Source organism: Orbicella franksi, chromosome 12 (assembly GCF_964199315.1).
Source record: "Orbicella franksi chromosome 12, jaOrbFran1.1, whole genome shotgun sequence".
Taxonomy (NCBI): domain Eukaryota; kingdom Metazoa; phylum Cnidaria; class Anthozoa; order Scleractinia; family Merulinidae; genus Orbicella; species Orbicella franksi.
The window spans coordinates 18,588,762-18,808,761 of NC_138156.1; the positions used below are offsets into that span (position 1 = coordinate 18,588,762).

The 220,000-nt window shown below is 39.0% G+C and overlaps 24 protein-coding genes and 2 non-coding genes across 31 annotated transcripts in view; 13 read left to right on the forward strand and 13 right to left on the reverse strand.

Moving 5' to 3' along the window:
• Positions 1-4,738, forward strand: part of LOC145464006 (mediator of RNA polymerase II transcription subunit 16-like) — a 23,248-nt gene extending 18,510 nt beyond the window's left edge. For both annotated transcript variants that reach the window (XM_081447809.1, XM_081447810.1), the window contains exons 19-23: positions 1-37; positions 980-1,090; positions 1,627-1,695; positions 2,289-2,496; positions 3,318-4,738. The exon at positions 1-37 is cut by the window's left edge and continues 78 nt beyond it. In XM_081447809.1, the coding sequence (XP_081303935.1) occupies positions 1-37; positions 980-1,090; positions 1,627-1,695; positions 2,289-2,496; positions 3,318-3,525 (633 nt within the window). In that variant the 3' untranslated portion in view covers positions 3,526-4,738. The remainder of the gene's footprint in view (positions 38-979; positions 1,091-1,626; positions 1,696-2,288; positions 2,497-3,317) is intronic.
• A 108-nt stretch (positions 4,739-4,846) lies between these two features.
• LOC145464019 (pyruvate dehydrogenase protein X component-like) lies at positions 4,847-10,360 on the reverse strand. The gene is made up of 5 exons (XM_081447828.1): positions 9,999-10,360; positions 8,612-8,896; positions 7,491-7,787; positions 6,263-6,666; positions 4,847-5,399 (listed from the first exon to the last, which is right to left on the reverse strand). Exons 1-5 carry the CDS (start codon positions 10,156-10,158, stop codon positions 5,097-5,099), a joined length of 1,449 nt encoding a protein of 482 aa, XP_081303954.1. The 5' UTR covers positions 10,159-10,360; the 3' UTR covers positions 4,847-5,096.
• A 177-nt stretch (positions 10,361-10,537) lies between these two features.
• Positions 10,538-10,611, reverse strand: Trnar-ucu (transfer RNA arginine (anticodon UCU)). The gene has a single exon. It is a non-coding gene; the product is annotated as a tRNA-Arg (tRNA).
• LOC145464032 (DNA repair protein RAD51 homolog 4-like) lies at positions 10,569-22,210 on the forward strand. Of its 3 annotated transcripts, none has more exons than XM_081447847.1 (11): positions 10,569-10,981; positions 14,438-14,499; positions 15,486-15,594; positions 16,497-16,506; positions 17,677-17,758; positions 18,313-18,447; positions 19,252-19,353; positions 20,756-20,858; positions 21,307-21,377; positions 21,517-21,693; positions 22,123-22,210. In XM_081447847.1, the coding sequence occupies exons 1-11, from the start codon at positions 10,894-10,896 to the stop codon at positions 22,195-22,197; spliced, it is 1,014 nt and encodes a 337-aa protein (XP_081303973.1). In that variant the 5' UTR covers positions 10,569-10,893; the 3' UTR covers positions 22,198-22,210. The 3 variants fall into 3 exon arrangements, with proteins under 3 accessions (XP_081303973.1, XP_081303975.1, XP_081303974.1); XM_081447849.1 differs by having other exon boundaries at positions 10,891-10,981; positions 14,406-14,499; XM_081447848.1 differs by having other exon boundaries at positions 10,900-10,981; positions 11,628-14,499.
• A 2,373-nt stretch (positions 22,211-24,583) lies between these two features.
• LOC145464012 (Na(+)/citrate cotransporter-like) lies at positions 24,584-32,404 on the reverse strand. Its single transcript, XM_081447818.1, has 15 exons — positions 32,278-32,404; positions 31,898-32,126; positions 30,767-31,032; positions 30,048-30,219; positions 29,494-29,642; positions 29,259-29,316; positions 28,854-28,987; positions 28,153-28,272; positions 27,366-27,476; positions 27,082-27,186; positions 26,638-26,732; positions 26,259-26,368; positions 25,316-25,477; positions 25,093-25,230; positions 24,584-24,759 (listed from the first exon to the last, which is right to left on the reverse strand). Exons 1-15 carry the CDS (start codon positions 32,340-32,342, stop codon positions 24,592-24,594), a joined length of 2,082 nt encoding a protein of 693 aa, XP_081303944.1. The 5' UTR covers positions 32,343-32,404; the 3' UTR covers positions 24,584-24,591.
• A 15,523-nt stretch (positions 32,405-47,927) lies between these two features.
• Positions 47,928-51,022, forward strand: LOC145464041 (ras-related protein Rab-3A-like). The gene is made up of 2 exons (XM_081447859.1): positions 47,928-48,255; positions 49,408-51,022. Exons 1-2 carry the CDS (start codon positions 47,936-47,938, stop codon positions 49,718-49,720), a joined length of 633 nt encoding a protein of 210 aa, XP_081303985.1. The 5' UTR covers positions 47,928-47,935; the 3' UTR covers positions 49,721-51,022.
• Positions 50,105-50,178, forward strand: Trnaa-agc (transfer RNA alanine (anticodon AGC)). The gene has a single exon. It is a non-coding gene; the product is annotated as a tRNA-Ala (tRNA).
• Positions 51,023-52,539: 1,517 nt separating the features above from the next.
• Positions 52,540-56,378, reverse strand: LOC145464007 (uncharacterized). Its single transcript, XM_081447811.1, has one exon. The coding sequence runs from the start codon at positions 55,195-55,197 to the stop codon at positions 52,540-52,542; it is 2,658 nt and encodes an 885-aa protein (XP_081303937.1). The 5' UTR covers positions 55,198-56,378.
• An 86-nt stretch (positions 56,379-56,464) lies between these two features.
• Positions 56,465-79,173, reverse strand: LOC145464008 (oxysterol-binding protein 1-like). 2 transcript variants are annotated; one of them, XM_081447812.1, is made up of 11 exons: positions 78,218-79,173; positions 77,500-77,730; positions 77,160-77,365; positions 66,304-66,533; positions 64,740-65,336; positions 63,990-64,118; positions 63,169-63,414; positions 62,542-62,763; positions 59,117-59,212; positions 58,109-58,302; positions 56,465-57,518 (listed from the first exon to the last, which is right to left on the reverse strand). In XM_081447812.1, exons 1-11 carry the CDS (start codon positions 78,310-78,312, stop codon positions 57,155-57,157), a joined length of 2,610 nt encoding a protein of 869 aa, XP_081303938.1. In that variant the 5' UTR covers positions 78,313-79,173; the 3' UTR covers positions 56,465-57,154. The 2 variants fall into 2 exon arrangements, with proteins under 2 accessions (XP_081303938.1, XP_081303939.1); XM_081447813.1 differs by lacking the exons at positions 77,160-77,365; positions 77,500-77,730; positions 78,218-79,173 and adding an exon at positions 72,256-74,386.
• A 3,462-nt stretch (positions 79,174-82,635) lies between these two features.
• Positions 82,636-85,311, forward strand: LOC145463305 (transmembrane protein 45B-like). The gene has a single exon (XM_081447053.1). The coding sequence runs from the start codon at positions 83,121-83,123 to the stop codon at positions 84,027-84,029; it is 909 nt and encodes a 302-aa protein (XP_081303179.1). The 5' UTR covers positions 82,636-83,120; the 3' UTR covers positions 84,030-85,311.
• An 873-nt stretch (positions 85,312-86,184) lies between these two features.
• Positions 86,185-88,950, forward strand: LOC145463824 (uncharacterized). Its single transcript, XM_081447619.1, has 3 exons — positions 86,185-86,486; positions 86,518-87,318; positions 87,998-88,950. Exons 2-3 carry the CDS (start codon positions 87,100-87,102, stop codon positions 88,352-88,354), a joined length of 576 nt encoding a protein of 191 aa, XP_081303745.1. The 5' UTR covers positions 86,185-86,486; positions 86,518-87,099; the 3' UTR covers positions 88,355-88,950.
• Positions 88,951-90,531: 1,581 nt separating this feature from the next.
• On the reverse strand, positions 90,532-99,506 carry LOC145464033 (serine dehydratase-like). The gene is made up of 8 exons (XM_081447850.1): positions 98,568-99,506; positions 96,844-96,883; positions 96,629-96,768; positions 96,223-96,271; positions 95,519-95,558; positions 94,547-94,774; positions 92,081-92,205; positions 90,532-91,261 (listed from the first exon to the last, which is right to left on the reverse strand). Exons 1-8 carry the CDS (start codon positions 98,709-98,711, stop codon positions 91,071-91,073), a joined length of 957 nt encoding a protein of 318 aa, XP_081303976.1. The 5' UTR covers positions 98,712-99,506; the 3' UTR covers positions 90,532-91,070.
• Positions 99,507-99,785: 279 nt separating this feature from the next.
• LOC145464001 (PHD finger protein 12-like) lies at positions 99,786-114,671 on the forward strand. Its single transcript, XM_081447802.1, has 16 exons — positions 99,786-100,125; positions 100,234-100,415; positions 101,602-101,677; positions 102,805-102,994; positions 103,793-103,859; positions 103,985-104,044; positions 104,483-104,615; positions 105,182-105,291; positions 105,601-105,664; positions 106,105-106,239; positions 106,766-107,828; positions 108,398-108,474; positions 109,311-109,392; positions 109,660-109,752; positions 110,851-110,933; positions 111,295-114,671. Exons 1-16 carry the CDS (start codon positions 100,084-100,086, stop codon positions 111,733-111,735), a joined length of 2,898 nt encoding a protein of 965 aa, XP_081303928.1. The 5' UTR covers positions 99,786-100,083; the 3' UTR covers positions 111,736-114,671.
• Positions 114,672-114,704: 33 nt separating this feature from the next.
• Positions 114,705-119,093, reverse strand: LOC145463899 (protein unc-119 homolog B-like). The gene is made up of 4 exons (XM_081447690.1): positions 118,588-119,093; positions 118,223-118,436; positions 117,746-117,918; positions 114,705-116,220 (listed from the first exon to the last, which is right to left on the reverse strand). The coding sequence occupies exons 1-4, from the start codon at positions 118,760-118,762 to the stop codon at positions 116,114-116,116; spliced, it is 669 nt and encodes a 222-aa protein (XP_081303816.1). The 5' UTR covers positions 118,763-119,093; the 3' UTR covers positions 114,705-116,113.
• A 1,876-nt stretch (positions 119,094-120,969) lies between these two features.
• On the reverse strand, positions 120,970-135,640 carry LOC145464016 (pre-mRNA-processing factor 19-like). Its single transcript, XM_081447826.1, has 22 exons — positions 135,521-135,640; positions 134,617-134,766; positions 133,709-133,785; positions 132,705-132,762; positions 132,513-132,596; positions 132,333-132,394; positions 131,918-131,947; positions 131,690-131,731; positions 131,523-131,564; positions 131,308-131,382; positions 130,680-130,755; positions 130,542-130,588; positions 129,715-129,777; positions 128,533-128,613; positions 127,913-127,955; positions 127,333-127,437; positions 126,478-126,538; positions 125,235-125,330; positions 124,387-124,486; positions 123,303-123,364; positions 122,312-122,355; positions 120,970-122,085 (listed from the first exon to the last, which is right to left on the reverse strand). Exons 1-22 carry the CDS (start codon positions 135,576-135,578, stop codon positions 121,988-121,990), a joined length of 1,554 nt encoding a protein of 517 aa, XP_081303952.1. The 5' UTR covers positions 135,579-135,640; the 3' UTR covers positions 120,970-121,987.
• A 1,063-nt stretch (positions 135,641-136,703) lies between these two features.
• On the reverse strand, positions 136,704-139,723 carry LOC145464026 (uncharacterized). The gene is made up of 3 exons (XM_081447839.1): positions 139,485-139,723; positions 139,364-139,414; positions 136,704-138,345 (listed from the first exon to the last, which is right to left on the reverse strand). The coding sequence occupies exons 1-3, from the start codon at positions 139,618-139,620 to the stop codon at positions 137,336-137,338; spliced, it is 1,197 nt and encodes a 398-aa protein (XP_081303965.1). The 5' UTR covers positions 139,621-139,723; the 3' UTR covers positions 136,704-137,335.
• A 219-nt stretch (positions 139,724-139,942) lies between these two features.
• LOC145464021 (putative E3 ubiquitin-protein ligase DTX2) lies at positions 139,943-154,219 on the forward strand. Of its 2 annotated transcripts, XM_081447832.1 has the most exons (8): positions 139,943-140,773; positions 141,163-142,375; positions 144,104-144,571; positions 145,137-145,204; positions 148,272-148,433; positions 149,782-149,946; positions 150,567-150,656; positions 151,861-154,219. In XM_081447832.1, the coding sequence occupies exons 2-8, from the start codon at positions 142,153-142,155 to the stop codon at positions 152,077-152,079; spliced, it is 1,395 nt and encodes a 464-aa protein (XP_081303958.1). In that variant the 5' UTR covers positions 139,943-140,773; positions 141,163-142,152; the 3' UTR covers positions 152,080-154,219. The 2 variants fall into 2 exon arrangements, with proteins under 2 accessions (XP_081303958.1, XP_081303959.1); XM_081447833.1 differs by lacking the exon at positions 139,943-140,773 and having other exon boundaries at positions 142,068-142,375; positions 145,143-145,204; positions 151,861-154,218.
• A 27-nt stretch (positions 154,220-154,246) lies between these two features.
• On the reverse strand, positions 154,247-156,722 carry LOC145464034 (aspartate beta-hydroxylase domain-containing protein 2-like). The gene has a single exon (XM_081447851.1). The coding sequence runs from the start codon at positions 156,394-156,396 to the stop codon at positions 155,440-155,442; it is 957 nt and encodes a 318-aa protein (XP_081303977.1). The 5' UTR covers positions 156,397-156,722; the 3' UTR covers positions 154,247-155,439.
• Positions 156,723-156,765: 43 nt separating this feature from the next.
• Positions 156,766-160,523, forward strand: LOC145464022 (F-box and leucine-rich repeat protein 13-like). The gene has a single exon (XM_081447834.1). The coding sequence runs from the start codon at positions 156,766-156,768 to the stop codon at positions 158,143-158,145; it is 1,380 nt and encodes a 459-aa protein (XP_081303960.1). The 3' UTR covers positions 158,146-160,523.
• Positions 160,524-160,526: 3 nt separating this feature from the next.
• On the reverse strand, positions 160,527-163,187 carry LOC145464043 (D-amino-acid oxidase-like). The gene has a single exon (XM_081447861.1). The coding sequence runs from the start codon at positions 162,043-162,045 to the stop codon at positions 161,482-161,484; it is 564 nt and encodes a 187-aa protein (XP_081303987.1). The 5' UTR covers positions 162,046-163,187; the 3' UTR covers positions 160,527-161,481.
• Positions 163,188-166,259: 3,072 nt separating this feature from the next.
• LOC145462274 (D-amino-acid oxidase-like) lies at positions 166,260-168,761 on the reverse strand. The gene is made up of 6 exons (XM_081445777.1): positions 168,714-168,761; positions 168,279-168,361; positions 167,660-168,059; positions 167,425-167,515; positions 167,001-167,255; positions 166,260-166,872 (listed from the first exon to the last, which is right to left on the reverse strand). The coding sequence occupies exons 1-6, from the start codon at positions 168,759-168,761 to the stop codon at positions 166,397-166,399; spliced, it is 1,353 nt and encodes a 450-aa protein (XP_081301903.1). The 3' UTR covers positions 166,260-166,396.
• A 3,780-nt stretch (positions 168,762-172,541) lies between these two features.
• LOC145464165 (D-amino-acid oxidase-like) lies at positions 172,542-174,966 on the reverse strand. The gene is made up of 6 exons (XM_081447974.1): positions 174,916-174,966; positions 174,544-174,626; positions 173,949-174,198; positions 173,714-173,804; positions 173,287-173,541; positions 172,542-173,158 (listed from the first exon to the last, which is right to left on the reverse strand). The coding sequence occupies exons 1-6, from the start codon at positions 174,961-174,963 to the stop codon at positions 172,683-172,685; spliced, it is 1,203 nt and encodes a 400-aa protein (XP_081304100.1). The 5' UTR covers positions 174,964-174,966; the 3' UTR covers positions 172,542-172,682.
• A 2,725-nt stretch (positions 174,967-177,691) lies between these two features.
• Positions 177,692-179,799, forward strand: LOC145462275 (uncharacterized). Its single transcript, XM_081445778.1, has 4 exons — positions 177,692-177,745; positions 178,098-178,677; positions 178,836-179,090; positions 179,238-179,799. The coding sequence occupies exons 1-4, from the start codon at positions 177,692-177,694 to the stop codon at positions 179,711-179,713; spliced, it is 1,365 nt and encodes a 454-aa protein (XP_081301904.1). The 3' UTR covers positions 179,714-179,799.
• Positions 179,800-186,254: 6,455 nt separating this feature from the next.
• Positions 186,255-188,800, forward strand: LOC145464050 (D-amino-acid oxidase-like). Its single transcript, XM_081447867.1, has 6 exons — positions 186,255-186,346; positions 186,679-186,761; positions 187,117-187,366; positions 187,517-187,607; positions 187,787-188,041; positions 188,173-188,800. The coding sequence occupies exons 1-6, from the start codon at positions 186,299-186,301 to the stop codon at positions 188,646-188,648; spliced, it is 1,203 nt and encodes a 400-aa protein (XP_081303993.1). The 5' UTR covers positions 186,255-186,298; the 3' UTR covers positions 188,649-188,800.
• A 3,720-nt stretch (positions 188,801-192,520) lies between these two features.
• Positions 192,521-196,587, forward strand: LOC145462276 (D-amino-acid oxidase-like). The gene is made up of 5 exons (XM_081445779.1): positions 192,521-192,574; positions 193,404-193,763; positions 194,171-194,261; positions 194,401-194,655; positions 195,706-196,587. The coding sequence occupies exons 1-5, from the start codon at positions 192,521-192,523 to the stop codon at positions 196,179-196,181; spliced, it is 1,236 nt and encodes a 411-aa protein (XP_081301905.1). The 3' UTR covers positions 196,182-196,587.
• A 1,316-nt stretch (positions 196,588-197,903) lies between these two features.
• Positions 197,904-220,000, forward strand: part of LOC145463938 (dynein axonemal heavy chain 10-like) — a 57,134-nt gene continuing 35,037 nt past the window's right edge. Inside the window, exons 1-24 of the mRNA XM_081447732.1 lie at positions 197,904-198,398; positions 199,747-200,042; positions 200,831-201,843; positions 202,390-202,705; positions 202,874-203,122; positions 203,533-203,709; positions 204,540-204,765; positions 205,251-205,378; positions 206,507-206,593; positions 206,759-206,872; positions 207,499-207,639; positions 208,490-208,678; positions 209,411-209,571; positions 210,790-211,021; positions 211,564-211,653; positions 212,172-212,336; positions 213,182-213,340; positions 214,257-214,373; positions 214,888-214,990; positions 215,951-216,129; positions 216,647-216,858; positions 217,540-217,930; positions 219,164-219,286; positions 219,802-220,000. The exon at positions 219,802-220,000 is cut by the window's right edge and continues 35 nt beyond it. Of these exons, the coding sequence (XP_081303858.1) occupies positions 198,185-198,398; positions 199,747-200,042; positions 200,831-201,843; positions 202,390-202,705; positions 202,874-203,122; positions 203,533-203,709; positions 204,540-204,765; positions 205,251-205,378; positions 206,507-206,593; positions 206,759-206,872; positions 207,499-207,639; positions 208,490-208,678; positions 209,411-209,571; positions 210,790-211,021; positions 211,564-211,653; positions 212,172-212,336; positions 213,182-213,340; positions 214,257-214,373; positions 214,888-214,990; positions 215,951-216,129; positions 216,647-216,858; positions 217,540-217,930; positions 219,164-219,286; positions 219,802-220,000 (5,281 nt within the window). The 5' untranslated portion in view covers positions 197,904-198,184. The remainder of the gene's footprint in view (positions 198,399-199,746; positions 200,043-200,830; positions 201,844-202,389; positions 202,706-202,873; positions 203,123-203,532; positions 203,710-204,539; positions 204,766-205,250; positions 205,379-206,506; positions 206,594-206,758; positions 206,873-207,498; positions 207,640-208,489; positions 208,679-209,410; positions 209,572-210,789; positions 211,022-211,563; positions 211,654-212,171; positions 212,337-213,181; positions 213,341-214,256; positions 214,374-214,887; positions 214,991-215,950; positions 216,130-216,646; positions 216,859-217,539; positions 217,931-219,163; positions 219,287-219,801) is intronic.

Here is a 220,000-nt window from a genome sequence, read left to right on the forward strand (position 1 = left end):
ACTCCTACGGTACTGCCGTCCATTACTCCATCCGCAGGTAGGATAATAGGGTGTTTCAGTAAACCACGACGGCGACGGCGACGAGAGCGTCGCCAAACAAAAGGTTTTATGAGCGGAACAATGGCTGTGCACGTGCGTTTTGAATCTTGGTACATTTCTTTGCCATCTTCTTCAAAACAACAACGTGAAATGACTAAGTACTACATATTTTAGAGAACGCGAACCGCAATGGCTAATTTTTGGTATCTTCTTTTGGAATTGAACGCTGTTAGTGCATGTTTAGCCTGACCAAGTTTTCAGACTGATAGGCGTACTCAACAGATTTACACAGTTGCGATACAAATACATTTTTTACAAGGCGTCGTCCTCGGCGTCGCCGTCGTCATTGCTAAAACTCCCTAATCAGGCTCAGCGATGATGAGTGATGCTTACATCTTAGTCACCGACCCTAAGCTCGATTATCAGCCGTAGGCTGGACTCGAGCGAGCGGCGGAAATCGATCCTAGTTGCATCCTTGTCTCAACCTTCAGTCGTGTTCTGCTCCTAGAGAACCGAGACGTTCTGCTCCTCAGTGGGGAATGGGTAACGACGAATTGTATTTGGGGAGCTTGACAATAAAGCTGGGGGGGGGTGTACCCTGAGTAGGTGGGAGGGGAGTACCAATAATCCTAATTGCTTTACTGTACCGCAGACTGTACATGTACAGAAACCTAAATTAGGTTCCAGACTTTGTGACCCACCACGGTTTAGCCCTTCAATATCACAGAACATAACAACTGTGGGGTTGATCCACAGCTTCCCGTGACAGTTCTAGCACCATTCTGTTACATTGTACTATGGCGAAATTAATTTTTTGTCGCTAGAAAATGATTTTGACTTCGCTGGTGTTGACAGCAAGTCATTTAATAGGTCTGTCAATCGTTTCACCAAGTCGGAAAAACATCAACAGAATCTGACGTGTTTTTTACTTCCTCCACAGACAAGAACGAGTCCTTGGCGTTGCTGTTCAAAATTTTCACAAAGATTTGGCTTCTCAGCAGACAGGCCAGTGCAGATGATCCCGACATGCATGTCGAGGACAGACTGGCTGGTATGTTATTAGAATTACTTTAATCTCGTCACTGTATTGGCGATGAAGTTATTAATCAGTTACCCGCGATAACATATAACGATAATATGTGCTAATATATATGTATGTATTTTGTGATGAGGATTTAGTTCTACCCCTGTACTAGTGGAACACTCTTTCCAGCGACATTCAACAGTGTATGTCTTCAACGGCGTTCAAATCTCTCAAAGACTCGTTTTTTATTGTTAAACAAGCATTTTACTCAAGATTTACCAGTATTTGATATTTATTCTATTTTTAGCGCTTTGCTTTTTATACCTGTAGAGCCCTATCGGACAGTAGGAAATTTTGCACTTTATGAGTATTTTTTATCATTACTCTTTGTGGTTTACGGAGAAAGATAACAATTTCATCCAATTTGTTGAGTATTAAGCTATTAACAAATTTGTGAGTGAAGAATGTGAGTGGAAATGTATTTCAGTTGTACTGCTTAAGTTAGTGAACTTGCTTTATTAATGATTGCACCTTATTTTCCTGTTGTACTTTTATCTTTCCAGCTGAAGCCGCTCCTCTCAGTCCAAATCCGATGTTTCTTCAAAACATGCAGATACCAAATTTGAGTAGAGGTTTGTGTTAATTTAAATTTATCGTTCTCTTTCTTAACGAATAAAGCAACATCCATTTTATGTTTTTTGGCCATACGTCTTGCTTCTGTTGCCTCTTTCCAACTAGGAAGCTAATAATACAAAACGGCAGGAAATTTAACTCTTGAAGATATTTTTTGTGGTACTTTTTTCTCGACCACTCGATCACTGGCTTATAGATGTTAGTCTACAAACAACTTGCAGCGTGAAACATAATGGACAATTTAGCTTCATTCGTATTCTTTTAACCCCGTTCTTTTCATGTTCTGTGGAATCTCGAAAACGTAAAATGGTCGTAATGTAAGCGTAAAGGTGTAAGTTTCTTAACAAACTGTTTGGCTTCTTAGGCAGACAACTATCTATCGAAAAGAAGTTGACCACTCTCGCAAGTTAGTGAAGCTGACGTATCGATAACTCTTCGTCAGAGCGAAGTGTTAAAGAACGGTTGACGCTCGAAACATCAGCTTTACTAGCTCGCTACGGTGGTAAATGTACCATTATGAACTTCACGTTGACAAATAGCTAAGTAGTCGTTATATAAGAGTTAGTTTCAAACAGTTTTCTATTCACTTCAGGAGTATCCGGCAGAGCAGTAAGTGGAAGCATTAGGCCAGGCCTGTATCAGTTCGGGACACCACCAGTTTGGCGAACATCTCATCAAGTCTTTCACCCATTTGCGTCGGCCATTTTTCCGATACCTGCTGATGGCTCGCATGCCATAGATGTCGTGCGGAGAATCTACTTGGACAAATCACCAGAGACAAGGTTGAAACAGTGCACGAGGTAATGCTTCAGTTTGATTTGCTTCCTTGACGGCAAGCCGTTTAAGACTCTTGAGCAGTGTGTGCTTGACTGTCAATCAATCAACTCCTTTGCTTTAGTTTTATGCTTTCTGAGCTCCTTGATTGGTCAAAGAAACTTCAAGTAAATTGATCTAACCAATCAGAATGAACGACCGTGACTTGGTTTCCGCACGTTTTCCCGCGCTTAGTTTTGGCAGGCAGCCGGTTGAATGATTTTCACATCGAGTTCTGATTGGTTCATTGTTATTTCCCTTCGTTGTGATTGGCCAGAGTGACTACTCTGGTTTCAGTAAGCCTGTCAGGATGTGTTGGCAAGGCTATTGGGAATCATTTTTGTGTAGATAAAGTGGATCATCGTTTTGATTTTGTGACGCCCACGTGTTGGAAACGAATTGTTGTACATAACTGTTTCGTATTCTTCATGTACTCGAGGTAACGAACGTCTCTTAGGGTCGCTACGTTAGCCTTGGCCAACAAACTAGAGACGAATTTCTTAGCCTACCGATATTATTTATTACTTTTTTTTGAGAAGGAATATCAAACTTATGAAGGCATGAAGTGGAAAGAGACGGTAAATATTTGTTTTGCTTTCTAAGCTCCGGCGACGCATATTCAGTTGAAAACAGGCACAGCAAATTGTTGAACCTGAAAGCACAATTTTCCTTCCTGTGTCCGGGGATTTCATTTTCGAGCTTCATGTATGTCCCAGAGCAAGATAGAGAGTACTTAGCATATATATGACGAAACTTGTTGTTCTTCTCTTCACACTTTCTATTCTGATCAAGTGTTCTTTTCTCACAGGTGTAACTGTGTATCACTGGTAGATGGTATCAGTGACCATGCGGCAGCAAAGGCCTGGGAACAGCGATGGGTCAGAGCATGTGTCTGCGGTGGCAGCTGGAGGAGATTACCCTTCAAGGAACAACAGAATGTTGTGGCGGCCGCCGCTACTCCTGTTTCGGCAACTGCTGCTACTGGTGCTGCCACTGTTCCTGTCGCTAGCCAGTAGGACCGCGGTTTAAAACGAGCAAAGCTCTTGCTACAGCCTAAAACCAGGCACGCATGCATCCTATCAAGCTCTCTGTTGCCATAAGAGATGATCGTGTGTACAAAGGGATGATGTTGTGGTTGGCGTGTCGTTCGTAACTATGGCTAACCCTCCACAGACTGATATGACGTTGCTGTCAAATTAACACCACTGAAGACTCGAGACTTGTCGTTCTCATTGTGGACGAACCTCAGTTGAACTTACACCCAAGCTCATACAGGGAAAATCAGTAATAATCTGAGTATGTTTGCGCGCTTAATTCTTTGCCCGCACAAGATACCTACGCAATCCCATCCCGATGACATCGCTTCACAGAGTTGCATCATGTCCGGTTGGTTGATTCTTGCAAGCCTAAACTGAAAAACCGTGGAAAATTGTAGCCGCCATTAACCGTGCAAAATTCTAACCGCCATTTTCTGGTCGGAATTCGGCAATCTCTCGAACGGGTGAAGAAATAAACGCTCAGACTCAGACATGTTTCGGAACCAACAAATCAGTTGACAGGTTTGTATGATAGTCTAGATATAAAAATACGTTATATAAGAATGCCTGTAGTTTATTTTATAATGCGGACAAATTATTTGCCAGATGTCTTTGCCAGAAGATGAGACAAAGAGACCAAGAAAAATATTTCGTTTTGTGAAGTCTTTACTAGGTCTTTTTATAACCTTTCGATACTTGAAAGTTTAAATGTTATTGATCAGAAAATATGTGCAAAATTCAACCCGTTCATTTTCGTTTTATATTATATAGTATTTATTTTTTACCACCCAAGGGACATCTGTTCAGTTACTTCACGTAGTGAGGGTGGCCTTTCTCACCTGACTGAAGAAAGATTGGCGGGAAAAAAAAAGTGTAAACCATAGACGACATAACGCAGTGGTGTTGTGAGAAACACGTGAACTATGTCTTCATTTGCATGCATTTAGAAATCGTCCACTTGCACTATAGCTTTTAAGTAGATTAGTACTAACTTGATAAAATCCCACGAGGAAAATCATTGCATATTAATTGTGGTTACTAATTCAGTTTTTCAATTGCATGAGCTCGTATTCTTGAAGGTTTATACTTTCTATGGACAACGTTTTTCAGTCAGATGTAGTTGTTGTAGTTTGGGAACGTTTTCGTCATAGTCGACTTATGTTTGCTCTTGTAATAAAATCACTGCACCGTACTTACTCAGTGTTGTGTTTTTTAATCACAGTGGATCATTCTGTATCAATCATTTCAATATGTAATTTCTACCTATAGTGATGTTCACTGTGATTTTTTTTTCGTTTCATTTTTTTCAGTTGTACTGTAGATTAGATAGATTACATTTGCCTCGCACCGCTCAATACATCTGTTGAATCAGTAGGCTATATGAGAAACTTATTTGGTCTATAAAAAAAAACATTCAGCCTTACTGATTAAAATATTTTGAACTTAATTGATTCTTTTCTCACTTCCACAGTTTGTCTCATATAACCCTTAATCCAAAACATCACATCATACCACTCTATATGCCTTAAAATGTTCAGTACTATTGAATCTTAAAGTAGAAGTCTAGAGGGATTTTCTATGTTCGCCTTAAAAGCATCCAGCCATCTTGCAGCCAATTCATCGTCCACCATACGTCGATCACAAGACAAGGTGACCGTCATCACGCTATGAATTGTCTCGTCTGCAGTGAGTACAGGGCGTGTTCCACCCACAGCCATGATACAAGCCTGTGGAGGATTGATAACAGCAGAAAACTCCGTGATGCCGAACATTCCCAGATTGGAAATTGTGAACGAACCACCTTGGAACTCGTGTAGTTTTAGCTTACCTTCTCGTGCACGGCTGGCGAGATCCTGTTTTGGAGAAGAGCAGATAATACCATGTTTAAAGGAGTTACATCGTGGTTTGCGCATCTCGTAAAAGTTTAGGCCAAATTTTTCAAGTTCTTCGTTTGTAATCCGTGTTAATCTTCTCCACCCTAAACCATCCTTGTTCCTTTATGGATTATTATTATCTCTTTGGTGTTTTTTCTATTTTAGTAAACTATCATTTTCAGGTTTCCTTCAATTGAAAGGTAATTTTGTACGCGGCCAAAATAACTCAAAATACCGTGACTGAGGTCCTTTAAGAGACAGCATGAACAAAGTGCCGGGTCATTGTGCGTGATTTGAGACGTAATATATCAAACACGAGAAACAGTGTTTCATCGGGATGTCCACACACCGAGAAGAGAGTTGAAAATACGACGCGCAGCGCAGTATTTTTGACGAAATTCGAGGTGTTTGGATAGCAGATGAAACACTGTCTCTCGTGTGTTTGATATATCTTCTCAATCGAAACAAAAACTAAGGAGTAAACGGAGAAGTAAAATCGTCAAAATCTATGCTAATTAAGACCGGGTATCCAAACCTCCTTCACGGTTGTTATTTTCTTTGTTTTAACTTGATGAATTATTAATGAGTTTGAGAAATACAGGGGACCTGTTTTAAATAAATTGCGCGCAAATTTAGATCGTTGCACTTGCCCAAATATTCATTAGATTTCGCTCGTTTAACAGGTAGACATGTTGACTTCCTTCTACTCTCAACTCCTTTTCCGTCGCGCGTTCAGGTCGACGAGAGAATGGAGTTGAAGAAACCTTTCGTACGAACTCGTTTGATCTTCCGTCATATTGTTAGGTTTTCAAGTGGCCAATTCTTTGTAAAGTAAACCTTACCCTTAGAGTTGACGAGATCTCCGCAAGTGGAAGGTTATCAGCAGTTTTGACAATAGGTGTTATGAGCCCTGAATCGGTTGCTACAGCAACAGCGATATCTACATCCTTAAGAAGCTGAGCCTCCTCGCCGCTCCACACAGCATTCATCTCTGGCACCTGTCTCAAGGTCAAGGCAGCGGCTTTGATAATGAAATCATTCACTGACACTTTCACTTCAAGACCTTTCCTCAACTTAAGGAGATTGTCCATAACACAGTTTGTGGAGGCATAGGTATGTGGAACTGTAGCTTTAGATTCTGCCAATCTCTTGGCAATAGTCCGCCGCATGTTAGTGTGAGGCATATCGGTGTGTTCAGAGCTCACAACTGGATGGGGTGCTGATGATACAGGCTTGGGTGCTGAAACTACAAACAAGATAGACTGGAATACAATCATCAAAAACCACTAGGTCTAGTTTTGTGCCCAGTGGTCCAACAGGTGGATGATAAACAGCTATTTCAGTGGCATTATGAAGCAATTAGAAATTTCCACAAGGGTGAAATGCAAATATGTCGCACGTTACTGTTACGTGTTAAGTAAATGGGGAGTGTGTAATGTGAAGCAATTCATTGACAAGCAAATTTCAGGGAATTCTTCATCAGTTTTTCACAGGTGAGAAATCTTGCAGCAAGTTGCTGCCATGCAATTACTTGTTCAAAGTTTTTGTCGGGTCATGTTGCAATTGAATTGTTACAGAAATCTCACCTGTAGGATACTGAATGCACATAAAGGTTCTTCACAAACATGCTTTTACTATGACTCACAAAGTACAAGCAAAAAAACAACCAATAAATTGTTGAAGTTTATCATTGTTAGGTTCATTTACTATTGGCTTACCACGACCGAAAGTTCCATAAGTCAATAAAACGTTTTTGTACCATCGGTCCATAATATGTGTAAAGGATTAGAGCTGCCCAGCCCTCTGCAAACATTGCATGCCTATAATGCTAAGTAATGAACAGATAGATAGTAGAGTGGCCACTTGCACATGCAGGATTTATGAAAGGAGAGGCCGGTATAGGGTGGTAGAGTGAAGGTCCCTCCACAACAAGACAATTCATGGCGACAGAAAGAATCTTGAGTAGGAGAAGGGTGAGGGGTACAGTCTCATGAGAGTTCTCCTGGATCTACCTATAACTTAGGCAGGCTAGAATTAATGTTCATCTACGCAAATTATGATTACACCTACCTGTTTCCTGTGGTGATGGTTTAGCTGGCTGTGAAGGAGTAGTTTCTGTGGGCACCTTTGCTTCAGGGGAAGCCACCTCTACTGGTTTTGTGAAAGGCTGCCCTCCCTGGGCCACATATCTCAGCACATCACCCTTGAGCAGTCTTCCTTTTGGACCAGTCGATTGAATGAGGCTGGGATTCAACTTATAAGTCTCAAGAAGCACTCTAACAGCTGGAGACATCAACACATCACCAGCACCATGTGCTACGCTGCTTTCAACTGATGCAGAGTCTAGTTCTGTTTCTCTGTGGGTTTCTTTGAGACAAGAAAAACTTTGTGTATGTCAACTGTTTTGAATGTAGTAAGGTCCTCTTTATAACAGCTAAGAGAATCCCACCTGAAACACACTTTTCCTCTGAGAAGGTTGTGTTCACACGTGTATGGTAGGCAGGGTGGACACTGATGACACGTTTTTCATACTAACATCTTGTTTTTGGCTACCAAAATGAGAAACTTAGTAATTATCATCAATTGGGCATTTGTAAGTGGTTGTAAAATCTGGTCTTATTCACATTAAAAATGACCCGGGAGCCAAACTATATTATTCTCTATAAAGGACCTGTGTCATGATATGCATATGTAACACTCTGATTGCACCAAATGGTCCTCTACAAGGTTTTTAACCAATAGAAAACATATAATTCAGCATCACACCAATTTACAAGTTTCAATGGTTAATCTTAACCAGGTAAAACTGAAATCACTAAATTTGACTTTTAGAAGCACTGAGTAAGGTTTGAAACTTTATTGCAGCTTTTCAGATAAAGAAAAACAGAGAGAGTGGTTGATCAAATTAAAAATCTATGGAAACACTTAAAGAACTACATACAAACTCTTATTCACCATTCTCACATCCCCCACAATACACCTTGTTTGCCCCCCAAAATTCTGCATAACCTTTGTTTCCCATTTCTCCTGGGTATTACAGTCATCCCAAGAGAAACTGAAGACAATGCTTATGCAAAATTTTGCGGGGCAAACAAGGTTTAGTATGGGGGATGTGGAAATGGCGAATAGAATGCTTGAATTACCTATGTAATAGCATAACTGTACTGTCAGCTGTCATACCAGTGTCGTACCTGTATCAAGCGGCACCTCAACCTGTGTGTAATCCACACCTTCCTCTACCATAAGAGCAATTAACTGATTTATCTTGACATTTTTGCTCCCATCTGGAACAATAATCTTTGCCAAGATTCCTTCCTCATCACTGTCCATAGAGATTGTGGCTTTGTCAGTTTCAATCTCGCAGAGTACATCCCCAGGGGAGACAGCATCACCTTCCTTTTTCATCCATTTTACAATGGTTCCTTCTTCCATGGTGGGTGACAGTGCAGGCATGAGGATTTGTGTGGTGGGAACAGCTAAAATGTCATACATGTTAAATATCAGCAGACAGTCTGAACAGCACATTTAGGCGTGAGTGCAGTGCATGTGTAGTATGTATTGAATCTTAACAGCAAGGTTCCGGCAGCCTGAAGGGCCACCAAGCGGAGCACCATAACTATAGGAACAGAACCACACATATGCATAGAAACAGAAAACCTCGCAACTCTTTTTCATGGTCAACATGGCTACTGGAATGGATCGCGGGCGTGTGCACCCCACGACAACAAAAAACAACTTCTCATAACATGGCAGCCATACTCCAGCTCATAGGTCGACCAAGTTTTACAGCATACATCTTTGATATGGTCAATTGACATCTGTCATGTATAAATCTTCAGAGTGGTCAGTGTATGACATTTCAGAATGCAGATTCCAGAATTTTGAACTACTATAATCGTAATCCCATTTCCATTACCGATAATACACAGGCTAAGCTGAGCAATATAAAGGCTAACCTGAGTGATATTTAGGCTAACCAGAGTACTATTTGGGTCTAAATGTAGTCTACAGTCTGCAATGTCATACACCGCCTTCGGAGGTAATGCTTTATTTTGGCTGAGCAGTGCTTACTGATTGCTATTATTTACAATTACATTTTTCAGTCTACTGCAAACACAGATGCCGCATCAGTAGGTAATATTACGTTTGATATTATGTTTGTATGTACCATGTCAAAGCTGTCTGTTGGTCATGTGGCACAGAGAAGTGAACCATTCTATGTATATGTTGCATTACTGAATTCTTTTTTGGATTTATAATACATGCTCTAGAGTTGTCAGCTCGACCATTAAATTACAAATGCAAATTAAGCATCTCAAGTTATTGATCTTAAAAGAGCCGACGTCCTAGAAAATCAGGAAAGATCGCACCTTTGATCTTTTTCCATTTTCTAGGATCAGAAAAAGTTCTGTCTTTATCAGTATTTATTACATCGGTTATATATTACTGACTTCCACTAAAGACCAGATGAACAAGGAAATCAAAGGTAACATCAGGGGCGGTAAGAAGAGGCTAGGCTAAGCCAACCAGCTAATAAATAGGTTCTTCTTCCACGACTAATCACAGGGAGCGCCTTACCTTGGCGAAAGATCGATGTGAAAAATGTCCTTCTACATTCTTTAGCTCCTATTCCTTTCGATATTGTAGACTTTGCAGTTGACATGTTGGTGGTTCTCAGGAGGCATCTTGTTGAATGAAGCCCTCTAGACCCCACCAACCGTCCCTTCGAGGCCGCCATGTTCTTCCCAACGCAACCCGAATGGACTGATGGGAAAACATTGGAGAACAATATTCAAGGACAGTGGAGAGAGTAATATGACACTACCAGTAAAACGAATAAAGAGTCAGAAATATTTTTGTGGAATTCTCGAAATATTAGCGGAAATTGATTGAATATATAATCTGTCGAGAATTTGAAAGAAAAGTGAAATTTTAACAGTCACAAATATTTTGACATTGCAAAAATAGTTTTTCCATGTGCACAGTTTGTTTTGTCTAGTATTTCTAGTAAATCACAAACAATAATAAAAATTTATTTTGCCTTCCAAAGGGTTCAGATTTAAATTTCTGTGAAACTGCATTACCAAAAAAAAAAAAAGGATTTAAAAGAAAAAAAGCACCCCCGGTGGGACTCGAACCCACAACCTTTGAATTAGAAGTCCAATGCGCTAGTCCATTGCGCCACGGGGGTAGCCATGCGGCAAGAGAGAGAATTTTTAATATGTAAATGTACAAGGCTAACAAAAAGTGTCCGTTCCAGTCTACTCTGAAATTTGAAGTGCGCCTTGTTGATTTTGCAGTTCGCTCTGTAACTCTTGAATTCTCTCATAAACATTTCCTCGAATTTATGGAAGATGGTCGACTTGTTTCGTAATGAAGGTGGAGGCGATGTTATGGATTGCTGCCATAAAATAACTTCGCAACTTCTTTGATGCTGTAAGGCCAGCAACTGCGAAGGACAGTTGTTGTAGGGATGCATCGACTTTTCTCGTCTTGTCCCAGTGGTTTAGTGAAACAAGATGATCTTTTCAGTGCACTTCGAGAAAATGGCATTAACACAGGTGAACTTCTTTATCCATGATTCTATCAAATGGATATAACTGAAATGAATGTCGGTAGTTTCGCCTACAAGTCGATTCGCCTACATCGAAGTCGATTCGCCTACACGATCTGAGTCGATTCGCCTACACGATCTAATTAAGTCATTTCGCCTACACTTGCTTAAGTCGAAAATATTCGGCGAAGATAGATGAACATCACTGTCAGAATTCGTTTGGTGAAAGGGAGGTCGAAAGGAACATCACACAACAACAGTTGTACAGTAAACAAACAAGTTTAATCGGGTAACCCGAAAACACTGACCCCCGGTCCGTGGACCCCCACTACGGACCGGGTTTGCGGACTACCTATGGACCAGTCCATGGACTACCCCTACGGACTCCCTCTATGGACCACCCCCACAAAATATAATAAAAATTAGAGATAAATACTTCTCTCATGGGTTGTCTAATAGACTACTCGTCTCAGCGAATTTTCGAGTATTACACTGTGCAAATGTAATTGACACCCTTCTTCCCCCCGCCCCCCCCCCCCTGAAAAAAAAAAGTCTATAAGTTTTATTCAGCATAAGGAGATGCCGATGGCAAAAAGAAGGAAAATTGTTACATTGCATTCATGGCTCAATCTGACAAGTTTTTTGGTCGTTAGGTCGTTCAAGCTTGTTTGTATCTGTAACTGCGCAGAGCAAATTGTGAAGCCTGGAATGAGTTCACGAATCCACGTGAGAATGGGCTGAACAAAATGGTGGAGGGGAAAGAGCACAAATTCGGAGGCTTCCCGGAGGCTTCCTGGAGGCTTCCTGGATACTTTCACCGTCTTTCATTTACAGTATGGCCACAGCAAAGGAAATGGCAATTGAATTTGCAAAATGTAAAGTTTGAAATTTCGTCGACATGATCTATTAGACAACCCATAACTGAAATATTTATTTCTTTTTTTCTTTTTTCTTTTTCTCCATTCTAATTTGGGGGGTGGTCTGTAAAGGGGGTCTGTAGGGGTAGTCCATGGACCGGTCCATAGGTGGTCCGCGGACCCGGTCCATAGTGGGGTCCACGGACCGGGCATCAGTGTTTTTAGGTTACCCAATTTAATCTCCTACTCTCTAGCCTACTCTCTAGCTACACATCTGATACACAACTCATTGGGGACATGTGCGTGACCCTGGTGGTCAAGCGCCCTAATATTGTTGTACGTCAGAGAGCTATTTACAGGTTTCAAAGATTACGGAGCTCAGCCAGCAAAGGTCAACAAACGTTCTGCAGTGGCCCATTATATTAATTTGAATGCTGAGTGAATACTCTTGACTTGCCATTTAGACATACACATTGCCTAAGAAGTTTTTCAGCAGAAGTTGTTCTCTGATTGGAAAAATCTTCCCACTGTTCAAATATTTTAGCCTACAGGAAGCAGTATTTTGCTCTTTGAATCCTTTTTAGCATTTTTTCAGAGACCAAACGAGTTTGTAGTGTCATCAGGCCAAGCCTCTTGATGGAGAATGTCGAGCAGGAGAATGGCATGCTCCATTTGCGGCTGTGACTAAAAGTGGCACGGGAACTTGGGGACTGGGATGTGAGACGTGGGACTCGGGGACGTGGGACTCAGGGACACGGGGACATGGGGACTCGGGGACACAGGGACTTGGGGACTCGATGACATAAGGATGTGGGGACGCGGGGATTCAGGGACGCGGGGACGTGGGACACAAGCATGCGTGGGGACTCGAAGACGTGGGACGTAGGGACTTGAGGACATGATAAACAAACAACACCTAATTTTTGTGCTGAATTTGTAAAATCGTTGGTAATAACATTATTTTGCATTTGTCAATTTGTCCGTTGTGAAATTTGCTTGTCAGCGAAAGTAGAAATTAAATGAATTCAGAAATTGAAAAATGACTCTTTCTTTCATTTTCTTCTGGTTCCTATCTACACATAGGCTTTTGCTTATGCTTTTAAGATAGAATTTTATACCATGAAGGTCTTTTTAGATTATATCGGCCCGAAAATTCGGCATCATTTATCTCTCCGAGTGAAAACCTGTTATGTTCGTCCTATGAGAAATTGAGATTTTTCGACATAAATTCCTCCTGTAGGACTGAAAGTTCATTGTCATCGATAGTACCGTTTTTGTAGCTCAAGCGAAACTGGTTGTGGAGCTCGTGAAAGGAAGACAACAAAATTTTGCAATAGTTTTAGGTCGATGTTTGCAAGGACTCAGCTCTATTTACATGTACTTGCACTTGGTTTTCACACCGTGAATGACATCCTTGACCCATTCCTACAGAAGTTTTACTCATCATCGTCGTCTCATTCATCATCGGTGCTTAAGGTCCCTATTACTTTTCACTTGACCGCCGAAAATTGTATTTTACAAATTCAGTGCAAAAATCAGGTGTTGTTTGTTTATCACGTCCTCCAATCCCTATGTCCCACATCCTCGAGTCCCCACGCGTGCTCACGTCCCACGTCCCCGTGTCCCCATGACCCCGCGTCCCCACGTCCCCGCCTCCCCGTGCCCCCGAGTCTCACGTCCCCGAGTCCCACGTCCCAGTCCCCAAGTCCCTGTCCCACTTTTAGTCGCAGCCTCCATTTGCCTGATGCACAGCAATGCAGGTCATTGTTTTATCCTTCGATGTCATTGTTGGTTCTTATAGCCATCTTGAAAATGCTCCAGCAGGAGGGCGGGCAGGTATTGCTGCTGATCCAGGTTTCCGAGACGTACTCAACAAACTGCTTCATAACTACCCATTATGTGTAATCCTAGAACCTTTGGCCACAGTTTTTATGTTCCTTATGAATTTCTCATTTTTTCTGCATGATGAAAGATCTGTCTGTTCCCCCAACATAACCCATTACAATCATCATGCACATCATGCGTAGTCCCATGACCATGTCATTGATTTAATAACGCCTCATCATTGACAGAGGAAACTATTGAATCAGGAAGTTCCTGGAAGCCTTGCACACCATGTCGGCTGCCAATGTGGACAATAGCTCTTGTTATACCTCCCAACTGAAATACGTTTTCCGATTGGAGGAGAATGTGTCACGTGTCATGGGTCAAAACTCACTAACTCCTTAGGGCAAACAAAACTCACTAACTCCTTAGGGAAACAACAACTTGAATTTTCCACTTGCACGTATACTCAGGTTGTGCTCCTTGAAACCACAGCAAATTTGTGAGCCAGCCAGCGTCAAGCAAAAGATTTCTGCGCAGTTTTTTTCTATTTTTGAGTTGGGATGTGTAACAAAACACTTAATGACTGGTCACGCAGGAAATGACTTCGATCATGTAGGCAAACCGACTTCGATGTAGGCAAATCGACCTGTAGGTGAAAAGACTTGTAGGTCAAACGACCGGTTTCCATTGAAATTATGCAAGAGATCTACATGTCTAATAACAATAACTTTCTGCTGTATTTTTAAGTACTCCAGTTTATTAAAGAATTAACTTTACAGTGGCTGATTTCATGTGCTGTGATGTTGAAAGACTTGCTCAGATGATTTCGATCCCAGTGGAGGTATGAAATCATGAGATAGTACTGTATTAAGGCAATTAACTTGACGTTCACTGCATTAAAAATGACTGATTATCAAAGCTTCAGGAGCTCAGACCTTAATGAGAGAGAGCCTGCATGTAGTTAATGATCTGGCCCGGGTTGTTCGAAAGCCGTTTAACGCTAACCCAGGATTAAAAGTTAATCGAAGTATCTGTTTTTCTTGTATAAAAATGTTTTTCATTGCTCATGTTTTGTGTAGTTTGAGATTTTTCAAACTCAAACCTGGATAACAAACAATATAAATAGAAAACAGCACCCAAAAGTTACAAAACTGAAATCAAAATTCTCGGTAATCCTGGGTTAGCTTAATCGGGCTTTGAACAACCCGGCCCAGGTGCTTTATTGAACTAGCACTCGGACTGAGATCTTAAATTAACAAGGGTTACATAAAATGGAGGTGGAAGGTTAGAGCTCCTTTGTCACTACCTTTTTGTGTATGATTCAACAACAAACTCTCTCCAAACTTTCACTCCTTCATGTTTCTTGAAAAATTACTATAATTATATTTTTTAATGATACATAATTATTCCTGTCATTAATGTGTCTTATTAGTACTGTTACAGCTATTTGAGTCATTTTGAATTGTTTGTTGGATTAAAGTATCCTGGCAGGTTTGCACACACTAAGCTGAGACTGTAAGCAGTACCTGGTCATGTTTAGATGAGACTATTGGAAAAATCTCTGACATGTTGGATTCCTCCAATCCACATCCTGAACTGAATATAAACAACCACAAATCAACGTTTAAAATTAAACTTCTGGAAGGATGGGGTTTAAACAAAAACCCTTCTGTGGAAGTTATGGACAACAACCTTGTGTAACAAATAGCAACTTTACTTATAACTTTATTTATTTGTAAGTGACAGAAAACATAAGTTTGGAAACAAAAAATGATAAAATTCTTCCTGTTTGTCTGTAATGTAATAATATTATTTTGATGTGATTAGGATTTGTCCTGTCTTCAAAAAACTTTCATTGCTCAGTCATCTGCCTTCACCATGAATGGAAGTGATTTTTATGAAGAGATGATGTCCAGATTTAGCATACTGTCAACAGGTACGACTTAACAGTTATGGTTTACTTGCAATAGTTTTCACTCAAACAAATAATGATTTAGTTAAATTAACAAAGTTGTTAGAGCTGGAGACTAGGGGATTTTTCAGACTATGAGTTTGTAATAAAATACAAATTAGTTGCAGTTGCTTTAAATAATAGAAAGACTCAAAAAGTAATTTACCCCAACTATTTTGTTGTATTATTGAGTTGTTGTTGTTGTTGTTGTTGTTGTTGTTGCACTTTGAAATAATTTGTTGTTTTCGAAATGTTCTCAAAAGTGTCCATTGTACACTCACAGATATTTATAGACTATACAGATGAGTGTATATTAATTTTTTTATTTTAATGAGTTTCATTGTTTCAAAAATAACTCCTAGTTTATATTTCGGTTAGCAGAGAGGAGGTTGCATGATCAAGTGGTGTAGGGTGCTAGATTTGAAATCTGGAGGTCCCTGGTTCAAATCCTCCAACCTACTGCTATTTGGATTTGTTCTCAGCAGTCCCGAATTCAACTCTTTGACCATGTTGTGTTAATAGCTAACTGGTCAGCCTCCTACCAGTTATGATTGTTAATAGCTTATGTTCTATTTGAAATATTAATTTGTTTATTTATTTACAGTGTCTCCAATTAACATAACAGTGCCAAATACATTTGCCACTTAAATAAAGATATTAAATTTTGAAATAATTATAAAATTATTGTAAAATAATTATAAATAATACTGTTATTTATTGACATAATTGTTAGACTGAGATACTGGTTAGTGAAAAATTATGGATCAATCTTCCCATTTTTGGAGACAAAAAAAGTTTTCCTACCAGTTGCAGTACCATTAATTAGTATAGAGTTGTTAATATAATTAATGAAGATTTCTTTATCTTTCCTTTCTTTTAAAAAACAGGATGTGATAAGTAAGTGTGATTTATTGATACTGCATTGTTAAGACAAGTGTGATTTGAATTATTAAGTAAACTAGAAAGATTCCAAACTGTTGAAAAGCTAACGAGTTGGTTTTCAAATATGCAAAGGTCATTACAACACTCAGCAAAATTACTCAATTCTGATTGGTGGAGAGCTGTACATTTAATCCCAAATTGTGCAAAGTATGAGTAGGACCCTTATATGTCAATGGAAACAGAAATTGATGTACATATAACTACCACCTTTTTCCAAGTCCCTGGCAAGAGAGTTTTATCGTCAGAGAACCAGGAACATATCCAAAGATGCCTGAAGCTTTCCAAAGGCATTTCAAAGATTTCTGATTGTTCAAAGTTTTGAACATTAGCCCCAAGATGAATTTCACTCAAACTAACACCATCACAAGCACTTTTGCCCTAAAAGCCTGGGTTGAAATTGGAGATTTTATTGGAGGAAGAGTATTGCCATCATCATCACATGAACTTTACTTTTCTTTCATTAATTGGTTCAAGGTTACACACTTTTGGGAAAGATGCCACAGTTCAGGCGCAAATTGTGAGAAATTGCTTCATAGACATGAGTAGGGACCAAGATCATGTAGTTCATAACTTCGTTTTGACATAACCCTAAGGTGTGGAAGTAGGCAGGTATATATATATACATCACCCAAACCCAAAAACATCTGCTGTTGATTCAAAATTTCTAATTTAAGCTTTTCAAGTTTGACTTGGAGTCTTCCAAAGATTTCTGAAGTGCACCCAAGACTTCTGGGGACATTAATATTCCATCTGCAGACTTCTGAACATCTATCTGAAGTTGACCCGAGCCTTAATTGCTAAAAGACTAGCCAAGGATTTCTGACTCTTACCTTTTGAAATGGTCATGGTTTATTTAGTGATGTCTGTGAGATGTAGAATAGAAACTTGATTCTTAATTATTATTTTCATTGATTTGGTGAATATGAATGAATTTTATCATTCAATCCCGAAATAATGTTTTGAAAGAACTCAAACTGCACTTAGCATACTTTAAAACATCACTTGTACCTATTAATTAATGATGCATCTTTTGATTGTAAGTTATTGCTCAAGTGGTCATGCTGCTTTAATTATCAATAGATGTGTTGAACAGTATCTCATAAAATTTTTGGATTTTGCATTTAGTTTAGATGAACTACTTGATGGAGGTTTGTACACTGGGGAGCTGACTGAAATTGTTGGATCTGCAGGTGTTGGCAAGTCTCAGGTAATACACATTAAAGAATCTTAAGAATCTTGGCAAATTATTCCAGTGATTTTGTGGAAAGTTACATGCTTAAATGGGTAAACTTTTTTAATGTTCATCATTCTCTGAATTGCTGTGTTTGACATTTCTTTTCAACCATAACTATCCATGCACTTCCTAGCTGTGCTGATACATGTACTGCTCATCATACCAAAGAAAATGAAAACATATGTAATGCACTGGAAATATTGTTTAGTTACATGCATTACTTCTTTTTATTACATGGCATGTGTTTGTAGTGGAAGGATATAACACATGCTCTGATTAGCCAATTGTAGGGCATTATGCTCTGGTAATGCCCACGGGCCAATTATGGGCCTGCAAAACCAAAACAAAAATATAATATATAATAAACAACTTATTAACCTTGAATGTTCAGTCTTTACGAAAAAAATTTCAAACCTTGGCTTTCCCGTACTGACCTCACTATAGCTCGGTCAGTACAGCCAGGTCTCAGTTTGAGATTTTCCCGTAAAGACCTCACTCTCAGTTAATAAGTAGTTAATCTTTATCAGATCTGCATGGGCATTGCCATGTTCACTGCTATGGAAACAAAGAAGAATGTTCTCTACATTGACACTGGAGGCTCATTAAGTGCAACAAGAATTAAAGACATGTTGCAAGAGTGGAATGCTTCTCTAGATGATCAGGTATGAAAAACATTAAAAATGTAATGGGAGAAGGTTTCTTGGATGTTTTTCGTCTACCGTCCTGAATAAATGTTTTTGACAAACGGTTGCGACCCTGATTGTAGTGAAAGAAGAGGGCACTGTAGGTTTAGTGAGGAATCAACCATTAAAATACAAAATTAAGGAAAGTCTCTATAGCATTTGATGAGTAAAACCACACCAATAATGTCAATGATACAAGGCTGGGGTCTAAGAAAAATTACAAGGAGCCAAAAGGTTCTTAGCCATGAAATCCTGGGTGCCTGGCAGTACTTCATAAGCCTATATGAAAAAAGTAAGTTTTTCCAGCCACCCAAAAGCAAAAGTTAGTTACCTGTGGCATCCAGGCAATTCTAGAGCACAGCCCCGTTATATATGATCTAACTAGCAATTCTTGACAATGAATTGGCTATTTTTGTGGTAGTAGTTCAGTTTCAGTCCTCTGCCTAATCTTTAAGAGATAATTGGAAGCATGCATTTGAGATACAACAGTACACAGACCTGCACATTTTGGGGGGATGAAGTTGGAACCTCTTTCAACATTCGTCCTGGAGAATCTTTGGCAGTTCCTTGTAGAGGTTTCACATTCAGATACTTAAATTCATTTGGTAGACAAGTGGTAATGGAAAATCATGTTGCACCATGTGAAAAAAAAATTACTAGTGCATTGTTACACTCTACCAACCCTCCTTCATTTTATTTAGTTTAAAACTGTGAGTTATGATCTTGAGTTGACAGTTAAAGCATCAGAGTTTTCATTATATTTGCATCCTCTTTCTCTTGCAGGAAGTTTACACCATACTGTCCAGAATATCAGTTATCCATGCCTTTGATGTATTCTCTGTACTAGAAGCTCTAGAGAGTGTGAGACAGAGAATGCATAACCAGGTATTGAAAAATTTTCCTGTTATAATGCCGACACTGCAAAATGATAGCTGGATGCCATTGTGTGCATGTAGAACACTTGCTGTTCATTTTAGTGGCAATGGATACCGAAACAAAATTTGATAAAGTCTTGTGAAAATCTGAAAATTATGACTAACCAACCCATGCCCCATGCACAGTTGCAGTGCTACATTTTAGCATTATCATCTTGGGCTAAAGGGAAAATCCTGACATTGTGAAAATCCTCAAAGTGGCAGGGGATGATTGCCTCCCAGCACAGCTTAAAAAAAAAAGGAGAAGATGTCAAGACAGTTAACCACATCACCATATGCTTTGTGCTTACTGAAACAGGTTTGCATGTGAGACATGCTAGAGGCCTTAGTCGATTAACCTGAAAAGCTGATCAAATGAGAAAGTTAATGAGATTTTTTAAGAGTTGCAACTTTTGTACACTCTGAACAAGTTTGAATGTATTAGCCCTAATGGTGTAAATCATTGGGGAAATGATGTCAATTCTTATTTTCTCTCAGCTGATGTGGTTGCTCACTGTCGATGGAAGTAGACAAAAATTCTTGTTAACTCTTTTCAACTATCAGTCTGTTTAGTTGTAGCCCTAACATTCACGATGGTTAGGTACATTGGACATTCTGCACTCAAGTCTTTGTTTATACTGAACCTTAAGTTAGAGAGTGAATAATGATTTACTAGGCAGTAGTTTCAAAGGAAAAAAAGGCGGAACAAACTGTTCATTGTTAATTAATTGATTGATTAATTAATTGATTGACCAAGAAGTTAAACGCTAAAAGATTTTTAAACACATTTAAAAAAGCGAACGACATTTCGGCGCTACGTCACGCCATTATCAAGATAAAAAGTGAATACGAATACAAAAAAGTCATTTTCTAACTCTCTCCTGTCACGTAAATTAATTAATTAATTAATTAATTGTATCGATTCCTTTTGAAAAATCTCGATCGTGATTGGTTCTCTGTTCGCCTGTTTGTCACGTTAATCGGCACACAATCACATGGGTGTCCAATTACAACTTTATGTAATTGGATACCTAAGCCATTCGTACGTCAATTACGCACGCTTTAATGGCTTTCTTCTTAATGTTTCCTACATTTTTTTTAAAACTTATGGAAAGTACTACTGTCTTTTTCGCTCAAAACAATTTTTTTTATTTCGAAATTTGTTATAGATACGATTTATTAGTACCTGTACCTTGCTTCATACAATTAGGAGAGTAATTGTGCTCGTAATTTCAAATCGGCCTCGCGCTTTTGCGCTCACCCGATTTTGACATTACTCGCGCGATTACTCCCTGAATTGTACTCCTCTCGGTCCAGTTCCTATTACTAATATTATATCTATTTATAACAACGCTCTTCTGCCCTACTTTTAGGGTGATGATGACAACGATGATAGTGTGCGAGATCTTAGAATGATCATTGTAGATTCTGTAGCAGGAGTGATTTCCCCCATTCTTGGTGGCCAACAAATTCATGGTACAGTACATAATTATATCATTGTTTTGGCTGTTTTCATGGTCATAATTTGATCCAAGAACTAGCGGCAAGGGGCGACTTTAAAGTCTGTTTAATCAACAGCGTTGTCTGTAGGTTCTGAGCACCTTTCCTCGTGGGTGTGAACTCAGAAGTGGGTCATGTTTATATGAACTAGTTGGCAAAGGTTAAAATACTGCTAAATCCTTTTGCAGAAAAAAATGACAGTAAAATGGATTTGGCACTGGCTTACATAGGCTTAATTTGTTTTATTCTGTATGTAAACGGAAACCCAAGGCAACTTTTAGCTCACCCTCTAGATTAATCCTGGGTCTGAAAGTACACGCCAAAAGAACGTCTTACTTCTTGAAGTCCTGTAGAGTTTGTGGCAAATTTCTACGTAAATAGATTAAAAATCTCAATTGACGCGTCCTCACTTTGTCCATCTCAGGTCACTCCTTGATGGTGAACCTTTCAAGAACTGTGAAGGCTCTGGCAGTTGAGCATTCAGTGGCAGTCGTGGTACGTTAACCTTATACTGGCATATTAATAAAACTTTGTGAGAACAAAACTAGCACCTTGGCAAGGTTTTACCAACTGTCAGGTTTGCTCAGTCAGTGATTTTTTATATTTTTGATGTGTTTTCGTTTGCATCCTTTAGATTACCAATAATGTGGTCACGGACTCTTCTAAGTCTGCGTTTTCCACCAAACCTGCCCTGGGACCAACCTGGGCCCATGTTCCAAACACCAGATTGTTTATACAGAAGAACTCTTCATCCCAGGCTGACAGCTCAGAAGTGGAAAGAATTGCCACTATAGTCAAGTCTTCCAGACAGGTTAGGTCACGTGGTTATTAAAGCTACCACTCTTACCCTCCCCTACCATACTCTTTCCCTACTGTATCTCCCTCGTTTCACCTTTCCTTTAGCCCTAATACTTCATATAGAGGGAGCATTTAGAATCAGGTTAAGTAAAAGAATGATAAAACTTTTTCGCAGTAAAGATTCGACGAAATGTCAGCTTCTGGAAATCGGTTAGTACGAATTCCCTGATTGGCTGATAACAGTCGAGAGTGCGTCAGCTCTTGCAAATCATATTAAAGTACGAATTCTCCGATTGGTTGGTAAGATTCACAATCAGTATTTCGTAGTTCATTCGATCTTTCACACCTCCTACCCGAGGGGTGTTTTGATTAGAAAATCCCTGCCTCTAAATTAATTCATCCGGCTCTTATAAAGTTAAAGTCAGCCTTTGATCTTTTGCAGAAATTACAAGTGTCCTGTGCTTTTTACATTAATCATGGCGGACTCTACAGTCGCAGACCAGCCAGTCATAACTAAACACAAACGTAGCATTGTTGTTCAACTGAGAAATGCAAGTTTCTAAGATCTCAGTTGATAAGTTGTAGTGTTGACTGAGAAGTCAAATTCTTCAAGTTCTCGTGCAGCAGTGTTCGATAATGTTCTCGTGCAACAGTGTTTGCGTTGCGGAGAACCTCACTCACTGTCGGTTAACGTCAATTGTGTGCGAACTGGAACAATTTCCTGTTGTTAAGAAATGTGGTTTTTAGAGGAATCAAAAAGACCTCCCAAACGTTCTTCCGCGAGAAACAGACGTATAACTGAGAAGAGTAGAGCCCTTTCCGTTAAAAAATGAGAGCAGTATTTGCCTTAATAATACCAAACGTAGTGGTGTCCGAGAAAACCTAACAATGCTTAAATTTGCTAGAAACCTGTCATTAGTTCCGGAGAAACTGCATCTCCCTTTGGACTCTATCACTGTTTTCTTTATTTTACCGTAATTCTGAGTAAATCTCGGTAACTTATAGGTGTCTGGAAAACCCGAATAGCGAATAGCGAATAGTCGCGAATAGCGAATAGTCGCGAATAGCGAACAGCGAATAGTCCCGAATAGCGAATAGCGAATAGTACGAATAGCCTCGAATAGTGCGAATAGTGGCGAACAGTCTCGAATAGTGACGGATAGTGGCAAATAGTGGCAGTTAGTGGCAAATAGTAGCAAATAGGGTACCCAGTATCTCGCAGTCAACCTCGCAGCAACGTAAGATGGGATTTTCCCGCTAAAAAGCGCAGACGCTTATCAGGACAAAAGGTTTTGCCAAACGTAATTTCTTCCGTTTTAACCGCTGCAAAAGCGTAAATAAGTCTTTATTAGGTTATCCTTGTGTTTTCTGTTTTCTTAATGTCGGCGATGGACAGCCCTAGCCTGAGTCCGGAGAAGAAAAGGTAATAAATTCACTGAAATTCTGTTGCTTATTTGGATAATCAATTAACGCAGGATATTAGATCTAAAGCGGTGACTATAGACGACTATTCGTCGCTGTTCGCCACTTTTCGCGACTGTTCGCCACTATTCGCACTATTCGAGACTATTCGCACTATTCGAGATAATTCGCACTATTCGCACTATTCGGGACTATTCGCTATTCGCTATTCGCGACTATTCGCTATGCGCTATCATGATTCGGGTTTTCCAGACACCCGTAACTTAGAGCTTGTTGCACGTTTGATTTGTCTTTCGTATTCCACCGGTGGTCTTCTACTTCTGGGCTTATTTGCTCTATGAGTAGGATTTCTTGTGGTTCCAAACTGACCTTCTCTTCAAGGTCTTTACAGTGTCAAAGTACCCAAGACTGATATGTCCTTGTTGTTACAAACAACTTTGATGTTTTTATTCTAATTAATTGAGTGTGTTAATCTCACATTTTGAAAACTTGTCAAACGTTCTTCTTTAACGACTCTTTAACTCTGAAAGAGAAGTACAAAATCGATATTTATTTGTTGAACACTTTGAACGCTGAATGGAAAGCTGGCTTTAAAGGCGCGTTAGCGCTATAAAATGAAGTAGTTGTTCATAATATATTTATCAGTGCAAAATGGTTATATAATTGTACATCAACAATAGCTGAGTAAAGTTCATGAACTTGTTTTGTACTTTAAGATTTCTTAATGTCAGTCTTAGCAGGAATGCTGCTTGATGTAAATGTAGTTTTGTAAGTGGTGGCCGAATTTTATTGGTAATATTGTACGAGAAAGGCTTGAAAATCTACGCGGTAGTAATTAGGGTTTTACACATTTTGTTCAGATTTTTCACTATGATGTTAAATAGTAATGCTCGGTGCTCAAAGTATCTCACTATTATTCTTCAAAGGAACGACTACTAGGCGCCATTATACTCACAAAAAATTGTAATATTTAAACTGAACGCTTATCATATTTACGGCAATGTAATCCACCGTTGCTCTAGCTTGGCTATTGTGAAATGCGTTTTCTCAGTATAGTAATGAAAAACTCGCTCTGACGCAGCAGAATAGGATTGAATTAGACTGAATTAGCAAAACCTGTTGGCTTGTGTTATGTGTACAGTAGTCATGTGACTGGTGCCCAGATTTCTCTTGGCCTACCCAAGGCCCCCAACCATCAGCCTGCTTTTGTCACTATTTTTCCGGCGTAATGTTGAATTCTTTGCTCCCACTATTATGCTCAAAATAATGCCGGCATAATGGTATAACAAGAGATTGAAAACAACCTGTTTTGGGATGGCAAATTGTTCAATACAGAAACTAGCCAAGCGAGCTGCAATATAAACGAAAGAGATAAGACGTTTTCTTCGCAAGAGCGCTTCAAAAGAGGGTTCAAAGGGAGTTCCTTTCCTTTCCTTTACTGAACTCTAATACAGCTGACCAGGAAGCTGTCCTATAAAGACGTGACATTTCAGCAAACGTGCGTGACATTGTCAGAAACGGTCGTTGGAGTCGGGCTCGCACGACTTGCAGCCCAGTCTGGAAAAGTGCTCAGATCGAACATGGCGACACCATATGTGTTAACACAGATCACCAACACGGTGACAGCCAGAATATTCATTCCCAAACCGGCTTTTGCCTGAGAGAAAAGGCAAAAAATATAACATGTGTGTCAGTTTTTATGAAGTCCGAGGCAAAATATATCCTGAGTAAACTGAGAGTTGATAAAATAAAGATGGTGAATTTTAATTGGCCACTCGACCAAAAATCCTTTCTGATGACGCAACTCTGCAAAAATCCTTGTAGTGTCCCTGATTGGTTGTTACTTTCGCGCGGAAATTTCAAACTCGAGCGACAACCAATCACATGTTGAGCTGCGTCATCACCATGGAATTTTTCGAGTTGACTCGAGAAGGGGAAGAATTTAATAGATTTTCCTTGTCCCTAAGATGAAGATGGCTTCAATACATACCATGTCCTTAACTCTGAGGTGGCCGCCAGCGAACACGATAGCGTTTGGAGGTGTGGCAACAGGTAGCATGAAGGCAAACGAGCAGGAGATTGTAGCAGGAATCATTAGATACCAGGGATGAACTTCAATCTCTTCGGCCTACGAAAGCAAAAATAATTACGTAGTCAAGTACTATAAGAGGAAAAGTATTGAATTTGTGGTGTGGTGGTCATGATATACTCACCAGAGAAGCCAATATCGGTAGAAAGATGGTGGCGGTTGCTACATTGGAGGTAAATTCGGTGAATGTGGTGATCAAAATACAGACACTCATAACGATTGCATAGCTTGGAATGGCGTCGAGATTAGCCAGTTGTGAACCAACCCACTTGGACAGACCGGACACCTGATCAGAGAATTGAAAACAAAATATTTGTTTTCCGTGCGAAATATCTACTGGGGCTTTTATTTGTTGTGAGTTGCAAGGTTTGATTCAGTTGCGTAAATGATTTTCTCTGGTTGGCTAGAAGATGATGACGTTGAAGGGTAAATGAACCAATCAGAAGGTACGATGACGGCACGTTATTGGAAAAGAATTAGAGGAGCGATGGAATAGCGATGAGTTAAATGGCGCACGGGCGAGTAAGATTAATTAGTTCAGTCTCCTATCTTCCGCGTTCAGCATCCGTTTTTTCCAAAAGTCAATGAAATATGAATAAAAAATCATGTTACTACAGTAACAAAAACATTTGATTGGCATTGTCGCGCGTAAATGGTAAACCGGCCGGCTTTCAGGGGAGGATCCAGGATTTTTCTTGAGAGGGGGTGCACCACTAAGGAATGGCGTAACTGACTGGTGAGGTATTGGTAAACGAATTTCAAATGCGAATACGAAGAAGAAGGCTTCATCTCAGAGGGGTTCATATCCCCCGCACCCTTCCCCTAGATCCGCCCCTGCTTAGAAAATAACAATACCTAGAAAGTACAATTCATTAAATATCAGAAATGATTCGCAAAAAAAATTATAGTTTGGCAAAAGGTCTTAGGTCGAAAAGAACTCAACCTGATGTTTGATTTTTAGCTAAGAACATCTTGTTTAAGGGCATGTCGCGGATAAGATCTTTCGTTGTATCTGATCTCTATTTTAGAGTAAGGACTTCTGGTCAACCTGTATAAATGGCCATTACCTTACAAGCTTCCGCCAAAGTAAATCCGCTGCCAAGCAAGATAACAAGATGCCATGGAAACCTCTTTGACATGGTCTTGAACTGCAGCAGGCCTGGTGGTGGTTTGTTTACTGTGTGACGATAACAGTGTCTGTTAGTTAAAACAGAGTTTCTAATGACTTCCTTGCTTCCTTCCATCCATTTTTGGAAATATTTTTTGTTGCATGATATTTCCTGCAGTTAAATTTCAAAGTCTGAGAATTTGCCTAAGCCAATCAGCTAATTCTTGGACTAGAAGGCACATATACTGTATAGATTCATGTTGGCTCGCTGGGAACCAAGAAAACATGTGAGAGAAATAGTGAAGAACTCGCTTAAAAGTTCGTTACTGTGAACTTACCTGACCCATCAGGAGCAAAGATTCTCGGCCTTTTTGAAGGAAACACGAACAAGGAGAACGCAATAAACATGGCGGCTGTGGCGTCTCGAACGTAACTGAAAAGTAAAACAGCGACCGTTTGGAGTTAAAATTTTAAAGCATGGCATCGAAAACTAAACTAATTAATTGCTGGAATGAGTGCAATCCCATATTCAAATAAAGGGGCCTTTTGAGACTTTACCAAGGAATCGCTCAGCCCTCGAATTTCAGTTATGTATTTTTTATGTGTACCGAAGCTTCGGGTTATCTTAGCTTCAAAATGTCTCTAAAAATCATGGCCGAATTAATTCACCTTGATTTTGGTCGCTGACCACAACTTGAAAAAGTTTCTGAGGAATCGGAAACACAAACGAAACACAGTTCAGTTGATGTTGCAGTTATACCCCTCTGTCTTTACATACATACCCGTCCTCAAATATTATGGCCCATCCTTTCATAAATTTAGGATCACGGAAGAGCCACAGCAAGGCCAACAAGGTGAAATGACCAAGGACAGCTTTCTCGGCAAACCTGTGTGGAAATACGAGAGAAGAAATTATAAGTAAATCTTAAACTTAAATTTTCTTTACAAACGTATCCTGTGATTTACTTGCTTACAAAATAGGAATTTGACATATCAATATAAATTGTAACCAGATTGAAGATTTATTTAATTAATGTTTAAGATGACATCTGTTAGTTAATCTTACGACATGGGTCCAAGAGCTCTGTACTGAGTCACCAAAACCTGTCTAATGGCTTGTGTCGACCGAGTGTCCCTTTGACGTGATAGTGTTGACTTGTTGAAGCACTTCCGGAAACTAAATAGAATTCAAAAAAATAATCCGTCGTCTGCTGTGCCTGGGCTGGATTTTATACAACAATAAAAGATACAGCCGTGTAAGGGTGCTGAGAGCATCATTTATACCGCGGCATAACAGTGTTATAACATAGCCTCAAGCAATAATAAACAAATGCACAGCTAATCAAATCGCCTGTTATATGAGAATTTTGTTAAGTCAAATGAAGCTAAAAATACTAAATTGATTCATTTCGTGATTTCAGGCGTCAAAAACGTTTGGTTTGAATTTTCAAAATTTTTTGTCTAAAACAACATTTTCCTGAATTTCAGGAAAAGAGGGCAGCCTCGTGAGGCATACCCGAATTTTGGGAAATTTGTGACCAGGAATGTTCATTCCATTTGATTTTCCTCTCTAAAATTCCTGAATTTTCTGTTGGATGGTCCTCGTTTCGGAAATACAACAATTTTCAGATTTTCCGGAAACTTTCCAAGGAAATTCCATACCATGTTACGAAAGATTCGGAATTTCTGGTTGAATGAAAAGCGCCCTTTATTTCTCTTTACACTGACCACACGAGAATAGAAATTTATGTGTCGATACTTCAACTGTGACAAAATTGATCAATCATGTAGTTACGGTTTTCGACCATTGCAATGTTTGTGCGTTTGGGTAAAAATTCAAGACCAAAACTTACTTAAATTTGAGAAAGAGTAACTGAATCCAGATCCATGCAACAAAAAGAAGCACTACCATTTGAGGAAAAGCGTAGCCAAACCACATGGCAAAGCTAAACCCTGGACTCTTGGGAAAGAGGCTGAGAAAATGGACAGGAAAAAAACCGTATTAGTACGGAAAGTAATAAACCAACGCGTTTAACCATTATTCCACGAAACTTTACAACATGCTTTTTTTTTCTTCTCAGTGAAACTACCCGTAAATCAAATTTTTCGCTCAATTGATGTTGAATTATATACCGTAGCTGACTGGTATATTACTGAGAAAGCAATATGTGATTGAAATATAACGGAAAATTGAAACAGAAATTTCGGAAACATTTGAGTGACGTCATTTGAGTGACGTCACAAAACAAACTTTTGATTGACGTCACAAAAGGCAAGATGGCGGCGCCAAGGAAACTCGTAAGGTTGTTTTGTGACGTCATTTGAGTTACGTCACAAAACAAACATTTGAGTGACGTCACAAAAGGCAAGATGGCGGCGCTAAGGAAACTCACAAGGTCTGTATTCATTTCAACAAATTTTCTTTGTCCATCATATCAAGGTCGCTTTAGTGATTTTTTTTTACGGTATCACCGTAAGCATGAGCATTTCTATTCTATATCAATTATTTTGCTGCAGTTAAGGCCACAAGGAGCTCATCAGTCGAGTTTCTTGCCTGTTAACCTGTCCACCAAATACCACATTGGGCCCAGTTCCCGTCAGTGTAGCTGTGCCGCCAATATTTGCAGCGTACGCAACAGCTAACATCATAGCCTTACACAGTCTGCTGTAATAAAGAGTCTCAGCTTTCTACAAATTAAACCAAAAAATTCTACTCAAAAATATGCAATAATAGGGGTTTAGCCATCATTGTTGTAAATACGGTGCAAGATAGTTTAATGCCATTTTCTACTTCCTCATCTCTTCTCAAGGGATCGCAAATATGATTATGACTCACTATGAACGAACATCTGGCAATACTTGACGTTAAAGTAAACACAAAAGAGATTCTCTTAATGGTGTGTTTAGTACGCAACTGTACGACACAAAGTTTGAACAGTGAAAAACGATTAACCCTTACATCAACCTCTTCTTCTTCTTCTTCTTCTTGCAGTAAGGTTACTGTAACGGAATACATTCTGAAAATAAAGAAAAACATTGTCACGCAGTGTGTTAGGACGAACATTTCTAATGAACTCCGCTGACTCATAAATCATGCATGAAGGTACTAAATATCTTTTTGGTAGGTTAGATCGCTCAGATATTTGAGAATGAATGCCTTGACTACCTAGCGCCATAATTCACAAGCTTCTCACCTCTCATCCTTTTCAGAGAGAAAATCAGCGTTGTGTTTTCCCTTGTGTCCCGCAGTTTCTTGGACTGCGTCTCTTTTCTCTTCTTTTTCGTCATCTTTGTTCAAGTGGTGAAGTTCATATGATCCACGCCGTGGTACAATTTCGTCAATCTGCAGTTACAGGGTAAAGCACAGTACAGGTGATTTGGGGAATAACAAGTTGAATTATGATGTAGGATGCACCTTTAATCCTCGTAAGACTGTAGGCGATAAACATATGTCATATATAACCAACTTTCATACCTTCAGAGACAATCATAACTCACGACCGACCGACCGCCGACTGACTCAGAGTGACTGAACTAACTGCCTGACTGACCGTCTGACGACTGACTGACTGACGGACGAACGGGCGGACGGACTGACTGACTGACTGACTGACGGAAGGGCGGACGGACGGCGATTGATTGTAAGAAATGAACGAAAAATGATACAATAAGACGTCTTCAAAAATCAGCATTCCATCGACATTATCCTGAACAAAAAAATGCAGTAAATTAAGGTCAGATTTTCCACCTCATCTGCTTGGCTGTTTTCATTGTTCTTCTTCTCAAATTGATTCTTGATGTTTTTGTTCTTTATTTCTCCCAACACCGCCTCAACAATCGGCACCATCATGGCGGTTGTAGCCGTGTTGCTTATCCACATGGAGAGAAATGATGTGGTCAGCATAACGCCAAGCATCAAACTGTGGAGAAAAACAGTGCTCGATAAAAGGCTTTGAAAGAGTGTCGAAAAGTAATTGGTTTTGCATTATTACACTACACGATTGGCTTGAAAAAATTGAAAAGTAAAACGTAGAACCAAAACCAGTCATGACTCACTCGGGCAAGTTTTCCCGCGCTTTGTGTCAGCTGCATGAAATTACTTTTAGTTTTAATTGTTCGCTGGATTGTCTATGTCCTTTGTGATTGGTTAGAGTGGTTACTTTGGTTTTGGTTTTACGACACTCAATTGAAAACTGCTCTAAACAGCTTATGGTTTTGTAGTTTGTGACAGAAGAGTTTTCTGAAGACTCAGTTATGATGGGGAAAAAGAAAAAAGGAGCACGGACTATAGCGCATTAACGTCTCCAGATATATACTTCTCAGCTGGTGCACTGTATATGCCTGCTATACAAAAACATTTGGCTATGGTCCTAACAGAAGTAACTGTGTTTGAATATGCAGTTGGTATTGGAAATTCGTGTTGACCCTCCAGCCCAGTCTTCCCCCGTCTCTCGACAATCGACTCACCGTCGAGGTTGAGCTCCAACCAATAAGAGAACTCGAAGAGCAATTCGTTTGTGTAAGTTCCACTGCTCTACAGCGACTGCCACGATCAGGCCACCAAAAAAAAGCACGTTGGTATCCTTGAAGTAAGGAGTAGAGACTTGTTTAGAACCCAGGACCCCGAATAAGGGGAAGAGAACCAATGGCAGAAGAGCTGTGACGGCTAACTCCACAACCTCGGTCACCCAATACACCGCCATGATCAGAATACAATACGCACAACGGGATTCCTGGTGAAGTAATGCGATCGTTATCATAAATACATTGACTTGTTACCGGGGTAGCCTGCGTAGCTCGCGGGATTCGTGAGCGGCTGATTTTTGGTGGCGGAGCTGCCATTTTATTCTCGTGGAATTCGCGAGCGGCGAAGCCTCGAGTGAAATTCAACTCGAGTACAAAAATTCAACTCGAGTGAAATATTCAACTCGAGTGAACTGTTCAACTCGAGTGGAATTCAATTCGAATCATCACCAATTCGCCACTCGCGTTCACGGCTTCGCCGCCAAAACAAAAGCACTCGCGCGCAAAATCCCGCCAGCTACGCAGGCTATTATCAGGGTAACAAGCGCATTATCAGGCATCTCAAAGTGTCGTTTTTCGGCCATCGAAGCTTAATTAAACAGCAGTCATGTTTACCACGGCTATTTGTTTTGTTGTCAATTTTAAGAAGTTTTACAGGAATCATTCCCAGTGCACTAAAATAATCTTCTAAACACTTGTGGAGTAGTCTGTCGACCCAAATAGAAACCATAGTCACACAACACAGTGTGACCATTGCTTCCAACTGAGTTGTTTTTTACAAAAACTCTGTCAGCAGATTTTCTTGGATTGGATATTTGAGATGCAGAAGTCCTTTCGCGCCTTCATCAATTAATGGCCTTACACAAACTACACGAGGCTCGTCACGTACTCCTTCCCAATGACGAAGAAAGCTTTTGTGTCGACTGTCGGCTCAAAAAGCGTCTGCTGATTAATCCTGATAAGGCTACACCTACTCCGAATGATTCTAACTTTAAACAAGGACCGTCCTCTAAGACAAAGGTAATTAAAGTGGCTCTCCTTTCTCAACAGACCATTGCCACACAGTGCTCTCACCTTTCCCTGCACAGCGATGGGTAGGGGCATCAGAAGAACAGGCGTCAAAAGCAGTATTAAATATTTTCTCCATCTTAAAATTCGCTTGAGAAGTGAAGGATTTTTCACTTGAAGCGGTTCGCGGTAAGATAAGTTAGGGGAGCCACTCGCGGTTGGTAGAGGCTTCGTTTCAGTCTCTTCCAGATAACTATAACCTCTTCCTCGATTCTCAGATTCCTTCCTTGCAGATCTACGACAAATTCAAGACAAAACAATGACGACTTTCGCGAAATGTTCTGTGTTCGTAGGACATACACACCATAACGTGCATACATGAGGGTGTCCAGAAAAACCTGTTTCTCGGTCTTACTCTTACGTAACTGATTTATACTTTTACTAACCTTGAACCCAATTCAGGCGTGCAACTGATCAGTTCTAAGGCAGTGGTGAGGTCTTCAGACGACATTGTAATATTTTTTAGACACACAGCGGGTCAAATTGCACAGTTGCCACGTTGTTAATGTCACGCTATCTTAACACGAATCCCGGAATTACGCGTTTTGCGTCACCACTGTATCTACCTTTAACCTGGATGCCTTGGAACAAATTGACCAACCAAAACGTCGACGTTTCGTGAATACAGTGGGTGACAACATTTATCATTAACAGAAGAGTAACTCTTTCAAATAATCCAGAGGAAAATAAAGATTTGTTTTACTGCTGTTCTTGATTTGCATACTGTCGACACAGGAAGGATACTATAGTGAGGGGGATGTGCAAAGGGAGGGGGTTATTATAGTAAGGGGGATGTGCAAAGGGAGGGGGTTATTATAGTGAGGGGGATGTGCAAAGTGAGGGGGTTATTATAGTGAGGGGGATGTGCAAAGTGAGGGGGTTATTATAGTGAGGGGGATGTGCAAAGTGAGGGGGTTATTATAGTGAGGGGGATGTGCAAAGGGAGGAGGTTATTATAGTGAGGGGGATGTGCAAAGTGAGGGGGTTATTATAGTGAGGGGGATGTGCAAAGACGTTTTTTTATTCTAAATTTTAGGTTTAAGGACATTTTTTCTGTGTTGAAAAGTTTCTTGTGACCTTCAGTTGAGTAAACGATATTCCTAAAACCACTTTTGGAGGTTGACATAGAGGCAAAACCCAGAGTTCGTATATTTATTTTTGAAACTCATTAATAATTCATCACGTTAAAACGAACAAAATCACAACCGTAAAGGAGGTTTGGATACCCGGTCTTAATTATAGCATAGATATTGACGATTTTACTTCTCCGTATACACCTTAGTTTTTGTTTTGATTAAGAAGATAAATGAAACACTCGAGACTGTGTTTCATGGGCTATCCAAACACCGGGAATTTCGTCAAAAATAATCCGCTGCGCGTCGTATTTTCAATTCTCTTCTCGGTGTTTGGATATCCCCATGAAACACTCTCTCACATGTTTGATATATTACGTCAAACACGTTCCTGTCAAACGTTATAAAAGGCTGGTGGATATAGTCACGGTTGTCATGATGCATTGCTGGAAAAAAGGTTACCATCATTTCTTTCAATTAGCTTTTTCCTTAGTCATGATCAGTTTTCTTCTTAGTTGCCTGGTTCCTGCAGGGGCGGAACCAGGATTTTTCTTAGGAGTGAGTGCACCACTAAATAATGGCGTAACTGACTGGTGAGGTGAACAGATATTAAAAGCGAACACAAAGAAGAAGGTGTCATCTCAGGGGGGGGGGGGGGGTGTGCAACCCCGACACCAAGCGATGCAAGCGACGGTATAACACAAGTAGATTCCATGTTGCCGTGCGTCTGTTCAGTAACAGATCACAGAAGACGTCAAAATGTGCTGATAAGAACATCAGTGACACACTCGGCTTTCGCCTCGTGTGCCACGCTTTCATCCTTACCACATTCTGACGTCATCTGTGATCTATAACTGAACATACGTACGGGAACATGGAATTTATTTGTTAAATAGACTACGTTTTGCTAACGGACTTTGAAATGCAAGAGGTTAAACATGGCGAATACACGGTATAGCAAAAGCAAATACACAGGGTATCATGGGGCATGTGGGAAGGAACCTACCGGGAATCCCTAGGGAAATGTATACTGTTGTGTAGAGTGACGCGACACGAGTAACCCATGCAAGGCGTCGAATGGTGGAACGCATGGGAAGTTTTATATCAAACACGAGAGACAGTGTTTCATGGGGATATCCAAACACCGAGAAGAGAGCTGAAAATAAATACAACGCGCCGTGGACTATTTTGGACAAAATTCGAAGTGTTTAAATATCCGATGAAACACTGTCTCTAGTGTTTGATATATCTTCTCAATCGAAAAAAAAACTAAGGAGTAAACGGAGAATTAAAATCGTCCAAATCTATGCTAATTTATAAGACCGGGTATCCAAACCTCCTTCACGGTTGTTATTTTCTTTGTTTTAACTTGATGAATTATTAATTAGTTGAGAAGCACAGTTGAAAGCACTAGAAACACCGGTCCGGTAAACGCGCGGGAAAATGCTTGAGGTATAAGGCACTGGAAACGAGCGGTGCAACGGTGTAACAAGTTGAAGGGGAACCTAAAGCGAATAGAAAGAGAATTTCGGAGGGAACCAGCCAAGAATCTCTCGGGAAACGCAGGGGGCTGCAAATAACAGAACGAAAGGGCGGAACGTATGGCAAAAGGGACGAATTGCAATTGCCTCGTTTACTCGTGCTTTTTAATTGCAACTGTAGTCGAAATCACGAAATTACTTTTAACTTTCTTATTACGTAAGCTCAGTCATAGAGCGGGTGGTTTTCAATTGAGTGTCTAATTGGTAAGAAATTGGTTTGGTCTTGGTTTTACGACACTCAATTGAAAACCGCTCCATTAGATACCCAGCTAAAAACGACATAAAGACGGCCTTGTGGTCAGTAGTTAAACAAAGCTCTCAGTTTTCCAAGCTATGCTGAAAATGAAGATATCATACAAAAACAATCCGCTTCTAAACGTGTCAACACAGTGCAAATGACTCGCCAACAATATTATGTTTCGAAAATTGTTTTCTCGTGACAAATTCAACAAAAACACCTTGAAAAAGCGTGAGAATACAGTTTGCACCAAAAACTGTGACGTATTTGTGCGGGAGTGGCTCCAATCTTTAATCCATATTCATGACAATGCAAATTGTAGTTTGTTTCATTTCAAACAGTTCTTGGCCGCGTGAAGACGTACACTTAGTGCTGGAGTTTGTGATGACAAATTTTGTGGTGAGGGACCGAAGAAACCGCAGATATACTTCATCAAACTTCATCAAATTTGAAGCAAAGGTAAGCATCGGCAACTTCTTAACATTTTGCTCTAAATTTAACGGTTTCTAACCTTGGAGAAACGGGTTTTGAAACAAATGCCGTTACAGCTTCCACGTGGCTTCGGTTGGTTGCGCCTTGGGAGTTCACTAAAGCTCGATAACTTTCCTTTGCCCTAAAAAAATGTCAAAAGAAAGAGAGATTAATTAAGTTTAAATGTGCATCCGTAGAAAAACAGATTTTGGATGTTATTTTCCTTTCTTCCTTAAACGTAAACTCGAATTCTTTTCAAAACATCCACAGCTTGGGTTCAGTAGTGAATTCTCTGAACAGTTTCATACTTGTGACTAGGACATAAATTTCCAGAACTGACAGAGCAATGTCAAGCGCTAAACAAGAACCTTGAAATGAATTTTCTTTGCCAGCTGTTATCTACATTTCAAAGTTATTTTCCCTTATCGACGGACCGCAAGTGTGGAAGTTTATATGCTACAAATTTCTAACCTGTAGCTAACTTTGTGCTTTTCTGTTTAAATTAACAGAGTGAAGGTGATCGAAGCAAAGGACAAGAAGGGACTCCACACTCTAAATCAATGGATCATCAAGGATTGGAAGAGGGTGGCAAAGATAAGCGAAGTGTATATGTATTCATTAAGCCGATATCATAACTTTGGGTCGTTCAAATTCACTCTCAATTTTACAAACAGGAACATTTCACTATTCTTGTTATTGAGTTTTGTTTGTTTTTTCTCGGAGGCTCGCGTAACGTATATTTATTTCTATTTTCTAGTGGTCGAGATAAGGGGGTGTTCTGAAAGATTCGAAATCAGGAAAGATTCAGAAATCCGGTAGTGTTTTGATTTGACCCAAAGTTCAATGCTGTTTTTAAAGTGGCACTGCAAATCAAATGAATTGAAAAATTAACTAGATGCTCGCAAAGAGAGTATTGAATTTTCTAGTGTTGTTCCCTCCAGACTCCTTTTGTTTCGTCGGCCCGAAATAAATCAAAATATTAGCATTTTTGCTTTCCAGAGTTTCTCTAGTGCCAATTTAAAGTTGCATTACTAGAATTAATTTTGGTAGCTGAGAACAGAACATTGGTTTACATAACGAGTCTAGCAAAATTTACTCAAGAAACTTCTCGCGAAAATGTATACTCGAACTGTCTAGTAAGAGGTCAAAACTGTTTCGGGGTTGGGTGATGATACATATTTGAAGTTTTTCTTACCAGTTTTAATCTGTTTTGAAGTATCACAAACAGCAAATTTTCATTTATAGAGTCTAGCAAAATTTACGCAAAACATTTTCCGTTGAACGAAAATTTATACTCTAATTGTCTTGGAAAAGGCCAAAATTGGGGCGGGATTCGGCGATGCTTCATATTCGGAGTTTTTCTTTCAAGTTGTTGTCTGTTTTTGAGGTAACATAAATATCAAATTTCCAGAAATCCGTGTTCTGTTCTCTTGGTGTTTTAAGCTTAGTACTCAAAACCAATGCCTGGTTCAATCGTTTTCGAGTTAATGCGTCAAATTGTAAGTGTAATATATCAGCATTTCGTTGTAAGCACTGTGTAGAAAAAATTAAATGGCTGGACTTCACGAAACATGATCTTCGAATTGAAGTTTTGGATTAATGTTCAACAAGAAGGTGGCGAACTATAAACACAGCGGGGCTCATCTTTCTTTCGACATCATCTGATTTGCAATTTGTCAGTTTGTGATTTGTTTCACTTAACTCTGTTAACGCAAATGATTTACATTTCATTCGTCATACAAAATTCTTGTTTTGTTTCAGATTTTTCCTTTCTGTATGTTTGGACAATTTTTTAGAGCTTTCTAAACGACGCGTAAATTAGTCTCACCTTTTATTCGGCATGCTAAAATTTCGTTGGTGAAATAAATCGCAATTTATTTGAATTTGATTTGGATTTGGTGTCAAACTTTCAAGCTATTGTCGATGATAATTTTCAATCGAAATTCATAGTTCTATTTTTGGCAAATAAACCAAGATATTTTGCGAACTTTCGAAGATACCCAAGAAATTTAAAGCTACAAGTTACTTGAGAAATACCAATTTGAGAAAAGAGTACCTCAAAACTGCTTCGTTATAAATTTTAGTTTGTGACTGATGAAACCACATTTTACAGTGCGCCTTCTGTTTAAGATAACTGAACTAGTTTTATTTTCAAATCCTAAAACAGCACGGAAAAGTTTCGGTGTCTTTAAGACCAGTTGTAGGTGTGAAAATTTTAAAACTTTTGGCTCAGTTTTGTATTTCAAAACGCTTTCATGTGATTTTCACAAGTTGTATAGGGGCGCGCAATAATTCACTTTTAAATTTATTTGTTTCACGTGAAAGTTATTCAAGAGGTGTTTGATAGCTTGATAGTTTTTAGAGTTTTTTCGTTTCAATTGTTTGGAAGATTTAAAACGAATGCAGTAACTGACTACGAAGTATCCGAAAAACATGTTTCTTACACTTGATTTTTGAATTGTCGATTTGCAAAATTCAGTTGCACAGAAATTATTTCAGTTTTTGTCTGTGAAAAACTTTTGATGACGTTTTGAATTTTCCAAATCAGTTGCATGTACAGCTCGACTCGTAATTTAAATTAAAAGTGAATTTCGCGAGGTGAACCGACTCGAGAACCAGGCATTGCATTTTTGCGTACTGTTAATTGCTATCTTGCTACACAGCGGAAGAGAGAGGAGCGAGACATTTTTTTAAATCAAAAGCAACCATTTCATATTGGCATTTACGGACTCTTGAAATATTAGGAATTTGACTTGGCGGCTTTCACTGAAATTATTTCTAGTATTTGAAGACCTTTGTACGGACCAATTCAAGAAAATTTGCATGCAGTAAAAACATTTTGATGTGAACACGAAAAATGTTTCGCTTCTTTCGCTTCTAACGTGTAGCTTTTAAGCTACTCTTGGATACCATGGCAAGCTTTGCACAGTCGAAGATTAATACCAAATCCGAGTCGACTCTCTTTGGCGAGTTTGAATTGAAAAAGTACCGAATATTACATAAATTGGCTTAGCTTAAGATGATCTTTATTCTTTTTCGTTGAGGTTGTAGCTTGCCATGTTGTCTAAGAGTTAGTCCAGTTCGCGTAATTTTCTCTGACATTTTGAACCAGGTCCAAACGTGGCACGAAATACAGTTTTTGTGTGTGGAATACGATGTCGAATAATTTCTGTAAAATTTCATTTCTGAAATTTAAACAGTTCGTATTCTTAAGATAACTGGCATAAGACTTTACTGGTTAAGTTTGAGGCCTGTAGGTTTGTTGGAAAGTGTGCAGTAGTGTTTCAGTTGCCAGTTGCCTGTAAGATTTCTTGTGAATTTTAATTCGGGTTTTATAAAGACAAATGAATGAAGACTGACAACAGAACTGAACACTTTACAGCAAAGCTACATCGTTCAAACTCGATCAGTGAAATTTTTTGTCAGTTTTCTTGAGTTTACAGACTGTAGATATTTCAGAAATGGAATTTGACCGAAAATATTTGACATCATATTCTCGTACAAACTCTGTATTTTCTGCCATGTTTGTGCCTTGCGAAAAATGCTCGAGGAATTCGCGAACTGGTTTACTTGACATAACCTCGTACAGGCAAGACAAAATGCACTCGCTGAAATTGGCCAGAGATTTTTTCTAGAACAAAGCTTTAAACCATGACGTTCAGTCAAATTTTTTGTACGAGGTTATGTTTAAAAAGTCTTTGGCGGGAAATTTTAAGGGAAGCCATTTTGAATTTTTTGTTAAAATTGTTGTCAAGGGAAACGCTGTGCAATTTTTTTCAAATTTTCCCGCCAAAAGTCTTAGTATATAGAGGGAACATTTTTGCTTGTCACCTTTTAATTGATTAAATGGAATTTCAATTACCTAATTAAAGAATATTAGAAATGAATAAAGTTAATTAAAAGACACAAAGCACTTGTCTGTTTATTGTTGTTGAAATATACAATATTAAAGATTACTAGTAAAGATGACAGGAAACTGTATTGGTGGTATTTTGACTTATGTTATTAACAAATATAAATAAACAAAGCAGATGACAACAAGAGAATTCAATTTTACTAAGGATAGAATTAACTACAAAGTATACAAGACTTCAAATATTAACTTTTATTTTTTAAAAAAAATTGGCGCATGCGTATTTTAGGCGCCCGTATTTTTTCTAAGTTTTTTGGCGGGAAAATTAAAAATTTTTAAACAACTCACTGCACTTACAGCAGCTATAGAAAAAAAACATTTTAAAAACGGCGCATGCGCATTTTGAGCGCCTGTATTTTTTCTAAGTCTTTTGGCGGGAAAATTGAAACCGTTCAAACCGATGTTACTTGAGAAAAACTAAGACCAAAAACAATTCTACATGAATATCCTAAGTTTTGATTATACAAACAGCTCAAAATGGCAAAAACGACTCCGCTTTATAAGTCCTAAGCCTATCTTGGTGCAAATTTTTCGCTAAGATTCTCTCGACTTAGTTTGCTTTCTACCTCTGCGTAAACTTGTGTTTATGTTGAATTCCACTGGGCTGATTTCTTGCTTTGGTTTTGCCATGAGCGTCAAAAGCATCCGGAAACCTACGTGAAAATAAAAGAAAACGTAAATAAGTAGCTGCAATATAATATTTTAACTCGTATCCTTATGGCTTCAAAACTGCTAGTCGACTTCATATCAAATAAAACTTGAAATATGGTGGTCGAATGATCGAGGGTCAGTTACATTAACACTTGAATTATCGCAGTCGATTATTCGCTGTAAACTTTTATTTCTTATATAGTTACCAAATGGTACTGGATCCGTTACGGAACTGAAAAATACCTGGACCAGGTTGTATATTATTCGGGGCATGGCGTACTTGAATTTGCTTTCAGGAAAATAAGAATTCAAAATTATTCCGAAATGAATGTGACCCATGTTCGTCAAGAAATAAACCACAAAAGGGTACTGTGATATGAACCTTTACTGATTTGCATTTTGTTTACATGCATTCCCCGGTGCATTCATCTGGAAATGTTTATATTTAGTGTGCAGGGCACAAAACCTTGTACTTTTGATTTTCTAGTTTCTTGTTTCTAATAAGCTGCAGTTAAATGTGAACTAAACAACATTTATAGAAGACATAATTCAAATGCGACTTTACTTGAGTTTGAATTTCGGGGCTTGACCTCGGCGTAAAACATGCTCATAAAATATGATAATATTATGCCAAAAAACTATTTTCCTTCCTTGCTAAGTCCGTGCCTTTTATGAATAATAATCATTCCTTGGCTTGTTTATTTTCTGTACTTTTATTTTCGAAATTTCCTTCGATTCACAAATAATTTTGTCTTTTACAATCCAAATTCCTTCTTTTCGCCCTACAGGCTCAATTAGTTCTTACTTTCATTATTCAATGTCCGGTTTTCAACAGTTTGATTGAATTTATATAGCAATCCAGAATTAACGTCATAAATCAATCTCGTGGTAAATCTCAAACTTTGAATCTAAACAGCAAAGGAAAGCAGTTTTAAGCAGAGAAATAAAATGTTACTCAACGGTGGTAATTCCAGAATTTGAGTTTATCGACGGCTTTCAATCAACCTGGCCCAGTCCTACAGTTTCATGCATGACCATGCTTGTGTTTAAACTTATCAACTTACCTCCATGAAAAATTTCATTCCTGAAGTTGTCCTTTGGTTCATTTCCAGCTTCTCTCGTTCCAAGCTTGACATTTTCCTGGAGAGAAATATAAAGTTCCATGTGAATACAGATTGAATAACGTTCCTGCTGTCTCACTAAAATCTGATCAAGTTTGAGGGCAGGAGATTGCTGGTTTTCAGTGTCACGCAATTCAAAATAAAAATCAAAACCGGTCAATGGATTAAGTCCAGAATCTGGGAAATGAAAGAAGGTAATTATGCAAAGACTCTCGCCAAAATTCTGGTCACAGCAATTTTTCTTGTGCGAGATATGCGGAGAAATATTTTACCCAAATTTATAGAGATTTGTATGGCGACGCCATGCTGGTGCCCATCCGTATGGGCACCAACATGGCGGCCGGAAACCAACAGAAACGGCTGTCGCTGAGTTTTGCTACAAAAGCGTGAATTTATCCCTCGAGGAACTCTAAAACATTAAAATAATACTTTTTCTAAGACATGAACTGTTCAGATAGCCAAGTTCCCCGAAATAAGTCACTTTTTTAATCATGATGACCGCTCTCCAGGCCGTCATGTAAATGCCGCGTCACGCAAAAGCTTAGAAATTCAAGCGTTGTGTATCACAAAACCAAGAGCTCATTCGGAGCGAAAATTTGTATGGATATTAGTTTTCTGCTGCTCTTATACATCATTTAAGTAAAATCTCAGAAAGATCAATAGTTTTGTAGTTCGAATTTTAGTGACGTCATGTGAAAACCAGCTATAGCTCCCCTGGGGGATTTCGCAAATAAAAAGGATGCTCTTCGTACCTTTAGTTTTAGGGGTTAAAAAGCGGTTTCGGTAAATCTTGGGGTATTAATCCTAAAGGTCCACAGTAGAAGCTTTTGCGGTACCTTTTAGGGTATTGAGCTGAAAAAAAGATGTGACAGGATTGTTTTAGAATTGGTACCTCTTAGGCGGGGTGAAAACAATTTCAAGCCACGCCCACAAAACAGGATCTCGGTACCTCTTGGGAGTTCTTTTCAACATTTCTGACGAGCACCACCATCCATTTTATATGGGAGTCACCCCCGGGGGGATTGCTCGTAATTTCCATTGAACACCGTCGTAAATAGAGAGTTGCACCACATTGCGTTTTTAAAACCTTTTGTGTTTCTTTAACGGAGGAAAATAACTCTAAAGGTCAGATTTCCCTGATTTTTCTACGCTCATTGACCCCCCTATTGCTTTCAAATAATAACGTAAGGTTTCTTTGGGTGTAAATAAAGGTTGGGGACTATACATAACCCTGTGGTTGGGACTTGTCTATAAATACACAACTTTTAAAATATATAAGCTCCTCGTAGAAAGTTTAACGAGCTTTGGAAATCGTGAGGGAGTTGACACGATGGAAAAGAATAGTTCCCTCTTTTCCAATTAGAAAATCTGTAAACGTCTCTAGCCATCAAAAACGTCTAGGTGTTGAAGGAACTTGTAATGAAGAAACAGGTCGAAGCGGTGCCCATTTTTGAGTTATTTTTTTGTAAAAAAAATACCTCTTAGTCGGCGCGTCGGGTATGTTATGGACGGGTCAATGGGTGAGTGAGTGAGTGAGTGAGTGAGTGAGTGAGTGAGTGAGTGAGAGATGTATGTATGTCACACCAATCAGATTGGATCTACTATGAACAGCCAATCAAATTCCTTGTTGTAAAGGTAAATGGTGCGTGAGAAACACAAGGTATGTATAAACACAAGGACTTTGGTAATTGAAAAATAAAGAGAGACGTGTATGTTGCCGTTTCTTGATTTTTAGTCCGGTTTGGAGGGGAGTGTGACAGTTACATACGTACATTGGGTTGTTTTAGAGTGCATAATTTTCAGTGTAATGGTGGCTAGTTATGAACGAGATGAGTCTTGAGTTTTTAAGCAGTTCATGAGTAGTAGGCAAATGGCACGAGATAATTTTATTTTTAATTACAAAGGGTAACTCGATACTTTTGTTTTTCACAAGGAGTTAATTCAATTAGAGGTCACGAATCGTCGGTTCTAGTTCTTAGGACATGTTTTAGAGGAGACGAGACTATTTAGATTTGAAGCAGTTCTAACGTTTACAATAGTAAGTGCAGGTAACGATTGTTTTGCTCTTATTGCATGCAAATATAACGAGATATTTTTATTTTTTAGTTACAATGGGTAATTTGACACTCTTGTTTTTCACAAGGTAGTAAATTCAATTAGAGCTGACGAATCGTCGCTACTTGTTCCTACGAGATGTTTGCTATTTTTAGTTTCAAATGGTAACTCGACACTTTTGTTTTTCATATGGGAGTAAATTCAATTAGAGCTGACAAACAAAAAAGAAAATTTCATTTCTAGAGTGCTTTTACGTCTCTGCAGTAGCAGTTTAATATTTTTATTTGATGGGCATTTTATGACATTCTTTTCAGTCCGATATTTTTTAAGGTAAAAAGTATGACAACTGTTCAAATGTTCTTTGAAGACTGTGTGGCACCAAGTTAAAGTGCAATTGAATTAAATCAGACTTTCAACGTGTCAGAGAGGTTTTTTCTCTTTCTTTAAATTTTCGGTGAAGTAGTGTTGTTGCGTTGTGTTGTGTAAAAAGGGTAAACTTACTACTCGTATAAAATGCGAAAAGTTCTCTTAACTTGAGTATTTTTGAGCAAAAATTCCTCTTGGGGGCTGGAAGGGCTCCCGAGGGCGTACTCCCAGAAAAATTGGTTGGGGGTGTGCGGCCCGCTTCCCAAAACCCTCACCGTATTTATGACCAAAATCTGCGATATTCCTTACCCTATTTATGACCTGACCAAAAATTCGAAACCCTATTTACGACCTGACCCTAAAATCAAAATCCTGTTTCAGACCTGCGTTACAATTAACTCCCTAGTTCAAACCAATGTTAAATTACCGTAAACATATAAATTTGTGAAGGGTTTTTGTTGATTTTCTTTTCGATAATGATGAAAAAGTGGCTTCTTCTTAAAACATACCCATATCAAGGCTAAAGGGCAAAAACCGTACCCTATTTATGACCAAAATGGCCAAAATCAGCTAAAATCGATACCCTATTTATGACCAAAACGGCTGAAAAACCATACCCTTCGGGTCCGCACAGACCTATATAGCCCATATAAGGGAGTCCCCCCCCGGGGGAAGGGCTACGTGATCGGTGAGTGAGGGAGTTATGCATGTGCGCGTGTCAGACCAATCACAGTGTGGGTTGTATCAAAGAACGAATAAAATTGCCAGTTAGAAAATAAGATGGTATCTACATTAATCTGGAGACGTGTCAGATTACTGTAGTTCGTTCAGTCAAACATTTTATGGCTTACTATTTAGTTATCTTACCATTACCGATGTAACATCGTATGTAGATCATAAACTCCCAGTTTCTTTCTTGCTGTACATCGCAACCAAAAAAATTTGTCAAATCAACCAAATCATTACTGTAAACAGTTCCATTAATGCTCCTATCTCCGAGACTTATAGTTCACAAAAAAATAACTCTTGCACGCCTTGCGTGCCTATGTTTACTGTAGTTAGACAGACAAGGCATATTTCTATCTGATAGTTTGCCCCAAAAAGACGGGTGATTAACATTGATAACACACAAACTCTAACTTGTGATTTGAGAAACAACATTTTCCTGTTGTCTGTCTGTCCATGTCAATCACGATCTCTCTTTCCAGCTGTATAATTGGGTCACCCCGTTAATACGGCCACTTAATTCTGACCCGAATTAACAAAAGCTCAGTCTGTTATTATTTTATTTGAAGAACCCCTTTAATACGGCCACCCCGACAAGCTTGGTCAGTAAAGACTCTGTTATATGGCTTTCGGGAAAAATGTTCTTGTAGGACACAGTGGGTAGTCCCGAAAGGGCAAGATAGCACCATCTTGCCCGCCTGGGTGGCCAATCATAGCGCAGGATTTGGTTCATCTTGCTCGCTCATGGAGCGAGCCATGTAAAAAAAAACGACATCTAGCAAGTTATAGTAAAAGTTCTTGCCTCAGCCAAGTACATGACGGCTAAAATGATCGGTTCCACATGTGATATGTTACTCTGAAAACCAGGTAGAGTTCATCCATAATGAAGTTCTCTGAAGCGATCTTGAACTGTTACTGTTTTTGCAACAGTTTGGTCCAAACGTTCCGTTCCCACTGCATCTGGAAAAAAAAATAGAAGGCATAATTAAGTGACATATTCCATCTATGAATGTATGCTCTCAGTTTTAGAATACTCATAAGTGTTTTAATAGTTCACGTCATTTCGCGGCAACGCTAAAACTAGTTGATAGCAACATTCAAAAGTTTAGTACCTGTCCATATTGTGATTGAACATCAGCAGCAAGGATTTTTGAAAGTTGTAACTGAATGTTCCTCTCACTCCAACTGCAACTGACAGGACTGGACCTGTTTTAAAGTGAAGAAGAACTGCATTATTTACACGAACCTGAGCATTTCAACATTTCATAAAGTGTTAAAACCACGGGGGATGTTAACATGTTAGCAAATATATGTCATTTTTAAAGCTGCTCTGGCAATTAACTCTTGCAATCACCTCAAATGAAAGGGTGGATATGGGGTGGATATGTAGAAGGAGGAGTATAAGCAGCACCTCTCAAGTGCGTAAAGGAGCTACGTCACGGTTTGCGCATATTGAAAAGTTTAGCCTCAATTTTTCAAATTCGTCGTTTGTAATCCGTGTTAATCTTCTCCATCCTTAGCCATCCTTGTTCCTTTATGGTTTATCATTATCTCTTTGGTGTTTTTCTATCTTATTAAACTGTTATTTTCAGGTTTCCTACCATTTAAAGGTAATTTTGTATGTGGCCAAAATAACTCAAAATACCGTGACTGAGCCCCTTAAAATATAGTAAATAAAGGAGACCTGTATTTCTGTCATGTATTTTCAGTAATGTATTTTCACACCTTGATAATCTATTGACTTTCAGTAATGTATTCCTGCGTAATGTATTTTTGTTCTCCGTCTAGTGGTAACCAGCTCAAAAACCAATGGCTACCCTGTTTACCACGGCACCACATATTTTTTTTTTATTCTTTCCATAGCCATATGCATCGTATATGTCTATTTTCATATTCATTTTATAAAACTGATACAAATTAATTCTGTAAATAGAGCGCAGTAAAAGTTGATTGATTGCTTTACTGATTGTAGAATTCGTCAGTGACCACTTCTATATTTTGTTGTTAATACAACTAAAGAACAAAACATCATGCATAGATACCTGCAGCTGACAGTTTGTGCTGAATCTCTTCAAGTATTGACAGAGAACAGACAAACAGGGAACTTGTGCGAGACATTCGTGCTCCATCTTCACAAAATTTACTTTGACTGTCGAATTCCCTTCAGCTAAATTCTTCAATTCCAACCAAACCAGTCAAACGCATTCGTCAGAAAGAAAATAAACGAGAAAAAAGGATAATGCAACCGTTATACTTCTTCTTCACCCATAACATACGCTACTCTTGTAGTCAAACTATAATGCGACGTAAATTCATTGGAAAATTCTATAAGAAAATGTAGTTTAATGTCTACAGGGACTTCAACGAAACATGGTTAACAATCTGCCGACTGATTTAAATAGAATTGAAGTCGGACAGGAGCCCTTTCAAATAAATGAAAAATTGAACCAAAGGATTAAGTAAGTACTTTCTACTAATCTTTCATAGATGCCACCATCAAAAAGCTTACGTTTCAACTTGAGAAGACTCGTAACGAAACAAACTTCCACTTCTTCAAAGTTAAATATGCATATGATTGCCGCCATCATTCGTGTTCTTGTAAAGCAACATTGACTCCGCGCCCTGCTGTTTAATCCTTGTAAGCATTGCCATGAAGGTGACATATGGAAGATGTTTCATGCGTTGATTCTGACAACGTTGACTTGCCAGCTTTCTTTGCCTCAGACGAACCAGAGAACGATGTTTACTGTCTGTTTAGCAACTTCGCCATGCTTTTTCTTCGTGTAAAGGTGACTTGTAGAAGAATGAATACTAATGTGATATTGATTTGCAATTCAAATCCTGGCCTCCGTGTGACTTCAAAAAGGCGAAGGAATTTGAAAACGGAGTTCATTTCTCCGGTTACGCCTACCGTCCACACTAATCCGTCACAAAACCCGAGCTTTTCGAGAACACTCTTCAAACCGGAGTTATTTGAAAACGCCAGGTTTTCGTTTTCGTGTGGACACAAACATTTCAAAAATGGAGATTTTCAAAATCGATGGCGACACGATAATCATGTGATCTCTTTGACCGAGTTTTCTTCAAGCACAAACCCAAAATTACCGGTGATTGCTGTGTTTTGATTTTAAATTCCTCCGGCGTAGTGTGCATGGAAAACATTTGATGCGTTTTCAAATTCCTCCAGCGTAGTGTGGACGAAAGTCGATTTCTTTCTTTTCAAAAGCAAATTTCGCTGACGACAGTGTTTTTTGGCGGCAGAAACAAAAAGGGAGACCTTTTTCAATAACTGATGCCGAAAGTTCTACAATCCACGACAAAAGTCCTTGGCACGGCTGGATCAGATAGCATGAAAATGTGTTGACAAGCTATTTTGGAAACAATAAGTAATGACATCACTGGAATAGGGAACCCCCTTCCTTCCCCCCCCCCCCCCCGACAATGTTGGAAACGAGCAATGAAGAATTCATCACTATAAACAACATTGAATTGGAGGGAGGGGGCCGAATTGATAAATTTCTCTTACAGATACTGCAAAAATGGGCGAGCGTGCCAAGACTTTTGTCGGGGATTGTAGGTATTTCGAGGCAAAAATCATTTATTATTTCAGTGAAATAATTACGGACTGCAGATTCTTCGAATTTTAAATATCTGACCTGTCTACTCCATTTCCAGGAGCACAGGTAAAAAAAAAAAAATTCTCAATGCGCTACCCGCCCCCCGTCACCCCCCCCCCCCTTCCCCCGTTCACCAATGATTGGGCTTTTGTAAGATATCATTATGAAAACATTTCGTTTTTCCACAGTTCCCGTTTTACAAATTCCTATTCCATGCCAGCACTTAGACCCCAGGACCCCGCCAACCGCGATGGTTACGCGACAGTTTGCGAATGGCTGCGGTATCGAAAAGTACCAGCTGGGTTGATTACTGCTTCAAAATCATCATCATTGGCGATTACAGAGTTGGAAAAACGTCTCTGCTATGCAAGTACACTGGTCGTGAATATCGCACACCAAGTTCCACCATTAGCGTGGATTTTCGCGTGAAAACTCTACAGAGAAACGAGAGAAGAATCAAACTTCAAATATGGGATATTGCCGGACAGGAGCGATTTCGTACCGCAGTAGCTGGTTATTATCGGGGAGCCTTGGGTGTCATCCTGGTGTATGATGTCACAAATAGACAGTCTTTTCAGAATATTGGATACTGGTAAGCTGAACGTAATGAAAGATGAAACGAGCTCACAAATTTGTTTAAACTTAAGTGCAAGTCTGTCACAAGTGAGTCACGGGTGAAGAAGTTTCGAATCCTGCTAGTTTTAGTTTCGAACTGATGATCAGTGGCGTTTAACCGCTCGTGTTTCCGTGAAACTCTGAAATGTTCCGCGGAGAAAGTTTAATGCTAAAATTTCCCGTCTTTACCTGGGTTAGTCATCCATCCATTCATTGTCAATGACACTTGTGTTAACAGTTATAAAGCCGGATGTGGCTATTTCAGTGGTTTAACTCTAAAAACCTCCTCCTTATTTACTTTCGATGATAATAGAATACAGTGCACTCTTTTCATAATAGTTTTGATAAGCATTTGTCATGTTTTAATGGTCTCCAGAGACCATTAAAATAAATTTATGATTGAGTTTTCTGCATGTCAAAGGTGTCAAAGACGTCTGAGTGGTTTGGTGAAAGAGATTGATTCAATTAAGACACTAGACAGGGTTTCTTTTAACCGTGAATGCAGAGACGCACTGGGAAATCAATTCATGATTGAGCATCCACCTTTATGCATGATTAGTTTTTAATGAGTAATAATCAAACACCAATGGCTCCATCAGTTCCAAGCTCTGAACGTTTGTCATATTTATTTTGAAAAAATGTTGCAAATGCCCCACTGTGGGGCTATCGTATTTGCACAAATCCCCACTGTGGAGCTTCAGGCCTGGTGGAGCTTGTGGGACAAAGTAAGATGGGGGGTCTGGTGGGAATCATTGGGGGTCATGCAAAAAATATTGCTTCAAAGGTCAGGCAGCAGCTGAAAATATATAATACAAAATTAATTTTCATGACTTACCCCACCTCCCCAATCAGAAGGGTGGGGAGTTTCAACTCAAAAACTCAAAAATCTTATCACAAATTAAGCTTGTTGTCCTGATTCTTGGAAATGCATGTTTTACGTAGTACAGGTATACTTCAAATCACAGTTCTCATAATGGTTTTTCACACTTCATGGACCACAAAAATGTTCATTCATGGAGTGAAGAGATAACCTTGCACATCCTTTAGGAATTTCTGAAGACCTTTCTTGGGGTGGGCATAGTAAAACCACCCATTGACAAGAATCCTTTATTGCACTTCACGTTTGCAGGCATGAAGAAATGAGGAAATTCTGTGAAACACATGCTAAAGGAATCCTTATAGGTAACAGATGTCACTTGTCACATTTAAGAGAAGTACAACCAGAGGAAGGGAAAAATCTTGCAGAACACCTTCAGATGCCTTTCTATGAAACTAGTACAGAGAAAAACATCAATATAAATGAATGCTTTGACGAGCTAGTGGATAGTCTTCTTGAGGAAATAGAAAGAGGGCAGCAGATGAAAGAGTTAAATACACTACTGCTTCCAGCAAGTGGTCAAGAAGACAGGGCTGTAGAGGCATGTTCATGTAAATTGCTGTGACTGAATAATTATGAAGATTGTACATAATTATTTTTGTATTTGGTTAAGGAAATTTAAGGGTTAACAGTCAAGGAATATAATGTACTAGTAATTATCTAACATAAATAATTGTGTTAATAGTCTCGGTGTAATGCTCAGTACAGGGCTCTGTATTGACTCCTCAGCAGGATCTCTGTATATTCTATCCAAACATGGTTTCAATATTAGAAAGATAATCTGAGGGCTCCCAGGGACAATTGCTTAAATTGTCCAGCAAGTACAAGGGTCAATCATTTCTTCAATTCATTTCTCAACTGCACTTCATAAAAACATTTCTTTCATTCATCATTCCTTTGTTTCACGGGAACATATTAGTCCAACAAACTGATCTGCTCTCAACTGCGTGGTTTCATAGCTCAGTTGGTAAGAGCACTGCACTAGCATCGCAGAGGTCATGGGTTTGAATCCCATTGAAGTCACTTTAATTTTTCAGGTAAATACACAGAACAATTGCTTAAATTGTCCAGCAAGTGTGGGGATCAATCATTTCTGCAATTCATTTCTCAACTGCACTTCACAAAAACATTTCTTTCATTCATCATTCCTTTCATGGGAAAACATGGGTCCAACAAACTGACCTGCTCTTGACTAGTAAGTTAAGTTTTTATTTAACGAGAGAAACACAAAATAGTATGTACATACTAATAGACTACTGGCCCTCTTACAGGATAATAAATATACTAGAATTAAGATTTGCAGGGATTAAAGTTACTAAAAATCTATAAAACTATGTACAACTATGTACAACTATGTAGCTTCATAGCCCAGTTCGTAAAAGCATTACACTGGCATCACAGAGGTCATGGGTTAGAATCCTGTTGAAGTCACCTGAATTTTTCAGGTGAATATACAGGACAATTGCTTAAATTGTCCAGCAACTGCGAGGATCAATCATTTCTTCAATTCAGTATTTCCAACAAGATTGCTTAACCGTTTATACAAAATTAGCTGAATCAATTGTGAAGTGTCTGTGCTATCTCATAATCAACAACTTAACCAACTTCGTTTCTTCTCTGACCTATCCCAGAGTCTTATATTTTAGGTGGTGATGGCGACCCATAGAATAGCCTTGTTTATCACCAGGTAACCTTCATCTTTCACTGTGTAAAGGAGGGTGTGAGTATGAGTAACAAGGTCACAAGGTAACAGAGTAACCAGGGTAACAAGGTAACAGAGTAACAAGGTAAACAGGGTAACTAGGTAGAAAGGTAACGGAGTAACAAGGTTATGAGATAACTAGGTAACAGAATAATGAGGTAAAAGGGTAGCAAGGCAACAGAGTAACAAGGTAACATCGCAACAACATAACAAAGTAACACCGCAACAAGATGACATGGAAACAAGATAACAAAGCAACAGGGTTACAAGGTAACGGGAAAACATGGTTGCAAAGTAATAAGGAAACGGATGCACAGCGTCCGCACTCTGGACATTGTGCAGAGCATTGTTTAGGTTGGAAGGGTTGATTATGTTGCTGCTTGCTTGCCTTGCTAGCTCCAAAGCAAGAAAAATACTTCACTCCCTATAGATTTGTAGGATCAATTGCTGCAGCTGGGCAAACCACCTTATGTAATTTTGTAAATAGATTTACCTTAATTTGAAACATTTACCGCCGTCATGAAAACCATGCTACATAACTTAGTTCAGTTCCGCAAATTATGCGAAACTTTGGATAAAAGTAAAAAAATAAAAATTTGAAAAGGAAGATGAGAGGAAACAATCACTTCCGGTTGTTGTGGCTAAAGAACGTGTCATGCTTAACTGCTATTAGTTAAATTATTCTGGAGGTGTTCCAACTTAACCGCCACCCTAAGGCACCATCAGTCATTTTCATGTGCATCACCATGTTGTTATTAAGTTGTATCTGTTACCTCCATTCTCATCTAATCTGTAATCTATTTAGAAAATTAGTTAACTTTGCTGGGCAGGATACTTAATTGCACACAAGGATCACAACAAGTGACAACTAAGGCAGGACGAGGGTGTATTTAAAAGGTCGCGTTCATCTACACTTTGTTTGCATTCTGGGAGTATGTTCTAATCTTCTGACTTACTCTTGTGCATTTCTCAAAAGACCCAAAAACTACTCCAGGCCCAAAAACTATCCCACTACAGAGCCCCACCACCACCCCTAAAAAAAAAAAAGAAAAAACAGTTCTGGGAATTATATGCTGCAGGTTGCTGCTCAGTATTTGGTGGATAAATGGGAAAATTTATGCCCTGATCATGTCAACATTTACTATACTGCTTGTTTAGATGACCATGAACAATTTTCAGGCCACATGAAATGCTTAGTGGAGGGACCTTTGAAATGACATGTTGTGTGAATACTTGACATGACTTCAATCGCAGCACAAGTGGAACTATTGGCAGTCCTCTAATGCATGTCTCATTGAAAAGACACCATGCTTTTGTGAGTGACAACCAAAAGCAGGCTTTTACTCTATTTCCAACCAAATATGTGAGGAAATTTTTCTCTTTGAAATCCAGACAAGGGATGTGCCAAACCCCCTAACTGAGATTCTAAATAGGACAGACATAATTGTTCATCCTCTTGCAAGTTCATAAAAGAATAATCTAACATAATCAGAGCTATACATAAAACCTACTGTACTAATAAAAACATTTTTGTTCAAATGGAAAAAGGTGATTATAAACTATTTTGTTGAACTAATTTTAATTAGTGCTTGATGAAGGACATTTTAACCTTGGAAAATAGTTTTGGGAAAAGTTGAGAAAAGTGCACCTCACTATTACTGCATGAACACCCACTGCTTTTTTTAGTGGGACTGGAGAATTCCTTTTAGCATTTTAACAAACAGCTTTCTTAAGTACTCAACATCTTCCTCTGTCTCATCAAAATCTTGGGATTCATCATCATCTGCTGTGGGCAGGGGCTCAAATTCTGCTCCTGACTTAAACACCAGCTCGTGTTGTCCCCAGTCATAGGCCTTGTTGAGTAAGTTGCAGCTGGGTATAAAAAAAGATGACAGCCTTTTCTCTGTGAGGCAGTCTTCAATGTAGTCATAAATAAGTTTTGCCCAAAAAATGGCTTGATCCTGAGAGTTGTTCTGAAGATCCACACCAAGTTCTCTGTTACAAGACTTGTTCACCAATGAAAACAGTGCATTTTTTAGGAAATAAGAGGTAATGATTTTATCTGCATGGATATCATTATCCATAGGTTCAATTAACTCAGCTTCAACCTCTTCTCCCTCTTCACTCTCTGGGATGCACTTCCACTCTTTTCTAGACAAGCCCTCTTCAGGACAATCTATCACTTCTTCGTCATTTTCAGTCAAACATTCCATTTGTGGTTCAGAAAATGTGTCTGTAGATGTCTGCACCTTTGTTTTGGGTGCAATTTGTGGACATACAGATGGATTCCTGATTGCCTTTGCAAGAATGTAACCCCGGCAAACTTGCTCTGGGAGGGACTTGAACATCTCAGTTTCAGCAAGAGAAAATGAAAGGCGAAAGTGCTTTTCTTGGCTTTCAAAAAACTTGTCATTGTGCAGAGCAAACACAACATGTATCCCATTTTCTTTCATCTTTGGTGTTAAAAGTGCTGTCTTAGAGACATTTGGTGGCCAGAAATTGGGGAAAAAAAGTGCTGGGACAAGATCTACAGAAATGAGCATATCTTTGAAGAAGTATCCATGCCACCTGATGCGAATTGTGGTTGCATTTGCACTCTTTACACACAAACTTACTGGTGAAAGTGCTGGCACGCCTTCCCAAATGTCCTTTTCTAAAAAGGCACTATTAAGTGCCTCTGTGAAATCCTCCATCAATTTTGCAGATCGCAAACTTTTGTCTTTGTCCACATACTGTGAAACTTCATGGTCGGGGAGACAAATCCCAGGTTTGAGTTGCAGTTGGCCAAACATTGGAGGACTGGAATCCACTACTGGATCCAAAAAAAGATTTGATAGTTCCACCATTGTACACAGGAGATCAAACTCATTTGGGAACCCACACTTAGTTCCCTCGCTTAAACTACCAGAGAGTCTAGGCTCAAAAGAAAAAAGTGGGCAGTTTTTGTTTACTTTCACGGATACCTGTTCAATAAGTTGGTTCACAGCTTCTTCAACTCGCTTTACTTCATCCAATTCTGGTAGCATTCCAATGACAGGAGAACTAAGTACCTTGTGAAGTGTTTTATTCTGGTCATCCTTCATAACGAAGTCCTCTGAAGGCATACTATTAACTTCTTCTTGCTCAAAAACTTCAAATTCATCTTTCAGAGGAAAACAATCTGGCATGTTGCCTACAAATTTGCTTGGGCTTTTCTTAAAGGATTGGAAATAGCGGTTAAAGAGTTCTATTAGTTCTACATATCCAAAACACATGGCCAATTGAAGTGGAGTTCTTCCAGAGTCATCTGGTGCATCAACCAGAGATGGCTCACGTAGATCATTTAAAAGATATTCAAGAACTGTTGGATTGTTGTAGAAAACAGTATAGTGAAATATGGTTGCACCTTGATTGTCTCGAATATCAGTCAGGCAATCCCCATCAATCATTTCTTTGACATTTGTTACATTTCTCCAGTAGCAGGATAAATGTAAAGGTGCCTCGCCATTTCTATCTTTAACGTTTATATTTGCACCCTGACTAATAAGATATTGCAGGATGGAGCTCTGTCGCATTTCAGAGACGATGTAATGTACAACTGTGCATCCAAAGATGTCTTGGCAATTCACATGATATCCTTCTTCTATGAAACACTTTACAACTTTTACATGCCTGTATTTCTCTTCTTCATTGCAATCTAAGTTGCAGTCTGTGAAACGCATCATATGCAAAGGTGTCATTCCTAAGCAGTTCTGCTGGTTTACTGAGAGTCCGGATCTGATAAGAAATTGTATAGTTTCCAAGCTAACACCATACTCTACCGCCCGGTGTAGCAGGGTTTCACCTCTTGAGGACAGCGCAGTGGTTAGATCAACCCCCAGATCAACAAGAACTTGAAGTGTCTCTATAGCATAAGGTTGAAACAGCTGGACTTGGCCAAGTAGCTCGTATGTGCCATTATGCATGCGGTCACATTTTTGAAGTGAAAATCCCCAGTCTACAAAAGCCTTGCAGGCTTTCTTGTTAGAAAGCGCTAAAGCTTCTTCAAATGGCAGCTGTCCATAACAGTTTCTAATCAGCATATCCGCACCATATTTCAACAAAACGTGCACCATTTGGTAGGAGTCTTCATTCAAGTGGTTAACGTAGTGTATGGGTGTCGTCTCCCTACGATCCTTCTCATTGGGGTCTGCTCCATGCTTCAGCAAGCTCTCCACTGTGTTCACGTCACCACGTCGCACTGCACGGTGAAGAGGAAATTCCTCAGCCCCCGAGCTCGAGGTGGCATCCTCGCATGTAACTACAAAGCTATTATTCCTTTTGATGAATCGAACCGCGCCTTCTCTTTGACTGACAATCATTATTCTCAGACTATGAACGACTTAAAACCGCCTAAGGTTTCACTTTTGTAGAGAAAGTACTAACAATACCTCAGTTTATAACCGCTCTGAAATCTGAGACGAACAATCCACTTCCTGGTTGTCCGCCATATTTGAATTCAGAACGAGTGTCTGTTTCGGCGGTTTTGGCGCGGCATCCTGGGCGCGGTAGATTTCGCGCACAAGTTTAAAAAGATTATGCAATTTTATCGCGGGCTCAATGTTGATAAAAAGTTTTCTCTAATAAAGCATCGTAAAATGGTTTGATTTCGCGGACCTGAACGGTTTTCAATCAAGAATGAGCGAAAAGCCGAAAAGAGGAAGGAAAATTTGCTATAAGCTATAGAAATGTCGCTTTTTATCTACAGTATGCGAGACTGCATGGATGAGTTATGGAAAAACAGCCTTGGTTGCTTTGGAAATAGCTGTGGGTAACTACAAGCTTATTTATAGGTGGAGCGATTGAAAGATGGTTAGCAAGCGATTTTGAATATTAATATCAGAAACCAACAATCCAGCAGCTGTGCTCAGAGGGCTTACACTCTAGATCTAATGTCATAATAACTTGTTTGTACCAACTCTGATAAGTTTTGTGACCAAGATTATCAAATGATGATGATGATGATGATAATGATTCAATAGTAATTTTAATATACAAAAGGAGTTACTTTTTTTTTTCAAAAAAAAAAAGAAAATCTGAGTCTTTTCACACATTCTTTAAAAAAAGCTCTAAATGTTTCTTAGACTTATTAGTTAACATAGAAGAAGAAGAAAAGGAAGTCATGGTTGTAGTATTCGTCAAAACAAATACCCAGTTCAAAATGGTGAATACAACTACCATGATTCCTCGCAGACACATCTCACAGAGGGAATGGGACACTGAGAGTCGAAAGTAATCAGGCAATTACTTTGGTTTTTGTTTTCGTTTTGGTTTTACTTTGGCTAGAGATTGGCTGAGTAGTCTAATTGGTAAGTAACTGGTTTGGTTTCGTTTTTACGACACTCAATTCAAAACTGCTCTTAGGACAATTTGTGTTGCTTTTCCAATTATGTAACAAGGCAACCAATCAGAAAAATAAATTTGTTTTCTAAACAAGCATAAAAATAGAACTCAAATCCCAGTGTAAGCAAATTCCATTGTACACTGCTGTATAAACTGTGTAATATTTTAACCTTTGCTCTACCCTGGAGAAACTGTTCCAAATTTAATCCTTCTGTACATTCAAAATTAAAGGCAAATGAAAATGGCAAAACAATAACTGACTTTTTATTCATTATCAGCATTAATTTAATACCATAAATCTGTAATAACAAAATCTATTATAAATTGTGTCAATTTGTTTCCCTGTAGAAGCTCATTCTCCCTGAAATAATGTCTAACCATGAAAGGATATGTACTGAATTGTTAAATAATCCTAAGTTGTTAGCTGGCATCTCAAAATTTTCATAACATTTTTCAAGTCAGTCACAGTGATAAAAAGTGTTCATTTTTTTTCCTTAGACATGCTAGTTTCATTCTAACAATTCTACCTCTGTCTTCGCCAAGAAACACTTGACACTGCCATGAACAATGACGAAACCAAAACTTTTTTGCATGCTTTTTCATTGGCCGAGTACAATGTTCCCTTCTAAGTTGCTGCTTGTTTCACAGTTTGGGAATATTGAACATAAATACAACTTATATCAGTAAGTAAAACACGTGACCCCCATCTGTCTGTGTGATATTGAGGAAGTAGAGTGATTGAAGCATTTTTCTTGCAAGGTAATCATGCTTTCTCCAGTTTCTCAAGGGAAATTGTTTTTGCTACACGAGTCATTAGCAACCTTCCAAGGATGCTGAGAGATAGGAGAGATGCAACCACCACCATCCATGCCAAATCTGGAACAACTGTCGCAAAAATCAGTGAATTGTCAACTTTAAATTTCTATCTGAAAGAACCTAGTAAATCTCTGGAGAGAGACTCCAGTCTTTTCTTTCCTTAGCCTCCCAATAGCCACCTTTGTACACATGTACAGAAGTATCCGTGACTTCATCCATGACATTTTCAAACCAAGCTGGCTTGTAACCTTCATAAACTATGCCCGCTGTTTGAGCTTCCAAGGCTTCAGCCTCGCGTTTCCGTCTCCTTGTTCTTTGCATTTCCTCCAATTTCTGTTTTTCTTGATTAGCTTCGTCCCATTTACAATTTTCCATAAGACGCTGGTCTGGTCTTCTCCGCGAGTCAGTTGGGGCCACGCTTTCATCATGCTGATTAAGCGCAAGGGCAAACTCCGTGAAGTAATACATTTTCTCACAGCCAGGCCTAAAGAAAACAATTTTATAACGAAAATGATAAATACAAGATTTTGTTATGATATCACTATGTACTTTTTTAGGCCAGAGTCAAAGATTCAAGCACATAACGAGAGATGTCTGGGACTGTACTAAACTTTGTGAGTGAGAGTTTTGGCAGTGAAGTTAACAACAGAGAAACTGTCACAATCCTCAGTGAAGTATTGAACTGGCTACAGAGTCTGATTTCTTAAGGCCAAACTTCAAAATCACTAGTTCCCAATACACTATTCACCATTCATTCTATAAAATTCTCTTTAGAAAAAAATTACATGTATTTCACTAAGCCCTTGGGCTTAGTGAAACAAAATTTGCTTTGATTTGTAGCTTTCAAAAGGTGATTCAGAGGTTTGCATTTATAGGTCGTAAAAAATTTGACCATTCATTTCATTTCAAAATCCTTGGTATAGTGTGATAGCCAGGTCTGAAAGCTTTAACTGATATGGGGGTTTAAGTATCTACACTTTAAACCAGACACGCTACATCACCTGGACGTGAGACACCTCTAAAAGTGTTCTAAAGGTATACGGTAACCTTAAAAGTAAATCTAACCAAACTTACAGTGCTGGATTTTTCATCCATAAAGTGACTGGAGGTAGAGTCTGGGCCTGGCTCTTGTGAGGAGTGGATGGGGGCTGCTTCACACTGGAAGGTGACCTAGTGTACATAACTTTAGCTCCATCTAACTTGTTGTCCCAGGTTCCTGAGATCACATATCTGACAACCTTTGAGGAGTCCGTGACTACTCCTGTCACCTATAAGAGAAATGGTCTACATTAACACTGTTTTATAGTCCAACTCTGAGTCAACATAAATAAGATTGGACTCAAGTGGATCAAATGGTCCACTTTTGAGTACTGATTAGAGTCACTGTGTTGTATTTTTGGGCAAGACTGACAACTCTAACAGATACTTCTATAAACCCAGAGCTCAATATGGTTCAACGGGGGGGGGGGGGGGGGGGGAGGGGGAGATAACACTATTGACCAGACAAAATGTTCTGCTGGGGATAAGTGTTGACAAAACAAACTACACTTCATCCAGTTGTAAACAAGCTTTGAACAACTCAGGGGGCTAGGAGTAGCAATACACAATGACTAGGAAACTCAAAGGTAAAGCTTACACCTGCTTACGAGTCAAGTGGCCCATCAGGCCAGTGTTCATCTCCAGTTTCAGTAGCATGAGGCAACTAAGAGTATTTCTACTCCCCTCTGGATGGGTTATCCCCCTCCCCAGCACTGAGAGAGCAAAGCGCCTTGCCCAAGAACACAACACAATATCTTGGCCAGCGTTTGAGCCTGGCCCATTCAATCCCAACTCAAGTGCACTAACCATGAGGCCACCACTGTAAGGTAACCCGACAACCTGATAAGCACACTGCAAGTAACCTGTGATGGACTAGAATCCCAGACATGGGGTGTAACAATACCCTTTTATGCTTCCCATTACAGTAGCTGGGACAAGTTCAAGCACTTAACCAGAGTTCAAACCTCTTCCTTTTCTTTCTTTCAAATGAACTGAGCTTCTTGAAAAGGGACACTTAAATTGGTACATGCTAGATTTGTCTACCTTTCTAGGTGTGTCTCGTCCAAAGTAATTGTAAGCATCATATTTAAGGTGGCAAACATCTTTTGTTGTGTGGTTTTCAATGTCCATCTCACCTGACTGTGGTAAACAAACAACCAAAGCACACAAAAATTATTATTTAGAATGTATAACTATTCCAATTTCACATAAGCAAGGTTTTTGAAGTTCAGGTTCAAGACTTTCTGGAGGAAGAATTTCAAGATACAGCAAATCCTGTCATCCACCAACATTTTTCATACAAATCTCCTTAATCTATAAACTGTCAACCACCATAAACTATGGAACGCCAGAACTGTCTTATGATACTTTTTTTTATTATATTGGGTGGTTATGTCATTATATTGAGTAGTTATGTTATTATATTCGGTGATTAACTCATTATACTCGGTGCTTATTCCATTATACTCGGTGCTTATGTCTTTATATGCGGTGCTGTCTTCATTATATTCGGTGCTTATTCCATTATATTCGGTGCTTCCCTCGTTATATTCGGTGCTTTCTTCGTTATATTCGGTGCTTTTTTCCTTATATTCGGTGCTGTCTTTATTATATTCGGTGCTTATTCCATTATATTCGGTGCTTACTTCATTATATTCGGTGCCTACTTCATTATATTCGGTGCCTACTTCATTATATTCGGTGCTTACTTCATTATATTCGGTGCTTACTTCATTATATTCGGTGCTTACTTCATTATATTCGGTGCTTACTTCATTATATTCGGTGCTTACTTCATTATATTCGGTGCTTACTTCATTATATTCGGTGCTTACCTCATTATATTCGGTGCTTACCTCATTATATTCGGTGCTTACTTCATTATATTCGGTGCTTACTTCATTATATTCGGTGCTTACTTCATTATATTTGGTGCTTATTTCATTATATTCGGTGCTTTCTTCGATATGATCGTCACCAGTCTTCGCAAGGGGTCGTACAATTTGGAGGTAGTCTAGGGAAAGCCGGGAAAAACGGGTGTCACGAAAACTCAGACCCCGAAAACTCAGACCCCTCGAAATTAAAAACTCAATTGTTATCACCCGAATTGCTCTATGGCCACAATGGGGCGAGATGTTTATCTTCTCCGGTTTATGTTGTCGCGTCGATCGAACGGTGAAACACAAATATTTAACTTCTCAGGTTTATCGCTGTCGCGTCGGTCAAACAGTGAAGAACTAACAAGGTTTAGAACAGCAGCCGACACTGCTTTTCAAAACAGACCTTTTTTATGCAATCGTATGCAGCAAAAAAATGTGTTGTTCTCTGAAACATACTCGTTTGATCGCAATCTGCTTTTTGACTTTATGTGCGTTGCGTGACTGTCGGCACGTAAAAAGTCAACACGTAAAAAGCACGTGAAGGTCGAACCGATTGAACCGCCATGTCTGGTCTCGAAATGTGAGTGAACGAAAATTGAAATGAAGAATACAAAAGCAAAAACCGACACAACGTAGAATGATTTTTTGAAGGTGTACTATATTTCGGCTGGCCAAACCAGTCTTCTTCAGGTACAATGAAAGATTTTACATTGGTGCGTGTTTTTATGTAGCCGATATTTACGTAATACCGGACTACGCAAAAGTAATTGATCGTGTAAATTGAAGATAAGCATACGGTAAAATAAAATAACATGATAAAAGAACATAATAAAAGAAAACAAATGGAAACAATTAATATGTTTCTTCGCGGATGTTCAGACCATTAGGATCAATTGTTCTGCCTTTTTGAATTAAAAAAAGCTTCCCTGGCCGTATGGATAGAGTCTCGGTTAGAAACGATTTTTTCGATGGGGATTAATTGCATGTCGTTAGCAGTGTGGTTAGGAGAGGACAGGAAATGTTCGGCGGCTGTAGTAGGTTTAGATTTGTTGTTAGGGTTATCTATGGTACGGCGGTGTTCATTAAATCGGTCTTTTAATTGTCGTTTCGTCTCTCCTATGTATTGTAAATTACGGCGGTTACATTGAATCATGTAGATGAGGTTTTTAGTGTCACAGGTCAGGTTGGATTTTATGGCGCGCGTTTCCCCGGTAGAAGTATGTAGTAAGTCCGTGAGAAATGTAGGGACAAGTAGCACAGTTTTTGCCACAACGGAAAGAACCAGAAGTTGTGTCGGTTTTTGCTTTTGTATTCTTCATTTCAATTTTCGTTCACTCACATTTCGAGACCAGACATGGCGGTTCAATCGGTTCGACCTTCACGTGCTTTTTACGTGTTGACTTTTTACATGCCGACAGTCATGCAACGCACATAAAGTCAAAAAGCAGATTGCGATCAAACGAGTATGTTTCAGAGAACAACACATTTTTTTGCTGCATACGATTGCATAAAAAAGGTCTGTTTTGAAAAGCAGTGTCGGCTGCTGTTCTAAACCTTGTTAGTTCTTCACTGTTTGACCGACGCGACAGCGATAAACCTGAGAAGTTAAATATTTGTGTTTCACCGTTCGATCGACGCGACAACATAAACCGGAGAAGATAAACATCTCGCCCCATTGTGGCCATAGAGCAATTCGGGTGATAACAATTGAGTTTTTAATTTCGAGGGGTCTGAGTTTTCGGGGTCTGAGTTTTCGTGACACCCGTTTTTCCCGGCTTTCCCTAGACTACCTCCAAATTGTACAACCCCTTGCGAAGACTGGTGACGATCATATCGAAGAAAGCACCGAATATAATGAAATAAGCACCGAATATAATGAAGTAAGCACCGAATATAATGAAGTAAGCACCGAATATAATGAGGTAAGCACCGAATATAATGAAGTAAGCACCGAATATAATGAAGTAAGCACCGAATATAATGAAGTAAGCACCGAATATAATGAAGTAAGCACCGAATATAATGAAGTAAGCACCGAATATAATGAAGTAAGCACCGAATATAATGAAGTAGGCACCGAATATAATGAAGTAAGCACCGAATATAATGGAATAAGCACCGAATATAATAAAGACAGCACCGAATATAAGGAAAAAAGCACCGAATATAACGAAGAAAGCACCGAATATAACGAGGGAAACACTGAATATAATGGAATAAGCACCGAATATAATGAAGACAGCACCGCATATAAAGACATAAACACCGAGTATAATGGAATAAGCATCGAGTATAATGAGTTAATCACCGAATATAATAACATAACTACTCAATATAATGACATAACCACCCAATATAATAAAAAAAAGTATCATAAGACAGTTCTGGCGTTCCATAATAAACATTTCCTGTAAGTTATCAATGGTCTCAAAAGTGGTAAAGTTCATAATATCTTTGAGTTCTTTCCATTACTGGCATTCACTTACATGTAGTACCACAATATTTCACAACAGGGATATGCAAAGAGCCAATTTGCACAGCTACTGTGTAATAAGCACAATGACAAACAACAAAGATCTCTGATCTGACCTGATCAATCCAAAGCTTGCCAACAATGATGTTATGGACTGTAGTGGTGACTTTTTTCCAGGTGTAATGATTACCAGACTTATTGAACTTTAGGTGCGCCACGCCGTGTGGGATAACTTGGAGATACTTGCCACGGAATTTACTGGTGCAGGTGAATTCCTGCCAGAAGATCCAGTCCTTATGCTCAACATGAAGGGCTGATGCAGGTGGATGGTGGCTCACCTGCAAATCATTGGACACATTGTTACTAACATTAATATCATGGGTGACAAATTACTCCTTAATTTTGGTGCGAAATTTCAGCATCAATTCATAATTTCACCATTTGATGACACATACGAAACATCCCACCTAGGTACCAGATTTAGAACATTGTCAACAAAAATGTGTGTCAGGCAAATGGTTACAATTTTTCAATGCCCAGCACTGTATAACAGACAGGGCAGGGAAGAAACCCTTTGAGTCATTTCTGTAGGGCTTAGCTTCACAAAAACCTTGTGAGTTCTCAGGAACCCACTGTAAAATTTGTGAAAGGATATACCTGTAAGTAACCAAATCATAAATAACAGGAGCAAAACCTACATTTAGGTACAGCATAATTATTTAAAATTCCAAGTCCCAGTTTACCTGCTCAGCAAGTGACCGCCACCCTAAATCTTCTGTTCGGTCAAATTCAAATGTTTCTCCAAGTAATGGGTTAAATGGCTTCCCAGTTCTTGTGGACGTTGTTGAGTAGGAGGAAGTTGTAAATGCCGCAACATAGCACATTTGTTCAGTGGATGTCTCACAAGCAGCTGCTTTGTCTAAAAGTTCAGAGTACTCCAACTCTTCTGTAAGTCTTTGAAGCATAGAGATGGGCTCGTTGAAATTAACCTACAATGTACGAGGGTAAATCACACAAAAAGGTTACTTTGATGATGAACAAGAGCTTAAAATATACGTTCTCTAGGAGGTAAGGCTCAAGCTTTCGTAATAGCCACAACCCCAAAACTTTAGATCAAATCAAAATTCAAAGCTATAGGCAAAGTGAGATGGATTCAATCTCAGACATAGTTATCACATGAAATGACCAAAACTTATGGAGCCCTGTTAATGGGCCAGTATTTGGAGAGCTACCAATAAAATTTCAATGATATTTTGGCTTCAACTGCAAGGATTTCCAACAGATTGTACTAAATTCTTGGACTGAACTAGCTATCATAGTAACAAAACCAATTTAACAACCCAAACAGCAACAGTCAAAAATTCTCAAAATTCTCCAGAATTGAAGTACAACCATACAACCAAGTATTACTCATGTATTACTCGACAGGCGTCATTTAAATATAACAGTCTTAGGTTTGGTCTGCATCCATAAGATGTATCACACAAAGTTAATGTTTAGTAGCTTTGACTTGAATGCTGAAAACGTTATGCATTCAAAAACCTCAAAGAATGCAGCTACTCACAGGCATAGGTATTTTAGATAACTCTTTTCCTATACAATTCTTGAGAATACTCCAAAGGTTTATGCTTATGTCTGGTTTGTCTGGTATCTTCTTTCTGTAGTGCTTTGTCACAAGCCTGTCTGTAGATTGCTAAAGAAAACAAAATAGTTAACATCAGTTAGTAATCACCAGAAAATCATTAAGTACACTAGAACATGTGGTGGGGGGGGGGGGGGGGGGAGGAAATGGGAGGGACTTGTGTGGTGTGATGAAAAAGAATGTATAATGGTACCTGAATGACATCAATGTTTTCTCCAGAATTCCAAATTGCTATATTTACCTGAGCAACATATGTAATCACCTTACGTAGGGTCTGGGTTATATCACTTCATAAGCCTTGGGCTTATGACTTGGGGAGCTTAAATCCAGTGGGTCTTACTAGCAGCATTCAAAAGACAAAATAATGAAACAACTTAAAGGCTCTGATCACTTATATGCAGTTGTAAGATAGTCACTCTGATAAAACATTTTCATTTGTAGTCTGCTTGCAAACATTCTCATATTTGCCGATTTCTTTTAACAAACAGGAGTTAGTTGATGATGCAGAAACTCAGATGGAGAGAGGGAGAACCCTTATATCCAGGGGCCTCATAATTGGAATATGTTCACATTAGCAGACAAATCCACCAGATCATAACCAGGAGATGTTAAAAGCAGGAGTGTTTATAACTGGTAGTTCTTAGGATAACACAATGAAGAACTAATACTTACAGTCACTCTAAAGGAGCCTTCAACAGTGAAAGGTGATGTGACTACCTTCTTGGTAACAGAATTTCCATTTGTTCCGTCACCACTGGAAATTTCTGATTCTTCTTTGCCTTTCACAGATGCTGTTACATCAGTAATTTCAGTAGCAGCACTGTCTCCAGCTTCTTCCTGTTTCTTTTCTGCAGGAGCTAAGTTACTTGTATCTGATAATGTTCCTGACAATAAAGGTTTGGTACCCTCGGTATCCATACTGAAACTCTGCTCTGAACTTGAGCTTTGTAAACTCTCGTGGCTTTTGCTAACAGATAAAGTGAAGCCTTCAGGATGCTCTGCTATTGCATCAAAGAACTCTGCATTTTCTTCATCTTCATCTTCCAATTCTTCTTCATCATCATCACTGTCACGACCCAGTTCAGTGTCTTGTGGCTCAACTAAGTTGCCAACTGTGTTTTTCCTGCAGGCTCTTTCAAGGGTATTGTGCTGTTTAGCTAATGCTTCTACTGTCTCTTCAAGAGTCACTCTTCTTTGCCGCTCATACTGTAGAGCCTTTTGCCATCTTTTTTCTTGTGTCTGAGCAAGTTCCAAGAATTCTGCGCACGCCTTCAGATAAAACAAATGGTGAGCAATTCTTATCATTAATATTTTAAAGAATCTGGGAGCAAAAAGATGCATTACCATTACATATTTACAGTATTTTATCTTGAAATCAACCCCTGATATAAAATAGCACTTAAACTACCCTTAACACTGGAACATTAAATCAATGCTTCTGCATAAAAGACAATGAAATTGTGACACAAACTTGCCAGAATTATCCTGCTCAAGTGACATTTGATTATGGACTAAACAACAGTTTGAATGTACTTTTTTCAACCAGGCAATACAGACAAAATTTAAAGAAGTTTTAAAACTGGGACTTGAAGTGTAGTCCATTTGCCTAGAGTGAAACATTGCTATCAAGAAAAGCCCAGTGAAAGCAGGAATACCAGTCTCATAAATGCCTGCAGCTTACATGATTCACAGATAGCTCTAGGGAAGGTGAAATTTCCCAATAGCATGATGTCTTGATTTAGTCTTAGTCATGGATTCAGACAGTGGTCTGTCTGCAAGGACCCACATTTAGTAGAGAGTACAGTTTGAAACCTGAATTAAATTTTCAGCCGGCACAAACTAAAATCGGTGCAGAAAGTGTTGAGACATTTCTCTTTCCAGGGTCCTTTACTATTGTTTTGTTTTTTGTTTTTGCTATCATGCCCAGTTTCCCTCCCGCCCCCCCCCCCCCCCCCCAGTCAATGTTGGTATGCAGAACTCTGACCCAAGTGAAAATCACAACATAAAAAAGAGGAGTGGAGGAGGACTAGAATACCACATAAAATTGATAATAATCAGGAATTCCAAATTTGTTATTTTCAGACAATACCATAATATTATGCTGGAACTGTCTCAATTACTTTTGTCACTGATCGTAGGCTCATCAAAAACTTTCTGATACATTCTTCCTCCACTCCAACAAAACATTCAAAGGAATATGTTTTTGGACTTAAAAAAACTGCCTAGTCTCACTTACACTTATCATGGCATTTGCTGTTATCCGAAAAAGAGTGGCCTTCTCGTTCACAAACTTGAGCTTTCCAAACAAAGTGGGATTATCTTCCACCTCCTGAAGCTCAACAATAGAACGCTGCAAGGCTGAGCCATGTTTGCCTACAAGATCATTGCAAGTCTGTAAATCATCAAGTTTGGCATTCAGTGGTTTGATGTTCTCCGCTTTGTCATTGTTTGAATCCTCTTCTTCATCTACAAAAAAATAACATGTTTTTCCCATGAGATAAACAGATCACCACAACAAATACAACTGGGTGCACAGAGAATGAGATAATGTTCTTCCAGATTACAGAATCACAGATTACAGGACTGACCAACAATCAACCCAGTGCAAGGGATCATTTACAAAGTGAGCTGGGATGACTGTGCATTCACCTATGTCACAGAAAGCAAGCGCTGGTGAAGCTCACGTGGGGCCGAGCATGATCCAGGCTGCACAAACAACAGCAATTCACTGACTAAACAGCATGCTGAGTCAACAGATCAAGACATCCACTCACGAGATGCCCAGATCCTTGAACTAGTGTTAACAACTACCACATGAGGCTTTTCTTTGAGTCATGGCACTCAACTGCTGTCAACAAGAGGAAAACTGCTCCCCCCACTTACTTACAGTTGATTTAAATAATCAATAAAACAACAGCAAGCAGGGTTGTAGCACGAGCAATAACAAACTTTGATATTGCAACTCTGACAAATGCTGTTGGCTTTTAGTGGAAAACATATATCACAATCTGTTGATAATGTTCAGCTTGCAACACTGGTCATGCCATACTTTAAGACCAATTAATACACAAGAATTCTATCTAATACAAACTGCATGCAGATGAAACACTGATATCTACACTTAATTCCCAGTAAGAAAATGTACGGGTAACAGACAAAGCCATGAAATGGACTCTGGCAGGGAAGGGGAAAAGAGGACGACCAAAACTGACGTGGAGAAGATCAGTGGAAAAAGAACTGAGGGACGCTGGCTGGACCAAACGATGGACAGCTGATAGGCAGCATGGGAATGCATTGGCAATGACCTCATGTGCAACTTAGGCATGAAGAAGATTATGTATGTATGTATGTATGTATGTATGTATGTACTCAAGGACGAAACAGAAAAGTTTAAGTTAGATTCTAACATGAAGTGATGTATTGTTGAGAGAAAATATATGCCACTCAATATTTTAGTCTGGCTTATCTGGCCAAGTTACCTATGAGTGATGTTCAAGTACCACATTAGTAATATGCAGCTGTGCTAAGTAAACAGAACAATAATTATTATTAATGGCATTCACCACATAAAAATATTGAAACAATGCTACAACAGGTACAGTACAGCAACATTACAACTCTGTTCAACAGTAATGAGTCTTAGTTGTTGAATAACTGGGTAGAGGAGAATTGAAAACAAATGGAGAAATGAGCACAACTCCCCATGAAATATCAGTACCATTTGGAGGTAAAACCAGACCTGTATGTAATAGTAATTGGACTGAGAGGAGTAAAATTCAGGGAGTAATTGAAGAAGCTAGTCATAAAAGGGGATAAGTGACGATTTTGGTTGCTTTTCTTTTTTCTTGCTCCAAATTAGCTGAATTTTTGCATGTGGTCTTCAATGTAATAGAAAAACGTGTTCCTGTATTTTTGCCGCTGGTTTTTGCTTCGCTTTATAAAGACGCCGCTAGGAAAACCGAGTGGTTTTTTGCATACGCAATATCCTGAAAACGAAGCAAGGTTTAGCGCAAAAACTACGGGACATTGCTAAACATACCTAAACAAAACTCTATGCGAAATTTGGAGCGTTTTCGACAAAGTTCACTTTTGATTAAAATACCTAACGCCCTTTTCCCGCCGAGGCTGCAAATAAACGAAGCCGGGCCTTTGTTATGATAAACAGAGCCGATCCTTTGTTATAATAACCAAGCCAAGCCTTTGTTATAAGTCGAAGTCTCGCCTCGGTTTATCATAACAAAGGATCGGCCCGCCGCGACCGCAGGGACTTTGATCTCACTTAGAAAGCAGCAAAATGTCAATTTCACGCAACGTATAAGCTCAAAAATGTTGATTTCAGGTCAAAAAAGGTTTAAATGTTGATTTCACGTTAACGCGTGACGGCAAGGATGTTGGTTTCACTTAGAAACCAGCAAAATGTCAATTTTACGCAGCGCATAAGCTCAATGATGTTGATTTCAGGTCTAAATAGGTTAAAATGTTGATTTCACGTTAACGCGTGACGGCAAGGATGCTGGTTTCACTTAGAAACCAGCAAAATGTCAATTTCACGCAGCGCATAAGCTCAAAAATGTTGATTTCAGGTCTAAATAGGTTAAAATGTTGATTTCACGTTAACGCGTGACGGCAAGGATGTTGGTTTCACTTAGAGAACAGCAAAATGTCAATTTCACGCAGCGCATAAGCTCAATGATGTTGATTTCAGGTCTAAATAGGTTAAAATGTTGATTTCGCGTTAACGCGTGACGGCAAGGATGTTGGTTTCACTTAGAAAACAGCAAAATGGTAGGAGCCCATGATGGGCTCCTGAAAATGGTAATTTCACGCAACGTATAAGCTCAAAAATGTTGATTTCAGGTCAAAAAAAGGTGTAAATAAAAATAAAACAAAACAAATAAACATTTCAATAAACACTTTTTCAAATACGGCAAGGTCTTCAATGGCTAAAAAATCACGAGATAAAACATAGTTTTCGACAAACGCGATCGTAGCTTTATGTCACGCACCGCCATAACTTCCAAGTTCAAAATGCGCTGGTACCTCTTATGCCTGATGAGGACAACAACTTTGGCGGCTGTTTAGTTTTGGATTTAAGAATTCGATGACTCCACGTGAAAACGCTCTATAAATAGGGCTGACAGATTAACAGATTAACCCTTCTGCGCAACGTACGGGTCTCCATACATCTGCATGTCCCCTGATCCCAGAAGCTCAAAACACTACAAATCATGCCGATTTGAAATAAAATCAACGCAAACTGGATCACAGATCTGTTACAATCGATCGCCACTTGCTGGCCATTATTATGTTTAAATCTAGTTACCAGTTCGAGAAACGTCCGCAGAACGTAATCGCAATGCATGCCGGGAAGGGTCTTTACACCTCGTGCGCGGGAAGACATGGCGGTCGATACAAGACAAATTTTATAAGTCTAAAACCAGTTCTCGCTTTCCAAACTTTGACGCTAGCAACGCTTGGCAAATGGGCCACAACTCACCAGAGGGTATTTTTCTTGGGCAAGAACTGCTCTTGGACTTTGCTACCTGGCTCGATCTGACTTCGAACGCCGATAACACGATTACGGTATATCAGCTGCCTTCGAAGTTTCAGAACACATTTTGATTCTTTAAAACGTGCTGATGACTTACGGGTTTATCGAGGCTTTATGATGCCTCTCAACCACCAGGTAGGCACACAAGGTACTTTAAAACAATGCTTAAGATATTAGTTGACAGAGCTCTAATACGGCACATCTCTTTTTTGTTTGATGGCATTTCGTTTGACGCTCGATCGATTCACGTGTTGTGTTCACGTCACAATAACCGGTGTAAACAATCCGTTCCCAGATTTCCGCTCTATATGCTGTGGGATTTGGTTTTGACTTCATACACTATAAACAGTCTGCCTGTTTGCTGTTCAACAAATAAACTCCTAAAGACATGGCTAGGAAAAGCCAAGTTTTTTGCCTACGTTTTAACTCGAAAACAAAGCAAAACCCAGCGACAAAAATACAGAACCACATTTTTCTATTACATTGAAGACCACATGCAAAAATTCAGCTAATTTGGAGCAAGAAAAAAGAAAAGCAACCAAAATCGTCACTTATCCCCTTTTATGACTAGCTTCTTCAATTGTGCAAGTAATTTCAAAATCAGAAGAACACGAAGCGCAAGGCCAATTTGAAATTATGAGCACGATTACTCCCTGAATTGTATGACACGAGGTCCAAATACTAATTAATCATATCAAAAACCAATTTCAGAATTAAAAATGTTTTTTGAGAACTTTTTTTGAGCGAAAAAGTTTGTAGCGCTTTCTATAAGTTTTGAAAATTGTAGGAAACATTGTGAAGGAAGCCATTTAAGCGTGCATAATTATTGATGTGCAAATCACGTGGGCATCCAATTACAGGTACATGTATCCAATTACAAAAAGTTCAGATTGGATACCTGTAATTGGACACTCATGTGATCATGTGCTGATCACGTGACAAATAGGCATGCGGAGAACCTATCACAATCGAGAATTTTGTTATAGATACAATTAGTTACAAGAGTTTACAGATGGAAATAATTACCTGGCATCTATTCTACTACTCTGTTGCAAATACAGTAAAAACATTTGATACATTAATTTCTTCAAAAAAATAGTTATAAGCAAAAGATGTGATAAAAAGAGTCAAAGTGGTATCCGCATTAATTGGTTAAACAAAGGAATATAAGGCCCTGCATCACACCATGCCAGAGGAATTTGAAAATGGAGGTTTCACTCAGAAAACACATCAAATATTTTCTGTCCACACTACGGTGGAGGAAGTTATAAACGAAACAATCAATGGTCATTTTGGATTTGTGTTTGAGGAAAACATGGTCAGGGAAGTCACATCATTATCATGGGCCACTATTTTGGAAAAACTCCATTCTCAAGATGTTTTCCATTCACACAGATACCAAAAGCTGCATTGTCAAATACCTCCAGTTTGAAGAGTGTGTTCAAAAACAGCTCTGTTTTTGTGATGGATTAGTGTGGACAGTAGGCTTTACTGTAGAAATAAAGCTGCTGCATTTTCAAATTTCTCATGCATAGTGTGGATGCTGCCTAAATCACAAGGTCGCCAATGGTAGAACTCTACATGTACAAATTTATAACAAACTGATATAGGACCTGTATGACTGAAAGCAAATCTGCAGCACAATAATATGAATGTAGACTTAAGATAAGATAATGGTTTGTGGAATACAAAATTGAGATAAAAGGAACAGTGTATCTCAGAAATAAGAGATCTGTGGCATTACTTGAAGATTAAGGATGTCTCCAATGTAAATTTTCCAACTGTACACTAACCTCTGTGTTACAAACAAGTGGGTTTAAGTCAAAAATAATTCCCATAACACTTTGGAATAACATTATGTACAGTACAGGGTCAATCATTTACCTACACTGTGTTTACATGACCAAGGACAAGTAGCACAGAACATTTGCCTTGATTTAATTTTCTCTGAGGTGATTGATTCTCCATCATTAACCAAATAGTTACTTTTAGGTGACTTTTGCCTTGAAAACCTCCACAAAAACATCACAAGTACTGAAGATACTTTGAGAAAATCATCCTTTTCTGTAGTTGGAACAATCCATCATTAGGACTTTAGTGTTTCCACTTCACAAACATTTCTAAAAGCATCCAGATTTTCATGTAGCAAAATGTAATGTAAATGGACACTTCAGTACCATAATTTGATGATAAAAAATCTACAAATACCCATCAAAAATGGAACTGATTTGCTAAATACACAAGATCCATATTTACATAAATTTACATGTCTATCAATATAATACAGATCCCACATGTGGACAAAATAATCATAATAACAAAACCAGCAGCCAAAATTGGCAAAAATAAAGACATCTCCAGATGCTATTAAGCTACTCTTAAAATATTGTGGACGTGAAGCCTTTCAGAAAAAAAAAAACACAAACAAGCTCTGTATTTGGTGTAAATCCAGTCCTGTTACAGGTACCTGTAGAACTGAAACCTGACATCCACATAATAAACAGAGGTGAACCAGTACAAGATGACTACCACACCAAATAGACAACCATAACAATCAGTTTAGGAACTACTCGTTCAAAATTTATGTAACCAAACTGAAAAACAACATGAAAAAAAAAAAACAAAAAAAAAACGCACCTTGCCCAGACAAGTTCATCTTCAACCAGAAAACAAAACAGCAAAAGTGGGCAAGCAGTGATGATAAAAATAGTTGATCTGTTATTCCTGACTATAGCCTAAGAGTCCACTCATTGTGAACCTACGGCTGACTTTCCAGTGTAAATTTATACATGGCTGTTGCATTTCAAGTGGCAATGGTCACTTGGCATACAGGAGCCAAACAAACATGGATAAAAGACAAGTAGATTGCTTGGATTTACAATGTGAATTCACTGATCGCTTCACAAAAACCACTTGTTTAGCAATTGCTTTCCACCATGAATTAACTGTGAATGTTTATATACAATCTTGGAGCCTTCTAGCTTCAAAACCACAACTGAGAAACCAGCCAAGAATGTCTTAACCACATGAATGGCTAAACCATAAAATTCACTGCCATTGGATTATGTAAATCACTACTAACTACCCAAACATGTATGCTAATTATACCTTCCTTAATTAGATGTCACTTGGTATCCTGGGTTATTCCTATGTGCACCAAGAATTTTAGTAGAAATTTGAATAACCACTAATATATTTGATATCCAAAACATCTAAGACTGGTTTTTTCCTTAAAATTTCTGGTACCTGTAAAGAATACATCACAAGGCTTATCACCTAGGTAAATTGCTAGTATTTCATTGGATAGAGGACCTGCAGGCTATCAGTTTAGTTGCTAAGAAACCAATGGCTACGCTGAGAATGTATTACTTTCACAGTTTATGAGCTAAGCATCTAAGCTTACAACCTAAAGCCGTTTCGTATCACAAAAATATGAAATTATTCTACAAAAAGAACATGACAAAAAGAAATTCCTTTAAGATTGCTGTACAATGGTAGAGGAAATAAACAGACAAAGGTATTGCTGCTTTTCTTGAGAGCAAAATTTGAAACTTTCCCACATTATTTTGATGTCAAAATTACCAAATAGATTTTTATGTGGTATTAGAATTCTATTGCAGTATTGGATTTTGACACTCAAATTGTGAAAAACCAAACAAAAAAAGAGGTTTATTTGTCCAAAATGTCACAGCCATACTTATTTAACAAAACCACTGGACAAACAGCAAAGTAAATTATTGTTTTTTTTTGTGCTTAGATTTTTGTACAAACCAATTTTTTTCTTAAACAGGAGTGCAATTTTGTATGAAGAGTAACTGAACTCAGACATTGCATTCCCTAAACAGGAAAGCAATTTTGTATGAAGGGCTAGTGAACTCACACCAAGTGAACCTTTAGACCAAGCAGTTCAGATTTAAATATACCTCGCTCTGACACATGTATCTAATCAAAACCAACTTCATGCTGATAATAAAGTTGGTATTCATTTGATACTTATTTTATTCCACTGTTATGAGCAAATGTTTTTAATTAATAACCTGGAATAAAATGAAAGTTCATGTTGGAAAGCAAGACTGAACTGAGCCTGCAGTCATCACTACACCCTCATAACACATGTGACGTGAGCCTTCTCAGTCAGCTCATTCTGAGGAGCCCACAAGTTGATGGCGATCTCGCAGCAAAGTTAATCTTTCCCTCCCTCCCTCCTGCCCATTTTGTTTATCAACAGTTGACTGTTTGTTCTATTGACTTATTGTAACCTACTTTTAGACATAATCAATAAACTAAGGATGGGAAATTGCAGCCTGCAGCACCCCTTCAGTCCAGTACTAATGCACCCAGGAAGGGGGCATTACACCGCTGGACTGGGCTAACTTGGCTCCAGGACAATACCCAGCTTACAATACAGACATGAGACATGTGCCAAGGCCCCTCATCCGGTGAGTCTTAAGACAAGTGTGTATAGCCAAACTTTGCCAGTACATTCCCTCCACATACTTTTGCCCATATATGAGGAGTCTCAGCTCTTCACTAGCTTGAAGAGCCAAGTCTCTTGTCACTTTATTGTGCACCTTATCATTAAAGTTCTATTTACCATCTTTTTAACACTTAAAAGCAGGGAGATGGAAGGGAACGCCTGCAAGCATGCCATTGTTTTCGTCATTTTTTACATCAAAAAGATGAACGTAAAAATCATGGTTGATCAGAATTAATGAAGTACTTGATCAATTGCTCTGACTGGTCTGATTGGTCAGTGATATTGGTCTCTGATTGGTCAGTGATATTGGTCTCTGATTGGTCAGTGATATTGGTCTCTGATTGGTCACTCAAGAACTTCATTGTATTCTCAATTACACTCCACAAGGCAGATGAGTTGAGTTGAATCGTTTTTAGCATCTTCAATAAAACACTCTAGTCATTGGAAGGAAACGGTTTCAAGACAAATTGAAAATAGCACAAAGGAAAGCAATCAGACAGCTCTTGGAAGAGAAAGATCTGCCAGACGTTTTGCAGACAAGCTATGGAAAGGTACATGTGTTGGTTGCGTAAAGAGCCGAGTTAGGAAATTTACATGTCTTCTTGTCATCATGCCACTAACCAATTTCCCAGCCCATGATTTGGCATAAAAGCTGGACAGATTGGGGCATGTCAAAGAAGGCAAATTTGATATAATAATAATACAATTACTATAATCATAATTCTCCAATTGTAAAAGAAGGAATCTGAACAACTTGAACAAATTCGCACATGATTTCCTAGCATGTTAGTTAATATGTAAGCTTAAGATTTGTCTGGCAATTTCTATACATGTACATCACATTATTATTTTCTTTTTCAGACAACCTCTTATTGCTTTTCCATCCTTTACAATTTCCTTGTGGCAAGAAGGTGGGAAAAACAAGAAATTGAAGAACCCGAATAAGATCTGCGCCAAAGTGGTCTGATTCTAATAAGATCATTTGGACAGCCAGACATTTCACAGCTTGTGGGTTTTGCATACTTAATTAGGGGACAGAGTGACAAAAGCAATGGCGTGCTTGCAGGCATTCCCTTCCCTCTCGGTTTCCCCCTCTCCCTCCCCTTTGAACATCTGTAACGCAGACTAGGTGACAGTTACGACTCACTGGTCGCCAGTGTGACCAAAAATTGACTATTTGCCACCAGATATTAAGAACTGGTCACCAGTGGGCGACTCTTGTTTTCTTACCTCAACCTTTTAATAACCTCAAAGGAAAATCAGCCTTACTTGTTGATGAAAGATACCATTTATGTGAATAGATATAACAAAACAAATCTGCGATTCTTCAATCACCAACTGGATTGCCATGTTTGATTCAGCAGCTTTTTCACTAAGAGGCAGTGCAGGCACACTAAACAATGCACACACAGAGCCTGGTACGACTACCAACAATGTGGCAGAACAGGCAACTAAATCCACTGTGTCTGTCATCTGCTTGAAGCCTAACACAAAGCCTTAGCTTAGTGCCAAATGTGAAACTACAAGAGGAAGAAAAGGAAGCGTGGAAACGTAACTGAAGCTGCTTTCATATTGATTATTAATTTGTAAATTGTTTTTAAGAGTTCTTCCTTTAAAATTTTATTATCTATAAGCTTCTTTGTGCATTCTTTGTAAATTCTGTTGAAGATTGTGTACATCAGGAAAATATTGAAACAGAAGAAAACCAGTGAAAAAGAATGGCCACTGAAAATTACAACCAAAATTTTGGGATTAGTCAACAGTTGGCTCCTTAATAAAAAATTTAATCTCAAGCCCTGTTAAGCCTGTTATCTAATGAACCCTGATCTTGAGCTTTAATATGTTAATAACGTTGGTTTCTATTAAGCCGCCCCCACCCCCAGTTTCATTTATGACATCATAGTACAAACAAGTAAACAATTAATTATTTACTAAAAACTTAAAAGAACTCAAAGACCTTATCCTTCTTCAATTTATTGGGTTCTAGTTGGTTTTTAGTAAGCTGTGTTCTCTATTAACACCCCCAGGTCTTGAATATAATAAGCCCCCAGGGGTTACTAGAGCTTATAGGGAGGTCCTTGCCCAGGGCTTATTTCTGGATTTTGAAATACTATTCTCAAACTTATAAATAATTCATCAAGTTTAAACAAAGGAAATTGTGGCCGTGACGGTGTTTGGATATCTGATCTTAGTTACCATAGATTTTTGCACTTTTATTTCTCCGTTTTCTCCTCAGTTTTAGTTTCAATTGAGAAGATATATTAAGCACTCGAGACCGTGTTTGACCACATTTCCAAACAGCTTGAAATTGTCAAAAACATCGCTCTGCATTGTATTTTCAACTTACTCTCTTCTCAGTGTTTGGAAATGTGGTCAAACATGGTCTTTCATGTTTGATGTATTACTTACATCTAAAATTCATTGGCGTGATCAAGTTTATAATACACACACATGATACAATCTAATTTACATTTACAGCCTTTAAATTTGCCTGAAATTATTTTTCATGACCCCCAAAATGTTTCTTCACTCATAAAGTTGCCTATACTACACAGAACTTTCATTAGAGACCACTAACTTTGTTTGAAACATCCCTCTCAGGTGACAAGTGGATATTTTATGAGGTGAGTTCATTGCAGGTGATGTAAGTTATACTTACAAATGTCACCTGAAACTCAAAAAGCGATGCAAATTACTTTATAATTTATTTCTCGTGAGCGTTTAGACCGCCGTTAATACAGATGCGTTGAGCTGGAAAATATCACGCATCAAAGAACAAGTGTTAAAAAATAGATTGAGATAACCACATATGCTTGTACATTTGACAAAATAAAACACCCACCAACACTGAGTGCGAGCTTGATTAAAACACAGATTAACACTTGAATACGACTGAAACACATTAAAATGGGAAGTAACTTTGTGGTTAAAATTATCAATTTCTTTTCTGGCATCATTTAAATTAAGCTTACAAGCCTGATCTTGCTTTTACACACGTGCACCTTATAGAAAACATAATGCAATCAAAAAACCTTCATCAAGAGAAAAATAAGAATAGACAAACCTGACTCCAGCATTTTGATGGCCTTCGCTTTCGCCAGTTCCAGAGCTGTAACCCATCTTTGCCGCTCTACTTCCGAGCTCGCTCTCATGTAGAAAACTTGAGTCCCTCCATTAGAAATCACAAAACTACATGAATCTTCCGAGTCGATGAAAGCACCGGCAAGATTTATAGTGCCACGACAAGTGTGAGCCATCTCGGCTTGGCTTCTGAAATGCAAAAATAATTTACTTGAGAAAAAAAGACACTTGAAAGAAACTCCCAATATTCACACGATCGAGTCCGCCATCTTGAAAACAGTTCGACAATGGCAGACGTCTGAAACAAGTTTCAGCTACAGTACCTGTAATAGGACAGAAGTCCGTTCGACAGGACAAACCATCTTTTCTGATATCCTTTGATGTAATTCGTCCACTTTAGCAGCCATCCTCTAAAATGATCAGGGCAGACTTGACCGTCAGGCATACTCACATTTTCAGAGGGAATTTCCACAACAGCAAATTCTTCGCCAGCAGGGCGAGACATAGTCACGTGACACGTAGGAACCGCTACCCGCACCCGGATATTAGGAGATCTTAGTGGAAGAAATAATAGAGAAAAAAACAGTTACGGTCTTACAATCGACGCAAACTTTACCACGCTTCTTTGCACTGCCACGAGCAGATTACAAGATGATGATTGTACGATTTGAAGCAAAACATGACGCCATATTGCGTAATTGTGATGCCGCTGGCCACAAAAATTAGCACACCAGAAATCAACCCGAAGGGTATCCTTCGTTTCCTTCCCCCAGGGGACCGGTGCGCGAGTCTAAACGTCATTATTTTTTTAGGTAGCTAAAATGTCAACAATAGGTTTGAAAAGTCTAGTCTTCGATTAAAATTAATTATAATAATGATCGCTCGCGATGTTTTCCTATAAATTGCATACGAACTGAGGAAAAATAAAAACACAGCTTGTAACTTTTAGCTTTTGGCCAATCTCCCATGCCTATTCTTCTCTTGCCTCGTTTGAGACTAGCACAATCCGTGAACCATCAGTATGTGAAATTTTTTGCTTACCCGGAATGTCGAAATTCGATGGATCCATGGTCTATCACAAGGACGCTCTCTGACCGGCCTTTCCGCTCACTGCCACAGGAACAAATTATACCCATCTAAACTGCGGTGTCGCATTTTGAGATACTAAAGTCTCACCTCGGCTCGAGATGTCGATCTCATGATCAGAACAGTCGACTGAAACCGGCGCCGGAAGTGATTAGAAAATTTGCAGTAACGCTCTAACCCCGAGTCCACCGCAGAAAAAACCACAAGCTTTGAACCTCGAGCTGTAGGGGTATTTTGAAGTAGAACGAAATATAACGCCGACCCTCTTAATCGTACGTAAAATCTTAATAATCCAAATAGAGTTGACCTTCAACCAGACACTGCGTATCAAGAGTTGCTCTCTCAAAACTAATACCCCGGAGGCGCGCATGCAGCAATTTTAGAACAATCGGGTGTTGTGTAATTACGCATGGCGTGACCAACTGGACTGTCACGCGTATGGATCAGCTGTCACTCACGCCGACATACATACAACTTTGGAGGCTGATTTCAGCTTACGATGCTACGACGAAAACAACTACTAAAACCACTGGAAGTCTCAATGAAACAGCTACAAATTTCAGCCCTTTATGGTACGTTCTCCTAAACCTCTCAAGCAAAATTGAAAGTGGGGTTTATCCCATTGAGATGACGTCATGGACAAAACGCGGCATCCTTAGCAACTAAGGGTAAGAAGCAGGGTAAGAAGGAAAAGTTGGATGAGCAAATCACAGTCAGTATCTGATAGCAGATTAAGGTTAAATCCATGCACAGGGTTCCAGATTGTGACTGTGTGAGTATGTATGTTTTCATTGCTAAATAAACAAGAGTTATTCGATACAGGTAATATTGGATGTTAGCTATTTAAACTATGCTAGACTATCGACGTTTAGTTCATCTAAGGTCGTAAACTGGTAGCCGAAAGCCAAAGTATGCTTATTTAAAAATAATGATACTTGACGTCCTGAACATTTGACACATTCAACCGATTGCATCAACCAATTACATCTGCAATTGTACTAAAATTTTGTAAACATTTCTCAGGGTTCTGCTGTTCTCGTTCTACACCATACTTGAAACGATATCCTGGAACTTGCAGAACTTGCTAAACTTGTTCGTCTGCATTTTAGGAATGACTTGCAACGCTGAATATTAGAAAGCTCTCAAGTTGTAATTAACTCAGCATTACAAAAACATATTATGGTGCATTTAGTCACCTCATTACCCTGTCCGTCCCGAGTTATTTTGGATCACCGGAAGAGATAAATGATATAAATCGAAGATAAAATTATATAAACATCAGATTGTGTTATGACTGGTTGGTTAGTCCCACTTAACACAAGTAGTTTTATCAACTTGTGGGGTGATCAATAAGCGTTGAGATAGGGAATTTATTTCTAGGGGGAATTTCGTTGGATGGAATCGTGACACGGTGCCCCGGGGGGGGGACTTCGCATATGAAAGGGTGGGGATGCTCGTCGGAAATTTTGAATTAAACCCCTGAAGTAGACCAATCATGTCGTGGCCCAGGATTTTTTGACCCCTAAAAGAGACCATATTTAAAACATATTAAAGGAACTCAGGCACGGTTTGCACATTTTGAAAAGTTTAGCCTAAATTTTTCAAATTCGTCGTTTGCAATCCGTGTCAATCTTCGCCATCCTTGACCATCCTTGTTCTTTTATGGTTTATTATTATCTCTTTGATCTTTTTCTACCTTAGCAAACTATTATTTTCAGGTTTCCTTCCATTCAAAGGAGATTTTGTACGTGGCCAAAAAAAAGACAAAACACCTTGACTGAGCTCCTTTAAATATAGATTTTTATATTTCTTCGCATGAAACCCTCAACGAGACCTTCACGGCTTCACATATGATGGTGTTTTGCCCAGAGCACCCTAAGTGAGACGACAATCCGAAATTTACACCCCTAAGCGAGACGACGAACATCCCCACCCCTTTCATATGCATTCCCCCCCCCCGGGCACGGTGCCTTTGCAAGTGATATATCGTACCCAGAATTACCCAGAGTACAAGATTGTAACAGCCTGGAACTGAGAGGTGCAAAGGCTTTCGAATCCGATGTAAAACTCGTGGAGGCGCCATAAAAAATACATATATAATATATAAATAATTGGCTGCTTCATTTCTTTGGTCTTACTTTTCCCTAAAAGTGATTTTCTTGCTTATCCAGTCATTTAATGCGTTGAAAGTCAGATGTCCGGTAGGGCGTTTATTCCTTCGTAAGTCTGAGAGGGAAGTTAATTGAGTTTAACTTTTATCGATGGCAAAGTCTCATTGTTGGCGAAATCAAGCGCAGCCACTCGACCAAAGTTCAAGTTTCCACCGATACTCAGATCAGATTATGATCCTAATGTGTTTACAATCCGTGAGGTCAAGAAGGCTGGATATTAGCCAAGTTCTTTTTCTACGATCTTTACGTGCCAGGACGCAGTAGGAGATCGAGAGTAGAGGTCCTTCGTATCGGTCCATAAACACACGAAACAAGAACGAGGACAATATCCAGTCTTCTTGACCGAGCAAATTTGGTCAGTAAAGGATTGACTACGTGGCATAACGAAGAACCTTCTTGCGAGAAACAGCGAGTAATCCCGAGCGCGCACCCAATCCTACGCTCGGGTAGCCAATCACAGTGCAGGATTTGCCACATCTTGCCGACACACTGAGCAAGCCAGTTACTCCACGTCACAAGACACAAATCCATGTCTGCACTTCTCATATCACCTTCAGTTTGAAGTAAAACTGTTTCTGTGGTAACAAGTTTTTGATATCAGTATTTGAAGGGAGAGAGAAAGTATCCCAGTATAGTTATGACAATAGCTGTCGAACTTGCCTTGTATAGAGAAACGGGTCACGTGCTCTTCGGTTTTTGTCATTATTTTTCAAAGACTGCTGTAATTAATTTACAGTAATTTTTGGTATTCCGGCAAACGACTATATAAACAAGATTTTTCAAACTGCATGAGCTTTGAATTGTCACAGCACTCCTTAGGAAGCAACCTAGTAACTCATTTTGAACAAATATGGGATGTAAATTTATCCATCAATTTATCTAGAGGCTTATCCGTGGCATCCCTGGCCGAGTTTAAATCTGTTTTTTTTTTTGTTATTATAGCAGAATTCTTCCTGGTTTCGTGTCGTCCTTACTATAAGCCTTCTTAGCTAGTTTCACTGAAGCACTCGCGGCCAATTAACAGATTACACGAAAAGTCAACATTGTGGCGCACAGTCAGACGGAAATTTTTACCGACGCACTATCAGAAAAATGCATTTCCCTCAAATCTGCTAGCCCTTATTTTTCGACGCGTGGCCTCTTATATACAGGAACCTGAACTAAATAAATAACTTCAAAATTTTTGGCGAGTTTAGGCACTGAGTGCCTCGGTTCGCCTGTTATTAGCTACGGCCCTGACGGGTGAACATAGACTTAAGTAGGTCACCTTTTTAGGTATGGAAGCTGTTTTAATTCCTCCTTGGTATTTTTCTGATCCCCGTTTGGCGTTCACAAGAGATTATGCCACAGTCTCTTGGCGTGCATGGATCAGCTCCAAAGTCCATAAAGTCTCGGGGAGTGCGACAATGTGCTATTTGAACGTAGACACTCACCGTGTACTATTAAAAAGCTTAAAGTCTGAGTTTACTCATCGCTGTATATTCAACAATTACATTATGAGCTCGAGATTTCTATGGGGTTCTAGTTGATGAGGCCGAGGGCCGAATCAAATATAATCTAATTTTTTTTAGTAGAATTCCTTCAAACTAATGATTTACAATCATTTCTCAACGTAGTATTAAACTTCATGCTTTCACAAAATTGGGCGGCTTAAATCGTCCAGTTGTGCTAGCGTGCTGATCGGTTCATTGAAAAATTTTAGTCGCATAACGATCAGTCAGGCCTTTCTTTAGTGTCGTTGAGAATGAAATTCTAAATAGAGCAGGAAATATTCTCAGTTTCGGAAAATGAAATATTTAATAGTAGATCAAGAGCCTGTACCAGCTTATAAATTTTAGAACTAAACAAATGTCAGAAACATATCAATACATTGTATCTATGATTCTACACATTATACAAGTGGTCTACGAGTGCAGTGGAAGATTAACATTTGAAAATTCTATCAAAAATTGCACGACACCGCAACTGAGCTTCAAGCATTTAAATGCATGTAATTAAACACTGACTTTGCGTTAACTCAGGTTTGAGAAAAAATTGGAAGAAAGAGAAAAAATATTTTACGTATTCAGTTTAGGAAAGTTAGGCATAAAGCTACAAGATCATTCGGGACAGTGCTCGATCCGATCCAATGTTTGGAAAATATTGGACCAACAACGGGTCAACCTAAGATATTGGCCCTTTGAACAATCACCTAATTAAACGTGTTTTAAAGGGTTTTTTACTGGTGCTCAAATTTTAGTATCATCGAGTTTACTTAAATCGCAATGGAGGCTCAATAAACAGAAGTTATTTTGTTAAACACTTTTTACCACTATAAAGCAATGCCAACCCCTCATTACAAGGGCAAGTTTCTCGGAGACTCCTGTGAGCTCAGTTGATCGGCAAAGAAAAACAACAAAGTCTAAAAGGAGGAACTCTCTTGGGGCGGGCGGCCGGCGGCGGTTAGTCTACAAGCAAGCTCTATTGATACTCGCTCCAGCAAGTAAGTGGCGTATGAGCAAGTCAATAGGACTGCATCAGACAGATTAAAATGTGTTTGCCTAATTCTGAGCAAATGTTCCTGAGATGACAGTCACCTGATCATACGTCCGATGATGCATAAAACATAACGTTGTTGACGCATCGACAATTTTGAACGCAATCATTGCACATTCCACGCGAATATACTGGTAAGTCAAAACAAAGCCATGGGGTCTTACCCAGGCCATGTTCTTCCAGGATCTTTCTTCATCGTTTTTGGCCTATGGTGGTGGTTTAATATCGTTGCTATAATTGCCCAAGCTCAAGCAAGGTTTTTGAGGCAAAGATTCCTCACTCGAAGAACAAAGAACTGCGTCTTCGAAATTGAGTTTGAAACTACGACATGGTGTAGAGTTCCTGTACTGTGCCTGAAACGATTTCCCGTCGAACCTTGCTTGAAAGTGATAGCAGCTGCAGTTGGTATCATTGCAGAGCTAACTAAAGGCGAATGGAGTCTCGTAAACGACGCTGGGCACTTTTCGCATTTGAATAACTTCAGTCACGCAACAATGTTTAGTATTTTCCTGTTGACTGCTGTGGTGGAAATTCTGCGCTTCTACAACATATTATTCTTACCCGCAGCTACCGATCATGTTTTAGCATCACTGTCATTCTTTCTAGTCGGAGAACTTTTTTATTTTCACATCGAAGGGCGTTCTGAACTCGATCAAAAGTTGCACACTGTACTCTACACTGTGGCATTTTCAATCGCTGTAGTTCTTCTCCTTGAGGCATGGCAACGCAAGAGTTTCGTGCTCTTTCTCACGCGCACATTTCTGGTCTTGTTGCTTGGCGCTTGGTTTATTCAAATAGCTCATGTGCTGTATGGTTCCCATCCTTGGAAAGACACAGACTCGAATCGAGCAATCGTTGTTGTTATCTTTTCGTGGCATGTGTTAGGCGAACTCGCGATGTCCATCTGCAGTCTTGTTTTAGTAAGCGTGTGTATAAGGGTGAAAAGATCCACCTGTATCAAGCCTTTAGCGTCCACTGGAGACCTCCCAAAAGGAGGGAGAGAACTGGACAGTCTTATGTCCACTGACCAAGGAAACGAAGAACTAACTCAGATTGACTGAATCAAGAGAATTTTTCCCAACAATGGATTCATTTTAAACTAAGATGGCCTGCAACGCATAATTCGTTTGCTTTTATTTCAAATATCAAAAACTGCGCGCAGCCCAAGGAAAGACATTTTGTAGTAAGCTTGTATTTAATTAGTAATTTGAAATCCCAACTCTGTTGGCCAGGTTTCGGAAATCAATACGACATCTAAACGACTAAAATCTACCATCCATGTAATATCATTGATCTCAGAAAATTTTGACACGTAATTGTAAATGTAAGAAATTCAAATTAGGCTACCGTATTTCAAAAGCAAGTCAAGGGACACCTGTGGCGTCATGAAAATTTCCATAAAGATTTGTCAATTAAGCGAGGTAACACGACACTGAGGTCCGTTTTAAATACCAGTATATGAGGTAGTTAGGGGTTTGAAAACATCGGCTAGTTTTTGACGAAAACTAGTTTAAACTGACAAAGTAAAGTGAAGTGTCTTTGACTGTGATGCATCGTCTTCTGTCAATAAGCTTTCATTATTAAAAGGGCTGGCCTGCGGAAAGCATTACTGACCGTTCTTACCTCTAGTCCCGTCGCAGGCTTTAAAAGAGCAGGCTAATAGTTATTACTCGGTAAATTTTCAATGTTTTAGGCGATCGCGATTTGTCGTTTTTTGGTCTGTTATTTACGATCTGATTGCGTGACTTCATGAAAAGGTCAACACAGGACAACACGAGATGACAAGTGCGGGTGAGGTTGGAGAATGTATAAAAAGTTTCTTTCAAACTACTACAACTTTGCTGGGAGATCTGGGAAAAACCCTGAAAGGACAGCGATTTTAAATTGAAGTTCCGCTAGCAGATCAAATGAACGTGTAATAACAACTGAGGTTATGTCTGGAAAGTAAGATAACGGTTTGAGTTGCGCAAACTCAAAAAAAAATTAACCCGCCTGCCAGGGAAACCCTGGCACGCAGATAGGTTAACGCCTACCCGGGTAACCCTAGCTGCCTTGTAAACACGACGAAGGAAAACAAGAGGAAATGTGTGAGTGCTAGGGTAACCCGCTTGCCAGGGTAACCCGCTTGCTAAGGTAACCCTCTCTCCATGTAAACAGGCCCTAAGTTTCAAAAACTTGCCCGCACAGGAGAAAAAGTGCGCGCGCGTTGAAAATATCTAAAAAAACCTCTACGAAAAGCAGAGTTTTGCCAGTAACTGCATTAATTTAAGGGTGTTCGCTAGGTTTCAGTCCTGCTTATCAATGCATTTATCTCGTGGCCTCAATACTTTTGCTATCCCAGTTGAGATAATGTGCATTAAAGAAACGATTTTTATTTAACGGCATTCGAAACATGCGTCATAAAGTGAACCATTTATGACGTGAGTTCTCAGAACCCGAAATGCTTGCTTCGCACAAGTTGAAAGTTTCTGAACGTAATCTTTTTCCACGGATATTGGAGAAATCAAATAATTAATCATGTCGAAAATGCTTAGGATAATAGTCCTGGTTTGTTTTTTGATCGTGCCTTTCGCGGCATTATTGATAGAGGATGATCCAGATTATTTCCCGCCGGAGTTTACCTGCTCCGACTCAGGTACGTAACCTCTTTTTTTCCTGTTTTGTTTCCTCTCCTCTTTCGTGTTATTACGGAAACGCTCTTAACCATCCTTTTACACAAAAAAAGAGTTAGCTCGATTTTAATAATTCGTCTTAAGCCCTGTCCAAACGAGAAATGTTTGGCGACCAAACAGGATCAAATATTGTTTGGTGACCACACATGTTGATGCTGTACAGAGTGGCCAAGTAGTAACAAACATGTTTCATCACCGTCCAAACGAACAAAATGTTTTACAATGTTTGATCAACTGTTTGACGTCGTTCAAATTTTACTGATCAAACACGATTCAACACGATCAAACAAGGTGTCCAAACAGGAAAATCTTTGGTCACCAAACAATATTTAATCGTGTTTGATGCCAAATATTTCCCGTTTGGAAAGGGTTTCAGTGTATATGGTACTGTAGTATTCTTTCGCGGCAGTACGATTAATCAGCTTTTCGATTATTGCGCAATTTTGTAGTAAACTTTTCTTGGTACCGCGAAATTAATTTCTTTGGAGGCTAAATTAAATTAACAGTCATTATATGTGTAATCTTTTCCGACCTTTGCAGGGTTTAATCTTGCTGCACAGCTTCATTGGATCTCTGAAGGTAGGTTTGTCTACGCGCTAACGTATGGAAAAAAAGATTCGGGCCTCTGTGCACTTGCTTGATTGGCCAACAAGCCTGGATGGGGTTGCTGAAATCTCAATCATTATCAGTTGAATTTTTCGGCGATTATTCTCAGCTATAAATTAAAATTTCATCCCATTTCTCGGCTATCAGTAAATTTTGCAGATCTCAGAACCTAGATATAAGCAAAGACACGCGTTACTTCTCAACTGACAGTTAAAATTTTGATGCGGCAATTAATTCTCAGTTATCAGTGAGGGCCTCGTGGGAAGGGTAGCACGTTCTCTTGATCCCTTGAAATTTCTCTTTTTTCTCCCTTGTTCCCTTTCACCAAATTCAGTTGTTCCCTAAAATTTCTTTGTCAAGGTTCCCTTTATTAGTAAAGACATCCCTTGTTCCCTCAAATTAATCTAAAAATATCCCTTGTTCCCTTGAAATAGATGATCATTTTCCCTTGTCACCCCAAACCCCTGGGCGGCTCGCATTAGTTAAAACATCCAGACCTCTTAAAACGGTGCCCTGGGAACATTTAGGTTGTATCGCGCTCCGTCCTTGTCCCGGGGCCCGGGTGGGATACTCACAAAAAAACTGAATGGAGGTGTGCGTTGAGCTTCTTGAAACACTTACCCTATCTCAGACCGATTAAAATTTTGATGCCCTATTGCAGACTTGACACTTCTAAAAACACTCATACTAAACATACCTAATTCAAGGCCAGAGTGCACAAACTATACCCTATTTCAGAAGACAATGGCTGAACTGTATACGCTAAATCCTACTAAAACGGCTAAAAAACCATACCCTTTGGCTATACCATACCTATATAGCTCATTTAAGGGGGCACTCCCCGGATACTTGAATGTCTTGTTTCATTATGTATTTTCTATCTATTTTTTTTTTTTTACCATGTTTATGCGCTAAGAAACGGCTGTTGCAAATATTTCCTTTCTTTTCAGTTTGGAAAAGGAACGCGCCCTACGAAATTGGTTATCCGTTATTGTACAGCACTCTAATCGTTCTACCTGTGATCCCGCTTCTGTGTTTTCTGATACCATCCAAAGAATCTCTTTTACAGCAGGTCAGTATGGGGTCACACGACAAATTGTCCAAAATGAAAAAAACAATCAGTAAACAGAAGTCGTTTCCAGTCCTACTTCTTCTGGGGCGCTTTCCATTCGATCACAAATTCCGTTTCAAACAGGAGCCATAATCGGATTATGGCTCCTGGTTTCAAAGCAAGTCCCCTCGCAAAACCTTTCATAAGAAAACGAGTTTGATTTACATGAAAATGAACCTGCAGGCGGAACTCATTTGCATATGAATGATTTCGCATGGAGACTCGTTTTGACACCGAGGCAGAAGACAACTCGGAAATGGTCAATAGCCCACGATTGATATATCAACATTCTAACGTGACTGCGAGGCTTTCAGGACAAACCTCTATATTTGGGGTGTTTTTTTGTATCCAAGTCTCTTTTAGGAATTGAGGGACAAAAGAAACTTTAAAAAAATTTGTAATGTCCTGAAAGCTTTGGAGCCATGTTAGAATATTAAGATATCAAACGAGGCCATTGCCTCCGTTCCTAAAATTCCGGAATTTCTGGTTGAATGGAAGCGCCCCTGGTAAGAGCAAAAACTAAGGCGACAGCAAAATAAACTTTCAGAATTTTTTTTTCTCCTGATGTCAGTCATGGTCAAGATATTATGGATTATAATCTCGCTATGGCATAATATTGTGACTATTTTATTATCCATAGTACGAAAATGACCAAATGGAAAGACAAAAGGAAACTGAACCGGAAAATGATGAAGACGAGGAAGAGTGTTATGTCCCTGCAGAAGAGCCCTGCCCTATCACTCCCTGCAAATCTCTTGTACTCTCCGACAGCGATAGTTCTATTGGAGTGACACTGGTCACGGCAGTTGAACAAACCAAACCCGAGTTGTGTGCACCACGTGTTGCCATAGAGACACCTTTGACAGACGAGAGGGAAGAAGGCGAAGTTACAGTGGCTGAGCAGTTCCCGGATTTGACAACTGTTGATACCGCTGACAGCTTCATTCACATCAAAGAACTAACAGAGAGGATTTTTCCCGAGGACACCTTGGGGTGAGAAAGTCTTATGATAGCCTTATTGATAGCCTTTTTCATACTTGAACCAACCATCGCTTGTCTTGCACGGTAAGTGTGTTTCTAGTGTGAAAACGTGGACCATCAGTGGACTATTAAGTGGACTATCAGCTAGTATGTTGACTTGCCACTAGGCCGCCTTCACAACACTTTTACATGGACTGTTAGTATCAAGTATTGGCTATGGTTTGATTGAAGAAGGATTTTTTCATTTTTACAGAAAAACCTGTGTGATGGTTGCCGCTGGTGCTGTTACTTCTTACGGAATTTATCGCCTTTTCTCGTAAGTTGACTTGACCTCGCCGTTCTGTAACGTTGAGCAATGAACTATTTCTAATGCTACCGTTGCTAAACCAATTTAGCTACGGTAATCACATGACTGTAATCACATTTAAACGCGGGAAACGACGTCACGCGGTTTTTGTTCTAATATCCCATTGGTCGAGAAGACAGTTTCTTTGGTTTGATTGGTTATAGCGCGTGTCGCGAGTTTTCACGACGAGCCAATGAACAGAGCGCTTCAGTCATGATCTTAAACATGACACAGCCTGTAACGTTATTCAAAGAAACAACGATAAGAAAAAAGTCACTTTCTTTCGCTCTTGTAACTTGGTCAGTCAGACTTAAATATATACATACCGAGTCTGGGTTACGGGTGGTCTGATGGCATCAACGAAACTCACATTATTTTTTCTTTCTTTGCAGGAAATAATCGTCTTATCATGGTCCAAAAAAAAGGATTGTAAAGATATCGCTTGTATACACAAGGACTGAAGTGATAAATCTATAGTCATGCTTTGTCCACATTGTAACTTACGTGTCAATCACGTTTGTCATAAGTGGTTTAATTTTCAATGTCTGAGATAAAATTTATGTCAGCTGTCTTTGTCCAGTCTTCTTCTTTTTGATATAAATTTATCTTTTTTTGTCCTTTGACTTGGTGGTTTTAATTGTTTCCCAGTGGGTAACAAATAGCCCGTCCCAGGTTAATTCGGAGATTGTGGGAGAAATTAACGGAAGGCAGTTGAAGAAGGGATTTTCACTTCCTTTACCTAGGAAAGGCTATCATTCGATTATCTTGCTCACATTTCACAGTGAATCACAGTGGTTAGATTGACCAATCAAGTTAGTCCTTAGCCCCTAAACGAATCAGATTCCGAATTGAAACCGAGGTGTGAATTAGAATCTTAAGGGGGTTTAAGTAATCTTGACGGCCACGTCGAAGACAACGTCGATTAAAAAAAGACTTATTAATAATCGGGGACGGAGACCGTCCCCGATTATGGCTCCTGATTTTACCTGCGAATCTCGCGATACTTTGAAGTCATTTACTTTGTTTTTCACTCAAAACTATCACGAAACTGAATCTGGGACACAGCGATAAATTTGAAATAAAACTTTGAAAAATTAGCTGTCGTGGTTCACATTCTCCTGACAACCAAGAATGTGGTCATTTCCCGTTGTTGTTTTGCAGAGGACGGCAAAGAAATGTACCAAGAATTATAACGCACGTGCACAGCCATTTTTCTGCTCATTAAACCTTTTATTCAGCGACGTTGCCGTTGCCGTTGTGATTTTCTTAAACTCTTTAATAGGCAACGGCAGCGAAAACGTCACAAAACATACTTATATAAATCTTTGTACATTTCTTTGCCGTTCTATGTAGAACAACAACGTGAAATGACCAAGTTTTGCGTTTTTTGGAGAACGTCGACGAAAATTTTTCTTTTTTCTTTTTTTTTTTTTTTGAATTGAGCGCTAGCATTACATAGTTAGTTTAAGCAAGTTGATGGACCGATTGGCTTACTGACCAGATCCAGATAGTTACGAAATTCGAAGGTAAAATATAAATCCATCTTTTGTTAGGCGTCGTTCCTGGCGTTGCCGTCGTCATTGCTTAAGCTCCTAATCAGGGAGCGGTTGGCGCGGTTGTTATTAACCTCTATGGTCAGCAAAGCAAACAACAACAAAAACCACTTACTTCTCTTCCTAGCTTACAATATACGTGCACTTAAAACTTCACATCTAAATGACCTTTTTCTTAAAACCTGCGACCTCCGGTTCTTTAAGTTCGACAACCCACCACGTGGTAAAAACGTTTTTTTAATGTTTTGCCTTTTACGCAAACAAGGTAAGAGTTAAAGTGTTCATTGTGAAAAAAGTTCCCCGTTTTACTACATGCATTTTATTACCTTTTAAAAAGTACTAACGATTTCCTTCGGTCAAACCGTCACGGTTGACTTGCAAACTATTAAAAATGATCGATGCTTAGGATTACATTATGAAGAAGGACTTGACGTTCCATTAAATACCTTTTTACAACATTGAATTCTTCCCGAGTTATGACAGCTATATTTGCAGTCGAATAGCACCATAATTGAAATATCATCTATTATATATTGTTGTGGTTAAACCTGGGAGAATGAGCCGAAAACCATCCTCGGAGATCCAAGGGCAGCTAGTCGAGACGACGCGATATTGTCGGGCGAAAGTTTACCCGACTAGCTGCCCCTAGGTCTCCGAGGATGGACGCAAACCAGCGGAATAATTTGTAGAATAGGAAAAGAGCTCAAGCATTTTTAGAGTTCTCACGACGGTTTCCGATTCAGTTCCGATTATCTCCGAAGATCCCTTGTAGAGAAAGACACCATTCCTTGACTTTCCGACCCGGCGATGACATGACGTTTTCCGGCCCCACCTTAACTGAGACCAAGTTTATCCTTCCATTCTTTCATTGCCTTCATTGACACTAAATTCCCGCCGCAAACAATAACAAGAGTGGATTTTAGTTCCCCTAGCTTTCCCTGTTCCTGCCACGCTTTGAAAAGACGTTCGTACACACACGCAAGGGCGGCGCCACAGGCCGGTTCAACTAACATACGGTGATCATCTGAAAGAAAAGCCATCAAAATTGAATTTGACTTCAGAAGTTGGCCGTTTGAGCCCCAAGTCACACAGCGGGCAACGCCACATCCGGGTTTTAGCACATGTTTTTTGCAAGACTTTGAATCGCAGTCTCTTTACCAGAGTCTCTATCCTTACTGTCCTCAGAGACTCTGGAACGAGGTTGCTTGAAACAAAATGTTCGAGTCTTAACTTTATAAGGAAACGTTACAGGAATACAGCGAAAACCAAACTACGTGGGAAAAACTAACAATAATGGGACAAATTCTCTATGCATTTTCAACATTCAAGAGCGTAATTTTTCAAATAGATGACGAAGATTTCACGAATACGAGAGAACTATTAGAAGAAAATTTTTGGCGGCAACTTAAGGCGGCAACAGCAAACAAGCTCTACATGTGCATTTGCAATCGTTTTGACCACTTCCACTGATCATGAATAACGCACGTTAATATATAGCAAACACGTTCTGGTCCAAGATGGAAAGGAGAATCCACAAGTGTTCGAAAATTGTCAGTATAGAACGCGAAGATGGAGCGCTCACGAGTCCGTTTCAGGCAACGCTTTTTCTGCTAGCCTTTAGAAGACAGAAGTTTCTGTCGAAACATCTTTGTAAAATTTAAAATTTTAGTTTTATGTTTGAACCTTGATGTGACTTTCATTCAGTGAAATAGCTTGTCCGGTCCATACGCACTTCTTCTCAGCATTCGGACTTATTTCATCATTCATTTGTTTATGACGTGCAGTGAAGCTAAAATCTATTTATATCAGGATTAGAGTCAAACACGAAGTAACTTTCACTTACCAGCGAATCTTTCGCATACTAATACAGCTTCTTCGTCGCTACACACGTGATTAATAACCTTGTGGTTCTTAGTCCACTCTAGTGCTTTCGCGGCCACTGTTCTCGCACCAAGACATGTCGCTATGCTGTGGATAATTAAAGAGAAACAAGGGCCCGAAACAAGTTTACAGAGCGGTTTTTACTTGAGCGTCACAAAACCGGAGCAAATAGACAAACAGCCAATCACACCCATCATGAACAACACAAGGAACCAATGAAAACTCGAAGTAAATGCACGTGACCGGCGCCAAGCGCGGGAAAACGCATGTGACCAAGTCGCGATTAGTTCTGGTGTGCATCAGATTGGCTGAGTTGGTGGCGCACAGAGCGTAGAAAAGCAATGCCAGCCAAAATCCAGATTTCTTTCAAAACACTTGGTTGAAACCTCCTGACCTCTAAACATTAATTGGTTTTAATTAAGCAAACATCAAAGGAGTTGAACTGGGGTCTACCATGAAACAACTCCAGCTTAGTGGAGTTGTTAGCTTACCACTTAGCTGACCACTAAGCTGGAGTTGTTTCTTAGTAGACCCCAGTTCAACTCCTCGGTCATGCGTGTAAATAGCCAACTGGTCTGCCTCCCGCCAGTTGGGATTTTTAAGCCTGTTATGTTTATTTGCAATATTTGTTTCTTTCAGTTAAGTGGCATGCCTGAACACTAGCTAGTTGTAGCTCAGTGCAGCGACCACTATAAACATCCAACATCCAACATCCAACATCCAACCAAAAATATTCCATACGTCACGTACCATTAAGTTCCAACAGAAGCATATCACCTCGTCGAGGTGATGTGCTTCTGGTTCCAATGATATTTCGGCTTTAGAAACCTCTTTCTATCGCTACTTTCGAAGCGTCGCAACTAGGCAAGGGTCGATACTTTAGGGATAGTTAGATCGTGTACCATACGTGAGCCGATCCATCTCTATAAATAAAGATGTTTTCAATAACTGGAGAGATGAAAAAAGATAAATCTTGTTGAAAGTAATTTACATTACATCAAAAACCGAGTTATGATACTACCTTTGGACTAAGCGTTAAATCTAAACAAATATCAGATCACTTTGGCAGAGCTAGTTGTTTGTGTTATTTTCATTGTTTCTCGTATCACGTCAAGCTGCGTTGGTAGTTGCTCCTTTCGGGAACTCGTTACTTTCACGTACAGTGTCGACAGTGTTAACAGCGAAATTTTTAGCGCTTCTGTCGGATGGATGTGACTTTTTTCATTACGGTAACTAGATTGTTTTTTTTTTTCAAGGTTCTGAACCTTCTCGCGAATAAAAGTCTGATTTTCAAATTGGTACCTTACACGTCAGTATAAATAGAAACGACGCGGTTTCCACTTGAGTGAGTTACTTGAGTGTCGAAAGTACTTGGTTTTTCATTACTACGCTACACGATTGGCTTAAAAACTCGCGCCACTTTTTCATCCAATCAGAAGTAAAACTAACACCAAGCACGACTCTCTTGACTCTGCCGCACACGTTTTTCTCGCGCTTTGTGTTAGCTACATGTATTTGCTTCGAGTATTGATTGGTTTATTAGATGGTCTGTTTCCTTTCTGTTGATTAGAGTGCACGTGATTACTTTGGTTTTGGTTTAACGACACTCAATTGAAAACCCCCGTAACCCTTAGCAAATAATTTTCTTCCTTTTATTTTATTTTAAGTTCTATTCTGCACGCCGCTGCGGCAAAGTTGCCAACAGAGGAAACATGCAGCGCGTTAAGTGCAACGAGTGTGGGAGGGTGCAGTGGCCTCATGGTTAGCGCGCTCGTTCCCGGATCGAGCGGTCCGGGTTCGAGCCCTGCCAGGGACATTGTGTTGTGTTCTTGGGTAAGACACGTAACACCCCCAGTGCCTCTCTCCACCCAGGTGTATAAATGGGTACCGGCGAATTTAATGCTGGGGGTAACCCTGGGATAGACCAGCATCTCATCCAGGGGGAGTAGAAATACTGCTAGTTGCTTCATGCTACAGAAACCGGAGATAAGCGCCCGCCTGATGGGCCACTTGGCTCGTATGCAGACTTACGTTTTACCTAAGTGGAATGAGATTCTACTTTGGCAGCATTAATTAAGCGTAATAATTTTAGGGCGGAATGAGCATGCAGCTTAGCCACTGCACCGTGTATCCGGGCCTTGAACATTCCGTTCCTCAAATTCTAGTCACATAAATACTCTTAGCCTTTCGCTCCGAGCCTGTTACACAAAACACACTTAAACTCAATGTACTTCAACATAACAGTCTGCAAGAGTAGGGTCCTCTTTAGATGATTCTCTTTTATCTCCTTTATTAGCTTGATAAAAATTCAATTCAGTTGCCCTAAAAAATTTTTCTTCTTAAGTTTTCTTTTTGAAAGCCAACCAACATGCCAGTATTTCGAAGCTGTACCTTATTCATGTCATAACTGTCATTCTCAGACACCCACCTGGTTATGGCATCTAACGTAACCAGCTCCCCAGCTTGGATGGCTGCATCAAAACTATGTGCTCCTTTGGTTTCCATGGCAACAAGGGGGACATCAGTCCATCCCACATCATGCATGCCTTGTAGTACTCCTGACAGGAGGCCCCCTCCTCCAACAGATACCACCACCATGCCTGGCTTTTCTGGCAGCTGTTTCGCCGATTCATGAATGACAGTAGCGACACCTTCCCTACAATGAAAAGACCCATGAATGTTATTCTTTATAGCCTACAAATACACCCCCTTGTTGAGGAACAGCTGGATTTGCTTAGTATTCTGAGAACTGCCATTGAAACTAATCAAAAGTAATCACAAAATAAGAAATTAAAGAATAGATCAATGTCAGCAAATCAAATATTAAGTAACTTTGGCAGTAGCTTGGACTGCAAGCAGTCTCTCTTTTGGTTGAAAATCTGTGCGGAGGAGTGTGCAAGCTTGACATGTGAAGCAGCGCGCTGCAAGTAGCATGGGTGGCGGAAGACGAGGGACAAAATTAGACACTGGAGTGTCATATTCAAAAATGGGTGGAGGTGTCATTGACATGACCTGTCAAAGAGCATCAGAAAAATGTTGTATGATGAACCATTGCAGTCTCTCTTTTTGCTCATCTTCCAATGTGTGCACTACCTCACAGTTTGCGGCATCGTCGCTCATATGTCAAGCTCCGCACAGCCACACTCGCATGCTCACTTGTTTTGCATTCCTCCCACCGATTTTCGAGGAAAAGAGAGACTGCTAACAGTCTGATAGTAGCTTTAAAAAAGCTTCTGGGCAAATTACTAAGCTGCTGTCCTCTCTCAAAATTAATACTGTCAATCTACTTGTTCTTTCTCCCCATCTCTGATGACATAAATGTAGCTAAACAGCAAAGCAATATTGTTTGGTATAATAGACACACAGTTGTCCACCATAAAAATCAATAATTAATACATACCAGATATCAGGGTGATTAAATGGTGGAATATAGGCATAGCCTGAAAGGTCCCAAACAACAATATCACCATTTTGCTGTAAACTAACACATTATGTGATATCGATGAATCAATCAATCAATCAATCAATCAATCGATCGATCGATCGATCAATCAATCAATGAATCAATGGATCATTCAAACTTTATTTGTCCAGAGTAACACCAAATAACATATAGTACCAATAAACATGTGGTCTACAACAAAAACGGAATGACAAGACATTTTACTATTACAGTGCCCCTTTTTCTCTGGGTATATAAAAATGTATCAGAAAAATCAAATCCTTGGGGCAGCTGCCAGTGCGCAAAGAAAGTAGTGTCTGTTAGCCTACAACTAGTGGATTTTGCAGTTGACCTGGTAGATTTTTGAGTATTCAAATCACAGAATGATTACTGTTGATAAGAGATGGAATTTAGGGGGCTAGTGAGAGTGACCTTTGGGCTGGTATATCATAATCACGGCTTGTCAAAAGGACAATCCTAAAACTGTATTTATAAAAGCTATCAATTTTCAACCAATGTAGGCTTAAGGAGTAGCCAAAATGGAACATCTGAAAAGTAGTAAGTGTTCCAACCATGATAATATTACAAATTATGCTACTAATGCATAAAACACCTTTTATTGTAAAGAGAGATCAGATTTTAATTAATAACTATAAATTTACCTGGCTGTTCAGCAAGTGACCGTGTCCTTGCATCTGCATCATCCCAAGACTGTACAGACAATAAACAATGTTGAATCAAGAATTATAAATAACTGGAAACAGGGCTATAGCTAGAAAAAATTATGACTGAGAGACAATGCCATTGGTTAAATTCTCTTATTCATTTGATGGCAATATTCTACTTTCCCTCTTAAAAAAGAAACAAGAAAAAATGAAAAAAAATGTCTTGACTGAAGCATTAGTGTCTCAGTTTGCCTCATACTAGCTGGTCGGCCCTTAGTGAGAAATGGATTTCATCATTTGCCTTGGAATGTTATCTCGGAGCCTGCTCACAAGCATGCCTAGGGTGTAAATCTTGATGTTCAAACTTTAAATGTGGTCAGGCAAACTTGAACATACAACTTACTTTGCCACAGACTTCAACTGTTGCTCGTTCTTCCCGGAGCCTTTCCACAATAAACATTGGTGTTGTCCCTGGTACCACTATAGTACAAGGGATGTTGAGCTTCCTGGCTGAGTATGCTGCTGCTAGCCCAGCATTACCACCTGTTACATTATCACAAGGATAGTATTACTATTTCATTCAAATTTGGCAAGGGTATTATTTCACTTTAATAATACCTGATGAACAAACCATATGATCACATCCTCTTTTCATCGCCTGGCAAAACCAGAGAAAAAGAAAAGTTAAAGAAGGATCAAATATACCAATATTGATTGATTATGATTGTTTATAATCGGGTGTCTGGAAAACCTGAATAGCGAATAGTGAATAGTTGTGAATAGCGAACAGCAAATAGTCCCGAATAGCGAATAGCGAATAGTGCGAACAGTGGCGAACAGTCTTGAATAGTGGCGAATAGTGGAGAATAGTGGCAAATAATGGCAAATAGTAACAAATAGGGTACCCAGTATCTCGCAGTCAACCTCGTAGCAACTTAGGAAGGGATTTTTCCACTAAAAGCACAGATGCTTATCAGGACAAAAGGTCACAGTTTCTAAACAAACAAATAAACAAACAAACAAAAACCTTTATTAACGTGTCTGGGGTAATTTCTTCTGTTTTAACCGCTGCAAAAGCGTAAATACATCTTTACTAGGTTATCCTTGTGTTTTCTGTTTTCTTAATGTCAGCGATGGACAGCCTACTAGCCTGAGTCTGGAGAAAAAAAGGTAATAAATTCACTGAAATTCTGTTGCTTATTTGGATAATTAATTAACGCTGGATATTAAATCTAAAGTGGTAACTATGGACGACTATCCCTCACTATTCGGCACTTTTCGCGACTGTTCGCTACTATTCGCACTATTCCAGACTATTCGCACTATTCGGGACTATTCGGGACTATTTGCTATTCGCTCTTCGGGTTTTCCAGACACCCATTATAATCAGAGATTCTTAACAGGAAGATATAGTACGCCTCCTCCAGACAGAAAGAGTGGGAAGATGTCTACCCTTTTGAGAAACCCATCTGTGTAAAGTGCCTATATGGGGTACTCCACTGCGAAAGAAAGGTACTGTGTGAGAAGAGTGTTTTATTCATGGACACAATGCCAGGAGCCCTGGCTAAAAACCCAACCTTGTTCTAAGGACTTTCCCCTCAAAGTAAGGGAAAAGCCCTAAGAATGGGGTTGGGCTTTAGAAGCCAGATCATGTTATCCAGAACATGCAATTTTGCCACCAACTTTATTTGTCAGTGAAACCATTCTGCCGCCGGCTTTAATTTTGTGCATAGGACCTGAAAAGTCAGCGACGAACTTGTCAAGATTTCATAGTTACTTGCCACATTGCTCTGTTGAGCCTGCTGCCTTTTGAAAAACTGAATATTTTGAAGCATTTATAGCAAAGAAAAAATGGCTGGTTTAATCAAGTGGGCTTGAAAGAGGAATCCCTCATACTGCCAGTATGGTATAATAGCTGAAGATTTCTTGCTATTGTTGGAAACCTTCTCCAACAATTAAAATCATTAATTCTATTGTATTCAACAAAGTCTCAGATCTGAAATAAAATTTACATATTGATTGATTCATTCACTTTAACAAGACTAATACAAAGTTACGGAAATTCTTTCACAGCAGCCTTAGACTGCTAAGAAACCGTGCCAACGGAGCAACACGTATCCCAGACGCAAGGGTTCTAGCAAACCCCAAACATCTGTCGTAATCTTTGCTCTTCCCATTCTGAAAACGATATTCGCATCAATTGCAGTTAAAATATCGAAATAAACAATTGTTTGGTACATAGACGGACTTTCAAATCATTAAAACAGGATGGACCCGTTTACAATTATGCAGAAAAGAAAGAAGTTCTTGGAAGCTTGTATGTAACATGAATGGTTTCAAACCTTTTGGCACAAATTACCAACTCCTCGAATCTTGAATGAACCCACGGGCTGAACGTTCTCCAGTTTCAAGTAAACAGGAAATCCCGTCAATTTGCTTAGAGCGTGACTCTCGATTAACGGTGTAGTGATGTGAAGTGGTTCCATGATTTTATCCGATCAATGTTTATACCACAAGCACTTCAAAGTGTTGTGCGCGCCAAAACCTGGCGTGACAGGGCGTGACATAGTCCCGGGGTGGGACTGGGGGTGCAGTGGTGGAAAAAAAGGTTCAGTCATAAATTATGTTCAACAACTTTTAATATAAACTTTAACATAATATTTTGTATTCATTGTTACTGCCATACCTTGAAAAAGGTTCTCTAACAAGTGCTAAGGACGGTCAGGGGCCTTTATTCACCCAATTCAGTCGTTTCACTTGTAACCCGTCCCCTCCCGTCTGCTCTTGTCACATCAGAATGCACCCCCAAAGGATCATGGCCTCTTGGGAGGAGCTTATGGAAGGGGACACTTCTGCAGGATTTACCACGGTACAAATTGCATATGTGATCGTAAAAATCCGACCCGCGTTAATTCGGAATTAGCAGCCTTGGGGGCTAGTTACTTTCGGGGGGTCGTTCCTTTTTTTTTTTTTTTTGTCTGTAAGCCGAGAGAAAAAGAACGCGTAATAGCGGGTTAGACTGAGACATTTTATAAAATGGGTTCCTGAAAACAACGAACATTTCCTTCAGTCCCTGTGCAGTGCCACGATGTAGAAACAATATAACTTCTTGGCATGGCTCTTACTGCATGTTCCTGGATCTAGTATTTTAGAAAATCACAAGCTAAACAGTTAGGAGGGTTGAAATCTTTTCTCAGCCCAGCCTTGCTCCGGAATGCAAAAAAGGTTTTTCAAAAGCGAAAAAGAAATTGTTCAAAATATGACAAGTTTCCAAAAGTTTTACATTATATTGCGCAGACCTTACAGGATGAATACACTCCTTTTCAGCAATAGGACTCGCCAGGAACTGAAATGTAGACAAACCTACCCCACGGGACCCTATACTGGACCCCACGGTCCCCACTATGGTAATGTTCGCGGGAGTTTGCGGGAGACCTGAGGAGAATTTATGAGCATTTCGTTCGCTCAGCGGTAACGTGCGAAGACAGCTGTTCATGCGCAGTAAATCTTCGGCGCATGCGCCTTCGATGTGACTAATTTTGTTCTTCTGTTTTTCGAGGGTAGAAGAGGGTTTTCTCTTACTTACTGGGCATTTTTGTCATAATCTTGCAATTTTGACAAACTTCTTTACGTCCTCTTAGAAAGCAACGGCTCAGCCACCAGTGGGCTGAGTTTAAAGAAATTTTGGTGGTCAGGGGCTTAGAAAATGCCCCTCTTTTCGGAACAACTGGAGGGCGGCAATTTGTTCGAACTGTTCCCCTAAGTTGGAATTTCGCGCACAGAAAAAAAAACAAGCTCTATTTTCTCCGTGAATGTACGGAAGATAATTGTTTAAGAAGTTGTTGAGGTGCTTGGAAAATGGATTACGACCACTTGGATCCAGAAGGAAGTTTGATGGATGTGCGTAGAATCTTGTAGTTCCTCTCAACATTACTTCTCTTGAGAGGTATTCTTGCTTCGCTCTGCTTGTTTACCTTTAATGAATATCCATTTCTCTATAATTTACAGAGGATTCAAGCCCTTATCCAGCCTCCACAGTCAGAGGAATCAGGCAAAAGGATTAAAAAAGTGGACAAAGAAGCGCGGAAGCAGGGACGTGCTGTCAACAACGACAACTGTGATAGTTGTGGCGAGGGAGGCGATTTGCTCTGCTGCGACCGTTGTCCTTGTGCTTTTCATTTGACTTGCTGGTTAGTTTAATTTGAATATTCACTAGAAATACCGATTAGGTTGATTTCTAAGGATTGATCCGCTTTTTGGAGCCAAGTTGAGCTTTTCGGTCTTGACTTTCCAATAGTCGGGCCTTGTTCAATGCAAGAAGTCCAGATAAAAAGCTTAATTTAACGCATTTACACACCCGCTAGCAGTGACAGCTTATGTTAATTATTCCAGTTTTCATCTTGAAGCTGCGATAAAAAACTTGTTGGTCGAGGCACATTTTAATCGTAGTGATTTCTTGGAAACTGCAGTATCTTTGTCCATTTTGATTCTCTCGAGTACGCGAAAAAGCAACCTGTACATCCTTTTGTTTACCCTGGTACGATTTCCCGTCACTAAACTTTCAACGAAATAGTTACTTTTGGATTCGTTAATTCTTATTCCTTTGCTGTTTGTAATTTATGTCAAGCGTCTTCCGTTTCATTGTTTACAAGACCAAATGAACCACTTGTCATTTTTCCTCGAGTAACGTTTTGCGAAGCCCTAACATTTTATAAGGCTCATGAGCGATTTCACAATCTGTTATTTAAGAAGTTTTATTTGAACTTAATACTCTGAAAGCTGTTATCACAGTGAACAAAAGATTCAAAGCTTGGTTTCAAAATGGTTTATTGTAGATTTGACTATAATAAAGGAAAAGTTCCACAAGGGTACAATGCTTGTAAATTTGGGAATAAATGTGAAAAAAATAAGGGTGCAGTTCCTTTCTGACAATGGATTGGCTTTGCATAGTTTACATTTTCATGAGTAAAGCTACAAATACCGACCTTTTAGTTCAGGGAAACTTGATCTTGTTTATTTCCTCTGTTTATCTATTCCTGCATTCTCACCACCAGGCCCGGGTACTCTAACAATCATTCTTTAAATCATAGGGTTTCTGATTTTGAATAAGGCATGTGCTAAGTTAGTACATCTTCAATTAGCTGTGTTAAGTGTGGCTTCTTGTTGTCAGCTTAAATCACAAAGTGGTGTTATAAATGTGCACTCTCATGGCTTACTTTCCCATTGTCACTTTTTCCCTTTTTTGGAAATTCCTAATATATGCACTATTATACCAATGGTGGCAGGTGAAGGAAGTATGAGAAAAGCCACATAATATAAAAGTTTTGATCATTCATGTCTCTACATATTTGTTGATTGTTGTGTTTTGTTTGTCAGTGATCCTCCTTTGGAAGAAGATGATATTCCAGACGGGGAATGGCTTTGTAATGAATGCAAAGCAATGCCCAAAGAGGTAGATGTTTGAACTAACTTGTGATAGTATATTTGTGATGTTGATTAATGTCTCCTGGGTGCAAGAAAGTGAAGGAAATTTGTAAGCTTGGCAAACAGATCGCCTTTCGTCTTTTTTGTTTCCAAACTAGACTGTGTAAGAGTGTTTACTCAGGCTTTGTATTGCAATGTCAAATCATTTCTACAAGTATTGAACGCAATAAAAACAAGTACAAGAATAAGGATATTTAGCACTAGTTAAGCTGAGATATATGCTATTAATTCAAGTTGCTTTGTTGAGTATCCTCTTTATCCAATTGCTTGTTGTTTGCCTCTCTTTCGAAGTTCTGTTTTTGAAGATTCTTGATTTTTTCAACATCTGAGTTGTTCGTGAGAACTAGGTTATACTTTGCTAATTTGGGTAGTTCTCTAGCTAATGAATTTGTAGGTGAGATGAGCGTATAAGGCATGTTTCTTTCCAAAACTTTGTGTTCACGAAACGTATCCTCTGTAAATTAGGTTGTTTGTGAAGAGCAAGCACACAATTTGCAGGTTGTTGCTATTCCCATCCCTAGTTTCCACGCTCTCTGCTAGGAACACCTGGCACCGTACTATGACCCCCTTTTGGTGACCAAGAAAAAGAATGGCCTGCATTTTATGACTTGGGCTTTCCTATGGAAGCCCGAGTAATACCTGTGATTAGCTATTCCATAAATAAAGCTTCCTAAATATTTTTAGGTATGGTTAAATCTAATCACCACAAAGATTAGTATCTATACATTTGTCACTTGACAAAGTTGTGATCAAAACTTTCTGTTCTCCTGGATTTAAACTGTCAAATCAAATTCCAAAAACTGTAGAAGGCACCTCATGAGATACCTAGGCTATTTACAATTTCTCACAAGCAAACCTGTTTAGGAACTTCGCTTATTGACAATATCAGTGTTTATTTACACAGCAGATGTGTTAAAACCAGGGATGTTAAATTTTCTGCAAAAAAATAAACTTGTATAGTAATAAATATGGTAAGAACATGATCACACTGATATGTGCTTTGGACGACATAAATACTGCAGTGTGAGGAGGTAATTAAATAATAACATAAATTTAGAGGAATGTTTCTGAAATGACTTCTTGTGTTTTCTATAGGAGGAGGAAAGCAACCAAAAAGACCATGTAAATGATGGTGGACATGAGGTTCATTCAATGCCAGCTGCTAAACATGTTGAGAATTCAAAATCAGAATCTCCTTTTTCCACGCTGGTAAAAATGACAACTGGGAAAAATCCAACCACATTTTCTCTTCCACCGGAACTCAAATGCAACACTTACTTTCCAGGCAAGTCTAATTCAGGCGAAAATTACATTTCAGTCTGTATGAGTGCTTTCATGCATGATCATTGGTTAATAAGCACTTAATAACTAGCCCCAAGGGCAACAGTGAATTTTGTTTCAAACAAAAACTCACTGTTTCCTGTGGGCCAGTCATTACGTGCTTTGTTGTACCTCCTAACTCAAGTATAAAGCAAAAGTTTTGTGAAAACAGTATTTGCTTAATGCCAGCTGGTAGACAATGTGATTTGAAAGTTCAAGTTGTCGTTTCCCTAGGGAGTTAGTGAGTTTTGACCCATGACTTGTAGCATGCTCTCCTCCACTTGAATTTCAAACATATTTGAGTTGGGATGTATAACAAAGAATTTTGTTGTGCAAGTATGATTTATCATTGAGAGTTTCCTTATTTACTAGTCATGTGCTTGAAGGAATTGGAGGTGCACTCTATCTATGGAAATATTTGAAATTTTCTTTGGCATGTTACCTCTCATTGAGGCCTAGTGACAGGTCAGGCAAGTGTTGTTTTAGGGGAAACTGTAAAGGAATTTAGTATGTTCTCAGGGAAATTCTAAGGCCCTTAAAGTCAAGGAGGAGGTTATGGTGTGTTGCTGACAATGATTGTCTTTTTATGTCAATAAAAATTGTGCCAAAAAATAAATTAAAGTAAATTTGATTTGATCATTTGATTTGTCTTATTCTGGCCACTGGAAATATTTTTCTTAGTCAGTGAAAATTCAGGTTATAGAGTTTGATAAGTTTTTGTAGTAGCACTTTTAAATGTACTTATATTCTGTTGTGTCTTTAGGTGACAGAAAGAGGAAAAATAGCACAGAGGAAAAAGCAGTTCCCATGAAGAATGGGAAAAGGTTCATGTAAGTGTTGATAGGAATTCCGTGTAGTTTGAGTAAAAGAGACATTGTACGAAAAACCTTTGTCAAATTCAGCCATCACAAAGCCAGCAAGAACAGTAATCTTAGTTATTCTTGCTTGTCTACAGAAATGGTGATGAGGAAGAACATGCTATACCACCTGGGCGACTTTGCTTTGCTTGTAGTAGGTAAGGTACAGTATTTATTAACCCCATTTATAAGCTTTCAATAACCAAATTCTTCTCACTGATATCTATACCTATTTCATATTGGTATAAATCTGCTACCGTCCTATCATGAATGCTGTTCTCTGATTGGCTATGCTACTCACTATCTATTCTGTTGTAGAAAGCGAGTAGTGTAGAAGAGTTTGCTTGTTAACAAAATGATGGCCACTTCTTTACATTTTTGAAGTGTCTGTGAAGAGGATTTATAAAAAGTTTTGAATGACTAGTAGATTTATACTAAAACAATTAGATTATTTGCACTTGATTTCTATGTGTGGTAGTGATAGAAATCTCAAGCTCATAATCTAATTGTGGACATTAAAAATAGACTTGTGAGGATTTGATCAAGAGATCAGATTTAAAATTGAATTAATGGTAAATTTTCTTTTGTTTTTGTAGGAGTGAACTGGCTGGCCGGCTTGTTCATTGTGACTTCTGTCCTTTAGCATTTCACATGGATTGTGTTAATCCTCCGCTCACGACAGTGCCGAGTGGCATGTGGATGTGTCCAAATCATGCTGAGCATGCTGAGGTACATGTACTATCCTCTTGTTAGGTCTGTTTGTACAGTGATTTTGTCAAATGCTCTTTTCTATCTGAGGTCTTTCGAATTTCAGTGAAATACTTTTGGATAGTTACTAGGAAAGTGTAATGGCTAATGCTTAGCACTCCCAGTCAAAAAGCCCAGAATCAAACCTGGTCTTGTGGTTCATGTGTTGTGTACTTAGAGCTGTCATGAATCAAGTTTTGACTCACCTGTAGCCTTGGTCTTCACACCCATAGCAAACCTTTTACTTTATGTGTGCACTGTATCAACTTCAGGAAAGTTTACCCATAACATCACAGGTGCATCAAGCATACTCAGCTGTGATGGGTGTTCTGGGTTAGCGCCCCTATTGGCCCTGCTTGTGTACTAATAAGTAAGATGCGAAGATCACACAGGTCTTATCACCCCCAGGAGCATAAATTGACACTGACAAATATTGTTGGGGCAACTTGATAGAAATGTTGGTACATACTGTCCAACAGCAATAAATTTCATTCTAGCTCCATTTATATCTCTGTTTAATTGATGAATTCTCTTATCCTTTGTTTTAGCCTGGGCTTCGCGACCCTCGTTTCAGCAAAAGAGTACAAGCATATAATGACTTGAGAAGTAATATATCCCAACACACGATAAAGATGAATTTCCTTCAGCGAGTGCACAGGTATTTCACAAAACTCCTTACTTCATATACATGTATATCAGCCTGATTAGCACCAATGATGCAAACATAAGTCCAATCACTCGTCTTTACAAACACTGAAAAATGCAAAGTCAAATATTTAAATATTTTGTTTCATGCACTGATTTTGTTTTCATTGTGGAAAAAAGGACTCTTGTGCTCTCCATATTTGTAGGAATTGCTGGTTTAATTTGTCGCTACTGAAAACCAGGTTTTACTGTGCAGCTGACTTGCCAGCAAAATAACTTCATGTTTTTCATGTTTTTTTTTTTTTTTTATTGTGAATGTCAGATTAAAGAAGCATCCTTCCTTTAAAAGAAAAGCATTCCTTCCAACAAGAAGAAGAGCAACTTTGGTGAGTGTGTTTGTGTTTGTAAAGGAGACAGTGATTTTTGCTGGATACTGGTTACTTTTCACAACTCTGGAGAACCAATTCAGAATATGCTCCTTTTCTTCTTGGATCAGTGTGCTATAATAATTAATGATAGCAAACTGATCCAAGAAGAAAAGGAGCATATTCTGAATTGTTTCTCCAGAGTTGTCAAAAGTAACCAGTATCCAGGAAAAATCACCATAATTATTAATTATTATATCGTAATTTTTTTGATAAGTTGTTGTGTTGTCCTGCCACTTTGATAATGAGTGCAGAAATCCTCTTTCCCATCCCCCCCCCCCACCCCCCACAATCATGGTTTGGCCTACCCTGAATTACTTTCCTGTGCTGAGAATATTCTTCCTTTGAGATGTTCAAGAATACCTTTGAACTCTAGGTTCAACTGGTTGTGTTTACTGTAGGTTCCACAAGCCATCAAAGACCATTATAACTCTCCACCAGTCCGACTGCTTCCAGAACACGTCAAGAAGATGCAGGAACCCCTACCATTACACTCAATGCCTCTCAATACACCAACTGCCGAGGAGCAGGAAGAGGTAAGGCTAAGGATGGCCAAGACGGTGGGATGAGATACATGCAGATAACAGGGATGTCATATCTTAACCTGAACCAACAGCAGGGTCCAAAAAACAGTGCCGTCCCATTGTCCCCAACCGGTAGATTTTCCTTCTGGGCAAGTAACTTTTCATTCTCACTTCCCCGATGGGCAAGGGATCAGGCAAGTTGTCTGCCAGCTAAATCATTAAAACAGCAAACTAAGACTTGCCCAGGGCAAGTAAAATTTGAGGGCTGTTTGTCCCAAGGGCAAGCTTGAATTCAAGTTTTTTTCAAGCCCTGACCAGTGTTAATTCTAGTGGGAAGATTTTAAGCTCTGGGCTTATAACTAGTATGTTGTGGTAGGTCTTTGAGCTTGCATTTACCGCTCTGATATACTCATCAATACGAGGGCAAATGAAAAAATTGGATTTGCGATTTTGTGGAGATGTAAAAATTATGTTGTTGTTGAAGTGATTTTCACTCTTTTCATCAAACATCTAATTATTGTTTTCTTTGTATTTTCAGTGGCTAAAGTGTGTGATAAGCCTTCAATGTGGCATTGCTAAACATCTGACACAGCCATCTGTGAACAAAACTTTGATTTCCAGTCATGTGGAAACATCTTCTGTGAAAGGAGAAACATCAAATTCAAGTACACACTCATCATCTTCAACATCAGTCCATTCTTCAAGTACTGGAACAGGGAAAGAATCAGTGTTAAATGGTCTGACCTCGAAGTCAGACTTACCTAATCACGTTTCTGCATCACCAGCAAGTAGCAGTGTGCAAAATGCTTGCATAAGTAGAGTTGTGACCACTACGATTACCACCACCAGCGGCGGAAAAACAGTAACAAAACCACTGACAATACTCTATGCGTCTCCGTCAAAATTACAGACTCACATGAATGGACCCCTTAATACAAAGTCAGTTGCAAGTTCAGGGAACCCTGTCAATGTTTGTGCTGTATCATCGACTCATTTACCTTCACAAGTTCTTGTTAAACAGGAACCTAAAACTGTCGAAAAACAGCTAGCGTGTAGTGACTTGACCCAGTTAAGTGCTGATTGCAAACAGTTGTCTAGTGACACTGCAAAATTAATCAGCGATATTGGGCATTTTAACAATGTCAAAGCAAAAATCGCGACGGACACTATAAAAACAGTGGCAGTCTCATCGTCTAGTTCTGTAATGAACACTACGGTTAGTGCTGCAACCAGAACAATTTCTACTGTCACTGCAGCTGGATCAAGTGGCACCAGCATAACAAAAGTTGCTTCGTCGACTCCGACAAAACTTATAGTACTCACTAGTACAAACAGTGGAAACATAATTAAGACAATTGCTACTGCTGGGCTGTCTGCAGCTGGTACTGGGCAAATCCCAGGTGGTAGCATAGTGACATTAGGAGCACCAGGAAGCGCTGCAAATGTCAATCCAGTTAAAATTGGAACTGTCAATGCCTCAACACCAGTTTCAATAGGTTCAAGTCCTAACAAAGTTAACCAGGCAGCTGCTGCGACATCCATGGCAACTGCTAATGCCATAAACAGTATCTGTGCTGCAGCTGGAGTTGACGCATTCAATGGTCAGTATTGTCTCTTGTTAATTCCCTTTGAGGATCTCACTTTATAGTTGAGTGTCAAGAGAGAGCTTGTGTGTTGATCTTTGTTGTGTAAGGACTCTCTTAAAAGCTTGATCATCATCTTTGTGGCATGTTCTTTGGCAAGATAATTGTTTTGTTTGGATACATATGTAGTACGCCTCTCTCTCATTAAGTCAAGGGAATCCAGTGGGGACAATTGGCTAACTCTGATACTGCTGATGGGGAAAAGATGGTGACTGTAATAATCATAAACTTAATAATGATAAGCTTTATTTATATGTCTGAAGGATTTAACTCCATGTGAGTATTTTCATGAGGCTACATTAACGTAACCAAATGGTTAGAAAAAGTTTCAATATCTGTAACAAATTTGCAAAAAATTGTTGATTTTCACCTTATCAATTTAAGGTCAGAAATCAAAAGGGTAATATTTTAGTGTTCAAACAGTAACACGATTTATATTTGTTTGATTTATTTGTTTGAGGTTATTTAGTCACTGTATGGTAGATAGTTTCAGTTTTTGTGAACTGAGTTCTTTCTGTCAGAAACAGAGTTGGCCAAGTTGGATCCAAGGCTCATTCAAGTGTTGGCCTATCAAAGGCTCCAGCAGCTCCTCACACAGACCAAGGTAGTTAGATTTTTTTTGCTTAAAATGTTAATTCTCCTTCCTGGCATCCATACACTTTTTTAATGTTCGTTCTGAGAATTTGACAATACACCATAAAAATTTTATATTCCCTACTTGATTATTTTCCTTATTCTCGTCACCTGTGTGCTTGGTAAGGTATAAGAAATGTAAGGAGAAATTTGATGTTGCGTGGTTTGAAAATTCAATGAATTTTTGACATTAAAGTTAAAATTTCCATGCAGTGGCAATTTAAAGCCCAATGGCCAAATTTATACAAGGGAAAATAATCCGTCTGAGACAAATTAGCAGTCTGAGATGGGTAATTCCTCTGCTTGACACGGATTAATCGTCTAGCTAATTGGTCTGTCAGCATGTCTTCTTGTGGTGACAGATGAATCAGTTGAAGACGAATTTGGCCACATAATTTGTCTAAACACCAGATTTATACCTATATGATTTATCCATCTGAGACAGATAAATCTTGGATTGATAAATCATCTCGTAATATACTGGTAAATTTGGCATTGGATAATAATATTCATCTCTAGTATTAATTTGGCCAATGTTAAGCCCCGGCCAAATGATCATTGCAACATGTCAATGCAACATATCGCAACATTGTTGGGCGCAACATGTTGCGTGCGTTTGGCCACCGTGTTGTGATGTGCTGCGACATGTTGGGTGTTTTTGGCTCAAATTTGACTATTTTCAAACTTGAGCCGACAACACCCAACATAGCGCAACACATCGCAACACGGTGGCCAAACGCACGCAACATGTTGCGATTGTTTGGCTGGGGCTTTAGATTTACTAAGTTTTTGTTTTATCAATTGCAGCCTGTTCCCCCAAGCCCAGGAGCAGCTAGAAAAATTTCTTTCAATGGCTTAAAAGAAACAATAGTTCTCCCTCAACAAGCTGGTAAGTAATCAGGGAATCAAAAAATGGTGTGCTTAAAGTAATTCTTGTCAAGTCAAAGTGGCTGTGTATACATAGTCAAATGTGTTTTGGATTATAACCTGGAGTGTATCCTTTCTTGCTGAATATGACGGCAAAGTTGAAAGTAATCTCTATTAGATTATCTGCTTTGTTAGATGATAAATTTACAATAATTATTTACAATAGAGTTGTTGCGCTTTGTTCTGCTTCTGACAGTGCTATTGATGTATAATGCATTTTCTCTTAAAGTTCCTGCAGGTAGATCCATAGCAGTGTTGTGTCCATTATCAGGGACTGGTCCTGTGTGTCCAATGATTCATAAGTGTCTGTCTTTGGGACAAGGTTTGTGGTTTATCACTTTCCTCTGCCATATTGTTCATCGTTGACAAAGATTTTGGTTGTTGTCTTAATGATGGCCATTTCTCATTAATGTATGAGTTGAAGAAGTCAAAGTATGATCTGTAGATGCGGTTGTTGACTTTTTAATTGGCTGACAAGTTTAAGAATTGTCAGATGATAGTATTAATATTGATCAAATTAACAGTAATAATGATGCTTCATATTGAATTCAATGAAGTTCACATTCAGCTATGCAAACTGTGGAATACTTAGGCTTATTTCATTCACTTAATAAATATGATTACAAATTTGGCATTCTAAGAAGATCAGTTAAAAGCTAAATAAAAAGTTAACAACAACAACAACAACCACCACCATTTTATTTTGCACAATAATACAGAGAATATCATACAGCAAAGAATACATTAAACTTAAATAAGCAAAAAAACTACTCAAAATAGTAAAAACTAAATGAGCTGAGTAGTTACAAGAGTTATTACACTGTAAATAGGTTGTAGGAAAAATAAAGAAAAGAAGAGGTAGAAAGAGAAAAATATGTATATAGATATAAATATAAAAGAAATATAAGTAGTAATAGTACTAGTTATAGACAGAGCATTGTTTAATTAAGAGCGATAGTACCTTAAAGAAAAAATACTAAGCTAGCATTAAGCATAAGAACTTAGAAATTGCTTAGTCAAGGTTTGTTTAGATAAAAAGTTTATCTCTTCATCCAGATTGTTCGAGATAGAAGGACCGGAGAAATGTAGATTGAATTTACCATAATTAGTTCTAATCTGATAGTTAAGCTTTCAAGGAACTCAAAATAGATCTACGAAATGAATGTTATGTATAAGGACTGCAATGAAAGAGCTGGCTTTGGCTCGTATCTCATGGAGTGAAACCCAAAAGGCAACACAGAACCAGCCCAGTTGGAGGAATAGTGTGAAGGCGTTATGCATCACTTGGCTTGAAAAGGACAAATGACGATGTTGATGATGATGACACTTTTGGGAAGATGCAGTGATATTACATGTACTATTAAAATTCCTTCCTGACAAAAGGTTTTGAGTATTCTGTTTGCTTTCTTTTTTTTTTTAGGTCCAGATATGGATGTTTGTCTTCAAGAATATGGACATTGCAACTTCATTTCTGAAAAGCATTGTTCTATATTTTATGATGAGGTACTGCTCAGATATGTAGTGGCAGGACAAAGTATATCTGTAGGCATTATTTGGATCCAGCATTTTAGGAGTGTTTATGTCCAGGACTTAAAAGTGCTGGGCAAGGATTTATTAGTTCCTTTGATGCACCATAAAATCTGAGTCTCTTGAATCAGTGATCCAGATGATCGCAAAGAAATGCACTCTTTAAGATGCCATACTGATATTTATGCCATGCACTGTAGGTGCATTGAAAGTTTGAATCAATAAACACGTCTGCAATTCTTGTTTGAAATGTAAGACGGAGGTCCTGAATGTACGCAGAAATTGTAGACCTTCTTTACAACTCACTGTAATAATTTTGTATTATTTCTTTCCACAGACATCAAAACAGTATGAACTTATAAACTACAGCGAACATGGAACATACGTAGACAACGTCTTATACTCTTGTGACTTTTCTGATAAAATCAACAGACATGTTGTGTCTTCAAAGGATCTTGACCCTTCCAAAGTCAGCAAAAACAAATTGCTTGCTGCTGCACAAGTGAGACAAAACTCCAAACCAAAAGGATCTCGAAGAACTGTTGGTCTTGGTGTGCAAAAGATCGTCAAAGCTTGTAACTGTACTACTAGTAGTTCAAACCTGATTGGTGGCAGTGGTGCAGGATGGGAAGGCACAGCCCTGTTGCATCATGGGAGTTACATAAAGCTTGGTTGTGCACAGTTTGTTTTCAGTATTACAAGTCAAGCAACAAAGTTGCCATCAAGCGGCAAAGCTAGTAGTAGTTGTAGCAGTGAGAAAAAACCTGTTGTGTCATGATGAATGTTGAGGTTCTTTGGGTTGTGTGGTTTCTATATGTGTGATGTGCATCTGCAACTTCAAATGGAGTTTATGTTTCATCATTCTATTAGGCTGACTTGACCTTTTGTGGTTACAGGTATTTTAAAAAAGAAAATGGTCAGTTAAAAACCAAAAATATCAGTTTTATTCTATGCTACTTCATGGAGAAAATAGCCATTAGCTTCATCTCGTACCTCAGTCACAGAAATAAGGCCATCTTGTAGGGCTTGGATTGAATATCATTTTAATTTCTATCGGTAAGTAGTTTCCCCAAGGTTTGGTTGCTAAAACTTTCTTCAGTTAAACCGTGGTGGTAAATGGAACTTTTATGCTTAAATAATTTTAGATTCAAAGAAATCCTCAGTAGAGATTTGATGCTCACTGTAATGTTGATAAGAATGTTTTAGCTATTGGCAACATCCTGTAAAGATGCAAAGTGGTTTAAACAAAAATGTTATCCGTTAGTTTTTCAATATTTCTGGTATTAGACCAGTTACTTAAGATTCTTGGATAGAGAAAATTGGTACAAAAAAGTTTGTATGAGGCACCAAATGGTATAGTTTCCTTGATGTTCAATTCAACCCCTACAAACATATAACAAGAGCATGACAAGTTTAGCAGCATTTAATTCATGGTTCGGAGAAGCAGTGTGCTGCCTTGTGGAAACCCAGGTTGTATCGTGCTGGCAGTGTACACGATGAAGGACTCTACATGAAGTTGAACAGACAAAATTAAGGGACAAAGTGCCTGTGTTTCATATGGCCAGCATATAATTACTGAGAACAATATTTCATGGGACAGGCACAGAAAGTGGCTGGTATTTTTATACTGTAGGTATGCATAGGTAATATAGGTCAACAGAACTGTAAATGAGATTTTTATACCTTGATGTCAAGACTTTTTAGAAAAGTATTAATAATTTTATTCTTGTATCATCATTCTATTTAAGACAGGGATGGACAAAATATTTATTACTTGTACAGTTGTCGTGTCCATTGTTGTCTTACAGCTCACAAGTTCAGTTTTGTGATGCTAATGCATGTTAAACTTCAAAATGCTGATTGATGAAAGATGGTTGTTGTAATTAGCTAATGATGAACTGTAGATACATGGAAGTGATCTATGTACAAAAGAATGCACTCATCTCAGATTTATACACATTCCTGTAAAGAATGACCTTATTAAAACCCTTTGAGTGTTTAAAATATCAACATACATTGTACAAACTCTCCTCAATAGTTTCTATACATTTCTCATATTATCAGTTGGGAGAATGTGGAAACATTAAGCCCCCTTGGGTGATCATTTCATTAATTTTCCTTGAGCTGTTAGCTAAATATGTTTGAACTTGTCATGGGAAATTCAATTCTGGTCTCTCTTGGGTCAATGGGTTTTACTGAGTTTTAGTTTTGGCTACCAACCTCTTACTTACCAAGGGCAAGCGCCATACAGGAGAATGTTGGCTTGACGCTGTGGCAGTATGGACTGAGTGTAGAAAAGACTAAAACAACCGAGGGTCAATATTCCCCAGTATGGCTTGAGCAAGCTAGGTTAGTTATAGTTTATTATATGGCACTCTAATTTGAAATTGCAGGCTTTCAAAAACAAAAAAATACACGGCTTATGACCGTTTCCTTGGAAACAGTCTGTGCATATGGGTTATTGACCAAGCATGAGGTCAAGATGGCTTGGTATTGGCCAAGCCCTCTCTTTGTGTGGTTATGGACCAAGACAGAGTTGAGCTCCATAAACTCAAAAAAAGAACAAGGCCAAAATCCAGCCAAATTGTCAGACTGAAAAACGTTGGTCAATAAAGGATTTATTTTATGGCTTTCAGGCAAATTTTTCTTGAGGGATACGGCGGGCTATCTTGCCCACTCGGGCGTCCAATCACGCCACAGGATTTGGTTCATCTTGCCCACACAAGCTAACCATATAATAAGGCAAATAGCAAGAAAGAACTTATCACAACACTTGGATTTACCTCAAGACTACCTTCCCCTATAATAATTTCAAAGAACACATCCAAATCACTTATTCCCTATTTTCATGGTAACAGTGGGCAGAGGCTAATAATTATTGAGGGGGTTTCTTCAGGAGTGTAGTTAAGTTGAAGAAATACTTGGGGAATTTTGTGTGGAGTTGTAATTGGTCAGGTGTCCTACCTAGTTTTTAAAAACCCTCACTTTGTTCCAGTCAGAGTATCATGATGAATAGCATTTGGCTTGTTGTTTTATTAGAGCATCAGAATATTGTTCATCTGGTTAGAAAATGGACTTACATTGTTCAGCAATAACATACACACCCCAGGCTTGGAACGTTCTGTACAAAGATGAAATTCTTTACTGAGTGTAATACATGCTTGAAAGAGTTAACACCCAGAATTTGGTAATTATTTAAAGGGTGACTACCTTACTATACTAAGCATAACCTAATAGACATATTTTCAGTGACAAAACCTAAATAGAATGGTCTAGTTTTGTTACAAGTTGGTATACAAGTGCACATAAGTTATGCAGAGTTGTAACAGGTATTTTTGTACAATGTTGCGATGTCAAAGTGAAAGTCTTTCTGTCTTGTAAGGATCACTAAAACTACAATTTGTTGTCCCTTCGACAAGTTACGTAATACCTTCATCTTTGTGTTCTACAAGCATTTTCGTTCAAGTGAATGTACCCAGACATGTTAGCACCATTTTGACAAAGCAGAAGTAACATTGTAGTGACAGTGAAAGCCATATAGTTACTGATTGCCTTTGTTCTTGTAAGAGAGTTATTTCTCTCAAGTGGAAGGGTTGAACAAAAATAGTGGGGTTTGGGGTATTGGTAGGTAGTGTTTTACATATTATCTTGGTATTTTATTTTGGGCATAATAGTGAGACCAAAGAATCAAGCACTATGTCAGAAAATAGTGACAAAAGCCCCCCCCCCCCCCCCCCCAAAAAAAAAAGAAAACTGGGCACCATGCAGTCACTTGACTGCAATGTACACAGCACGTGCCAGCAGGTTTGTGAATTCATCCCTCTTGTCTTTTCCTACATCAGAGTGAGATTTTTATTACTAGAAATCTCATTTAGTGTTAACCACATTGAGGTGTTGCTCATGCTTCAACATAAAATGTTACGGCAAAATAATTATGAGCTTCTTAATGCAAACATGGCACATAATAGCAACTCCTTCAGCAAGCATTATAGTGAGATTTTTAGAGCATCAACTGCATTATAGTGAGAGATTTGACTGTAATGTGTCAAGCTTTAGAGGATTTATTGTTATAGAGTATTTTCTGCACACCCCTTGGGGAGGGGGTACTCCCTTTTCTGGGCTATATAGGTAATAATGTGCAGCCCCAAGGGAAGGGTTTTTCAGCTGTTAGGGTATCAGTTTGGGCCATTTTGGTCATAAATAGGGTAAGGTTTTTGCACACTAGTCTTGAATTGGGAACTTTTTTAGAAGCTACTTTTTCATCACTATTCAGTAAGACCATCAACTAAAGCCCTTCTCAAATTATATTTACGGCAATTTAACATTGGTCTTAACTAGGGAACTAATTATAAGGCAGGTCTGAAACGGGGTATTGATATAACGGTCGGGTCATAAATTGCGTAGGCAGAAGTGCAGATTTTGGTCATAAATTGGGTAAGGATTTTGGGAAGTGGGCTGCACAACCCAACCCAACCTGTGATCTGGGGATGGGGATTGGGATAGAAATAAAAACATTTTCAATCCAACAATGTATTTTTCTTGGCTTATGTTCACAATACAGGCTCACTTGGTTAACATTGAGGGATTACACAAAACGTATCTTCAAGCTGCTTAAACATAAGTCAAATTTTGCGGATTTGACTTAATATGCCCTAGATCAACTATAGTTGCTTGTTTTACAAACATGCAATGCCAGCACAGAGGATTGGATTGTTTTTTACAAAAATGGAATTATTCCTGATGGCAAATTACACCTCCCAAAACATTTTGTTTGTTTTGATTGAATAAATTGTGAAATAATAATATATAACATAGCAAGTAATACAAGCTACACCTGTTCTAGTTAACTGCAAAATTTACAGTAGCAATCAATTCTTTACTTCTCTTTACAATTTCAAAACAATTCAAGAAGGCAAGTAATGAGAGTACAAGCCCTGATCAAACCGTCTAATGAGGGGAAGACATGGCCCAACACAGAGAATTTATACAAAATGTGTGGAAAAGTAATGAGAGTTTTGATGTTGATTGATGTTGGCCATGGGACCAAGAGTTGATATTAAATCCTAAGAAAGCTTTTAATTTGTCTTTGATGAATGTTTATACAAGTCACTGTACACATCCAAGCACTAATTCTGATGTGATATTGCTTGAAAACGCTATCCATCGTATGCATAATCTGCTTTATTGTGCATGATGAGTTTGTTGTCCACAAAGTAAAAGCTATCTGACTTTGTTTCAAATGGATGATCAATCATTTCTTGCACTGTGAAAGAAAAGATCAAAGCAAATTACCATTAGGACAGTAATGTAACTGCATTCATTGTAAACAATTAAATCTCTGTCCTTGTCAGTACTCTTTATTATATGACAGAGAAAATTACTTCATTGTGATTGGCTGACAGCAGGCCAATTTATCGCTAATTCTTAATTGGCACTGCAGTGCAAATTAATGCACACGTGTTTGCAAATTTCTCAGACAAAATAAGTGAGTAAACGTATGAAAGCTTGAGCAATTATTAAGGATTTACACTACTTGTGGCTTTTGAAAATTCTTTCAAATTGCACTTGCCTAAAGGCTCATATTTGGAGAGAATTTTCAAATATTACTCGTAGTGTAAATCCAATTGCACTCGCATTCATACCATTACCTATACTTACTACTCAACAATAAAAATTAATAACTTACTTAAACCTAATCCATTTTATGCCCTGTAACACTTAAGGCAACTATTCTTTAATAGGTGGCACGTACTCCCAGGGGGTCACTTCACTTTTGTTCATATTCCCAGTCATAAGCAACCACTGCAGCCCCGCTACACAACATAAAACCCAAGGCTGTCCTATTATCCCAGAGAAGTAGGTACTCCCTACAATGGACTGTACTGGGAGGGTCTGCCTTAAAGTGGTCCTTTTTCAGGGTGGGGTATATGAAAGGGTAGGGTTTTCACAAGTTGAAGTATTGAAGAGAATAGCAAATACTTGTACAAATTTAGCTCTTACAGGTGTTTTTCAATAGCAATGGAGTCGTAATCAGAGGCGCAGAATGATATGATCAAGTGAAAATCAAACCAACAGAGTCAGAAGCAGAACACAGATTCTGCTTATGACTCAAATAAACCACAAGGAAAAAACTGCACTCAAAAAAGAAATAACATGAAATCTGTTAGCAGCATTTTCCTGTCTTTGTTTTGTTTAGTGCAACCCAAACTTGTTATCTAGTATATAGCAAGGCTCTAGTTAGAATATAAATTGCCAAGTAATTCAAGAAACGAAAATTTTGTTTTTTTATCCACTTCTCCTCAGATCAAACCAGTGTCATCTCTCCCCATTTTCAGTAAATATCTTTATGTAACCTGACATGAGTTTTTCATTTACATTCATTTGATGTGTTAATTTGTTTAAAATATTCTCTTTTAATAGAACCTCTCTGAACTCCTGCATTCAGATTCCGATTGGAATGGGCAAAATTTACCACCACTTGCTACTTGGTAAGTTCACAGTTTCCAAATCTAGACTAAACAAGTAAGTTTGTTTCTCTAAACAAACATTGAATACTGCCAAGTGGTTGATTGGATTATAAGCTGAGCAAAACGAAAACAGTTTTCATCTTATCACATTGTGATATTTGTCTAGTGAGCTTGAAGTATACATGTTTTTATCATTTTTGTTTCAAGTGTAATACGGACGTGTTATAAATATTAAAATGGGCGATCGAGTAATTATTATGTCGTGTTTAGATAAAAATAATTAAGCTTAAGCTTAGTTGTTAGCATATTTTGAATACTGACCTTCATCAATATGTAAGGCTGGAAATTCGTAGATATGTTCGCATGTGTTCTTGCTATTTGGAATGCAAAATCCAAACTCGAAATCGAAGTTTTTTAGCAATCGATCTCTGAAATAATGGCGCTCTATCATCCGAAAATTGTTGACTGCCTTGTCGCCTACAGTGAATTCAACACTGAAATAGAAAGAGAAGAAATGTGTATAGATCGGTAAAACAGGAAAGAAAAAAATAGAGATCATAAACCAGGTAATCTAGAAATTATGTATTAATGATTTTTAACAAAAAGACAATAAATTCAGCTACACCAGTTTAGGTATAAATATATGCGCATGCAATAAAACTTTTAATGTATTACTTAGTAAAAGTGTATCATTAAATGATCAGACAGACATATAAGAGTTTTTGAGAATTGAACATCGGAGCTAAGTGAATTTCCTGAGGCAGAAAACATGCAGTGAGCTAGAGAAAGTTTACTTACGTCGCTCCTACTGTTTTTAATTTCAAAAACTCCGGTGTGAATTTGTATCTTACAAATCGTCCGGCGTTTGGATCGTCGTCGTTGTCGAGAATTTCTTCGTCGATGTTATCAGGTTTAGCTATCTCAAAAAGCACTGTCCCTGTCTCCATATCGCGGATTTTGAAGCGCGTGAAGTCGATGCTGTATACATTTGCACCAGGTTCACAGAGGTAATCTGCAAATGAGACAAAGCAAGGGAAAACGCTTAGCATACAAATGACAATGAAGTTACAGTCAGCGACGAACTGTAACTTCACTGAACATGGCTACAATTTTGCCACTCGCCCTGGGTTACTTTTGCTGTAAACTAACTGCTCTCTGCTTACTTTCTGTGCATTTTTCCAACTTCAAGACGTCGTCCGGCGTAACGGCGTCCTTTTTCAGTAGTTCTTCTTCAGTTATTGTCTTTTTCGCCTTCGATTGCCTCGCCAAAAACCCGCCACCTTTCTTCTTGGCTCGACCCGCCGAATCTTCATTCGAATTGGACGATCTTCCACTCATGGTTATCCAAACAAGCAAAGCCTCCAGTACAAACCTGAGCAGCTCACTAGAAACTCTGCGTGACTGAAGAGAACAGGGAAAACAAATAACTCAATTTCACGAAGAGGAAAAGACTCGACCAAGCAAAGCCCGAAGGATACGAAAACGCACTCTTTTTGGTCAGCAGAATAGTTTCCTGTTACCATAGAAACGACGACGCAATAAATACAGAACGGAAGCCGTAAAAAATCCGCTTTTTTCGTCCACTGCCTTTGATCTTCGCTCGGCCTTCGCTATTTCTTCACCATTTTCCTATTTATTTTGATCACAGGGTCTGCTTGCTACTGAGGAGTTTTCCTCGTACAGTGCGTGACGTTAATTGGTAGATTTTCATGAATTACAAAAATTATACGTCATCAATTGTATTCGGAAAACCGTGCATCCATACGAGATCAAATGATAAATGCAAACAATTTTTTTCTACGTGAGCATGTCGTGAAGCATAGCATTTGGACCGGAAAATGGTCATTTCTTCTTTTAGTCCAGCCAAGACAAACCTTGGCTTGAATTTAAAGGAGCTCAGTCACGGTTTGTGCATAGTGAAAAGTTTAGCCTCAGTTTTTCAAATTCGTCGTTTGTAATCCTTGTTAATCTTCTCCATCCTTTGCCATCCTTGCTCCTTTATGGTTTATCATTATGTGTTTGGTGTTTTTCTATCTTATTAAACTGTTATTTTCAGGTTTCCTACCATACAGTGACTGAGCTCCTTTAAGATGCCTTCTCTGGTCACTAACCTACAGCGATCAAAATTTCCACAGCCCAGTTGGTCATCACCGGGCCCATAATATAATTATATGGGGTAAGCGGGGCGGGGGAGGGGGAGGGGGGGTAGGTGCGGGGCATAGTTTAGTTTTGTCAAAGAAGATAGGGTATGAAATTTGGTAACTTTTCCTTCTTCCATTTTTAGGAGAGAAAGGGTAGGCGGGATTCAACGTAAGTTCTGAAATGATAGAAAATTAAGGGGGCCTACTCAACGCTTCTCCAAAGCACAAGCTGAACCATAACCAGAAAGGTGCTCCTTGCTCTAGTAAAGGGGGTGGATATTTCTGGACCTTCAGATATAGAGAGAAGTGAGGAGAGAGGAGATGCAAACATAAGCTCACTGTATGCGCGACATGGCACGTGTCTCTCTGTAAGATACAACTTGTATACAAGTGAATATATGAAAGATCATGTATTTGAACTGCGGAGAAAGATAAAAAAGATATAACTGTTGTCTTCATACAACTTGTTTCTCAATCTTTATTGAATCTAGTTTACTTTTTATAAAAAACGATTTCGAAAAACATTTAAGCAGGAAAATTAACGTAAGTAAAATTACATGACGTTTCGACGACTTCATGTCATCATTGCCGAATGAATAAATTAAAAATAACAGCAAGGCATATTTATAGTACTTAGGATGTGAGAAAATGAAATTAGCAAACGTTACATGAAAACATTCATGTAAAAAGTTTCGCGCGAATGGAATCCGATTGCGTGTTCAGTTTCGGTCATTGTTCTTAATCAACAGCATTTCAAAGATTACACATTCGAGCTTGCCACGGCATTTCTTGAGGACTTAAAATTTCTTAATTAAGTTGTCAGGTGTTAAGGCATGCTCGACCCTGAAATGTTTTCCTATCACGGAATGTTCACGATCTTCTACGCGGTGATGGAGGTGGCGGCAAGTGTGCCCAATATAATTTGCATGGCACAAATCAAATGTGAATTCGTATACTACACTTTGCTGGTTTATCAGGGGAGGCTTTTCTTCCGTGATTCTCAGACGAAAAGCGATCTTTTTGTTTGTGAACACTGGCTCAAATATATACTCTCTAAAATGGGCTATCTGTGCGCCCCCAGAGGGTATGGTTTTTCAGCCTTTTTGGTCAAAATACGGTATGGTTTTTGCACTCTAGTCTTGAATTGAGTACGTTTTTAGAAGAAGCTACTTTTTCACCACCAACAAAAGCCCTTCAACAATGCCTTTAACATCGGTTTGAACTAGGTAACTAATTTACATAAGGCAGGTCTGAAACTGGGTCAGGTCAAAAATAGGGTATCTAAATTTTAACAAAGTGAAGATTTCATCGCAATGTTAGCAGCTATCCAACGAATGAACGAATGCTCAAATGAAAGCAAGCGCGTAATCAAACATAATTAACTCAGACTCCTCGATGTTTCAGTCCACACAGTTTTGCATTTTATTTGGAGCAAGTTGACGCTATCTTTAAGTTAAAAAAAGATTGAAATTTTTTACACAGTACATAAAACACCATCAAACTTTTGTACACATATCAGGAGCAGTTTCTGATCTCTCTAAAGCCTGTCGTAAATCTAAACCCAGAGACGCAAAATAGCCTGACCATTGCAGCCAATAAGCCGGGAAAAACGCAATAACACTGAACAGCTCACTTCAAACCGTGGTAGCCCGGGTCATAAGAGAGCGAGCAAGCATTGCTGGAACTCTGGAGTACAGGAGAATGTATGAATTGGTCCATTTAAGACTGGCAAATAATCAACTGTTCAAAAAAACCGACAAAACACGGTGAGTCATCGCTCTCCCGGAGCGATTTCAAAGTGCGCGCACTCGTCCAGCTTTTTTTTTTCTCTACAAGACGCGGTTAGAAATCCTAGAGTGAGTCCGCAGTTTCTGTCAGAGGTTGCTAAGCAACAGGTCGTATCCATATGACATGATTGGCTAATCAGGATCAGAAATAATACGAGTGCGACGAGCCAGGGTGGTTTTAGGCCCATGTCGCTTGTTTTCCAGTACAAAGTAACCTTGAAAGGACGCCGAACATTGTCCTTCCAAGTCGTCGGGCTAGTAACTACTAAGCTGAAACAACCGCTGATATCTAAACGAAATTAAATGATCGTCCTTAATACAGAATGACCTCTCAAAATGTCAACATTGAAATATTTCTCGGAGTAATTGGCTTTATAGATAATGTTTGAGAACATTAAACCAGGATTTCGCGTGAAGAGATTACAGTTCTAAGAGCTTACTACTTTACAGATTTTTTCTTAACATATTTCAAACCATGATGCTTTTAAACAGCACCCAAGTATCGATTCGCATTCTATAAAACTGAGACCATTGCAGTCGACTTGAGAGTTTCCTAGTACCCACGAGACAGAGAAAAGATTAATAGTAGTAAGGTTTATGTTCCGTGAAGGTGTGACCACAGATGTTGCCAAGTTTTACCGCGAGTAGAACTTGAGATGGCGATCGAGGCCGACTGATGCAATGAATGAAGCGTGCTTGCCGAATTTCACTCCTGTCGCCACACCAGAGTGCTCTGAAAATAACAGTAACAAACATTAGAATAAACTCAGATAGACACATGCAGCCGTATTTGAATGGTTCGTGAAGTTTAACAAAGCGTTATGGAAAAGAAGAGGCTTATTGCGATACACGACAGAGAACTAAAGGGAAGTGACAATGCCTCTTGGTAAAGATTCAGGTTCTTCATAAAAGCTGGAAAAACATTTCATGTCATAAAAGAATTATTAACACCCAATTACCTGCAAATGACTTGATCAACTCCCACTGTTTGACGAGATAAATCCTGAAAAGGAACAAACAGAAAAGGCGTTAACAAGAGTTTTTCATTAATACAGTGCATCGATGAAAATCAACGTCGTGCTCAATATGAGATCGAACGTGCTTGTGTTCATACAAGGTCAAAGAGGATATTCATTTCAGACTTCACCCTAACAACATCAACAGTGATAGTGGAATAGAAATTCCTCAAGCATGGACGCCCAAGATCAAGAAACACAACAACAGGAGAGCCGCGCGACATCGGACCGCCGAGGGAACAACTAAATGAAACAGTGATGCTCGAAATGCGCCAATCACAGTTGTTGAAAACTAACAAATCACAGCGGACTTTCCTGCTTTGTAGGTGACGCATACTCAGTCGATCTCATCCCCTGATAAAGACTGGCGGTATACAGTCACAACGCCAGACAAACGACTATACTTTATTATAATTTTACTTCACCAAGATAAGCAACCAAAACCTTTTTTTAGGACATTAACTGAAAGCAATAACTATACTAGAAGTTTTCGTCCGAACCTAACGGATTGTGAAACTTTGCTAGTTTGTCTATCGTATAAATCCATCTTAATCTTCCTTAATCTTGACCATCTTTGTTTATATTTAGTTCATTATAACCGTTTTGGTATTATTCTACCCTAATAAACAAGTCTGTCGAGGTACAGCGTCGCTTTCGAGGCACAGCTTTCATAAGCAATTAAAAATTAGCACGAAAACATTGCGACTAACATCTACAGTGACTACATAGACTACCATAGAGCAGTTTTCTATTGAGTGTGGAAAGTAATCAGGCAATTACTTTGGTTTTAGTTTTGGTTTTACTGCAGTTTGAGATTGGCTGAGTAGTCTAATTGGTAAGTAACTGGTTTGGTTTTGGTTTTACGACACTCAATTGAAAACCGCTCTAACGCAAACGATTGACACGCAAGTTGTTTTTACAAATTCTGACTTACTGGATTTCAGAGCCGCCAACAGCCAGATATGTACCGCTCTGATCAAAACTCAGTGTTTTTACCTGCAGGATAAAACAAGATTATTGCTAACCACAAAACTTCTTGTAGGATAACGTGAAGTGTTAGAATGTTTTCCCCCTATCGACCCAATAATTCCAGTTTTTCCGTTAATTGTAATCCATACACTAACTTTACTTGAGGTGGCAAAGCCCGCCGTTTTAAAATCTAATCAAAGTAAGCAGCGTTTACAATGTTGTTTAGCGTCAACAACAACAACAAAAACTTTCATTTCATCCCAGAGTTGGAAAATACAATATTTTGCTAGAGTAAAAAACAAAAATGATAGGGGTGCTGGCTACCCAAAATTACGTAGGAGTTAAAAATGCCAGGCTGGCAGTTAAAAGGAAAGGTATTTTACATGTTTAGGTCTAATAAACAACATACACACACAGAATAACAGAAATAAACAGAGTTAAGCTAATTACCAGTAGACTTGAGTTCTTACATTGCAAAACATTATTTTTTCCCACGAAGAGTGATGTACAGATATCTAATAATCTTTAATCAAGTGGTGTTTCAATTTCATTTTAAACAAAGACAATGAAAATGATTTCATATCTTCATCGATGGAATTCCATACTGATGGGCCTTGAAATCTTTATTGAATGTTCTGTAATTTGTTCTTGGTTTTGGAAGAAGACTGTTTTGCAGCAAGCCTTGTGTTATAGTTATGGATCTGTGTTAATTAAGTGAAGAAAGTAATAGAGACAGATGGTAATGGGCGATTATGATAGTAATAGTATCTTTCACAAAATTCTTGATTCTGATTGGTTCTCGCGCGCCTATTTGTCGCGTAATCGGCACGCGATCACGTGGGTGTCCAATTACAGCTATCCAATATAAACTTTTTGTAATTGGATACCCATGTGATTTCCACGTCAATATCGCGCGCTTTAAACATTGCTATAAATAATGTTACTAGATCAAAACATTTTATAATTTCATGCGATTTAAACAAGGGACTAGAGTTCTCATCGAATCTAGAGAAGGTAATTCTCAACTTTGGTTTTTCATTTATACATACCTCAAATCTATCCTCAAGCGTTATGGTTTTGAAGTTTTTCAGTTTACGTAAATCCCACAGTTTGACAACCGAATCGTCGGCGGATGTAGCCAAGTAGTAACTGAAAGGAAACCGTAACAATAATAATAAAAACATATTTTTAGTGTTAAAGCAGTCAGATAGGACAATAAGAGTAGCAAAACCAAGGGTGCTTGTTTTTGTCACTATCGAAATAAGGTTGTAACTGCACTGGTAACATACGCAGCCGAGCAGTAAGCTGCAGAAAATTCTAACCAATCAAAACGGAGACATGGATTTTTCGACCAATCAGGGTACGAGGAGAGAAATATTCCCGCTCTTCCTTCGACCAATCTCCGACATGAAGCAGGTGCATTTTCCCGCGCTTTTTGTCACCACCAGTCATAACAGCCCAACTCCCGGGGCCCGTTTCTCGAAAGCCCCGGAAACTTTTCGAGCCCGCAAAGCCATTTTTGATAAATCTGTATCTAAAAGCTGAGAGGTGTATACGCCTGAAACTCCTTGTATGAAGAGAGCCTCTCTTCATATTAAGAACAAGAGAATAAAACAGTTCTCTTATCATAAGGTTTAAGATTTTCCTACGGCTTTCCGGGTGCGAAAACTTTTCGGGACCTTCGAGAAACAGACCCCGAGTCACTCAAAAGCAACTTGCGTAGCAAGCGTTCCCTATTTTTTTATTTCACTCCAATTTGTGCGCGGCCAGAATGCGGAAAAAGCTCTTCGCACGCCAGCTAGCACACTAATTTACATATCCGAAATTACAAGTTTTGCTAAGGAATTATTCCTCTTGTAAAAGCGTCTGTAATTATAATTGAAGCACCAGTACCTACCCATTTTCTGAGAAAGAGATATCTGTTATTGGACCAGAGTGGCCTGGAAATTTGGCGACGTTAGCACCTTCCTTGAGATCCCAAATCTTTATCACGCTGTTAACAACATACCAAATGTGAAGTTATTACCAAATAACAGCTATTATTATATGATCGAGAAAATTACTTCACTGTGATTGGCTTAGAGCAGGCCAATTTATCCTTAATTCTTAATTTGCACTGCAGTGCAAAATAACGCGCGCGCGTTCGCAATTTTCTCGGTCATATCATAAATAAGTAATCGTATGAAAGGTTGAGCAATTAAGAATTTACACTACTCGTGATATTTGAAACTTCTTTCAAATTGCACTCGCCTAAATGCTCATGCAATTTTGAGAGAATTTTCAAATATTACTCGTAGTGTAAATCCTTCATTGCACTCGCATTCGTACGATTACCTTTACTTATGTGTAACATAACATAATTTACAATTATGCAATTAAAAAATGATATTTCACATAACTATCACGGCAACTGCAGCTTTTGAATTGTGAAGGAATGCTTCAATTATTCGTTTAAATATGATTTAAAAATCACGAATATTGATTTAGGTAAGAAAGTTTCTTTCAGAGCTACACAATTTCAAAATGAAACTCTAATAACAAGCAAGACCTCACTAATCCGTATTTCACGTTTGACAGTTGTGCCATTCCAAAGCAATTTTCTAAACACGTTTGTGGTGTATGAATGAGCGCACGTCCTCTAAAGAAGTTATTGCTTTGTGTGCATGAATTTTAATTTAGCCAAACAGGAAGTTTTGTCCGGATCAAGGCATTTTTTTAAAAAAAAGATGTTTAAAAACTTTCAGGCTAGAGATAGCCTGTCTTTTAGTTTCAACTGTCCCTGTTGGGTGTCGTTTTCTGATAAGCCATGCTATTAAAACTAAGTAACACTTAATATGCCAAGCTTGGTAAAACAAAACCTCCAGGTGAAGGAGAAGTAGTCTTTTGCTGAAGATGATACTTCCAAGTGATTATTTTTGTTTACATTGCAGCTAGTATGTGTGCCTTATATACCTTTCGGTTCCAAGCTAATTCTCCTTACTGACTGTCATAAATTTCTTTACCAAATAGTTCTAGGAATTGTGTTTCATCAAAACAGCATCTCTAGTTGATCATTTCTTTATTCTTGTTACTGTCTGCTTGACAGTGTATTGTTTTTGTAAGGAGAAATCAGATGTTGGTCTCTGGTATTTATAACAAACCTGTCAGTTGTTCCTGTTCCAAAAATAAGACCATCAGGATGAAACTGGGCACAAGTTAATCCTAAAATAACAATAACACGCAAAATATTTATTAGTTATAAATAAGTAAATCGGACAACCATTTAAGGGTCAACGCTACGTTTTAGTTCAGTAGCCTATAAGTAGTAATGTGTCACCAGCTTTCACTTGTCAAAAGCATGTTTCACTTCTAATGACACATATATTAGCATGAATCATCCAACAAGGTTTGGAATAATTAAACAACCTACAAATATCAAAATCTGGGAGATTGCCAATTTTATCTTCTTGACACTAAAAACGAGTTGTTCATAATGTGTCAAATTTCCAAAAAAAAAATGTTCCCCAGAAAATGCCAAAAACTGGCCAAAGTATCTCTTTTATGTGCTTTCCCTTGAATATTCCCCTTGACAGTTGTCTTCTCAGTCACCTGGCCTTTGAATGGCAGTGAGGCTGGAGGTGACCTTGTTTTGTTTAAGACCTCATTGCTTTTGTTGTGTAAATCAGGTTGCTAGCTTGCTAACTTGTAGGCATGCAAATTAGGAAAGCAGAGAGGTTTTTATTAAAGCAAGATCACCTCCAGCCTCGCTCCCATTCATAGGCCAGGTCACTGAGCACACAACTGATTGTCCTGGGGGTTTGGTGACTTTTGTGGGAGACCAGGAGATTTGGTTTGTATCCAGGGGACTCTAATGCGGGAGAGTTGGCATAGTTGTCTGTACTGTCTTTGTATTGTCAAAAGGCAAAGCCACAGCAGCATGAAATAACAAGTGAAAAACCAAGCTGCTGTTGTAGGCTGCAGTATTTACATTAAACTACTGTTATGGGTCTCATTACCTTGATTGATGTTAGGGTCTGATAAACACCTTGTGAGTACATGGCCAGTTCTGAGATCAGAGAAAGCCCAGTGTTGATCAATTGAGCAGCTCAGTAAGTAATCACCTGAAGTAGGAGAACAAAGTGTAAGGATGTTAATATACAACTCTAACTTCCGCAAAACATTTCATCAAAGTCATACCACAGTACACAGCCCCTCTAATGAAATCCTACGGAAATCAATACTACAAGCTGACATGCACTGCGCTGGACAAATTGCCATCCAGTCCCACATGTCAACAACAATTCTTTTAGCACATGCAATTTGCACACTTTCATGACTTTCCAATAAAATCAAGCTCAATGAAGCTAGTATTAGATAACAAAAACAATTGACAGAGTTAGGTCTAGCTGAATAGAAAATGTTTGGCTCTCGATGATTTTGCACACAAACCACATTACACTCAGTCCATAACCCATGTCCTTGAGCCCAACATTTTCCTGTCTGCCTCTCCTTTGTGGTCAGCAAGGTCAAGGTATTACGATGAATCTAAAATAATATACCATTTGTGCTTTAATAAACTTTACACAAAAATGTCACCTGTCGCATGAAGACTAAGCCCTGTAACAGCTTGATCATGAGCCTGTGAAAACAAAATAGTGCATCAGAGATAACAGGTGTAGTCAACAATATATTATCATGGTAACATGAAATTGGTATGTGTATTGTCACAAATTCAATGTAACTTCTGAAGTTAAACTTTGAATCCTACACCCTATAACCTTTATTCAAAGTAAATGACTATATAACAGAATTCTAACCATCTCTTTTCTACAATGAGATGATTTTATGGCATTCTCTGATTATTTTGTTGAATTCAGGTAAGATAAGAGATCAAACCAAAATGGCAGAGTGTGAAAACAATTAAGCTTAGTGGGTGACAGAAGTGTTCAGGCATTTAACTGTACAATTTTATCTTTAAGTGTCCTTTCCCAATAAAAATGTGTTTTTTTTTTATCCTTAAGACTTTTCACACCACAGCATCTACACCACTTTGAGATGTGAGGAGGACAGGTGGAGGTATCTGAGAATTATCATTAGATTCATCTGAAATAGAATAAGAGCTTAATATTGTAAAGTGTTGTTTTCTGTAAGTATCTCAACAAATTTTGTCCACCATTGAAGAATCGATGTACAATTTATATTGATTCTTTCAGTACCTTAACTATGTGCGAGCAGGATGCCTGTGGAATGGACCACACTCGGATGGTTGAATCTGTTGATCCAGTGAAACCAAGATCCTAAAACAAAATTCAATGATAATGACAGATATGGTGACAAAAATTATTTGTATGATCTAATTTTACAGAGCAGGGCCGGGTTGTTCAAAAGCTAACCCAGGATTAAGGACATTCATACAAAAATTTTCCAGTCAGATTTTTTTACATTTTTTATGCATTCAGATAATGAGTTACTTGTGTCAGAAATGCAAAAAAAAATGGGGGTCGCCAACTTCGTTTCAAAGATAAGGCGTGTAGAAAACTACCCTGATTTTTGAAAAATTGGCGCACATAATTCAGCATGGTCTACAGGGGTCTATAGTTAAAAATATCGAAGGTGAGTCAAGCGAGGCAAATGATCTTAGTCGTATTTTGTAGTCTAAGTGGGTCTGTTGCGTAAATAATTCCAAATGTTGCCAACATTTTCACAGATAAACAAAGAGCTAAAAATAATGGAATTCAAACTTCTAATCAATAGATTTTCTTCATTTTTTCGCTAAACATAGAAAATCGATAGAGAAATGATCCATTAAAAGAAAAATAGGGGTCACTGGATGTCTAAGATCGTTAAATCCAGGTAAAGCTATAGCAATGGCTGTCTGCCCTATCATTCATTTTACTACTAAGCGCATGCAACGATGCATCAGGTGGTGTGTGAATTTGTGTGCGCAGTAAGGATGCACAGAAACAATTTAGCATGCATGTCCTTAAAAGTTAATCAAAGTAGTAATTTTTCTTGAACAAGAATGTTTTTCACTTCTTATGTTTTGTGTATTTTGAAATTACTTAAGTTGAAAACTGAAGGACAAACAATATAAACAGAAAACCTCACCGAATAGTTACAAAACTGGCTTTGAACAACCTGGATTAACTACTTTTTGAATATGACATTTTAGTAAATTTAGATGTATAAAATAAACAAGTTATAACATGAATGTAAAAGCCTGTGGAGATCCATGAAAATTAGATCATTAAATGTGTATTTTTCTGTAACCCTCATCCTCAAACCTTCCCCTCACAAATAATCCCTACCCCAACAGTAAACAATATTATTAATTCAAAATTATTTTACACAATCTGTAGAGGAAAGGTTTATATAATGAAGAAGGCGAAGCTTACTACCTCAAATGGATGATAGACCACATTTGTAACCTTCTTGGTATGACCTTTCAGAGTTGCAATAACCTAAAAATTTGAAGCGGAGAAAAAAATGGTTACGCAGAATCAATAACTTGTCCAACCTAGACCATCATTGAATTTTTTAAAATATAATATTGTCTAGCCATACATTTCCCTTTGTAAGTGATTGCTGAATCTATGAAAAACTTACAACATAGTTGGGCTGTTTACCAAGACAGTAACTGACCACAAAATCCACTGTGCCAGACTGGTATTTAATATATGGCAGACTGTTTGAAAATTAGTTCCCTGGAACTGCTAAGATAAACTAGACTGCTCATGAAACAGTTTCATTCAGCAAATTCATTTTGCAAAGTAGTCGTTAGAAATAGAAATCTTCCTCTCCTTCATATCTGGAGAACAATTCAGGAATAACTGGATTGGTGCAATAGACCATTTTACAGTTGTCTGCCTGGTGACCTGGCCTTTGAATGGCAGGGAGGCTGGAGTTAACTTTGTTTTGATACAGACCTCACTGCTTTTGTCATGTAAATGCACCTAGTTAGCATTAGAACAACTTGTTTTACACAACAAAAGCAGCAAGATCTGTATCAAAACATCGTTACCTCCAACCTCGCTGCCATTCAAAGGCTAGGTCACTGAGCAGACAACTGTAAAATGGTCTATTGACACAGTCAGTGATTTTCTCCAATCACCTTGACCATCCTGTCAAATTACCAAGTGTGTTGTTATTTTTACTAATTAAAAGAGAAGTAAGAACATTCATTACTGCTTGGGATTTTGAGTAAGAGTTTAAATTCAGGTCTTACCTGTTCTGTGTCACGATAGAACACCACTGCGTTTTTGTCAAGTCCACCTAGTGAAATGAATTATACCATGTTAACAACTCCTTGACAGAATCTGAAAGTATCATTTTCATTATATGCAGTAGATTTATCACTACATACCTGTGATGACTCTGGACGTATCAGCAGCAAATAAATCCAGAGCTAGGATTCCAGGGTTGCTTGCGCTGTGCAGACCCTAAAAAATTTAATGCAGTTAACTACAATTCAACAACAACAAAGGTTAACAACAAAGAGCGCCTGCATTCCCATAGTGGTCAGCGATGTTTTTGATATGTGCATGCACCAGGATTCAATGTGCTCTTAAACTAAGATGTGCTAGCAGCCTTCACAGTGACAGCATTTATGGTGAGCATTGTTTTGCATGGGAGTATGTCTTCGAGCATTCCCCCTCCCTTCCCTCCCTCTTTCCACTGTTAATTCAGTGTGACAGGTGCCTGTCTCCCCTTCTGTGTGGGAGCTCATAGTTTGCTTTCCAGGATTTGCCAGCCACAGGAGCAGTCTTCCTCTAGGAGCTGGCTGCCAATAGTGGAAGCTCCTAGATATCTCAGGCACCCAACCTCCATTTAATGACGCACTTGTTAACATTCACTTTTAAACAGTAACATGTGCTCCAACGAATCCAGTTGCGCTAAGCTTTCACCAGTGGGTGGTAACAGGACTGTTATTTGCTGTTAATCCACAATACAGATACATGTAGCTTGTTGTTGTTGTCTTTTTTCCAACTTACTGCATGTGAAGAGATTGGCTTGTAAGATCGTATCTCATCTACTGTGCTCAAGTCCTCTGGAACCTTCTTTCCTCGCTGATGGGGAGAAGGGAAAAAATTATAATAATTTTTGGTTAATATATCACTTTAAAAGCAGTGACAAATAATATACAAAAAGAATCAGAGAGCAGACTGAACCAAAGTCATTGATATAAAGCATTAACTACATGGCTTACCTTCTTTCGTTCTGCAGTCAGGAGAGTTGCTTTGTCTTGCAACTGAAAAATGTGCATTGAAACAAAATTTCTTGTTAATTACTCATTAGCCCTTTTACAATGTTCCCTTGTTTAATCAAGTTATTCACACACTGTACATAAAACACAATAAATTGGCCCATTCTTACCTTCTGCAGAACTTCCTCTGTCATTCCCTCTTCTTCACCAGGCTGCAAATTTTCAATTGCAAAAATGAGTAAATATTATATTTAATATTTATTTTTTTTAGTTAATATTCTTATGTGTAAGTGCATCAAAATGAAATTGTTATAATTGAGAATGTAAATCAAACCACAAAGCACTATAATTTGCAAAATTCAAGGAAGTGCTTTAGTTAGTTCCTTAATGTCTCTTACCTTGGCACCAATTTCCATGGCCTCTTCCATCTACCAGTAGAACGACAAAGTAAATTATAATTTATAAAGATTCATAGATAAATAATGGCTTAAGGAGTAGAAACAGGCAATAATGGGCATAAAAAAGATAATTATTTTGAGTTTTTAAGGGCTTACTGTCAGTGGGTAGCACTAAAGTTTTGAAATGTTTTCTAGCGAATTTAAATTCCCTGTGGCTGTTGTATAGAGAAGTCTGCATGTGTTTGTAACTGTTACCATGATCTGTTTTCCACTCAAGTGTATTAACATTTCAAACATGATCATCCTTGAGAGAAGCTAAGACTGGTTAGATAATTCTTTTTCTCTCTGTTTTATATTGGTTTTAAATGTGAAACAGTATACACAAGGGAGTGGTCTAATCCAAGTCATTCCTCACCTGAACTGGAGCAGCAGAGGGAACAACTGCCATGCCAGCTTGTGGCTTAAGAGTAGCCAGAGCTGAAAACAAAAAGAATGCAATCAATGGAACATTTAGTTTATCTATTCAATTTTTTGTGATTCCTTTCATATTGATCACATCAGGCATTTGAAACATCAGTAAGAGGTGTGTAAGTACCTTCACGAGCAGCAGTCACTTCCTTTGTAAGACGGGCAATCACACGGCAGGCAGCATCATGCTGATATAAGGCATGAGATAACTCTACAACAGCACAACAAATCACATCAGTGATGAAGGACATCAACCATAGTCAAAAGAATGAGAGACAACAAGAAAGTTAAACTTAAAAACACAGTGAAAGCAAGTAACCTTGCCGGGCTGTCTGAAGCTGTTGTCGTAAAGTAAAACTATGCAACATGCAGGCGTCCTGAAAAATAAAATGTGTCTTGTTAGATGTGCGTATTGAAAGATGTGTATGTGTGTACTTCTTTGGAAGGAAATACATGTACATTTCTGTTTGTTACATTTGAGTGACACTTTAGTTCCAGAAAATATCCATACCTCCCCCACGGAAGGGAATTTTTCTAAGTTCCCCCACCCCTCTGGAAATTCCAATTGAGCTTCATACATTTCTTTAAATTTTTTGGTGTTACAGAACCCCCCCACCCTCCCAGGACATTCCAATCCCTTCTGTGGCGGGAGTATGGATATTTTCTGGAACTGAACAATACATGGATATTCTGAACGAGCAATGTTTCTGTGAGAAGGATCACCACATTATTTATTTTTTCACCTTACAAAGAATTTAGGAAGCAAAATTTGGAGATTTTTACAAAAAGAGCGAACCCATCCCAGTGATCCACTAAAACTAGGTATCAAGATTTTGAAAAATCATGAACAGTCCGTACTTGATTATACGTGAACCTCTCTATATTAGGTAACCCAAGACTTTGTTTTTGTCGCATTTGTTTTGCAAATCTTCTTTTGTTTTAGGCAGATCTTCGTTTTATGGATTGAAATCATTGCCTGACAGTTTAGTCAGATGTGAGTGTAATTCAAATCCCTCCACATAAATAACTGTATAAATTTGTGAAAAGCAAAATAAATGACAGCAATGGAAATTAAAGATTGTTTGGATTTGTTGCTGACTTTGGTCTGTTTTGTTCTGGAAATTGGTTCTTAATATAATTATTGGTCAATATTCCATCTTATTATGCCAATTTTTAAATCTTTGCTTCAATCTTGAGAATTTTTTAGCAGTATCAGCATCTTTGATTTCTTTGGAAATACCCATAGAGGGGCTCATATGTTAACTCTGTTGTAACAGAGGTTTGGTATATCACAGTGGGCCATTTCCAGTGCTACCGTCTTACCCATTCATCTTGGAGTGCTTTCAAGATTGCTGGAATGCTGGTTGCTGATGGTGGCCTGGGTTTAACCAGTGGGTTCACTGGAATTAAAAATAAACACTAGGTCATTTTCAAAGTGTGGAGGCATGGTGGCCTCATGGGCAGTGCCCTTACCTCTTTTACCTTAACCATTTTCAAAGTGACATTAATATTATTTTTGTCAATGTTTCAGCAGAGTTTTAGACTGAAGCACTGAGGAACATATTCCACAGTGTTTCTTATCCGCTCAGGGTACTACTTGCATCCATTACTTAAAAGCCCATGTTTATATTTCTAAAATCCCATTTAGAGGGGTACTGTTTAATTTGCAGACATTTTTTAATTCCTATATTATATCCTGAATAAATCAGAAAAGAAAACATGCATCCTATGGGATATTCAACCTCATTATTCCACTATTATGCCATTTTATCATACTGGGTCAAAAGCAAATGCAAAAACACGAGCCCTCATTGTACTATGTAATGATTCTGTCATTCACATGTGCCTTGTGAGATCAGTACAATTTTCGGATGATGCAGGTATATTTTCAAAAACCAGAAGCCGAAATACTAGAAAATGACTTATTGGTGAAAGATGAATCCCTTATTTGAAAGTTTAACATGTAATATGTGTTTAAATATTCTGCTCCTCACTCATAGTTTTCCTAGCCCCTTGGGACTCAGAAAAATACCATTCAGCTTATCAAATGTTTGACCATCAAATATGGTGTATGTATTCCTTATTACCACAGTTACTAAATAGCACAGTTATTATCATTATCTATTGTATCTACAACCTATAGTCAGACTATTTAGTTGTTGATATCAAGACGCATATTGAGTTATGAAGAGTAGACAATGCAGAATGCCACTTGCAATTTGGAAACTTACCTTTGATATCAATCAGTTGTTCCTCTGATATCTGTTCACCACTTATTGGATCAGTACCATTTTCAGCGATGTACTTTTCAATCAGCCTTCTCTCAAACACACAGTTAGAGGATGGCGAGACACAGGGGTGTTCAGGGACTTCATTGCTGACTACAAATTGAATAACACACAGAACAGCAAGTTATAACTGATTTAACCATAACTGTCAGTGTGATTTATACATAACTGTCTCTTGTATTCTCACAAACAAAATGAACTTTCAGCACAAAAATGTAAATGCTGCCTCATCTGATCCAACACTCCAAAACCATTTTGACTCTGCTGACATTTTCTTGGAATGCACCCTTAATCCACAGATGTACCATTTTGGAACAGCAGAGCAGTTTTCAGTTGAGTGTCATAAAACCAAAACCAAACCAATTACTTACCAATTAGACTACTCAGCCAATCTCAATCTCAATCTCTCAGTAAAACCAAAACTTAAACCAAAGTGACTGCCTGATTACTTTCAACACTCACTTGAAAACCGCTCTAAGACATCAGCTTATTTTTGAAAATGAGTCGCGAAAATTTAATTCAACTAGTTTTAAGTAATCTAGTAGAGTTGATGAGCATTTCTACATACAAGGCGCTCATATCGACCAATCAAGTATTTAATTACGTCTAGCTAGGCAGCTGATAACCCAGGATTACAGTTACCGGGTCTTTGACAGTGACCACGTTTTGTGTGTACAGCAAAAACACACACAGCACACTAGCTACAATCGCGACAGAAATAACAATTATAACCATGAATTATAAAGGAATACAGAAAGCAACTATTTTAGTACTCGGGAAGAGAAAAGATATTGCGATCGCGAGGTGCTGAAAAGAGGTTTTCATACGATTATTGAGAGAAACTTACTTGAACAGAAGAGCGCCATTTTGTTTCCTTGCAAGCATGTGCAACAGTGAAGGATCATGGGAGCTGATTTCGTGCCAGTCCTTTCCGTGTTGAAGTGGCGCACGGGTCACCTCGGGATCACCTCGGGTATATACAGGTCATACAGCGAAAAATGCGCTTTTCCTCGTTCATTCGATTTCAGGGTCAATTACTTCAACAGCTAAACACCCAGCTACATGGTCTTGGTATAAACCCAAGAGTTCAAATGATTCTAGAACTCAGTCAAATGTTTTCGTTTGGGTGAGGGGGTTAATTTTTTGAAGCATCTCTTAGTAGAACAGTGCTGTAAGGGTATTGAATAAGGGATCTCTTTAAATTTACTCAAATTCAATTACACAGATGATCAAAATAAAATAAAAAAAAGAATTAAATATATTTACAAATATAAAAAGGAGATATCTGAGTAATTAGGCCAATTTTGTACATTGATATTTTTTCTGGCCAGTTTCTTGCTACAGGTTTCCCATGTATTTGGAAGACTTAAGGATAGTTTCAACATCGGCAGCTTTGCATAGACAGGGTAGCTTAGTTATTGAGGTATGGCTAAAAAAGAAAGTCAAAGAGTAAATTGGGGGTACCTGTCGCAACTGAGCCATCAATGGGCCGCTTTAGATCACATATCACAATGGAGCTGAACAGAGGTTTGATTGTTTTCACTAGGCCTAATCATGGTTTTTGTTGTGCGAGCATTGCCAGTAAGTTGTTAAGTCATGCCATTGGATTCCCACACAGACACCGTTATCTCTGACCACTTTGGCTACCCGGCAAGATGGCATTGTAACCCGTGGTAAGGCCTACCGCATATTATTCTGTCACAGGATAATTTATTCCTGAAAAGTACCACATGCGGGATACGGTTTTAATTTAAGTCTGACCTACCAACAGGTGGTTTGAGAAAATGATTGCAGGCTAATAAAAAAAGAAACACTCCTGATCAGCCACCAAACGCACCCATCATGACACAACACGTGCCACAGAAGCGATAACGTCTACTCAATTATAGTTTTTTCCTTAAAGTTCTTTTGAGAAAATTCACCATGCAATCATTTATTTGATAAGGGCAAAGAGAAATAGAGTGTGTGCACCTGACGTCATAAAATTAAGAAAATTCAAATGATTCCCTGGATAGTAGTTTATAAATAACTAAAAGAACAAATGAGCAGGATAACTTCAATTTTTTTTAATACAACTTCAAGAAGGACTGGGTGTCAAAAACACTCATGATTCTTTTGTCAGAGTTGATCACAAACTTACCACAGAATTTAAAACAAAAATTGATTGTATTCTATACCACTATAATATTTATGCTGCAAGTAACTGAGCAGTTTTTATGTACACAACATTTTTTTTCACAATAACTTACTTGACTTCATTCTTGTACAAACACTTAACAATAGTATATTTGAACATAGCTTTTCATTTTAGACACTCTTTTCAGCCTAAAGCACCATCATAAACAGTTTTTTTGCTATCTTTCACACATAACAGAGCAACAACTGTATTAGCAGGGAGTTCGAAAAACATTTACAGTCAGTCTGCCCTACTACCAGATGAAATTGTCAAACTTTGATTTAACATCATATATTACTGTACATTATGTTACACTTGATCAAATCTGGAGAACTACTTCATAAAAAACAGATAAGATTATTAGGATTAAAAGCTATACACACTATTTACAGGTAAAGAATGTACATGATCTATTTGTTGGCATAAAATTCTGCTTTTTTAACACACTTTGGTAAAAGCACCATGAACACATTTATTTTATTGTATTTAGTCAGGTCCATTTTGTTGTTGCGATTGCTGCCTGTGTCGCCATCCCTTCTCGGGTGAACTTAGCGGTGAAACAATAATTTTTCCAACATCATCTAGTGCTGGGGGGCCATCTCCTTCAGGGCCTACCGTGTAAATGGTTGTAGGTACCCCCTGAGAGGAATGCCGACTACTCACTTGTACTCTTCCACTGTATGGAGATTTTGGTGATGTAACAAGTCTCTCATTTGTAGATATTGGAGGTAAAGGTTCTGGCGCAGCTCTTACAACAACCTGTGGCTCTGCCCTGTTCCCAGTTCTCAGGAATTCGACGTAATCATCGGGTAATGGTCTTTCCCTTCCAGCAGATCGTTGGTGCCCTTTAGAAATTCCTAGCCCTGGTCTTGAAGGAGATGAAGCTCGCTTTGGACGTGAGGGCATGCCTTTGCTAGACTTAACTGGTGCTACATTCAGTTGAATCTCATTGGGTGAAGCTTGGATTCCCACAGCTCTAGAAGTCTTCATCTTGGTACCTAGTGACTGGGGGACTGGAGATGTTGTTGATCGTCGATAACGTCGCTGTACATTCGAAGGAGTTCCCTCTCTTGGTGGCACAGGTGTTCTGGAAGACACAGCATCTGACATATTTGTGTTTGATGAGACATTTGCACCAGCAGTTGTGCTTTCCAGTTGTGCTTCATGTGATTCAAGAGAGGCTTCTGCGATTCTTTTACCACTTGAAGGCTTACTCTGATGATGTCTTCCAGACTGCTTTATTTTACTATTGTGTAGTTGTGAAGTAAGATATGCTACAGTGTCTGACTTCTTTTCAAGTTCTCTTACTACTGCAGCCAAATTGGCTTCCTTTTCTGATACATCTTTGACATACTTTTGATCCAATGTTTTGAGCTGACCTTCAAGAACAATAATTCTCTTATTCTTCACATCAATGATATGTTTGAGTTCAATGTTCTCAGTTTTTAACTCAGTCAGTATTTTTTGTGACTCATCTAATGACTGCTTCACTTGAGCTGAAAACAAGATAAAAAAAATGTCATATAATTTTGAGGCTGCTTACATGAACAGGTTGACAAAACAATGAGGCTTGGTTTACATTGCCGTATTGTAACAGTTTTAAGCCAAGCTTTAAAAAGGTTGACATTGCACCAAAGGAGTACCTACAATCAGGGACAAAATTGTTGAGACATTTTAAGAAAGCAAAATATGCTTTCTAACAAAGAAACATACTTCCTTTAATGAAAAAAGAATTTTGTCAATAGCATGGCCAACTACCCTATCCTCCAATCAACGCTGAAACTGGCTTTGACCAGACCATCATATGGCTACAGCATTCGACAGGGAGGAGGGAAACAAATATAAGGAGTGGAAATAGGACAAACCATGAAAAATGTTTGTTTTTAGGCAGTGTATCAACTACTTTTGTCTCTGATTGTAAGAAGTGATACATGTCTTATTACTCTTCTCAATCAACTTTTATCTTCTTGCGAGGAAAAACGACCCAATTTTCTTTTATTTCTATAGTAACAAGGGCCAGGGGAAGAATTCTTTCATCAGCTATAATGGTGGTACAAATTCTAGTAAATTAAAACAAGAAACGGACATTTCCCATGAAAATATAATCAAATTATGTAAAAAAAATGTATTTTATGAGCCAGAAATATATCCCAAGTAAATTCAGTCAAAAATCAATAAAATTGACAGTTAGAATAAAAAATAAACGAGAAAAAGAATTCATAAAAATAACAAAATAATGTTTAACTTCTCTACTCCACCAAATCGGTAATTTTTCAGTGGTACATAATTTCAGTATATCATCGTCAACAAAAACAAGGTGATAACCAAAACCACAACTACTTAGTCCAGCCCAATGTGAACGGTGCCAGTGACTAGTGTAAATGCTAAATGATTAATTTCTCTCAGTCATGCAATTTACTGAAAGAATAATTTATAACACGAAGTTCACAGAAAACATCTGTCTCGATTGAAACGGGTATTCAAGCATCAAAATCGAATTTCCCTTGATATTACCTTCATCTCCACTAGAACTCGTCGCATTCATTGCCAGTTTGAAAGTCAGTTCTATAAAGTAAAGAGAAACATTATTATCACGTAATCGCACGTAAATTTTCCTAGTGACAACAATCCATACCTCCGCATTTCTTCTGAAGTTTATTGATCTCGGCGTACAGCCCTTGTAATGTTTTTGCGTGTTCTTGCTGCATAAAAAGGATAGAACTTTCAGCATTTTGAAGCTGTACACGAGCCTGAGCCAGAGTTCCAGTCATTCTAATACTTCTCTGTGTGGTAAGTTGCGATCAAGCACAGATAACAGGAGGTAAAACCAAACCCCTTTCCTTGGTTGACCATGTATTCCAATATGGCTGCTTCGCCGTTGCCACGAGTAGCAGAACAAAATATCTCTTGGCAAACCGGTTTCGTCACAATAGTTCTTACGTCATTACTAAGCAATAGAAGAAGACTTCTCATTGGTGATATTTTACCAAGTTTAGCCAATCATAAATAATCATCTATTTGCATCATCATAAGAAGGCGTGGTGCCCAAGTCCCAGGCGGAAAACAGAATTTGGGTGAGTACTTAATGTAAGACTACGTATAATGTCCCGAGAATATGGCTGTAGCTCTAGTATACCCCTGTAAACCCTTGTACATTCCAGTAAACCCCTGTATACCCTTGTAAACCCTTCTACACCCCTTTAAACCCTTGTATACCCCTTTAAACCTTTGTTTACCCTTTTATACCCCTGTAAACCCGTGTACACCCTTGTATACCACTATACCCTTGTATACCCTTGTATACCCCTGTAACCCCTTGAATACCCCTGTAAACCCATGTAAACCTTTCTTTACCCTTGTATACCCCTGTAAATCCCTGTATACCCCTGTAAACTCTTGTATACTCTTGTATACCCCTGTAAACTCTTGTACTCTTGTATACCCCTGTAAATCCCTGTATACCCCTGTAAACTCTTGTATACTCTTGTATACCTCTGTAAATCCCTGTAACCCCTGTAAACTCTTGTATACCCCTGTAAATCCCTGTATACCCCTGTAAACTCTTGAATACTCTTGTACACCCCTGCAAACCATTGTATACCCCTGTAAATCCCTGTATACCCCTGTAAACACCTGTATACCCATGTAAACCCTTGTACACACCTGTAAACCCCTGTATACCCTTGCAAACCCTTGTATACCCCTGTAAGCCCTTCTATACTTCTGTAAACCCTTTTATACCCTTGTATACCCCTGTAAACCTTTGTACACCCCTGTATACACCTGTAAACCCTTGTATACCCTTGTATACCCCTGTAAACCCTGGTATACTCTTGTTATACAAGGGTATACAAAGGTATACAAAGGAATACAGGGGTTTACAGGCGTATACAAGGGTACACAGTAGTTTACAGGGGTATAAAGGTGTTTAAAGGAGTATAGAAGGGTTTACAGGGGTATACAAAGGTATACAAGGGTTTATAGGTGTATACAGGGATTTAAAAGGGTATACAAGGGTATACAAGAGTATACAAGGGTCTATAGTGGTATACAGGGGTTTACAGGGGTATAGAAGGGTTTTAAGGGGTATACAGGGGTTTACAGCGGTATACAAGGGTTAACAGGGGTATACAAGGGTATACAAGTGTTTACAGGGGTATACGGGGATCTACAGGGATATGCACGGGTTTGCACGGGTATACAGGGATTTATAGGGATAAACAAGCGTCTACAGGGGTATACAGAGTTTCACAAAAGTATACAAGGGTTTACAGGCGTATACAAAGGTATACATTGTTTACAGGGGTATAAAGGGGTTTGCAGGGGTATACAAAGGTATGCAAGGTTTACAGGGGTATACAGGGATTTACAGGGGTATAGAAGGGTTTTAAAGGGTATACAGAGGTTTACAGCGGTATACAAGGGTTTACAGGGGTATACAGGAATTTACAGGGGTATACAAGGGTTTACAGGGGTATACAAGGGGTTACAGGGGTTTACGGGAGTGTACAGGGATTTACAGGGGTATACAAGAGTTTACATGGGTATACAGGGGTATACAAGGGTTTAGAGAGGTATACATGGGTTTACAGGGGTATACAAGGGTAAACAAAGGTTTACATGGATTTACAGGGGTATACGAGGGGTTACAGGGGTATACAGAGGTTTACAGGGGTATACAAGGGGTTACAGGGGTGTACAGAGGTTTACAGGGGTATACAAAGTTATACAAGGGTTTACAGAGGTATACAAGGGTAAACAAAGGTTTACATGGATTTACAGGGGTATACAAGGGGTTACAGGGGTATACAGAGGTTTACAGGGGTATACAAGGGGTTACAGGGGCATACAGACGTTTACAGAGGTATACAAGGAGTTACAGGGGTATACAGGGGTTTACAGGGGTATACAAGGGTCTACAGGGGTATTCAAGGGTAAACAAAGGTTTACATGGGTTTACAGGGGTATACAAGGGGTTACAGGGGTTTACAGGGGTATATAACGGTTTCCAGGGGTATACAGGGGTTTCCAGGGGTATACAGGGGTTCACAAGGGTTTACAGGGGTATACAAGGGTAAACAAAGGTTTACAGGGGCATACAAGGGTTTACATGGGTATACAAGGGTTAACAAAGGTTTACAGGGGTATACAAGGGTTTACAGGGGTATACTAGAGCTGGAGCCATATTCTCGGGACATTATACGTAGTCTTACATAAAGTACTAACCAGAATTTGTGAACATGTTTTGATGAAAATTGACAACTATTTGTAGCGATTTTTATGTTCTTTTATCCTTATGGAGGATGGCTTCCTCCTCGAAACCAAGCGGAGTGGTAGTTTGGGAGTGGGAAGAAAGGCCAGGCCTTTGGATTCCTTACGAAGTGGACGTTGTCCGGTTCTTGGAAGAAAGTTACTTGAAACGTAGGGTGTCCCGGAACTCCACAGTGAATTTGGGACAGAGTAATCCTAAGTTAAACTACTATGAAGTTGATCTTGTCAATATGGAGCAACTGAATGTTAGATCAGGTAGAGGATCGTGTATTTTTCTTCTTATTTTAATGTTTCTTTGATTTATAAGTTGACGTATTACTTCTGAAAGCAATGCAAGTGGAAACCGGAAGTAGAACGGGGAAGTTAATCAACAACTTTTTTACAACAACTGCAGAAATTCTCGCGCTCTCATTGGCTAATTTTCATTGTTAATAATCGGATAGACACATGAATTCATAATTTATGCAATGAGCAAGAGTGGACAACTTGACAATTTGACAATTTGTTAAAAAAAAAAAAAAACATATTGACATCAGTCAAATTTCCATGCGTCTGTTTGGAAACAAACTCACAGCACAAGGCCAGGGCAAAAACCCCAAATATCATTGGCTAATGGAAACCAGGAAAATAAAACCAGGGGAATAAAATACACATCCCTTACAAATTAATCTTAATCTTTTGAAGATGGTCTAGTCAGACTAATCAGGGCATATCTAATCGATATATTCGATACTCAATGAAAACTGATCGTATTCAATACTAATCAATCAATTAATATCAAAAATTGATAGAAATCAACTGATTGGTCGCATTCTTCTGATTATCGATTTTGATTGATTTTTGTATTAAGCTATTGATTTTATAGATAATAAGCTGCAATCAAGTGCAGAGGACAGGATGGAAAACCATACCCCTTTCCTCAGTTGACCATCTCTTTAAATAATTATTATTGACTTGAAATGGACGAAGATCGTGTCAATACATCCACTTTACTGTTCAGTTGTAGGAGGGGGACATTGGGCCTTGTGGTATTGCGGCATTTCAGTAATTTTAATCTCCAAATGCGATATTGCGTATTCTCTGAAAGTGCGAGATGTGGTGTTTTAGCATTTTGGACGCTAATAAATATTATCCTGCAAGTCTTCCAACATTTTCCAAGCCTTTTCCAGTTTCCAATTAGTCATTCCCAATAAAACTTAGCTCTCCTGACAACAGAAAACTGTAATTCCTTATGTCGCAATCAGAAAAGGGTATTAAGTTATTTTTTGTTAATTAGTAGCCAACACACCAATGGATGTTACTTATTTTAACAGTATTTTGTGTAAATAAAAAAATTATTTGACTTAGCATTCATTAATAAATAATCTAAATTGCTATATTTGCTCTAAACTTAACATACAGAGTAGTGGTTTCAGTATGACATCAAGTTTCTACTCGGTATTGGAGTATTGCAGTATTTGGCGATTTTTTGCCAATGTTTTGGGCAATATTGCAGTATTTGCCAGTTTATTTTACGGTATTTTGGTGTTTAGAACCCTCCAGTGTCCCCCTCTTATAATGTCTCGTGGGGCTGATCCTTGTCAGAATGGATGACAACTAACATCAGGTAACATTAGAGAAATGACTTAGTTTTTGTCTTCAAAGTTGACTCAATGGTAAGCTGAAGGCAGGTTTTGACGAATAGTGTTCACCACTTTTTGGATTAATCTACAACTCCCATCAATTGTCATCAACTACATCAAAAAATTGTGATTATCAATTTCAATGGATTAAAATGACTAATCAATCGAAAAATACTGAGTATTATCAATGAATCGGTTAGCTTTCCGATGATTGATTTCCACTCACAAGATAAGATACACCCTGAACTATTGCAGCTCTGTCTGTTTGTGCTGTGTGTTCAGTGAGTGGATCTCACGGTCAAATGCACTTTTTTCATTTGGTGAACTTAATTTTTTGGTTCAATTTTTTTTCCGATTTCAGGGATGTTACGAAAGGTTCAGAGGAAAGTTTACTCAAGCAACTCTGTTCCGGGACAAGGAGTAAGATGGGAGTGGTATTGCGATGTGAGGTGGATGGCATATGACATCCCTACATCTGAAGTTATTGAAAAACAGAACAGTTCTGGAAGTGGAGGCGTACTGGATTTAACCAATACACCAGTGGCTATTCCAAATGTTTTGAATTTTCCTCTCATGGTACAGATAAATAAGCATACAGGTTTTCAACGGCATGTGCAAAGATTGACAGGTCAGAGGTACCCTTCGAATGCAAAGACCCCAAATGTTGCTGGAGCATCACCAAAAAGGGGTCATGTCATCTCAAGTACTCATAATGGTCGCATGGTTTCTGGTCACACCAAAGCTAAAAGTACAGCTACTCCAAGGAAAGACACAAAACCTGCCAGCATTGTAAAGAAAACAAAGAAGGCTAAAGTGGAACATGCCCAAGGTACTGAAGAATTTAAACCAGAAATTTCCAAGATGGTAGCAAGGAGGGGTTGTGATCCATTTTCACACATGAATTTAAACCCAATTCATCCATCACATATACTTTAGGATTGCTGCCTTGATTTACCTCAACATTCATGGTTGCCACAGACATCACTTTTCAAAATTCCCTGACTTTTCCCTGAAAAAAATTCAATTTCCCAAACCAAATAAATACAAAATATGAGATCTAGTAGTGGCTTCTGGCCTCAACTTGCAGCTGTCAAATTTTCTTTCTTCATTTAAGGAAAAGTATCTTTGAGATCACAGTGACCCCAAATTGTTTCTTCCAGCCTTCAATGGTATTAAATCAACCATGTTAAATTATTTCAATTTTCCCTGACTTTTCTTAACAATATCAATTTCCCTTGACTCAAAATAAAATTCCCTGACTTTTCCCTGATGTTGAAAAATTTATTTCCCTTACCATTTCCTGATCTGTGGCAACCCTGATATTGAGAGAAATGTGAAGAAATTAGTCAGGAGAATTAAACTGAAAATAGATTTTTTTTTTTTTTACTTTGGAGCTGTAGGTGCCACTGGCGGTGATCCTCTGTCTGAATTCTGCAATGACTTGGAGAAAGCTCCAGATGAGGTACACGTACTATAGCTTGACATACTTACATGTATAAGGATAATATGTTTTTTCTTTTGTTTCTCTGCATGTCAAGACTGGCATTCTAGGCTGCCGGCAGTCTGTTTTTCTCTCGAAATTCAGCAGAGGTTATCAGGGTGAGATGAAATTCAAAAACCCTGCTTGCCCTTTGGGCAAGCTGTAATTTCATCTTACTAGCCCAAATCTCTGAGGTGCTTGCCCGAAATTATTTTATTTGGTATCCGCAAATCAATTTAATATGGAAAAATAATGTTAATTAATAATACGGAGGTTAGATGAACTAATTCTCTTTGATTTCCCTTTTGAATGAAACCTTATACAATAAAACATTTGGAACTCTCAATGAGTGCTTCCAGAAAATATCCATACCCCCCATGGAGGGTTTTCCAGTTTGACACCAACCCCCTGGATTTTCCATTCCAAGGGGCTTCAGGGCACTCCCCCCCCCCCCCCATCCCCTGGAATTTCCATGATTATCTACTTGGGTCCCCCAACACCATGTAAATTCCATATCCATAAATAACTTAAATGACTTAAGTCATTTATTTTAATCTTCTAGGTACTGTTATAGAATTTAGCCACAGCTATTCATGGTTATGTTGTGGACAAAGACGCAAAACAGCATATTTTTTCACAAACAATTGTTAACCAGGGTCAGAAATTGCGCTTTCCTGGTCGCCAATGCGACTAAAAATTTTGCACTGGCGATCAGAATTTCATAACTGGTCGCCAGTGGGTGATTAGCTAGTTCATGCCATGATAATTATACAAACAATAACTTTGACTTTCAACCAAATCAATCAAAATAAAATTCAAAGCCAACCGCCAATTGGTCACTTACTTTTTACCTTTCCGCTACTTTTGAAGTATAAAACTGATTTTCCTGTTGTTATAAATCTACCACAACATTTCACAGCTATGATCAGTACGAAGCTTTGCCGCCATGTTTTTTCAGCGGTTTCCCATGACAAATGTATTGCGGGCGCAAGAGGCCATGTGCGTTCTTTATTTATTCACGCGATGTGGTGTCCAAAGATGTTCTGAACTCTTTCCATAATTTATTACAAAGTGGAGATGGAACATCCGCGATGAAATTAGTTAAAGATTTAGACATTCTTTGGGCATCAAAAGGTGGAAATGAAGATCTGTTAATGTGGTCAAAAGATGATTTCAGCACTGGTTTGATTCCTGATTACATCGATTACAAATATTTTGCCGGCAAGCCCGTGGCAACCAAAAATTTTGGTTTGTGTTTCGCTGCGAACGAAAAAATTTACTGACACTTTTTGGCGACTACATTTTTCCATATGGCTACTGGAAAAAAAACTTTCAGTCGCCAGTTGGCGCCTGCCTAAAAAAGTTAACTTCGGACCCTGTTAACCTTGATTTGGTCACACAAAGTATGCTATTTTATCGTACACTATTTATGGGGATATTTCCTAGGTCAGGCTCAACGCTGCTGGGTAATGAAAGATTAAGGCTCTGAGATTTAATTTTCCAAACAGTGACCACGGAAAATTCTAGACATAAATTCATGTCATGTTAAAAATGAGTTTGAACTAACAACTGACTTAGAAGCCCTTCACTCCCAAATGGCATAGCAGCTGACTTTTTCTTCATTCAAAGAAGTTTTCATATGAAAATCTAAGAAAGTACTGAAATTTTAAAAGCTCTTTTAAACAACCCAGTCAAAGTTTTAATTTATGCATAGTCAAAACAACATGTCAAATTACTTTACACATGAAGTTATAGCGGGAAAGTAAAGCCGTCACACAACATGTTTTTCAAAACAGATGTTTGCCAAATATCGCTGAAATTTTTCTTTCAGGCAAGGAATACATTAATAAAGTCATACGCTTTGTCTTTGTAGTTTGTAAAATGATAGCAAATTCATTTTATGCCTTAATGTTCTTAATTTGTCACACATTTCAATCATGTTGTACTATAAATAATCAAATGACATCTGGGCTACGGCTCCAGCGCTCTTACATATATGCTTCAAGACAATTAGACAAATGGCACTGAATCGACTTGGCAAGCAAACTATTCACTACACGGATAATGATGAAAATATGTGATAACCTTGTTACAGTAAGTTTCTGTCTCGCACTGCCACTGCACTGCCAGAACATGCGGTTGGGGAAAAGAGTTGATTTCAGTTGCTTAAATTTTATATTTTACTTTATCTTAGAAAAAGAGCATCGTTTCACTTTCTCTCACAAACTGTCTGCTAAACACAACATCTGAAGGGTGCGATTAGCGAAAAAAAAAAGAGAAAAAAAACAACAACTTTGCTTCACCCATGTCCACTTCATGCTTGCTCATCGGGCAACATGTAATAAGAAGGCCCTAGCTCAACCGATCGTTTCACTAGTTCTGGGCTACCGGACAGCCTTTGTGTCGTGCCCTGGTTATTGTTTTTGGCCCCCTTTACTACCAAGCCTATTGACAGAGTCTCTCCTAAGCTTTGACTTTCACCTCTTGAACTTGCTGATAGATGGGCTAGGATTCAAAAGAACTACTGACAACAATAAGACCTAATGAGATGAATGTCATGATATGTATCATATAGCATATTTGTTTTCATGCCCGAAAAATTTGTAGCCTTGAGAATCCCATATAAAGTCAATTTCCTTATAACATTTAGTTCTAGGTACATTTATTTGGGAGGCACGGTGGTCTCATGGTCAGTGCGCTCGTCTCCGGATTGAGTGGTCCAGGTTCGAGCCCTGGTTGGGGACATTGCATTGTGTTCTTGGGCAGGGCACTTTACTCTCACAATGCCTCTCTCCACCCAGGTGTATAAATGGGTACTGGCAAACTTAATGCTGGGGGTAACCCTGTGATGGACTAGCGTCCCATCCAGGGAGAGTAGAAATACTCTTAGTTACTTCATGCTACAGAAACTGGGATAAGCTCTGGCCTGTTTGGTCACTTGGCTCATATGCAGACTCTGCCTTTACCTTTACGTTTACTTTTATTTTACGCTTTACTCCCGAAATAAGATTTCTAAATATATCTACCATTGAAATGATCTTCATTGCAGGACTGTGCAATATGTTTTGAAAAACTCTGCAATATCTCCTCCTTCGATGATGAACCTGAAAATAGTGGACAAGCTCAACCTTCCAGTATTAAACAGCTAAGTCAATGCAAGCATGCTTTTCATGCTTCCTGTCTGCAAGCAATGTACAACAGCGGACCTAAAGTGAGTACAAGAAAAACGGTGAAGTTCTCAGTTAGTCTCACTAATGACATAACAACATAAACAACATAATGACATAATTTCTTAAATGTCGGTAATATGAACATCAAGGACAGAACGAAAAGATCACTTTTTTCCTAATAAAAGTGGTTATGTTCATGCTGTTATGTTGCTATTATGACAATAATTGTCAGGATGTTCACACTGCAAGCAATAGCGACATAACGCCCTTCTTATGTTGTTATGTCACTAGTTTGAACTAGGCCTTAGTTATCATTAGGTACATCAATCAGATATATGCTCATTCAATTCTTCCCCTGTAAGAATGACTATAGGATTTGACTTTTGACTGTGATGATTCAGCATTACAGGGATCTGTTTAATTTGGAATTTTCTGGGCAAGTTAGGACCAATCTGAGACAGTAAGCATAGATCCATGTAGAGCTACATGTCAGGACTGCCAGGGGTAACCAGATTCATGATAGGCAGTGTGGAATAGTTTGAGTTTGATCTCAGAAAACAGGAAAAACTAGGTCTACACCCGGGGGGAGGCACTCCTATATAAAAAGGAAAGGGGAGCTTGTCATACCTTTTAGGGGTTAAAAAAGTAGTTGTGGTAGCTTTTAAGGACTGTCCAAACAGTAAATGTTTGGCAACCGAACATCATCAAACATTGTTTGGTGACCAAACATGCTGATGTTGAAGTGAGAGGCCAAACGGTTAAAACATGTTTGATCAAACACAGATCAAACTATGGATACGAGATGCTGAGCAAGCGTGGGATGCATGCGCATGCCAAACATGTTTGATACAGCTGTCTAAACGAACAAAACATCGCCCATCAAACACCAGAACAAAAGAAATGTTTTAGGTTGTTTGATCGAATGTTTGATGGCCTTCAAATTTTTTCAAACACAATCAAATAGCACCAAACAAGGTGGCCAAACAGTAAAATGTTTGGTCACCAAACAATGTTTGATGGTGTTTGGTCGCCAAACATTTCCCATTTGAACAGGCCTTTAGAGTATTAAGCCTCGAAATGTCCACAGTGGGAGCTTTTGCATACCTTTTAGGGTATTGAGCTGAAAACATATGACAAGAGATAATGTGTTGTTTCAAAATTGGTACCTCTTAGGGGTGAAAAATATTTTGAACCACGCCCACAAAACATGATTTTTGTACCTCTTAGGGGTTCTTCTCAAAAGTTTTGACAAGCAGGTGCCCCCATCCTTTTCATATGGGGTCCCCCTGTCTATGTACAGTTACTCTGCTGAAACTTAATACTTTTCAGTTCCAAGATGATTTAACATATTTAATTTATTTAGCACTTTTTGTTATCCTTAACTTCCAGAATGGAAGTTTACAGTGCCCTACTTGCAAAGCAATTCATGGTATTAAGCTTGGCAATCAACCAACCAGTGGTCGTATGGACATACAGCACTCGCACAGAAGCCTTCCTGGCCACCCTGACTGTGGAATGATCACGATTGTCTATGACTTCACACCAGGAGTGCAGGTACCATAAAATAAAGGATATCAACAACTTTGTTTGTCATGTTATTGAAAATTAATACAGTAAAAGTATATTTAGGGATAGAACAATTAATTTAATTACTGTCTGGTAGGTTAATACTAGACTCTGTTTTTGTCAACGATCCTGGAAGCTAAATAAACCATTAAGTTTTCAAGTTAGCCTCCAGCCCTGTCTTCTCTGTTATTTTGCAAGACAGAAGAGAGAAATAACAGAAAAATGTACAGAATTTAACCCTACGCATAATCTGGGTATAAAGTCACATGAAGAGTACTCCAAGAAATTCATACTGCACAATCACGTTCTTTGAATTGATGTTGCTGCCTTTGAACTGAAAGAATTGAGTCTATCAACATTTAAAATGGCAACATTTTCCTTCAAGTGTGAAGAAAAATGTTGTCTATCTTCCAGCCTTGTACTGACACCTCATTAAAATGGCCACTAATCTTTTGGCCAAAAATAACAAAACAGATGAGTCAGCTTTTGCTTAAGAACTGCATTTGAATACAATCACCCCATCCCCACGACTAGATTAAGGCAACCTGTCACTAAGTCAGATTAACAGGGTTCCACTGTACAGGAGTGTAAAATTGTTTTAATGACAGGGACCAGAACATCCCAATCCAGGAAGTAGATTTAATGCAAGGGGATTCCCAAGAACTTGCTTTCTTCCTGATAGCCAAAAAGGAAAAAAGGTAACATGTTTTTCTTGTTCTCCCTTCCCGTACAAACTTGAGATCAACACAGTGAGTCAGGGACTTGTCTCATGTTGATTTTACTGAGGAAGCAAACAGGAGTGGGTGAGTGAGTAAGGGTTTTAGGTAGTATTTTAGGTAGTAATGACTGAGTTGGAACTGGTGAGAAGGAGGAGGAGGCATGAGATGGAGGTTGGGATAAGGGGAGCTATTGCTTACAGGTACATTTGTGAGGTGAGTGATTGAGCAGAAGTTGGTAGGCTGATAGAGAAGAGTGAATGAGTGTTGATTTCAGGAAGAAGTTGGTGAGAGAGGGTGTTGACTTTGTGACAGTCAGATTTGCCTTGAGAGACTGAGGAAGAGGGTGCATGTCTCGAAAAGTGATACTGGCAAGAGTAGAAGTAAGGGTTAAGGGGTGGGATTAAGGAGTGAGTGAGGACAGGAAAATGGCTCAATGCAGACTACATGAGCTAACTAATAAAAGCTTTAATCATTGCTTTGATAGTGAAGCTAGCTAGACTGCCTGATGTATACCTGGGTTGGTTAGCTGCTCAAACCATTGACTTTCATTATAACTGTCTCGTGCTGTTTGGAAACTGTAAAACTCAATCTCAAATGTTTTTTTCTCTTTTGACTAAGTTCTAATAAATTCAGGGCTTCAAATAACGGCCAGTCAACAGACAATGTCTGGTCAAAAATAGGTTTTGTCTGGTCAAACCCTTAGATGGCAGGACAATTTGTCTGGTCATTTACACTGGTAAGGAAAAACTTTAGAGTTTCACATTTTAAATATTTAAAGGTTCAAAAAGGCGTTTGTGAAAAAGGAGGGAAAAAAGGCGGATACTTAACGATCAGACCAAGAACTTTTAATAAATGATTCATAATAGTCATAAAATTTCCAGCTATCTTTGCAAATTTGTGCACAAATGTGATACTGATTTTGCTGTACAATGCATTCCACTTTTCCTGCATTGAGATCGATGCTCATGTACAATACACACTCTGAAAATTTACTTGTTTCATATTTAAACATCATGTGAAGGGGGGAGGGGGCACTTTTGTAGGGATAAGACATAATTGATGTTTGTCAGGCCAGAAATGGGATATGTCCAAGCAAAAATAGGTTTGATGGGACAATTTGACCAGTGCCAGCCAGGAAATTATTTGAAGCGCTAAAATTAAGCGGTAATTTTACCACTGACAGGTTTTAGAGCTTTTAAAGAAAGCTTGGCAGAGGAGGCTCATTTTCACCATTGGTACATCTTCTACAACTGGGGAAGAAGACACGGTGGTTTGGAATGAGATTCATCACAAAACAGAAGCATTTTCAAACCATATGGGTCATGGCTATCCTGACCCTAACTATTTGGACAATGTCGTTGCTGAGCTGGCAGCACAAGGTGTGGAATCTGATGATGGTTAAGAGGAAATATCAGTGAGGATTCAAAGTCTTAAAAATTCGAGGGAACTTTAGAGGAAATTGTGTACTGTAAATTAAGTTATTTCAGTATTTAGCAGCTATGAAATGTTCATAGGAATAGACTATAGAGAAGGTGTTTGTGTTTTGTTAATGGTTTCTAGGATGGAAACATTTCTGGGCTTAACTTTTGTCCATGCATCTAGGTGCCTTGATCTTGTAGACTAGAGAGACTACATCAGTCTATTGTGACATAGAGAGTGTAAGCAGAACTCACATTTTGCTTGCTTTCTATAACATCCTAGAGAGATCTGAAAATAACAGGCCTCATTACTTTAAAAAATAAAAATAAATATCTTAATTGACCACTCCCCCAATGGGGCTTGTCCAGGCCAATGAAAGCAAATGATGAAACAAATAATTCAAATGAACATAACATGGTTAAAAATCCCAACTGGGGGGAAGCAGAACAGTTGCCTATTTCCAAGCATGACTGAGGAGTTGAACTAGGGTCTATCAAGAAACAACTCTAGCTTTGTGGTCAGAGGGGGACTTGAACACAAGACCTCCAGATTTTAAGTCTGGTGCCCTGACCACTCAGCCACGTTGCCTCCTTAAATTGTCCTTTCAGATTTAGCAGCCACTTGCTTCCCATCACTACTTTCAGAGATTCACAACTGTTCAAGAGTTCATTACATTTAAGTAGCTTAAACATGTGCCACACGTAGGGCCCTGATCTATATTAACAAGGTGAAAATGTTTTCAATAAAATTCAGTCACAGTGAGGAATCACAACAGAGCATTATCTGGCCTTTGGAGGGTCATCTAAACAAGCATCAGTTCAGTTTGGAATATTTTATTGGATCTGTTATTCTATTATCCAGGTGCATCTAAGTCTTTAAAGGTCACTATTTTCTTAGTTTTATTATGTTTGGACGGTCACTATTTGAAACCATGAAATTTTATTAGTATCTCTGAGGGTCATCACTTTGGGAGGTCATTATTTTTGGAACTACATGTTATCTCAGTACTTGGCAGGAGGTTCTTATAATAGTTGCTTTACGCAACTACTATGTTGATGCAAAGGTGTAAAGTTTCCTATAATTGAAATTTTCCATGCATATTTGGCAGTGTATTTGGATGAGGCTAGCAGGGCAGGAAAAAACCCAGGTCTGATTGTGGTCTTGCAGCTTACACTGCAAGCCTTCTATGAATTCAGAAGCCACGTAAATAAGATGGTAAACAACATGGAAGTACTAGTGAAACACTGACCTCCAAAGGAAACTTCAAGAAAAAAAATTAAAACACCCCATTGTTAAGACATTCCAAACGGCTCTTCTCAGAGCTTCCACAAAAACAAAAGTCTTGGTCTACATTCACTTTGATTCGTTGCCTTGTTTTGTCGATGGAAAATTTGGAAAGGAAATAACATCCTTATCGTGGATTTCCATGATACACATTTAACCGACTTGTAGCCCACGGAAAACCCCAGGTAGCTTACAAGCCTTGAAACCTGAAAGAAAAGGCCAGAAAGGAAAGGAAAGGCAGCTGTCCCAACTGATTACCATGGGGTCTTCGGTGCGCAACGATACTTCAGTTCAGTAACAGATACAAATGGTACACTAACACGGTACTACTTTAGGTAGCAACTCTTAGTAAGAAACCACTTGACAACCTACAGAGCCCTGGTTGGGCATCTAATAACACAGAGAGACATAAAAGGTAGGAACCTTTATTTAGGGGTTTTGGAAATCACGCCAACAGCATTATTTTGTAATGTTTTCTCTCAAGTGTTGTTGCCCGAATCATGAGCGTTTTACCCAAAAAATTACGTAATTTCCATAGCCAGGGGGGCTGCAGCCCCCAGTCACCCCCCACCCCCCCTTCCCAGCTCGTACACCTATGTACGCATTTGTCCTCTGATTTTCATATTGGCCGCCACATCAGCAAGTAAGGGAAAACTGAATTTGCTGGCCCACTGGGCAAGTGGATTTCAATTTTTTTTCCTGCCCTTTTCTTACTTACTGCAACTCTCTATGGTCAGAGACAAGAGACTGATAAGAATTAAGCAACAGAGCACCTTTTCCATGTTTACATAGCCTCATCTAAACACAAGGAATTTTGGGAGTACATGAGACAGTTAGGCAAATCTGCAACGTAGTTGAGGGTTTGCATAACTTTCAAGAATAACTCAAATACGTTTCCCGATTGGAGGAGAACGTGTCACGTGGCAAAATTCAACAACTCCCTGGGGTGAACAATACTAACTCCTGAGGGAAACAACAACTTGAACTTTAGACTCACACGTGATCAGGTCGTGCTCCTTGAAACTGCGGCAAATTTGTGAGCAAGCTGGCGTCAAGCAAATGATTTCTGCGCAGTGTTTTTCTATTTTTAAGCTGGGAGGTAGAACAAAACACTTAATGACTGGCCCAGTGGGAAACAGTGAGTTTTGTTTCCCTATTAAGGGTCTCAGGGAAACAAAACTCACTGTTTCCCTTGCTTATTGTTTTTCTTTCCCGAGAAGCACAATTTTTGACTGGTTAATAGTGACTGTTTCTTTAAAGATTAGCCCTGGGGTGCATTCCATTATGCCAAAGATTTTGGTTGCAAGGTCCTTTTCAGTTCCTTCTGACTGGAATATTCAAGACCACCTCTGGAGGTGGAGGAATGTGGTTTATCGAGTCAAATCTGAGCCTGAGTCAATCAAACATAGTTGATCCAAACAGAACATGGTCAAATAGTTGTCAACTGTTTCAACCAAAGTACTCTTGAAATACTTCAAAGAAATCAAATGAAACTGGTTTTAGTTGAAACAGTTGGTTCCAGTAGCTCACAACCTGAGTTTATAATGTTGCATTTAAGGCTGGTTTTCACTAGCGACGGAGTTGTAGTCGGAGTCGTAATCAGAAGCACCAATTCTGCTTATAACTCTGACGCTTGTGATCCAGTGAAAACTGCATTGTCGGAGTCTCAAGCAGAAGCGGAAGAATAAACCTATCACAATGTTCAATTGCAAGCCTTGTGATTGGTTGGTTCTTCCACTTCTGCTTCGGACTCTGACAATCTAGTTTTCACTAGATCATAAGCGACAGTCATAAACGGAATCGGAAGAAATGGAAACGTTCTGATTCTTCCGTCTCCAATTTCATCAAGCTTATGACTCCGCTTACGACTGCGATTTTCGATTTTCACTAGGTCATAAGTGCTCTTACAACTCCGACTACGATTCTGACTATGACTCCGTCGCTAGTGAAAACCAGCCTTTATTGGTACACATAATAACTTAATTTACAATAAATAATATGAAATAGCTAAAAATGTTACAAGATCTCCCATGTTTTTATGACATCATTTGTTTTTTCTTCACTTGGCCATGCATTGTGGTGGGAACATAAATGCGAGTGCTTCCCTTTCAACCATAGTGAGCTCTGGATGCCAGAGATCCAACATAAGAACAACTCTTTCCCCATCCGTTCCCTTGTGCCACGCTTCGTGGAGGAAGGAATCATCAAACAACAAAAGCTCTCCCTCCTTCCATCTCCTTTCCTCTCTGTCCACGCACAAAACACATCCCTTGGGTAGAAACAAAGGTAAGTGACATCTTATCCTACAGTTTGTTGGGCCATAGTGAGCCGTTATGTGCGTCCCAGCTTGAAGAATCGAGAACAAAACATTACCAAACGAGCATCCCTTCAGCAGGGGTACAACAGATTCGATTATATCCATAGTTTTTGGACATGTACTACAGTTGTTTTCAACTTTTTCTCCTTGATTAATCAGATGATAAACTGACCATTCCCCTTGGAGGGTTGAATTTTTAAACCACCCCTCACTTGCGCGAAATCGAATCTGTTGAAATTCTGATTTTATCGATTCAAAATTCGCTGACGAAAGTAAAGAACTTAGTTGTGCAGAGTAGTAATTATGCCAAGGTTTAGTGCCAAGACCATCAAGGTAAAATACTGTAGGTTTTTGGGCAGGTAATAGATCGGTCCCGTCCTCTTGTGTCCCGCAGTATTCAATTCCATTATACAACCGTTCAAGTCCGGCTCTATCTCCTCTTACACGTACAAATTCGTCCAACTTCTTCGACACGACTTCAGTTGATGCAGCCTCTTTTCTGTGAGAACATCGAAGGCACTCGGGAGATGAACAAAAATTCGTATCATCCGAGCCTGAGTGACGTCTATAGCCTTGATGACTGAACATTTTAGTCAACAACGTTACAATCAGCAATACCGCCAAAGCTACGAGACCCTTAAAAAAGAAATTATACACAAACGAATAGCTTTGTAAAAGAAAATTGTCCAAGTCCGCCATGTTTGTTTTGGTGAGATCTAGTTCCAGTCCCTTCTCTGATCAAAATCAGCCAATGCGCAATTTGCATTTTAGGCTAGCGAATGTCGTAGTCTGTAGTGCGCCGAAATCTTATTGTATGAAGATGCGCGTAACAGAGTCAACGAGATCGTGTTTTAGGGGAGAACGCTGCAATTTGGGCAAGGTCGAATCCAGTGAAAGAGCGAATTCTACTCAGATCTACTCAAGTGCACTTACTCAACGAGGGCGCGCGTATTTTGGATCGTTTATGACGTCACAAAGTAGACAGAAACTTTCCCAGTAAGTGACGGCTATTACTTTCATTATCTCCTATTAAGTCTTTGTAATAGGAGTTAGAAACACGTTCCAACTATGGAGTCATGTAATTCATCTTTTCTTCTGAACGATCTGCCAGATTCGATTATATTGCAAATATTTTGTAAATTCACCATGAAAGAACGTCTACTGCTGCGACGAGTGTGTTGGAAGTGGTGCCATCTTCTCGAGGATTACAGTCTTTGGAAGAGTATTGATCTCAGTGAAGACAGCTTTCTGTCCAGCAAAGTGAACAATACCATTCTGGAAAGATGGATTACTTCATGGGGTAAAACAATTCAGCACATTGACGTAAGTGATTGCAAATGGCTCACGGATGTAGTCATTAAAAAAGTTGCGCAAAATTGCGTCGATCTCCGTAGCCTGAGCATCGAAGGTTGTTTTCAAGTGTCAGACACAGGAATGAACGAGATAGCCAGGAACTGCACTCGTTTAAAAAGCCTGAACGTTTTCCTCAGCGGGGTTTCGGAGGAGGGATTTGAACGACTTCTACAGCAGTGCCGCGACTTAGATACTCTTAAATTGGGGAGCCGAGGGAATTGCCACCGTATGATAGTTTCTGTGTGTGGTAATGTGAAGGATTTGAAAGTAATTTCAATCCACGATGTTATTCCATTTGATGAGAGTGAACCAGTGGTAGATGATCTCTCCTTGTGGAAACTATGCACGAGCTTCCCTGGGCTGACCGCCATTGATCTGACGTGGTGTTGCTTTATAACCGACGATGCCCTTTTTGCACTTCCTTTCTGCTGTCCTGGCCTCACCTCCTTCACTGTTCGGGAATGTCATCAGATTTCAGATCGCGGCATTCGTGCAGTCTTCCAAATTTGCCATGTAAACTTGTCGACGGTTCATCTAGAGCGCCTTTACAACGTTACAGACGTTTTGACTCTCGTACCCGAAGATCTTAATCAATTTCCCAGCCTCTCTTACCTAAAAGTAATTGACACATCCATCTCCGACATCGGCATTGCGAAGATTGCCGAGAAGAGTCCGAACTTGGAAACCCTTATCGTCGGAGAACATTGCTTCAATCCCTACAACGTTCACGGAGGATTCATCCCTTCTATTGTAGAAACTTGTCAGAAATTGAAGCGGTTTAAATTGTATTCAGGGAGAATGAAAGACAGCTACTTGACTGCTATCGGTGAAAATTTATCTTTTATAACTGATCTTTACCTTGGTGATTGCCGCGACTGTACTTCAAAAGGCCTGGACACGATTATAACGCGCTGCCGCTGGTTACAGATATTACATATTCAAAACTGTGCCCACGTGACCAGTGATACGTTGGTTATTATTTCGGAGAATCTCAGGAACCTCAGAGAATTGGAAATTCTCAATTGTAGACGTATCACTACCTTAGACGTGTTAGAGCTAAAGAGAAAATTACCAATGTGTGACGTCAGGTATTAACCCTGCTCCCAGCTGGCGATTTATTCGGAGGATACATTCTTCTAAGAAGACTCTTGTGCTCATCATAAGTTGCGATAGGAGAATCTACTCTTCTATCAAGGCAACTTCAAGGTAATCTCAAAGTCACGCAGATCAGCTTAGGTCGAATATTGCGACTTCCTCATGCGGAGAGATTCTATATGCTAATCAGGAAACCTCTGTGGCGCTTTACAGTTCTTACGTTCCCATGAAAACTGCGTTCAAAAGGTGCCAGAAATACCAAATACAAAATGCAATGCTTGTATTGAACGTGGAGTTGAGAAGAAGAATTGGCGACACTTACCTGGTCTCAAAAGTCTAACTAAACGAAAGAAAACTTCCACCACCGCCTCTAAGATTTCCAGTACACCTTTCTTTCGTCTCTTAACCTAGATATGCACGAGGGAAGAGTTCGATTTCTATAAATTGTACTGAATTTGTCCTCGTTTTTTGTAATAAAGAAGAGATATGTTTGGTAATATTTCGAAAAACTAAGCCCTTGTTTAATACGAAAATGTTTGTGTCAACACACCCAAACCCGAAAGTTCTCTCTCCCTTCCTTGTCGCTGTTTCCTCCGAAAAGCCTACTGCTCAGGTCATACGTTTAACAAGATGAAATAAGGCTCATGTTTTGGGTCACAAATTGAGCGTTAGGTTGAAGACGCAGATCACCATTTAACTTTTACTCATCTTTGGAGGCACGGTGACCTCGTGGTTAGTGTGATCGTCTTCGGTCGAGCGGTCTGGGTTCAAGCCCTGGCCGCGGACATTGTGTTGTGTTCTTGTGCAAGACACTTTACTCTCACAATGCGTCTCTCAACCCAGGTGTATAAATGGGTACCGGCGAACTTAATGGCAGGGGGTAACCCTGCGATGGACTAGCATCCCATCCAGGGGGGAGTATAAATACTCCTTATCGCTTCATGCTACAAAACCCGGGATAAGCTTAGGCCTGATGGGCCACTTGGCTTGGCTCGTATGCAGACTTTTACCATCTTTGTTTCGCAAATAATTAATTACTTGAACTAAGCTAATTTCTTGATCTGCAACCAATTAGTCCTGACCTGTTAATGCAATTCAGGGATCTAATCAGGGATTCCAGACTGAACGTTCTCAGTTTAATAAGTAAGTCAGATATAGAAGCTAACTACATAAAACAGGACCAAGAAACACACGCTGAAGGCGCAACCGCTTACTGGAGCCCAGGCTACGTCCACAGTGGTGGTACTTAGGTTCTCTGGGACAAAATAGGAAGACCGCCTTGAGGATGTGGTTGAAAGACAAATTGAACACTGGACTGGTAATTCGCGGCTCCTGTGAAATGTAGTCAATCTTCTAGCCGGAGTAATTAAAGAATACACCCTGCAAGGGACAATCTCCGAGCTAATTTTAATCACAAATTTGGAGCTGGAAGGGAAGAGTATTTCGGAATCATTTTTTTGACATGTTGTCGATCCAGATATTTGTCCTACCTGTGAGTCCTTGTTTTATTATCGTTTAACAGGTAGCATTTGTCATGCAGGTGAATGAAAACAGGCTAAATGCCATGTAATCACGCTCTGAGATGCTTCAAAAATAAAAGCTAACCAGTGTCGGGAAAATGAAACTATACCACGTGACAATCGACGTAACCTGCCACATTTTACGGTCGCGCATCAAACGAAGTTTTACACTGATCTTGACATCCGCGCCTTGGCTTTTTCAACTTTGTTTCAATCGCTCGAATTTATAACCGCTTCAGTTCAATACCCATTTTAATAGTATGGTGGTTTACTCATCATAATTTTGTTAGCTTTGAATGTTGCCAGACTCCATTGAAATTTCATTTAAAAGGGATGAACCATTAACTGTTTGAGGGGAGGGTGGCAATATTTTCTGAGCATTTTTCTTGCGTTGTTCGCTTTACACATTTTGTTTATCTTTTGCGTATTTTTTTGCGGGGGGGTTTATTTGCACAACTCCCCTCCCCCCCTCAGTATAATAGTCCGGTTTAGGTTTCCTAACACTTAGCTCCGAAAAAATCGTAGAAAAAAACCCGAAACTTAAATTTCCTAGGACAAAACATAGTTTTGCGGTGGAGTTACCGCGAATGACGGGCGAAGAAGGATGAAGATTATTTATTTCTCCACAAAGCGTTATTCATTAGGCGTGCGCTTGTTTCCTAAAATAAAAGCAAGCCTTTACTTAACCTCCCAATAAGCTTTCTCAACTAGTATTACAAAATTATTAAATTTCCTTATAGCTTTGAATATATATAGGAACATTAAAATTTTGGAATACAAAAGCAAAAACCGACACAACGTAGGATGATTTTTTGACGGTGTACTATATTTCGGCTGGCCAAACCAGCCTTCTTCAGGTACCTGAAGAAGGCTGGTTTGGCCAGCCGAAATATAGCACACCGTCAAAAAATCATCCTACGTTGTGTCGCTTTTTGCTTTTATATCCTTCATTTTATATGTAAAGCCGATTAGATCACTATTGATCCAACGTATACCAGCAGGATCATCGTTCCGGTTGCTTGCTTTAACATTTTATTAAAATTTTGATTTTCAAATAATATTAAAAAAATTCGTAACCTACTCAGAATTCAGATATTATAGATTGCTATTACAAAGCAGTCGATGTCAAATCAACCTTGTCTGTTTACAGAATAATCACAAGAAACTAAAAGTGCTAGACTGAAATTGTCTCACCATGCAAGACTTAGAGGTCAATATTTTCAGACATTAAGACTGACAAATGTTCAAAGCTTAGAAAAATAAATATCTGGTCTTTTCATTCGTTTGTACCCCAACAGCGCGTAACCACCGTTGACAAACGTTCGTCTTTGCTACGCTGCTGACGTCATCACCTTAGACTGAAACTTGGTATTACTTATACTCAAGTTCTGTAGAAAGAAAAGATCTTTCTAATGATACCCAGATCAGAGTGATTAGGTTAATTGAGCCTGAAATACGCACAAAAATGCTTGGAAATTTGAGTGAAGAACCGAAGGTAAATTTCCATTAACTATACTTGACTATTTCATGGTAAGAATTCCCCATCTCGATAATGCTTTCTCCGAAATTCTTGAACCAGAAGTATGCCCAGTAGAAGGTCAATAATGCGGAAAAACGCTAAGAAAAAGAGGCAAAAATGGCAAAAGAAGAAAACCCTCGTAAGCCTAAAGAAGTATAGGGTCCCTTACTCGCCCAAAACTCTTAAAAATTTGATTTGTTCCTATGCCCGAGTGAAATGTCACAAATCGCTAACGCTATGCTAGTAGTAGAAAAGCCATCCTTTCATGTTGTAAATGCCGTTTTCAGTAGTTTGGAGCTAATTTAGGCTACAAGTTGCCAGAAAGCGTTTCGATGGATTAAGAACACGAGCCACCGTGGCGCTAGCTTCTGTAGGACAGTACCACGACAAAGTCACACCCGAGCCTCCATGTCCACAGTTGTGCAGAACAGAAGGACACACTGGATCCCACTCCAGCCGAACGTTTCCTTTACGAGCGGGCCGCAGTCCCACCAACACTTCCTCTACGTCCTTGTCTCCATAGTGACGGAGGGGAGGATAGAACTCCTTGACTTTCTCGAACATTCTTCTGATTGGTGGATAATCGAGCGTGAGATTTCTGTCCCATTGGTTGGGTTGTACCATGCCACCCAGCCACAGTTTGTCGTCACCTCTTGGTAAGATGAAGACGAAGCTTTGTCCTTCTGATTTGGACTCGTCAATGTCTTCTATCAGAGAGATGCACATGGAGTGGTTGAGCTTAGGCATCAAACTTCCATCATTCTTCACCTTAAGAATCACACCTGCTAAAAGAAGTGATGAAAACATGAACAAAAACCAGTTACGACTCGACTGTAGGGCAAGCCACCATGTATAACGCATGATAGACTCGTTTGTGAGTAAATAAACCAAGGAGTTATTTACCTCTCAGAGGGTAGACATCTTCATCTCCTGCCAGTTCTCTGGCGCTGAGCCCAGAGCAGTTTAAGATCAGCTGAGCTTTGAATTTCTTTTTCAAGTCTTCTGCCTGATCTCTCAACAGTCCGTGAATTTCATCGTGAACAAAGCGACAGCCCTTGTCACGACACTGTTTGTAAAGCCACTGCATGTAGGTGACTGTGTCAACCATGGGAGCCATGTGTTGGTAGGCGTCCACTACACCCGTGTCTGTGTTCACGGCTGAAGGAAAGATAAATATAAAATAAATATGTTAGAAAAGCAATTTAATTTACCGACTAAAAAATCGTGGTTTGCATGCAAGGAATCCATGTTCAAGGGAAAAGGGAACTATTAAAATTGTTTTAAATATACAAACTGAAAAGTCTTGTTAAACTCACCAGTTTCTTCAATAAGTTTGGCGTCATGGCGGAATCCTGGCAAGTAACAGCTCTTCCATCTTTTCCAATTGTGTAGGAAGATCATTGATTTGAGAGAGAAACTGATTTTATTAATATTTGAGTTGTTTGTTTGAGCAGAAAGTAGTCTGTCCTCCAATAGATCATAGGTAAGAACAAATCAAAATGCGACAAACTTGAACCTTGTCTTCCGCGGCGAACATTCCAATGATAGGGAAAAGTTAATGCACTTTAATTTGTCCCGTAATCTGATATTTGTTAATTATTCGCTGAAAACAAAACTTGAAAATGTCCGTTACCTTCCTAATTTCTAAAAAGCATTTTGGTACCTTCGTCAATAATCTGCAGATCAATTCGGCACAATTTACTTAAGTTCCGAGCTGAGTTGAGTTTTAAGATATTTAATATTCAGATACCTTGGTGAAGCGTGAATAAGATGGAAATCCCGTCTCATTAATTTGCACAGGCATTGTAGTCTTCTTTCTTCTTTCGTCTTTCTCAAGATGTTTCTACAATTGCTCTCTTACTGCTGCTTAGTTCACAACTGATCTGGAACCTTTTCATCCCTGAATATATACAATGGGCGACTAAAACTGTTACGTGACCCTCACAACAGAAAAATATTTTATGAATCCCTACGTGTAGCCCTCTGTCAATAAAGTATTGGATCGGTACCAGAATGCTGATGCTCTATGTATTCAGGTGAAATGAAAAAAAAATGTCTTCAACGAATGTTCTTCTTTTAATGACTGTAGTGTACACCTTTTAAAAATAAAGACACATTTTTTAAAAGAAATTTTATTTCTTGTCGTTAATTGCTAATACATCTGACGAAGTTCGTTAATGAGGACCATAGGCAACCATGCGCACTTTAATGCTTCTCTTCCTGTTTTACAAAGAACGTTTATTTTTATTTTGGTGTTTATATGTTTATAGGTTAGCCTTTACTTTCAGTGCTGAATTCCCTGAGTTAATTATCGGATTTAATTCATTGACCAATTTCAAGTCGAATAAAACCGACTGAAGGTTAAAAAAATTCACAGTCCAACGTTAAATCTTCAAGTTTCAATTCAAAAAAACAAAACAAAACAAAACAAAACAAAAATCTTAAACGTGCGTGTTTGCAAATGTTTTTACTGTTGCATTTTTGCCAGTTCCATGGCAACAGCAGTTTTCTGTTTCACCTAGGAATTTCAGGGTTTACATGCGAGACAAAAAAGCGTGACCTCGTGTTTCAGCTCCTCTTTTTTAGACCATTTGAACATCATATATTCTAGGAGTAGGTTACAGTTTTAGGGATAGTTTACAATCGTAAATGTTTGTATTTTTGCCAATTCCATGGCAACTGCAGTTTTCATTTTCAGTTAGGAATTTCCGAGTTCAATATGCAAGACATAAGTAGCCTGAAGCATTACAAAAACCGCTTTTTTAGAACATATATATAAACATCATTTTTATTTTTAAGCCATGACGTAAGTCAATTTTACTGAAAGGCAAGTGAATATCATCCACAATTCTGCTAAAAAATATTTATCTTCTTGCGAAGCTTTGTCTTAATAAATTTAGGCGTTCTTTAGCTTGATGTAAATACAGTACGTCTGTAAAAATAGTCGCAATTCATAACAGACTGTCTGATCCGAGTCCGCATTTATTACGAGATACAGAGTAAAGTGGCCGTAATAAAGAGGTGGGCCGTCTTAACGGGGTGGTCGTAAAGCGGGGTCTCACTGTAACTAAATCCCTAGTGATATCCCCTTCCAAAGTGTTTGGTTGTTTTCGTTTCCTTAATTAAGGGTAGCCAAATCGACCGAAAGATAAAAAGGAAAAGCAAACTTGCAAAGAAGAAAGGCATTCGTGGGAGGAAAGGACAAGCAATGTCAAAATGTGAGGGATGCCCAAATCCTTAGTGATACCTAGTGATATCAGTTGATATGGATGATTGTTACGTGTTCCCTGCCCGGGGGGAGGAGGGATACTCCCTTATACGGACTATATAGGTATGAGAAGTCCCAAAGGGTATGTGAAGTTTATATGAAATAATTCATATATGAACTGCGGTTGTAGATGAAAGTGAAGAATGATCATCGCAGTTAATTTTCCAATTTAAGCAATTGGAGAGAAGAAGCCTGAAAAAAATCAGGGCTTCAACGGGATTCGAACCCGTGACCTCCGCGATACCGGTGCGATGCTCTACCAACTGAGCTATGAAGCCGCACATTGGGAGCGAATCCCGTTGAAGCCCTGATTTTTTTCAGGCTTCTTCTTTCCAATTGCTTAAATTGGAAAATTAACTGCGATGATCATTCTTCACTTTCAAATAGGCTATCTTTGGTCATTTTGGTAATAAATACGGAATGGTTTTTGCACTGTCAAGTCTTGAATTGGGCATGTAGAAGAAGCTCCTTTTTCATCATTATCGATAAGAACATCAGCAAAAGCTCACCACAAATTTATGTTTAGGTAGCTGTGCCAGCCGGAACGGTCATAAATAGGATATCGAATTTTTAATGGAGAACGTTCGAAACCAGAATTCCGATTTGCAAACCAGCCTTATGAAGTAAGGGAGAAAGAAATAATTAGTATTCCTATTCCCTAGTAATACTGGTATTCTCATCTAATATGGCTATCAGGGGATATCAATATCACTTGGGATTTAGATATGCAAATTGTTTTACTCTACCTTACCTTTTTAACATTTTTTTCCTTTCCTCGTTGAATACTGTCGTCTTTGTATCTTCGCCTTCCCATTTTATCTATTGGGGGATTTGGCTACCCTTAATTAAAGGAACGACATTATCGTTTGGTTGTCAAACAACCAAACACTTTGGAAGTGGATACCCAGATCACTAGGGATTTGGGTAACCCCTACTTTTTCCCATTTCTAGTCCTTTCCTTCCTTGCTTTTCGTATTTGCAAGTTTGCTTTCCCTCTTAGGTTAGTCACTGCTGGGTTTTGTCTGGTATCGGGAAAATTTCTGCTCAGTCAAAAACAAATCAGATCTTATTTGAACCTGGACGGGGTGCGGGTGGCGTTTTTAGACCCGGAGCTTCTATTAGAGGGTTATAACGCCTGGGAGACAGGTCTGTTTCTACTGAAGTTATAGTTTTGTCATTTAGATCCATAGAAACCAGTAATTTCCTCGCTAACATTAAGTTGCATAATGAATATTTGGCAACACTTTATAAAGTAGATTTAATCAGGCTGTCACGCGACCCGTCTCACAGTCTGATGAATGTCCACTTATTCTCTATTTCCCAATTGCCCATAATGCACTCTGTTTGCCCCCCAAATTTTGCATAAACTATTGTTGTGAAATACTCTTGGGAGGTCTGCATATTCCCTGGAGCATTTTACAACAATAGTTTTTGCAAAATTTGGGGGGCAAACAGAGTGCATTATGGGCAATTGGAAAATAGAGAATAGCGAAAACTGTTACACAGTCTCCACGGCTGAAATAATTTTCGCATGTTTAATCAATTATAAACCGTAAGGAACATTGAAACTAAGTTTTCCATGTTTTTTATGCTTTTACAAAAAATTGTTTCCTACAATAAAAGCAAGCTTGAACTCAAACTCAAATAAATTTTATTGAATATTTACATATTAATATATTATATTTACAAAGTTGTTAATTTTCTTTATAGATACAAATAAATAAAGACAATGAAATCTCCATTGTGAAATAACGTTTACAAATCGATTCATCACCAACTCACATCGCAGATGTTAGAAGATCAATGTTACAAAGCATTCGACATCAAATCAACTTTGTTTCTTTACAAAATAATTGGAAGCCCATTGATCGAGACTAAAAGAAATTTGCTCCACTGAACGAGACTTGTAGGTCAATAGTTTCAGGAATTAAGCCTGACGAATGTTCAAAGCTTAGAAAGATAAATCTGTGGTCTTTTAAGTACACGATCCACCATGGCGCTAGCTTCTATAGCACAGCCCCACGAGAAAGTCACACCCGAGCCTCCGTGTCCATAGTTGTGCAGAACAGAAGGACACACTGGATCCCACTCCAGCCGAACGTTGCCTTTACGAGCAGGCCGCAGTCCCACCAACACTTCCTCTACGTCCTTGTCTCCATAGCTACGGAGGGGAGGGTAGAACTCCTTAACTTTCTCGAACATTCTTCTGATTGGTGGATAATCGAGCGTGAGATTTCTGTCCCATTGGTTGGGTTGTACCATGCCACCCAGCCACAGTTTGTCGTCACCTCTTGGTAAGATGAAGACGAAGCTTTGTCCTTCTGATTTGGACTCGTCAATGTCTTCTATCAGGGAGATGCACATGGAGTGGTTGAGCTTAGGCATCAAACTTCCATCATTCTTCACCTTAAGAATCACACCTGTTATAAGATATACAACAGCGTGATTAGAACACCGTTACATTTCAAAACTTAATGCACCATATGTAACGCAAAATAGAAATGTTTGCTTGGTCATCAGTTGTTAAATAAATAAACGAGTTATTTACCTCTCAGAGGGTAGACATCTTCATCTCCTGCCAGTTCTTTGGCGCTGAGTCCAGAGCAATTGAAGATCAGCTGTGCTTTGTATTTCCTTTTCAAGTCCTCTGCCTGATCTCTCAACAGTCCGCGAATTTCATCGTGTACAAAGCGACAGCCCTTGTCACGACACTGTTTGTAAAGCCACTGCATGTAGGTGACTGTGTCAACCATGGGAGCCATGTGTTGATACGCGTCCACTACACCCGTGTCTGTGTTTACAGCTGAAGAAAAGAGAAGAGTGAAATAAATATGTTAATAACAAACAATCGACATCCACAAAAAAACCTGTTAGTTGAAACAAAAACTAAGGAAAACAAGTTCAACGAAAAAGAGATGAGCAACTCTTGAAATTGTTTGAAATATTCAAAGGAAACATTTTGTCAAACTTACCAGTTTCTTCAATGAGTTTGGCGTCATGCCGGAATCCTGGCAAGTGGCATAGTTCGTCCATCTTTTCCAACTGTGTAGGAAGATCATTGACCTGAGAGAGAAGCCGGTAATATTATAAATACTTCCGTTCAGTGTTTTAATTAAGCAGGAAAGTCATCACCCGTTTAGAATCCGTGACAACAGATTGTACTGCGCTGATTCAAGTTAAAATGGGTCTTGCGAAATCGACGTTTACCTTTTCCTTGAAGTAGAAGACAGATTGTCTCAGGTAGGCTCCAGTTTCCTTTGGATTCATGGCCAACTCCATGAACTTGCCATAGCTGTCCATGCACCAAACCTTGGACCTCTCCAGTGACTTCTCGTCTGTGTGTCGTCCACACACTGCCGGAGGCCATTCCCACAGAGCGCCGGCGATCTCGGAGGTGATGCGTTTACCAGAGGCGACTGGTGAAGCGTACTCTTTTGCTACAACAGTGACTTTGTACCTGAGAAAAGGAGAGTTAAAATTGATGAATTCTTTGACCTGCAAGTCTCTTCTATGCGTTTTATTTGCTCTGTACTCGGGGCTTTGCTTTTTCTTTTTAGTTTTATTGACTTTGCACCCTGTATTTTCTTGGCAGTGACTGCTTCTAGATCACGTTGTTCTTTGCAAAACCGCTCAGTAGAATGCGGCTAAGCACGTTCTTGTTTTTCACCTTCTCTGGAAATTTCCCTTCGTTCTGGGAACTTGCAGGAAAACATTAGTGGCCACTTTTCTATATATTAGTAAGCAAAATCGCTGGTGTTCAGTATCAAGATAAACTAGCTATAGATATGTTTTTGATAGCTTTGGATTTAGCGGAAAATCAACTCACCCTTTATTTAACAACTGTAGAGCACTGGTCATTCCAACCACTCCGCCGCCTATAATCAGCACACGAGGAGCTTTCTGGGGGCTCTAAAACAAGGAAAAACAACGTATCACAGAAAAACCTAATTTATTCTGCTTGAAATTTTTATAAATTTCCTTTCAATAATCAACGTCAGAAGGAAATAATTTTCTTCTTTCTCTTCACCTTTAATTTATTAAAGCTAAGAAGATACGGCTTGGCTGAGTTGATAAACTACATGAAAAAATGTACCGGCGTGGTTTCACACTCGGTTCAGACATGATATTAATAAACAGTTGGGTATTTTACAAAGCGGGGTATTAATTTAAATATACCGTAGCCGGGGGTGTGAAAAAAAATTGAGATCTCTTCTCTGAAATTGTTCTTAGCTCTATCATTTTTCATGTAAAAAATTCTCACCTTGACTCTTTTGGAGTTGTCCATGGTTGTTGTAAACTGCAAAGCCATGTTTTCTGAGTCTTCTCGATTCCTTCTCAGGATGATCTCTTGATTCTGTCTTCTCGAGTGTTCGAGGTGATTTGTTCTACTTTGGCAATACACTCCGTATTTTATAGCAATGCTGTACGGGTAGGTATCAAAATTCGGAAGTTAAACAATAAAATTCGTTCTCAAAATGTGACGTCAATCTATAGATTACTCCTTGCGTCTGAATGCATGACGAAGCACCTTTGCACACGTTGTCACAACACAGATGTCACGTTCTCAAAAAGCTAATATTGTTAGGCATTTGTCCTCAGGTTGCTGGGTGAGAAAACGTAAATACATGTATTGTCTCTATTTTAAGTAAGTCTTATATAATGCCTTTTCAAAGGACCTTTTCAATGACAGACCATACATAGCTAGGCATGCATGCATGAAACATTTTTTCTGTTAAAAAGGTTTTGACAATGGTCGCTATTATAACAAAATTGCTTAATATTTGCTGCATACGTGATTTAGAATTGACGGAGCATTTTATCGTTGGTCACCGTGGCCAAGATAACGTTGCAAAGGCGTGACGTTTTCTGACGTCACACTCCATGATGGGGCCGTAACATTGTAACCTTGTCACGTATTATTTTTTGGCCAACGAATTTACAGCTACACCAGGAGTTCGATAACGAGAAAAAAAGTATAAAAATGGCCAGTTTACAAGATACACTCCTTTTTGAGTACCTCGTGCAGCCTTGAAATTTCCACCAAAAAAGTGTGTTCACGTCTTACGTGTAATATTTGTGTTTGATTGACGATACGTGTCCAGGAGTTTCCTGTCTCCCTTCTAACATTTTTTAAATTTCTCTACCATATACCCGTACAATTAATATGGAAGAAAGAACCAAGGTATAAGTTATTTGCAGCTGACTTACCAGCCAGCATAAGTTTCTACGGGATTTGATCTTTTGTTTTGGCTATTATTGATCCCTAAGCCCTACTCCTAATTAACATTTTATGTACCTGGTGTGAGAACAGATTTGACGTCACGCCAAAACAGTGACAGTCATGTCGCGAGGTAAAGAGCGCTTGCTTAGGAAATATGACATAGCATTTTGTTGTTTTGTTTGGTTTTGGAGTGTTTCTGATGTCCACGTTCTGTTTGATTTACTCAGCTCTTGTGTGGATGGCGTGGAACGACAGGGGAGCCTGAGGAAATTATAGCAATTAAGGGATTCCGTTTTACATTTTTTAATATCCTTAATACAAGTTTTTAAAAGTGATCTCACGGCCGGGATTAAAAAAATTAGCAAAACAATCCGACGTGACCGATGTCTACTAAAGGAGATACGATTGAGTTGTAGATCGTAATAGTCATTTGACAATTTCAACCATTCTTTATGAAACTTGTTTTCAGAAAAAGATAAACCGTAACAGTGAGCCGTGTATGGAGCACATACAGGCCTTACTTGGGGTAGAGAAGTAATCTAGTAATTTAAACCGGCACCAACCTTGTAGTAATGTACACACGGTTAACCTCTTACAAGCCAATAAGTTGTAGGAAGTACTGAAATTAGTTTTTTTCCCTGACACAAGGAGGTTATTGTAATGTCGCGTGAGTCAATCTTTGAAATAAATTACTTACAGGTTTAAAGTGGCGACGTAATTTTCAAAATCGAGGACGAACTGTATTCTCCTATTTTGGTTTTCAACGACTTATTTTTTACCATCTGCTGTATATGGTCACGATCGATATTTACCCTCAGAATATCAATAAAGTAGTTGTTTAATACACCTTTACACAACAAATTATCCGAAAATATTCTTGAAGGAAATAGTAGCATTAAAACGTCATGGCATTGTAAAGAATTCAACTCAGTCAACTGGTGTCGGTTTCTAGCGAGGATTTCTGTGGTGTACTTTTGAAATGAGAAACTGGTGAAGCGATCTGAGAAGGTAGTTGTACAAGCGGTTTTCAAGATATAGACAAGTCATGTTGAAATCATGTTAGAAGGTTATGACTCATCGACCTCTCATACTTATCAAAATCCGGAAACGCTTAAGTGCAGCCGTTGCCAGGGAGTTGAAATAAATTGACGCGTTACGTAATCTTACAGCATCGTACCTAATCACGTACGTTCGAGAACTTTATATTTTCTTTTTCTCTTTTTCATTTCACTGAAAATGTTGGAACATCCAAATGTCACGAGTTCGAGTTTCACCCGGAAGAGACCTTACAAGAAGCTCTGACCTTATAAAAGTGCAAAGCCACTGCAAACTTGCCTCCCGATGAATGACTGTCACGCTTGATCACTTTATATGGCGTGAGATCAAACTTTACGCTGTGTCGACACAGAATGATAATTTCGGCGTCAAAACTGAGATCCTTCCTGAGAAAGTCTTTTTGTCTTGTGTAACACCAGGACTTAATTTCTATTTTGACTTTCGTAAATAACGTGACCCCGGTAAATCGGCGACTGAACAACATCCCGGGTGGGGCAGTACTCTGGGGACATGCCGCTGAACAGGGTCATGCCTCATCGACCTCTCATACTTGTCAAATCCCGGAAACGCTTAAGTACAGCCGTTGCTATGGAGCTGAAATAAATTGACGCGTTACGTAATCTTACAGCATCGTACTAACATTACAATCACGCACGTTCCAGAACTTTACATTTCTTTTTCTCTTTTTCATTTCACTGAAAATGTTTCATCCAGAAGAGACCTTACAAGAAGCTCTGACCTTATAAAAGTGCAAAGCTACTGCAAACTGGAAACTTTCCTCCCGATGAATGACTGTCACGCTTGACTTTGCATGGCGTGACGTCAAACTTAACGTTGTGTCAGCACAAAATGATAATTTCGGCGTTAAAGCTGAGATCATTCCTGAGAAACTCTTTTTGTCTCGTGTAACACCAGGACTTAATTTCTATTTTGATTTTTGTAAATAACGTGACGCCGGTAAATCGGCGACTGAACAACACTCGGGTGGTGGGAAGAGTACTCCCTTATTTGGGTTATATGGGGACATGCCGCTCAGCAGGATATGGTTTTTTTCGCCTGGTTGTCCTGAACAGGGTTTACAATTTTACTCGCCTCTGTCCTAAACAGAGTCAGAAGGTCTAGGTCTAGTTACTTTGTGTTTCTTTGACCTACACAAGGTAGGGTTTTTAGAGTATTTTTGTCCTAAGCGGGGTCAGGATTTCAAACCCTCGGCGGCAACGCTATAGTCAGATATGGGTCAAGTACACAACAGTTCAGGATGCGTTTACTCTGTAATGACATGCCCTTGCGGTTTATCGATGTAATTACTAATTTCCTGATTCAATCAGTGACGATGTTGGATGAATTCGCAGGAGCCGCTTATTGAGGGAAAGTTCAAATGATGTAGAGGGCTTAAACTTGACGAAAAGTTAAGTTTAAATTGAGAAATTTAAACTTGACACCAGGCACAGTTGGAGGATGACCAGTGGAGACATGAGCCAAGAATGCAGAAAAAAATTTGTTTATGATCCTCGAGTGCTGTCTACATATGCTACTGTGAACGATCATTCACTAAAATTAAGCAAACGTTCAATAAAACTCCATTTTTTTAATTAGATATTCACCAATTTCAAATACGCAATAATTGCAAGCTTTAACTCAGACAATCCAATAAATTTTATTAAATATTCACTTATTAAAAGATATTTTATATTTACAACATTATTAATCAATTTTCTTTATATATACAAATAAATAATAGAAAAAGGCAATAAAATATCTTTTGTCAAATAACATTTACAAATCAATTCGTAACCTACCCACATTGCGGATGTTAGACGATCAATGTTACAAAGCATTTGATATCCAATCAACCTTGTTTCTTTACAAAATAATTGGAAGCCCATTGATCGAGACTAAAAGAAATTTGCTTCAGTGAGGGAGACTTTTTCAGGAATTAAGCCTGGCAAATGTTCAAAGCTTAGAAAGATAAATCTGTGGCCTTTTAAGAACACGATCCACCATGGCGCTAGCTTCTATAGCACAGCCCCACGAGAAAGTCACGCCCGAGCCTCCATGTCCATAGTTGTGCAGAACAGAAGGACACACTGGATCCCACTCCAACCGAACGTTGCCTTTACGAGCAGGCCGCAGTCCCACCAACACTTCCTCTACGTCCTTGTCTCCATAGTTACGGAGGGGAGGATAGAACTCCTTGACTTTCTCGAACATTCTTCTGATTGGTGGATAATCGAGCGTGAGATTTCTGTCCCATTGGTTGGGTTGTACCATGCCACCCAGCCACAGTTTGTCGTCACCTCTTGGTAAGATGAAGACGAAGCTTTGTCCTTCTGATTTGGACTCGTCAATGTCTTCTATCAGAGAGATGCACATGGAGTGGTTGAGCTTAGGCATCAAACTTCCATCATTCTTCACCTTGAGAATCACACCTGTTATAAGATATACAACAGCGTGATTAGAACACCGTTACATTTCAAAACTTAATGCACCATATGTAACGCAAAATAGAAATGTTTGCTTGGTCATCAGTTGTTAAATAAATAAACGAGTTATTTACCTCTCAGAGGGTAGACATCTTCATCTCCTGCCAGTTCTTTGGCGCTGAGTCCAGAGCAATTGAAGATCAGCTGTGCTTTGTATTTCCTTTTCAAGTCCTCTGCCTGATCTCTCAACAGTCCGCGAATTTCATCGTGTACAAAGCGACAGCCCTTGTCACGACACTGTTTGTAAAGCCACTGCATGTAGGTGACTGTGTCAACCATGGGAGCCATGTGTTGGTACGCATCCACTACACCCGTGTCCGTGTTCACAGCTAAAGGAAAGATCAAAGTAAAAAAAACTAGTTTAGTCAGATAGTAATTAACTAAATGAATTCTATAACATCAACAACTTTCACAAGGTTGGAACTTTCAATTACGGAATTACGTTCAAGGAAACAGAGAAACTTGACTTTTTCAAATAAAAACAAAAGTTGTCAAACTCACCAGTTTCTTCAATGAGTTTGGCGTCATGGCGGAATCCTGGCAAGTGGCATAGTTCGTTCATCTTTTCCAACTGTGTAGGAAGATCATTGACCTGAGAGAGAAGCCGGTAATATTATAAATACTTCCGTTCAGTGTTTTAATTAAGCAGGAAAGTCATCACCCGTTTAGAATCCGTGACAACAGATTGTACTGCGCTGATTCAAGTTAAAATGGGTCTTGCGAAATCGACGTTTACCTTTTCCTTGAAGTAGAAGACAGATTGTCTCAGGTAGGCTCCAGTTTCCTTTGGATTCATGGCCAACTCCATGAACTTGCCATAGCTGTCCATGCACCAAACCTTGGACCTCTCCAGTGACTTCTCGTCTGTGTGTCGTCCACACACTGCCGGAGGCCATTCCCACAGAGCGCCGGCGATCTCGGAGGTGATGCGTTTACCAGAGGCGACTGGTAAAGCGTACTCTTTTGCTACAACAGTGACTTTATACCTGAGAAAAAGAGGAATAAAAAAAATGAATTCTTTGATCTTCAAATGACTGCTTTGTGTTTAATTTACCGTTCTATTGCTTTTGAATTTTCTTATCTTAGCTCTATTTGTTCCTATGGCAGTAATTGCCTTTCGAGGACACGTTTCTCATTACAAAATCACCCTTTTAAAACTTCCCGTTGTTCCGGGAACTTTTTTTTTTGTTAAGTCACGTCAAGGAAAAACTGAATTAGTGGCGAATTTTCCTGTTAGTTGGCAGAGTTGTTTGATAACGAATCGAATTGTGTTCTACATAAACTAGCTAAAGATAAGTATTAGCTTTGGTTTTAGCGGAAAATCAACTTACCCTTTATTCAACAACTGCAGGGCACTGGTCATTCCAACCACTCCGCCGCCAATAATCAGCACACGAGGAGCTTTCTGAGGGCTCTAGAAAACGGTAAAACAATTAACGTTTTTGTTTCTACTTTTTACAAATTTCCTTTTAATAATCAAAATCCGACGAAAAAATTCTTTTCTTTTCTCTCGTCATCTTTCATATCTAAGGGAGTGTGGACTTACTTTAATCTTGGCTAAGTTGATAAACTACATTTATTTTTGGTTTAGACATGATATTATACAGTTCGGTATTTTGCAAAACGAGGTCTTTAAAAGAAAAACTTGAGATCTCTTCACTGAAATTATTCCCAACTCTATCTTTCATGTGAAAAATTCTAACCTTGAGTGTTTTGGAGTTATCCATGGTTGTGGTAAACTGCAAAGCCATGTTTTCTGAGTCTTCTCGATTCCTTGTCAGGATGATCTCTTGATTTTGTCTTCTCGAGTCTTCGAGGTGATTTGTTCTACTTTAGCAATACGCTCCGTATTTATAACAGTGTGATACGGGTAGGTATTCAAAATTCGGAAGTTCAACAATACAAATACCTCCCAAAGCGTGACGTCAAATATTCCTACTTGCATAATGACGAAGCAACCTATTACACGTTGTCACAAAACAAACCAATTGCGTTTGTCACGTTCTCGAAAAGCTAAAATATTATTAGCCTTTTGTTCTTAGGTTGCTGGGTGCGACAGCCTAAATTGATGTATTACACTCTAGTCATAAATGACTCCTTTTCACAGGATTCTTGTCAATAACAGACCATACATAGCTACTCTTGCATGCATGAAACATACTTTCCAGGGATCAAAACAGAGTAGCATGCAGGAAACATGCTTTCCAATGATCAAAACAAGTGTTACACAATGTAAAACTCTTTTTATATATTCACCTAGTCATTTTACTCCGACGAAGGCAAACAGAACGTAGCCGGAAATTTAGTTTTTATACTTTTCCGTCATTTTTAGGTCAGATCCAACATTTTTTATTGCTTTCTAATTCTTCGCTCGTATGCGTGATATAGAGTCTGACTTAGCATTTCATTGATTCGCTCAATCGACACTCAGAGTTAAATAATTGATTGACAGCTATTACATTTTTCCTTCCTCCAGGAATTAGGCGTGTTTAAAACATGAAATTGCAAAATGACGAAGGCACTACGGTTAGCTTACATAGTACTCCGGTTAGCCTAAATTATCACTGACACAAAAGTTCTAGCTGTCAACAATTGTAAGAGTTAACCCTTGCGGACACCCGTATTCCTCACTGACCCTTACTCGTAGTGCCTTTGCTCTATTCCGTCATTTTGTGTTTTAAACACGTCTGTTAGAAATTGGGGAGTCGTGCGTGATGTTCCATCGTTCTGTGTCAAACTCCATGACGACCGCGTGCCTAGCAACACATGACGTTGTCACACAACATGTCGGTCACGTATGACACTTGACCGTTCTTTGAGTTCGACGATGAATTCCAGTTTGCAAGTTTTTGCTTTTTGTGTTTCTCGTGTAGCTTTGTATTTGAATCGGATAAAATTCACGAAATTCGTTCGCCGGGGGCATAAAATTAATTTGAAAATTCGTGCAATATTTCTCATTTATTGACGATACGTGTCGATGGATTTCCTGTCGTCGTTCTTTTAAAACGTCTTCAATTTTACTTCAATTAAGGTCACATTATTTAAGAATGAATAGGGAATTAATTCCAGGTAATTCATATGACACAGAAAAATTCTTAAGGAATGGTTTATGATTCATTTATGATAAAATGTTCATTCGAAGGCAAAATTAGCTAAAATTACCATTTTCTCAAAGCGGAACATTGACGTCACACCATATTAGTTTCGGATTACTCAGCAAGCGTGAAGTCAAGTGTATCCTGAAATGAAAGAGACACATGTCCGAGCATTTTACAATCTTTTGTGTGTTTTTGTCTCACAATTTTGGAGTTGTTCAGTAGAGGTTTTCAATGACTGCAATTCTGAATAATATTTAATAATGACTTGAGAGTTCCGAAAATCATTACAGAAGTCCTTATTTGTTTTAGTAGGGACCAACTGTGCAGCCAGGCCACTATTTTGTAACTTATTAGTCATACTAGTGTAATGGGATGAATGAATGAGCTTCTCTATGAAATTACGCAAGTAAACGGTTCAAAAGTGTTTCATTTGTTCAACAGAAAACTAAAACCGTTCTGTCATGCCGAAATGCAAGGTCACGCTTCAAACCGGAAACTGACCTAAGTAAAAAAGGAAACTGCTGTTGCCATAGAACTGGGAAGAATTCGAACACTTATGATCAATCACGTAGTTGAGAACTATTTTTTGTCTTTTCTTTTTTTCAACTGAAAGTTTTCTCAGTCCAAAATGTAAAAAGTCCAAGTCTTCGCTAGAACAGGCCTAGATATGCCAGGACCTTTACGTTGAGAGCCAAAACCGCACGGATAAAGGTGAAAGGCACCATAATGCTTCGTGACCTAGCACCCAGTAGATCATTCTAAGGTCAATAGCCCATTATAATGTTAACCTACTCATTGGCCATTATTAATTACTTAATTAAATTGCTGTTTCATGTTTGGGTCAGTTTTTAAAATAAAACTAATGATGTAAAATTGTAATTTACGTTTTCAATTTATATATTTAGTTTATATTTTGCGACGGTTTTAAAACAATATATTGGGACTACGTGAAAGCGCCATGAGGCTAACTTAAAATTCTCTGAATAAAAGGAAATAAAAATTAAAACTAATAGATCTGGCATTCTAGGAAACAAATAGGAGAAGTATTGAGAAGTATTAGTGTACGTGGTCAACCTTGGTGGTTCGTTAATGGCCTTCATAAGATGCATAAGAATTGAGTCCATTGTTTCATTCACCGGAATCCTGCGTCAGCATTCTTTAGATATGACATTCTCGATACTCGATCGACAGAGAACGAGTGACGTACGAGGTGCACGTAGTGATTCATCACACAATTTTCTGTTGCGAGGGTCACGTAACAGTTTTAGCCACCCACTGTATAAATTCAGGGACGAAAACGTCCCAGATCAGTTGTGAACTAACCAGCAGTTAGAGGGCAAGTCTAGAAATATCTTGAGGAAGAAGAAAGAAGAAACCTACAATGCCTGTGCAAATTCATGAGACGGGATTTCCATCTTATTCACGCTCCACCAAGGTATCCGAACTTTTGTTATCTTAAAACTCAACTCAGCTCGGAACTAAAGTAAATTGGGCCAGATTTTTTTTATTGAGCTGGTAATATCAAAAGAATTTTTGAAGAGTTTTTTCAAGTTCTGTTTTTCAGTACATTAGTAAGAATTTCAGATTGCGGGACAAAGTGTAGTTAATACCATTAACAAAATATGATTTTCTGAGAGAAACCCATTTCCTTATTACTTATATATCGATTCGTACATTGTAGATCAGGTTTCAGCTAAAAAAAAAAAAAAGTAAAGTCAACAATTTTGTCCAAGCACAATTTTATTCAATATGGCTATCGCTAAATTCCATCTCGTTCTCACTTTTAGAAATCATCCCGCGCTCCACGCGTGTTGGTGATAGGTGGCGGAGTTGTAGGTATGACGTCAGCATTACAGCTTCTGCAGAAAGGATACAAAGTCACCGTTGTAGCAAAAGAGTACGCTTCACCAGTCGCCTCTGGTAAACGCATCACCTCCGAGATCGCCGGCGCTCTGTGGGAATGGCCTCCGGCAGTGTGTGGACGACACACAGACGAGAAGTCACTGGAGAGGTCCAAGGTTTGGTGCATGGACAGCTATGGCAAATTCATGGAGTTGGCCATGAATCCAAAGGAAACTGGAGCCTACCTGAGACAATCTGTCTTCTACTTCAAGGAAAAGGTAAATGTCGATTTAACAAGACCCATTTTATTTTATACCAGCTTGCATCTGTTGTTAATTCTCGACGATATCTACAGACTCTTCTGTATTTCCTGCCCGACTGAACTATTGAACTACACGACTGAGATATTAACAACATTGCTGTTGCCTTGTCAGGTCAATGATCTTCCTACACAGCTGGAAAAGATGGACGAATTATGTCACCTGCCAGGATTCCGCCATGACGCTAAACTCATTGAAGAAACTGGTGAGTTTGACAAGACTTTTCCCTTGAATATTTAAAATTAAACAATTTTAAGAATTCCCTCTTTCGCACGGTTCTCGTTGAACTTGTTTTCCTTAGTTGTTTGTTTGTTGGTGAAGTAAATTGATTTTCTGACAAATTTAAATTTATCTTTCCATCAGCTGTGAACACAGACACGGGTGTAGTGGACGCGTACCAACACATGGCTCCCATGGTTGACACAGTCACCTACATGCAGTGGCTTTACAAACAGTGTCGTGACAAGGGCTGTCGATTTGTACACGATGAAATTCACGGACTGTTGAGAGATCAGGCAGAGGACTTGAAAAGGAAATACAAAGCACAGCTGATCTTCAATTGCTCTGGACTCAGCGCCAAAGAACTGGCAGGAGATGAAGATGTCTACCCTTTGAGAGGTAAAAAACTCCTTTATTTAACTACCGACACTGTACCGATGACCAAGTGAATAGTATGCGTTATGTATGATGTCTTACCGGGAGTATAAATGAAACGTTTTGAAATTGAACTGTGTTCTAATCATGCGGTTGTATTTCTTATAACAGGTGTGATTCTTAAGGTGAAGAATGATGGGAGTTTGATGCCTAAACTCAACCACTCCATGTGCATCTCTCTGATAGAAGACATTGACGAGTCCAAATCAGATGGACAAAGCTTCGTGTTCATCTTACCAAGAGGTGACGACAAACTATGGCTGGGTGGCATGGTACAACCCAACCAATGGGACAGAAATCTCACGCTCGATTATCCACCAATCAGAAGAATGTTCGAGAAAGTCAAGGAGTTCTATCCTCCCCTCCGTAACTATGGAGACAAGGACGTAGAGGAAGTGTTGGTGGGACTGCGGCCTGCTCGTAAAGGCAACGTTCGGTTGGAGTGGGATCCAGTGTGTCCTTCTGTTCTGCACAACTATGGACATGGAGGCTCGGGCGTGACTTTCTCGTGGGGCTGTGCTATAGAAGCTAGCGCCATGGTGGATCGTGTTCTTAAAAGGCCACAGATTTATCTCTCTAAGCTTTGAACATTTGTCAGGCTTAATTCGTCAATATTAATTGACCTATACAGAAAGTCTCGTTCCGTGAAGCAAATTTCGAGTAGTCTCGATCAATGAATCAATGAATCGAATGCTTTGTAACATTGATCATTTAACATCCACAATGTGGGTTGGTTACGAGTTGATTTGGAAACGTTATTTCACAAAAGAGATTTCATTGTCTGTATTTATTATTTATTTTTATCTATAATGAAAATTGATAATTTTGTAAATATAATACATATTAATAAGTGAATACTTAATAAAAAATATTGGAGTTTTATTGAAAGTTTGCTTAATTTTAGTGAATGATCGTTCACGGGAGGAGATATAGACAGAACTCGAGGTTCATAAACAAGTTTTTTCAGCAGTTTTACCCCATGTCTCAACTAATCATGCTCCAACTGTGCTTCGTGTCAAGTTTAAATTCTTGAATCCATCCTTAACTTTCCGTCAAGTTTAAGCCCTATACATCAACTTAACTTTTCCTCAATAAGCGATTTCTGTGATTTCATCCAACATCGTCACTGGATTGCCGAATCAGGGAATTATGAATCACATCGATCATACTCCGCAAAAGCACGTAATATATAGTGTAAACAGGTCTATAAGCGAAGGTCCTGTGCTGTCGTTCACTCGCCGATTTACCGGCCTCGCATTATTCACGAAAAATCAGAATAGAAATTAATTCCTAGTGACACACGAGACAGAAAGGAAAGAGTTTCTCGGGGAATGATCTAGACTTTCAATATTCAGTTACTAACGCCGGAATTATCATTTTGTGTTGACACACTATCAAGTTTGACGTGATAGTCATTCGTCGGGAGGCAAGTTTACAGTGGCTTTGCACTATAATGAGGTCAGAGCTTGTAAGGCCTATTCTGGCCGAGACTTACTCGTGACATTTTGGATTTTAGAACATTTGCAGTGAGATGAAAAAGAAAAAAGAAAATATAAAGTTCTCAAACGTACGTGATTGTAATGTTAGTACAATGCTGTAAGATTACGTAACGTGTTTATTTCAACTCCCTGGCAACGGCTGTATTTGCCGATTTCCCCTTTCACTTAATAGTTTCCGGGTGTTGAGGAGTGTGCGAGGTCGATTAAAACCTTCTAACATGATTTAATTCAACATGTGACTTGTCTATATACTGAAAATCGCTGGTACAACCACTTTCTCATATCGGTTCACCAATTTCTCATTGCAAAAGTACACTACATACACCCCTGTTAGAAACTGTCGCATGTTGACTGCTGCAGTATTCCTTACAATGCCATGACGTTTTAATATTTCCTTTCAATAGAGTTTTGGATTGTTATGTAAAGCTGTATTTAACACGTACTTTAATGATGTTCCGGAGGTAAATATCTTCACCATATATGGTAAATGTTAAAAAATGATTCGTTAAAAACCAAAATAGGAAAAACATTTTGTTCACCATTTTGAAAATAACGTCACCATATTAAACCTGTATGTAATTTATTTGAAAGGCTGACTCACGCGCGATTATAATAGCCTCCTAGTGTCAGGAAAGAATCAATTTGGGTAGCTTGATTATCAGGCTTTTCTTACTCGCGGGGTAGGAGGAGGAAACAGCCGGCAAAGAAAAGGCCTTTCTCCAGTCTGCAACTCCCCATACCCCTACCCTCTTGCTAAGACAGGCCTGATACTCCGGTTGCAATTTGGGTGGCAATTAATTTTAATACTTACTACAACTTATTGGCTTTTAAGAGAGTAAGCGTGTGTACATTACTTCAAGGTGTGTGCGGCTTTAAATTGCCAGATTACTTCTCTACCGTACATAAGGCCTGTATGTTCTCCATACACGGCTCACTGTTACGGATTATCTTTTTCTTCAATTAAAACAACTTTTATAAAGAATGGTTGAGATTGCCAGATGATTTTTATGATCTACAACTCAATTATATCTCCTTTAGGTAAGGTAAAACAGAATCCCTTAATTTCCTCAGGCTCCCTCCAATTCAAACTGGTGGGTCCTCTGTGAACACATGTATTGTATGAGTTTGATGGCGACTTCTTAGAGACAGAACCAAACAAACATTCAAAAAATGCTATGTCATATTTCACAAGCAACAGTATTCTTTACCTCACGACATGACTGTCACTGTCTTGGCGTGACGTCCAATTGTTCTGCCATTAGGAGTAGGGGTTAGGATCCATAATAACCAAAACAAAAGATCAAATCCCATAGAAACTTATGCTGGCTGGTGAATTAGCTGCAAATAATTTATATCTTAGTTCGTTCTTCCATAATAACTTAGTGGGTATATGGTGGAGAAATCGGAGAAATTTTAAAGATGTTAGAAGGGAGACAGGAAACCCCTGGACACGTATCGTCAATCAAACACAAATGTTACACGCAAGACGTGAACACATATTTTTGGTTGAAATTCAAGGCTGCCCGAGGTACACAAAAACGAACGAGACTTGGAAACTGGCCATTTTATAACTTTTTTTCGTTATCGAACTCCTGGTGTAGCTGTTAATTTGTTGGCTAAAACATATTACGTGAGTGATGTGTTTTGTGACAAAGTGTCGTGCCCGTCATGGAATTTGACGTCAGAGAACGTCACGCCTTTGCAGCGTTATCATGGCCACTGGGTGTCCAAGGATAAAATGCTCCGTCAATTCTAAATCACGTATGCAGCAAATAAAAAATAAATATTTTGCTATCCAGAGTGACCATTGTGAAAACATTTTAAAAGAAAAATGTTTCATACATGCATGAGCAATTTTGTATGGTCTGTCGTCTGGAAAAGACATAAGGTTGCGTTTACGAATGCTTTAACACAGTAGATGTGTCTTGTAATTACCAAATGATTTGTAAATATTGCTGAGATTCATCAGTTACCCTCAATTATTAATAACTAATAGAAAATATGTAATGTTGTAAATAAATTATATATTTTGAATGAGTGAATATTTATTAAAAATTATTGGAGTTTTATTAAAAGTGTGCTTAATGTATAGGCAGAACTCGAGGGACAAAGACAACTCTTTTCAAACATCCTCGACGTATGTCAGTATGCAAATTACGCAAGGTGATAGGGCGAGAAATTTATCAGAGATCTCTCCAGTGCCTTGTTTCGGCGGCGTTTCATGTACAAGGTAGGTTTGGTGTTATCAGCAGGTATTCAGTCATGAGCGTGCGTTGGGTAAAAGGTGATAAATAACAAGGAAGATGCCCCGAGTTTGCCATAATCCTCTCGTATCCAACAAGTGCGAATGGAATAATGACTGTCAAAATTCCTTTTTTGATTGGATGTTGCGGATATTTTAACTAACTAAATAGTTGTATTCGGCTTTAAAGTCGTTTTAAACAAAGCTGGTGCTTTAAAGTTTAAATTCTTGAATTGATACTTAACAGATCTATATATGTACGTTGTAAAATCTGCGATATTATGATATCCTACATCGTCGCTGGATTCAATCAAGAAATTATTAATCACATCTATATCAAACCGCAAAAACACGTAAAAATAGTTTAAACGGTCTAAAAGCAAAGGCTGAACATTCTTTTCACTCGCCGATTTACACGATTTTCGAAGAAGTGAATAGAAATTAAGTACTGGTGCTACACGATCCTGAAAACGTTTCACAGAGAATGATCTAAGCTATATTTAATAACGCCGATATTATCAATTTGTGTTTACACTGACAACATAAAGTTTGACGTCATCGCCCTGCAAGCCTGAAAGCGTAGCATTCCTTCGTGATCGGGAGATAAAGAATAAGAACAATATAATACTGTTTTGATATTGGCCTTACGCTATGATAAGGCCAAAGCTTCTTGCTTTTTCTTGGTTAAGGTCTGTTCCGGGTGACACTTGAACCGAATGTGGCATTTTGGATTTTACAACATTTTCAGTAAAAAAGGAAAGAAAATATAAACTCTGAAATGTATGTGATTGTTAGTACAAGGCTGTAACATTACAAATTAACGGGGTTTAAATTTGTTACAAATTCCATGGCAACTACCTTATTTGCCGACTTCCCCTTCCACTAATAACAGTTTCCTGGTTTCGAAAAGGGTGGGAGGCAAAGCGTGACCTCCCAACATGATTTCAACATGACTTGTCAATATCTTGAATATCCCTTGCACTCTTCTTATTATAAAAGGATCTAAAAGAACAATATGTAATTCTTCGTTAGAAACTGACGCTAATCGGGCAAGCAGCTAAGTGAATTGAATTCTTTGCAGTGTCGTGACGTTTTAATATTTCATTTCAGTAGATTTCAGGATTGTTATGTGAGGTCTTTTAAACACCTACTTTAATCTACAAGTATCTTTACCATGAAGTCATGAAGTAGTACAAACTCACAACACCTCTGCGCTCACGTTTGAAAGTTTGTAGCATCAAAAAAGATGAAACGGCATCCCTTAACGCTTTCCTACTCCTCGGTCAACCCTCGTCACCCCCACAAGACCTAAATAGAGGGGAGTGAATAGGTTTTCGGATCGACAGATTTGGCCTTAAAAAGTCCACGGATTGTGGATTTTTGCGGTAAATCGAGCGGATTCGCGGATTTTTTAATTTAAAACACAGTGGATCGTGGATCAGCTGTGAATTTTGGCGCGGATTCCGGGTTGTGCCTGTCTTGATGTTCAAATCTTGGGGCTTAAACGAAATTTGGATCATAGATCTTTCTTCAGCCTTGGTCGGTATGTTAATGAGTTCATCCAAATTATTTCTTTTTTCAAACGAAGCTCATTTAAACTCAGGTGTGAGACTGTTATTGGAATTGTACCGTGTTATAGTCATCAAGCATGTTGCCTTACTATTTGTGCGAAATTAACAATGGCATTCACATTTACCAGTTTACATTTGAACTTTTACACTTCTGTTTCCGGATGTGGTTGTGGTTTCGGATTTGAACAAAAATATCGGCGGATCGACGGATTTGGCGGAAAAAACGTACGGATTGGCGGATTTGCATACCCCTATTCACTCCCCTCTAAATAAATCACACAGGACATCAAAAACACTGAAATTTATCTGTTAATAATACTCAGAATTTAAACCGGTGAGGTTCTCTCTTGCGTACTAACTGTAAACTTGGTTTGATGGCGACCTCGAGCCAGACAAAACATGCAAAATGCTATGTCATATCTCAGAAGCAAGCGTTCCTTGACACTTCCTTCCACTCGACATGACTGTCACTGTCTGGCGTGACGTCAAACCTGCTCTGACATCTTGTACAGAAAATGTTAATTTCGGAGTACTGCTTAGGGATCAATGATAACAATAAGAAGAAAAATCCTATAGAAGCTGATATTGGCTCGCCCATCAGCAGTAATTAATTTATATTTGGATACTTTCTTTGATAACTTATTGTTGAAATGCTGGGGGAAATCAGAGAAATTAAATATTGGAACGAGGCAGGAAATCACCGGACACGTATCGACAATCAATCGGAAATCAGTACACAAATGTTAAATTTCGTAAAAAGTGAGCATATTATTGTCATTATTTGGTTGAAATTGAAGACTGCGCGAGGTACAAAAAAGCGGCGAAACTTGTAATACTTGTAAAGTGACCATTTTTGCAACTTCTTTTTTTGGTTCGTAGTGTTGGGGTAGCTGTAAATATTTGATGTGGTACCGGTTGAAAAAGTAATACGTGAGGGATATCTGTTGTGTAACAAGATTATGTGATGCCACCGTGGGTAGTCATGGAGTTGGACGTTAGAGAACGTCACGCCTTTCCAGCGTTATCTTGGTTTAGTAGACCAGGACACTGGGTGTCGATTGAATGAATCCATAAAATGCGCGGTGGCCTCATGGTTAGTGCGCTCGTCTCCGGATCGAGCGGTCCGGATTCGAGCCCTGACCGGGGGGCATTGTTTTGTAGTCTTGGGCAAGACACTTTACTCTCACAGTGCCTCTCTCCACCCAGGTGTATAAATGGGTACCGGCGAACTTAATGCTGGGGGTAACCCTGCGATGGACTAGCATCCCATCCAGGGGGGAGTAGAAATACTCCTAGTCGCTTCATGCTACAGAAACCGGGATAAGCTCCGGCCTGATGGGCCACTTGGCTCGTATGCAGACTCTACCTTAAAAATTCTATGTGAAATCTAAATCACGTATGGAGCAAATAACAAACGATTTTGTCATCATAGTGACCATTGTGAAAACATTTCCAAATGTAACAGCAGTCCATGCATTCCTTTGTATGGTCTGTTATTCAAAAGGTTATTTTAGACCTGCGTGCAATACAGACAATGTCTGGGTATTGAGGCTTTCTCACCCAGCAACCTGAAGACAAAGGCTTTTAAATAATGTATTGGCTTTGCGAGAACGTGACAAACACAATTGGTCCGTTTGGTGACAAAGTGTACAAAGTGCTTTGTCATGCATTCAGACGCAAATTGACGTCACGCCTTGAGAAGGACTTGCATTGTTTAACTTCCGAATTTTGAATACCTACCCGTATAGCATCGCTATAAAATACGGAGTGTAATGCCAAAGTAGTTCAAATCACCTCGAAGACTCGAGAAGACAGAATCAAGAGATCATCCTGACAAGGAATCGAGAAGACTCAGAAAACATGGCTTTGCAGTTTACAACAACCATGGACAACTCCAAAAAACTCAAGGTTAGAATTTTTCACATGAAAGATAGAGTTGGGAACAATTTCAGTGAAGAGATCTCAAGTTATTTTCCGTGCACAGAACATTTTAAGACTTGTTTTTACAAAATATCAACTGCGCAATACCATCAGCCTTAAGTTAACCACACCGGTTCATTTTCGTTTATATACGTTTATCAAGTTTCAAAACCAAAAGTCCACATTTCTTTAGGAAATTAAGTGACGAGAGGAAAGAAAATAAGTTGTAAGGATATTGACCGTTCAAAAGAAGTTAGGGTAAGGAAGAGCAGAATACTTTAAGAGTCTAAATCAGTGCAAACGTTTTTTCCGTTATGTAGAGCCCTCAGAAAGCTCCTCGTGTGCTGATTATTGGCGGCGGAGTGGTTGGAATGACCAGTGCCTTACAGTTGCTGAATAAAGGGTAAGTTGATTTTCCGCTAAAAGGTCCTAAAACCAAAGCTAAAACTTATCTTTGTATAGTTTATGTAGAACACAATTCGATTCGTTATCAAACAATTCTGCCGAGTAACAGGAAAATTCGCCACTAATTCAGTTTTTCCTTGACGTGACTTAACAAAAAAAAAAGTTCCCGGAACAACGGGAAGTTTTAAAAGGGTGATTTTGTAATGAGAAACGTGTCCTCGAAAGGCAATTACTGCCATAGGAACAAATAGAGCTAAGATAAGAAAATTCAAAAGCAATAGAACGGTAAATTAAACACAAAGCAGTCATTTGAAGATCAAAGAATTCATTTTTTTTATTCCTCTTTTTCTCAGGTATAAAGTCACTGTTGTAGCAAAAGAGTACGCTTCACCAGTCGCCTCTGGTAAACGCATCACCTCCGAGATCGCCGGCGCTCTGTGGGAATGGCCTCCGGCAGTGTGTGGACGACACACAGACGAGAAGTCACTGGAGAGGTCCAAGGTTTGGTGCATGGACAGCTATGGCAAGTTCATGGAGTTAGCCATGAATCCAAAGGAAACTGGAGCCTACCTGAGACAATCTGTCTTCTACTTCAAGGAAAAGGTAAATGTCGATTTCGCAAGACCCATTTTAATTTGAATCAGCGCAGTGCATTCTGTTGTCACGGATTCTAAACGATATCTACAGGAGAGTCTTTCCTGCTTAATCACAACACTGAACAGAATATTTACAATCTTACTCTTTCTCTCTCAGGTCAATGATCTTCCTACACAGTTGGAAAAGATGGACGAATTATGTCACTTGCCAGGATTCCGCCATGACGCTAAACTCATTGAAGAAACTGGTAAGTTTGACAACTTTTGTTTTTATTTGAAAAAGTCCAGTTTCTCTGTTTCCTTGAACGTAATTCCGTAATTGAAAGTTCCAACCTTGTGAAAGTTGTTGATGTTATAGAATTCATTTAGTTAATTACTATCCGGCTAAACTAGTTTTTTTTTTTTTTTCCTTTGATCTTTCCTTCAGCTGTGAACACAGACACGGGTGTAGTGGATGCGTACCAACACATGGCTCCCATGGTTGACACAGTCACCTACATGCAGTGGCTTTACAAACAGTGTCGTGACAAGGGCTGTCGCTTTGTACACGATGAAATTCACGGACTGTTGAGAGATCAGGCAGAAGACCTGAAAAGAAAATACAAAGCTCAGCTGATCTTCAATTGCTCTGGACTAAGCGCCAAAGAACTGGCAGGGGATGAAGATGTCTACCCTTTGAGAGGTAAATAACTTCTTTATTTATTTAACTACCGTGAATAGTATGCGTTATTTATGGTGTCTTACCGGGAGTATAAATGAAACGTTTTGAAATGGAACTGTGTTCTAATCGTGCGGTTGTATTTCTTATAACAGGTGTGATTCTTAAGGTCAAGAATGATGGAAGTTTGATGCCTAAACTCAACCACTCCATGTGCATCTCTCTGATAGAAGACATTGACGAGTCCAAATCAGAAGGACAAAGCTTCGTCTTCATCTTACCAAGAGGTGACGACAAACTGTGGCTGGGTGGCATGGTACAACCCAACCAATGGGACAGAAATCTCACGCTCGATTATCCACCAATCAGAGGAATGTTCGAGAAAGTCAAAGAGTTCTATCCTCCCCTTCGTAACTATGGAGACAAGGACGTAGAGGAAGTGTTGGTGGGACTGCGGCCCGCTCGTAAAGGCAACGTTCGGCTGGAGTGGGATCCAGTGTGTCCTTCTGTTCTACACAACTATGGACATGGAGGCTCGGGTGTGACTTTCTCGTGGGGCTGTGCTATAGAAGCTAGCGCCATGGTGGATCTTGTTCTTAGAAGACCACAGATTTATCTTTCTAAGCTTTGAACGTTTGCGGGAGTGTACTTTGTTATTATTTACATTGGTTGAAGTTATCGGTGGTGTTTAGTGAATCAACATTTTGTTCTCGATTGATGTACTTCCAGTGACGTCGTGTTGTTCTGAAAAGATAGGTAAATAACCCATTTATATTGTAGATGCTTTTTCTATATAATGAACGCGTTTTTTAACGGCAAATGTTATTTTTCTTATTTATTAATTACAAAAGAGCATAAAACATTTTGTAAATATAATATATAATAATGAGTGATTATTTAATAAAAATTATTTGAGTTGAATTAAAGCCCTGAGAAGTATTTGTCAGTCTAAGAGGGTATAAGGTGCTAAGCCAACAAAATAACCTCTCGGCGACAGATTAGATCATAATAATTAATTAGATGACGAGAGGATCGAGACTATCAACATTTCTTTCTCTTTATTTAGTATTTTTGGGTTCGTTGCGCAATATTTCAGTAAAAGATTTCGTGATTGTTAAAGAGGCTGGAATCTGTGGGTTTCAAAAGTTATTTGTTTCCTAGAGTTTCAGCATTCGTGGGGTTTACTTGTACACGTAACTTAGATTGTCCAGCTTACACTTTTTTTATTAAAAGAATATTGTTTTCTCGGGCCGAGGCTGAATATTCTTATTTTTCTGCCGATTTTAGGCTGAAATTATTCTTGTGAATATTCTTAGATTATAGCGTGTGGCATTTCTGTTTTCGAATGTATTTGGTGTCAGGATGCTGTTAAAGTTTTCTTGGAGCTAGCCTGGAGGCATTAAAGTCTAATATGACGCACGTAACGTCTTGAAGAAATGTTATTAGCATCGAACATACGTCTAGTGCAGTTTTTGTCGGTTCAATTTTGGCTAGTTTTGCCGTTTAGAGAAAGGAAGAATTTTAGATGGTTAGTTTAAAACAGAAAATTGTATTGTGTTTATAAATTTTCAACACACAGAATTATATCCTTTTCAAAATCTCAGTTCGGGTTTATTCTTAAAATATTCTGATCATAAAATTTCGTAAATTTCAGTCTCGACATTCTTATAAAATATATTCTTTTTAAAAGAATGTATGTAATCCCAGATATTCGTTAGGGTCTTGTACTTTATCATGGGTGAAAGGAGGGCAATTGAAAATAGCAAAGAAAAAAGCCAAAAAACAAACAAAATTGATAAAGTTTGGCAAAAAAAATTGTAAAAGGAACGTTTTCGAGAGTTAATACGAATGTACACGTCGTTTGATTCGCTACAAATCAGAAGACCATCGTTGTCATAATGTGCGATTACATTTTACCGCCATTTTTTCTTCACATGCGAGAGTTCACGGAGACCGGAAATGAGAAGTGCGGATTTTATCCAGGCCACGGCACAGTAGTTTTACCTGTTCCATAAGCCGTGATAAAGCTTAAGGGCACTTATTAAATGCAATCTCTTTGATATACTCGTGAGTGAAGTTAATGCTGTTTAGCTGTTGTTAAGTTTGTCTGTTGTCTTCGTCATAAGCCGAGATTTGTTGTAATCTGAGTGATTCGCGTGAAAGAATGTTCAGTCATCACGTTCTCAGAAATGGCACGATTCACAAGAATTGATCGTTGACCCGGCTGTTCCCTACTATACGTCCGGTGTTACATATGGAATCTCAAGCTTTTGTCAGGAAACCGTCATAAAATGTCCGACTTTGCGGTCTAAAAGATTTGTCCACTGTTTCCGTTTGTGATAGTTAAACGAATGTACTTCAAACCAGCCCCGGGCCCAGAGTGACAACTTAGCTCTCGCACTGACCATACGTGGAACACTCTCTCGTAGAAGGTCTTGAAGTTTAGGGGGTTATTTTTGCAGTTGTTTCGTATGAATCCCTCCAGTAAAACGTATTTTATTCTATTATCCGTTTTATTCTCGATACTACGTTCATGAATTCCTGTTCCTTTTATGGGTCTTTTGTCACAAGATTAGTCAGTAATTTTTGAGAATATGAAAGTCACGCGAGCGAATTGAACACAAAGTTTTTTTTTTTTCGTTCTTATTTTCCGCCATTGTATTTGTAACGGAAACCACATTACGAACACGATAAAATTTACGTGCGATGTGGAAGGAAGTTGCTAACCTACTGTCATCTATTCATGATTTCAGAATTACATTTTATTACTACTAGCGGTGGCCTAGCTTCACGAAATCGTCATAAGTCGCTGTTTGTGCTTTATGAAAAGGCTCGATTTCGCACACCGAAACGACAAGAAATCTCTACTGTCTGAACCTGACCAAGTAATCAAGGCACGTGCATACACGTGCTAGGATAATTTGGCAATTTTCCTTTGAAAGCTTTCGAGAAAATTCGTTAACGATAAGAAGGAGGGAAATTCTAAAAGGCCTCGCATGTACTGTATAAAAGTGAAACACAATTCAAAGATGAAATCACAAAAAATATTACTATATCATTGTCACACTGGCACATAAGATAAATTCACTTTACTTAACACAATAACATTTGTCAAGTTCAAAACCTCGTAGACGTCATATTAACATCAATTAATCCAGTTATCGTAATGTGTGTGGATCACGTTTAAAGAGTTTTAAGGAAATAAACGTGTCTAAAATCATCTAAAACTATGTGGTAAGGTTCCGACTGAATGAGTGAGTGCTTTAGAAGATTTCTTTAGTATAACACCCAGTCACGTATTGGAGTATTCACAAAAATTACTGAACAAGCATTTGAAGTATTATTGATAAAACTTCACAAGTGTTCTTTTTAATTAGTTTAAAGTACCTTCAATCAGTGACAAAAAATAAAAAATAAAACGACTTCAGGAAGGTAAAAGATTTTGAAACTCGGATGAGCTTCTCGACTGACTGATTTGATCGGAACAAACTCTAGTATAGCATAGAGCTAGAAAATGTTTACTTTACATATAATAGCTTTCGATTGAAATGAATACAGCGTTGACTTGTTGCCCTGGCATATGCCCCATGACATGGGGGAAATGAAAACTTACATGATTTGTAATTGTAAGAATACTAACCTGTTAAAAACACTCGCTTAGTATTCTAGGTGTGATTTTACATACACGGTTGAGGAAAAAAAATATTCTGAGCCTGTTTCATTTCTTGACTGTTTCTTGGTGTAAAGGAGTATGTCAAAGTATGTCAGACTTTCTATTCGAAGGACAAAATCGAGGTCAGTGAATCGAAGAGAGACGAACCAAATCAGAAATGGCTAGAAGCTCTCTTGATTTTCGGCTGTCACGCATCAACCAGAAATCAGTGATACTGCATAAAGTCATACATCCAACGGTTCACGTTTACTTGACATTTTGTATTTCCATTTCTAACGGAAATGCTATGCCTGGGAGAAACTTTGAAGACTTTTAAAACAATTCGAATAACGACTATATAATCCTGTTATGACGTGGCATTGTTCACGTTTGGGTTATCATTTTCTGATTCATTGCAAACTCAGTGCAAACTTTTGAAGGCTTCCAACGCGAATAATTTACCGCGATAGAAAGTATAGACCAGAACGCGCTGTGAACGCGCTGGGTGAATTTTTTTTTAAAGGACGTGCCCCACTTGAGTTGGTCAAGTTTGGGAGAGGGGGGGGGGGAGATGTAATTAGCCTCCCTAGTAATTAAGCTTCCTGGCGGAACAAATGAACTTGTCAACGCTTCACTGCATCGGTATCAAAAAAGACACAAAACTATGGTTTAGTCGCGTGTAGGAATCCTAGAGGTGGAAGCTCGCACGTTTTTCTTGATTAAAAGCGATATAAATACACTGTAAAAATCATCCGACATCAGTTCAGTGTGAAGTGCAGCAGTCCGTGGACAAGACATCGGCACTTGATTCCAAAACTTTAGACGTTTGGAGAGATAAGCAGGAGTCCAAAATGCCGATGCAAATTCAGGAATCGAAATTGCCAAGCTATTCCCAGACCAAGAAGGTGAAACTACTTTTTCATTCCTCGCTTTTAGAGTTTCTTTTAATTTGCCAGACTTTTTCAATGAATCGTCAAGATTTCTCAGACAACTCATTCTTGTTTCTTTTCAGTCTTTTACCACTTCTTTGAAATTTTTCCAGCTTAGCTAATTGCAAATTACCTTTGAGGCTTCAAGTTGAAAGCAGTTTTGTATCTTAAGAGGACCTGACTAGACCTGTGATTCATGATTCCCCCTCCATGACGTATTTTATTTTTAGCTGTTTGGACAAAAAAAATGCAACTCAAGTTACCAGTAATACCATTTATCCCACAAAATTATCATTAAAACAGCTTTGATTTTAAAATCAATTTGGAATATTGCTCCTTCAAAAAAATAAAAAAAAAATTCAGGTGACGTTTCATATATTGTCAACAGTCTGGTTACTAAGCTACCATGTTTGTACCCCTTGGGGTACTCCCTTATATGGGCTATATAGGTATGTACGGTCCCCCAAAGGGCATGGTTTTCAGCCGTTTTGGTCATAAATAGAGTATCAAATTTTTGGTCAGGTCATAAATAGGGTAGGGAAAATCGCAGATTTTGGTCATAAATAGGATAAGGGTTTTAGGAAGCTAGCCGCACACCCCCACCCAATTTTTCTGGGAGTACCTCCCGGGGGTGTTGTAATAAATACATAGGTTTTATCCTGGAAGGATTGGGAACACCGTTTCGTTTAAAGAAATTCTGTAAATTTTCTCTTTTCAAATGTTTTCAAACTGCTCAGCTATTCTCTGTGTGTCATTATTAGCACCACAAGGTAAAACTAAAATTTAGTATATTTGTGTTTGTTAGAAATCGCCTCGCCGTCCTCGAGTTTTAGTGATCGGTGGCGGAGTTGTAGGTATGACGTCAGCATTACAGCTTCTGCAGAAAGGATACAAAGTCACTGTTGTAGCAAAAGAGTACGCTTCACCAGTCGCCTCTGGTAAATACATCACCTCCGAGATCGCCGGCGCTCTGTGGGAATGGCCTCCGGCAGTGTGTGGACGACACACAGACGAGAAGTCACTGGAGAGGTCCAAGGTTTGGTGCATGGACAGCTATGGCAAGTTCATGGAGTTGGCCATGAATCCAAAGGAAACTGGAGCCTACCTGAGACAATCTGTGTTTTACTTCAAGGAAAAGGTAAACGTCGATTTCAAGCATATGAAAGTGTTATACATTTGTTGTATTATTTAACCTTGTACCTTTAAGTTTTGGCACGTTACCCAAATGACCCAAAATGGACAGGTGCCGCCAAACAGAATATGGTTTTCAGGGTTGTTCGCCATAGTATATAATTTCGCCGTTTTGACAGTGACATACTGCTCAAAGTTAAAAGTAAAGTAAAATCTCTCTTGTCTTGAAAAGGTTGTGATGTTTGTCCTCTTAATCAGTGTAGCAATTGAATGCATCTCCATGAAAAAGTCTTTTTCCCCACTGAGAGCGAAGCAGAAGTCAGGGTGTGAGGACATCATTGGCACCACCACACCCGATTTTCCCAGTGGGTTTTACCAAGAATTTTCCCCTTGACTGAAAGGATCTCGATCTTTCTCTATCATTTTGATTTTCTTCTAAAGGTCAAAGATCTTCCCACACAGTTGGAAAAGATGGACGAACTATGTCACTTACCAGGATTCCGCCATGACGCCAAACTCATTGAAGAAACTGGCAAGTCTGATCATTGTTAACTCAAAATCTTTAGCTGTTACATCGACAACTAAGAATCAATTATAAATTTACCGGTTGTGCCTACTGCATTAAAATGCTTTTCTCCCAAATTCCTGATTTAATTTTGTTTCTCCTTCAGCTGTGAACACAGACACGGGTGTAGTGGACGCGTACCAACACATGGCTCCTATGGTGGACACAGTTACCTACATGCAGTGGCTTTACAAACAGTGTCGTGACAAGGGCTGTCGCTTTGTACACGATGAAATTCACGGACTGTTGAGGGATCAGGCAGAAGACTTAAAAAGGAAATACAAAGCACAGCTGATCTTCAATTGCTCTGGACTCAGCGCCAAAGAACTGGCAGGAGATGACGATGTCTATCCTCTGAGAGGTGAATAACTACAATCGAACCTCCTTATATCGGCCACCTTAGGGAAAGGAAAGTGGCCGTGGGGGGGCCGTTATGGGGAGGTAGGGGTGTAATGACACGCGCTTTTTTTTAGGGGTGTAATATTTATTGTAGCATATAAATACGTAACACAATCAAAATTTATCAATAGAACAGAAACTAAACAGAAACAGAGACCGACGACGCGTGGAACGGATCACGTTTCGTAAAATTTTGCATACACCATTCTTAAGTCGTTGATTGACAAGCCGTTGTCGAGGGTGGGTTAAGGACGACGCCTTGCTGGAAAAAATGGATTGATATTTTACCTTTGAATTTCGCAATTATATAGATCTGTTCAGTACGTTGAGTGGTTTAAGACCCTATTCAAACTAAAGATGTAACGTCAGCGATCATGATCAATTCCGGAAAAAAATTCGGATAACTAGCTCTTCAAAATACACAGAAATACACATTTCTTGTTATTGTTTTACAGAGGAAGGTTACGAGATGTATAAAGATTTGTAACGCACATACATAGCCATTGTTTTGCTCATTAAACCTTTTGTTTGGTCACATTGTCTTTGCTGTTGCCGTCGCGGTTTGCCTAAGCTCCCTATTAGGCTGATTTAGCAACAGGACGGGAACGTCAGATGACGACTGCAGGGCGCGCGAAATAACCTGGATTCTGTTCTAATTTGACCATATTTGGGTATTTGTACTGCGCGCGCCGTCGTCAAGTGACGTTCCCATTCTCTTGCTAAATCAGCCTAATTCATTCAGTTGCGACGCGCCCTAGTGGCCGTTGCTGTTGTGGAGAGGTGGCCGTTGTAGAGAGGTTAAAACTAAGAGTGAATGTACGGACCGTCCGCGGGACATAAAGAAGTGGCCGTTATAGAGAGATGGCCGTTAGTAGGGAGGTTCAACTGTATTTCAATTTATGGTTTAGTGCGTTCTGCAGAATCCATGCTTGGTCATGATTTCATTGTTCGGTCTAATTCTTTGGCCCAAGCGTAATGAGTTAACTGTTATATGTGATTTTTTTGTATACAGGTGTAATTGTGAAAGCCAAAAACGATGGAAGTTTGATGCCTAAGCTCAACCACTCCATGTGCATCTCTCTGATAGAAGACATTGACGAGTCCAAATCAGATGGACAAAGCTTTGTGTTTATCTTACCAAGAGGTGACGACAAACTGTGGCTGGGTGGCATGGTACAACCCAACCAATGGGACAGAAATCTCACGCTCGATTATCCACCAATCAGAAGAATGTTCGAGAAAGTCAAGGAGTTCTATCTTCCCCTCCGTAACTATGGAGATAAGGACGTAGAGGAAGTGTTGGTGGGACTGCGGCCCGCTCGTAAAGGCAACGTTCGGCTGGAGTGGGATCCAGTGTGTCCTTCTGTTCTGCACAACTATGGACATGGAGGCTCGGGTGTGACTTTCTCGTGGGGATGTGCTATAGAAGCTAGCGCCATGGTGGATCGTGTTCTTAAAAGGCCACAGATTTATTATTCAAAACTATAATTTGTAATCTCCAGAAGAATGACAGTTCATGCAATGCCACTGTTATTTGAACTGAATACAATGCGAAAATATTTATGGCTCATTAGGAGCTGGAAGCTTAAAGCCGATTCTTTATGACCAAACATAGTATAAGACACAGAAAACAAAAAAAGATCAGGACTCTTTAGGCGTGAAAAGCATAAGGTAGCGTAGTTAGTTGTTTTGTAAATCATCGCCCTGTTAGCAGAAAGTGTTGGAACTACAATTTTTTATAGAGATTATAGAAACAAGTATTAATTATACCACATAACTCAGAGACTGAATCTGAACTAAGCCTATCGTCACAGGGGCATCTATTAAATCCATCAAGACAGAAGGTAAAATAATAGAATCTGACCACTTCAAAACTTAATCGAGTCACGAACTCGTTAACTACAAGTCAGTTGCATCTTACGTCTTTGTAAAGGCATATTGATGTAATATTCCCTATATTTGTTTCTCAGCCACCGTTGCTTTGTTTGAAGCATTGTGAGACAAACTGTTGTCCTAGTTATAGATAGGACCTAGCTTCAAACTCTATTTTTACAGGGGAAACCAGCGTTTGAATTTGTTATCGGCAACAAACTTCTATAACGAAGTTTTGGGTGTCCAGAAAAATTAAAATTCGACGGCGTCGCCTTAGAAAGTTTACGAAAAATATCGATTTTTCAGGAGCAGGCTCTTGAACCACAAAAAATATGTATCCAATATTTTTAAAATTTTTTAATGTTAATAAAAAATTGAACTCAGAATATATTTTGGCTGTACTTGTGGTCTGGAATTTCTGTGGGCCTTCATTCCAAGATGGCGGACCAGTTGCTATTTGGCCATTCCTTGTAGTCAAGTATGCAGTCAACTTTTTCAGCGAAGGCCCAACCGCCCGGTTCTATGATCACACTCGCTTCCCTTCTCTAAGTGTCCCACAGCCCTTCCTTACCGTTGGGGCTGCGCCTACAGGCATTGGGGTCAAACAAGGCTCGGGCTTAAGGCTGCTGAAAGGTTGTAGTGTCGAAGATGCACAACAAACGTTCTTGGACACATTATATTTTCTGTGGGCATTGCCTCCAAACGGGAAATCTGAACGATTTGTACAGGGCCGTACAGTCGCTGTTTTAAGGTTCGCTGTGCCGAGAAATCGAATAGAAAATGGTGTCGGAATAAGCGCAGTGTGAAAGATCTGCGTTACGAAGCTTTATGTGACGTATTAATAAAATGAGACCGTATCTTTGTAGATAAGGTGGATAGTCAAAATATCCACGTCTAAATCATTATAAAACAACGTAAGCAACACTCACATGAACTCCTACGATCCCCCGATCTACCTAAGTTCGGCCCCAGACGGACATTTTCTCGACACCTTATGGTCCCTTATGGGGCCCTTGGTGCTTTAAAATCTGCCTTTGTTTACCATCATCCATGTCTCACCAGGCGAATGTAAGATAATGTTTTCAAATTGTCCACGTCAGAACTTCCTCGACGAAGATTGATTGTCCATTTGAGGCATATTTCAAGGCACAGAGAGCCCATTAAGTTCGGCCGAAATGGCTGGCAAATTTCCTTTTTTTCATGTTTTTCCACGTATTAATTTCTTTGGGGAAGTGAGTGCCATGCTATACGACCCCACGCTTAGCCGTAGGGTTTGTAGGTAACGCTTCTGAGCCTGATATTACTCAAATAATGATAATAGAAAAAAAAATTGATTTTCTTAATTATTTGTATAAACTCAAAATGAACTTTCTTCCTCGAAAATCTTCAAATGCAAATGAATGAGTGGACTTTTTCTGGGAATATTTTGAGCGAAAAACACCGTACACTTCGTTGTCATAGCAACAACTCAGAGACAAAGATGGCAACGGTCACGAAGTGAAACGATGGGAGAAACCTACCGCCTGCAAACGATATTTTGGTGAAACTTGTTAAAAGCCGATTCTGTTGGAATCATAAATATACGGATATCTATCAGAGCTTGACTAAATCTTGTCAGCATGGATGATACACGCATTGAATGGATGAGAAACAAGATGTATCTTGGACTGGGTATTACGGACCCTGAGGTGTTTGACGATTTGTTATCTCGAGAAGACGGACGATACGAGAACGAAATACTGAAATTTCTGAACGAAACTCCAAAGGAAGGATGTACGATGATATTCTACTCCAAGTTGAAGGAAGAAGAAGAGGAAATTGAAGTTGAAGCAGGTAAGTTTATGAGCTACAGACTAGGTTCTCTTTTGGGCGCCATTTTCTGTTACAAGAAAACAATAAAGGGGCTCTGTTTTATGAGGGATTAACATTTTGATAAAAGCGTTTGTGCAGTTGCTTTTAATCCAGGTTATTGAACAGAAGGTTAAATTTTTGCTTCTCAAATTAAATGAAACGAATAGTTATCGTGATTTGTTCCTGTAGCTGTGTAGTTTTACCGCTACATGTAGTGCAGTTCCCGCTATTTGTAACGTAATTGACAAGAAATGTGCAAGCTGCTGGCCAATTTTGAGAGGTCAAGTCTGATGCAAGTTCGATGCTATGAAATAGAAATTTACTTGACGTATTCGAATAAAGAAACAGCTGATTGTCTATTCAATAATGTAATTAAGCTTATTTGTGTACAGTTAACGTTGTTTAGCGAAGTTTTGGCGAGCGTTTACAGTACCTTAATTTAGTTCCTTTGATTTACACCTTCAACTGTTATGCAAGTGATAATGTGCTTGTTATTGTGTTATCCTTGTCCTTGGACTGTACTTGCGTTGCTACTGAAAACCAAGTTTATCTTATCACAATGTAATATTAACACGTAATATAATTGCAGATCTAAGATTTTGTCATATGCTAGGTATAACTGATAAGTGATCAAAGAATAACTGCTTAGAATCACTGAGCAATTAATTATTTTTAATCATTAGATGCCGGAGACAGGGCAGGGGTAATTTGCAGAATGCGGAATGCGGAATGCAAAATGCCAAATTAGCACAGTGTTTGATCTGGTAATTTCACTTCTGTTTGCTTGCGGTTAGCTTTTATTTGTTGGAAAGGACAGGAAAATTATGTTGTATTTGGCCCTTTCCAACAAATCAAAGCTAACCGCAAGCAAGCATGAGTGAAACTAACCGCAAGCAAACTGTGTGTTCAGCATTCAGCATTCAGCATTCTGCAAAATACCCCCACTGCAGGATACTCATTTTATAAATTGCAAACTGATGAATTCGTGGTAGTAACTAGCTACCTGTATGTAGAGCTCATCTGCAGACTCCTTGGTATTATAAAAATTATGTCAGTTCACTTACTTTCAGCGAGTCAAAAACTCATTTAAATTGTATATGTATAATGTGTGTGTATGTGACTATGTACAGACACCAAAATGTATGCCGACACCCTGGTTGTATCGTTTTGATGTCCATATAAACTTTTTTCAGCTACATGCGCTCAATGTACAATGTGTTAATGTCGTTTATTTTTTAAGCAGTGCATATTGAAATATATGGTTGCATGCAGATGTGCAGCAAATGTGGATTAGTATTGAACTGATGCATTTGTTTTATTTTGTCCCAAGAACCAGAATTTCCAGAGCTGACGGCCAGTGGTGATGAAGAAGGTGACAAGACATCAACAAGTGGTGCTGAATTGGCTGCAGAAGGTGACGATCTGGTCATGGAGAGGGTTCCCTCTGCAAAATCCAAAGCTGCTGAGGAAACATCATCTGTCAAAGAGGGTTCTCAACCTGCGGAACCTCCACGGACTAATCCCGAGACTGGAGAGGAGACTGCTCCATCTGCAGCTGAAGGAGCAGAAGGTGGTGCTGCAGAGGAAGGAGAAGAGCATCAATTGACCCCTCCACTCCCTAGGACTGTAAGTCACCTTTGTGTATGTTATACTGCAGTCCCAAATGATATTGTAAATTGACAAATGGGCAGTTACACTATAAGGTTTAATGTATGGGCCTGAAGACACATCACTCACTCACTCACTCACTCACTCACTCACTCACTCACTCACTCACTCACTCACTCACTCACTCACTCACTCACTCACTCACTCACTCACTCACTCACTCACTCACTCACTCACTCACTCACTCACTCACTCACTCACTCACTCACTCACTCACTCACTCACTCACTCACTCACTCACTCACTCACTCACTCACTCACTCACTCACTCACTCACTCACTCACTCACTCACTCACTCACTCACTCACTCACTCACTCTTGCCCCATTACGCTGGGCAGCGTGTAGGGCAGTAACATAATCATTTAACATCTGTGTGTCCTTTGCCATGACTTGTATGCCGCCCCAGGCCTTTCCCATCTGTCTCATCTTCCTTTTCACCCTCCGCTCCCATGCAATCTTTGGGTGCCCCTCCTTTCCCTCTGCATCAAGACACATACGGCCAAGGGGTACACGTGCATGTACATGTAATTTTATGGTGATATTAGCTTAATCTTCTGACTAAGACAAGCAACCATCAGTTATTGAAAGGTCATCACATCCCAAATAACCACATGTACATTCTTCTTCTCTTGAACTTGAATGTTTGCCTCTGAAATATATTTGCCCAAAAGGTTAATTATCAGAATGTAAAATGACAACCCTGTCAGAGTAACCACATTTTGTTTCATGTCTTTCAATTTACAGAAAATCATCATACAGAAAGTTTTAAGGACAGTAATGTATGTTTGTTATGAGCACCTTCCTGAAGACTTTGCAGATGAGAATGCTTTTTACTTTGTACGGAATAATACTGGTCCTGTTCCTCTGCCATCGACACTTGAAGAAGCAGAAGAAATACTCTCTCCTCTGTTTGAGTTTGGTTCACAAAATGGGCCCTCATTACAAATGCTGGAACATCTTCTAACACTGGTGTATATGCCTCTTTTGTCACACAATGGTCAGCGAAATGAGAGTTCTGATAGTGGTAGTCACAGAAGAAGCAGTGTTCACACTGGTGATACAGGCCATGATCAGGGCTCAGAAGAAAGTCGAACAAGGGTTATCTTACGAGATGAGTTTTTGATGAACATGCAAAAATTCGCATCACACATCAGCCGGACAATTCACCAGTTGGAGGGCGATATTCGTCTTGAAATGCCTGACGTTATGCTAGGTGATGACATTGCGGAGATGGCCAAGGACACAGAACTGGTGGCAATGTTGGAGGAAACGCTGCACAACTGGGAAGTGACTATCTCTTCTGCCTTGGAAGTCCAGTTAAAGAAAACACCTCAAGGAAATGGACCTTTGGCTGAGATTGATTTCTGGAGGGAAAGGAATGCAACACTGAGTGCTATCACAGAGCAGTTGAAACTGCCGACAGTTAATAAAGTTGTGGCCATCTTGACTAATGTTCATTCTGACAGTCTAGCAAGCTTCGAGTATCACAGAGCAGAGCTCACAAAATACTACACTGAGGCTAAAGACAATGTGCGATTTCTCTCAACTCTTGAGAGACATTTTAAAAACTTGGCTCATGGTGCAAGCTTCAACATTGTCCTAGAGACAATACCTTCAATGATGAATGCGTTGAGAATGGTGTGGATTATATCGCGCCATTACAACAGAGACGAAAGGATGGTGCCCTTGATGGAAAGGATCGCTTGGGAACTCAGTGAAAGAGTTTCCAAGATTGTTAATGTTCGCACTATTTTCAAGTGAGTGTTTTCATTCTTAGTGCATGTGTATAATTTGGATGTAATTTGCATACCAGCCAAGTGGCCCATTAGGTTGGGGCTTATATCCAGTTTCTATGCAACATGAAGGGACTAGGAGAATATTTATTTTCTGCCTGATGGGATGCTAGTCCATCGCAGGGTTAAAGTAAAACCAAACGTTTTCAACGTTATTCATCATCTCTTACTCATCTTCTTGCCCTGAAGATGATGTAATGTCAAAAACATTGATGACATTGCAACGTCCAAAATGATTGGCGGTTTACTTCTTTTACTCTTTGAAACATATGTTTTTAGCCTTGTAAAACTAGTTGTAAACTTAGACTTTATTGTTCCATGATGGGTTCAGACATTCCCAGTATTGGAGAGCAGCACCAGTGACTATCACCTTACATTTGGTCATTGGATTATGGGAAATACGCAAGTTTCCATGTTTCCTGTTCTTTGTGCTTCCACATAATAATAATTATTTCATAATAATACCTCCAGTTTATCTTAAATTATAATAAATTAGTAATGTTTTTCTAGGGAACCACCTTACCTCATGAAACAAAAAACATCTGAAGCCAAGAAGACCTTGGAAACTTGGAAGGAATCCTACTTTGATGTGAGAGCCAAGATAGAGGCTTCAGGCAGAGATGCTAGGTGGGAGTTTGATAGAAAGCGCTTGTTTGAGAGGACAGATCACATGGCTTCCATCTGCGAAGATTTGAAGGAGGTGGCGACAGTGATGGAGGAGTTTTACAACATCTTTGGACCTGAACTAAAGGCAGTGACTGGGGATCCCAAGCGTATTGAGGATGTGTTAAAGAGAGTTGATGGACTTGTAAAACCCATTGAAAATGTAAGTTCCAAATGTACATGTTGGTACATTAATTTTATACAGTATTTGAGACAAAAATTCAGTCTGCAGAGCAGTAAATTTCTGGCCTTTTCAAGTATTTCCCCTCACCTCTATGCAAAAACATTCAAGGTGTGGCTTTGTGATCTCTGAAATGTTTCCATTTGTTAGGTTGGATTTGACGCCTTCAGTCTGAGGCATGCTGCAAGTTGGCGCAATGTCATGGATTGGTTCCACAGGGAAGTGACAGCCATTGAAAATGAAGCTAGACATTTCATTGATGACTCGTTCAAGACTCTGAGATCTGCAGAGGGAGCCTTTGACATGCTCTTGAACTTCAGACACATAAGATCTCGTGAAGCCATTAACTCACAAATGATGAAGAAGTTTAATGACATCTTATTACAGTTTGGAAAAGAGGTATGTCTTTTTAAACTTGCGTAGAATTTAAATTGTGTTCATCTTACTTTTATTCATGATTTTGATGGTAAAAAACTTGATCATGTTTGCGGAGTCTGACTTTTTTAAATAAAGAAGACTCTGGAAATCTGGTTGGGAGTTTGGAAAAATCTTGCCATTCTTGGGAGGGGAGTAGGATGTGCAGAGACATGTAATTTCACCAGCTGGGAATAACAGTGTTCTCAGGTCAAAAACCCGACAAGATCAGACATGAACTGCCCAATCAATAAGAAATTTACAGTGATTTAGTGGGAGCAGTGGGAATTGACCCCTTGGAATCCCTTTTTGACACCCTATCTTGAAAACGTATCTGGAACCCAGGACAAATTTTGCTATCTGTGTTTGCTGAGGTTTGTATGTTTCGCTATCAGGTGGATGCAATGTATACACTGTTCAAAGCCAATGCCGACAAGCCTCCAATCTTCAAGAATCAGCCCCCTGTAGCTGGAGCCATCAGCTGGGAACGTTCTCTTTTCCTTCGCATAAAGCACACCATACTGAGATTTCAAGAGATGGAGGACATGCTAAACTCAGAGCAAGGAAAACTGGTGAGACATGCAGTAGTCTGCTACATACATGTATGATCTTTAAGATATACTGAGGAGGTGGTATCTTGGACTCCTAATTGAACAGTCCAGGTCTGAGCACTGGCTGGGGTCAACAGGGTGTAAAGTAGACCAATTTTCAAGCTTGCTGTCAGCAAGTGGAAGTTATGTTGTACTAACTCAAAATGGACTCTCATAGCTCCCAATAACTTCTTATTAGTATGACTGATTGACTTATAATTATTAGTAAATACTAGTTAAAACTATTATTACATTGTACTAATTTCATATCTTACAGTACTTACTGTAAGATATGAAATTACTGTACTTCTGTTATTAGAATTTCTTTAATAATTTCTGCCCCAAAACCACTTGCCCATTGGGCTAATAAAGAACTGAATACAATAACCTGACTGCAAAATCCACTGACCTTGGACTATTGGACACGAGTCCATTTATATGCATGTCATTCGTCAGTGCACTGTGTTCTTCAGCAATACGCTTAGCTCTCACAGTGTCTCTCTCTCTCTCTCTCTCTCTCTCTCTCTCTCTCTCTCTCTCTCTCTCTCTCTCTCTCTCTCTCTCTCTCTCTCTCTCTCTCTCTCTCTCTCTCTCTCTCTCTCTCTCTCTCTCTCTCTCTCTCTCTCTCTCTCTCTCTCTCTCTCTCTCTCTCTCTCATGCCATTGGACAAGTATCTTATCCAGGGGGGAGTAGCAGGGATAAGCTCCGATGTTGTGGGCTAGTTCACATTTATCTCTATTGTTTCCCAAAAAAGAGATGTTGCCTAAATTTATTTATTTCATTTCTCCATTACTTTGTTTCCTTTTTGTTAGGCGAGCAAAAAGTATCTCAGTGTGGCTCGACAAATGAAGGAGTATGAAGACAGAAAATATGAAGCATGGAAGGAACAGGTTGAAGCCAATCTCCTGATCTACCTCAAGAAAAACCTGTTGACCAAACCCTCAACCAGCTCTGCCACTACACACAGGAGTGTCGCAGATGAAGGTGCCAGCTCTGAGGATGCTTCTGGTAGCCTTGCTGCGGCTCTACAGTCTCAAGGTGAAGCATGCGGCCATTCTGGCTTGTAAATAGTTCTTAGATTGTATTATGGCTTGTAAATTGTATTGTAAATTAGATTGTAAACTGGCTTGTAAATTAGATTGTATTATGGCTTGTAAATAGTTGTTAGATTGTACACATCATTTACGTTTTTTATTTATGGGAATTGTCACATATAGGACTAACCTCACAATTTTTCATTTCAAGAGGTATTTTTCTTCAATTTTTAAACATATTTGTATCTTGTGAATAAAGTATTGTATTTTATTTTATTGTATTCTGTTTCCAAGTTTTAACTCTGTCTTGAGTTTTTTTAGATTCATTGACACATACACTGTAGTTTTAAAAAGCCTAAGGTTATAAGATTCTGTTTTTAAAATGTAGAGATTTTGAGATTACTGTCAGTAGGTTAAAATGTGTCGTTAAAGATGCATCATTTTCTGTGAACAATAATCAACCCAAGACTCTTATGCTTTTTATTTCAGCCTCACATCCCAACTTACAGTACATAGCAGATTTTTCACCAGAGTTAGGATTGATCATTATGGAGACAAAGTACCTTGAACAACTTGGTTTCCAGGTTCCTGAACTAGCCAGAAATGTTGCTTTACAGGTATGTCATTATACAACAAATTCTGTCCAGTGTAGATCTAGTTACACTTCCTCTAAAGGAAACTCCCTTCTTAAGCCAGCCAACGCTTCTAACAAGAGGATTGTACAGGGGGGTCTCTGGTACGGTTCATGAACCAAAAAAATGGCGAATCACGGATCACGGATATCAACATTTCTTTTTCCCAAAGCACGAAAATAAGCAAGTAATGTACTCTTTTTAATAACCTGCCCTTAATCTAGAAAAAGTGCTTGAAGAAAGGAAAAATCGAGAAAGGCTGTAAGTAAAAGCTCCATATTGCAAATCGCATACGTAAATCCCTCTCAGTGGAAAAATGAATCTTCCGGAGGACTTGCGTCTCAAAATCACTTAGAACAGAGTAGTGAAATCACGAATGTCAATTAATAATTACAAGTTCTTCATGGGTCACACAGAATCTTCAGGTCATGGAACAGGTAGAATAATTCCTGAAATTCATGTTTCACAGAAAATACATCTAAAATCAGCTAATCATGTATCACAAAAATACATCTGTACATGCACAACCCTCTATCAAGGCACGAAGCCATGGTCCCAGCCACCCTACAACAACTGCATGTACACTGTACAGGTACATATACAGTGCATGCATAAGCAAACACCTCTTATGTACCACTGTTGCTCAGTTGTTCATTTAATTATATCATATTTTAAGCTAATCCAGGACTTTTCAACACCCTGATACTGGAGGTTTGTTTGAGGTTTATTATGAGTCATTTCAAATATTTACACATCAGTTTGGAAACACTGTAGATATACATTGAACATGTACAAGACATAAAGAGAACTTGTTTTAGTTTTCAGTGTTGTTAAGAAACACATTTCAACAAAAGAGTAATTACAAAAAGTAAATGTGATGGTTGAAAACATGCACATATACAAAAGTCTCAAAGGAGTGTAAAGCTACCTCTTCTGTGTGCTAACTGCATATGGCTCTACTGCCTGCAATTGGCTACCGGTTAACATATTATTCTTGTTGTTTGGTGCACATTTTTCTTGGCATATAATTGTCAAACTTAACTCGAACGTTATACATTGTAGCTTAATTTTTTGGTGTATCATTATTAACTGATTGGTTCCGTATTTTACTAGGAGGAAAAGTACATTAAATATGTGGATGGCTTGAAACTGATGTTGGATAGATACCACACTGTTCTTGGAAGTCTCAATGTCGCAGAGGTAGATGAATTGTAATTAAAAAACTTGCACTAGTCTTGGAGTGATGTGAAGTCCCTGCTTGGTGTGCCAGCTATTATTTGGGTTATATACTGTAGAACAAATAATTAATGATAAAGAGATTGCATTGTTACTTTGTTTCATTTCTATGCCAAATTTGTCCCACAGACACAACTTCTGGAAGATCACATCAAGGAACTTAAACGTGTTCTGAAACCAGGAGCAAAGAGATTAAACTGGAATTCACTTGGAATTAGTGACTACATCACAAGATGTGGACAGGTACAGTTGTAAAATTATGTCTTGCATTGCTGCACTGCATGTACTATATGTAGTCAACATACCACCCCCTGGTTAGCTCAGTTGGTAGAGCACCAGACTGCTGTGTGGGAGGTTGAGGGTTCAAGCCTTAGACTGGACCAACACTCAGGGTCTCAAAATATCTGAGGAGAATGTGCTGCCTTTGAAATTACATCTGCAAAATAAAAACGGTTAGACGTTCAAGTCTTCTCAGATAAGGACTATAAACTGTAGGTCTGGTCTCCTGCATCTTCAGTGTTACATGGTTAGCAGGGGATGTTAAATAACCCACACACTTATCACAAAGAGTAGGGCATGTAGGATTTGTGGTCTGGCCTTGTCTTACGGGTTGGTGCTTCACATAGAGTTAACCCCATTGCATCTTTCCTGTCCAAGAAAATTGCTATGTCTATGTCTAAGACCAGAATTCAATTGTTTAGAGCTGAATAACCTGTAAACTGTATGTTACATGTACATTGTACATATTTTGTACCTTTGCTAGGGCTAGGTTGTATTTAGGCTTTTAAGCCCACACATCAGAGGAGTCATAATTTCTTTTTTTGATTTAGAGGCATGACCAGACTAATTTGTTTGTAAAATGTCAACAGGCAATCAGCAAGTTCGAATCACTTGTGAACCAAATCCAAAAGAATGCCAAAGACATAAACAGCCGTCTGGAGATGATCGAGAACACAGTGTTGTTCAAACATCCACCACCCAAGATAGGAGGGATGCTACCTGATGCTAAGGTGACAAGATCTACAATTATTTTAATTTCTAACTATTGTGGAAACACAAACAGATTACTGTATATTAAAGTACATCTGTAACGACTATATTTTAGCCTATGTGAAGATGCCTTAGCTTACCTAGCCAACATTCAACTCTGGTTTCTGAATTTAGCTACAGAGTTTCTGAATTTAGCTACAGAGGTACAGAACATGGGTAGCTGGAGGTTTTGCACCCAAGCAATTTTGCACCCACCAAGTTTGCACCCACATCGACTCAACTAGTGATCAAGTGCTTAAAATCTACTGTATCTTTCTCTTACCGAGTAAGAGACAACATTGTGGGCATAATACAACAAAATCACGCAAAACATGTTTATTTCTCGTTCTTTAATCCATTGAAGGTGAAGATGAACTCGAAATAGAAAGTTTATAATGAGTTCAAGGGTGTCAACTCGGTGGGTGTGAACGTAATAGGGTGCAAAACAGGTAGCATTTGCTGCATGTTCAAGTACTTTAGGATTATTGCCATCCAAGCCAGATAGAATGGTAAATGTAGTCTTTTGCAAAATGTCATTATTTTTGTCTGGTTGTCCCACGGGTTCGCTGGTACCCATTGAACTATCCTAAGGTGGAGAGAGAGCGACACTGTGAGTGTAATTTTTCTTGCTGAAGAACATAACACAAAGATCCCAAAAATATGTGTTTGCATCAGCCAGAATACTGTACATATTTTTTTATACATGTAGAATGATGTCCATTGTCTTACAGCTTGAGATTGGAATTCGAGTTCAACCATGACCTTATTGCAAATTATAATAATCATTTAATAAGTACGATTTTTTAATGTCTCTCATATTTTATTTTCTAGGAATTCTTTGAATATCTTGAGAAAGCAAGAGGTTTGGAGCTTGACAACTTGTCCAGGAAATACCGAGCCATTGGACCACTATTGACAAAGATGGAAGGACTTGTAGTGCACACCAACACAGGCAGATCCACCAAACTACAGCCTTACTATGCTTACTGGGAGAACTCTGTTTATGAAGCTCTTACCAAGGTTATTTTCCCTTCCTTTAATTACTTTATTTACAGCTGTACAATAAATTTTGATCCATGTACATGCATTATTTAGACTCTATTGCATGTAGTTGGGTGAACAAGTGCCATTTTTGGCGCATGCTGTTTAGCTCCCAAATGTGCTTTAGCTCAAAGTTAAAACGTTTTGAACAATGAATAAATATGAAACAGCACCAGATGACTAGTCTGTTGAAAAGCTATTTCATTTCATTAGGATTACACTCAAAGGTTTGATTCACACACTAGCTTCTAGGTTGGGACCACCTTGCACTGCACATTAGACAGTACCACATTAAAGACTTTCATTTGAATTACGTCTCACATTAGGGTCTCATCCACAGATTTCAAAGTTTAATGTAGTTAATTCATTTAATGGAGCTCAGTCAAGGCATTTTGAGTTAGTTTGGCCACATACTTGGTCATGTAAAATTACCTTTAAATTGAAGGAAACCTGGAAATAATAGTTTACTACATGTATGATAGAAAAACACCGAAGAGATAATAACAGACCATGAATGAACAAGGATGGTCAATGATAGACAAGATTAACACAGATTGCAAATGACAAACTTGAAAAAAATTAGTCTTCACTTTTCAAGATACACAACCCGTGACGTAGCTCCTTTACGGTTTGACTTGGGAAGTGAGAGTGTTAAAGGACATGTAACTGAAGAGTTTTTTTTAATTACTGGATGACATTTCCTCATTTCAGATGGTGACAAAGAATTTGCAACAGTTTAACCAGCAACTTCATGCCCGCCAACCATTTTTCCAGATAGAGACTGTTCTGTCTGCACCAGAGATTGTCTTGTCACCTCCTGCCAATGAGATTTACAAGTTAATCATGCAGTGTGTCCGAGACATGGTGGAAGGGTGAGCTGCACAGTAACATGTACAATAGGCGTAATCTTGGTTTTCAACGCCATCTTGACAGGTATGCAAAGTAGTCAGAAAAGTGTTTGTATGGGAATCTGATGGCAAAAACCTTTTTTAAAATATTCAAACATTGAATTTTACACATAGGTGAATCGCAATGTTAAAATATGGTAGAAGATTGTATTCACCAAGACGCTCAGTTAATTTTTCTAATTTTCAATACATTTGTCTGTAAATCTAGCTGGGTAGACACGGTTTGTGGGAAAAAAATTATAGACAAATGTATGGCAAAGTTAACTGAGCTTCTTCTAGCCCAGTTACATCCTTAAAATTTGGTGAATTCAATCTGCTACCTAGTATGGTAAAGTTGCGATTCATAAGTTGTGCAAAATTCAATATTTAAAAAAGTTATTTGCCATCAGATTCCCATACAAACACTGTAATTTCTGACTATTTTGCCTACCCGTCAAGATGGCATCGAAAACTGTAATTAGGCCTATTGTTCTTTCTGTTAATCCTGTGTTTCCCTCATTGCCAATTCTGAAGCCCGATTTCACTATTAATTTATGATTTCCACACAATACTATTAGAGGGGAATTGTTAGAAAGCTTGACAAAGTTCTTTGTCGTAAGCTTTTGTTTCCTTTTTTTGTCCTAGACCAGGCGCAAAGCACAAGATGTGTTAATGCGCTCATCTCTGGATCGAGAGGTCCAGGTTAGAGCCCTGGCTGGGGACATCATGTTGTGTTCTTGGGCAAGACACTTCACTCTCACAGTGCCTCTCTCCTCCACCCAGGTGTATAAATGGGTACCAGCGAATTTAATGCTGGGAGGTAACCCTGCCGGATGGACTAGCATCCCATTCAGGGGTGGGGGGTGGGGGGGGGGGGGTGGTGGGGTAGAAATACTCTTAGTTGCTTCATACTACAGAAACCAGGATAAGCTCTGGCCTGATATGCCACTTGGCTCGTATGCACACTTCACCTTTATGCATAGTGTATGACGGGAAACAAAAGATTGTATGCGATAGTGGAATTCCAACATAAATCTCGGAAATTTGTTTGTTCCTTTGTAGTTTGCTAGCTTCATAACCATTCCCCTCTATTAACTATGTTCCATTTGCTTAAACTTTTCATGGATAGATTGAGAAAGTTTCTGCATTTACACATTCGTTTTCAACTGGCACTGTTTTATTTTTATTTTTTTTTTGCTATAGAACAAGGATGTTTGTCCGCTGGATGCACGGCACCTGTATTGAGACTCCGCCCCAACACGCTGAAGGTGAAGACGAGCCTGTGGTGTTCAGTTTCTTCACGGACATATCATCTAATCCTGCCATCATTGACATGGTGACAACTTTGTCTAAGAGTGTGCAGAACACTCTAGGAATGCTGAACAAATACTTGACTCGCTGGAGAAGGTACCGACTGCTCTGGAAACTTGATAAGGTTAGTGCAGATGTTTGAATTCTGCAACTGAACTACGGAATGACCAGCCGAAGATTTCTGTGACTTGACAGGAAGATAATTCCACAGGGATAACTTACATGTAGCTCTAAACAGTTCTTTGTTCAGGGTTGCCACAGGTCAGGAAATGGCAAGGGAAAAAAATTTCTTCCAGGTCAGGGAAAAGTCATGGAATTTTATTTTGAGTCAGGGAAAGTTAAAATTTTGAAATATTTACTCGACCTAATGCTTAGAAATGAAAATGATCCTTTGTTCCCTTTTTCTCTCTAAGTTACCTGCATGACGAATCTCTGTTTTATAATCAGCTGCGGTAAAAACCCGCTAAAAGAACCTATTGGTTTAAGAACGTATTTTTCTGGTAATCGACAACTTATAGAGATTAAGAACCTAATAAGAACTTACTTAGCCTAAGTTGCCAATACCTACCCCAAAATACAAGAACCTATCTTGCCAGACTTCAAAAAATGTAGGTTCTAACTTCTTACACCCGGGTTTTTACTGTAATTTGCTTGCTTTTTGAACAGAGTAACATGGTGGAGAAGTTTGCGCAGAAGAAGCCGACGTGTATTGCATACGATGAAAAGCTTCAGTTCTACTCAAATCTGGTTATTGAGGTAAGAAGATAATCCTTTTGCCATGACTGGTGGGGCGTTTTAGGCTTGCATACTAACGATATTATACTAAATTGTCTGTATTGCATGCATTCACCTTAACAGCAAAGAATAACAAGATATCCAGTTGCACCCGTTTATCTCTCTTAGACCACGAGAGTCGGTCAGATTAGTCAGTCTGTCTTTTCCATGTTTACCATTAGATTATCGAACAATAAGTGGAAAAAGCGACAGGAAAAATGGTTAAGCGAGATTGCTAACAAAACGCTCTTTTCGCTTCTTCCTTGGCAAGCTAATAGAAAGAAGGGACTGCTCGTAGTCTTTGGCATTCTGAAGTCATAAAGTCGTAGTTTTTCTTTTCTTTGAGAGGGAATATTGTGTTTTGCCCTAACTCTAGCCATAACCGACGTAACTTATCGAAAGAGCCTTAAGCTTCTGTGGTTGGTAAGCTAGTTTAGGCTCTTTTACCAATTGCTATGGCTAAGAAAACGTAAGTTGAAAAGTTTTGTTATGTTTATCAGGTTGGAAACCAGGTGATGACTAAAGATGTGGATTTTGTTCGTCTAAACCTGGACCCACTGGCTTCAACCATTCAGGCAAATGCGAGAGCCTGGGTCAAGGAACTGGGCAAGTTTTTGAACGAATCGGCAAGAGAAGATCTGAATGCGCTTAAAGGAGAAATTGAGGTACATTACTTGTAAACTAGTTACATGCATGTCATCGTTTCGAGTGGCATACTATGAAAAATTCAGTTATTTAAAGAGGGTGTTAATTTTCAGTATACATAAGAGCCTTGAGGCTAGTGGGTATAGAAAGAAAACTCAAATCAACTATAAAAAGTCGAACTTGGTTTGTCAATCACGCTGGATCAAACTGTTGTAAAATATGCCCTGAGCTGAAAGTATATTGCCTGAATCAAGCTGCAGTCGGGAAAACCTAAAAGCCGTGATGAACACTGGAAGTTTATGTGGAGTACTGCAGAATATGCAACGGCCTTCTAGCCCGCCCCCCCCCCCCCCCCCCCTATGGTACTGGAAATAAAAGACGGTCATCGGATATTGTCCTACTAAATTTGTGAAATTGTCTGCATAATTTTACATTTTGATCCGACATCACGACAGAGCACTAAATTGACTTAGCTTTCAGTTGTGAAGATCTTGTTTGTAGACCATGTTGGGTTTGACACAAATCATGTGTAAGGATTCGTGGTCTGGTCTTTCTTGGAAGTGAATGTGATGTTCTTCGACTATTCTTAGCATGAATTAAAGGAGTTCAGTCAAGGCATTTCCAGTTATTTTGGCCGCACACAAAATTACCTTTTAATCAAAGAAATCCTAAAAATAGTAATTTATTAAGATAGAAAAACACTAAAGAGATAATAATAAACCATTATGGAACAAGGATGGTAAAGAATGGAGAAGATTAACGCAGATTGCAAACGACGAACTTGAAAGATTTAGGATACACTTTTCAAGATGCTCAAATCGTGAATTAGCTCTTTTAAGTAACATCTGTCGGTTATTACTTGCAGGGTTTAACAGATGATCTCAAGCGGCCCCCAGACACACTAGAAGACTTGAAATTTGTCCTGCGTGTGATCGCAGACATCAGAGACAAATCCCTGGATGTGGAGCTTCGTTACGTTGACTTACAAGAAAGATACCGAACATTGCTCATGTACGATATTGAGGTAGGAGAAGAAACAATTCCATGTGCGACGGGTATATTAACTGGAGGAGGAACTTTCTTGTGGTCCACACTCTGTGCCTTTTCCAAGCACATGCCCAGAGAGGGCCAGAAATGTTTCGACATTTAACCATGTACCTGCTTACTCATAGTTAGTTCTCTCCGCGCAAGGAGCCGTACAATGCTGGACCCCTCCCTCCCTCATCCAGTCAATCCTTTCTTGTGCCCTACCCCTGGCTTTTTACTTGGGATCTTGTTGATATTTGCAGTCAAATGGTTGCCATAATTTAGACTAATGCCGGAGTTGAGAAACTTTCTGATTGCTTCTACAGGCAATTAGAAATCTGATAGGAAATCAAGTAATTTCAGTTTTTAGTGGACAAAATCCTTGTACCAGAATAATTTTAGGTATTTTACAGTCCTTTTCACATTTTCCTTTCAAGCTAAAGATGTAAATAGTTGCCAGAAATAACACCAGAAACAATTTCCTGAGGGAACTCGAGAAAATAAATTTCAGAGTTAAGAGAAATTGCGCAAACACAGGTGAACTTTCATCATCACTGTCATTTCACCAGTACTTTCAAGTGTTTCATGTGAACTCATTTTCTTCTCACAAGAAAAAAAAAATCATTTCTAACAACACCAAATTTTGGTGTTGTTAGAAATGATTTTTTTTTCTTGTGAGAAGATATTCAAAAGAGTCGCACAGAAGTTTGTAATACGATGTTAATAGTATCGGTACAAAGTTTCTGTTCTCTTGTTACTCGAACGGCTGGTGGACTCCGTCTTAATACAGCAATACCTTTCGGCATTCACAACCACTTACCAGAAACTTTATGATTGCTACTACGAGCGTTTAGCAAGGCTGTAAACAGGCCACTTACGTGTAAACTAATGTTTGGTTTGTTTTCCATTGAAAGGTTCCTGAGAGCGAGTTGGAGTTATCAACCAATATCACTCAAGCCTGGGATGATCTTTTCATGGAATCTCGCAGAGTTGACGCTAGTCTGGTCTCTGTAAAGAAGAAATTCACAGAAGTGAGTACTTGACATTGTGTTTAGTATAGCTTTAGGTGGTTATACGCAAGCTTAAGAATGATTAGCAGATCTCAAGATGGTGAATTGTCTTTTTGTTTACCCCTTCAAACTGATGGAAAATACAGACTTATTATAATTATAGATAGGAGTGCTTTACCGGAAAATATTAAATTTCATAAGAAACTGCATCCATCTCGAAGATACGAATTTTATTTGCCCGTGTTAAAACACTATTTTGCTCAATCGCTGTGCTCGTTCGTAAAACATTGTTACACCACCCGAAAATAAAATTCATTATCTTCGAGCCGCAGTCTATATATATCGCACTGCATTTTTGTGGACTGCCAATAACAAAGATCACTATTATTGAATGTTGAATGAAAGCCTCTAAACTACTATATTCTCTCTTAGCTTAAAGGAAGAACGTGTTAGTGTTATCTTGCTTTTTTGTTGTTTATTTGTTTGGTTTGAGAAGCATGAAAAACTAACTTTCTGAACAACTTGTTTTATCCAGATAACGCAAGATCAAGTGTCTGATTTCTCCAAAGACATCTCTAAGTTCAAAGAAAGCTTTATCAATGAAGGTCCTTGCTCAATTGGTGTTGACCTGGATGCAGGTATACTCACTACTGTTACACTTTCTGCTAACATTTACCACACAAAATGATATGACATGAAATAGTCACGATAAACAATGTATATCCTCAAAAGTTGTAAAGCTTGTGGTTTGTTGCTGATATACTCTCTACAGTGCTGAGCCATAGACAAGACTTGTGACTGCCTTTTGGAGCAATTTTCATTGAGTGTCGACAAGTAATTGGTTTTTCCCTTACTACGCTACGTGATTGGCTCAAAAAACTCGCGCCAATTTTTCATCCAATCAGAAGTTATACCAAAACCATTCGTAACTCACACACGTTTGCCCGCGCTTCACGTCAGCTACATGTAAATGCTTTGAGTTTTGATTGGTTCACTGGATCGTTTGTGTCCTCTCTGATTGGCTAGAGTCATTTCTTTGGGTTTGGTTTTACGACACTCAATTGAAAACTGCTCTAACATTACGTTTTAAACGTTGCTTTGCCCGTATTGTGGAGTTCACAAAATCAAATGGGAGTTCTTCTCGGAAAAATAGAAAACTAGTTTTTTTGACAGATATTACAAAAGTGGGTAAAACTTAGTTTTCAACACGTGCAGTTGAATCATGCAACATATGTAACTAGCATTTGTAAGAGAGTTTGATTGGTAAGTTAAGTCTGCATACCAGCCAAGTGACCCATCAGGCCGAAGCTTATCCCGGTTTCAGTATAGCATGAAGCGACTAGGAGTATTTCTACTCCCCCCTGGATGAGATGCTAGTCCATCGCAGGGTTACCCCCAGCATTAAGTTCGCCGGTACCCATTTATACACCTGGGTGGAGAGAGGCACTGTGAGAGTAAAGTGTCTTGCCCAAGACTACAAAACAATGCCCCCCGGTCAGGGCTCGAATCCGGACCTCTTGTTCCGGAGTCGAGCGCCAACATGAGGCCACCGCACTAGATTGAATGGAACTAAATTCCACTGCTGTGTTTCCCGTCAGGTGTGGAACTTCTGAAGAGATTCAAAGAGGAGTTCAGTAATTTTGAAAAGGAGCGTCAAGAGTTGGCTAATGCTGAGAAGCTGTTCGGTCTTTCCATCACCTTGTACCCTGAGCTGCTTGACATGGAGAAAGAATTGAAGGGACTAGATCAGATCTTCTCTATTTATGAAAATCAAAAGGCAAGTCAAGTTTTCAAAAAATATAATGTTGATCAGATTAGATTAGATTACAATGTTTAGAGAGGAAGTCACATCAGCCTTAGCTGGTTTTCATGCGGGTCCGCTATCCTGGTCGAATTGAAATTTGGAAATGTTGGTTTTTGTGGAATTAACCATAGGAACTCGAGAAAATAATTTCAAAGTTCAGAGAAATTGTGCAAACGCATCGGTCAAATTTCATTATCAGTTTCATTTCACCAGTATTTTCAAGTCTTCAAGTGTTTCATATGAACTTCAAAATTTGTTTTCGACATTTGGTGTTGTTAGAACTGATTTCTTTTGAGAAGAATATTATTTAAAACAGTCACACAGAAGTTTGCAATATGATGCAAATAATCTTGGTACAAAGGTTTTTGTCCGCTTGTTACTCGAACGTCTGGTGGATTCCTTGTAAAATTTTCGTGATTTTTTCAATGCGAAAACTTGATTTGTGAAAATTTCTAATAACAGTAAGTTTGAATTTGAACTTCTTTAACAGGCGGCTCGTGATGAGTGGGCCAACACACTGTGGGCCAACCTTGATGTGTCCGTGTTATCAGACGGTATTGATGGCTTCATCAAACAGCTCAAGAGACTTCCACGGGAGGTCAAAGCTTTACCGCTATGTCACGTCTTGGAAGAGAAAATGAAGGAATTTAAGAACTCTATACCGCTCTTCTCTGATTTGAAGAACGAGGCTCTAAGAGAACGGTAGGTTAAACGTAGTTTTGAAAAGGTTCTCAGGCCTGAATTTTATTACGCTTCTCTCTTTTTATCCCTAAACTTTGATGATGTAATAAGTGTGGTCATTTAAAGAAAGCGGTTCAGCAGTACTTTCATGTGGTATTGTTTGTCAGGGCATACAAGTTGTTTTAGACTTTTAATCTTATGGTAGAAACCCTAATGTGTGACAATTCAAATGAAAGCTATTGAGTGGTACTTTTATGTGTTACAGTTGTCTAGTCTTTTTGCAAGTGAAATATTTAGAGAAAAAGACTAGCTATTGACTGGCTAGCTTAAGACTGGCTGGTGTAAAGGGTTAAAAGGAAAGTAAAATCAAATGCTCATTAGAGCTACCTCATGGTATTATGTTTGTATTTTTAGCGCACTCTTTCACCTACTTTGGTTGCCTTTGGAGGGGAGGTAGTGGAAAACGTGTTTAATCCAGGTTTAATGCATAAATTAATTGTATAACAGAATGGAGTGAGGGAGGGAGGGAGGGAGTGAATTTGAGGTCCATTCCTAAACCTCATAGCATGACTTACGTCATACCATGAGGTGAAAAAAATGAAAGAGTTACTTATGATGATGTCAACCTTTGTGTACCTTCCGGAGAAGACAGTTCATTACTGTTAAATGACGTATAAATCTTGTGATTACACTTTCAAACAGCCATTGGAAGAAGCTCATGGAAATGACGGGAATGAAGTTCGACCTGAATCCCGACACCTTCACACTCCAGAACATGTTCGCTATGGAGTTACACAAGTTCCAGGATGTAATCGGTGACATCACGGCCAGTGCCACAAAGGAACTCGGGATCGAAAAAGGCATCAGTGAAGTCGGGGATACCTGGGGAGCCATGAAATTCACTGTGTCTAAATTTATGAAGGGAACACAGGAGAGAGGGTTCATTTTGGGTGCTGTGGACGAAATTCTGCAGATTCTGGACGATAATGCTATGAATCTTCAGAGCATGTCTGCATCTCGGTTTGTTGGGCCTTTCTTGGAAACGGTTAACAAATGGGAGAAGAGTTTGTCACACATTGGTGAAGTGGTCGAGGTGAGGATGTATGGGTTATTGACCAAGTGTGAGGTTAAGATGGCTGGATATTGGCCAAGTTCTTTTTTTGCGTGTTTATGGACCGAGACGGAGTCGAGTTCCATGAACTCGCAAAAAAAGAACAAGGCCAATATCCAGCCATCTTGGCCGAACAAGCTTGGTCAATAAAGGATTTATTATATGGCTTTCAGGGAAATTTCTCTTACGGGACACGGCGGGTAGTCCCGAGCGGGCAAGATAGCTCCATCTTGCCTGCTCGGGTAGCCAATCACAGCGCAGGATTTGATTCATCTTGCCCGCTTACGGAGCTAGCCATATAATAAATCTGGGTTATTGACCAGGCGTGAGGACAACATGACTGGATAGTGGCTAAGTTCTTTTTTTTTGCGTGTTTGTGGACCGAGACGGAGTCGAAGTCTAGAAACTCGCAAAAAAAAGAACGAGGCTAATATCAAGCCATCTTGCCTGAACAAGGTTGGTCAATAATGGATTTATTATGTGGCTTTCGGGAATATTTTTCTTGCGGGACACAGCGGGTAGTCCCGAGCGGGCAAGATAGCGCCATCTTGCCCGCTTGCGTAGCCAATCACAGCGCAGGATTTCGTTCGTCTTGCCCGCTCACCGAGCGAATCGTAAGACTGCATATTTTCTGAGAACTTTTCTGCTTCCTGTAAGAACTATCACTTATTTGGATTTCTTACCACAGACAAGTTTGTTTCGGGGTATTGCAGTCTTAGAGCTAGATGTTCAATTTATTGGCAGACGTTTATTCAGTCTTTTACTTCCTAGCTGCTTGTGGAACAATAGTCCAACACCATCGCTTTCCATGTAGTCCTGTTTTAAGCTGTTTTCTTAGCAGCAGCTTAGCTGTTTTCTTTAAACTCTACCATACGAGTGCGCCTCCATGACTGCATGGGCCTCTCCCGCCTTCGTTTACCTTGTGGATGTGGATTCCACTCAAGGGCTGCCCTGGCTATGCTACCTTCTTTATTGAGTGCTTGGCTAAAACGAATAAGGGTAAAGCTCGTCGCTATAAACTCCAAATTACTAAATACCAAATGCAGAAACATCTCAAAGCACAATGAAATTTGGTCTGCGTGATATCTAGATAAGATGCCCATTTATTTGGCAGCCATTTTTATTTCATTAGAAACAAAAATAACAACAACATTTATATGTACCATGCGGGAAAAAAGAAAACTTCTAATAGCAATGCAATGTTATGTAACGTAGGTGTGGATGGTTGTACAAAGAAAGTGGATGTACCTGGAAAGTATCTTTATTGGAGGTGATATCCGAGCACAGCTGCCAGAAGAGGCCAAGAAATTTGACGACATTGACAAAACGTTCAAGAAGGTTTGTAACCTCTGATACTATGGCACGTATTCTTGGAAGAAATGCCTAACTGAGATATTGGCAAAAGAAAGAACAATTCTTCCTGATCACTTTGTGAGTTCTTAATATGAAGAACTCACTAAATGACCAGCTCCCAGATAGCTTGATAGCTCAGTTGGTAGAGCACTGCACCGGTATCACAGAGGTCATGAGTTCGAATCCCGTTCAGGCGTGAATTTTTTTCAGGCTTTAATTTCACAATTGCTTAAGTTGTGTGCATAACTGCGATGATCAGTACTGTGTTCATATCTTTCTCCGTAGTTCAAATATATGATCTTTCATATATTCACTTGTATTAGTTTACTAAGATGGAAAAACACCAAAGAGATAATAAACCATAAAGGAACAAGGATGGTCAAGGATGGAGAAGATTAACACGGATTACGAACGACGAACTTGAAAAATTTAGGCCTAACTTTTCAAAATGCACAAACCGTGACGTAGATCCTTCAATACATCTGCACCTTTTTCTTCAGATCATGAGCGACACCGCGAAAAATCCCAAAGTGTTAGAAGCTTGTCACGCCGCCAGTCGTCTGGAACAGCTTCAGATGTTAGTCGCCGGCTTGGAAAAGTGTCAGAAGAGTTTGAATGATTACTTGGACTCCAAGAGGAACGCCTTCCCGAGATTCTTCTTCATCTCCGATGATGAGCTGCTTTCTATTCTCGGTAGTC

Coding starts and splice junctions, on each gene's coding strand:
- LOC145464019 (XM_081447828.1), bottom strand. CDS start 10,158: ATGGCGGCCTCGAAGGGACGGTTGGTGGGGTCTAGAGGGCTTCATTCA. Junction 7,788..8,611: donor TGAGGTGCCGCTTGATACAG/GTACGACACTGG, acceptor CTTGTCTCAAAG/AAACCCACAGAGAAACAGAA. Junction 6,667..7,490: donor ACCATCACCACAGGAAACAG/GTAGGTGTAATC, acceptor TCTTGTTTGTAG/TTTCAGCACCCAAGCCTGTA.
- LOC145464032 (XM_081447847.1), top strand. CDS start 10,894: ATGCATCGACTTTTCTCGTCTTGTCCCAGTGGTTTAGTGAAACAAGAT. Junction 14,500..15,485: donor TGATTTCGATCCCAGTGGAG/GTATGAAATCAT, acceptor TGATGTGATTAG/GATTTGTCCTGTCTTCAAAA. Junction 17,759..18,312: donor CAGGTGTTGGCAAGTCTCAG/GTAATACACATT, acceptor AATCTTTATCAG/ATCTGCATGGGCATTGCCAT.
- LOC145464012 (XM_081447818.1), bottom strand. CDS start 32,342: ATGTCGTCTGAAGACCTCACCACTGCCTTAGAACTGATCAGTTGCACG. Junction 27,477..28,152: donor TTACTCTTTCTCAAATTTAA/GTAAGTTTTGGT, acceptor AATTCTATTTAG/TTTCCGGAAGTGCTTCAACA. Junction 25,478..26,258: donor CTTTGGCGGAAGCTTGTAAG/GTAATGGCCATT, acceptor TTCTCTGATCAG/GTGTCCGGTCTGTCCAAGTG.
- LOC145464041 (XM_081447859.1), top strand. CDS start 47,936: ATGGCTGCGGTATCGAAAAGTACCAGCTGGGTTGATTACTGCTTCAAA. Junction 48,256..49,407: donor TTTCAGAATATTGGATACTG/GTAAGCTGAACG, acceptor TCACGTTTGCAG/GCATGAAGAAATGAGGAAAT.
- LOC145464007 (XM_081447811.1), bottom strand. CDS start 55,197: ATGATTGTCAGTCAAAGAGAAGGCGCGGTTCGATTCATCAAAAGGAAT.
- LOC145464008 (XM_081447812.1), bottom strand. CDS start 78,312: ATGGGTATAATTTGTTCCTGTGGCAGTGAGCGGAAAGGCCGGTCAGAG. Junction 66,534..77,159: donor CATCAAAATGCTGGAGTCAG/GTTTGTCTATTC, acceptor ATTTTTTTGTAG/ATGAAGAAGAGGATTCAAAC. Junction 65,337..66,303: donor CAGCAAATGCCATGATAAGT/GTAAGTGAGACT, acceptor TTTTATCTGAAG/GCGTGCGCAGAATTCTTGGA.
- LOC145463305 (XM_081447053.1), top strand. CDS start 83,121: ATGGGGTCTTACCCAGGCCATGTTCTTCCAGGATCTTTCTTCATCGTT.
- LOC145463824 (XM_081447619.1), top strand. CDS start 87,100: ATGTCTTGTTTCATTATGTATTTTCTATCTATTTTTTTTTTTTTACCA. Junction 87,319..87,997: donor AAGAATCTCTTTTACAGCAG/GTCAGTATGGGG, acceptor TATTATCCATAG/TACGAAAATGACCAAATGGA.
- LOC145464033 (XM_081447850.1), bottom strand. CDS start 98,711: ATGGAACCACTTCACATCACTACACCGTTAATCGAGAGTCACGCTCTA. Junction 96,272..96,628: donor CAGTTGAAGTCTGTGGCAAA/GTAAGTTGTATG, acceptor TTGTCTGTACAG/TCTTGGGATGATGCAGATGC. Junction 95,559..96,222: donor GTCACTTGCTGAACAGCCAG/GTAAATTTATAG, acceptor GGGACCTTTCAG/GCTATGCCTATATTCCACCA.
- LOC145464001 (XM_081447802.1), top strand. CDS start 100,084: ATGGATTACGACCACTTGGATCCAGAAGGAAGTTTGATGGAT. Junction 106,240..106,765: donor CTGCCGAGGAGCAGGAAGAG/GTAAGGCTAAGG, acceptor TTGTATTTTCAG/TGGCTAAAGTGTGTGATAAG. Junction 109,753..110,850: donor GTGTCTGTCTTTGGGACAAG/GTTTGTGGTTTA, acceptor TTTTTTTTTTAG/GTCCAGATATGGATGTTTGT.
- LOC145463899 (XM_081447690.1), bottom strand. CDS start 118,762: ATGAGTGGAAGATCGTCCAATTCGAATGAAGATTCGGCGGGTCGAGCC. Junction 118,437..118,587: donor GTTGGAAAAATGCACAGAAA/GTAAGCAGAGAG, acceptor TCTCATTTGCAG/ATTACCTCTGTGAACCTGGT. Junction 116,221..117,745: donor AGCCTTACATATTGATGAAG/GTCAGTATTCAA, acceptor TTTCTTTCACAG/TGCAAGAAATGATTGATCAT.
- LOC145464016 (XM_081447826.1), bottom strand. CDS start 135,578: ATGATCCTTCACTGTTGCACATGCTTGCAAGGAAACAAAATGGCGCTC. Junction 131,565..131,689: donor CAGAGGAAGTTCTGCAGAAG/GTAAGAATGGGC, acceptor CACATTTTTCAG/TTGCAAGACAAAGCAACTCT. Junction 122,356..123,302: donor GTTGGCGGCTCTGAAATCCA/GTAAGTCAGAAT, acceptor GTTCCTTTTCAG/GATTTATCTCGTCAAACAGT.
- LOC145464026 (XM_081447839.1), bottom strand. CDS start 139,620: ATGACTGGAACTCTGGCTCAGGCTCGTGTACAGCTTCAAAATGCTGAA. Junction 139,415..139,484: donor ACTTCAGAAGAAATGCGGAG/GTATGGATTGTT, acceptor TTTACTTTATAG/AACTGACTTTCAAACTGGCA. Junction 138,346..139,363: donor GAGTTCTAGTGGAGATGAAG/GTAATATCAAGG, acceptor TCTTGTTTTCAG/CTCAAGTGAAGCAGTCATTA.
- LOC145464021 (XM_081447832.1), top strand. CDS start 142,153: ATGGCTTCCTCCTCGAAACCAAGCGGAGTGGTAGTTTGGGAGTGGGAA. Junction 144,572..145,136: donor TAAAGTGGAACATGCCCAAG/GTACTGAAGAAT, acceptor TTTACTTTGGAG/CTGTAGGTGCCACTGGCGGT. Junction 149,947..150,566: donor ACTTCACACCAGGAGTGCAG/GTACCATAAAAT, acceptor TTTTAATGACAG/GGACCAGAACATCCCAATCC.
- LOC145464034 (XM_081447851.1), bottom strand. CDS start 156,396: ATGGCGGACTTGGACAATTTTCTTTTACAAAGCTATTCGTTTGTGTAT.
- LOC145464022 (XM_081447834.1), top strand. CDS start 156,766: ATGGAGTCATGTAATTCATCTTTTCTTCTGAACGATCTGCCAGATTCG.
- LOC145464043 (XM_081447861.1), bottom strand. CDS start 162,045: ATGCGTTATACATGGTGGCTTGCCCTACAGTCGAGTCGTAACTGGTTT.
- LOC145462274 (XM_081445777.1), bottom strand. CDS start 168,761: ATGGCTTTGCAGTTTACAACAACCATGGACAACTCCAAAAGAGTCAAG. Junction 167,516..167,659: donor TCTTCTACTTCAAGGAAAAG/GTAAACGTCGAT, acceptor CTTCTCTCTCAG/GTCAATGATCTTCCTACACA. Junction 167,256..167,424: donor CAAACTCATTGAAGAAACTG/GTAAGTTTGACA, acceptor TCTTTTCTTCAG/CTGTAAACACAGACACGGGT.
- LOC145464165 (XM_081447974.1), bottom strand. CDS start 174,963: ATGGCTTTGCAGTTTACCACAACCATGGATAACTCCAAAACACTCAAG. Junction 173,805..173,948: donor TCTTCTACTTCAAGGAAAAG/GTAAACGTCGAT, acceptor CTTCTCTCTCAG/GTCAATGATCTTCCTACACA. Junction 173,159..173,286: donor AGATGTCTACCCTCTGAGAG/GTAAATAACTCG, acceptor ATCTTATAACAG/GTGTGATTCTCAAGGTGAAG.
- LOC145462275 (XM_081445778.1), top strand. CDS start 177,692: ATGCCTGTGCAAATTCATGAGACGGGATTTCCATCTTATTCACGCTCC. Junction 178,678..178,835: donor TAAACTCATTGAAGAAACTG/GTGAGTTTGACA, acceptor TCTTTCCATCAG/CTGTGAACACAGACACGGGT. Junction 179,091..179,237: donor AGATGTCTACCCTTTGAGAG/GTAAAAAACTCC, acceptor TTCTTATAACAG/GTGTGATTCTTAAGGTGAAG.
- LOC145464050 (XM_081447867.1), top strand. CDS start 186,299: ATGGCTTTGCAGTTTACAACAACCATGGACAACTCCAAAAAACTCAAG. Junction 187,608..187,786: donor TAAACTCATTGAAGAAACTG/GTAAGTTTGACA, acceptor TCTTTCCTTCAG/CTGTGAACACAGACACGGGT. Junction 188,042..188,172: donor AGATGTCTACCCTTTGAGAG/GTAAATAACTTC, acceptor TTCTTATAACAG/GTGTGATTCTTAAGGTCAAG.
- LOC145462276 (XM_081445779.1), top strand. CDS start 192,521: ATGCCGATGCAAATTCAGGAATCGAAATTGCCAAGCTATTCCCAGACC. Junction 193,764..194,170: donor TCGATTTCAAGCATATGAAA/GTGTTATACATT, acceptor TTTCTTCTAAAG/GTCAAAGATCTTCCCACACA. Junction 194,262..194,400: donor CAAACTCATTGAAGAAACTG/GCAAGTCTGATC, acceptor TTTCTCCTTCAG/CTGTGAACACAGACACGGGT.